Consider the following 259,048-nt stretch of genomic DNA (forward strand, 5'->3'; position numbering starts at 1 on the left):
TCAATATAGTTTCACAAAGAGGCTCTCGTTCTACATCTTGGAATTAATGCTGCTTGAGCTGAACATGCACACCGGTAGGTGTCCTGAGAGCATAGCCGAGCCCAGGGCTGACGAGGCTGTTGGACGCCTGTGTCCAAGCCCTGGAAGCAGCCCCCCTCATCCGGGCCTCCCAGAGGGCATCCTGTGGGTGACTTGGAGCACATCCCAGCAGGATGCAGGCCCCAATGCCTGGGGAATACCTGAGGAGTGGTTCCCTACTTCTGTGCGTTCTTACACACTCTGTTTGCCTATACAAAATATCAGATGCCGTCTGCGTGCCCCATCAGCACTACAGAAGATAACACCCCACAGCCTGAAATGTCTCTGAGCCGCTCCCCCATATAATTACAATAATAGATATTGTCACATGTGCAATTATTTTCCAGAAAACAGCTGACGTGCACCACTATGCTTGGCACAAATCCTGGCTGATTTCGTAAGAATGTTTATTCCAGACTGAGATCATCTTTTAAAAAAAGAAAAGAAAAAAGAGAGAGACAGATGGGGTATGCAGGGGCGAGGGGAAGGGTGGAAGGAGGACGGGAGAATGGGTGGGGAGAGGAAAAAGCCAATTTATTTTTCCCCAGTTTTATTGAGAAATAACTCGCTTAGATCATGGTGTGAGGTTAAGGCATACAGCACAGTGTGGCTTATTTACATGTATTGTGAAATGATCACCACAGTAGGTTCAGCTATGCCCCACCCTCCCATGTAGATACAGTGAAAAGAAAATAAAAAAGAAACAAGGAAGACACTTTTCTCCTTGTGATGAGAACTGGGGGTTTGGTCTCCAGGAGCTTCCCTAGCGCCCAGCAGTGTTACCTGCCTGGTGCTCCTTCACCTGTAGCTGCATGACTGCATATTTTGACCATCTGTGGGAAGATTTCTTAACAAATCGAGGGGATTTTAGATTTCAAAATTGCCTTTCCCTATTCTCACCAGAACCTAACCCTATAATAAAATATTATAGAAAGGATATTTTAGTACAAGTAAACTTTTTAAAATTAAAAAAAGTAGTTCAAAGAATTAGCAATTTATTTTATTTATTTATTTTTAAAGATTTTATTTATACACAGAAGAACTGGGATATAGGTCAGGGGTGTGAGGAGGGGCAGGGGAGAGTATACACCAGAGACAGAGTGGGGAGCCGAATAGGCAGATCTACTGAAATGCACTGCTGAAGGGAGCAGTGGGGAGACAGGAGAGGTCTGCTGTGCCCTGTGGGTCAGCTCCTGAGACTTAATCCCTAGGCCAATGGGGAGGCCTCAGCAATTTATTTTAAAGTCAAAAGATGTTTTGTGGGGCCTCCCTGGTGGCGCAAGGGGTTAAGACACAGCACCATGAAGCTCTCTGCAGCCACTGCAGCAAGAGTTTGATCCCTGGCCAAGGAGGTGACCCACATGGCGCAGCAGACCTCCTGTTTCCTGGCTGCTCCCCTCAGCAGTGTATTTCAGTCAATCCACCTGTTCTGCTCCCCACTCTGTCTCTGGTGAATCCTCTCAACCCCCCCACCTCTGGCCTGCACCCCAGTTCTTGTATGCATAAGTAAATAAATCTTTTTAAAAAAAAAAAAAGACATTTTGCTATTTATATTTAAACAAATTTTAAAGCTGTAACAATTTCAAAAAAATAACGTGACATCCCTGGTGCCACAGGGGTTAAAGTCTCAACACTATCAAGCTATCACCAGCCACTGCACCCTAAAAGAGAATCTACAATTCATTACTTATTAAAACCTTTAAAAACGAACTCATGTACTCATTCCAGTTCCTCTAGGTATTGCTATTCACATTCGAGCTGACCATCTAAAACACTTCCTTTTTACTGAACTCTAAAATCATAAATTCTTTAAGCTTCCATGTTATCTTGGGAATTTTTTGAAAAGCTGGTTTTGTATTTTCTAACTGTTACCAGGCAATTCCATTCCTGTTTTGTCTTCCAAACAGCAAGCTCCCATGTGCTAATGTGCAATCCCTTTCCCAGGTAATTCTTGGGCTTCCCCAGCAGCTCTACCATTTTTCCATAAGATGTTGTTGACTAAAGCCTCAAAGAATGTCATGTGGTTGTACCTGGAAGAGCTTTGTTGAGGTGCAGGGGAGCCTTGTTTTGTTTTGTTTTAATTAATTAATTAATTGATTTTTTTAATAGAGGCATGTTTTTATTTGTTTGTTTGTTTGTTTGTTTATACAAGCACTGGGTACAGTCAGAAGCGCGGGAGGGTGAGCGAATTCACCAGAGCCAGAGCGGGGAGCAGAGCAGGCAGAGGGACCGAAGGACACTGCTGAGGGGAGCAGCGGGCGGCAGGAGAGGTCTGCGCGTCATGTGGGACCCTCCTCTGGTGGCCGGGGAGCAGCCGGGGATCGAACCGGCGCCGCAGAGGCCGCGGGCAGCTTCACAACCCAACACTCAACCGCTGCGCCACCGGGGAGGCCCTGTTTTGTTTTCTTGATCCCTCTGCTGATTGACTGTCTGGACCTTCTTGGCAGTGGAGACACATTTTGACTCTTCTTGGAAATCTGTCTCCAGGATAATCATGAAAGGTCTAGAACTGAGGCATAGCAGAAAGAAAACTAGGTTGCAGTGGGCCACTCAAACCCAAGTCCTATCTACTTAAAAAAATCTTTTTGTTGCGCTAATACTGGTTTGCAACACTGTATGATTTAGAGGTATGGTTCCCAGATGTGTGGTACCACACCACCCCCACAACCAAAGGCACCCATCACTTTCCACCGTAGTTCTCTGGTTCCTTTGTCTCTTTTGCGCCTGACCCTCACCTTCTGGTGGCCTCAGCGCCGCAGTCATATTTTGAGGGTTGTTTTGGTCTGGTCTCTTCCTTTGTTTTGTTTCTTTATAGTCGACGTATGAGTGAATCATGCAGTGTTTAGCATGTTTAGCATAGTCTCCTCCAGTGCTATCCATGTTGTCACAAATAGCAAAATGTGGTCTTTTTATGGCTGAGTAGTATTCCATTGTGCAGATTTACCACATGCTCTTTAGTCACGTTTAGGTTGTTTCCAGAACTTGGATGTTGAAAATACTGCTGCTGTGAACACAGGAGTGCAGATATGTTTTCTTAATTAATATTTTGGGGTAGATACCTATGAGTGGAATTGCTGGCTCATACGCCTAATTTATTTTTCATGTTTTGAGACTGTTATAATGTTTTGAGAAACCTCCATTCTGTTTTCCACAGTGTCCATTCCCACTGCTGTGTGAGAGGGTCCTTTTTCTCTACATCCTCACCAAAACTTGTTTCTGCTGTATTTGATGTGGACTGTTCTCCACCTGTGAAGTGGTATCTCATTTCAGTTTGGATTTCTGTTTCCCAGTAATAAGAGATGAACGATAAACATTTTTTAATGTACCTCTTGGCTGTCTATATATCTTCACTGGGAAAGTGTTTGTTTAGCTCTTCTACCCATTCTTGGAGTGGGTTGTTTGTCATTGTTGAGTTGCAGGAGTCCTTTAAAGATCCTGGATGTTGGTTCCTTGTCAGATGCATGGTTTGCAAATACTTCCTGCTCTATGGTAGGCTGTCTCTTTGTTGTTGTGGTAACTTGGAAGGTTTTTAGTTTGATGTCGTCCATGTGTTTATTTTCACTTTGTTTCCCTGCTGTTGGAGTTGTTGAGTCCCCAAGTACCTCTCTGAGGGTGATGTCCCTTAGTGTGTCACATTCTATGTGTTATGTGGTTTCAGGTCTCACATTTGAATTTTTAATCCCTGAAGAAATTTTTATTTACATTTTGAGATAATTCTTTTGCATGTGGCTATCCAGTTTTCCCAATACCAAATGTCTCTTTTTGAAGAGACATTTCTATCTTCATCCTGTGCCCTTGAGTCCTTTGCTGAAGCTGGCAATGAGTGTGGGTTAATTTCTGGGCTCACATCCCATTCCATTCCTTTGCAGTTTACGGAACTGTAATTATAGGGAAATATTTACATATCAACTTTGTCACTCAAACGTAGGAATATTGAGCAATTTTATAATGGTGGTTAAGACCAGCCAATATTGGAACCAACTACCTTTATCAAGATTTTATTCTCCCTCAGTGTTACATGGAAGCTTATTTCACCTTCTGTGCTCGAGTTTCCAGTTCTTTAAGTACTAATGGACTAGTAGTGCATTTAAGCATTAAGTGGTTATACTAAATTTGAGATGAGTTATTCAAGTGAAAGCATGAGCGCATACAAAGTATTTCAACATGATAGCCTTCACCATTAGATCACAATGGGGGTGTGAGATTTAAGTCAGAAAAATAACTGGGCCATGGGCGCTGCCTGTAGATGGTCACAGTCACTGAGCACGTGACACACACGTTGCACACGCCCGGCCACACTGGGCAGCAAGTTAACCAGCCCCTGCTCCCATGAATCTCATTAGCATGAGAAAAAGGAACAACAAACCAGTGAGTAAATGCACACGGGAAAGAGGGCATTTAATGGGTACCTGCAACCCTCTCATGGGTCTGCCGCCTCCGAGGAGCTCTCAGTCCTACAGTGCAGAGCCGTCTCTTCCCGTTTACCTGCAGCTCCGATCCACTCTTAGCTAAAATTTGTGTGGTGTCACTTTCTAGGAGACCCACATACCACCACCCGTGGGGCTGTAGACACCCAGAGCACCTCTGACTCATCACAGAACCTGCAGCCTTCCAATAACCAGATCATTTCTATGAAGAGAAAGCCCTGGGGTGAGGCTGCACCTGTGTTTGCAGTTTGCTCACTATGTCTTCTTCCCCTGGATCCCAGATTACACAGGGGCCTCTCCCAGGCCGAAGATGCCAGCTCCAGGCACAGTCGCAGCTGGTGGAGCATGGGCTGCTTCAAATGCCCAAGAGACTTGAGCAGTCTGTGCCACACTTAGGTAAGCACCCCTTAAATGGAAGGTAAAATAGTTAACAACTTCTTTAAGTATTTTCTGTGCTGATAATCTGGGTAACTTTCAGCAAATTACAGCCAAAGTTGTCTTTTTTTTTTTTTTTAAGATTTATTTATTTATTTATACAAGCACTGGGTACAGTCAGAAGCGCGGGAGGGTGAGAGAATCCACCAGAGCCAGAGTGGAGAACACAGCAGCCAGACTGACGAAATGCACTGCTGAGGGAGCAGCGGGCACGGCAGGAGAGGTCTGTCGCGCCATGTGGGACCCTCGCCGGCAGCTGGGGATCGAACTGGCACTACAGAGTCTGTGGGCAGTAGCCCAGTGCTCAGCCGCTGCACCACCAGGGGAGGCCCCAAAGTTGTCTTTCTAATAAAAAGTAAGTTATCGTATTAAGGTGAAAGCTAGTGACAATTCAATTAACCAGTGATTCCACTACCCCACCCCCATAAATTTACACACAGGCAATCTCAGAACAACAAACCAAGGCCGAGGGGCCATGTGACAACTCTCTTGCAGGGTGTCACACCTGGTGGGAGGAAGTCTTCCCTAAGTACAGTGTCCAGTCCAGCAGACAAAGACTGTACAGCGCAGGTCTGAAGGGCAGCCCCGGCTTCACCAGCCACCCTCTCAACCAGCCAGCCAGGAGGGAGTTTCCCTTACAGAAAGTCCCCTGACTCCGGCCCAGGGTAGGAATTCAGCCTCTTAGTGTGAGCAACCTGTAGAAAGAAGAGGGAAACCAAGAAGTGAAGACTGACTTTGCATAGACTGGGTCAGGCAATCATAGGACGTTCTCTTCAGGGGCAGGAGCGCCAAGGAGGGCGGCCCCACCACTCTGCGGGAACAACAGTGCCGGCCGGGAAGCTCCGAGTCCGCTTCCCTGGCTTCCCATGCACCTGGGCTGCCTGGGGATCTTACTGAAGTACAGGTTCTGGCCCGGAGGGCTGGTGGAGACCGAAGTCAGCAGTGCTGATGCCCTTCAGACCGGCACTTGTGGGGCCAACCCGTCATGATGGCGTATATACTGTCGGCCTTAAAGGCGACCGTAGATGACTCTGAAGAATTCAGGCATCTCGACCAATAGGAGGGCCAGGAATTCCTCAGTCAGTCAGCATTAACCGAGCCCCCATATGCGAGGCGGTGGTGTGGGTTCTGGCCACATGACAGGGCCAGGAGAAGCCTTTGATACAACTGCTTCTGACTGTGCACCATAGAGCAGAGACACACACGAGAGCTAGAAGACTTTTCATCACAAATAAATGAATGATCTTTCATAATTCAGAAATAACCATTTTCCTTGTGGTAACTTTTTTCTGACATATTATTTCAGAAATTCTGCCCCTGCAGTTGTTTACAATTGGCAGTTTGATCCCACGAACTAGCATTGCTCTGTCTTGTATGAACTAGTAAGATGACATAAAGGCTTTCATGTGTGTGGCGTGGTTCAGCTACCACGTGATGGCAAGTGTTTGTAGAGCGTGGCTGTGAGAATTAAGGCAAATATGTAAGGAAATGTGCCTTAAGGATTTCCACTAATGATGGCTCACTGTAGCCGTGTGCTCCAGATGAAGGCACGGCTTCTGCCTCCAAGTCCACGTATGGTGGAATGAGAGGCCTTGGGCCCCTCTCCGTCTTGCCTATCAGTTAAGTCCCTATTGCCTAGTAAATGGCAAAACAGGTCCACCAACTAGGTTTTTAGATTTTGTCAGGTTGGCACAGCAGGAGGGCAGATCCCCTACCCAAGCTGTTTTGGTTCCCTCTTGAGCAGCCCAGACTGGGTGACCCTAAGGAAGAGGAACGAGCACGTTGTAGGGTGTGTCTGAGGAGATGAGCAGAACCCGCCTGGACCAAGTGCAGGGCTCACTCTGGGTGTCACCTCCTCACAGCGCCAGCAGGGGGCAGCACGGGCGCCTCGTGTGGACTGGGGTGGGAAGAGCAGCCTGGGTGTGCAGACAGCCAGGAAGGAACATGGGGGGCACTGGAGATGAGGACAGGGTGGTGGCAGCCTGTTTAGATGGCAAAGGCATGGGAACAATATTACAACATTATTGTGTGTGATCTCATGGGAAGTGAATCTCATGGGAAGTGATCTCATGACACTAACCTGATATTGTGGGATGTTCCTTTAGCGCAAATCTTAGTGACAAGGAGTAACGGAAGGTACCACAGTTTTCAGACGACCGGCAGAGGGACACAAGGGGTACACAGATTACAGTTGAGAGACTTGTAACTCAGGTGTTCCTCGGGAGTCCCTGCACTAACAATTTGCCTCACACCTGTTTAGGGAGGGTTTGGCAAGCCCAGATGCCAACCACAGAGTGAGGAAACAGATTTTTCATTTCTGTTCCCTACTCCATTTGCAGTGCCCTGCTCACTGTCACTGCATCACCCCCAGGAAGTCTGCCTTTGTTCCCTGTACGTTTCCCATAAGGAAATCCTGAAGACTGCTGTCGCCATTGGGTATGTGCAAACCGTGCAGACACACCTGGCAGAGTGGTCATCGGATGAAGGTTTCTTCCTGAGCAAGGTTTCAGAATGACAGTAAGTCTACAGGAAGACCAGTAGAAATGTGACTGTTCTGGTGCCCCATCCCAGGATCAATTTCTATTTTAAGGTCCCCTTCTTAACATTAACTGTTCTCTCTGTGCTTTTATACAGAAAGATCCGTATCCTCTCTGTCATTGTTTATCATTATGAATAGAGTGACTTAGAAGAAACAAATTCTTTCCTGACTTAAAAGTGTCATGTCTTTATCCTGCACAGCTGTTCTCTTAGGACTTGAGACTATGTGATTGAAGCCTTGTTCTTCTTTCCCTACAGAAATCCACTTCATTGTCAGTGTGTAATATTTTATTATTAGAAACACTGGCATCAAAACTTCAGAGACTGAAATTTACTCTGAGGCAGCATCACCCCTTTTTTGCATCTCAAGCGAACTAAAAATGGACAGTGAATCATGTGTGGTTTGGAAAGACTCAAATTTCTAAAGAATAGATGCGTTAATTGTTACCTATTATTTCCCAGGGAAAAAAGGCGCAAGTTTCTGACCCAAACTCTTTTTAAAAATCTGTAAATTTCCACTTGTTATAAGATTTCAAAGGGGAAGTTTAAAGCCAGAAGAGGTAATTTTTACATGAGAGGTGAAAAATTTTAAAGAATTTAATCAAAACTTTTTACTTTTAGAATTTTAAGAATGTTATTTGGAAATGTCCATTGCTATACCCCAGTATGTGGTTCCTATGTATATTATGTACATTTTATTTTCCTATCTTCCTCATTTTAGGGAAAAGTCTGGTTTGCTAGTGGCGTGACCTATAAAATGCACACGTCCACAGGCCTCACCACTTAAAGCGGCTATTCCCTGGGGTGCTGTGAGGGTCAGCCTGGCATACACTCACCCAGAGCAAGCCGAAAAAGAAGGGGTGCTCTGTCCACACTGTCCAACGCTAGTCAGTCATGACGAGAGCAAAATGCAGCCATAACAGCAACATGGCAGGAACGCAAAGGAATCACATCTCACAAAGCAGGTCAGAATGACCGACAGATGTTATGCATTCTTTTTTTTTTTTATAATAAATTTTATTGTTATATTCCCCATACAATTGCAGCCCCCCCATTCTGACCCCAATCCCTCCCCTCCCGCCCCCGCCCCCCTAAAAGTGTCTCTGGTTCATAGTTTTTTGTTGATTTTGATTTTCACTTTCTTATAGTTATTCATTTTCCTGGTCCCTTATTTAAGTTTTCTAGATTCCTGCTATGAGTGAGACCATCCGGTATTTTTCTTTTTCTTTTTGGCTTATTTCGCTGAGCATGATCCCTTCCAGCGCCATCCATGTTGCTGCAAATTGCATGTGTTTATCTTTTTTGAATGCTGAGTAATATTCCATGGTGTATATGTACCACATCTTCTTGATCCAGTCATCTATTTTTGGGCATTTGGGTTGTTTCCAAAGCTTAGCTATTGTAAACAGTGCTGCTATAAACATAGGGGTGCAGGTGTTCTTTGGAATGGATGTTTCTGTGTCCTTTGGGTAAATACCTAGGAGTGGAATTGCTGGATCATATGGAAGCTCTATGTTTAGTAGGTCCAGAAATCTCCACACAGCTTTCCACAGTGGTTGGACCAGTTTGCACTCCCACCAACAGTGCAGAAGAGTTCCTTTTTCTCCACACCCTCGCCAGCATTTGTTGTTGCTAGTTTTTTTAATATGTGCCATTCTCACTGGTGTAAGATGGTATCTCATGGTAGTTTTGATTTGCATTTCCCTGATGGCAAGTGATGTTGAACATTTTTTCATATGCCTGTTGGCCATTTGCATTTCCTCTTCAGAGAAGTTTCTTTTTAGCTCTTCTGCCCATTTTTTGACTGGATTCTTTTCTTTGTTGTTGTTGAGTCTCATCAGCTCTTTGCAGATTTTTGTGATCAGTCCTTTATCATTAGTGTTGGGTGCAAAAATGTTCTCCCAGTTGGTGGGGTTTCTCTTTGTTTTTGTTATTGTCTCTTTTGCTGTGCAGAAGCTCTTTAATTTGATGTAGTCCCAGCTGTTTATCTTTGCCTTCACTATCACTGCTTTGGGTGATGTGTCTGTAAAGATGTCTTTGATGTGCAAATCACGTAGTGTTTCGCCTATATTTCCTTCTATATGTTTTATGGTTTCAGGTCTTATGTCTAGTTCTTTAATCCATTTTGAGTTGATTTTTGTGTATGGTGTGAGGTAGTGGTCAAGCTTCATTCTTTTGCATGTAGCGACCCAGTTTTCCCAGCACCATTTATTGAACAAACTTTCTTTGCTCCAATGCATAGTCTTTGCTCCTTTGTCAAAGATTAGTTGACCATAAATCTGTGGGTTTATTTCTGGATTTTCTATTCGATTCCATTGGTCTGTATGTCTGTTCTTGTTCCAATACCATGCAGTTTTGATGATTATGGCTTTGTAGTATAGTTTGAAGTCTGGGAGTGTAATGCCTCCATTCCCTTCTTTTTTTTTCAGGAGAGCTTTGGCTATTCGGGGTTTTTTTGTGATTCCATATGAATTTCATCAATAATTGTTCTATTTCTTTGAAGAATGACATTGAAATTTTGATTGGAATAGCATTGAATCTGTATATTGCTTTTGGAAGGATGGCCATTTTAATAATGTTTATTCTTCCAATCCACGAGCAGGGGATGTCTCTCCATTTCTTTGTGTCTTCTTCTATTTCTTTTAACAGTGTTTTATAGTTTTCTTTGTATAGGTCCTTTACCTCTTTTGTTAGATTTATTCCCAAATATTTGATTTTTTTTTTCAATAACAAAAGGGATGGTTTTTTTGATTTCTTCTTCTTCAGATTTATTGTTTGTGTATAGGAAGGCTACTGACTTTTGCGTGTTGATTTTGTATCCTGCCACTTTACTGAACTGATTGATGAGTTGAATTAGCTTTTCTGTGGAGTTTTTGGGGTTCTCTATGTATAATATCATATCGTCTGCAAATAGTGATAGTTTGACTTCTTCTTTTCCTATTTGGATTCCTTGGATGTCTTTCTCTTGTCTTATTGCCCTGGCTAGGACTTCCAGTATTATATTGAAAAGCAGTGGTGAGAGTGGACATCCTTGTCTTGTTCCAGATCTTAATGGAATTGCTTTCAGCTTTTCACCATTGAGAATGATACTGGCTGTTGGCTTGTCATAGTTGGCCTTTATGATGTTGAGGTATGTTCCTTGTATCCCAAGAATTTCAAGGGCTTTTATCATGAATGGGTGTTGCACTTTGTTGAAAGCTTTCTCAGCATCTATTGATATTATCATATGGTTTTTATATTTCTTTTTGTTGATGTGTTGGATAACATTGATTGATTTTCGGATGTTAAACCATCCTTGTGCCCCTGGAATGAATCCTACTTGGTCGTGGTGAATTATCTTATGGATACATTGTTGGATTCTGATGGCTAAAATTTTATTGAGGATTTTTGCATCAGTGTTCATTAGGGAGATTGGCCTGTAGTTTTCCTTTTTTGTGTTGTCCTTGTTCGGTTTTGGTATTAGTGTAATGTTGGCTTCATAGAACGTGTTTGGTATTGTCCCTTCCTTCTCAATTTTTTGGAAGAGTTTGTGAAGGATAGGCACTAATTCGTCTCTGAATGTTTGGTAGAATTCATTTATAAATCCATCAGGTCCTGGGCTTTTGTTTTTGGGGAGGTTTTTTATTACCATTTCAATTTCGCTAATTGTAATTGGTCTGTTTAGGTGTTCTATTTCTTCTTTATCTAGCTTTGGGTGATTGTAGAGTTGTAGGAATTTGTCCATCTCCTCTAGATTGTTAAACTTGTTTCCATATAACTGTTCATAGTAGTTACTGATTATTCTTTTGATTTCTGCTGTGTCCGTTGTGATTTCTCCTCTTTCATTGATGATCCTGTTTATTTGTGCTTTCTCCCTTTTTTCCTTTGTGAGCCTGGCTAGGGGTTTGTCTATTTTATTGATTTTTTCAAAGAACCAGCTCTTGGTTTCATTGATCTTTTGGATTGTTTTTTTAGTTTCAATTTCATTTATTTCTGCTTTGGTTTTTATTATTTCTTTTCTTCTACTGGTTTTGGGGTTTTTTTGTTGTTCTTTTTCGGATGTTAAACCATCCTTGTGTCTCCTCGCCGCCATGTTGCTCCGCCCCCTCGTTATGCATTCTTAATACAAACTAGTGAACATTAATGAGCAAAGTGAGGTTTCTGAGGTCGAGGCTGGAGGAGGGAGGGAAGGGAGTTGGAGGGCAAAAGAGTAAGGCCGACGCTGGTGTGCCTGGAAGCCTGGAAGGCGGGCAGCAGTTAGATTGGGCACATTCGGACAAGCGGGAGGAAGAGCGGTGGGCGTGGATTCACATGGCCTGTGCCTTCGTGGAGTTTAAGCACAGCCCCCGCTGCTGCTGATGCGAAGCCAGAGCTCGAAGTGTTTAGTGGGTAACCAGCGGAAAGCCAGGGGCCTTTCAGGACTTGACAGGGTCAGTTGGCTTCTTCCCAACCTCCCGTTCACACATCACAAATATGGGTGATGTGATATTTTTAAGCTGAGAATAGTTGTGGAAACTCAAAAGACCTTATGCCAAATTTGGTGTGAGATTTTCACTAAAGATGTTATCAAGGGACATGGGTATGCCAGGTCGCACCTTCTTCCACCCTCTGAGCCAGAGCCTCTCTGAAGGAGACGGGGAATCTCCCCACCAGGTCTGCCTGTAAGTGAGGGCGTGGCCCTAAGGGTGGGCATGAAAACACACACTTGTCCTTTCCAGGGTGTAGTTTCTGTGAAAGGGCTATTAGCATTTTCAAATATCCATGTGCTTTTTTTTTTCTCTGTTAAGACAGGTTTTCAGTTTTTTCCTTCCCTAAATTGTTTCTTCGAGTTATAAAGGAAATGCAAAAAGAAAGATGGGCTATCATTATGAGTAGTTTCATCCAAACATAGGATTTGTAGCAAAAGAATAAATATAAGTGAGTCTAGATCATAAATTTTATTAATTGAATGTGAAAGCCAAAAAAAAAAAAACACCTTGAAATTGGTATATCTCTAAAAAATAAAAAGTAAACACAAATTTAGAGCTGGGGGTTGGGGCTGAGGAGGTGAAGTTCCGCTTTCCCGAGCACCGCGGACCACATCCCACAAGTGCTGATAGGAAGTGCAGTGAGTATAAATTTTAGTCACAAACTCAAATGCAACAGAGATGCAACCTTGTTTATTTTGCTACCGTTTTGCTAAACATCTATTTCAAGTCCCATTCCCCCAGAAGCCGGCCAATCTGCGCTCCTCCCTGCACCTGCCGCTGTCACAGAGCTCACGGTGGGAGGCAGGGTCTGCTCTCTGGGCCAGGCCACCCCGGGACCCCAGCGGAGACCCCACTGGATGACCCTGCACACAGCCTGAGGTGCTTCTGGGCCCCTGTGGGGCAGGACTCATCAGCATGGCTCAGCAATCACCTCTCCCCTGGCAGAGGCGAGTCCAGCTGGGGTGAGAGCAGAGGGCTGCACAAGCTGCTCTTGTCCCCACACTCCTCCAACCTGAGAAGCACCCCCTCCCCCGCCACTCTCCTTGTGGAGTCTGAGGAAATGTCTCACCTGTGCTCAGACAACGCTATACCTCAGTGTTTCCCTAAACACACTAAGTGTTGCAAAGACAAATTACATAACCACAAAAGCTAAATTGTCGCTTCCTTCTGCCCTGCCACACCCCTTCCCCAAATCACTGAGCGCAGATTGGGCAGATGGGTGAATGTGGAAACAGTGAAGAGGGAGGAAACATGGGTCAGAGGGAGGAAGGCCTTCAAGCAGACAGCCCCATTTTTTGTTAGCTTGGATTCCCTTTTTTACCCAATTGTTATTGCTGAAAGATTTTTTAATTTCCAGACGGGTCTTATGTATTTCTTTCAGCTTTTGAAACCAGTTTCCAGGATGGTTACATATTAGAGAATGTTCTTTTTTTAAAAAATATATATATTTATTTTTTTATTTATACAAGCACTGGGTACAGTCAGAAGCACAGGAGGGTGAGAGAATTCTCCAGAGCCAGAGCGAAGAACAGAACAGGCAGACTGACGAAGTACACTGCTGAGGGTAGCAGCGGGTGGCAGGAGAGGTCTGTGCGCCATGTGGGACCCTCTCCAGTGGCGGGATCGATCAGGCACTACAGAAGCTGCAGGCAGCTTCACAGCCCAGCGCTCAACCGCTGCGCCACCAGGGGAGGCCCTAGAGAATGTTCTTTAAAAATCATGTTTTGAGGGGTAAAGTGAGATAGTTTCTGCAGCCAGTGTATTGCCTGTTTTAAATGCAGGACAATGCACCTGCTTTCCAAAGATAAGCCCAGTTAATGCATCATCCACTGGTTACTCAAGTTCACTGAAACTTCGATAGGTCTTTTCTTGCTAGAAACACTGTTTTTTTTTTTAAAAAGATTTATTTTTATTTATTTATTTATTTATACAAGCACTGGGTACAGTCAGAAGCGCGGGAGGGTAAGAGAATTCACCAGAGCCAGAGCAGGGAACAGAGCAGGCAGAAGGACCGAAGTACACTGCTGAGGGGAGCAGCAGGCGGCAGGAGAGGTCTGTGTGCCATGTGGGATCCTCCCCCGGTGGCCAGGAGCAGCCGGGGATCGAACTGGCGCTGCAGAGGCTGCAGGCAGCTTCACAACCCGGCGCTCAACCGCTGCGCCACCGGGGAGGCCCAGAAACACTATGTTGTGAGGAGTCTACATTGCATATAACATAACCCCAAGTCAAACCAGCATATGTCCTTAATGAACTCGTGAGCTAATGTAGCTGGGATTTCCCAAACGTCAGCTACTTCTGCAGAGGAGGGACTTGGTCTTCCTTCATGTCTTTGCTTTGCTCATATGTCTTCATGTCTCTGGCAGGCAACAGGTTAGCTGCTGGGAATGCAGGCTTATGTGGTCCTGGCTTGCTGTAATCATAGGAACAGAGAGGCGTCCCGAGGCCAGGGGACGAGCCGGTGCGCCCAGCTCAGGTAAGCTGCCCGCCTCGGGTTAATCCTCCAGTCAGGGAGGTAAGCCACTCCAACCGGCCAGCTTGGGTCATGCGCCATCTCAGGCCAGGGTTCCCAGGCTCAGATCTCGAGTCAGGAATTAAGTGGAGAGTGGTTTCTCCAAGACAGATCCCCTGGCAGTCCTGGGAGTAGGTAAGACCATCTGAGGAGAAGGAGGAGCCTTCTTGGGAGTACTGATGCATTGCCACTCCCCCAAGTCTGTCTTCTAGCCCAGAAACCAGATGTATGTAGACTGAGGGGCTGCTGTCAGCCCTTCCACCATCCACGTGGCCAGGCAGATCCAGAGCCCAAGGGCCGGCCTCAAACGACCCAGGTGCGGTGCGAAGCACAGTAGCTCGGCCCACAGAAGCTGGGGGTGTGTTCACACAGCTGGGAAAAGGGGCCTGGGGAATGAGGGGGCACCAGACCTCTGCCTCACCCTCCAGCCCTGTGGTCCAGCACTGCTAGACCTTCTGACCTGCGGGGAGGACGGGGTGGCCCTCAAGGAAAGGATGTCAGGAAAAATGACCTCTCTGGTGTTTTCCTCCATATTTCTCTTCTTCTTCTTGTGACGTTTTATGGTTGTGCTAATGTTGTCTTAGTGCCCAAGCACATGGCTGCTGAGACTTGATAGTGCCATGTGCGCTGTGTGATGGCATGGCCTGCTTCCACCTTTGCACACTTAGACCCATGCCATCTGCCTTGTCTGAGACCCTTCATTCCATCTCTTCTATTTTAATTGTTCTTATAAATCTTTGTCCATCCTCTTATATTTGAAATTTGCATTCTGTGTTACAAATACCCTGCAAGAGCAGCATTACAATGATGTTTTCTAACCACCTTATTCGGCAAAACTTGTTTTAATGGAGAAGTATAACCCATTTAAATGTGTTATCAGAAATAGCAGGTTCATCTTATTTTACTATCTTGGGTTATGCTTTTTGTTTCTTTAAAGGTTTTTATTCCACTTCCTTTGTTTTCTGTCATTTGCTGTTTGAGTTGATTTTATCTTCTGCAGATTTGGAAGATCTCAATCCTATTGTAAGTTCTACTGATACTCACTGTTTAAAAATTTCTCTTTTCCATTCTTTACTAACTTCCACATATGTTTAAGAAAATAGCTGTCATTTTACCTTCTGCCAGTTGATAATTTTCTTCACACTGGTTCACAGCCTTTATTCCTATCATCTGACATTTAAACCATATTATTATGATTTAGTTTTATATACACTTTGTACACTACTCTCTGCGCAAGTTTCTGACATTCACATTCATTTTTTCTTTTTAAAGATTTATTTATTTATACAAGAACCGGGGTACAGGGTCTCCCCTGGTGGTGCAGGTGGTTGAGCACTGCCCTGTGAAGCTGTCCGCAGCCTCTGCAGCACCGGTTCTATCCCGGCGGGCCGTCGAGGGTCCCACATGGTGCAGCAGACCTCTCCTGTTGTGCCCGCTGCTCCCCTCAGCAGTATATTTCGTCAGTCTTTCTGTTCTGTTCCCCTGTTCTGTCTGTGGTGAATCCTTTCTCTCACCCTCCCGCGCATCTGGTCTGTACCCCGGTTCTTGTATAAAATAAATAAATAAATCTTTAAAAAAAAAAAGAACCGGGGTACAGGCCAGATGCATAGGAGGGTGAGAGGATTCACCAGAGATAGAGCGGGGAACAGAACAGGCAGACTGACGAAATACACTGCTGAGGGGAGCAGCGGGTGAGACAGGAGAGTCTGCTCGCCATGAGGGTTGCTCCAAGGTTATTAGGGATCAAACCCGTGCTGCAGAGAGCTTCACAGTGCCATGCTCAACCGCCTGTGCCACCACAGAGGCCCCACATTTGTTTTTTCATAACCAAACAAACGATTGTTTAAATCAAGTGAGATGGTTAATTTTTTGTATCAACTTGGTTGGCTCACAGGGTGGCCATATGTTTGGTTGAATGGCATCCTGGGTGTGTCACTGAGGGTATATCTGGATGAGAAGAACTTTTGAGTCTGTGGACTGAGGAAGAAGATGGTTGTCCCAGTGTGGTGGTCTCGCCCAGTGCCCCAAGGGCCAACATGGCACAAGGTGGCTGAGGAAGGGAGAGTTCGCTCTCTTTGCCCATCTTCAAGTCTCCTCCTGCCTCAGGACTTGGCCAGGACCATACCACCTGCTCTCCTGGACCCAGCTTGCTTGTCACAGATCTGGGGTTTGTCAGTCTCCATAATTGCATAGTCTTACATTTGAATTATTTCAGTGCACACTCTAAGTCCATCACTTCTGCGTTTTAAATTTTTATTAACTTTACAGTCATCTGAAATATGTCTTTGAGTATATTTTTTAACAAAAGATATATAGGTGGCATGTTTTCAGAGGAATTGTCTGTTGTTAATCTTCTTGTTGCCTTTGCAGATAGACAAAAACTTGAGTGAGTATAGAATTCTCAGATTCTATATGAAAGGTTCCATTATAAACATCTATTTACAACTATGCAAGAAAATCCTCAAATCTGTCAACTTTTGTTCCAAAGGTAACATGTTTTATTTCAAGACAGTTATTTGAAAATTGTTTTAATAATTTTTCTTTATCCTTAAGACTGAATTTTTTGCCAAAATAGTCTTCTCCCACCAATTTTCTTTAAAGCAGGGCAAGTCTTTTATTTATTTATTTTTTAAATAGAGGCATGTTTTATTTATTTATTTGTTTGTTTTTGTTTATACATGCACTGGGTACAGTCAGAAGCGCGGGAGGGTGAGAGAATTCACCAGAGCCAGAGTGGGGAGCAGAGCAGGCAGAAGGACCGAAGTACACCGCTGAGGGGAGCAGCGGGCGGCAGGAGAGGTCTGCGCGCCATGTGGGACCCTCCTCCGGTGGCCGGGGAGCAGCCGGGGATCGAACCGGCGCCTCCGAGGCCGCGGGCAGCTTCGCAACCCAGCGCTCAACCGCTGCGCCACCGGGGAGGCCCAAGTCTTTTAAATCAACATAGTGTCAGGGTTTGGTTTATTTTTTCTCTCAGAAAAATCATTATTTCATTGTTCATTGATTGGTTAATTCTTTTTTATTTTTTTAAGATTTGTTCATTTATTTGCACAAGCACTGGGTACAGTCAGAAGCTCAGGAGGGCGAGAGAACCCACCAGAGCCAGAGCGGGGAACAGAACAAGCAGACAGATGAAACACACTGCTGAGGGGAGCAGCGGGCACGGCAGGAGAGGTCTGCCACGCCACGCGGGACCCTTGGAGGCGGCCGGGGATCAAACCGGCGCTGCAGAGGCCACGGGCAGCCCCGCAGCCCAGCGCTCAACCGCTGCGCCACCAGGGGAGGCCCTGATTGGTTAATTCTTTCCAATTTTAACCTTTGGTTTTTGCTTCCAGTTTCCCACTCTGAAAACGTGCACTTTTCACCGTGGATCATTGTTTTCGCACCTTCACACCGACTAACTTCTCCATATCTTCTGTTCTGCCCTCACATTCTGGAAAAAACATTCTCAAGTACTTAGGCCACATCACTGGTTTTTCGTTAAGTCAAGCCTGCCTTTACTGCTGTATTGCTGATGTTGGTTGTTTGGTGGTTCATTTTCTTGACAGTTTTGTCGTCTCCTGCAGATGTCCACACGACATGCGCACGGCTGCTCTTGAAGCAACTTTATATTCTCTTCTTCACTTTCATGTCACAGTTTCATGAAGACTGTCTTTCTTGGCATTTTAATGATTCTACCTAAAATCTCCTCACAGTTCTAGCAGTAAATCATTTTCAAAATATGTAATGCCCCCAGATCTTATGGAAAAAATACCCAGTTTTCTTTTGCCTTTCTAAAAGGAGGGTTTCCCCCCGGTCCTTTGACACACCTCTTGTCCAGGGTCCTACTTCGGTCTTTTCTTTGGATTAATAGATTTTCCTGCTTGTGCTGTTTCTGGGAGGCCATTAGACATGTCGATGTCCTGCTTTAATCTTCTTATCTGAAAGGTTTGAGTCAGGGGTCTCTCAGACACAGACTGCCAGTGTCTTTGACCCTGTCACCCCACAGAATACACAAAACCCGCACCCGAAGCGCCCTGTGTCCAGCCTGGCTGCATACCCTTTCTGTGACCCTCTTCTCTGTATGCAGTGAGAGGCCAGCATCCTCACTGCTGTCACAGATCTCCAGCTTGTTTCCAAGTGGGGTGCCCAGGCTGAGCTTTAATGCATGTGTGAAGACAGGCACCAGGGATCAGTGAGAGGCTGAGATCAGGGAACAGTTCTCTGGACACCTCAGAAGTAGCCCTGGGTTGTAGAGCTCCATCCTCCCACCCCATATCCCATCTTTTGCTATAGAATCTAATTTTTTTTCTGAAGGGAGCAGATAGTAGGTTTCTCCCTCTACTTTCAAGGTAGTAGATTTATTCTATTTCAAAAGAAAAAAGAATTAAAAACATAGCAAAACTATCCAATTGGCCATGAATATGAATATGACTAAGTCATGATTATTCTTTGAGTAACTTTTTTTTTTAAAGATTTATTTATTTATACAAGCACTGGGTACAGTCAGAAGCGCGGGAGGGTGAGAGAATTCACCAGAGCCAGAGCGGGGAACAGAACAGGCAGACTGACGAAATACACTGCTGAGGGGAGCAGCAGGTGGCAGGAGAGGTCTGTCGCACCATGTGGGACCCTCACCGGTGGCCAGGGATCGAACTGGCGCTGCAGAGGCTGCGGGAAGCTTCACAGCCCAGCGCTCAACCGCTGCGCCACCAGGGGAAGCCCTATTTGAGTAACTTTTAAAAAATTGTCTTGTTTTTGAATAATCTAAAAAAAAAGACTTACTCTTCTTTGTTAGTTTTTTGGTTTTGTTAGTAATGATCATCCTTTTCTGTGTCTCATAAATGTTTTTGTGAGGATTGGAGTTACGAAATGGTACCTGCAAACCAGATACAAATTTAAAAGTCCAGTTCAGTGTTTAAAGTAATTCTGGAAACTTAATTATTTTCTCTCCTTTTTTCCATCATCTTGCTCTTGCGGAGCAGAACTAAAGGCTGTGCTTGTTGACCATTTGTCACCAGACAGAACTTTCCATGGACTTTTCCTGATTCTCCAGACACTACCAGATCATCGTGTAAGATCTGAGATCTCACTGTTCATAGCAAAGTCAGAGTTCAGTGAGTTGAAGTGACTTGTCCAAGTCATGCTGCTAGTCAGCTGCGGGCAAAGAGCCATGCTGGGGCTTGTGGGCCTCACTCCTGCTCCCCACGATGTGATGATGCCTGAGGACTGGCACAGCTTCGCAGAGGACGCCCTGCTGCTGTGGACAGCACCGTCATCACCACAGTGGAAGTATGTGGGCTTCCAGGTGGCCAGCACCAGTTACCCACAGATATCCCCAACAACACAAACGGGAGGGAACGAGGACACAGATTGGACAACCAGCTCGGGTAAGTGACCACACAGCCTTCTGTCCACACTGGTGGCTGCATAGACCTGTGTCTGCTCTGAGGCTCTGGTGCTGATGGTAGAGATAGTATTTTTCAGTATATCACGTCGTTGCATGAGTTATTTCCTGTAGTCAACTTCCTTCCTTCAGCGGGATTTAAGTTTGTTGATAAAGAACGCGAGCAGTTGAGGGAGTATAGTTTCCAACTGTGGCCTTTCAGTTAGAGCCCAGATTTAGGGTTACTGTGAGTGGATTGAGTCATCCCTACACAACTACATAAGGTAGGAAATTCAGTAAAATATGCCTCAATTTCAAGATGTTCTGTACTTAAAGTTAGTCAAGATTGTGAGTTACTACTGTGGTGCCAGTACCTGATGGGGGTGTCCAAATACTACCTCAAATGAAATTTTTTTAAAAAGCATGTGAGTTATTGGCAATGGGCTAGACACAGACCTAAGCTCACAGGAGTAGGCCGGCAGGATTCTTGCCAAGGTGGACAGGCAACTCACTAGAGAAAGATGGTCTTTCCAGTAAATGGTCCTGGGACCATTTAGACGTCCATGGGCAAGCAAAGCAAATAGTGCCCTAAATTAAAAATTAACTCAAAGTGGATTATGGATTTAATCATAAAATGTAAAGTATGAAACTTATTTTTTAAATCATGGAAAAAATCTTTAAGATCTAGAACTAGACAAAGAATTCTCAGGTGTCTCTTGGCACCTAAAGCATGATCCATGGAAGGAAAAAAAAATGGTGCATGGAACAACATCAAAATGAAAAAGGTTTGCCCTGCAGAAGACTCAGTGAAGGAAATTAAGCATCAAGCTACTGACTACAAGGACATATTTGCAAAGCACACAAGAGGCCAGTAACTAGACTATGTGAAGGATTCTGAAAACTGAGAGTAAAGGAATAAACAATCCTTTATTACAAAAGACAGGAACAGAAACGTCACTCAAGAGAATAAGCAGACAAGCAAGCTTGTGAAAATTTGCTAATCCTTAAGAATGTGCAAACCAAGACCACAGTCAACTCTCACCGCACCTATGGGAATGGCTCCAAATACGTACAGTGGCGACCCCAAGTGCTGCTGAGACCCTGAGGACCAGGTCCCCCGTCATCACTGGCTGGGCTGTGAAATGGGGCCACCACCCTAGAAACCACTTAGTAGTTTCTTTTAAAAATTAAATGTAACATCCATATGACATAAGTGTTACATTCCTAGGCATTTATCCCAGGGAAATGAACACTTGTGTGCACAAAATACCCATACAAGCATGTTTTATAGACACTTTATTTGCACTCAGACACGTAAGGAGTGAAATTTTGAGAGCTGAAGGCATCTAGATGCCTCTCCAGGCAACTATACTGAGTGAAAAAAAAAATCCAAAAGTTTACGTAGAGTGTGATCCCACTGACGTGACTCCTTGAGAATTGGTTGTAGTTGCCAGGGGCTAGGACAGCGTGGAGGAGGGAGAGGACGGCGTGGTCAGCGCAGGGCCCTTCATGGTGGGAATGCTCTGTACCTCAGCTGGCTGAGATCCTGCAGCATCTCCCTCTGGGAGAAGCTGGGTAGAAAGGGGCGCAGAGTCTCTGTGTGTTCTTTGTCACAAGTGCATGTGGAGCAATAGCTCATAATGAAGCATAATTTTCAAATGGAATAGGATCCTATTCACCTATAAAAATAAATGAACTCTTGATACAAAGCAGCTTAAGTGAATCTCAAGGTAATTGTGCTCAATGAAAGGAGTCAGATAAAAGAGTACACACTGGATGATTCTAGAGAATGCAAACTCATGTGTCATGACAGAAAGCAGAGGTACTTGTTTGGGGTCAGGGGAGGAGTGGGGGTGAGGGACATCAGAGGTCTTGAAGGGACTTTGGGGTGATGTATATGGTCACTATCTTGGTGGTGGTGATGATTTCACAGGGTATACATGTCAGAATTTATCAAATTGTACACTTTAATTTTTTATTTTTTTTTAAGATTTATTCATGCATACAAGAACCGGGGTACAGGCCAGATGTGCAGGAAGGGGAGAGGATTCACCAGAGACAGAGTGGGGAACAGAACAGGCAGACTGACGAAATACACTGCCGAGGGGAGCAGCGGGCGAGACAGGAGAGGTCTGCCATGCCGTGTGGGACCCTCGCCCGCCGGCTGGGATTGAACCTGCACTGCAGAGGCTGGGGACAGCTTCACAGTGCGGCGCTCAACTGCCTGTGCCACCAGGGGAGTCCTAAATTGTACACTTTAGATATGTGTGACTCGTTCCATATCAGTTATAATTATCCCAGCCCATGAGAGCGAAAAGGTTGCTGGAGGTTTCTGTGAGAAGCTGTTTGATCTTAAAACAGTCACAAGAAGACCTTTCTCCCTCTCCTTCTTTCAGTATCTCAATGTGGAAGAGCAGGTCTGTTCCTGTGGAATGGTGGGAAGGATATATGCTGTGTCTTTTAACCAAGAGGAAAACATCCATGAGGACACAGCTTACACAAGAAAAGCAGAAGTACATGCCCCTGAGACCAGCAGAACCGAGGTCCTGATGGCAGTGAGTGTCAAATCTTCTTTAGCTAAGGGTTTTCATCCACACCGCCTAGTAATATTCCTTAATGCGTAATCATTGAATCGGGATTCTATCCTTTGTAGTGAAAACATCAGGTAAGCATACTGTTATCGAGAGCCATGTTAACAGCTCAGAGCTCGCAGTCAGGGTAGCGCTGTGCTCCTGGTAGCTAGCTAAGCCACAGGGGAGGAGGGTAAGGCCGCTGTCTGCGTGTTGGCAGCATGTAAGCTTGCGGTGCTGCGCTGTATGGTGCGTCAGCCCTCATCCCTCCCACCATCCCTGCTTCTTCCTTTTGGTAACAGGCCCCCGTGTTCTCTGTGAAAGCTTCCCCAGCACGCCAGCTCTGTCTTCAGGTGAGAGGGCCCGTCCTGGTCAGAAGGTCACTGAGAGTGGACGTATAAGTCAGGACACCATGAGCAGATGAGCCCCCGAGCTGAGCTCCCCTCTCCCCTTCTACTGCTTATCCAAGCCACAGCAGAGCGAAGCAGGCATGTGATCAAGGTTGCCCATGCAACAGGTCCAGGGGCTGGGAAAGAGACACACTCTCACTCGCCTTTGTTTTGTGGGAATCTCAGGGCAAAGGTCTGAATTTTTTAGTTCCTAGTGAAAACCTGTCTTGGGAGATCTCACATCCCTTTAGGAAAGAACCACACATGTGGGCTGCTTTGTTTTTGTGAGGGTTGGCCCCATCCAGCTGGTGGCAGGTCAGGAGGAGGCTGGCTCCTGGCCCCTTCAGGAAGGCCTGGGAGGTGGGGCTCTGCGGGAGGGCCGGTGGGCGTGTGCACCTGGAGGGTGGCAAGGGACGCCCACAGAGCAGCTTCACCTCTGCAGAAAAGACCCTCCCTGCTTGACCTGCAACTACCGGTCAGCGAACTGCGAACTTGAGGTCTGAGCAGGAAGTGGAAAATAACAGCCAGCAAGCCGTAGAGAACACCGAGAGAACACTTCAAAGCAGGTATTTCACTGAAGGAGAGCTGTTGGACGCATCAGATGGAAACTTCTTTAGAAACTAATAAAATCACTCAAGAGATATAATTAAAGGTGAAGAGAGTAACAGTAAAATACATGACAGGTGCTATGACTACAAAAGAATCATTTAGAAACACGTGCTAGCTCTGGGGTTTCTCAGTGTGCACTTCCTGGCTGAGATAAGTAAAATGAAATAGCTGAAGGGCCTCCGTGGTGGCGCAGGTGGTTGAGTGCAGTGCTGTGAAGCTGTCCGCAGACTCTGCAGTGCCGGTTCGATCCCTGCCAGCACGGAGCAACCCACATGGCGCGGCAGACCTCTCCTGTCTCGTCTGCTGCTCCCCTCAGCAGTGTATTTCAGTCAGTCTGCCTGTTCTGTTCCCTGCTCTGTCTCTGGTGAATCCTCTCACCCTCCTGCAATCTGGCCTGTACCCGGGTTCTTATATAAATAAATAAATCTTTAAAAAAAAAAAAAAAAAGAAATACCTGATGGAAACCAGTGATTGAAATGCTGTATAACATCCAAAAAATTAATGCATTGCTGAACTTTAATGAAAGTTAGGGTGTACATCAATTTCCCAAACTGAGCACAGGAGGGAACAGCTGAGAACAGAGCTTGTCACTGTGTAAAAACAACAAATTCTCCACTGAGAATTCATAATCACTCACATTGCACATGGCTCCAGTATGGAATTCCATTTGGAGTTCCTAAGTAAATGCACCCAGAGTTCAGGCAAAAAGAAACACAATCAGTCTTTGGAATACTTAGTTTCAAGAAATGCAATCAATTTCTTATTTAAAATTCAGTTGATATATTAAGCAGCATATGTGATGTAGTTGAAGAGAGATTTAGAAGAGCATAGGACAAATCTGAAAAGAAAATTAATGAACTGGAAAATATTCCAAAGAAACTTTCCAAAATCCAGTCTAAAGAGAGAACATGATTCTAAGAGACATAGAAGTTAAAGTTTTAAGACCTAACACAAGTCTAATTAAAATTCCAGAAGAGTCTAGAAGAAATGGAGGAGGGGAAATATGGGAGAAGGTAATGGAGTAGGAATTTTCCAGAATTGTTGAAGGCTCTTGAGTTCTGAGATTCAGGAAGCACTATAAAGTCCAAATCATGCAAATAGAAATAGACCGAGCCACATCCATCACAGGGAAAGTGGGAAATTAAAAAGCAATAATTAAGCTGATCCAGGCTGACTTCTTAAAAGTCACAGTAAAGGGCCTCCCTGGTGGTGCAAGGGGTTAAGCACCGCACTTTGGGGCAATCCACAGCCTCTGCAGCATGAGTTCGATCCCTGGCCGGCCAGAGAGAGACCACATGGTGAAGCAGACCTCTCCTGTCTCCCCACTGCTCCCCTCAGCAATGTATTTCAGTCAGTCTGCCTGTTCTGTTCCCCGCTCTGTCTCTGGTGGATCCTCTCACCACCACCCCCTTTGCATCTCTGGCCTGTGCCCCAGCTCTTGTGTGCATGGATAAATAAATACTTAAAAAAAAAAAAAAAGCGACAGTAAAAATTAGAGTAGAATGAAATCTCCAATATGAAGAGAAAGTAACTCCTGATCTAGAATTACACATGTAGGGGAATGATTTCTGAGAACAATGATGAAATCAGATACTTAGAACCAAATGACACGAAAGGAAATTCTAAAGTATAAGATTTGCTACTTGATTAACTAGATTGCACTATTAAAAAATGACTCACCTTGGGAGTGTTATTAGCTTAGTGTGGTAGTTCTGTGCCAGAGGGTGGAGAGCTGGTGTCGCTGTGTTGCCAGGCGACATTTGGGTGGGATGAAGGAAGTGAGGGCGGCCCAGGTGGATGCAGGCAAGGGCGTCTGGGTGAGAGCGCCAGGGGAGGAGTTCAGGGAGCACCAGGAAGCCTATTCTGTAACAGGGAGATGCAGGCAGGGAGCAAAGGAGAAAGCTGCTTTTAGATCTGTGAGGACTTTAGGATCTGGGCGAGATCGAGGATGCCTCAGAGGATCTTGAACTGAGAAGTGACTTGGGCTGTCCGAGAGGGTGAAATGGTTTAGAAATAGTTTAGGTTCAAATTGCTCAAGTAATCCCCGTGGAGCGATGCCACCTGGTCCCGAGGAGCTCTCTGCCTGTCCATTCTCTTGTAAGGACAGAGAAGCAGAGGGTGGCAGAGCCCGCAAGCCCTTCATCTCGCAGGCGTTTGAGGAGCTGGAAGGCTGAGCATTTGGGGTGACCCTTGTGGAAGGACCTCCTGTGTTCGCGCTGCACTGCCCCCATGAGGTTATTTTCAGGGCCTGTCCCTCTCCCCCAGCCTCTGCTCCTCCCTCAGGATGAATTAGCTGCAAGATGAGGCACTGTCACTGGAGTTCCCCACCCCCCACCTGTGCTGCTTTGTGCCTTTTGGCTTCATGGCAAACCGTGGCTGGGAATGGGGGATAGTGAGGGGTGCATCAGCCCCCTCCCTCCTTGGGGACGGTCACTGGCTGTGTCTCTGCAGAAGCTCCCGGCTCTCTTTGGAGTCTCCTTTCTACCCCACAAGCTCCTCCTTGGGTCCAGGCACCTTCCCCGCTGCCTGCCCACGAGGTAAGCGTTCCTCATCCCACCTCTCCTAGGACGCGCCCTTCCCGCTGCTTTCCCACTCCGTCCTGCCCCAGGAAGTGGTTCCTCACCCACGTCTTGGGAGTGTCTGTTGAGGGGGCAGCTATTCTATCCACACTCACGTAGATACCGCAGGGAGCCCTACCAGTCCTTGCCAGCTCTGCTTTGCTTTTCATGTGCTTCTACTGTTGCATCTATTGATGACCTAATATTTGGAAATTTTCACATTTTTTTTTATTTTCAAACTTAAACAGACTGACTCAGCAGTTGAAGGATTCAATGGGATGAGCTAAGAGCGGTGATCCAGGAATTGCTAAGGAGGAGGAGCTGAGACAGCTCTGGGCTGAAAAAGCCTCCAAGCTGGACAGGTGAGAGCGGAGCTGACCCCTAGCCGGTGGGGAGCACTGGGCCACCTCACTACCAAGGCAGCCCCTTTCTGGGGTCCCACGAAGGTTGCTGTCTGTCTGTGTGTGCCATGGGCTCTCCTAGGGTTAGGGTTAGGGTTTAGGAGGCAGAAGCCACCCCCACCCCGCCACCCCCACTCCTACCTCACTTCAGACAAGTAGTCAGCAGCTTTTGTAATGAGGCCGTCTGATTTTGCTCAGGACAAAAATTTGGTCAGCTTCATACAGCAAACCCCAGAGCCTGGCTCACTGGGGACTGAGGGTTCCCTGGACAGAGGTCTTTCTGGGACAAGGGCAGGATGATCCTAGGTAAACCAGGTGAGTGGGCATCTGAGTCAGCAGAGGACGTGTCTGTTTGGGCTGAATTTCATCCCCCAGATTCCTGTGTGGAATTGCTAACCCCGGTAGCTCAGAATGTGACTGTGTTTGGAGATGGTCTAGGGAGCCAGTTACGTTCAAATGAGGTCATTAGGGTGGCTTTAGTCCCTCCTAACTGGCATCCCTATACAGACAGAGGGAGTCAGGACATGAGCACCCACGGGGACTTATACAGCCAGAGAGCGGGGCCCTGGAAGGGCCCATGAGGCTCACACCTTGTCCTCAGCTGTGCAGCCTCCAGAATTGCGAGAACAATTAACTTCAACCTGCAGCCCTTTGTCAGGCAGCCGGACAGGGCGGCCCATGCTCTCAAGCTTTGCCCGGTTCTGCCTGATGGCTGAGCCTCTTCTCTCTACTCTCCCCCACTTCTCCCTCAGGACGGTTCCCAGGCCTGCACCCCTGCTTACGCCCCCATGCCCACACTAAGGCCCGCACATTGCTCATCCATTCTCTGATTAACGCTGCCACTCTTTAACTCGTCACCCTCACAGGCATCCTTTAAGCTTGGCCCTCCATAAGCGCTAGCCAAATAAATAATTCACCAGCCCCTCTCTGCTCTCTCACCCCCATCTCTGAGATGCTTTTGCAAATTCTGCCTTCCCTTCTCCACCTCCACTCATCAGCCGCCTGGAATCTTGCTGTGACTCTTCAGGCCGAAAGGCCTCTAAAAAGTGACCTAATTAAACGAGTATGTCATCTGCTGGGGACACCTCAAACTGAAATAAAGCTGCTGAGGGCCACCGCCCCATGCTCAGTGCTTCTTGGAGAACTAACGGATTCCCCTTTGCTCCAAACAGGGAGCAGAGTGCAGCGGGCTGTGGGCTAAATTCAGCCCAAACAGAGATGTCCTCTGCTGACTCAGATGCCCACTCACCCGGTTTGCCTAGGATCATCTTGGCCTTGTCCCAGAAAGGCCTCTGTCCAGGGAACCCTCGGTCCCCAGTGAGCCAGGCTCTGGGGTTTGCTGCGTGAAGCAGACCACGGCAGTGTCTCCCAGTGGTAGGGCCTCCTTCAGGAACCGTCCGCTGTGACCGGAGTGCTCTGACCTGTGACACCAACTCTCGTGAGCTTTCCAGTCAAGTGCCCCCTTGGCCCTCCAAACACCCATCAATCTCCTGAATTTAAGCTCTCATCTAATTTCTGCCCTCGGTCCCAAAGGTTTCAGAAGCACTCTTGCCACATCTTAGCTGCTGTTTTCCCACTTAGACCCAAGCCCTCGTCATTCTGAGCATCAGGCTTGCGTTTCCAGCTGGGTGTCAGGCACTTGCATGGCCATTGAGAGTTCTCTGAGTGATGCGTGGAGCAGGTATGGACTGCACGCTGGCCCAGCTATGTGTGCTCCCTGTCACCCGCCCGACGCCCTCCCGAGCCCCCACACCAGGCGCATGGGTGCAGCACAGAGGTCCCCTCCAGCCAAAGGCAGTTAAAAAGACACGCGTTTTCCGTGTCCTCTTTCTCTTTCTGAGGCAACATTGCAATGGGGGAGTGTGGGGAGATGATTCTGGACGCCCCCGGGACTCCTGGAGCATGGCTGCCTGCGGGAGACCCCTGCCCAGGGCTAGTACAGTTTGTGTCAGGGTGCTCTGAGGCAAGAGATTGTGTCACCCCTGAGCTGCTGGTGCCAGACACCTGGGGCGTCGCGTTACTGCCTGTGGAGGCGGCTCACAGGGCCCGACAGAACAGGGCGGGCTCTCCCCTCGTCCCTCCACCCACCTGGCTAGGGGACCATGGCCGTGTGTCCTTTCTCACCCTGGGGGCTCATCTGTGGAGGAGATGCTCGGCTTTACTTTGTGTTTCCCATTTACACTGGGAGGTGAACTCCAGGGTGATGACTATTTTGAGACAGCAGATGCGCCATTCCCTCTTTCCCTTTCAAAGGAAAGGGTTAGGGATGCTAGCATGTCACACCTTCCCCGCCTGGCTCCTGCGCCCGGCTCGGCTGCTGGGGCTGCCTCCGGGGTACTCCAGCCCAGGCTCTCCCGCGGCTTCCCCTTCCTGCCGCTCTCCAGGTGTGGGATGTGACTTGGTGCCGAGTCCTTGGTGAAACAATGGATGCTTCCCAGTTCCCAGCAGGCCCTAGTTTATGTTTTAAAGAAAAGAGTAATTAGTCTCTTCGACCATTTCTTTATTCTGTAAGGAAACATATTGGCAGTGCTGTGGACGTGCTTTGGAGAGGTGAGTAGACACAAGTTGGCTCGTGAGTGTCTGGGAGCAAATCTAAGTTGCTTTCATTACAACACACAATTACAACATACATCTCACAGCCTATGTCTTTCGGTTTCAAACTATGTTTGAACCCAGCCCTCAAGCCTGTACAGCTCACTCCCCATCCATTCTTTCCCCTAATTTCACCATCGTGTCTCACGTCCAATCTGACACACCACCGGCAATGCTGCACAGTGACCCACACAGGTGAGTGTGTCCCACGTGTGGCTCCTGAGCTGGTGCTCCCATCTGCTTCTCACAATAGCACCCCTGGGGGCGGGGGTGCCAGCTACCTTGCATCAGAGATGAGACCGATGAGGCCTTGGAGCAGGGACACTAGGAAGGAATTACTTCTGGTGACAGTAACAAATCGGGTGCTGGCTTCAGGTCCAAGGGTGGCACCTGGTTCCGTAGCCCGGGACCTAGCTACCAGGCAACAACACAAACACCACACCCCTTCCCCGCCAGGCCTCAGCACCTGGCACCTGCACATGCTTTGAGGCTGGCATCCACCCTCTGTGCTTTGTGAACTCTTAGAGGTAGTCATGGCTGGGCCTGGACACTCACGTGAGCTGACAGAAAGGATGTTGGTAGCTGTAAGGCCAGCACCTTCTCCCCTCATGTTTGCTGCTGTCTGCGTCAGTGCGTCTTCCTTGCCCAAGGTGTATTCTGGATTCTCTGTATAATCTCAAGAGGACATGGCTTCTTTTCCCTCCCTGTTTTTCCCCCTTCGTGCTGGAATCCACAGCACACATCACTTCTGCCCTGCCTGCTACGGCAGCCATGCTTCTCAGCTTTTCCTTAGGCGTAGAGATTGTATCTTCTTTTTCTTTATTGTATCTTTTTCTTTTTCTTTAGTAATCACTTAAGTAGGTAAGTGAACACTTAAACGCCTAACCTTGTGAGTACAGGACAGAATATGGTGAGCACAGCGGAGCGCTGCAAACCCTCTGTGGGGCCAGGGGGAGGGCCTCCAGTCATGGAAGGCAGGTGTGTCTCTGACGCAGTGGTGAAGGCTCAGGTCCGTCTCATAGACTGGCTTTTACACCCGCTCCGGCCCGTTGCTCCAGAGCTGCATGCGTGCGGCAGGTCCGCTGCTGCATGATGTGTGGTGTGTGCGTGAAAGTGTCCGCCCTGTCACGCGTGTGGACATGCCTTCACCTGCTAACTTGGGCTGCTGTCACAACACACCACAGATGGGGACTCACTGGTGACAGGTGTGGAGGCTGGAAGTCTGATGTGAGGGAGCCTGCGTGTTGGGGGGCCCTTTCCATGTCACACTTGGTGCTGCCTCTGTCAGGAAGAGAGAGGTGCTTGGTCTCTGGGTCCTCTGATGGGGGCATTAACCAGATGGTGGGGGCTCTGCCTTCAGGCCCTATCCTCTTCTCTAAGACCCCCCCACCCCTCCCATATCATCATCTCGGAGGCTAGGATTCAACATAGGAGTTGTGGGGTGAGAGGAAATAAAGACATCCTCCGCCATCGGGTCCCCTCCAGACAACCTGATTCCCACGTCCTTGGGAACTGTGAGAATAAATTCCTGTTGTTTTATGCCTCCCGGGTTGTGTGAATTTGTTGGCAATCCATAAACTGAGCGAACCACTTGCTTAATTCCACCCTCACTTTTAAATTCATTCTGTAGCATAATACTGAATTCTAAATGCAGCCCTTTTCACTGATTCTATAATTTTTGTCCCCTGAAGGCGTCTTGCCGGTCACTCTTCATCCTGTCCACCTGCTCTGGAGCAGCCCCTGGGGCGTGAGGGCGCTGCGGCCACAGACTGGTCCAGGGAAACGTCCCCGCCCCTCGGCGCTGGCTGCTGTCATGGCAGGGGCAGCTTCCTACTCCCGCATCGAAAGCCCTTCCATGTGCACTGTCAGGCGTCCGCAGCATCCTAGCGCGCAGTTTCTAATAGCTCGTAAGTAACAGCTTCTCAAGTCGTGTCCTCGTCTTTGTAAATCAGCCCAATCCCAGCTCTTCAGACAGCCCCGGGGCTGCATGTTGGTGGTCCCCAGGGCCCCCAGACCGCAGACCAGCCGAAGGGCCTGCTCCTCCTCGGCCGCGCTCCCGCGGGGAGGCGGCGCGCCGCAGCTGGCGGCCGGGGCGCCCCGCGCTGGAGCCGAGCGGACAGCTGTCGCGGCGCCGGCGGGAGGCGCCGAGGCGGACACGACTATTCGGCGGCAGGTTTCTCGTGCGGGGCAGCCGGCCCCGCCGTGCCGGCCCCGAGAGGCGGCCGCGGGCCAGGAGGGTCCCGGCGGAGGCGGCCCTGCCCCAAGCGCCGGCCGCCGCCCGCACCGACCCCCCTGCCCGGCCGCGAGGCCTGGGTGCCGCGGCCCGAGACGCGCCCGGCCCGGCGCCCGGGAGGCCGAGCCCGCCCCGGCCCGGGGTCGGTCCCGGCCGAAACCCGGTCCCCCGCCGGGAGGTGAGCCGCGGCCGGCGGCCATCGAGTGGCGCTCCAGACGCGGTCGCCCCCCTGCCCGGGCCCGCCCCCGGCGGCCGGCGCCCCGGATGCTCGGGCCGGGGAGGGCGCGGGGCGGCGGGCGCGCCGGCGGGCGGGGGCGCGGGCCCGGGGCGGGCCCCGGAGGGCGTGGGCCGGGCGGGGGGCGGCGCCCCCTCGCGGGCTTCCCCCGCCCCCGGCGCCCCCCCCGCCCCCGCCCCGCGGCGCGTGCCTGCCCCTGTCTCGCCTCCCGACGTCAGTGGGAATTTCCAGCCAGGAAGTGCGAGCGCGAGCGCGAGGGGAGCCGCCGCCGCGCAGGAAGAGGAGGTTCGCCCGCCGGCCGCGCTGACACTTCCCCTGCGCCCGCCGTCGGCCGCCCGGCCCGCGCCCGGCCCGCCATGGCGCGCCGCTGACCGCTCGGCGAGAGCGCGCCCGCCGCCGCCCGCCGCCCGCGCAGGCCCGCCGGACACAGCCGCGCGCCCAGGCCGCGCCCAGGTAAGCCCGCCGGGCCGCCCGCCGCCCCGGCGCGCCCGGCCCCGTCCCGGCCTCGTCCCGGCCCCGCGGGCGGGCGGGCGGGCGGTGACAGGCCCGCGGGGCCGGGGCGGGGGGCCGGGGCCGCGCTGCCCGCCGGCCGGCCGGCCGGGGTCCGTCCCGGGCGGAGGCTGCCCAGAGTGGCGCCGCCAACTTTCGTCCCCACCCCCACCCGCGGGCCGCCGGGGCCAGGGGCGCGAAGCAGGCTGGCGGCGGGCGCAGTGTGGAGCCAGATTTCAGACCCGGGCGTTCTGCGAAGAGAAAGCAGAAGTGCGCGGCAGCCCTCGGGCTGGGAAAGACCTCCCCAGCCCCCCAGCCCGAGCGGGACAGCCCCCTTCCCGGGCTCCCTCTAGGGAGGACCCGCCGCGCGCCCCCGCCCCCGCGCGCACCCCCGAGCGGAACGCACCTGGACGGGACCTGTGCGGAAAGTAGGGGGCCCGGTGCTCACCCGGAGGCCTGGCGCCGCAGAGAAGCAGCTACCGTTTTAGAGCACATTTTAGTGACTTGATTATGCAAGACACTTGCACAGGGGCGCCGGGCGGAGCTGACCTCTAGAAGAAAACTAGTCCTAGAGACGAGCCCGGCCGCGGTGCAAGCGCTAGAATAGATGCTAACGGGACGGTGGCCCTGGTTCGTCATCCGTCCCCACGGCCCGGGCGGCTCCGTGGCGCTAGGGTTTCACTATGGAGGTTTGAGATGTTTTCAAGACTTTGTTAGGCGGGGTCTTCGGCACTGCAGCTTGTTAAATCACCGTATTTAACGGGAGGATTTTCCAAAGTTCAAAAACTGAGCAGCTGGCTGGCATTATTAACACCCTTGATAACGCTGGTGTGCCGTTGTCCGACAAAGTGGCGAGCTTTGGTGAACACCAAAGCTGGCGACCAACTGTTGTTCAGGCGCATTTTCCTGTTGCATACCTCAGTTGACTATTGAATGACTTGCTTTGTCAATTGTTCAAACTTTAAAAGGGGATCTTGATGAAAACAAAGCCTCTTACTGAAGTATATTGTTTTCCTGATATTAATACTGTGCTTTCTAGAGATGAGTCCTTTTTCCTGTTTGATGCACTAAAGAAGTTATGTAAATAATTTAGTGAAGTATCTTTTTAACCGTATGAACTTGGGAAGACAAGCGAGAAAAAGACTGCTTGCCTGTAGTATTTTACGGTTATCATGTAGCTGAGAGGCTGTCTTGATTGTGTGCTTGGCCAGGGGAAAACACCCCACCCAGCGCACCTGCCGCTGCGGGGCTCTCAGGAGCGAGGGCAGGCCACACCAGACTGGACAGCGGGAGAGCAGGGAGGCACTGGCTGGCTGTGGCCTCAGTGCTGGCCCTGACGCCCTGCCTGCTGTGGGTCGGCGGTGAGCCACTTCTAGTCTGTCTGAAAGGCTTGTGAAAGAAAATGCTGTCATCCAGTTACCGGTTTGCGTGGAAGTGAAAATCTGTTATCTGAGCTTTGAAGTTTCCATTTGTCTTGTGTTCTGCCGTTCTCATTCACATGTGCCTAATTAACGCCCCTGTTTCTCAAACCTATACTGGAGTATGGGTACAAAAATAGTTGTTCCCCTTCGTAAGCAGGCTTTGATCTCTGCACTTCCTTCTGACTCGACCTCTTCAACACGGCGGCCTGCGGTGCCTGAGCTGTACTTGGTGACAGCTCAGCGAGTCTGAAATAGCAGAGTTTTAGATTTAGTGGTCTCTCCTCATCTCCCTTTCCCCACGTCCCTTCCAAGCAAATGAAGCTGGTTTGAGAAACTGGAGTTTACCGGGGGTGGTTTTCTTAGCTGCCGCCTGACTTCCAGAGAAGGATGAAGTAAGCCGCCAGCTCAACTCAGGGCTTACTCCCGCGGTGAGGAGGAGGGCTAGATAAGGGATTGGCAGAGGGGGAGCTGGGACTGTTGTTCAATCAGCAGCACCTTTTCTCCTACCCAGTGTGTGAGAGGCATCCCCTGGCCAGAAGAGGTGAAAGTGCTGGCTTCTGGGGGGAAGTGGTTACTTTGTAACCTTCAATGAGCTTGAACTTGGGAAAAGCACAGAACTGACATTTTTAAATGGTGAGTTAAAATAGGACATCTGGGTTTCTGTATGGATCTGTGCTAAGGTAGTCACGATAGACACAGGCACTAGTGGTGGACGTGCTGTCCTGAGGAGAGGTGACAGCGGGAGGAAACAGAGCGGGTTGATGGCGTGGATGTTCTGATGGTGCCCGGCGGGCCACCCAGAGGCCTGGGTCCCACCAGCCTGATTGGAGGTATGGGCATCGGGGCTACACGGCTTCTCATGAATTTGTCTCACTTTACTTTTAGGGAGATTGTTGTCTCTGGTTGACGGGCTTTCTGTTTGTGATGTGAAGCATCCAAGATACTGTGATTGCTTCATGTTAAAAGAAGGAAGAAAATAGAACTTTGGTGCTGCAGGACTGACGTGTCTCTAGGGTGCCTGCTTCTGCATCCATGTGATGCCCCAGCAGAGTTACCTGCCTGCTGCTGCCCAGTGGCCTGTGTACCACACTGAAGCAGCTTCCCTGTCTTCTGGGGACTAGTTCTCATTTGCATTCTTGCATCTCCGCAAGTCCTTCCCTCACCTCTGGTGTTCTTAGCATAGAACATCTTCAGAAGCAGTTGGACCCCGCCTCTCCTTTGGAGGCCTGGAGGCTTGCGAGGTCTAGGGCCTCATCCTTAGGGAGAACGTGTGCTGTGGCTTGGTCCTGCAAGTCATTTCGTGTGGTGGTGCTTTTTTCCCCTAATCAGGAAAGATTAATATTTGAAACCAGATAATTTGATGGCGCTGATAGTTAGGGTAGCATGAACAAAGCACTTAGCTCATAACATTTCATTAATGAGTATCCAGTGCCTACTGTTCAGTGCGAAAGTGGTGCCTTCTTTCCATGACAAAGCACTTCATCTCTGGCCCTGCTGTGCCCTCGCTGTGCCCCCCCCCCATCCCTGTGCCACGTTGATGTGCTGGCTTTTAGCTTCTCAGGAGAGGTGCAGACTTCCCCTTGAGGACCAGCCCATGGTTTAGGGAAGATGTTGTGAAATAAATCTGTTGTTCCACTACAAATAATTTATAGTCTTAACAGTTTTACAGAAAACTGTATGAATTGTTAGACCTCCAAGTATATATATATAGATTATGATTTGATTTAATTTGTTAAAATCTCCAAGTATATATAGATTATGGAAGGAAATGGTTGTTTAATTTAGATTATCAGTGTAAAACTGTCATTGTTTCAGATTTTCTGTAGCAACTAACACATTTAATGACCAGTGTGTCAAGTTTCATCTATTTGTTGAAAAGAAAGGGTTAATTCCTTGTAACAATTGTTTTATTATGTTTACTGTTCACCATCAGGCCAAAAATGTTATAATCAGCTTTTATTCTGACCCACACTTTCAAAAGATATTAATGCATTAAAATTATTTATAGAGTTGATCAAACTGTGAGGAAATGCTTGATGGAGCTTTAGAGAAGAGTATAAAGATTTTATAAGACTTATCCTTTAATAGCTTAAATCATTAAAAAGATAAAATAAAAAGAAAGGAAAAGAACTATTGAAAGAACCAAAAATCCTATCGCTTCAGCTCAAAATAAAGCATTGCTATTCCCTACTGACAAAGAAATACTTAACACTTAACCTAGCGCTAGCTGGTACACGGTAAGCGAGCCATAGTTATTTGTCGAATGAAGGAATGACGTTTTGGTTTGTTTCATTTGATTTTAAAAAGCAGCTTTTTTTTTTTTTTTTTTTTTTAGCAAGGAACAATATCACCTTATTATTGCCTTCCCAGAAGAAGCCAAATCATAGTTGCTGCTTCCTAAATATTATATTAACTAAAAAAGCACTTGAAATTTACTAGAATAAGTAATTAAAAAGTACCCAGTGCCTTCCAAAAGGGAAATGCTTCATTCTCATAGAGGAATTTATGAACTAGGGGAAAAAAAATGTTTTTTAGTTTCAAAGTTTTAGAGGCACTTACCAACCAAGATAATAAAGTAATTGACTAATGAAAGGTGTTTGTACAAGTCAACACTGTGACTTTGTGGCTAAACTAGAATTTCTCTGAGTTTCATTGAAACTATAATTTCAATACTAGTGTCTCCAAACAAGGAACCTGTTAGAAACCTTACCCTGTAATCCAAAGATTGTTAAAGCCTATCTAAAAGAATCAGCTAAAGTAACAATAAGATGTTTTAGGACAATCAAAATTAAATACTCGTCACCTGTAAAAATGGGGGCGGGTGATTAACTGTAAACCTCAAGTACAAGCCAGCAGGCAGCAAGGTTTACTGTATTTTCCTCAGATATTAGTGATTTTGCAACATTATAAAACCTGGCATCTCCTCCTGGCAGAGTTTGATTATTTCTCAGTTGCAGGATTTTCAGGAAATTGTCCTTGAAATTCAGAATCTAACCATTAATTCTTTGGGATATAATCTGTGAAACGAAATACACCTTCCAGACTAGAAAGAAGCTTGGAGTCAGAACCATTTCACTGCACAACACCCTCTTCCATCCACTCTGCTTTGCTACCTGCTCAATTCTGTCTCTGATCTGATTTCTTTCCACATCACTCACAAATACACCTTGGAGTTTGAAAAGTTAATTTAAAAAAATTGTTTACAAATACAAGTATGTGTAATCATGTTGGTTTTTGCCAGTACCTTGAGGAAGAAACAAAAGTGTTTACTCACATAGCTGGGACACTACCAGTTGTCCAGCTGAAAAGTGCAGTGAAAGTGAATAGCGTCAGTGTTCGATAGTGGAATGATGCAAGAGCCCCAGCACTGCAAACAGGAGCGCTCCGCAGGCGGCTTCCCCAGGACGAGGCGCCACGGCTCCTGCGCCATGGCTTCTGGCCCATGACTTCTGCCCCACGTTCAGTCAGCCTGCAACTCCTAGCAGGAAGGGGCATATCCAGCACAGACCTATAGCCCTGTCGGTCTGCCGTACTTGTCAGATATGCATGGATGATTCAAGCCATTGGATTTTTCGTAGACCTGAGCCTTTTTGATAGATGAGGCTCATGAGCCTCCATAGGAGACATTTACTTCCTGTTGGCTTGAACCAAAAAAAGGCCAAACACCTGCATCAACTCAAGCACACCTCTATAGAAAGAGCGTAATCAGTGTTTAAATATGATTTGATTGCAATAATCATTATTTGTCAAAATAGCATTTATTGTTTTTATACATCACAATTATTTATGTGATTTGGACTAGACTTATTGTACTATTTTTCAATGTCAGGGCATACTGATTTCCTCAATATTATGTCCAGAAATCAATTCTAACATGTATCAGGCATAAGAGAAGAACAGATGAAGTTGATGACAGAGTCTCTAATCAACTTACTTATTGATTCTGTGCTCAAGACTGCAATTCATTTAAATAGCGAAAATAAATTACTTAATTTTCTTAGAAAATATGCCTTCCAAAACAAGAATTTTGGAAATGGAGAGAGTAACTGTTTAATGCTTTAACATGAATTCCTGACTCATGCTTTATGGCTATTTGAAGAATTCCCTTGCTTACCAGTTCTTACTTTAGGCATAGGCTTATTTTCTTCACTATTGATGTTTGATCATTAAGACTTGACTTATAAACTTCAGTGTCTTTTTCTTTTACATAGAGTCTAGGTATAGTGGTGGGGTCAAAGAAGAAAGGCCCTTACAATTCACAACATGTAGGGTAATACTTTTTGTAAAACATAGGCACCTTTATGACGTACAGAATTAACGTAAAGATGACACGGAGCTATTGAATGAGTGTGAATGATTGTTCATACAGAGGAAATGCAAAATAGGAAGAAATACAAAGGCAGTGAGGAATTAAAAATAAAATTAAACTTGACCTTCTTTAGTTCTGTTGGATTGTTGGGAACATACTTAGGGGAATATACAAACCTATTAATTTATATAAAATTAAAGCTAAATGTAAGGTATAGAAAGTATATTTTACAATGCATTTATACTGCTTTGTTTAAGCCAACTACGAAGTCTAGGAAAATACTTTTTGGAAGAGACAGATTAAAATGAATTCAAAATACAACCAGTCTTATACCATATTCATTTAATATATTTATTCATTGTGCTGCAATACATTGTAAGATGTATAAATTAAATAGTATGTCTGTGTGCTTTAAACCTAAGAGACTAGGAGCATTTGGTCAAAACAAAAGGACGATAAAAAAACATAATTAAAGGTTTAAGGGGAAAGTCCACTATAAAATTAGATCTTGACTTTTATTCTAGACTTGAATATGAAAAAGAAAAATATTTCAGAAAGTAGCCTGAGTGGCCAAGAGGAGGATAAGTGTAATATCGTGGCTGAAGAGGGAGCGCCTCAGTGAGAGGCCTGAGAGACAGAGCCCTTGTCCACTGCTTGCAGGCCTTCCTGTGGGTTCATCTTAGCTTTGAGTGATTGAAAGCCACGGTCACTGGCCTTACTTTCTGGAAATGCTCTGGAAGTCAGCTGAGAGGAAGCTGACGTCCACACACCTGGGAACTTAACAGAAGGCCTAGGTCTGGCCCGGTGCAGGGCAGCTCCTGCCTGACGTGGCGGGTCCCTGCGCTCACAGTGGGCATCCTTACCTCTTCCCACCGTGCCTTTACCCAGTCCCCGTAGGACGTTTCCCGAAACTGAATGAGCAGGACACGACAGCAGGTCCTGGCTACTTGAAAGCATCACCCTCCACCCGTATACCCTTTAGCCATTGCAGGCAGGGCGCGTGCTGTTTCTCTTGGAGAGTCTGTTAGTCCTAGGTAGTCCAAGCTGTTTGGAAAGGTATCGAATCCTGTGCTGAAATAGATGGATGGTTCGGCAGGTAATCGTGCTGAATTTGCCAGGTATCTATTGGTCTACTGGGGGAGTCCGCTTGTTCCAAGCCACAGGAAACAGTAAGCGTCTGCCCATAGATTCCCCCCTTCCCCCAGAACATCCCGTTCACCATCCTGCCTAGTGTGCATGGGGTCCAGGAGTGGGCTCCCCGCACAGCACAGCGCGCTGGGGCCCGTCTTCACACACTGAGTCCTTTCTCCTCATCAGCACGGGTTCCTCCTGTGTCCAGGGCCCGCTAGAGCTCAGCGCGCCCCTAGTTTTCATCTTGGCTGTTTCCTGATGCCTGTCCCTGCTTCTGCTCCATCCCTTCAGCAGCCTGAAGGCCAGCTCTTTGCGGGCAAGTCTGGTCACGTCATAGTCTTCATGTTCTGTGGTAGATCCGCATGCTGAGTCCTGCCTACGTCACCTCCCACCCTGCTCCCCACCCAGCCTGATTTCTCAGATCATACCCATCGACTTTCAGTTCCTTCTCCAGCCTGTCTCACTTTGGGTCCTCTACGTGTGTGTCTGCGTGAGGAGGGCGCTGGCCTGGCGCTACCTGCTCAGCCCCCAGGCAGGAGGGCCATCGCTGTCTCTGCCCCTCCATTCTGTCCCCACCCGTCTCCCCGTGAAGAATGTGTGCCCGCCCCATCCATGTGCTCTGTCTTCTTATGCTTTCTAGACCGAAACTATAAGATTTCACCGTACTCACTTTCTGTCCGCACCGCATCTGGTAAGTTTGCTGGATGAATGAGCGGACAGACAGAAAGGCAGGAGCATGTGGCTCCGGGCACACGGGCTTCTCTGCATTTCATTTCCTCTTTGTAAAAAAAACAAGAGGATTAGACGACAGGAGCATGTACCTTCAGAGTTAGTTTCTTTGCTATGATACATTCCTTAGAAGACTGCAGATTCCCCTGTCGCATTGAGCTGGGTCACCTAGGGGTGTGCCCATGGCGGGGTCAGCTCTTTTTTTTTTTTTTTTAATTTGTTTCTTTCTTTATTTGTTTGTTTGTTTTGTTTATACAAGCACTGGGTACAGTCAGAAGCGCGGGAGGGTGAGAGAATTCACCAGAGCCAGAGCGGGGAGCAGAGCAGGCAGAAGGACCGAAGGACACTGCTGAGGGGAGCAGCGGGCGGCAGGAGAGGTCTGCGCGCCATGTGGGACCCTCCTCCGGTGGCCGGGGAGCAGCGGGGATCGAACCGGGGCCACAGAGGCTGCGGGCAGCTTCGCAACCCAGCGCTCAACCGCTGCGCCACCGGGGAGGCCCGGGGTCAGCTCTTGATGGTCAGTGTGCATGGGAGGAAGTGCCTTCAGGGGCCCTGAGCTGCTTTTCCTGCCAGCCTGCTGTGTGAGGGGCTGCATCTTTGTCATTAGTCTCTCCTGTTCACTTACATTCAGGTTTCTCCAAAGAAATTGAAGGTAAACTTGATGCAGAAATGACTATTCTTATTTGAATTCCAAATTGCCTCAAGATCTTACCGATGATAAACTTGGAGGAGGACAAGGGGAAGTGACCGTGGTGAGAGTTGAATCTCATCCGCCATAGCAAGAACACAATGTCTAAAGTTGATTTTCAGGGTGATGTAAGTATAGCCTTGGAGATATGAAAAGAACCCCCAGGAAAACAAGAGAAAGTTAGGAGTGCCCTGAAGGTGAGCTGAGAGGCCAGCGAGTGGGGTAGGTCTGTGCCTTTTCACATAAGACATTCTTCTCTGCGTGGTGGCATTTCTCTCATAACCATTCATGCATTTGAATGTGGGGTGTGAGCTTTCTCTGTGTACTGGGAATTCAGTGCCGGACAAGACAGAAATCTCTTATTTCATGAAGCTTAGATCAGTAAAGTTTCCTGGTTTGTTTGTTTTTTTAAAATAAATATTTCTTTTTTTGGTTTTTTAAGATTTATTTATTTATTTATACAAGCACTGGGTACAGTCAGAAGCTCAGGAGGGTGAGAGAATTCACCAGAGCCAGAGCTGGGAACAGAATAGGCAGACTGACGAAATACACTGCTGAGGGGAGCAGCGGGCGGCAGGAGGGGTCTGCTGCGCCATGTGGGACCCTCACCGGCGGCTGGGGATCCAACCAGCACTGCAGAGGCTGCGGGCAGCTTCGCAGCCCAACGCTCAACCGCTGCGCCACCAGGGGCGGCCCATGTTTCCCTTTTTAAAAGCTTTCTTTATACATTAGCCTCTTTCAACCTGAAGAAATGCACAGGTTGTGAGAGTGCAGCTCGAATGGTTTCTGGCAGTGGTCCCTTGCCCTGGGTGCTGTTGTGGCAGGAGAACCCTCACAGAGCTGAAAGCCCTTCTTAGGCAGGCCCCAACCCCAACCAGCACTCACTGCGGCGTCTGGATTGCGCGTGTGCCGACCCCATGACCCCGGTTCTTCACGCCCCATCCAGCGTTGCCAGAATGCGCCACCACTCCAGGCTGCTGCCAGCGGGCTTTGCAGGGACCGGAGCTATGGTGTGCACCTAAAAGGTCAGTTCACTGTGGATTTTCTAATTACACAAAAGATGACGGTGAGACTAGAACAAGCTGCCTTTTCACATTCACTTGTTATTTATCAGTTTAAATAATGTATTTTATTTACTGCCAGAGAGTCAAGGTCACTGCCAGATTGGTGGGAGAAAGAGGCGTTTGAACCAGGCTCTCAGGCACGAGGGCAGGTCTCCTTGCTGCCGGCGCACAGAGCCTTCCGGGGTAGGACTGGGTCGGTGTGCATGGGGGTGGAAATGCTGGCTTTTTTTTTTGTTTTTTCATATAAATGGATGATGATAGCATTCCCAGACCCAAACCTCAACCACCAAATGGAATCACTCTTCTTTTGGCTAGCGGGGCTGGCCTGTTCGGCAGAGTTCTGTTCCCTGCTGCTCGCCTCACCCACTGAGAGCTGCCCCTGCTGGAGCTCCTGTGGCTGTGCGTGTTCCATGTGGAGAGACCTTCTTAGATAGATTTAAGGCGTGAAAGGTGCCTTGTGCGGGCCTGATTTCAGTGCTTGCAAGTAACTGTGTGTGTCTATGACCGGGGGCGGGGGGGGGGGTGATGCGCTGTGGTCATTTTTCAGAGGAACACTCCTCTCTCCAGCTGCTGCTCATCTGTCCAGTCAGCCAGATACTGCTGGTTCCCATGGTGAACCCTTTTCTTTTGCTCTGGATATTGAGGGCTAGTGAAAGTTAAAATCCAAACTAAAGTTGTCATATTTACAGGTAAAAGAATTTGATCAGTTTTAAAAAGAGAAAATTAATCTTTAATTCATAACCTTAATACTCCAAAATAATACTCGACGCAAAGGCTAGACATGAATTTAAAATTCTGTCAGAAGTTTTTGTAAAGACTTTATTATTATTTTTTTAAAAGATTTATCCACTCATTTATACAAGCACTGGGTACAGTCAAAAGTGCAGGAGGGTGAGAGAATTCACCAGAGCCAGAGCAGGGAGCAGAACAGGCAGACTGACAAAACACACGGCTGAGGGGAGCAGCGGGTGGCAGGAGAGGTCTGCGCACCATGTGGGACCCCCACTGGGGGCCGGGGATTGAACCCACGCTGCAGAGGCTGTGGGCAGCTTTGCAGCCCAGCACTCAACCACTGCGTCACCAGGGGAGGCCCAAGACTTTATTTTTTTAGAGCAGTTTAAGCCTGGTGAGATTGAGGAGGTGGAACGATTTCACACCCCCTCACCCCACCTGTGCACCCCGCGCTCCCCCCATCATCAGCACCCCCAGATGGCATGCTTATAAATGAATGATGATAGCATTACCACTATGGGCCAGCATTGGCCCAGAGTCCACAGCTGACACCGGGGCTCGCTCCTGTGCTGTGTGTTCTGTGGGTGTTCATCACGGCGGCTCCTAAGAGTCCTTTCTCTGCCCTGAAGTCTCTGTGCTCCATCTGTTCGTCCCTCCTCTCATCCCTCCCACACTCTGTTTTTAGGGAAGAAGAAATCTGTAGAACTAGAGTTGTGGAAGCAGACAGTTCAGAAGAAAGCCCAGTAAGTCCAGTCCCTCTCTCATGCTCCCTGAGGACAGCCCTTGACTCAGCGGGGTGCTGAGTTGGTCTGCGTGGAAGCGGAAGGCAGCCACATCCCAGGCCTCCCGCATCACTGTCATCTTCAGAGTGTTGCTCTGACTCCATAAACAGGGTCACTGGACTCATCCTACTGTAGTGTTAACAGAAGGAAATTTTAGAGTGGAATTTGCCGTTCAAGTGCATGACAATTATAATATGATTAGAAAATATCCAAAACATCTTTTTGATCCCATAAATTTCAGTCACCTATAATTAAGAAAACAACCACAGGCAAAGATCTGTTTCTCTGTGAGAACATTGGAATGCACCCAAGTCACTTGTCTGCGAAGCCCCTGTCCCCCACGGTTATAAGCGACTTGATACAGCAGGAATGCATGCTTCCTTACAGCAGAGGGGTCACGTTCACGGTGTGATTGGTTCTAAGAGGCACTACCCCCGCCATAACATCTTGGCTTAATGATGTACATTTTATAGCTTTCTATAAAATCCTCTGTCACTGCCTTCCCTCTTTTTAGGGTGTTTAGGTCCATACTCTGTGCTTTCACTTCTTTGAGATTTATTGAGCTTTGTTTGGGTTGCAACATAGTCTGTCTTGGTGAGTGGTTTGCGTTCACGTGCAGAGAGCATGTGTCTGTGGTCTCCGGGGGTGCGTTCTGCACCACGCTGGGGTCCTTGGTTGATGGTGTCTCCCGAAGTTTTCAGGTGCTCTTACACACACAGAGCACACCTATGTCTAGGTGAGACCACTTAATTTTTAGACGTTCCTAAGTTTTTAAAGTTTCTTCCTTACTGCTGTTCTTTTGATTTGCCTTTATCAGTTACTGACAGAGGGGTGTTACAAACATTAACTGTAATTGTGGACTTCTCTGTTCTTCTAGTTCTGCTATTTTTTTGCTTCATGTGTTCTGAACGCTTAATACATATATACACATTAAAATCGTGATTTCTCTGCAATGATCTGATGCATTTATTCTTATGAAATGTTTCTCTTTATTGCTGGTGATTTTCCTCCTCCTGGAATTCATTCTATCAGATATTTTGAGATAGCCTATTTTTTCATATTGGGTATTTCCATGGTATCAACTGGCTTACTTTCCATCCTTTTAGTTTTAAACTGAGTCTTTTAATTTTAAAGTGTAACTGTTAAGGAAAGCGTATACTTGGGTCTTGGTTTTTGTCCATTCTGACCCATTTCCACTTTCAGAGCTGGTCAGTTTATAAAGTGACGAGTCAGTACATTTCCGTGTGATGTGTTTGGCGATCGCTTGCATTGAATCTACCCTCAGGGTCGGCCTATCTATCTTTATCTTCTTCTCCTCTCTATCATCTTTCAGCCATTCAGGTTTCTTTCTTTAAATCCAGTTCATCTCCTTCATTGGCTGGTTTTACAAGTGGTTTCTCTGAGGGTTACGATACATGTCCTTCAGCCTACCGTGAAGTTTATCGATCTTTTTTTCTACAATGTTCAGTATGCTGATAAGTCCACATAGGAAAATTTTATTTGAATCTAGACTTTCCAATGGCTATTCTCTTTTTTAATAGTTTAGATTTCTCTGCTGAGATTCCCTTTCTGTTCACTAATTATGTCCATCTTTTCTTTTACATTTTTGAGCATGTTGCTCTTAGTGGTTTTATAGCTATTTGTTGCTAATTCCATCATTCCTATCATTTTTTTCTTCTGTATCACATTTTCCTACTTCTTTGCATGTTTCATCATTTTTTGTTGTATGTTGTTGATATTATATTGTAGAGAGTTTGGATTTTTGTCTTCCTGTGCAGAGCATTGAACTTTGTCATCACAGACAATGAATATATTGGTAGCTCACCTGACTTGGTTAAGATGGTTGCTAGTCGTCCTTATTCCAGGCTGTGTCCCTTTACTCCTCTTGCAGGGTCTGCTAGGGTCACCGCTCACTGGTCGGATTGTTCAGGGAGGTCTTCCCTTGGACGATTGGGCCCTGATGATGGCTGGGGCCTCCTGTGGCTGTTTCCTGGCAGACCTTCTGGTGCTCGGGCGGTGGCCAGAGGTGACCCCATGCAGGTTCCCGAGTCTCGCCAGCGAGGTCGCTGCTCTCTGTTTGGGTTTGCTTCCTTGTGCGTCGTGGTTTGGAAGATGAGGGTGGGCAAGAGCTGACCTTAGTGTCCACCCTCCTGTGGTGGACAACCCTATGCTGTGTTATCCAGCGTCTTAAATTACTGCTTCAAGTATTTTGTGTATAATTCTACAGTTGAGTGGGGGACGGGGCCATACTCTGGCATGACTGAAACCAGAGTCCACATTTGGACAGATCTGAAATTGCAAAGCTATTTTTCATCAATGTAATAATAACAAAAAGCACTTAGCGTCCACTAATTTGGTGATGCAGAGAAGGTTGTACACTTCAGTATATTTTAGACACTTATAGCCACTTCAGTTGGCAAATACAGAGGGTGTCTTGGCAGGGGTCAGGTCTGAGAAGAGCTTGAGGAGAGGGGGTGTATGTGTTGGAAGGTCAGCCTTTTAGGATGTGTGCAGTGAACATGTGCACAGGGACAGGAGCAGGCGTTGTGAATCATGGGCTGTGGGGGGCCTGGGCAGGACCTAGCGGTGCACGGGGGTGTCCATGTGATGTGCTGAGTGGCTGAGGTCTTGGCACTTTTCAGTAATGTGGCAATGGAGTGCCCAGTGCTGAGGAGGATGAAGCAGGAGTGAGAGAGCGCACCAGGTAGGCGCTGTCTCTCAGAGGGACATGAGGGCCTAACCAGGCTATGGCAGTGGCATGGAGAACAGAGGTAGATACGAGAAACAGTGCGAAGACAAGCCCAGCGGGAATGGGTCATTGACTGGACGTGTGAGAATAAGGATGGGGCAAGGAGGAAAAGGTGAGCGGGCATCTGAGCTATGTGCTTGGGCGGACGATACTGGCAGCAGCTGGGAGGCCAGGCGTGGCCCACACATGGGACGGGGACTGGGCTCGGAACAGTAGCGAGGTGGCGGGGTGACAGCAAGGCTGGCTGATCACAGTGGCCCTAGTGCTCAAAGCCAGGGCGGCGGCGTGGTCCCTCCTTGAGAGTGGTAGCAGTGCGGGTTGCACTTCTGTCTGCACACAGGGCTGCTGGCTGACGTGCTTGTTCCCTGTGTTCCCTTGGGCACTAAGTATCCTGGAGAGTAAAAATGAGTAGAAAAGGGGTCCGGTGGGACCCTAACACTGTGTAATTTCTGTACCAAGATGCCTGCCCTGGCAGCAGGCTTCCCCTCCTGACACGGATTGTCTACTTTGGCCTAGTTGTCCTTCCACTCCCTGATGCTGCATTTAGCTTTCTGCCGGATGAACCGGTCACCACATCTGGCTAGCACACAGCGGGTGTCCTTTCTCCCACTCGGGTGGGCTTGCACAGCTGGGCTGGCTGGGCCTGCTGCCGCTGAGCTGGTGATGGGGTCTGGAGCGGCGGGCCCACCTCTGTCCTCGGGCTCCCAGCCTGCAGGGCCAGCCCCAGCGTACTCTGGACAGCCATGCTCCTGGGGAGCAGGCAGCGGTGGCATGTCTTCCAGCAGTGCACGGCTGAAGCGCACACTCTGTCCCATGATCTTGGTCACGGCCGCCAAGGCTAGCGGGTGGGGATAGAGTGAGCCTTGCTGGGTGCAGCTGCAAAGAATTTCGGCCATTGTTTTCGTTCCACCAACCAAGCCCTGAGCACATGGACCTGGTTCCGGTGAGGGTTGGGTCTTTGGGAGCTGCCACAGTAGCTGCAGCTTTTAATGAATGAATTGATGGAAGAAGGAGAGTGTCGAGGAGCTCAGTGTACCTGAGCTTATGTGCGCGCATGCTTTGGTCATACCACCAGTGAGCTCTGCCATGCTGCCTGTGCCTGCTCTCAGAGAACTCTCCTCATTTCTCTTCCAGCCTTTGAAATTTACCAAAGGAGATATTTCAAAAAAAAAAAAATGCTCTGTGCTGTTGGGTTAGTGGTGGTGTTTCCGCTCCACATTTGCTTGTGCGAGAAGTCCCTGGACTTCGTGAGACTGCTCTTGGCTCAGGCTCTGCTCCACCAGGAGCCAAGGGCTGAGACAGGTGCATGCCTTGCTGGTCCAGGAGAAGCTCTGCTTGGCTGGGCTATGCTCGCCGGAGCAGTGAGCTGCACACTCACCCCTCAGTCCTCTCTGGGACTGGCTCCTCAGGGCCGCTCAGGTTAACGGAATTCTGTGCCACACAAGCAGTAGCCTGCCTCGGGAGGCTTCAGGGAAAGCACATCTTTCTCCCCGTGGGCCAAAATGGAGCCTTGGTGTGACAGTGTTAGCCGTGGTGTGACAGCGGGGGCCCTGGGCCTTGTTGGCATCTGGGTCCTCCCTGATGGGGGTGTGCTGGCCTGTGCATCGTGGATGAGATGGCTGGCAGCATCTCTAACCTACGCTGAGAACCCAGTCGTGACAACAGGCAATGTCTGCAGACATTACCGGGTGCCCCCAGAAGCAGAAGACTAACATCCCCAGGAGGTGAAGGTAGGGAGTGGAGGAGCGTGTGCCTGCAGAGGCAGGTTGGGGAAGAAAGAAAAGGATTTGGTATTCTCAGAATGCCTAACATGGTGTCCTTCCACGGCTCATCCCAGCCTGCTGCTTGGGCCGCCACGGGCCGTACTGGGCAGCGTCCTGGGCTGTCACTGAGCACGTATCTGCAGGCCTGGCAGGCTGGCCTGCGCTCTGAGCTGGGACTAGGCGCTCACGAGGAAGCCGCGCCTGCTCCCTGGGCATGCTGCAGATGGCACAGCGGGCACGCACGTGGGTGGGTGGGGTGGGTTACACAGGACCAGTGGGGCAGAGCGAACACTGCTCCTTTAAAAGTACTTGAAAGCCAGCTGCTCTGAGAAAAGCCACGAAGTCCACCCCCATCAATCTCTCTTCATCACCCAGCCGATAAATCATCAGCGAGATGTAAATTTTTTCTATCATCTTTATTCTGAGGATTCCAGCAGTGCTCAGAAAGTTTTGACTCATTGGTGCTTCCTGTCTTGCTCACCATGTGTCATTAATTGTTCAAGTTGTCCCAGTTAAACTTTAAATTCAGGATGGGGCTTTCTCTTCTTCCTATTAAAATGTTTATTTCCAGCGACATACTCATGTTATACGATTAAAGCATTAAAAATGTACAGTGTAGGGAGCAAAAGTTTCCATGTTACTGTGTACACATCCCAAACAATTATTTCTAGGCCCCGTGAGTGTGGCCGTGAATGTGGCACAATCACAGGTAAACGCCCCCGGCGGAGGGCAGCTGGGTGGGCTGTGTGAGTGTCCCGTGCCTGTTTCCTGTACCCCGGCCTGCACCGCTCCCCAGTGTAGATTTGTGGACGTGAAACTGCAGAGGAAAGACGCTCGCATTGTCCATGGCCCACGTGCCTGCCCCTCACCCCACCCCAACTCCACCAGGGGAAGAAGCTCTGGGGCTACTCTCCATGGGGCTGTCCCCTGAGCAGTGCTGATGAGGCGTTGTCTCGGCCCCTCCTCCTCATCACCGCCTGCCTGCGCTGAGCGTTGAACCACCCCTCAGTGGGGGCTGTTGGGCTGAACACAGCTTTGACAATAGAGACACTTTATCTCTGATTCCACACTGCACCTCTGGGCACCTCCAAAAATTCTGTTTCTCCTTTTGCACCTTGTGACCCTCTTACAGGTCATGAAATCATTTCACTGGATTTGAAATGCCCAGTCCCGATGGTTACTCTGTGGGGTGGGCTCTGGGATCCAAGAGGGCTGGTCCGGGCGTGTGGGGCAGAACCATCAGGCCTCTCGTGTGGATCATCACACGCCCAGAGCCCAGCCGCCACCCCGAGGCGCCTCGGATGACAGATGCGACTGCCGCAGGAAGACAGGCCGGCTGCGCTTTCTGCTTGTCCTTCCACGGCGAGGCGTGGACGGCCAGAGCAGGGAGGAGGCAGAGATGGGGCAGCTTGCAGTCAGGTCAGGTTTCCCTTTCCTTCTCGGGGTCCTTCCTCAAAAGCACAGAGCAGTTGGAAGGGAAAGTGGGGGAGGGCCAAGGCCAGGGGGCCAGACGGGGATTTCCCTGGCCCTCCTGGTCCTTCAGTTCCAGAGGCTTCTCTGATCTTTCAAAATCATGAACTAAAACCTGCATTGACAATTAATGCAAATGTCACTGGACTCAGTGATTCATCCTTTCCAACTAATTTTTGGTTTCTTTTGACATTTTAGTCCTACATTATGAATTGACGTTGACATCACCCGGGCACCGGAGCTCATGGTGAACTTAGCAGTCTCGCAAAGGCTGCAAGGCTCAGATGCTGCCTGTCACCCGCATGCCTGTGGCAGGATGTCGGGCGCAGTTAATGGGGAGGCCTGTCCAGTGCTGACGATTTAGTGACTCCCTCAGGATTTTCGTTACTATAGTGATGGTGATGATAGCCCTGCTCAGTTCTGATGAATTACTTGTTTTAAAATTAGGGTTAGGGCGACTTTGTGTTCAGTCCATACTTTCAAAGGTCAGGAAACCATGCGCAGGTCAGGAAAAGGTCAGGAAAACAGCAGCTGAGAGGTGCGGGCCGCCCCTTTTTCACTCTGAGGGCTGTGGGCGAGCATGCCAGGAAAGACGCGGGGTCGCGCAGATGAATGGGAAGCCTGAAGGAAAAGGTTGACACTGATACTTTCTTGGAAGTTTGGTTTCCTGTGTGGTTCTAAGAACAAGGTTTTTTCACGTAAGGTGTACTAGCACTGTATTCATTATGACACTATTTTACCAGGTTTGTACAGACAACTGAAAATCACACTAGTGATTCTTTAACATAGATATATGCCTGTGCGCAGACAGAAACCCAGGTTGTAGAAAACCCCGTCAGGACTGGAGTGTTCCAGAGGGGAGGCCTGTTAGCCAGCTAGTGCTCTTAGCGCAGCGAGTCTCTGTTGTCGGGTGCCACCCATCCAAGCCTCCCATTTTGCAGCCGGCGAGACAGGCCACGGTGAGCTCAGTGGGGAGCCCATGGTCACATGCCCAGCGTGAAAGGCTTGGACTTCAAGCGACTCGGTTCCCCGTACTGTGCCAGGTCAGCCTTCCCTTTCTTTGCTGTTGGTCCTGATTGGCCACGCGGCTGGCTGGGCTGCAGCCTGCTGATTCTTAAGTCAGACAGAGCACTCCTTGCAGATCTGCATGTACCCCTGTCTCGGGCGTTTCCAAGCTGCCCTTTGCCCTTGGGTGGACTTTGGCTGTGAGTCTGCACCCCACTGGGATCCCCACTCACTTCCCCCTGCACCCGTCCCACTAGGGCTAGGTGGGAGAGAGTCCTCTTGGGGGCCGCTGTGCCTCTCCAGGCCGGGCCCCAACTGCCAAGAAAAGGCCAACTTTGCCTCGAAGTCATACGGGGCCCCGGTTCCCTAGTGCCCAGAGGACTGTGTACGCCCTGCCCTGCGCCTGCTAAGGTGCAGCTGTGTTCACCACGTGCACAGCTGTGTTCAGTGCGACCAGAGCTGTGACGGGGGCACACACGCTGCTGGAGAAAGACCACGAAGGGGGAACCAGGGGAGCCGGTGGCCACAACCAGCGTGTCACCTTGAAGAGCAGCGCGGTGACAGTGGCCCCAAGGTGCGCCCAGTCTGTTGAAAAGGCGCCCGTGGGCTCTTCCCAGCCGCCAGAAGAGCCCCAGCACTGTGTACTAGCTCACTGGGGCAAAGGAAAGAGAGGGGTGGCTCAGGAGTTAATGTTCACTGTCAGCCTTGTTCTTTTTTCCAGTCTTCTAGTTTTTAATGTGCTGTATCTACCGTTTAAGTAAATTTAAATAAAATTAACCCTTATTTAAAAGAGTAAGGATGTTTCTCAAGGAAATCCAAAATGATCTGTGACTTAGATACTGTTTTTATCTGGCCTGTGGGGCTTGGCTCTCCCGGGCCCCTGGAAGGCGGCGCGCTAGCCGCAGGCCTTGCTCTGACTGGGGCTGATTAAATCTGATGCCGCAGCCTGATAGCGCGAGCTCCCACTATGGAGACGCTGCAGTGTTTCTGCGCCACTCTGACCCTGGAGAAATGGCCAGAGGTGCCGGAGGGCAGAGCGCGTTAGCGTTCTCCCCAGTCGTGCGGAGGGGGCCGGCCCTTCCCGCCAGAATGGCCCCCTTGGCCGCTCAGCTGGAGTCACCAGTGGAGAGCCCGGAAGCAGCTCCAGGTGGGCCCAGACAGGCCGGGCGGCGCTGCCCGCGAGAAGCTGAGGGTCTTAACCCTGGACGTCCAGAGGTGATGGAAGGAAGCCTCGGCGATCCGGATGTATGTGGCTTTGTCCAGAAAATGGTCCGTTGTCCTGAGCTCTGGGACTCAGGCGCTTGCGAGAAATGTGATTCCGTGATCATGTGATCTTCCTGCCGTTGGGTGTAGATTCTAGAGGAGTAACACCCTGACTGACCCCTTCGTCTCTGACGCGGGGTCATGTTCACCCCAGGGAGTATCCCCGTGTACCCTGCATTACGGCGTTTTTAAGCTTCATGCCAGTCTTAACAGTTTTGCTTTGTTTTGTTTTGATGTGCAGCTCCAGAATGGCAGAAGACGACCCGTATCTGGGGGGCCACGAGCAAGTAAGTGTTACGATCCCATTTGCCAGTTTATGTCATTGTGGTCACACTTCAAAATACACAGGCAATAAGAGTGATTATCGGGAAAACTCTAAAATTGGGGCAGGGAGAATATCTTTTAAAATGTTTGTCATTTCCCCGCCCCTCTGTACAGGGTGGGGGGACACGGCAGCCAAACGGGTGACTTAAAAGCTCTTCTCACACCTACCATTCCGTGAGGGTCTCCTGTGCCCACAGCCCCGTGCCGGCTTCCTGGGGCTGGCTGTTTCTCACAGTTCTGGAGGCTGGAGGTCCAAGGTCAAGATGAGGACAGGGCAGGCACGTTCTCCTGTGGATGTTCTGAAGGAGCTTGTGCTGCTGTCCAGTCACGGCCAGTCCCTGGCCCGCGGCCTCAGCACCCGCAGGCCCCCGGCCTCTCCCTTGCGTGTCAGCTGTGCTCCTGCATCTCCCCTGTTCTCCCAGTCATTGCACTTAGGGTCCAGCTTCAGTGTGGCCTCGTCCTGACCCCTCTGCACAGACCCTTTTTCTAAGGTCATGTTCACAGCCACTAGCAGCTGGGACTTGAACATTTTGGGGGAGAGGAAGGAACATAAAATAACACCTAAAGTTTATTGAATCAGGAGGTGGGTTGGTGTCGTGAAAAGACCTTTGGGCTCAGAAGTTGAAGATCTTTCTGTAAGTGCCACCTGTCACTGAGGGGCTCTGGCAGGGAGGGATTGCTCACCCCACCCCAAGGCTTTTCTCATTTGCAACGGGGAATGCTGCCCCACCCCCACCCTCACGGGGGTGGTGAAGGGACTTCCTGGGCAGTGAATGTGCTTTTAGACCATAAACCTGTTCTTTATAAATATGGTGATGGTATTGAGGGGATGCCTGTGCCTTGCCTCGCTTGCACTTTGAAAACTTTCAAGTCTGTGGAAATGTTGACTAGTCCAACAATGCCTTGGTGGTGAGTAACATTTTGCGTCTCTTTCTGCATAGATACACGTGTATGCCTAATACTTATATTATACAGAGTAAATGACCAATGGCAATAAATGGCAATGAAATGACTCTTAGGAAATATTTAAAACACAGAGATTTTGTCACTGACCACTACTGCTAGGCCTGGCTACGTAGCCGAACACTGGCTGTGTTAGAGGTGAAACAGTGGGTGGTGCAGGGACCCTCATTTCAGGAACTGCTGTTCTCCTGGCAGGACAGAGCCCTGAGCAGCCTGTGTGGCCTCGGGGAGAGCTGGGGCAGGCACCCCCGTGCTGCCTGGGGAGAGCAGAGTCAGAGAGGACTTTCCACAGGAAGGCTGTGGATGCCAACACTTGGCAGGTCCCTGTACTGGGCTAGAAGGGTGGGGAAGGGGGACACCCAGGACAGCTGTGCAAGATTCATAATCATGTCACAATCAGAGCTTCAGCCAACCCCCTTCACCATGGATTTCCCAGATTTGTGCATGCAAATATCAGCCCGAAAGAGAAAAACAAAAGTGAAATACTTCTACAGGGTCCAACATGGCTTCTCTCAGTAGAGGAGCTGTGGGTGCTTTGCGCTGGTGCAGCTCTGAGAACTTAGGAAGTGACCTCGCCCTGCTTTCCTCCTTCAGGTGTTCCTTCTGAAGTTCATGGTAAAAATGTTGGGAGAGGCGGAGTCTAGGGACATTTTCTTTGATTACTGCAGGAAAGGCATTTGGCTGCTCGTATTATCAAAGCCCGTGTCTTACCTTTCGCTTTTAATGTGCTGTCCCTGGTGGTGAAGGCACAGGCGTGGCACTGGGGTGTCGCCTGGGCTGAGACCATGCTTTCCTGTCTGTGCACAGGAAGCCTTATCAGCCTGCGATGGTCCCGGTGCCCGGAGAGAGTCAGCCTGCTGAAAACACTCGTCTCGAAAGTGTGTCTCATGTGGGCATTTGTGAGCGTCAGCGGCTTGTTCTGATAGTTACCTTTTGAGGGGCGAGGTCCTTGAAGTTTGGGCTTCCTTCTCGTCTCAAGCTGGTAGCCTTTGTGTCCCGACACCTGCTTGTGCCTCAAGACCCCGTGTGTCTGCGTGCCCTGGGCTCCTCGCCCCTGACCTGTGCACGCAGGCTGTCCTGTGGGGAGGGTCTGCCCTGAGAATGTTCTCTGGAAGCAGGGGGGATGTTCTCACATTCATCCATTTTCATCCCTGTTTCCTTTTCAGCAAACAGCAAGCACTGTAGATGAACTTTACCCTTCAGCAGGGAGCGGGCGCTTTTATTGCCCCTCACTTGAGAATCTACACACCCAACTAGATGGAAGCTACAGTGCGATCCTGTGCTGCTTACTCCTGATCTGAGTGCACCGGGGCCTTGGGTATCCAGGAACCCCCTTACATGCCAATAAAGAAAAAGTGTGCGCTATAATACTGTGGCTTTTTTAACACAGCCTTGGCACGCTTGTAACTAGCTAGTGTGTCGTGTGAAGAGAAAGATGGATGTTGTGCTGCCCACGGGTATCTCATACAGTTGATCTACGCAGGTGGAAACAAATACCAAACTCACACAGAGGGATCCAGAATCCCGAGTGAACCAAGTGGAGAGAAACATTTTCTCTTGGGATAATTAATCATCAGTACCTCACAGGCCAGGATCGCATTCCTTCGGGTGTAGTAGTGCCCACGCGTTAGTCTTCCATCTCTGCCCTGGTAGGTCACCACGACACATGCTTATCTCCGTGCAATCTGAAGGTCAGGAGTCAAAAGTCAAGGTGTTGGCAGGACTGCTTTCCTTGTAGAAGCTTCCGTTTCCTTGCCTTCCTGACCTGTTAGGCTGCCCACATTCCTTGGCACCCATCACTCAGCTCTTCACGGTCACATCTCCTGCTGCTCAGAATCCTGAGCCCTCTTTCCAGGGCAGCCTCCCCACCTGTATCTTCCCCTGAAGAACACCTGCAGAACCGCTCCCTGCTCGTCACTGGGGTCAGGACGGGGGGTGACCTGAGCGAGCCTGCGAGCCCACTAATTCCAGATGCTTTGCATCGCGCCAGGCAAATAAAGGCGAGAAGGGAAGAGCACAGCGCTCTGGGGCCGTGCGTCATGTCTTCAGTTTTCCTGTAGATTATTCTGGAGCTGCTGTCCAGTTCTTTCTGCTGAGAACTTTTAAGTTCTTTTGCCACCATAGAAGAAATACTGATTTCTCGGATTGTTTCTTATGCATGTATTTCTAAGAGTACACGCTTCAAATCATTCATTCAGCAAATACTGATTCCATCTCCCCCATGTGATAAGCATCCCCTTGGCCATGAGGAGACAGGCAAGCTGGCTCAGCTGGTCCTGAAGGCCTTTATAACTGGGTTGTCGTCCTCACACGCCAGCCCAGTCCTGCTGTACACACAGGAGAACGTGGCTCACTATCACAAAGGGGGTTTAAAATCCTGAGTTGAAATATTTTCAGATTCTAGGTGTTGACTTTAGCATTTGTTCCTGTAGTTGTGTTGAAAGTGTTCCAATGTCAAATTTTTAATACAACCTTGGAAAAATAGTGATGGAAATCTTTCAATTTTCTTTTTCTTTTTTTTTTTTTTTGCAGTTGTTTCATTTGGAATCATTGAATCATACAATGTTTAACCCAGAATTATTTCAGCCAGAGATGGCTTTGCCGACAGGTAAGGAAATGTCTCACCCCGCTGCCCTGCTGTTTTGCTTTCACTTTTTAAAATTCAGGATTTGCTAATAGTCCCTTCTGGAGAGTCAGAGATTGACCTGGAAAGGAAAGGTTATTTATGTGTTAAAAACCAATCTCTCAACACACTTGCTGCAGCTGTGCTTGTGCAAGAATATTGTGCCCCCAGCATGCATGGCTTGTCCAGCTACTGGCGTCTGAGTCTCGTTCTCTCTCCTTTCTACCTCTGCTCTGCTTTGTCCCAGATACACGCGACGCAGTCTCCACACCTTCACTTGAGCACCTACTGTGTGCGAGCCAGTGTATCAGGCAGCGGGAAAACAAGTACACAAAATCCACAGAACTCACCCCACTAGAAAAACCTTCAAAAAACGCTCAGTGCTCAGCTGGGCAGCCCGCATGCTAACTAGGAGCGAAACACAGAAGATGAGCTTGGACTCTGCATAGGCAGGCACGCGGAACTGGGGCGCATGTGTTTTTTAAAGTGTGATTAAGACAATGATGCAATAGGCAGAGATGTGTGGATGTGAAAAAGAAGTTAAATATTTTTAGCTTTGCATTCTGACCACTTGGGTAAAAGTCATAATAAACCTTCTTTTATGGTGACTGTATTGATTACCCCCTTCCATAAATGGTTTAATCTCATATGAGTGATGTAAAAAATCATTCACGTAGTGTCTTTGGCACCTGTGGGTGTGTGAGCCTGGGGGTGGGGTGGCTCTTCGATGTGCCCCTTACGTCACCATGGGTATCAGGGACGCTCAGAGGCAGCGTATGCATTTGTCTTCACGTGGGAGACTTTAGCCACTCGTGCCATATTTTAATTTAAATTGGTTATTGTAAGTTTAGTATTTACAATTTTTTTTTTTTTTTAGATCAGGATGTTTTTCTGCATTTTTCTATTTCTGGTTGTCTGTGGAGGGAAAACGTAACCCCCCACGCCACCCCTAGCCTCACGAGACGGGTTGTGTTGCCACAGCACCTTCTCCATGGCCTGCAGGCGTGTTTGTAGGCCACCGTATCTGACATCTCTCGAAGGGTCGTCCGATTTGCGCTCTCAGTCGGTTTCCTGTCATCAAGGGCATATCTTTGTAGCCTCTGTGTTTCCTGTGAACTTTTTTATTCTGGGGTTCAAAGTATTTTTCTTAGTATTAATGCTTTATTGGTTCTGTCCTCAGAATATCCATACTTTTCCATTTAATGTATCATTACTGCCAAACTGCAAAGTGTCTGAGGCAGACACTGTTCTTCACGTTTTTATTTCATCCAGTTTGTGGAACTAGAAATAAGGCTGTCAGGAGGACATATCAGCAAACAGTCTGTGGTCAGGACTTCATGTAGAAATTATTTTGCCACATTAGAAAAACCTTAAAAATCATGCCTCAAAAATGTATCTTCCAGTTGGTATTATCTCATTGTCTTTATCAATAAGAGTCGTCACTCTGGCATGGTCTGGCTTTAATAATCTGAGAGCCCTGAACTTTCTGTTCACAGTTCACAGGGTAGAGAGGTTCCCATATTAACTAGTGACTTTCACCTGCATTTCTTGAAGCCTAAAGCCACTAGCAGTGCTGCCATTGAAAGCAGTGTGGTAAATGGCATAGCCGTTAGGTGTAGGGTAACATTACCCACGAGTTTAAATGCTTCTGTATAGCAGGAGAGAAACAGTCACCAAAAGAAAATTGGCTTTCAAACAAACACCTACATCTCAAATCTTTCTAGTTGATAGAACTTTTGTGTGTGCCTCGTAAAAGAGACAAATGGCCCCATTCCACTAAAAAAATTCCCAAACCTTAGTTTCTCACACATTCAAAGGAAATTAAATCATGCAGCAAAAATAGCAAAACTTAAAGCATTTCTAGAAGAGCTGTAAGGAAACAAGGACCTTGAAATTTAACGTAAATGTGTTGCCAGCATTTTCCTTGCTACATGAACATGCCTGTCAGATGTTGTTCTTCTTCATGAGCTCTTAGCATGTCAGGTGGAATGTTTTATTCCCATGTTCGTTACATTGCCATATAGACTATGTGTGGTGTGAAAAAATTGTGTGTCTGCTTAGTTTTTTTTTTTTTTACCAAACATTAAGTTCTTGCCCTTTGTGGGAGAGGGGTTAAGTTACAATTTTCTTTCTTAAAAAGTTTAAAATATCCAGGAATGAATTTTCCACAGACAAAGAGGATATACTTTAACTGAATTATATTCTTTTGGCTAATTTCTGCTTGTTTTTTCTTTCTTGTACATTTTTCACTTGAAATTCAGTCATTTTTTCATCCTTATAAAGTCCTTGAGTTATAAACAGAATTTACTATATTATTGTGCACTCTAGCCTTATCCTTATTCATCATAGTATGGAAAAGATTAAAAATAAGTATGGCCTAGGGCCTCTCTGGTGGCGCAAGGTGTTCGGACGCAACCGATGAAGCTGTCCACAGTCTCTGTAGCACGAGTTCGATCCCCAGCCAGCGAGCTACCCACATGGCACATCAGACCTCTCCTGACTCGCCTGCTGCTCCCCTCAGCAGTGTACTCGGTCAATCTGCCTGTTCTGTTCCCCACTCTGTCTCTGATGAATCCTCTCACCCCCTGCATCTCTGGCCTGTACCCGAGCTCTTGTATGCATAAAAAAATCTTTAAAAAAAAATAAAGTACAGCCTTAAGTACAACCTTAAGTTATAGTACATTTTTAATTTCAACCTGAAGATTAAGCTCTTTTTCACAAATGTATTCATCCAAGGGAATAGGTCTAGAATTTCTGGCTGGAGAAAGTAAAGACAGAAGATGCTCTTAGAATCTCTTTTTTTGTATCCAACATGAGAAACACCATATGCCTTTATTTGTCACAGAGCTCAGGGTTGTGACGCTGTTGACATACATACCAGCTGGGGAGCTTGGGGACTTTTTCATACTAAACAAATTTGTATTTATACTGTTACAGGTTCTGATTTTCCTTTGCAGTTCCAAAGTCAGATATAGTTGTGGTATGGAATAAGCTTCCAGTTTTCTTTATGCATTTATAATAGTTTGATTGACATATAATTCAATTAAATTATTTTCAGGATTTTATACAATGCTTGTGTTACTTTTGAACAGTTTATGTGAGCATGGTGTTCAAAAATTATATACCAACATCAAGTGCTATGGATTAATTAAAATGAAGGCTATGTGTCTGCTAGTACAATCACCTTTGGGAACAGAGGAACTAGCTGTTGGGAATGTAGGCGGTCCGTGCGGGCCCAAGTGAGGAAAGGCACCCGCACTGGGCTCCAGGACAGCCCCAGAAGTGCCTGCAGCACTGCCCAGTCTCTCACACTGCCACACTAGGTGCCTCCTTTTGATATGGAAGTCAGTGTCTATTGAAGGCCAAAGAACAAGTCACTGTGCCCAGGAAGTGGGTGCTGCCTTAAAGCTACGGTTGTGTTTTTAAGACGCTTTGTTTGCAGACATGGCCGTGCAGGCCGGTGCCTTCTGAACCCTGCCCCACAGTGGCCCTCTGCAGGAGGCCTGGCATGCCCACCCCCACCCCCACACTGATGCCTTGTGTTGTCTGAAGGTGTGAAACCACGGCTCAAGTAAGGAGACAATTCATGTTCAAGCGAGGAAGATAAACTACACTTTGTGGAATATTAGCTAAAACGTAAATTTGAAATCTCTATTTGAAAACTGAATTTCATATTTCTTTTTACTTGCTTTATATCTGATACCAAATTTGAGAAGCCTCACAGGTTTTTTTTGGTTTTTGTTTGTTGTTTTTAGCAGATGGCCCATACCTTCAAATATTAGAGCAACCTAAACAGGTAAGAAGGTTCAAGGGGTGGGATTTGCTTGTTAAATGTTAGATCCATCTGTCACACAGTAATATCTCAAGTACCACAGAAAATGATGAATAGGAAGTAGCTTATCTAGAACGTTGACAACCTGCCAAATTATGTAACAACTTTATTTGCCCACCTGACATTTCTGTTTGTCATTCAACAAACTCCCTTGAGCCACAGAAATGGTTGTGGAGAACTTCAGTTAGTTATAGATGCTTAGTATCCTGCGGTGTCAGCAGCAAGCTTCTCTGATTCCCCCAGGAAGGGCGGGGGTTTGCCCTGCCCACTTTGATGTATAAGCCAGCAGCGACACGGGGTCCACCCATAGATGTGTCTGCCCACTCACAGGGTACACAGCCCATCTCCTTCCCTGGGGGCACCAGCCTTCTGTGCCCCGACTTTACACCTGTAACCTGAGATTCTAGAAGTGCTGGTGGGAATAAAAGAAGCTAAGGGACTCTGGAGTTCTCTTCCCTCTGGTGTTAACTTGAGAGCCGGCCTTGCTGAAGCCAGGAGGGAAGCTGGCCCTGGCTCAGGCTCGGCCCCACACCACAGGATGCTCTTGCAGTGCCTGGACTTGCAGCGGCCCCCCTCCTGCCCCAGCTCTGTGGAGGGAGATGATTGAAAATCAGATGGGATGGTGTCCAAAAGAGGGGAACAAGAGTGTGAATCATTTGCCCGTAGGGGACTCCGTCATCAGGAGTGGAGGTTGTGGTGTAGTCCTCCGCTGAATGAGGACAATGTCCGCACAGTTCCGACTGGCGTGCTGACCATGTTTGCATGATGAGGAGGGAGCTGGTTTGCTTCTTGCAGTCACAGTACCTGGTACCTTTGCTGAATGTGCTTCTTAGTGGCTGTCTGAGGGAGCGTGACACTGACACTGTGACACTTAACAAATGCAACTGTGTCTAGAACTATGTCAAGACACCACTGTGGGCACTATAGCCAAGGCGTTATGTACATGTTGGGTTTGGCCGGCATCTGAAGGCTGTAGATGACACAGCTATGACCAAACAAACTACCCTTATGAGTCTGAAATAAGATAACAGTTTTTGATGGGGGAACAGAAGTGCCCCGTGAGCCTTGAGGGGATTGTTCTGGTGACTCACGAGTGGCTCACAGCACAGCCCCGGGTGACCTCCCAGAGGCAGAGCCTTCCTGGGCCGTCACTTCTCCCCAGGCCCTCCCGGCGGAGGGACACCCCTAGACGTCCACACAGCTGCCTGGCGTCGTGGGTGCTTTTCTAGTGTGTAACGTGAGAAATGTTACATTTTAGCTGAGAAATCAGCTAAAATCTGCATCCTGGACACAACATGCATCTTAACACCCAGCGTCAAGGCCATGCTGCAGTCACAGCTGCTCAGTGCGTGTCTCCTGCACGGTCCAGGTGCCACAAGGCCACCTGTGAGTTACCCGAGGGCTGCATAGCATCAATTCAGATTTAGGTCACTACAAGTGGAGGTCTTGAAAACTCACCTGATAGAAAGTGTATTTGTCTGCCACCTGATGTTACTTTGGTGTGCAACTTGAGTGAAAGTAAGAGGGTTGTGTGTAAGTCAGACTTTCTGACCCATGCCTTAGCCTTTGAGGTTGATGACTCATTTTAAGCAGATGGAGTTACTGAGATGAGTATCTGAGGACTGGCAAACCTTTCATCTCAAAAATTCAGAACAAAAACCCATCCAAACTATGCACTTGAAAACATCCTACCTTCCTAAAATAATAATAAATTTCCATTCTCCGGGTAAAAATTCCTTTGCATTGAACTTTAGAAACTCTCACAGAACCTTGACCAATAAACTCAAAGCAAGCTTTTAGACACATCTCTTCACTGTGTTCTCCTGGACACCATTCCCAGTGAGATGGGGAAGTCTGCATGGATATATTTTGTCAACTGTCGAAAAGGAATTTTTTGATTAGAGATAAAGGTTTGCTTCACTAATTTTTCAGAAATGACAACTAGAAAACATTCTTTTTTCTTCAGGGTCTCCTGGCCACGGTGCTCCCCAGCTGTGTGGGGATGAGTCACAGCTGGTTTAGTAATCTTTAGAGTATCCAGTTCTGTTTATTCTTATTCCGTGTTCACCATGTAGCGCTAGTGAAGCGCTGACTTTGTGCTTGACTTGAAAGCCATTAAGTCAGCCTCTGCCTTTCTGGTTAGCCACTGCTGGGCTCCTCGCTGCTCGCACTGTTAGAAATTTCACGTAATTATTGAAAATAAGCAAATAACCTTTGTCTACAAAAGGTAGGGGGCTGAATTTGTGACGTAATTTGTATTTTGAATTTTGTGAGGAGGAGAATAGAGAATTGCCCTACATGACCCCTGACTCCCCTCAGGCGCTCCTGGATCTGGTTCTGAACCCTGGGCTTGTGTGCAGCGTGTTTCAGGCCCCACTTCGGTGATGGGCCACATGCTGCAGGCCCCGCACACCCCGTGGGCACCTGCTGACTTCAGGCTGTGCTCAACCCACAAAACCTGCCCTGGAGCTGACCCTTTTGGAAATCAGAGAGTTCTTGGAACTGTGGGGACAGTTCCAGGTGCTTGGGGGGACATGTGACCCAAGGCCACTGAGACCCTGTGAGACGCGGGAAAGGGAGCACAGGCAGGGTGGGCCCAGGAGCCTGGTCATCCTGCTCCGCAGCTGTGAGCATGGGGTCCCACAGTTACAAGTAAAAGAGGAGGGCACGTTCCCTGCGGCACCTCGCCCATTCTTTTCACCAGAGGGTGAGTTAGAGACATGAAAAAAGTGCCTGGTTAGGTGACCTGTGTGATTATACTCAGGCTCCACAGCTGGCTGACACTGTCAGGAGGTCCACCTACGGCCCCTTGTGATGGGGTGATGAGGCCCTTCCTCACAGCTGTCCTTGTTTTATATGTCCACTTGTAATTGTTAACTTTGTCCATCATGAAAAGCCAGGACTAGCGTAGACTGTAAAGAGAGTCCAGTCAGCTGCGGTCATGTGTGTGCTTACGGACATGGCATTTAGGTGTTTATCAGCCCACAGCCGCTCTCAAGAGACCTCCAGCTAAGTCCTCTTTGACTTAGTGCATCTGCAGGGTTCTTGAGAAACAATATTTAAAGGGGCCATCTGGTGTGGTGCTCATTCAGTTAATATCGCCAGCCGAGCTTGGCAATATCACTAGTCATATAATCAAAGATCTTATCTTCTGAACTGTGGAGAGCAGCCAGCCATATGTGGGTTCCAGCATAGCTGCATCTTGAAATGCTGATGGTTCCATATTCCCTTCTGTACCCACTGGTGAGAGCAGATGAAATTCCTTTAAGTGAGAGCCAAAGAAGCATGACGCTGAGTATCATGGTCAAGTTCAGAGCGTTGTAGCAGGAATTTGAGACAAGAAGCTGAGTCTCTGCTCGCTAGAGCACGTCTGGTCCACCACCTGAGCCCCAGCCCCACTCACAGGTGATGCGGCTGAGGTCGCGCAGGGCCGAAAGCTGCACCTCCCTGCACGGCGTCAGCTGGCATAATGCTAAGACAAGGGGGACTGAGGGAAAGTGTCCTCACTTGGGGCCTCAGTGACTGTGAGCTGTTCCTCCCACCCAGCACACATGAGCGTTTCCAGGGTGTGTGTAACTATGTCCGTGCAGGTTTTAGTGTTTCTCAGACATGCTGGTCCTCTGTTCCCCTTTGCAGAGAGGATTCCGTTTCCGTTATGTGTGTGAAGGCCCATCGCACGGCGGACTCCCCGGCGCCTCCAGTGAAAAGAACAAGAAGTCCTACCCTCAAGTCAAAGTAGGTTCCTGGCGTGCCCACGTGTTAGCTTGAGAGCGGAGGAGCAAGGGGCAGCTTCAAAGCAATTTCGTTTGCCGTTACCCCAGAGCTGAAGCTTTCACGTGGTGTTTATAATGTTTAAATAGAAATAAGAAGGCACGGATTTGAAAACCTAGTATCTCCATTTAGTAGAAATTATTTCAACATTAGCCAACTGTACTGCCTTGGTCATCTTAAAGATGTTTTTTTTCTTAATTGTTTCCTTCCTGAATGTTTAAGACTTTGAAACAAGTGTGTGATCTCAGCTCCAGAGGCTTAGGACACAGGAGCCAGAGCTCTGAGTGTGGGGCCTCTGAGGGGTGGCTTCAGACCCAGACTCCTCGATGGGGCATCCCGCGCCTCAGGACCCTGACATGTGAAAGGCAGGGTCTCCGGGGACTCAGGGCATTGTGTGTTTGGCCCCCTGCCGGGGGGCATCTGGGGCCTCTGAGCCCTGCGTCTGGTCCAGCCTTTTCCACATTTCAGGCCCTTTTCTGTTTGCTGCTTGAGAATGAGTTTCTTTATGTTAACTTGCGTTCTTCATTTTTGTAGTACATGGTCTCATCTTCTAGGCTGATTGATTGTGTAATACACAAAACAGTTGGCAGTGTGTTTAGTCCTTTGTAAAAATTGGTTTCAGCCTAGTAGTTCAAGGCTTTGGCAATGGAGCATCAGCTCAGCTCCCAGCAGGGTGTGGGGCCCTCAGGGCAGGCGCCTCAGGCCCCGCCTCTGTTTCTGTCAATGGTGTGGGCAGCAGGTGGCCAAGGATTCCTCCAGGACAGGTGTCCTGTCTCTTCTCGCTGCTCAGCTCCTCTGGGCCCAGGCCTTTCTAATTCTTCCCCCTGTTCCAAACCAGACTCTGTGCTGTGATGTGCTCCTTAGCTCTGGGGTGAGATGTCCCCACAGTAGCAGGGTGCAGGGTGTGGAGCGACTCCTGTATCCCAGGTGGGGCCCCCTGTAAGGGCTGCAGCACCCATGGCTCGAGCCCCAGGGTCTGGACAAGGAGAGAGCTCAGTGAAGAAGTGGGTGAGCATCTGTTAAGCTCCAGAGACTTGTCAAGTGCCCCCGGCGTCTCCCCTGAGCCTCCTCCCACAATAAAGCCTGTGAGGACCCCAGGCTCAGCCCCACATATAGAATGTGGGGTCCTTAACCTATGTCCACTGCTGCCCGGTGAGCCGCAACGTGGCTCCTGTCCACCTGGGGTGCTGGGGCAGGCACAGGGGAGGACTGCGGTGAGCAGGCAGAGAGTCACACGTCCAGTATGCTTGGGGAGCAGGCAGCGCCCACCCGGCTTCAGGGCGTCACGTCCATGATCCTTGACCTCCTTCTGGGTGTCCTCTGCGTGAGTGTGTGTGTGTTACCAGCCTCACGCCAGTGACAGGGACTGCAGGATTCACATTAAGGGGGAAACTGGGAGGATTTTTTTGGGACTGGCTAAATATGAGAAACAAATTTTGGTATTTTCATGAAATGTTTCCTTCTATCGCTCTGACTTTTGGGGCTAAGTGAAAATTCCTGATAGCAACACATGGCTTTAACTCTGTTGTGAATTTACTGCCTAATAAAAAATTTAATATATCCCTTTACACTCAGTCTTCACACACCTCCTTGGAGGAACGACTCCCTTGTGTGTGCAGAAGAGTTGAGAAATGAAACAGCCTAAGAGACATTAGACGTCCCTCTCAAGTCCTAGTTTCTGTATCAAGGAGTTTAATCCTAAGCGGGACGTGCAGACTTACAAACAACGAACGGGCGTGAGGTCTGCAAGCAAGTGTGTGCAATGGGTCACTGTGACGGCCTGGCCTTGGCTCTGTCACCGCCCCGGTGCCTGTGACGCCTTCGTTGCTGAGTGCTCCCAGCCCGCCTTCCGCTGTCCCAGCCGCTGTAAGAGGCCTGTTCACAGAGGGTAGTTGAGGGCAAGTTTGTCAGCTTCCAAAGTTTTTCCATCCCTTTTTTTCTGTAAAATTTGGATAGAAAAAGGTCTCGCTCTCCCTGTGTCCCTAACAAGAGCATGTTCCCGACTGTGCATCTGGTCTGGGATAGCAGCTCCCTGCCAGGGAGACCCTCAAACCTGCACCAAGGAGACCTGGGCCCAGAAAACCTTTCCAGCATGTCATAGTTCTTTGGGGATTCCCTGGTCCCTACCCAGTAGAGGTCAACCCCACAACTGTGACAGCCAGAATGTCCCTACACATGGCCACATGCCCCCAGCTGCAAATCACCTGCTTGAAAATTTCTGGCCTCCAGGCAGTGTCCAGGACACCTAACCTTCTCCTCTGTGCACTCTTCTCTAAAAAGCTGAGGCACCAGACTGTGGAATCGCCAAGTATAGTATTTTGCAAACATAGGTACCTTTTCGTGATTATTGATGGTTACTTCTTATTTTCAAGATCGTCACAATGTCTTCCAGAACCCGTGAGCCGGTGTGCCTGGGCAGTGAGGGGAAAGCGAGGGAGGAGCAGGGAAACCCTGGACTACACAGTCCACGATAGCTGAGAGGACAGGTTCTGCTGCCTCTGGCTGTGAGCTGTGGCAGAAGAGAAAGTGAAAGTGGAGATGTGTCTTCCTGGCTGGGAAGCTGCAGACCCCCTGTGACCCCTCACCCTCTCCTGGGGGCAGGCTGGCTGGAGAGCACCCCCATTCACCCCAGAATCCTTCAGGAGCTCTAGCGGGAGACTTTGACATTTGGTGGAAAGCAGTAGTGTTCGTGAGACTCGAGTGCATTTGTTGAGGCGAACAGGAAGATGTTAGGGGCCCTGCCTTGTCCTCCCCACAGCCTCTTCCTCTTCTCCTTCCTCCCTCCCCAGCCGTGGTGGGGGAGGGGCCCAAGCTGTCTCAGCGGCAGGGTCACCCTGAGAGCCACGGGGACTGGCTGTGCTGGGGTGCTGCAGACCCAAGACCCCAGACTGCTCTGTGGAGCTAGTGAACACGTACCCCTCCTGGGTTGCCCTGTTGCCCAACATGCTCCTCTGAGTCACATCACCGAATGCGGGCAGGCTCCCCAGAGCCCCCATTCTCTCCTGGGATTTTGTCTCGTGCTGAAACCCTCTCTTGGATAGGCTGCGCAGACCAGGCCTCTCCCACCTTGTCGAGATTATTTCTAGCACCTGGGCTGCGGGGCACCTGGTGCCCCATGTGCTCCACATGACCAGGGAGAAAGAACCCCATTTCGTTTTTCAGTCTTATATCTGGTGAGTCTTCACATTCCTGCTAAAGAGTTGGTTTACTTATATAAAATATTTCAAGGTGTAGGGAACGTTGAAATTGGATACAGCAGCCACCGACGTGTTACTAGAGGGTCACATTCTAGCGCAGGTGCTCCCGGCCTCGCTCTCTGCCCCCTACCCCGTCCCGACGCAACATGTGGGCTCACTGCAGCGCAGGCAGCCATGGGCAGGGCCACGGTGCACTCGGCAGACGGGAAGGGGAGCCCGGAGCCCTCTGTGGGTTTTGCTGGCACTTAATGTTCTCTTGGGGAGCCAGGCACACAGGCGCACCGGGCAGAGAGGCTGGCGTGCTAGGCCGGCCGAGGCTCCTAGCCTCCATGCATGTCCGCGCTCTTCTCCCTCTCTCCGGCATCATCGTCGTGGGCGCCCCCAGAATGGGCCTCCCTGTGCCCCCACTGCTGCCTTTATCCCTCCCTTCTAGGCACAGGCATCCACAATGACAGGTGTGCACCCCGCCCCTTGGCCCATCATCCATGCAGCCCCGGAGGCTGTGAGACCACAGGTGGCATGTCGAGGCCATGGCAGGAGGGGGAGAAAAGCCCGCAGCTCATTCACCGCCACCCGCTCAACCCCCACCGCTGTCCTTGCTCCGCCCTGGGTCAGCTGCTACTCTGAGCTCGCCTTCATTTTATCTGAGAAGTTTCGATCGTTTCTACTAGGTCACTAGGTATCAAAAATACTGGCATTTGCAAGAAAAGTAATGCTCGTTTCAACTCTAATTTTCTTTCCCCGTGAGGTCCCCTTTCCAGGGCACAGAAGAGAGGAACTGGGCTCTGTGAGGAGTGGATGGTGCCCCTTCTATCCTACTGAGGCCTCTGAAGGCCTCATCTAGATAAAATTCATTTATTCACAGCAAGAAAATGAAATTCACAGACAAATCTGGGCAAAGTAGGGATGAAGACGATCTCTTGGGTCTCCTTAAAGACGCTTTCCCCTTGTTAAATATTTAGTGGTTTCTCCATTGCCCTATGAAGTGTCCAATTCAGGTTTCCCCATTCTCATTTTATCCTGGGCTCCTCATGGGAGTGGCTGGCAGGAAAACCCAGGCACCCCCAGGCTGAGCTTGTCCCTGCCTGTCTATGACTCAGCAGGGGTGCCAGGGGGGCTCATTTCCCTCTTTTCCAGAAAGTTGTGCCTGAGACTTTTTGTAAACCTAAACTGCCTTCCTCTCCACAGAGGTGGAAGGGGACAAGAGGAGCCGCCTCCTGGAAAGCGCTCTCTGATTGTCCTCCAGCGGGCAGGAAGCCACCAGCCAGTGTGACCCCCACCCTGTCCCCCAGCCCCTTCTGTGCCAGGCAGAACCCCACAGCAACAACCTGTGTCCTGAGATAGAAGCGCCTCCTGGGCAGGCGCCTGTGGTCTTTAGCTGGACCCCGAGTGCTGCGGGTGGCAGTGGCCATGTGGGACGCCACCGCTGCTGCTCACCCCTTTCCTGAAACTGCTTCTCACATGTGTTCTCTTTCCTGGCATTTGATGTAGAACAGCAGGAGTGTGTAGAAAGGTTGGGTCAGCAACCACCCCCGCCCCCGCCGTTGAGTTTTTTTTTTCTTAGTCACCACTCAGGTGCCTGTCACTTAAAATCCTAAATGTTAGATTTCTGTTAAGGCCCAGTAAAGCAGGCTGATGGGCGGCGTTTGCGAACAGGAGGATTTGCATAATCTCCCCTTCCTGCACCGGCTTGTTTAACTATTCCGGCAGTTTGCCTTTGTAAGGCTCTGGTTGGAATACTTACTTTCAGTCTTTCCTCTGACTCAGTTACTCAGAAGAGCAGGGCAGGCATGCCCCGTAATCAATGAGGCAGCACCAGGAAGTGATGCGAGCTCTCCCCCAATGCTCCGTTCAGCCCTGCACCCCTGGCCGCCCCCTCCTGCTTGTGCCCTGTGCCCTGCCAGAGGGCCTCGCCCCTGCCCTGCAGGCAACCCTTTTGCCGGTTCCCGGCGTCGCATGTGGAAGTTGGTGTGTGGGGGCACGTTTTTTCTGGGGAGACGAGTGTAACTTTCTACCACATTTTCAAACCTCATTAAGAACTAATGCTGTACAGTACGTGTCACCTTAGCTTTTGACAGCAGCTAGTTAAAAAGCATTTTTTTGTTTTTAAATTTGCACATTTTATACTTTTAAAATATTGTATTTGCTTTTTGCATCACTTTTAAGTGAGTTCAGACACTGCATTTTGTCCAACACACAGTCCAGGAAAGCCCCTTCACCTTGGGGGCAGGTAGGTGGGAAGAGGGGAGAATCCCACAAACAGTGCAGGTGCCCCCCCCTTTTTTCTCATGCTCTGCACAAGAGACGCTGGTGGAGGGGAAGGGTAGCCATTTGTGGGTCAGGTCACAAACACCCACCGACCACTGCATCAGGCCCGCTCCAGGCACTGCCCGCCCCCACTTCCCCGAGTGACCACAGCGTCCTGTCCTAGGTCATTTTTCCTTCCCCTGGCTCAGAAGACTTGCATTTCGCCTCCAGAACCAAATTCTGCCTTTTAGACTTTTCCAAATGGCCTCTACATTCCCTGAATGTGTTCAGAGTCTCTATTGTGAACTAAAAAAGCCATTCCTTAGAGGCAGCCTGTGCGCAGGTCACAGCTGAGAGACTGAATCCCCTTAGAAGCAACGAGGAGAAGCTGCCTCTTGAATGGGCAGAGTTTGGCGTTTTGTTCCTGGCAGTCCTGGCCTGCTCACTCTGGGGCTGCTTCTCTCCTCAGTGCGCCTGCCCTGGGGCTCCACTCCCTCTAGGAATTCAGGCCTGGAGGGGGCCTCTCAACTACCCTGGCCTTGTTCTCCCTTCCCCACCCTCCGGGGGTACCAGGTCAGAATTCCCTTCTCTGGATTTGCCCCCCTGAGGGATAACGGGTCTCACAGGAGACATGTGCAGAGTTTCAGACATGCCCCTTGACTTCTGGCTCCGTCCCCCGAGGAAGGGTTATGGGAAATGCCGCTGTGCTGCCCGTCATGGTCTCTCCCTCACAGCCACTGTGGGGTCCCGGGATCCTCACCGATGAGAGAGGAGATGGGCCTCAGGGAAGTGAGGAAGCAGAATGCAGCCTGAGGTTTCCGTCTGGCCTGTTATTTCAGCTCCCGGCCATCATGGGAACCATTACATTTAATACTCAGGGCCTGTCCACTCACAGAGCCCAGAATCTGTGGCTCTCAACCCTGGTGAGCTCAGAATTGGCCAGCAGCGTCTCACCCAAAGGCTGACCCTGAGTCATCACACGGTGTCTCACAGCCAGTGTGGGGTCCCACCCCGATGCTATGACTTCCGGAGACTCGTGTCTTACGGTGACAACCAGAGCCACAGCCACATAGGGGCACTGTGTGTAACCTTGGAGTGGACTGCGATTCCACCGTGAAACCACACCTGTAAAGACTGTGCCACGTGGCAAACTGATTGTGACCGAATGTTTGGGAAAAGATGGGATTCCAAGTTAAAAACATAATCACTGAAATGAGTTGATCAAAGAATGAGTTAACAGCAAGATTGGAGATGGTGGAGGTAAGAATGATCAATGGAAAACTAGATCTGAAACAACTTCCTGAAATACAGCCCAGGCAGAGGGAAAACTGGACAGCGGGACGAGCCCGGGGCCTCCTGATCCTGGAAGGGCCTGCGCTGTGGGCCTCAGGGCCTCGCCTCAGCTTCCAGGTGGGGTCCGGGGACCCATGGGCACACTTAGTTCACAGCATGGCAATCATCAGGACGGGTGTGACGTCCCCCCAGCTGTGCCACTCGGCACAGGGGAGCCTCAGTGCCGTCATCTGTAACGGGTAAGTTGTGTCTGCCTCACGGGACAGGAGCACACGGAGTGCTTGCATGTGTGGCACATATGAGGGTTGCTTCTGCTTTAGGCATACTAGGTGAACCCCGATATGCTGATCTGCGTGTGGGGGACAGCTTTGCTGACGGCTGTGGAGTCATGGAGCCACACAGGCCTCCCCAGCCACAGATCCAGCCCAGTGTGGCCTCGCTGGCTGTTAGCACTGTCAGCACAGCTCCCAATGAGCAGTTCTAGCATCTCCATGAAACCTGGCCACTGCATTCTCAGCCCAGCGTGAACACCACTGATGTTCTCAGCACGTCCTTGTTGGCGTTGTTTCCGCCCCGTTGGCGTGTGTCCTTCTGGTGGGTCAGTAGCTGCTTGCTTGCTTTTAGATGTCGCCCGTGATCTCTTATCGAGACCTGACAGGTAGCAGGAGGCCAGAGAGGATTTGGCTGTCCTTCTGTGCCCCCAGGCTGGGCACACGCTGGTCGGCATGGCCCCTGCATTGGTTTCCTAGAGCTGCCAGAGGCGGTCACCACACACTGGGGTGGACAGCAGCAGAGATGTGTTCTTTAGAAGCCCTGAGCTGGAAGTCCACGGTCAGAGTGTTGGAGGACCACGCGTCCTTGGAGGGCTCTGGGGAGGCAGACTTCTTGCCCCTTCCAGCCGCTGGTGCTGCCACAAGCCTTGCCCTCCATGGCCTTCCTGCCTCTGCTCCATGGGCCGTGTCCCTTAGCTGTCCTGTCTGACTGCCCTGCTGCTTTGTTTCTGAATATAGAGCCCAGTGTAATCCATGAAGACCTCATCTTATTGCATCTGCAACCATCACAACATCATGTTGAAATAGGGACACATTCTGAGGTTCTAGGAACCCAAGTTTTGAGGAGCACTATTCAACACATTTTAAGGGGTCAAGGCATGACGTTTATGCAAGTGTGGGGTGATGGCCACATTGGACCCTTAATGTGCTTGGAGAGACATCGTCGCATCTCCTGGTGGTGGTTCCTGATGTATCTAGGGAGTAGGAGAAGATCTTGAAGCTGTAGAGTCGTGCCAGTGTTCTGAATCATGTTCGGGAAAGTGATTCTGTGATACCTGAGTGGTATTGGACTTTAAATACAGTGCTGTATTAATAAAGGTTTAACAGACTCTCCAGGAAAAAAGCAAAACTAAATGCCGATTTACAGCATTTTGCAATTTCCTTGATGCAGCTCTCTCCCTCCACACCCATGTTCACCTTTGAAGCCATCAGGGTGGCATTAACTGGCCTGCTGGGTTTCTGAAAATGTAAACGTTGCCATGGGAGCTGGCCAGGCCACGCCAGGACACGTGTGCAGGGCTCCCTGATGGAAAAGGTCTGGGGTCTCGTCCCAGACACCAACCCAGTGAGCAGAGGTCTGATGAAGAGAAGGAACAGATTGCTTTGTGTGAGGCTTTTCCCTGGGTCACATCAGAGACTCACCAGCCACCCGGGGGAGCCTGCAGGAGCTGAGTGGGGCTCCAGGTCACAGCAGAAGCCCCTCCCCTCCAGGGGAGGCTGCTCACACAGGCACCAGCGCCCCACACCGTGGCTTCCTCACTGAGGAGATGGAACTGGCACACCTGCTGGAGGGTGCAGGCTCAGGACTGGGGCAGTGGACACTCAGGGCCCTGTCCAGGCAGGGGGCAGCCCCCAGAGCTTTCCCAGCATGCCCCTGCTTAGCCCACAGCCACTGTCCATTGATAGGGCCCTTCGCAGGGGCTTGTATTCTGCTGCGCCCACTGCTCTGCGTCCAGCACCTGCAGTGATGCCTGCGTGGAATAAGGCAGACACAACGCGTAGCGGGGATTGTCTTCCTGGAAGCAGCCCTTGCACTACGCTGATGCAGCTGGAGCAGAAACAGAACACGCTGGGACAGTAGTGGCCTGTCAAGAAGCGCGGCCCCTGCCCCCCACCCACTGATACGTGGGTCCCGGCCCCAGGCTGCCATCCCTGCCCTCGCTCCTGTGCCTGTGCCCTGTCTCCACTGAGACCCTCGAGCTAGATGGCAGGCCCGTCACCCGACTTCCCTGGGGTGAAGGGAGTTTTCTGTTTCTCTGTCCACTGGAATTCTTCTAATGGCAAGTAAGAAAAATATCAACTATAATAAAACTAAGAAAAAATGGAAATTTATTGGGTTAAAAGGCAGAAAATTCCAAAGGAAGAAGTAGCCATCTCGGGCCAGTGCCGGGCTCACCGCGTAGGGCTCCAAGCTGGGGCTGGGGGCTGCATCAGATGCCAGGGGGGCTTGGTTGGTGCCTCCGGCCCTGCCGGGTCACCCCCAGCGGTGGCGCTGGCCGGGAGTATGGGTGGTGGGATCAGTGACCGTCCTCGGCTCCACCTGGAGCACGTGCAGCCGTGGGAGGGGGTCTGCTGCGCCACCGGGTGTGGACCACAGAGGGTGGACATTGCCAGTCAGGGAGGAAGCAGAGACAGCAGTGAGTTTCCCTCCCGGGGTAGAGGCTTTTGGAGACACCAGAAATTGTGTGGTCCTGTTTGCCCTCTGTGGAGAACTTTCAGGGTTTTTTTTGTTGTTGTTGTTTGTTTGTTTTTAAGGCAAGAACTAGTTTGTTGTTGGTTTTCAAATTATCACCTGCGTTTAATAAAAAGTTGAAATAATGCAGAGAAGGCCTGTGTGTTTCCCAGAGAGAAGCACGTGAGTTTCTTGAGTCAGCTTCCAGAACATTCCAGGTGTGTGAATATGTGTGCACGTATGTGTGTGTGCATCTAGACACACCTACTGCATACACTGTAAACTGCATGTGGTCACATGTGCACTAGTCCCTGCCAGGTGCTCTGCCCCTGGCTTTTCCAAGGAATGAATTTGTGGGGTCTTCCTGAGCAGCTTCAGTGACCTCTGGGGACACAACCTCGCAGGGAGATTGGCCGCCTCGAGTGCTGCCTTCCAGCCCTGTTAGCCGTGGTCCCCTCAGGCAGGCCGGTCGCCCCGACGAGCCGTGTGCTCGTGCGTCATGTGGTGCTGGTCACGTGTTACCTTAACACAAACATAGCAGTAACTGGATGATGCCGGTCAGGAAGGCTAGCCTGCTGGTTAGGGAAGGTGCCTTAGAGTCTGTAAATTCCTTTCCATAATTCTTTTTAAAAGGGTTTTTTTTCTTAATGAATCATAACATCATAACCAGAAAAATCAATATTTGGTCATAGGGAAGTCACAGTTTTCTGACAAATGTCCAACAGTAATGTGAATGAACGGCTTCCAGGGCTGGCATGGGGGTGTAGATGGTGCAGCGTGCTGGTTAACCTCAGTCTGACACTTCGAGTGCGTGATTCTGACTTTCCTCCTCTCTGTGTCTGGGATGTAAATTAACCAACAAAGTGGCAGTGAGAAATCAGACAAAGAAAATTTCCCAGTTCTACTCACTTGTAATTCTCCTAATTTACTAGGGGTTTTCCACAGGAAATCACAGAAGAATAGTTGAAAAGCTTTATCTTATGTACTTTCCTTCTGAAGAAAGGAGCAGTTAATTGTCTTTCTCCCGAGCGCCTAGCTTCACGCACAGGCAGCTGTATTTACTGTGGGAGAAGGTAAATTCTACATAAAATGAGGCCCCTCAGTACTTTCACCCACTAACAGCCAAATTGTCTAATTACTTCTCTAGCCAGTGGGTTTCAGGGAGGTGATAGGTTTTCTCAACAACAACAAAAAAATATGAGGATAATTGTATACCTTTGAAGAAAGCAAGCAGTGGTATTTAATCCCAAGTAAATTCGAGTATCACAGAGTCAGATTATATCTTAATTATCTCATAGTTTGTTGCTGCTAACAAAAATAAATCTTAGACTGTGAAAAAGATGGTGGTTGGTGCAAGGGAAGGGGGTGGTGTAGGGGTGCATCTGGTGGAGAGGCCACCAGAACTCAGGTGGGGTGACGTGACAAGGCTCTCCAAGTGACACTGTGCCCTGAATACTATGGAGTGGGGGTAAATCAGTAAAATTTTATAAAAGTAAAACATGTTGAGAGACCTTAGAACTCTTTTAATACAATGTTCCAAACAGTATTTCCATTTTCAAAGAAAACAGTTTGAACATACTTTACTCAAACCTTCCATGTGGCCTCATCCTTCTAGTTATTTTTATGCATTTTGTAAAGAGCTTATAAAACCTCGCAGATTAAATTCCTGCTGATGTCCTTTGAGTCGTGTCCCCCACCCCCGCCCCGCAGTGGGAGAAGCATCCCTCCCCGCTGCCCCCGGGAAAGGCACTTGTCTTAGTGGCTGGTCTCCCGGCCCACCACGCCCTGCTCAGACTGACTGAAAATAAACGCCGTGATAGCTCGATGAGGTTTTAATGACCAAAGTTGAAATCTCTGCCTAACATAAAGGTTTTTCTTGTCTCTGAACTTTGATTTCCATGCTGTCAGAGGCCCTGTTGCAACAGGTAACTTGAATGTTGATTGTGTGTTTTCTCAGTTTGTAATTGTGGTGAAGTGTATTTACAATGTTGACGATCTTAAAATTGAGTGTGCCTGTTAGATACCTTCCAACTCAGAAAATCTGTCGATTTTAAACTTTGTTGTTGTTGTTTTTTTTTCTTTTTTCAGTTTAAAAGTATGATCTTTGCCTGTTGTCTGTGTGTCCTACACATTTGAGCAGGGATCTGAGAGTTTTGGAGCTAGAAGACTCTAGACAGTAGACAGTGATTCTACCAAGGATGGACTTAGAGGCCCAGGGGCAAGTGACCCAGGGTCACAGCAGGCTGTGGGGGGGCATGGGGGGGGGGTTGAGAGCTGCAGGGGGCTGAGAGTGGCTGGCAGTGCCACCAGGAGCCAGCCGTTCCTCCAGGCAGTTCCCCAGTGAGGAGACCTGCTGCCCGGGCCAAGGGCTGTGAGCCGTTGATGAGCATGGCTTGCTCTAGCTCGGGAGCCGCTGTCCTCCCTCCTGGCTGCTCCCAGCCTGGGGCCGCACTTGTATATGCATGACAGCTCAGGGTCAGCTCAAGTGTCCCCTCCCACATGCTCTGTGCATGGAAGCGTGGTGACGCCGCCGTGAGGTTGGAGGCCCACGGGTGGCGAGGTGCATCTGGGTCGCAGTCGCCAGGCCTGTGCCGGCTCCCTGGCCGCCCGCTGCGTGTCTCCTCCGCTTCCAGTTCACAGGAGCCACCCCGCCACCCCCACGCAGTCGGGAAATTGTGTTCCGGCTTCAGTTCCACCCAAGCACAGAAAGTTAAAGCTGCTTCAGCATCTCTGCAACCTGTCTGTGACCGAGTTCTTGTTCTCAGGGAAAAGGGATGGTAAGTGCTCGGATCAAGGAGTGTGGCGTGTGTTACCTGGCTGTGCCTCTGCTGGGACGTTTCATATTTCCCTCAGGTGACCCCCCAAGGCGTGTCCTGTCCCAGACAGGGGCCTGATGGGCCCGCCCGAGTCTTTTCCCTTCCTCTGGCCAGCGCTGTGGTTACTTTGAACAAATGCAGACTTGGGAGGTACTGGGCCTGCGCCGAGGCCGGGGAGATACCCGAGTTAGAAAGCGCCATTGTCCTCCAGGGTCCGTCTTGTCAGTGTTATAAAAGAATTAAGCCACGTCCTTCGCCATCTGAACTCGGGTCACATTTTACGCTGGGCCCTTGTTTTACATGCAGCCGTGTAACAGCCCGCAGCCGCCGGCCAGGACTGCAGAGTATGTCCCTGTGAAAGAGCGAAGGACCTGCCAGCTGTCGGGCGGAGATACAAGAACAGGAATTAGCTAGCCTGGTGCTCAGAGAGCGCCCAGGGAGATTGGAAACTCAGGGCTGGTAGAGAAAACAGCCCCAGCGGAGAGTCAGCGGGAGGGCTCCGAGCCACACAGGGGCCATGAGGCTGAGTGGGGGACGGCGATGCCCCTGGAATGAAGCGCGTGGGGAAGGGGAGGCGAGAACGGGCGGCCTGGGAGGGTGGGAGGGCACCCGCTGCTGTCCTGTCCTGAGCCCGGGCGGGGCGGCAGTGCTTCAGGAGCACGTGCGTGCGTGGGAAGGGCCCCGGGGCGCGCGGCAGAGCCCTTCTGGAGCTGGGTTTGTCTGAAGGCCTGAAAGTGGAACTAGCAGCTGCCTAACCTGAGGCCGTAAATCAAGCCACGCCAAAGGCTCCGTGTTCTGTAACATGGACCGCAGCGGTATTTGCCGTCGCTGGGGTGTGCAGCAGCCTCGGTCCCCAGCCGATGCCTCTGGGGCGAGGCTGCGTGCAGCAGCGTGGGCTCCAGGGCACGGCGCGCTCACGCAGGCAGGCGCCCAGCGCCCCTCTTGGCATGGCAAGCGCAGGACAAAGTGAAACAGAAAACTAGCGGCCTGGGTATGCCAGGAGGCCTGGGGTGGGAGGATGGCACAGGGTGGAGGGGTTGCAGAAGGTGAGACCCCGGAGGGCAGAGCCGGTGGCTCCTGGGGGTGAGCGCAGGCAGCGCTGAGACGATGAGAAGGGGCAAGGTCTCGTGCCCGAGGTCCGGGGGCCACTCGGCCAAATCAAAGTAGAAAACAGAAGGCAGAGTCCAGGGTGACAGGAGGAAAGGGGGGGGAGCTCAGAGGGGTCCGGCCCTTCAGGTGGCCGGGAGGTATCAGAAGGGGGGCGCCCGCAGGTGGCTGGGCTGCCCCCTTGCCAGGAGGAGGTGCACCCACCAGCTGACTTGGGTCGCGTGGGGGAGCAGGGGTCTCCATTCCAGGACTGCAGGGAGCGGCTCTGGGGACGGGTGGAGATGGACCCAGGGATGCGTGTCTGGGCCAGGAGAACAGTCTTAGCACGCTGGGCATGTGGGCACCGACACAGGGACGGACAGGAGCAGGGGACGGCGAAAGGGGACCTGGGAAACCTCCCTGAGGGAGGGCTTGTCTGTGCGACTCAGGGACGCGCAAGCAGGCCGAAACCTGGGGCACACAGCTGAGCCCCCGGACTGCAGGTCCAGAGCGGTGGGCAGCTGCTGGCAGCACCGGGGGGTGGGGGCGTGAGAGACACAGAGGGAGCTAGACAACCTCCCCAGGCCAGGCCGCTGTTGCACAGACTTGGCCTTTAGGTGACAGGTCTGGAGGCTTTCCCCGTTGTCGTGGGAAACTTGAATCATTTAAACACTCAATAACCGAACCAGTCGCCTTGTATTAACCGCTCAGCCTTGCAGCTTCGCTCTGGAGCACCTGAGCAGGAGGCACAAGACCCAGCCTGCCCTGACTGGGCTGGGCCAGCAGAACAAGCCGGGCCGCTGGGCGGGGCAGGCCCCGGGACGCCGGAAGTGGTCAGTGCCGGGTCTCCCTGGAGCAGACGTTGTATACTTTCTGCTTGGTTGGAAAAGGAACGTTGAGCGTCCGTCAAGCAGAGAGGGGGGAAGAGCCGGAGAGGGGAGGGCTGCCTGGACACTACGAGGCTAGATTTTCCATTTAGGAAGAAAGCAAGGCCCAAGCTGGCTGACAAGCGTCTGTCGCAGGGTCCTCCTGTAAGCCAGGATCGCCGCTCCGCGCCCTCTCCCGTGCAGCCTGGAGGGGCAGGCCTCAGCGGTGGCAGGTCGTGCAGACACGCAGCTGCCACGGGCCCAGGGGTTGCCGCGGCGCGCGCCGGGTTGTCTGAAAGAAACAAAAGATTTTAAGCAGCTGTGTGTGATGTAATGGAAGGGAAGCTTAAGACAAAGTGGAGAAGGAGCCCCGAGGTCGTAGGAAGACAGCAGCACCCCGACGACGCGAGCAGGGCTGGGTACGGATGGGCAGCCGCGTTGTGCTGCAGGCGGGGAGTGGAGCGGTGCTGGGAGAGCAGCAGCTGGGAGAGACCTGCCTGCCCCCCTTTCCCCGGAGAGCCCACGCTGACCCTGGCACCTGGCTCAGCCGGAGGCCCTCTGCGCCTTGGCTCTTGCCACTGATAACCTGTGTGAACTTCTCTTTCCTTATCTGCAAAATAGGGATGGTAATGCCAACCCCCGACTGCTCGGGGTGGGTGTGGGGCCCGGGCTGGGCGTGGAGGGGGCTTTATCAATAAGAAGAGACTGTGCCGGGAGCATGTACCCATGTGCCAGGCACTGCCTCGTGCCTACAGCGGGCTCTGAGCTCACACCATTGCCCCTTGGCAGGAGTGGAGGCTCAGGCAGTGGCCTAACTGTAAGGCTTCTCCATCCTCCCTGCCCTTCTCTGCTCCCTTCTGCTCCCCCCCCACCTTCCTCGCCCCTTTTCTTCCCCTCTTCTCCCCTCCCTCCCCTTCCCTTCCCTTCCCCCACCTTTCTCTCCCTCCTCCCCCTTGCCGCGCCCTCCTCCTTCCCTCCCCCTCCTCCCCTGTGTTATAACAGACGCGCAGCCCAGCAGAGCGTAAGTACCTGGTTAAGCAATGTCTGTGGCCTGGTTATTTTTTTAAGGAAACTTGCAAGGGAACAAGCGCTCCTCTGCCACCTGACAGCTCACCACACACCGACAATACCAGACAGGCTTTCCAGGACTACACCAGGCAAAGGCGTACCTCCTACCCCAGGCAGAGTGACCAGCAGAGTGTGGCTAGTGCAGTGGGCAAGGTCAGCGGCTTGGGGAGGACAGAGCCGGGTGCAGAGGCTTCCAGGGTCTCCAGCCGTGGGAGGAGGTGGTGGCTTCCTCGTCAGGGACTCAGCTCCCGTAGGGTGCGGGTGCAGTGAGCCCACAGGGTAGTCACGGGTACTGCTGATGTAGCGCGCCCCTCCCTGTGTCAGCACCACCGGCTAGCACTGTGGGGTCCGTACCCCAGAGTTCGGTAAGACAGTCACCCCTCAGCCGTCACGTCTACTGCTGCAGTGAGCTGCCCGCCTCCAGTCATGTCCACAAAAGAGGTGGAGGTCTGTGGGCTGAAGTGGTGAGGGGCATGTAATGAAAGAGGTGGGCCTCGGGTCTGGACAGGGTAAAAGAGGAAGCACCCGCCCCAGGTGGTAGGGAGACAGGCCCCTGAGGCTGTCTGACTCCCACGGGGCCTTTGCACATGCTGTTCTTGGCCGGTTGTCTCTTCCCCAGCAGCCCTGCCCTCCCTCGGTACCCCCTCGCCTCAGAGCCCAGCCCCAGGGCTCCTCAGCTGGCGCCCGCACAGGGCAGGTCGCTGTGTGAACTGAAGGTATAGCCTCGGCGGACGTGAGAGAATCTCACTGAGGAGCCCTGGGAGCCAGCTGGCAGGTTCGACTCTGGTAGCTGTTATGGGAACCCATGTCTGGAGTTACTTGCACAGTGGGACTTTGTTACTTTGTACAGGAAGTGTGACTCTTCCTGGAAGGAGAGGCTTCTGGCTCTGCATGGGCCTGACCAAGATGAGCTGCAGAACGTCTTTTTCCTCCTTGGAGAAGGGGGCAGAGCAGCAGAGGCCGGTGCCTGTTGCTGAATCTTCTTACCTGGCTCCTTGGTCATGAGGGGCTGCAAAGACTGGCTGCTTCTCCCCGCCCACGTCTGCCCCGGGAAGGCCTGTGAGGACTCTGTGCACTCCTGCCTGTCTGCCGGGAGAGGGGCCTCGAGGTCACAGCCCAGCAGCGCCTGGTGGGCGGGCCACGGTTAGCGTCTCACAGCGGGCTTCTGCCTGCATCTGTGGGCTGCACAGGCGTGATGGGCGTGTCTGGCGTGCGCTCGTGGACTTTCTCCCACCTTGCCCGCAGAGCCTCGAGGAGCCAGCTGCATGCTCACAGTGTGACCAGTCCACTGCGGTGACCAGTGAGCTGACCACCGGGTGGGAGGGAGGGCTTTCCTCTGCACTGCCAACCCCGTGCAGTGTCGGGTGCTGTGTTAACTCCCCTCTCCCTCAAAGTCCAGCCTGTAGAGGCAAATGTGTCGCTGCTGGGAATGTAAACATGGACATGAGGATGTCCAGAGAGGTCAGCCGTGCTTGCCTGGGGGCGGCAGAGAAGGCGGCCTGGAGCCCAGAGAGCCTGGAGCTCCCTGTGGACACTGCGCACTTTCCCTCCCCCTCCTCACTGCCGTCGCCCCATGGAAGACCCAGCAGACAGGAGCTGCCTGTCCCGTCTGCACACTTGTGCTGCTCTGCCACCTCAGGCTACTGTTTACTCAGCGGCGACTGCACACCTCTGAGTCTGAGTCTCAGGAAATCCTAGACTGCTTCTCTTGATCGCCGTGGAAGGCCCCGTACACTCTTGGCCAGAGCATGGCTGAGTTGTTTCAAATAAAAGGAGGCCTCTGACTAAGTTCAGCACCAACCCGAGACCCTGGGCTTCTGTTTCTTGCTCAAAAAGAGGATCTAGTGCATGGTAGGTAGTCAGTGGGTTGTAAAGCCCCGGAAGGAAGGCTCTCCCTGCGCCCTCCCATTCCCCCTCCCCCAGGTCCAGGCCCTGACCCTGCTCCACACACAGCTGTTCCTGGAGCATCACCAGGCCTGGGGGAGCAGGGATGCTGGAGACGGCTTCCCCTAGGGGGAGGGGTGGTCTGAAGTGGCCACTGATTCCACAGCTGCCTGTCCACCCTCTTCACAGACGCATCCAGGTGGTTGTGTCCCCTCTCAAGGTGGGAGAGAGCACTTGAGGGCCACGCTGTCCCCTGGCCTCGGTCTGAAGATGCCACACACACGTGTGTTCACCTCACAGTGGACCTGAGGCCCTGGCGCTGCTTGTGGCCACACAGCTGGTGACCTCTCCAGCTGGTGACCTCCCGCAGGCCCACACACGTGTGCTCAGGCTGCCCTTTGGGGGCTGGCTTTCAGGGTTTGCCCCTTTTTCACACTTGCTTTCTATAAACTTACTTTTCAAGGAAACTGCTATTCAGGGAGGCTGCGAAAAAGTCACCAGAATTCTCCACAGAATCAGTGATTTACAAGTCCAGTGCAGCCCGTTCTCTATCGCCCTGGAGCTGTGCCGAGTATGCTGGTGTCCTTTCAGGAAACCCCATTATCTTCATGTCCCAGCAACCTGAGAATAGAGTCCTTGCTTTTCTGGCCCCCACTTCAGCTTTCTTCTTTCAGTCTGTGTTTTGGAAAGTCCACAAAACCCAGGGGCCTCCCTGTCGTTGCCCTGTGGTCTCTGTGCCCCCAGGCGGTGCCAGGCCACTGGATTGGCGGGATGTTAGTCACCGGCAGACTTTCCATGCCCTTCACCTCAGAGACTCCCGGTTCCTCATTCTGCCCCCTTAGGCCCTGGGGTCACCGGGGAGACGATCAGAGGGCTTTTTGAGGACCCTCCCTGTCCCAGAGAGGCTGAGTGCACGGATCCGGGCTGGTGTCTGGTCACCCCTGGGCCAGGTCTCCAAAGGGACTGGGCTCTCGCCACAGTCCCCTGGGTCCCACCAGGCGGAACGCCTCTGACTTTACCGGTGCGCCTCACTCGGCTGCTTTCCTGGGCGCAGTGCAGTAGAAGTGACTGGCATGGCCGTGCGGCCCTCTGCTCCTGTGAGGAAGTCCCCGGAGCGTGACATCACTGTCCTCTCCCGTGAAGTCCCCGGAGCATGCCTTCGTAGCGAGCACTGACCTCAGGCGCTGACCCTGTTGACTGGAAATGAAGCCTCAGCGCCAGAGTCCGAGCTGGGCTTGAATCCTCACTGTTCCAGGAACAAGCGTGAACCGCGGCTAGGTCGGAGTAACGCGTCGCCAACGCGGACCATGTAATTACGCCGGGCGGGGCTTGCAGTCCTGGCGCTGCGGGCCGAGGTGCTCCGAAGGAGAGGACGGCCCGTGGGGTTGGCTTTCTTCCTCTCCAAAGACTGCCCCGCGGGCGCCACGACCGGGCCCTTCCCGTGCCTTCATCCGGCTCGCTGGCCGACCCCGGGTGAAAAGACGGCCTTCGCCCCCCGCAGCAGCCTCTGCCCGCCGTGTCAGCCGTCAGCCCCGTGCCGTGCCCGTGCCCCGTGCCCCGACTGCAGAGCAGGGCGGCCAGCCCGCCGGGACGTTGCGCGGGCGTTCGCCACAGCGCAGCAGGGCCTGGCCCCGGCAGCCCAGAGGGCCCGCGGGGAGGGGGTCCACAGACCTCCCGCCCCGGACCTGCATTCCAGGCCGCGTGCTGCCTGTTGGAAGAGGGACAGACGGCGTGAAGTGCTCGGTCACCCCAAACCCAGAGGGTCCTGTCTGTTCCGTGCTCTGCCTGCTCGCTGGAGGTGGCCAGACTCCGCAGAGCCGGGGCGCCCTGCGAGCGCGCTCCTCTGGCACGAGCAGCCTCGGGGCCGGCCTGCTGCTTGTTCCGGGCGGGACATCACTCCCAGGCCCTTCTCTGTCACCTTCTCAACTCTGGAAATAAGAGATTGGACTGGGGGAAACTGAGGACACACTAATAAACGCTGCCTCAGTGGGACGTGACCCCCTGCAGCTCTGTGGGAGGGACTGGTGGGAAGGGGCTCTGTCTGCTCCCCAGAGTTTGGCAGGCGCAGCTTCTCTGGCCCCGTGTCCGCAGGAAACTCCGCAGTCCCGGTCGGCGGCTCCGAGGAGAGGGTGCCTGTCCATGGTTTGGCCGGGTTCGCGGCAGGATCCTGCCTCGTAGATTTCAGGAGAGTGAAAGTGGAGCGTCTGGTCTCTTCGCTGGTCTGGCTTTGGGGTGTAAAGGCAGGAAGGGACAGGGCAGGTTCTCTGTGACCCGAGCACAGGGGGTAAAGGAGGAGTCCCGGAGCCCTCAGGCTTTTCGGTCTTTTATTTGGATTTATCTATTTGGCAGGCAGGGGTGCTGGGGGGCCAGGAGGCCGGCGGGCCTCCCGGCCCCCAGCAAGTCTTCACTCTGCCTGGGCTCTCCGGCCATCTCTGGTGTCTCTGCTGCCCTTTCGCTCTCGTTCTCTCTGCTCGTCTGCTCTTCGGGCGTCCTTGTGCGGCCCAGTCTCAGCCCAGGTGACTCCCATCTGCGCATGCCCACACCCGCTCCAGGTGCCGCCGTCCAGCCTGCATTCGGGACCGCCGGCCTCCGTCATCACTCCTATTAGCCGGAGGGCAGAGAAGCCTGATGCTTTTTTACCTTACCCTACAAGGGGCTTAGGGGTCTTTCCTGGTGGGGGGAGCCAGCTTGAGAAGGGGTGCACAGGCTGTGCCGTGTTTGCCGTGGTGTTCTCCTGGTATTGCTGTTGTCATCAAGGGACAGCAGCGACAGGGACTTCCTGCCACACCGTGGTTGTGGGACACGCATGCTGTGGCCACTCGGATGAGCGAAGTCCACAGTTCCTGTATGTCGAGGTCTTCAGCCCCTGGAATGTTCCTGAGGGTTGGGAGTGCTCTGATTAACCTTGGGAAACACCTGTGGCGGGGTGGGGGCTGGTTGCCAGGGAAACCAAGGACCGGCCCACTCGGCCCACTCCGTATTTACTGGGAGGAGAGAGGGGCGAGAGGATGGAGCTCAGTGGCCCGGGGCTCGTTTGGTCAGCCTGCAGGACCAGGCCTCCGTGATGCTCCAGAGACGGGCTGGCGATTTGTGAACGGTGCCCCCAGAGAGGGCACACCTCACCCGTCACCTCTGCATCTGGCTGTTCTGAGTGCCATCCTTTTAACTAGTAAGTAGCTGGGGTTCATGTTGGGAGTCGCTCAGCAAATTGAATGAAGACACCTGCAGCGGGCGCCTGGCCCAGGACGTCTCCAGGACGCTGGTGGCCCCTCCGCCCCCGGAGGACGGTGTCAGGACTGAGTGAACATCCGCAGCCTGCAGCGTCCCCACCGTTGAGAGCGGAGGGCCTCGTGTCGCGTCGGAGGCTGAGCGCAGGTGGCCTGCTCGGCTCCACGGGGGGAGCCTGGCCTGGGAGCCGAGTGCGTACGGGTGGTGGCACTGAGGCCACGTTAGGAGCGGCGCTCATCGTCAGCTGAGTCCGCTTTTCTCCTAAGCACCCCTTCTAAAATGGGCGCAGCTCTTCAAGTGAGGAGACGACTTTGTCCCGGGAGTCGGGGACTTGGGTTTGGGGCCAGTCAGTGGGCTGCCGGAGTCGGGTCCAGCGTCAGGAGCCAAGTGGGGTGTGTCCTCGGGGCTGTGCTGGCCGGTACGGCCTCTGCTCGCTGCTCTCCTGCCCCTCGTCCATTGGCCCCCGTGCCACCCACCCACCTCTGACCCGGTTTTTAAGCCTGGACATAGTGGTGCGGTGCAGGTGAGATTGCTGCGCCACACTGTTGTAGAGCAACCCCGATACAAAACGGGGTGCCTGACTGTGGGTCCTCACCCGCGCGCTTAAAAGGACTTATCCATGCTCTACTGCAGGCGCACGCGAAAGGTCCATAAAAGGTTTATTGACAAGGGAAGGGGAAAGGAGGACATGTACAGCTCTGGGAGACAAAGTTTTAAATGAGTCCTTCCCAATCCGCCGATCGGGAATCCCAAAAGGGCGCTCTCAGAGTTGGCCGCCAGCCAGGAGCCGTGAAGCCGGGAGGCGAGCGATCGCGAGCCAGAGAGAGCCCCAGGCCCACGTGTTTGGTTTTTTATAGCCAACCTGGCTGCCCAACTCCACCCTCAGGTCCCAGCCACCCTCCCTTGCTGGTGACGGGATTTGTCTTTCCCGTGTCTTGATGGCTTTAGCCTGGCGTGGGGTGGGGTCCGCAAAGCCTGTATGGGATGAGCTCGGGACATCACTTCCCCCTAACAAGATGTGTTCTTGGACGAAGCGTGGCTTCGCGGTGTCCTCGGCAGGGACCGCCCGCCTAGCTCTCCTCAACGCTGCATTGGGCGTGTCCCCACAGAAGCCGCCATTAGCCCGCACACCTCACCCACCTGCGTGCCTCGCGTTCTGGCCGCTGTGGTGTGTGCGCAGCTGTGTCGCCTCGGTAGCGTGCTGCCATTGCTCATCTGTGAGCTGCGTGACCACTGTCTGACCTGTGCCGTGTGCTCTGTACAGATCTGCAACTACGTGGGGGCCGCGAAGGTCATCGTCCAGCTGGTCACCAACGGCAAGAGCACCCACCTGCACGCACACAGCCTGGTGGGCAAGCACTGCGAGGACGGCATCTGCACCGTCACGGCCGGGCCCAAGGACATGGTGGTCGGGTAAGTGCGGGCCAGGCCTCCCGGCCTGGGGCCTTGGCGGGGGCGCTGGCGGGACTCCGTGGCGGGCCGAGCCCTGCTGCCTCCGTAGCCGCCCCTCGCGCGCCAGCGCGGTCGCCGAGGGTGGCAAGTTGTGGTCTCCTGACTCTTGGGCACTTGTGGGCTTCCAGCAGTATTTGCTCCTGGGAGTACGTAAGGACCAGGGGGGACCCCAGGGCTGCGGAAATCAGCGCTGCTCCTTGGGGAGCGTGGTTGGCTGTGAGTGGCCGCTGGGGGTGAGGTGGATACTCCTGTGCTTCTGTGCTGCTTGGGTCAAGGCACCAAGGAGCACAAGCGCGTTTGGGCTTGGATGCATCTTGACCTGAAAGTGTAAGGTGACAGGTTGACTAAGAGGTGGTACAGACAGGGAGGACCGCCACGTGGAATGGGTGAGGTGTCGCGGAAATAAAGTCGATCTGCGAGAAGTAAGACCCTTGTAATTAATTTTATTTCCAAGATTACTAGAATATTCTAATGCAGGTCACTGCATGCTGAGACCGCAGTCCACCTGCGCTGTTGCTCAGAAGGGAGGGCTTGTTTACGTCAGCTCTTAGCTGACGGCGGCGTTTCCGGCTTGGGGTTCTGGGAAAGATCCAAGTTCCTGGTGAACGTTCGTGCTCCTTGGAGTTTCTCTGTTTTTTGTGAAGACATTCAAGTGTGGAAAACCTAGAGTGAGCTTCCAGGCCACTGAAACCTGATCCTTCTGATGACAGAACAAAGGCTAGAAGGAGGGAGGCACCGGGTGACGAGGGGGGCTCGGAGGAGCTTTCTCTGGGTGGGGCGCCCTCAGAGAGGCTGGGGGTGACAGCGCCCGGCCCCCCTTGAGGCCGGAGCACAGGGGTGCGGCAGGGGTATGGGCGCCCCCGCCCCCTGCTGTCAGTTGGAAGCATTTCTGCCTGTGGCCCTGCTTTACCTGCGGGATAATCCCTTCCTTCAGAGCTGCTACTGTCTGCTGCTATGGAACTTGCCAGTGTACTGTCTCCTGTGGCGCCCCTGTGGTTGGCTGAGCAATCTGTCGGGATTTTAGAGGGAATTAATGGGTGATTACTTTGGGGCCCGCTGCGGGGTGTAGTCCACTCCATGTCTGGCAGGACGTTGGATTGCAGGGTTCGGTGCCCAGAGAGCACGCTCCTCCCTCACTCCACAAGGGCTGTACATCTGGGCGGACAGGCTGGGGCTCTGGGTGGTGGCAGCGGGGCTGTCTACACTGTCTGCTGCCGCTGAGGATTGCGTCAGGGAGTACTCCTGAGCCTCGTAAAAGCCATGAGGTGTGCCTGCTGGGTGTCAGGTCTGGATGAAGTGAGCCCTGAATGGTCGTCGTGACCCCCGCTGCTGCCTGGGTGGGCGGTCCAGGTCCTCGGGGATGAGCGTGTCCCTCTCTCGGGGCACTGCGTGTGGGGCTGTCCCGGCATTGACGCCCTGGCCTGTGCTGCTCTCGGGAGCTCGGGCGGGCCTCACACAGCAGGAGTCTGGGCTTGCCTCCTGGCCCATGGGCCCCACTGCCTTCGCACGGGCACCCCAGCCTCTCAGCGTTGGGAGACTGTGGGCGCAGAAACCATTGGGCTTTGTTTCCTGGGTGCTTTGCAGTGTGTCTCTGTTCTTATGTCCTGGTCTCCTCCCTCTGGCCCCAGGACCACACTAGCTGGACCCGTGGGCTCCTGGCCCTGAGTGCTCTGTGATGCATCTTGATCTGCTGTCGCTTGATTTTTAACTGAGAAACCTTTACTTAAACTGTTTTCCAAAAGACCGTATTCTCGCGTGATTCATTTGACCTTTTTTTTTTTTTTTTTTTTAGTTTTTTAATGTCAGAACATGTTGGTTTTCAGTAGGTAGAATATTCTGGCAGCCTTGAAAGCAGAATTCTGTTTCCTGCTCTTCTGCTGTCAACAGTGGGGCTGCCCAGGCGACTGCTGGGACTGCTTTGGGCTTTAATTTCCTCCCTTATAGTCTGAGGTTTGAGCCACAGAATCTGTCTCCAGGCCCCTTGGATCTCCACTATTTCAGCCTGAACTAGCATCCAGCCTGACAACAGAGCCAGTATGGCAGAGTCACGTGGGCAGGCCTGCCCCGCGTGGATTTCCTGGGCGGTGCTGCGTCCCCTTGGCTTGAGGGCGAGCACAGCTCTAGGGAGTTTCAGGAGGACTGAGTCTCTCCTCGGGCTTGAAACGGAGGGAGCAGGGAGCCGGACAGCCTGCCCTCCGCCTCAGCTCGGCCGCTCCACCCCTTAGCAGGCCCCGGGAAGGCACTGAGAGAACAAGTAACGCTGACCTCCCAGGGCGGCAGCCCCCTCCCTTGCTCTGCTCCCTACTTTGCTCTTAGCCTGCCCCCACATTTCCCTGCTGTTTTCAGGGTACGACATCTGTATTAAGTTAGAGCTTCAGGCAACTGGGTCACCATGATGGGGCTTATGGCTTTAACTTGGGAGGTTTGTCTTTTCAATTTTCTTTAGTTACTTTTTGGCCATTTCTGATTTTCTATTTTCTTAGCCCTCAATGCCTGCCCTCTTAAAAGTGTCTCAGTTTAGTGTTGCAGTTTTGACCTGAAATATCAGAACATTCTACTTCTTTAAAACTTTCGTTCAGTGGAAACAGTATCACCTGACTCTACCTTGCACCCCCTCCTAAATGGTCGTCACACCCCCAGCACGTCCTGCACCCCAAGTTATCGAGATGTGAGTGCTAGGACCCCCTCGGGGCAGGCCGCTGTGAGCACGTGCGACCCCACCTGGCTGCTGCTGGGGCCCACACGCGCGCGGCCCAGCCTCCACATGTGGAGAAGCTGCAGTTTTGAGAAAATTGGACAAAGCACGGACTGAGATTGGAAATCTGCAGCCTCCACATAAGGTGTGTCTTGTGATCCAGGGCTGGCTTTAAGCCCCGCAAAAGTCAATGTTTGCATCTGAGAGGATGATAGGCCAGTGGGGATGCTTTGTGGACCCCCCAGTGCTGCAGGCTCCTGTCCTGCTTTGGAACCCCTCGTGTCCCAGGCTCCTATCCTGCTGTGCCTCCCAGTGCCCTAGGCTTCTGTATGCTGTGCCCCCCAGTGCCCCAGGCTTCTGTCCTGCTGTACTCCCCAGTACACAGCTCCTGTCCTGCTGTGCCCCAGGCTTCTATCCTGCTGTATCCCCCAGTACACATTCTCTTGTCCTGCTGTGCCCCCACCTGTCCTGCTGTGCCCCCCAGTACCTCTGGCTCCTGTCCTGCTGTGCTTCCCAGTACACAGGCTTTGGTCCTGTTGTGTCCCCCAGTGCCCTGGGACCCCAGCTCTGCTGGAGCACACAGAAGCCTCGGGCAAAGCAGCCTGGCATGCAAAGCAGTCTGGCCTGGGAACCAGCCCTCCAGACCTCGGCACTTAGGGTTATGGTGGGTCTGTTCAGTCCTCGCCACAAGCCTCACCCCAAGGTTCTGGGTCTGGGGGTTCCTGGCAGGTCCAGCAGCTACATTGTTGTAGGTGCTCAGTACAGGCATGTGCTCAGGTGAATGTGGCGTCTGGTCAGCAGCAGGATACAGCCCCGGCCCCATGAGTAGCCGTGCTAGCCTTCAATTTTCAGACTTGGTCTGGTTTGAAGTATGGTTTAAATATTGTGATATTCACTTTTATTTTTCCCGTTTGTTCTTAATTATTTATATGTATTTTACATTATTGTTCATTTTTGTAGGATATTTGCTTTCTGCTCTCAGGTACCATCCCTGTAAAATTCCCACCACCCATTCACCATCACCATAGTCCCTTCTGCTCCCCCTACCACCGCCCCTGCAGTGTCTCTGATTTATAGTTGCCTGTTAATTTTGGTGTTTATTTATTATTGTTTTTTCCTGATCCTTTATTTGGTTCCCCTACATTCCTCCTAGATAAGTTAAACCATCAATATTTTTCTTTTCCCTTCTGACTTACTTCACCAAGCATAAACCGTTCTAGCTCCATCCATGTTGCTGCGAATGACGTGAGTTTATCGTTTTTGATAGCTGAGTAGTATACTGTCCATTGCATACATAGACCACATCTTCTTGATCCAATCATCTATTTTTGGGCATTTGTGTTGTTTCCAAATCTTACCTGTTATAAATGGTGCTGCAGTAAACATAGGTGTGCGGGTGTCCTTTTAAATCAATGTTTGTGTCCTTTGGGTAGATCCCTAGGAGTGGGATTGCTCGGTCATATGGACGCTCCATTTTTAGTAGTTTGGGAAACCTCCAGACAGCTTTTCATAGTCGCTGAACCAGTTTGCACTCCCACCAGCAGTGCAGGAGAGTTCCTTTTTCTCCACATCCTCGCCAACATTTGCTGTTGCTACTTTTTTAAATATGTGCCATTCTCACTGGTGTAAGGTGGTATCTCATTGTGGGTTTGATTTTCATTTTCCTGATTATAAGTGATATTGAACCTGTTTTTTGTATACCTATTGACTATTTGCATTTCCTCTTTGGAGAAGTGTCTTTTTAGCTCTTCTGCCCATTTTTTTGACTGGATTATATTGTTTTTGTTGATTCATATGAGCTCTTTGTAGATCTTCATGATCAGTCCCTTATCAGTTGTATGAGCACAAACATTTTTTCCCAATCAGTGGGGTGTCTCTGTTTTGGTTAATGTCTCTTTTGCTGTGCAGAAGCTTTTCAGTTTGAAGTAATCCCTGGTGTGTATCTTTTCCTTGGCTTTCTTTGCTGTGGGTGATGAGTCTTTAAATATGTTTTTCAGATGTATGTCTTGGAGTGTTTTACCTATATTTTCTTCTATATATTTTATGGTTTCAGGTCTTATGTCCAGTTCTTTTATCCATTTTGAGTTGATTTTTGTACATGGTGAGAGGTAGTGATCTATTTTCATTTTTTTTGCATGTGGTGGTCCAGTTTTCCCAGCACCATTTATTGAACAAACTATCCTTGTTCCCTTGAATATTCTTTGCTCCTTTGTCAAAGATTAGTTGTCCATAGATGTGTGGCTTTATTTCTGTGTTTTCTATTCGATTCCATTGGTCTCTGTGTCTACTTTTGTTCTAGTACCATACTATTTTAATTATTGTGGCTGTGTAGTAGAGTTTGAAGTCTGGGAGTGTGATACTTCCAGTCTCCTCCTTTTCAGTCAGGAGAGCTTTAGCTTTTTGAGTTTTTTTTTTTTTTTGTAGTTCCATATGAATTCCATCAGTATTTGTTCTATTTCTTTGAAGAAAGTCATTGAAGTTTTTATTGGGATTGCATTGAATCTGTAAATTGCTTTTGGTAGGATGGCAATGTTAATAATGTCAGTTCTTCCAATCCATGAGCAAGGAATGTCTTTCCATTTCTTTCTGTCTTGTTTCTTTTAACAGTGTTTTATAATTTTATTTATATAGGTTACTCACCTCCTTTCTTAGGTTTTTTCCCAAGTATTTTTTTTTATTTCAATTGTAAATTGGATGGTATTCTTAATTTCTTCTTCAGATTGATTGTTTGCATATAGGAAATCTACTGATTTTTTTTGTGTTGATTTTGTATCCTGCTAAGCTGGTTTATTATTACTAAACTGGTTTATTATTTTAATTAGTTTTTCTGTGGAGTTTTTAGGGTTCTCTATGTATATTATCCTACTTCCACAAATAGTGATGCTTCTTTTCCTATTTGAATTCCTTACTGCTCTGGCTAGGACTTCCAATATTATACTGAAAAGCATTAGTGAGAGGGGACAGCCTTGTCTTGTTCCAGATCTTAAAGGAAAAGCTTTCAGTTTTCCACCATCGAGAATGATACTGGTTGAGGGTTGTCATATGTGGCTTTTATTATGTTAAAGTATGTTCCTTCTATCCCAAGAATTTCAAGGGCCTTCATCGTAAACAGATTTTTAAATTTGTCAAATGCTTTCTTGGCACCTATTGATAGGATCTTATATCATATTTTAATTTTTCTTGTTGTTGATGTGTTGGATTACGTTAATTGATTTTTGGATGTTGGACCATCCTTGTGACCCTGGAATAAATCCCACTTGGTTGTGGTGAATTATCCTTTTGAGGCATTGTTTGATTCTGTTGGCTAGGATTTTATTGAGTATTTTTGCATCTGTTTTCATTAGGGAGATTGGCCTGTAGTTTTCTTTTTGTGTGTTTGGTTTTGGTATTAGTGAAATGTTGGCTTCATAGAGTGTAGTTGGTAGTATTCCCTCTTTCTCAATTTTTTGAAAGAGTTTGTGTAGGATAGGCACTAGGTCATTTCTGGGCGTTTGGTGGAATTCATTTGTGAAGCCGTGGGCTTTTGTTTTTGGGGAGTGCTTTGATTACTGTTTCAATTTCACTGCTTGTAATTGATCTGTTTAGGTGTTCTATTTCCTCTTTATGTAGCTTTGGATGATTATATAGTTCTAGGAATATGTCCATCTCCTCTAGATTATTGACCTTGTTTGCATATATATGTTCATAGTAGTCTCTGATTATTATTTTGATTTCTGCAAAGTCTGTTGTAATTTTTCCTCTCTTGTTTATGATCCTATTTGTGTTTTCTCCCATTTTTTCCTTTGTGAGCCTCACTAGAGGCCTATTTTATTTTTCAGAAAAACCAACTTTTGGTTTCATTGATCTTTTGATTGTTTTTTAATTTCTATTTCATTTATTTCTGTTTTGATTTTTATTTTTCCTTATTTCTTTGGGTTTTTTGTGGGGTTTTTTTGTTGTTGTTCTTTGAGGTATGAGATTAGGTAATTTCTTTGATTTCTTTCTTCTTTCTTGAAGTGAGCCTGTATTGTTAAATACTTTCCTCTTATTCCTACTTTTGCTGTGTCCCATACATTCTGGAAAGTTATGTCCTCATTGTCATTTGTCTCAAAGTATTCTTCTTTGATCTCCTCATTTATCCAGTAGCCTTCCAGTAGTGCGGGTTTCAATCTCCGTGAAGTGGGAGAGTTCCTCGCCCTCTTTTCGAGGTTTACTTCTAGTTTGATGCCTTCATGGTCAGAGAAGATAGTTGGAATGATTTGGATCTTAATGTATCTGTTGATGTTTGCCTTGTGGCCCAATACGTGATTAATCCTGGAGAATGATCCATGTGCTCCTTGAGAGAAATGTGTACTCAGATTTTTTTGGGATGCAGTGCCCTATAGCTCTCTGCTAAGCCCATGAGGTCTATCTAGGTCCTTATTTAGGGCTCTAGTGTCCTTGTTTATTTTTTATCTCATTGATCTATCCATTGGTGAGAGTGGGTATTGAAGTCTCCTATTACATCTGTGTTTTCTCTGATGTCTGTTTTCAGAGATGATAATAATTGTCTGATATATTTTGATGCTCCTTCATTTGGTGACTGCATGTTATAGTTTCCTCATGTATTGTACCCTCAATCATGAAGTAGTGACCATCTGTGTCTCTTTTTACCTTTTTTAGTTTGAAGACTGTTTTACCTGATATATAAATATAGCTGTTCCTACCGTCTTTTTTGGTCCATTTGCTTGTAGGATTGATAGGCACTCTCTCAAGTGTAAAGTTGTATGCATTTTGAGAAATACTCATCACCATGCTCACTGTGGGCTCCCCCAGCCCCCATGAGCCCTCCGGGGTCAAGTCCTTCTCCGTGACCGGCTCTGCTGCTTCTCCGTTGGTTTTGCCTTTTCCAGAATCACACCGTTTGGTCAATGCAAATGGTGTCAGCCGGTGTGGCTTCTGCGTGGCCCCCTGCGTACAGCTTGTGTGCTTGCGTGCTTGCGTGCGTGTCGGCCACTCATCCCCGGTAAGGGCTGCGGGTGCCCAGCCACCCTGAAGGACATCTGGTTTGATTGAAGTTTTCGCTGATTTCGCTATTGTGATTCATGGCAATTACGGGTTTGGTCATGATATGATCGCGTTTCTCACGCATACCTGGTCTTCACCCACAGCCACTGGCTCAGCAGCCCTGGGGATTTCTCAAGCATCGAGAGGGTTAAGGGTGTTTCGTTTTAGATCAGTAAGGTGACTGGGGAGACATCTAAGCAGGGGATCATTTCCAGGGACGTGACAGCAGGAATGAGATGACCCCAGACCCCAGTGGAGGGGGGGTGGTGGAGATTCGGGCCAGTGCCAGTGATTGGGTCAGCTCTGCCTGCGGAAGGAGGCCTCCTTGAGAGCTGGGTTCAGGGCTGGGCAAGCTCCTGGCTGGTGGGTGTTGGAGCTTGGGAGCATGGTGCCCAGAGACGCATAGACGTGTCCCTGCTCTGCCCTGGGCGTCTCCTCCACCTGCCCGCATGGAGCCACCTTCTTGTGATGCATCAGTGACCAGTGAGTGAGCAGGGTCCCGAGTTCTGTGAGCCGGCCCAGCAAACCCAGAGGCCTGAGGAGGTGTCCTGGGGACCCGGCGCCCCTGGAGTAGAAGGTGGTGTTGGCACTGACATCAGCTGTAGACCCCGCTACTGGGTCCTGGCAGAACGGGGTGGACTGGCTGGCACCTGAGCTGGTGTGTTGGGAGGAGGTCCCCTCCCGTCCACACTGCACTTGAAGGCAGAACCGTCAGCAGGGCTAGGGTCGCTTTGTGCGTGCTCGGAAGCGTCCCCCTCTCAGGCGCGGGCGCACCGCAGGGCTGCAGTGAGGCTGCGTGCCCAGGGGACGACCGTCTGGGACAGGGGCCGCCGCGTGTTTCCCAAGTGGGGGTTCGAGTTGGCGCTCTGTCATGGTAACGCTTATGAACATTTTTTTCCTGTGGCATGTGCTAATAATAACGTTCTACTTTTGACATTGTATTATAGATGTCTTCAAATGTACACAAAAAATAGAACCATGTGATGAGCTCGCCCTGTGAGCCTCGCCCCGCAGCCATCGCTGCGGGACCCACCTGGCAGTCACGGATGTCCCATGTAGTTCTGGTGTCGTGAGAGCGCGGTGTGGTTGGACTCCTTTAAGATCGAGTGAGATGGTTTTATAATTCACGTTTATGTGGTAAATAGTCCATGTGCATGCTAAGAAAAAGAAATGCTGACCGCGGTCCAGCTGAATGGGGCTCTGTGATTGCTGGTGGCGTCGGGCTTAGACGCTGGGTCAGTCGTGCTTCCGTCCTGAGTGTCTGCACATGCGCTGTCGGGCATGAGAGAGGGGTGTCGAGGCCTCCCTCTCTCCTCATGCTAAGAGATTTTGCTTCTTACATCGTGAAGTTCTTTTACTAGGTGCTTTCATTAAGTTCTTTAATTATGAACATTTGGGATTCGTGTGTCCTCATCGTGAAATGTTCCTCCATCTCTGGTGATATTCTCCGCTCCAGTCTGCCTCAGCCGAGCTCATACAGCTGCTTCCGTTCCTTTTGACTGCTGCTCGCTGGAGCTCGTTTCCAGCTCACCTCTCCCCTCTGTGTCCTCCTATTCAAAGACTGCCCACAGCACGTTCAGTCTGGCACCGCCTCTTACTCGGGGTGTGGAGACCATTTATTTTTCCAGTGATGACCGATGTGGCTGTGGCCGGGGTCAGTGGCATGGCGAAGGGTGGAGCTACGGTGATCTGAACACGGGACTTACAGAGGCTGGCTTTGCCGGGTGCGCACATCACCCGCCGTCCTGCGCTTTGTTTTCTGCTCGCCCGCCTCTTCCTCGCCCCCCCCTTCTCCTCCTCTTCTGCCTCTGGATGGAGGGTTTGTGTACGTAGCTTTCTTGCTCCTTTTCAGTTTGTACATCTTTGCCTTTTTAGCTGTTGTTTCAGAGTTTATCCCACGATACATGTTTTCTTGTTGCTTTAAATACTCGATTACCTTTTAAAGACACCTGTAAACAAGGAAAGCAGCCTTTCATGTGTGCAGTGCTGCTTGGTTCTTCTCCCGGGTCAAGAGTCCTGTCTGTTGTCTTTGTCTTCTGCCTAAATCCTCCCTCTTGCATCACCGCCCCGCTGCTGGTCCACTCCAGCTGTTGCGTGTCTTGAAACTCTGCTTTTGACAGCGCGGCATTGTGTGGGGTAACAGTGTTCTCGGGTGTGTTCTCTCACAACGCTGGCCCTGGGCCCGCAGGCCGCCTCCTTCCACCCAGAGCCGCCTGTTGCCTTTGGCTTTGCTCCTCTGCACACAGTGGGTAGGTTTTTCTTGGTCTGCTTTTCAGCAGTCTTCAGCAGTTTGACTTTGGTGAGCCTTAGTGCGACTTTCTATGTAGCTCTTGTGCTTTGGGGCTCGCTGCGAGCTTGGCTCTCTGGGTTTGTAGGTATCATCAACTTTGTAACTTTTCATCCCTTATTTTATGCTTTATGGAAACTGAGGCACACAGTGCTGGGCAGATGCCTGTCATGGTCTCTGCCAAGGAGGTGGCTGGTGCACGCTGAGTCCTGCTGTGCTGCAGGGGAGCGAGGCCTGTAGGTCCCGCAGGTGGAGGCATTGTTTCTCCTGTGCCGCCCAGACGCTTATCAGGACCCCTGTGTCAACCTCCATTCTGCATCCTCCAGAAGCTTCTGCTCTCTGAGTGTATTTCCTTCTCTGTCTGTTCGCATCTCTTTTTTCCGTCACTGTGCGGATAACAGTAAAGTCCTCCAGACGCGCCGCCTTTAACAGATCCGCACCCCCCCCCCCCCCCCCCGCTGTGGCCAGGCCGTGCCCCCTACTCCATCCGCCGGTGCCGTCTCTAGGAAACGTCCGGCCTGGGCCTACCTTGGGGTCCTGCACCTGTTTCTTCTGCCTCAGAGGTGGCTCCCCCACATCTTCCCTCCTCCCTTCCAGCTGCTCGGGTCGCATCCGCTAGTGAGGGCCATCTCGCCTTCTCCCGGTTTTAAATGTCAGGCCTCCCTAGTGCTGTTCCTACTCTATTTTTTGGCTAACACTTTGTAAACTACACTGTGAAATTTGCTTCTGTCTTTGTTTCTTCCCTCTCGTTGCGCCAGCACACGGCTCCGAGAAGGTAGCGGTGCCGTCACTGCTAGCGCAGGCTCCAAGCATGCCCCGGGACCAGCCAGGACCCGGCTGAGCGCTTGGGGTAGGCGTGCCTCGGTGCGGTGCTTTCCTTTGCTTTCCGGTGCTGAGGACATTTCTTTGTTTCATGCTCCAGTATTTATATTTGTATCCCCGAAAACCCGTCCAGTTGCTGTAGTTAGCTTCTTCTGTTGTACTCTATGTACATATAATCTTCGTGAGAGAAGAGCTCCTCCAGCCTTCACTCCAGCTATCCTTCAGGTCTGAGCACAGGTAAACTAGATGGCATTCCTCTGATAATAATTCCAAACTTCTAGCGAACCCAGCGGAGGTGGGATGATTCCAGGCAGACTTTAAATTCTATCTGGAAACCCAAGGATGCGCTAAAAGAAAAAAATATTTTCCAAATTTAGTGGATCCTCTTATTCGTTAAAAGAATCAGTCGTATATTTGCAGTAAAAATGATTATGCCGCTGACACAGAAAGCCGCTCACCCAGCCTCTGCGTCCTCTCCATTCCCTGCGCCTGCCGTGCCCGCCCGGCCCGCGCCCTCTGAGCAGTCTGCGCGGGCGGCACCGCCCGGGGTGTTACTCCGCCCGGCGAACGTTCCTTGCTCTCTCCGACTCTTGTCGTTTTTCCGCTGTTGGTGTCGTTCCTGTCGGTTCCGACATACCTGCCATTTGGTGACCTCTGCGGTGGTGTGTTTAGACGCTCTCCCGCCCTCTGGGGCAGCTGCAGAGGGTTTTGCTCTGTGGACCCGGGGTCCACCCATGTAGGCCGCAGTCTCGTTGACAGCATGAGTTTGAATGCAAAATGTACCTCTTTGCCCCTTTTATATTTTGATGTCCCGTTTTTCATTTTTGTTCTGTGTATCCTTTGACTAATTATTGTAATACTTGATTTTACTGTTTTTGTCATTTATTTTGCATCCTAGCTTTGTAAGAATTAATCCTATGTCTAGTCACTATATTTGCCCTCACCAGTGAGATTTCTTCTTTCACACGTTTTCTCTGCTACTCACTGGTGTTTTTCCTTTTCAGTCTAAGCCCTGTTAGCATCCTTCTAAGGTTGGTGTAGCGGTGATGAAGTCGGTCCTTGACTTCTGCTTGTCTAGACGCTGTTTCTCTGCGGTTCTGAGTGGCGCCTGAGGGTCTCAGAGTATTCTTGGTTGGAAGTTTGTTCCTTCCAGCATTTTCAGTACATTGTGCCACTCCCTTCTGGCCTGCACAGCGTCTGCTGAAATACCTGCTCGTAGTCTTGGGGGACACGGAAAGTTCTACTGTACATAACAAGTGTCTTTCTCTCACTGCCTTTAAGAATCTTCATCTGTAACTTTCCTTTACCATCGCAATTACAAGTCTGTGTCGTCTCTTCAGGCTTCTCTCGTTTGGATTCCTCTGCTTCCTGGATGTTTTGTTTCCTGCCTCAGATGAGGGAAGTTTTTAACTATTGTTTCTTCAAATAGGTTTTCTCCCCTTTATCTCGCTGTCATTCTGGAACCTCTGTAGGATGGCGTTCATTCCACTTGATGTGTTGCAGAGCGCCCTGAGGCGTCCCATGAGGCTGCTGTTTGTATGAGGCCGCTGCTGTGTCCTCTGGCCTGCTGATCGGAGCTCTGCTCCATCTCGTCTGCTGCTGACTCCTTCTGGCGGTTGGTTTCTGTCTTAGCTCATCTTCTGCTCTGTGGCTTCCATGTGGTGTTTTCTGTCTTTGTGAAATTCTCGCTTTGTGCGCCCGCCCTCCTCCCAGTTGGTGAAGTGTCTTTATGACCGCTGCTTTGAGCACTGTCAGCAGATTACTTATCTCTGTTTCATTAAAGTGCTTTTCTGTGGTCTTATCTTGTTCTTGTTTGGAACATATTCCTGCCTTCTCATTTTGCTTGACTCTGTTGTTTTTATATGTTAGTTAAAACAGCTGCCTCCCTCTCGAAGGACTGGCCCGTGTGGGAGATGAACCTCATCTTTCAGCCTTGCTCTTGGTTGCCTCCAGAACCTTGGTGACTGTCTGAAGAGGCTGACTTACTGTCAACAGCCGCCCGTGGTTGAGCGTGTGCCAGTAGTGGTCAGTGACCCAAAGGGATGGATCTCTTCAACACCTGCTTTCAATCTGTTTGAAAGCCTGACCCTAAACTGTGCTGCTAGACACAGCCCATGGGGCTACATTCACAGGCCCTGCGGGCCTCCAACCAAGAGCCCTGGAAGTGTCCTCTTGCGGAAGTCGGGGCTCCGATGGTGTGTGCTCTCCTGTCTGGGGGGGCGGGGCCTGTGACTGTGGCAGGCCCAGTGGGGAGGGGCACAAGATGGCGTTTCCCCATCTGCCTTCTTGCAGAGTCCTCTGTAAACTCCAGTTTCGTGGCACACTGGAAGCTCTCAGATAAGCAAATGGCTTTCCTCACAGAGAAGCTGGGGAGAGGGAGTGCCTCTGGCCGTGCAGTGCCCTGGGAGGTGGGCTGGCATCACAGTCCAGGGTTCCCTAGAGCAAGGGCCAGGAGATCCCGGGGCCTCCCTGGTGCGGCCTGCCTGGGGAGGCTTTAGCTTCAGCAGTCAGTGCCCAGCTCGGCACCTGCCCACGCTTGCCTGTCCACGTCAGCAGGGACCCCACTTCTGCACCTGTACCTTCACTGGAGGGCCGGTGTCGCTCCACAGCCACCGGGACGAGCCGGCAGGTCTCCTGACACGCAGCCCCTGCTTTCGAGCCGCCCCCACGCGGCCCAGGGCGAGCCTCATGCCGCCGGTGCAGCACATCTCTTCGTCCCGCTCAGCCCCTGGTTGCTCTGCACGTAAACCGCATCGTTTCGGGCCCCTCCCAGTTGCGGGTCACTGAGGGGTTCTCAGGAGAACGCATCCCCTCCTCCCTTATGTGCCTCGATGTGCCCCTTTGCCCTGTGCAGGCGGTTCGCGCAGCCGATGGTCCGTCCCGTCTGAGGGGGCCCTCCGCGTAGCTTCGTGTCTCGGAGTGTCCTGGGAGAGAGGCATCCGGTCCCACCCCTGCCGCCCCTCTCCTGCCCATTCCGGCCACCCTTCAGACGCGTCCAGTGGCGCTGCTTGCTGAGGGGCGTGCGCCCCCTGCTCCGTCCCCGGTTCAGCGCAGGCTCCTTGGGCACAGCCCAGCCTTGCCCGTGTGTTGCTATTTAGTCTTTATTACTCCATGTGCCGCGCCCACTTCGCGCCCTGCGGAGATGTCAGCGATGGCCAGCGCAGCTGAGGGCCTGTGCTGCTTCCAGCCCCCTCCCTCGGGTGAGCAGCCCCGGGGGTCCGGCAGGCGTTGCCTGACTTGCGGGTGGATGCCGTTCTTCTCCAGCTTTGCCAACCTGGGCATCCTGCATGTGACAAAGAAGAAGGTCTTTGAGACCCTGGAAGCCCGGATGACAGACGCGTGTGTGAGAGGCTACAACGCTGGGGTTCTGGTGCACCCTGACCTGGCCTACCTGCAAGCTGAAGGCGGAGGTGACCGGCAGCTCACGGGTCAGTGCTCCTCCTGGAGCTCAGCTTCCATTTCCTCGTGCCCCAGCCCCGCCCCAACCCTGCTGCACCCCTGTGTGCGTCATCCTGCCCCCACCCGCCCTGTCCCCTCTGGAGTGGCTTCTGCTCCTCCGAGGCCTGGCACGCAAAGCCTCCGTCTAGTCCGTCCCAGCCCACCCTAAGCCCCTTGTCCATCACTGCGGGGACACAGGGTGGCGTCCTCACCAACCCCACAACCCCCACCGTGCCCGTCCTGCAGTGCTGCCCCTTTCCCTGCCGACTCCAGTCAGAGGACACTATCCGTGAGCCCCGCAGGGGCTCTGCCAGGGCTCTCTGGGTGCCTCGGGCGCTGTGTGAATGACTCTCCCATGAAAACACCTTCCGGTTCTCACTGTGCCTCATACTTCTTTTCTTCCAGTCCCAATCCTTGTCCCATTACACGTGCCGGTTCTGCTTGTTACTTTGTCCTTTAGTGTGACCCCCTCAGCGCCTCATACCCGGGTACCCCAGAACCAGCCGTCACCTCGCAGTAGCGCACCCCCTCTGCCATGGGGGCTCAGGCTCCAGTCCTGCTCTCAGGCACCCTCCTTGCCCCACCTGTGGCGCTGCCTCTGCCCCTCTCCACGTCCGGCCCACAGCCACCCTGTGTCCAGGTGGATCTCCCCGAGCCTGACCCCGCCACTGTTGGAGTCTCCCCGCCGCCCTCCATAGCTAGACCCCCCACACCGCTGCCCCATCACGTCTTCACCGTGTCTCCTTCTTGCTCACCCTGGGAAGCCCTAACTTGCTCTCTTCAAGTTCACGTGCTCCCAGTCCCTCTGGTTCAGATCAGAGGTCCCTTCTGCTCCAAGGCCTTGGGATTCTCCCTTCTGAAATGACACCGCTTCACCCAGTAGCTCCTCTGTGGGAAACGTGCCCATCGGCATGAAAGCTCCTCTAGGGGAAGGAGCCAAATGCTCGGTGCCCAGGAGTGGTCCTGAGGGCGGCCCTGGCCTGCTGGGGGGGCAGTGGGGTGGGGGGCGTGGCGTGTGCTCAGGGAGCTGCTGGAGTCCCGACCGCTCACGCCTGGTTGGCTGCGCATCCCCCCGCCCCCTCCTCTGTGCCCTCCTCTTCCTGCAGAGAGGTGGGGCAGATAGACACGTGGGGGAGGGCTGTTCCGACATGCAGAGATGAGGAAAACCTGCTGCAGTGTCAGGAGTCCTTGTTCCTCCCGGGGGCTCCCACGGAAATGCCCGCACCTGCCCCAGCCCCCGGCCTGAAGGGCTGTGCTGTGTCCTAGATCGGGAGAAGGAGACCATCCGCCAGGCGGCCCTGCAGCAGACCAAGGAGATGGACCTGAGCGTGGTGCGGCTCATGTTCACGGCCTTCCTCCCCGACAGCACGGGCAGCTTCACGCGGCGCCTGGAGCCGGTGGTGTCCGACCCCATCTACGACAGCAGTGAGTGTCCGCCGGCCTGTGTGGACGGCCCAGCCGCCGGGCCCCGACGTACACCTAGCTGCCCGCTCTCACCTCCAGAAGGGGGGCTCAGGTCCAGCCGAAAAGCTGGTGTCTGGGCACAAAGTGGAACTTGCCGAGGGGCTCAATTATGCTGCCGTGTCCTCCACTGGGCGTTGCAGCCCTGGACGGGCGACGGGAACCCATTATTACTCGTGGTTCCTTGCCGTGAGGGTGTTTTGCTGCCCTGGGTCTGAGGCCGCATCCAGGAAGCATGGCTGCTGTTCTCAGCCACTCGCCCGGTGCTGATCTGGGGAGATAGGTGCCCCGAACGGAGGAGCAGCAGAGCCGGTATGCGGCCCCCGAATTCGGTTTGTCGATAGTTCCTGGGAACGTTTTTCTTTAGTTCTAGCCAACTCCAGCATCCACCCCGCACGCTGCTCGTGGGCGTGTGTGCAAGAGCTTGTCCCCCAGGCCAGCTTACTCAGGGCCCTGGCTGGAAAGGCTATAGAATTTGGCATAGACAGAAACCTCCCTGCTCAAGACAACAACTGGCTGATTTCTCTAAAGGGAAGTGGAAAACGTATCAAACGATAGACAGCGGCTCCACACAGCATGTAGAGATGCAGCTGCTGGAGGAAACAGACGGAAGCTGCATGCTCTTGCCACGCTAAACTTTTTGCCCCCTAACCACATAGAAGCCTAATTTAGTTTGCGGAAAGGAAATGCATCAGCTCCTTTCTTTTCTTTTCTGTAGAATAAAAATTAACAGTTTAAGAAAATTGTGGATTTTTCTAAAGTGTCTAGGGCTCTTGTGGAGGCAGCAATGTCATGGTAATGAGTTTGAGGTGAGAGTCCTAACCTGGCTGGATTCCACAAATCCACCAGCGTTGGTGCTTCCTGTACAGCAGGCCCACTTTGGTTTCTGGGGTCACCCACTGAGTGTAAGAGGGAGAAGCAATCACTGCCCTTCCCACCCTCCTGTTGTGGGTGGGATGTGGCCTGGCCAGGGAGCGCTCTGAGGATGTGCCGCCTGTGCTTGGCTTGGCCCTCGTGAGCGCCGTGGGCAGGGCGGATCGCTGTGGCTATAGGTGGGGGTGCTGAGGGCAGGGCCCTGCTCCAGGGCCTGGGGTGCTGAGGACAAACCGTGACGTCTGTTCTTCTCCTGTGGACAGAAGCCCCCAACGCGTCCAACTTGAAAATCGTAAGGATGGACAGGACAGCGGGCTGCGTCACTGGAGGGGAGGAGATTTACCTCCTCTGCGACAAGGTTCAGAAAGGTAACCTGCGCTCGCTCTCAAGACAGGCCCACACGGTGTCTGTGATCTCTCAAGGCTGTGGGCCCAGTCACGTCCCCATTCCACCATAAAAACCCAAAAAATTTGCACATCTCGCCTCTTCTAGATTATCTGTTACTTTTTTAAACTCTTTTCTTTTTTTTTTGAAACTTCAACAGACGTGAAGAGGTGATCACTTACATCAGTCACATTTCAGTGTATTTTATACTTTAAACTTTGGTGTCTGGATTCAGTTACATACAGTGTAAGAGCCACCAATTAGCAAAAAGTAAGATTATTATTTTCTGAAACTGCACTCATTTTAAAAATACGATACAATGTGTAGATAATGAATATTATCACTACTAACAATGAGCATTTCAAAGTCAGCAGATACCTGACTCAATGCAGCCCCTCCATGCAAAAACTAGAGTTTAAAAACAGGAACATTCTTAACTTAGGCTAAGTGCTCTGAGTTAAGTCAGAAAAAATGAGATAAGATTTTAAGGTAGAGGTGTATCTCTTTATCCACAAAGAGTTTAGGCCTTCTCTGCATGTCTTTATATCAGCCCCCTCCAGAACCTGACTCCTAGGTGCATCCTTTGAGTAAACGCAGTTTGAGTATTTGTCAGTGTGGGTCTGAATGGCTTTCATGCCATAGGGATGGCTCAGTAAGAGAAGTCTGTCCCTGGCTCGGAGAATGTGAGTAATAAGATCAGCTCAGTATTCAGTCTTATCTGAAGACAAGGGAGTGAACCAGGACATGCTCTTTTATCAGGTCCCAGTATTCCATAGATCTCATTTGAACAGAAATGCAAACTTCATCTTTGGAAGACCCTAGTGCGGTCCTTCCTATGAGACTGAAGTGAGCCCAAGGGGATGCCAGCCTCAGTTACATCGCCCCTCCCCTGCGGAAAGGGGACGCCATGGCCAAAGTAGTGCAGTACATGTAGTACAAAGACTTGATCTTCACCGTGTCTCCAGCAGCGTCTCAAGATGGGTTAGGAAAGCAGCACAGCTGAGAGTGTAAGAGCCTGAGGGTAAAACACCACACCACGAAGCTGTACTGTGTTCAAATCCTTGCTTTTCTATTAGCTGTTCAACCTTGGATAAGCTCCCTGGCCTCTCTGGATTCAGTTTCTTTTCTGTAAAATGAGGCTCTCAGTAGACACCATCTCAGAGTTGTTGTGAGGATGAAAGAGTATGTATGTAGAGAGCGCGAGAGAGAGACAGACAGACAGACACAGCTGCAGAGCACTCAGAACAGTGTCTGCCTGTGGAGTAAAGTATTATGATGCAGATCTAACTGGTGAAGCCACCAACGTTGGGGATTCTACTAGTACTCACTGTCCATGTTTTTCAGGAGTGCTTTGGCTCAGAAATGGGGACACGCGAGGGTCAAACATTCATTAAAAGAAAATTCAAGTAAATCTAGTCTCTTGTCATTGAAAGTGAAACTTGGGGTTCATTTTTGTGACTAATAAAAACCAATGACTTGTGAGAGTTTTAAGTGATTCACAAGTCATTTTCCTATTACATTCTCAGCGGCATAGTAGGTAGGTAGTAGACGGGATCTTGAGCCAGTTTTACTTTCAGTGTGTTCCTTAATAATTGCCCCACATGGAAGGCCTGGCCTGACTGTGACCATTTACAGATGACATCCAGATTCGATTTTATGAAGAGGAGGAAAATGGCGGAGTCTGGGAAGGATTTGGAGATTTCTCCCCGACTGATGTTCACAGGCAGGTAAGTGGGTGGTGACGTGGCGTGTCCTGCTGGCTGAAGCTGAAGTTTTAGTTTCCATATTTGGAAAAGGAGACTCTGTAAATATTTAACTCGCCTAACTATTTTTTAAGACTCTCACAGGCCTTCCAGAAAAGTTCCCTACTAATGGATCCACTCGAGCAGAAATTGCCTGTGAGACCTGTCATTGGGGTTCTGATTACCTGGCCCATAACGTGGTGGCCCCTAGATCCTTTAGTGGAAATGCTTCAAGTGTTTGTCCTGGCATGTGTGGGCTACCATATCATAACCACACAGACTAGGTAGATTAAAAGGCAGGAATGTGAATTAAATAGCAGGCGTGTCTTCTCACAGTTGTGGAGGCTCGAAGTCCAGTCAAAGTCCAAGGACCGATCTTCTGACCAGAGCAACAGCCCTGGCCTGTTATGCCTCACCCTCGTGAGCTCCTTACACTTGATTTCTGTAAAGATCTCGCCTCCAAATACACTCACATGGGGGTAGGGCTTCAATACAGGGATCGGGGCACACAGCTGGGCCAAGCAGTGTTCTGCTAGGTCAGCTATGGTGAGAACTGTTAAGAAGTGATGACAATGAAAAGTGGAGGAAGCAGGAGTCTCCTCCTGGAGGCTGGTGTCTGCATGGCTAGGGGATGAAAATGCTGGACTCCAGGCCTACTCTAAGGGAGGACTAATATTTTTGGGGGGAAAAAAAAAAGGAAATGATCTAATTATCCATCAGTTATTGGGCATGAATCAGCGGGTTTCTTAGTTCTGGAACCTCACGCGGTCACCATGCAGAAAGAGCGGTCAGTGAGCAGCCACAGAAAGGTCGTGCAGACACATTAGTCTTTAAAAATGCAGATATACAACTGTGTTCTGTGTTCATGTCTGCATACAAAGAAACGCTACAAGCATGCATAAGAAACTAATGATTCTCTGGCTGATCTCTGGGGACCCGCTCATAGTAGGGATTTCGTGAACCGGGGGTGGAGAGAGGCAGTGGAATGTTCCCTTTATGCCACAGTATGCCTTTCTGTGCTTTGTAGTCTTAATCCCAGTGAACAGATCACATAGCCAAAGAATAAAGCTGAAAAGGGAAGTCATCCATAGTTCTAGCACCCCGGAAATTAACAAGGGAGCCGCCTTAGGGGTCTGCTGCCTCGTGGGCCCTCCTCACCCCGCAGTGCAGGCAGCTGCCCTGCTTTGGTGCCTCTTGGGGCATAATGTGCCCCCCAGTGGGCTGAGGGAGCCCCACGATCCTCACCTCTCCACAACCGGGTTTTCTGACACCCTCTAAGTGACCTTGGAAACTTTTGAGGCTGACTTGGAAGGATGGAGGTGTGTGTGCATTGCGTTTCATTCATGTAAGTTTGTAATATTTTGAAGTATTAGACAAGTGAAATCATCCTTGCAGTCCACTGGCTTGGGCTCGCGCTGTGACGTCACGAAGGCAGCTGAGCACAAGTCCACAGCTCCGAGGCCCCGTGCAGTGCGCTGTGCCCAACCCGGGTGCGGCCGCCGAGGGGCAGCTCACTGGGGCGATGGCCGTCCTGCCCCACTCCTGGGTCTTTGTGTTCGCAGTTCGCCATTGTCTTCAAGACTCCAAAGTACAAGGACATCAACATCACCAAGCCGGCCTCCGTGTTCGTCCAGCTGCGGAGAAAATCTGACCTGGAAACCAGCGAGCCGAAGCCTTTTCTCTACTACCCGGAAATCAAAGGTGACACGGCTTAGCCCGGGAGCTGGTCCCAGTAACCCGCCCCACAGCAGCTCCCAGAACCCGGCCCCGGGGCCCTTGCTTCCTGTTTTTAGAGAAGAAACAAGTGATGTCCTACTTAGGGCCATGGGATTAAGTCTGATCTTTTAAAGTAACGTTACTTCCTGCAAGCTGGTGGGAGATGGAGACACTCGAGAATTGCTCTGTGATGTGAGCATCCTTGTTACTGACTGGGGCCCAGGCGCTGAGGTCAGCGGGGAGTCGGCCGGGCTGTGGAAACGACAGGGCGCTTCTTCCCCACGAGGCGCACCTGCAGGGGTCATGGATGCCTCCTCCGGGTAGTTAGAGTGAGAAGGCTGGCCTGACAAGTTCCAGCAGCTCTCAGCGGAGAGCCTGGTCATGGCCACGGCCACGCGCCTTGGGCTACAGGCTTCGAGGTGGGCTGCTGGAGCCCCGCAAGGGAGGCGCGTGTCTCCACCCGGGGGTGGCGGGCAGGGAGCTCGTGGGGTGCGTGGGAAGGAGCGGCTAGGCCTGTGTCATAGGGTGACGCCGTGGGTGGCTCGTGCAGACACTGGGAGGCATCTGGCTGCAGTGAGTCAGAAAAGCAGTGAGAGCCCAGGTGAGACATGGTGAGGGTAGCAGAGGACTCGGGGCCAGAAGCGGAGAAGGTGGGTTCAGACACGGGGCTGTTGGGGTGGAGACGTATTCGGGGTCGGAGAGGGGCTAGGCAGCCCCGCCGGGAGGGTTGGGATGTGACTGAGTGACGCAGGGACCAAGACTGCATTTCCTTGCTGAAGCACGTCGGCGGCAGCCTCTGTCTTCGTTTCTCCTCTTCCTGAAGTCCTCCTGGCATGGGATAGTTAGTATTTGTAAGTGGACTTTTAAAAATTCAGTTTCACAGCGAACTTCAGCCAGTGAACACCACTGCTGTGTACGTCAGAAGGGGTGTCCAGCAGGCCCCGCAGCCTCCCTGCGCAGGGAGAGTGGCAGGCGGACCCGACTCCGGAGATGTGGCAGCCGCCCGCGCCCCCTGTGCGCTGCGTGGCAGGTTTCCGCAAGACCTGTTGTCTAGTCACTTTCCCGGGGGCAGTGGGGGCTAGTTAGGGGGCCCTGCGTGCAGAAGTGTCATCAGCGCTCCAAGACCTCCGCGAGAGGAAGTGGTCGGAGCTTCTGCGCCCAAGACCTGCCCTGGGGACGCGGGCTCCGGTCAGCGCTGACCCGGGCCGGCCGGCCTCTTTCCGGCACGCCCGGGCGGTCCTGTCAACGCTGCATTAAGCGCCCTCGCGCCCCGCTTTCCCCGCTTCACCTTTCAATGGCAGCTGGATGGCCTTGAGGTCATCGGGCACGCGGCCTTGCCTGCAGCCCTGAGGGACAGGAGCTCCGAGAGCTGGAAGCAGGTGCAGACCTTCCTGTGCGCGAACACTGGCCTGACTGGCGCTGGCCGGTCAGGACTAGGGCGCGTGAGGATGGCGCTGGTGGGGAGAGCACGGCAGCTGTCTAGACACTCGAGACTCCTCCAGCCCAGAGGGGAGGAGGAGATCAGAGCAAGAGCCACAGAAAGAGGAAACAAGATGGCAGCCGCAGGCCCAGGGAGCGGATGACCTGGGTCCCCTCCAGGCTGTGCCCGGGGTGCTTCCCGGGCTGGCGTCCCTTCCTCCCTGCCGTCCGCTCTGCGTTTCCCTAAGTGTGTCAGGAACGGCGTCGGGCGCGGGCCTGCCTGGAGCGGGGGCGCCACCGACGCTCGCCTGTCTCTCCACAGACAAGGAGGAGGTGCAGCGCAAGCGGCAGAAGCTCATGCCCAACTTCTCCGACAGCTTCGGTGGTGGCGCGGGCCCCGGCCCCGGGGGTGGGGGCATGTTCGGCAGCAGCAGCAGCAGCGGGGCCGGGGGCACGGGCCCAGGTAGGCTCTCGGGGCGTCCAGACCTTTTCGTCACAGGGTGGTTCTCTCCTGAGGTTGCGGGGCGTCTCGTGGAGGGCTGGGACAATTCTCGGGGTGAAATGTTGAGTCAGTGGTCTCCAGTGTCACCTCTGCAAAGAGGTGCAGGTTCCATCCACACCACCCTCGTCGCAGCGGGTGGGGGCTCCGAGCCCCGCCCTCAGAGAGACCCCTTGCTCCTGCCTCCGCGCATGGCACTGGGGTCAGCTGCCGTCTCCCCTTGGCCCGCCCAGGGCCCTCTGGGTGGCTTCCCGTCCACCTGCTTGGATTGGGTGCTTGTCACCACGTCATGGTGACGTGCAGGCCGTGGTGCAGCTTCTGCCTCACAGGAACAGCGTCGCTTCAGTGTGACAGACTTCGCGCGCCGTGGTTCCTAAATGCCAGCTTAACCCCTTACTTCCTTGGGTGCCTCCCCCCGTGACACAGACGACGTGTGGACGTGGTTTCCTGTAGTCTATATAAAGCGCCACCTGAGCCCGCCAGCCCGTGGCGTTGTCGTAACTCGGACTCCTCACAGACAGACCACGGTGTAGGGAACGTGCCGTCTGCCCGGCTGCTCCCGCGTCCCCACACTCAGTCGGAGACCCCAGCGCGGTGCTGAGCTCCCCCAGCCGTCGGGGCGTCCGGGCGTCCTGGGCTCTGTCCCCTCCTCAGCATTGTCACCCGCTTGCCCTGCATTTCAGGGTACGGCTTCCCGCACTACGGCTTTCCCACGTACGGCGGAATCTCCTTCCACCCTGGAGCCACGAAATCGAATGCTGGCATGAAGCACGGTAAGGAAAGCTTTTTTTCTAGTACTGGAGGAAGAACAAGATAATCCCAAAATCATGATTTCGTAAATCATGATTACAAGAAAAAAGATAAATGCAAATAAAGCGCAGAAGTCCCTTGCCCCAGAAAGTGGCGGAGCGCCCTCCCGGCACTTGCTGGTGTCTATGTAGCTGCTTTGTGAGGGGCGCAAGCGGGGGAGGGAAGAACCCGAACAAGGAATGGCCCTCTTGCTCACACGCCCCAGCAGCAGGCTCACCGCAGCCCCCTGCGCAGTCCCAGCCGTGTCCGGACACGCAGCGCCTCGTGCTGACGCGCTCCCGCCGTGGGGGTCGCCGGGCCTGGGTGCCCGCGGCCGAGCAACGCCTGGGCGTCCGGCGCCTGTTCCGGGCAGGCCTGCGGGCCGCTTGAAGTGCGTGGGGGCTGTGCGAGGGAGGGCTGCGTCTCCTCCCTGCGTAGCGCACAGGTGCCCTTTGCTCGCGGAAGGCGCCTCCTGTCGGTGACCTGGAGGGGAACGGGCCCCCTCGCCCTTCAGGGCCGCCCCACGCCCGTGGCTTTGGGGCGCTGGCCCGCTGTGGTTGGGGGAAGAACGATGCCCTGCCCTGGGGGGAGGGGATGGCGCCCCCCCTGCCCTGCAGCTCACAGAGACTTTTAGACCCGTCTCCCCTGCACTAGCCCAAGACGATGTAAGTTTTCAGAAGCGTTAGAAACAAAGGTGTCTTAGGAGCAAGGCTTTAAGATGGCTCCGCCAGGCGCGGCCCGGTGACTGGGCTGTCCTCTCCCCTGGCAGCCACCGGTGCCACCTGGGCTCACTGGCATGGGGTCCTGGGGAAGCTCATGCTCTTGCTTTCCTCTTAGGGTCCTCAGACCCCCCGTCTAAAAGTGACCCTGCAGACTGTGACAGGACGTGCGACCGGGAGGCGGTCACTCTCCCTGGGAAGGTCCCTGGAGCCGCAGAGGAGCGGGCGTCGGCCTGCGGGGGTCTCGGGGGCGCTGTGCCCGGCCCAGTGGGCATGCAGGAGGGCAGCACTGGGTTCTCAGGTATGTGATATGTGGGGGGCAGGGCGACGCCAGCTGAGGTGGGAGACGCTCAGACAAAGGTGCTAAGCATGTTAGCTCCTCCGTTCGCTGCTGTGCCCGGGTCACCTGAGTACAGTGCTCAGTGCTGTGGCGAGCGAGACTCGACTTTGCCATTGACCCTCCACACAGGGGTCTGGTGGCCCCTGGGGTTCTTGGGCTGCCCCGTGGGGGTGGGCAGTGGGCGATGCGGGGGTGGGGGCGACCCTCCCGCGAGCACTGCACCTCAGCACGTGCAGGACCCGCTGCCCTGCCTGGTGCAGACCCTTTTGCTCTAGGACAGTACATAGCCAGGCGGGTGGGCACGCGCCGTCTCTGCTCACCAGACCCTTTATTTTTCACACCCCGTTAAGAACAGGCAAGTCACACTTAGCTAAAGGGCTGCAGGAAAGCCACAGGTTGGGCCTGCAAGCTGTTCTCAGAGCGCCCTTGCCGCCCCGCCCTCGGAAGCAAACCTCACAGCCCAGTGTTGGCTCCTGGCTGAATTTTGTCCCAGCGCCTGACGGGAGTTGTTCCCAACTCCGGAAAGCATTATTTCACAAGACAGTTAATCCCGTCACTGCTGCTTGGAGCTGGTTCTTCCATTGAGGCCTCAAGCTGCTTCCTGGCAGACATGGGCCCAGGTCCACAGCAGCACCCCGCCCCCCACCACCCCCATCGCTTAGGGTCCGGGCCTGGAAGGTGGCGGGGGCGGGTCTTGCAGTGGCGGGGGGCCGCCGCGACTGTGGCCGCTGCCTTGCAGATCACCTCTTCCTGGAGAAGGCCATGCAGCTGGCCAAGAGGCACGCCAACGCCCTCTTCGACTACGCGGTGACCGGGGATGTGAAGATGCTGCTGGCGGTCCAGCGCCACCTCGCCGCTGTGCAGGACGAGAACGGGGACAGGTAAGAACGGCTTGGCTCAGGGGAGACCCGGCAGGCGTGCTGGCCGGAGGGGGCGTGCAGCTGCCGGTGCTGGCCGGAAGCACCTCTGCAGGAGAGCAGCGCTCTGGGCGCGTGTCTGCTGGCTTCCTGCAGCGCTCACCTGGGTTGCGTGTGCGGGACGGGCTTTCTTGTGCCAGCGTGCCACCGACCCCGTCACTACCAGACCAGGGTGTGTTTACAGGAATGACATTTGCTTTGTGAGTGATAACAGTGAAGCTTGGGCCCCCGAGCCTGCCCTCCAGGTAGCGACACCCCCTCCCCAGTCACTGGGATCCCCCTCCGTCTTAACATGACCCCTGAGCAGGCAGGGTGGGCAGCAGCCGTGCCCTGACCGCGTCCGCACCGGGACCCTTCTCTGGGGACAAGTCCCGAGGGCTCGGGTTCCGGCCTCTGTGTACAGACAGCAGCACATGCTATGAGCCCCGAGGCCGGCATGTTCCTAAACAGCCCGTCTGCCTCCCGCCGAGTGACGAGGATGGGGTGCCACCGCGCCCCCACCCGGGGAGAGGAGCCAGGCAGCCTGCTGGTAAAATCAGGGCCGGCACCACGTGTCTCACAGGCTCAACCATCCCCCAGGTTCAGCACCCCGGCCGTGGCGGGAGTTTCTGGGGAGCTGACTCATGCGGGCCTCGGTGAGGGAGCTGCCGCCCCGTGTGTCTCTGCGCCGTCTGACAGTGTTTTCCGGAGATCAGACGGTTGTAACATCGTCAGTTGAGTTCGAGGCCCCTGTGCCACCTTCACCCCAAGTGAGCCCTACGTGGCTGAGCGCAGGGGCGCTGGTGCCCTAGAGGACGGCCCTCCTAGGAGGCTGCACGTCCACTGCGCACACACTGCGGGCAGGAGGCCCGAGGGGCGAGAGCAGCCCTGGGCTCGGCACCGTGGCAGCAGCTGGTGGGGCGGCCGTGCTGCGTCAGACCCGTGTCTCCGCCTCGTGTCTGAAGAGGGAGGCCACCCTGGTGCTGGACACAGTGCAGGCCTCAGGAGGGGGATGGCCGGGGCCGGGGCCGCGGTGCAGGGTCCCAGAAGTGCTCCAGGGGTCCTAGGGCGGGGGCACCACAGGCATCTGCCCCCTGGTGCGTCCCCAGGTAAGTCCCTCCTCCTCTTGGTGTCTGAGTTCTGTTGGCTGAGGCCGGAGCACCATCGTGAGGACGGCGCGGGGCGGCCCGGACGAGGCACGTAGATGCAGCGACTTGGGGGGTGATTTGCATGACGTAGAAGTGGGGGATGACTGAGCGCAGGAGCTGGGAGAAGGGCAGTACAGGCGTTGTCCAGGCAGAGGGGACACGTGGAAGTCAGGAGTTTGCCTCCGGAATGTCCCGCTGCAGTTGAGAGCCTGGCTGCATCTTCCCGGGGTCCCAGAAGGTGCCAGAAACCCTCCCCTCTGCACTCCAGAGGGGCAGCTGCTAGCTGCAGCTTTCTAAACAGCCCTTGGGGTCTCTGCCCCGAGCCCCATCCAAGGCTCACACCTCCGTGGCCCCCAGGTGCTCAGCTCAGAGCCTGGGGAGCGAGCAGCAGGACCCCCTCAGACTCGACATTTTGTGAGTCCGGAACATTTGGGGTGCAGACAAAACAAGGTCTGAGGGCCAGATTCAGTCTGCAGCCTCCTGGGGTGTGGGGTGGGCTTGGCCACCCTCTGCCTGAGCGCGGCTGCTGTGTCCCCTGCAGCGTCTTACACCTGGCCATCATCCACCTGCACGCGCAGCTCGTGAGGGACCTGTTGGAGGTCACGTGCGGCCTGGTGGCTGATGACATCATCAACATGAGAAATGACCTGTACCAGGTAAGTGGGGGCGTGGGGGGGGCAAAAGATGATCTGCTGTGACAGCAGCAGCACCAGAGTCACAGGGCTCTTTGTGGGAGGCTGCTCCCTTCCTGCCTGCGCGGCGAGGCAGAGCTGACGCCTGGCGCGAGCTGCAGCGTTGGCCGTGTGGCACAAGTAGATACTGGTGCGCACCTTGAGGTGGGCGTCGCAGTCAGTCACCTCACATCCTCCTCACGGCCGCCGCAGGTTGCCCTCGGGTGTGTGGAGTCCACCACCGGGCCCCTCCCCCGCGGCGTGCACACCCCCACCTGAGGCACTCCGGGACATCCCAGAGTAAATCTGTTACGTCTCAGGACAACGAAAATCGAAACTGAAAAAATTTGACATTGAAAAGCTACCGTGGACGAGCGCGTTGCAGCTGCCCACGCGCGTTCCAAGAACGCGCAAATTACGGTGGGTGGAGGGGCCGAGAAAGGGGAGCGGCGCTCGGCGTGCACGCAGCAGGCCGCGAGGAGCCGGGCCCAGCTCAGGGCCGACTGCGGAGCAGCTCTGAGCAGGGCTCTCCCCGGGACCCACAGACAGCAGGGGTGGGGCTCCCCGGGGGCGGCTCCCTCGTCCCCCGGCCACCAGGCCCCCGTCTCTGCTCTCTGTGTTCTCATTTTCTCCTTCCCTCCCACCCACGGTGACTCCCCGACCTTCCGGGCTGGATGCCGCCCTTGGCATGTGCCCACGCCCCTCCGCACCCCTGCGCATACAGGACAGGTGTCTCCCGTTGAGGGCAGAGGTGGGGGGGTCCTCCTCACCTCACGGCAGATGCGCCGCGGCTGTCCCTGGAGTGGGCTCCTGGCCAGGGGGTGGCGCAGACCAGTGCACGCGCTACTTGGGGTTGTCTGTCTGTAAAGAGGTCTTTATTTAGGCAGGTAAGAAGCGGGTGCAGGCCAGAGGTGGGCGGGGAGGACCCACCGGAGACAGTGGGGGGGCGGAGCAGGCGGACGGACTGAGAGCCGCTGCTTCGGGGGGGGGGGGCAGTGCTGTCTTCTTCCTTCCCGCGACTTCTTTTCCTCCCTCCCTCCCTTCCCCTGTCCTCCCCACTGATCAGGACGTCTGGCCTCTCTCCTCAGACGCCCTTGCACTTGGCCGTGGTGACGCAGCAGGAGGCTGTGGTGCAGGACCTGCTGTGGGCGGGGGCTGACCTGAGCCTGCTGGACCGCGGGGGCAACTCTGTGCTGCACCTGGCCGCCGCGGGGGGCCACGACAAAGTCCTGAGCGTCCTCCTCAAGCACCAGCAGGCGGCCCTGCTGCTAGACCACCCCAACGGGGAAGGTGAGGCCCACCCCTCGGTGCCTGAGCCTCTTGGAGGCGACTGGAAGTCAGGGCGAGCCGAGCAAAGGGCGCAGAGGGCTTGTGCGTTGGGGGTGTGGGCTTGCAGCACCTTGCCCGACACCCGGGCCGGGTCACCCCGCTCCGTGTGACCCTCCGGTGCCCGCCCGGCCGCAGGTCTGAACGCCATCCACGCGGCCGTGATGAGCAGCAGCCTGTCCTGCCTGCTGCTGCTGTTGGCCGCGGGCGCCGACGTCAACGCCCAGGAGCGGAAGTCGGGGCGCACGGCGTTGCACCTGGCCGCGGAGCGCGATGACATCTCCTTGGCGGGCTGCCTGCTCCTGGAGGTGAGGGCGGGGGCTCCGCTCCACACCAGACCTTTGTGGAGACCGGGGCCCCTGGCGAGAGCCAGCCTTAGGGGGCCCCTGCCTGGGGCGGCTTGCGGGTGCTCCGCTGCAGGCCAGCCCCTCCCTGCGGACTCTCCACGGCCAGGACCCCAGGGCCCACGCGGGCGGGGCGGGGCAGGAGGGCGCCAGCCTCCCCTGACCCTGCTTGGGGGCCGTTTCCAGGGAGAGGCCAACGTGGACAGCACCACCTATGACGGCACCACCCCTCTGCACATAGCAGCCGGAAGAGGGTCCACACGGCTGGCGGCTCTGCTCAAAGCAGCAGGTGAGGCCCAGGAGGGGCAGGCACCCCAGGGGGTGCTGTGGCGTCTTGTTGCCAGGCCCACGTCTATGACAGTTCCTGAGAGCTGCACGTCCTTCCCTGTGGAACGCCAGCGAACAGGCTCATGGGGCGGAGTCAGAACTTGCGCCTGCAAGCAGGTCCCTCAGGAGCTGAAGTGCAGGAAGCAGCCGCCAGGCCCTGCACTGAAAAGTCCTAGGGAGGCGCGGAGCCCGCTGGTGGGTGTGGGCCTACGACGCGCCAGGCACTGCCAGTCCTCACACAGGCCCTCGCACCGCCAACCCCTCCCCAGGCCCCTGGGGCTGTACTCAGGGTCTCCTTGCCCCTCCCCCACTTGCCCAAAAAGGGTCTTACTGGTAGCTGTAGTTTAAGGCAGCGGTAAGCCTGAGCGAGTTGTCGTGGGGCATCCAGCACCTGAGGGTGCCCTGTCCCTGTCCACCTCAGGCTCCCTGACACCCACCCTGCCATCTGAGAGAGCCGGAGTCATCCTAGCGTTTCTGGAGACGTCCTTGGCAACACGGGCTGGAATGAGACACACCAGTTAGGGTAGCCCAGGAGAGGTGTCTCTGCGTGTGGGAGCCGACCCCGCGCGGGCAGCGGGCAGTGGGTCGGGCTCACCGCTGCCTGGGCCTCGCTTTGCAGGGGCAGACCCCCTCGTGGAGAACTTCGAGCCCCTGTACGACCCGGACGGCTCCTGGGAAGCGGATGGGGAGGACGAAGGCGTGGTGCCCGGAACCACACCACTGGACATGGCCGCCAGCTCGCAGGTGGGTGGGCCTGGCCGTGGGCTTCCCCAGGGGCGCCGGGATGCCGGGGCTCCCGGGTCTGCCTCTCCCTGTGTGAAGAGCGCGTTTTCCTCGAGAGCTTCTCCCGAGAAACCTGTCCACGAAAGCTCTAGGTCAGCAGAGGTCTGGGAGCGGAAGCGCTGGCCTCCTCACATGGGGGGCCGTGGGAAGGGAGAGGACCGCCACGCCCCGGAAGCGCCTCCCGTTCTGAATTCACGCCAGCCCTCCCCCGAGGACCGCGGGAAGCTGGGAGGAGTCAGGGTTTGCGGAGAACTTCGGGAATGATTTCTGCACCTAAAAAAACCAAACCCCAGGGGTTCAGGACTTCCCAAAAAGAACAGCATCCCCGCTCCCTGCAGCCCGGCGCTCTGGGTCTGCACAGCCCGACCACCCGCGGCCACACACTTCCCTTGCCTGTGCGGCCGGCTGCCCCGCCCTCGGCGCACGGGCCGTCCACGGCAGCGGCCGCTGCCTCCTGCGGTCTGACTCGGCTGCGGCCCTCGCGGAGAGCGCCGCCGGGCCTTGACAACCCGCGCACCGCGGGGGCCGGTCTGGGCATCCATCCTCACAGGCCTGCGCTGGGGAGGCTGGCACGCCAGCCCTCCGGGCTCAGCCCGCTCGCTGGGCCGTGCTGGACGGCCTCTGTGCCTCAGAAGGGCGCCAGCTGGCCCCGGCAGGCCGCGTTCCGGGCCCTGCGCTCTTGGGCCTGGCGCCTTCACCGCGAGCGCTCCTGCTCGTCCTCCTGCAGGTGTGGGACATACTGAACGGGAAGCCCTACCAGCAGGACTCCTCGCCCGACGACCTGCTGGCCCAGGGTGAGTCGCGGGGAGCCAACTCCCCACTGCCCGCGTGGGGGCCGGGCCGGGCAGGGCAGAGGGTCCACACGCTGGGTCCCGTCCCCGCAGGCGATGTGAAGCAGCTGACCGAAGAGGCCAAGCTGCAGCTCTACAGGCTCTTGGAAACCCCCGACCCAGACAAAAACTGGGCCGCTCTGGCCCAGAAACTGGGTCTGGGGGTCCTGAACAACGCCTTCCGGCTGAGCCCCGCCCCCTCCAAGACGCTCATGGACAACTACGAGGTGAGGCTGCCCTCCCGGCAGGGGCGGGCGACACCTCGTCCCGGGAGGGAGGGGCCGTCTCCATGGACAGAGCCTCTGCTCTGGGGTTCCAGCCTGGAGTTGGCACAGGAGCCCCCGTCCAGCTGTTGCGCTCCACCTGGGCTCCCCCTGAGCACAGTCTCTCCCTGCAGGTCTCTGGGGGGACGATCAAAGAGCTGCTGGAGGCCCTGACACAGATGGGCTACACGGAGGCCATCGACGTCATCCAGGCGGCCTTCTGCCCTGCCGCCCCCGACCCCCAGAAGACCCCCTCGCAGGCCCACGCCCCGCCACTGTCGCCCTCCTGCACCAGCCCACAGATAGGTAAGGCAGGCATGGGACGGGGTGTCTGCCCTGTGGGCGTCACCCTGCGTCTCCCCGCCACCTCCCCCCCCCATGCAGGGCGTCTCCGGGACCCCCTCCCGTGTGGTTCAGGACACACGCCGAAGGCCAGAGTCTGGGCGCTCGTCACAGACTGCTGTGTCCCTGCAGGCCAGGCGCTCAGCGCAGGGGCTGTGCCCTCCCCGGGCTGCACCCCCTCACCCCAGACACCACAGGGCCCCCCGGCACAGTGCTGCTTACCTCTGAGCCCCTGCCCACAATACCTGGGCCTCCAGCCCCTCAGCCTCCTCTGCCCCATCCCACCGTCCTGCTTGGGCTTTGTTTCGGGGTTCCCCCTCGTACCCCAGACAGCCCCGTGCACTTGGCCCCCCGCTGGTCACCGGGCTCTCCACACCCCACGTAGCGGGCACAGGTCTGGCCCACCACACAATCAGGGTGAGGGCGTCTGGGTGCAGCCTGGTCCCCGCTCTCCCCACGTCTGGCCTTCTCTCTGGAAGGCACCCCGCCTCACACGCGGGGCTCACGGGCCTGGCGGAGGGGGGTTGGTGTCACCTGCATCCTCAGCGCCCGATGCGGCGCTGTCTCCTCCCTCTCGCGGCCGCCCCCGGGGCTCCCCCGCTCCCCAGCCTGAGCGTCCATGGGGCCTCGGCGAGCCCGCAGGCCACCCCGTGGCCACTTGTCGGGGCGGGCACTCCACGGGGAGGGAACAGCACCCGTCACGGCCCACGCGCCTCGCAAGAGCAGAAGCCCGTGTCTGAGAAAGCAGCACGCCCGCGACGCGGGCCCAGGCTGAAGCGCCTCTCCCTGCGAGGCCCGTCCTCAGAGCCCAGGGCAGGCGGGCGGTTGAGCCAGTCCCTAACGCGCCAGCCGTGCACTGGCCTCGGGCTCCCCCTCCCTCGGGTGGGGTGACCCGGGGTGAGACCACCACCTGGGCGCGGCGAGCTGGCCTGCCGCGGCCCCGCCCCGCTCACCCGGGTCCCCCCCCCCAGGCGAGCGGGAGGACAGCATCTGTGACAGCGGCGTGGAGACCTCCTTCCGCAGGCTCAGCTTCACCGAGGCCCTGACCAGCGGGGGCGCCCTGCTGGGGCTCGGCAAGGCGCCCCACGGCTACGTGCAGGAAGCGCCCATCGAGGGCAAGATTTAGCTGCCGGCCGCCCCAGCACCACCCACCGCTAGCTCTGGCGCCTGAGGGTCGGCGGGGAGACCGGACAGAGCCTCCGAGGTGCGCGACCAGCCAGCACCCCCTTGTCCAGCTCCCGGAGACGGGGCTGCTGCCCTGCATTCTCACGAGACCTTTGGGGCTCACTTACCCACAGTCCCAGCAGGCGTGGCCGCGCCGCTGCTGGGGGCGCCCTTGCTTCCCCGTCTGCTTCCTGCAGGCCCTCCAGCGCCGTCCGGCACCCACGCTCGGCCCTGTGTCCCCGGGGACGGGGACGGCGGTGCCCGAGCAGGGTCACTGTGTACAATAAAGCAGCTCACCGCGCTCCTCCTGTGCTCATCTCTTGATTGGAGCGAGACCTGCACGTCCGTATTTAAACCCACTCTCAATCAGTGCTCCAGATGGTCCCGTCCCCCTTTCCTGCATTTTGCTATTGTAAATATGTTTTTAGATCAAATTCTTTAAAGGACGAAATGTTGAATTTACAAATGCTATTTTTTATTTTACTTTTATAATAAAAGAAAAAGCAATGACGAGCTCCTCTTGTCTGATGGCGGCAGACCCTCCGGGCGGAGGCCTCCTGTCAGGATCAGCTTCCCGTGGAGAGGCAAATCTTTGATCCAGACATGAACCAGAGAGTTATCCAGGGGAAGGAGTTTTAAGCGAAGGTGAAAGCGTTGGTTTGCGACGTCCTTGCCTGGCTCGCCTCCGCGGGGCTGCCCGGCTCCATGCAGCTCCACGCACCCCGAGTCCTCGGCTCCTCCCGGAGGCACCAAGTAGCGACTGTCGGCCTTTCCAGGGTCTCCGGCGGGAGCCTGGCAGGAGCCAAGTTTGCTGAACTGCTGTTCCTCTGACAAACGAGGAGGGGAAAAATTCTTTTCATAAGACAAGCCACCTCTGTCCTCCTCCGCTGCCACTTCACCCCAATCCATTCTAGTTCACGCTGGTTGTATTTTTAACGTAAAACAGCAGCTCTGACTTTCGGGGATTCCCGCCCCCGCCAGGGCCTCCCAGTGACAGGGCCAGTGGCGCCAGGGAGCCCCTCCGTGCCTTCCAGGGTCAGGCCAGAACAGGAGGGACTGTGCCCAGCGCCCTGGGGCTCCTTCTGCACCACAGACCTGTGCTGGGCCACCCTGCGGTGAGGTGACAGCCAGGGCCAGCAGGGGGCGGCAGAGCTGGGCACGCTGGCCATTGGGTCCCCCCTGCTGGCTGCTGGGCAGGTACCCGAGTAGGTGAGACTCCGGCTGACGTTTTGGCCAAGGTATGGGGTGGGGTGACCATCCCCACAGGAAGCTACAAAGAACCGCCCCCCCCCCCCCCCCCCGCCTTCACAAGGAGCGTGTTTGTTCTGTTCCAGAACCTTCCTGCTCCCCGCAGGTGTCAGCGCTGCTCCAGAGGCACGCCCCGCCCACGCCATCAGAGGTGCCTCTCCCGTCCACCAGCAGGTGGGGGTAGAGGGCAGCAGGTGCCAGAAGCGCGGGCCCAGAAGCTCCCCTTTGCAGGAAGCCATTAAAAATAGCTTCCTCAGAACCGGCCTGTCTTTGAGCCTCCTGTCCTCTGCAGGCCTAGTCAGTGGCCCTTGGGGCCAGCGGTCTTTCTTTTCCAGCAGAGGGGAGCCCTGCCACTGTCCCCACCCGACACCCGCAGCCATGGCCTGTGGCACCGCCGTGCCCCTCACCACCCAAGCCTGCAACCCCCACCCACCCCCTCATCTCACAGGAGAAAGACAGGGAGCCTGGCCGGCGGGCCTCACGACCCCACGCCTGCACAGGGGACTTCTGACGCCGTTCTCAGGCGCCCAAAGCAGCTGCCGCTGAGCCCCGTCTTCCCACGAGGAAGACTGGGGAGCCCATCCCAGGATGGGGGAGTCGCCCATCTAAGAGAGTAAAGGGGAAGGGAACAGTCACGCTGGCCTGAGGCTTGCACACTGCACTTTGCCCCAATGCTCAGACGCAGGTGACTCACGCGCAGAGGACATGGCTTGCCTCTCAGAGTTTTCATTTTCAGAGGAGCCGATGAAGTGGCTTCCTAGGCTTGGGGGGGCGCGGGTGTAGAGGGACGCTGAAAGCACTGCTGCTGCTGTTCTCCGCGGCTCGGCACCTGGGACACCGTGCAGACGGTCACCCACGCCTACGCCGGCGCCGCTCCCTGCTTGTAGGGTCGCTGCCGCCTTTGGGGAGGCTGCAACGAAGGGCATGTCAGTCCAGCCGACGGCCACTCCCCACAGTCAGGGCCCCCACGGGGCGACGAGCCATCAGCTGCAGGGACCAGGCTGCACTGAAGGAGACCGGCCCGGGGGCCGCACCAGCACCAGGTGGAGGGTCCGGCGTCGGAGCCACAGCATCAGCTGAGGCGCTGCCCAGCTGGGGACAACCACCCCAAAGGCCGAGCCCGGCCTGGTAAGCTGGAGCAGGCGATGGGAGGACACGGTAAAGGCTGCCCCAAGGAGCCCCAGGACAGACCAGAGGGGCGGGCGACGCTTACAGATGGGGTGAGGAGGGCTGGGGCAAAACCCCAACCCACCCCCCCAGGACGTCGCCCCAGAGAGGGGAGCGGAGCCGCAGCCCGGGAGTCGGCTCAGGACAGGGAGGCTGGGCTGCCAGCCGGCGTGCTCTGTCCTCCGGCAGAGACTTCTTCATGTCAGAACTGTTAGGCAGGTCCTTCCCCTTCCTGAGGCACACCTTGAGCTATTTTTGCTTCAAAAATTTAAGTGAGAAACTTCAGGCCATGGGTATTTTCCTTCCTTTGAAGGGGCAGCAGGCCAGGAGTGGGGCCAGGGCCGGCAGTGCAGAGGGCCGCCCCCCGAGGCTCCAGCCTCCCGCCCCGGGCCCCTGCAGCCTGGCTGCTGCCCTGGGCCCCCTGCTCCACCCCACCCCTCCTCCACCCCGGCCCAGAAGCCTTCCCTTCACCCCCAGCCCTGCCCTCTCTGCCCACAGCCAGGGCAGGGCCAGGATCTCCCACCTCGCAGCCGCAGCTCTGCCTGGCCTGGCGGTGAAGACACGGGGCTCGGCCCCACAGCCCGGCCTCGGGACCCAGTGCCGCCACCCCGCGCGCCCCGCGCAGTACGGTACCTGCCTCTGCCCTCGGGGCCAGCGCCACGCCCCTGCCCCTGTCCCTGGGGCCCCAGGTGCAGAGGGAGTTGACACACTCAGGGGTCCGGGCACATGGCCTGGGCCTCTGCTGTCTCCCAGAGGGCGCTCAGGGCACCGCATGGCCCAGCCCCAGCCAGCAGGGCCTGTGGGACGTGACCGGCTCGTGCGCAGCATCCCCCAGGAGTCCCGGTCCCAAGGCCCAGGGTGCCCACCTGCCCCTCTGCCACCGCGGGGTGTGCCCCTCCCAGCCCAGGGCGGCCTCCCGCTTCCGTTCACGCCACCTGACTTCTCCGTCCTCCCTCTCCCGGCTGCTGGGCCAAATCCTCACGGAGCCCGGAGGGGAGTCGGGACAGCACATCCCGCCACGGCAGCAAGGACAGGCGCAAACAAGGAGAGCTGAAAGGGAGGGGCCGCGCGGGGAGCTCTGGGTGCTGGACCCCTGTCCGCGCCCGTGGGGTCCTGCTGCCCCCCCTCTCCCTCCCCCGCCCTTCGCCCTCTGCCTTCCTCTCTAGCGGGCCCAGGCGGGGGCCCGCGCTCTGAAGCACCTCTGCCTCGGGGTACAGGCAATGAAACAGACTTTCCTTTGCTACCCCTGACGCGAGCAGCTCGAGAAGCACCGGGGGGAGGGGGCTGTCCACTGTGCCTCAACCTCAGCGAAGTTCAACTTTCTTAGGACACTGTTTGGGGCAACAAGGTCACGGGCTGGCCGCAGAGGAGGGCGCGACCCCGCAGGCCCTGGGAAGGAGCCGAGGGCCACCCCTCACTCCCGCCGTCCCCCGCCACCCACCCAGGCCCCAGCTCCGCCTGCCCACCAGGCTTTCCCTCACAGAGGCGGTGGTCACCGCGGTCACGGTGACAGCCGACGCCCACCGACTGGCCTCCGTGCCGCCAGCGGCAGCCGCGTCTCGTCCAGGCCTCACTGCCCAGGAGACGGCTGCTGTGCTGAGCATCACCCCACGCTGCAGGGTGGTGCTCCAGAGGCTCAGCAGGCCGCTCGGGGGCAGTGGGTCTGGAGCCCGCAGGACCAGTCTCAAAGTCCATGCGTGCATGCAGGACGCTCGGACAACCCGAGCACGAGGACCGAGCACCCCAACACCAGAGCTGGGGACCCGCAGGGTGAGGTCGGCAGCTCACAGCTCACACCCCGTGTCGGCTGCGATTCTCCGTGGTCACGAAAGGCCACAGGGGGCCCGGGTACCCAGTCCTCAGAGCTCCCCCTGCGGGGCTCTGTCTCACCTGGCGATACAGCCCCCCCAAAGCCCACATCAAGCTGGACCTGATGTTCCCGGCGCCAGAATCAGCACCAGGCTGCACCCAGCCCAGCGCAGGCAGGAGACACGGGCCAGCACGGGCCACGCCCCACGCACGGACTCTCCTGCCAGATGACGGGGATATGGCTGGGGTGGGGCCAGCCGGACGGTCACGGACGACCAAGCAGACAGCACTGCGGTGACTGCACTTTATAAAACCTGTAAACCTGGACCCCATTTCACACGTACTCAAGAGCCCCAAAAGCAACACAAGCAACGCCCCGCCCTGGCCACCTACACCCCAACATCCTGACCCACCTGCCCTGTGATCAAAATCATCCTGAAAGTTTGATCATGCGTAAGACAAGGTCGTACAGCAGTTCACGGTTCATCAACCAATACCACGACTGAAGCCCCAGCCAGAGAGAGGCGCTCCTCCCCGCCTGCCCAGAGTCTAAACCACGCCCAGCCTTTGAGCTGCTGAGTCCCGGGGTTTAGAGCGGAGATCCACACCCCAACACTTCCCAGGCCACACGGTGATGTCTGTTCGGCGGAAGCTTATTTTCCAAAGGGTCAGGCTACTGGCCTCTGGCGCAGCAAGCTGCTCAGTCACATTTCCTAAAGCCACGCACGAAAACAGACTCCGAACCGCAGCTTCAACCACACACGCTCTGGCAAGCGGCAGGGGGCGCCACCGGCGGCCCCTCCCCCGAGCCGGGCGCGGAGTCACCGACCCCCAGTTTCGCCAGGAGGCGGCGCCCTCCATCCTGCCCGCCCAGGGCCCCTCCGCAGCAGGCGCCACGGGCCCTCAGGCGAGGTCAGCCAGGGAAGTGACACGCAGCGCCTGCTCCAGGGCACGCTTGCTGGTGGGCCCCCACGGGTGGAAGAGCACCCGCCGCGTCTTCTGGGTCATGAGGAAGCCGTTGTCGCTGAAGCGGCCGGGGATGCGCCCCACGTCCAGCCAGACAAAGGGCGCCACGGCCGAGGTCTCCAGGTCGAAGACAAAGGCGTCACCTTGCTGAGAGATGGCGGCCTGGAGGGAGACAAACGCCTTGAGGGCTGCGGGCATTTGGATGCCCACACAGGAGCCTGGGGAAGGCTGCAGAGATGCCCAGCTATGACCTCAAAGCCAGCAAAGGTGGCAGGTCCATGAGGAGGGGCCTGAGGAGGGCACCAAGCCCCTCCTCTAGTCTCCTCCGTCTCTCCAAGCCATGTGGCCCGGGGGTGGAGGGCGGCTGGAGGCGCTGGGGTGAGAGGGGCTCTCCCACCCTGTGACAGTGTGCCCTTTGCACCGTCAGCACGTGCAGCTAACACGGAGGCAGGCCCAGGGTCAGCGGCCCGCATACACCGGGCCTGGCTAGCAGCCCAGGTGCCTGCTGCCAGGAGCCCACATACTTCCACGCCGGACGCTGGTTGTGGCCCGCAGGCCAGTGGGCAGGGCAGGTCTGCCGGCAGGAAACCTGGCCTGGTGGCGTGTCAGGCAGCGCTCAGAAGCTCAGAGGCCAGAATGGAAGGCGGACACCAAGCCCCCACGGCTGGGACACCCAGCTGTCCGCACACACCCTGGAGCTGCCCCTGGCCCAGACCAGAAGGCGCTGGCCTCCCACATGCAGTGTCCAGGCTCATGCCTGCACCCGGGGGCTCCAGAGAGGCCGAGAAACCCTCCCGCACACAGGGGGACACGCACCCACACGCCTAAAAGTGCCTGCAGTAAGTGCTGACCTGCACTGTCCTCTGGGGAGGCCAAGGCCCACTCAGGACCAGCGCGAGGGACAGAGCAGCCCTGCATTCTCCTGCCCGACTCGTCCCCGGTGAGCACGGCCCAGGCCAGGAGAGAGGAAAAGGCACGTGCGCGGTCCCCAGTCTGGAGCCTGCCCTGGCCAGCTTGCTCTGCCCTCCTTGCGAGGCAGCCGGGCAAGCAGACGTCACTTCCTCCCATCTCTCCGTCAGCTGCCACAGGTGACTCAGACGTCACCGTGACCGTTTCCTCCATAACCGTGAAGGAAAACACGTCTTCAATTCAAGGACGGCATTTTTCTATGATTCCTTCTAAAGTAAGGGGGAAATCCCTTTCAAGCCTCGTCAAAGCAGCAGAAGAGAAACATTTAGAATTCACTGGAAACACAGGGCGCTCATGGAAGGGCTCCCCCAACTCGGTGTGCAGGGGCCAGGGGAGTCTGTGACTGCCAGAGACACCCCAGAATCCGCAGCTCTCTGTCACCACACACCCTGATCAGCCCCTCTCTTTCCTGGCAATTCTGAAGGCATCTGGACACTGTGCTATTGGGAGCCAGACGTCAGAGTGCAGCTGAATACTGAACTACTGATGAGCCACGTAAGTGCTCACAATCAAGTGCTTCCGCTGGGCCCTGGTCTTGGTGGCCCTGGAGCTACGGCGCCTGCAGCTACTCAGCCCCTCTACCTGGCTCTCACCTGCCCGTGTAGGTGCCCAGGCTTCAGGCTGGTGCCACAAAGCCCCCAAGGAAGTGCGGTGGGGGGAAGGACCCCCACTTCGGAGGGATGGCAGGAAGGGAAAACCAGCAAGTGCCAAGGTCGCAACGGAAACTGTCTGGCCTCCGAGTCCAGGGAAGGGGCTGGTCCCCCAGGCCTGGGAAACCAGTCCCTGCGTAAAGAGGGGTGGGATGTGAGAGACACTCACCGTGATGTTCGCCCGGTGGAGCCCCACGGCCTCCTTGGGGGAAGACAGGAAGTGGTAGTTGGTCGGGCTCAGGACTCTGCTGTCGGTTGAAAGGTCGAAGGAAACCACACAAGCCTGCCGGGTGCAATTCTGGCAGCGCCTCAGCAGCTGGGGCACCTGCTCCTGGAAGAGCAGCCGGGCCTCGCCGGCTCTCAGCGCCAGGTACCTGCTCTGCAGCGAGCACAGGGGCACCAGCGAGCGCCACGCGTGGACCCGCACCTGCAGGAGACAGCACCAGGCGGCCGTGAGTGCCTTGCGCAGAGCAGCCGGATGAGCAGGACTGGCCCCAGCACCTGGTCGGGCCGCCTGCGCCCTCCCCGAAACTGCACCCCTGCTCATGCCCGGAGCCACAGTCACAGGCTGGGAGCTCCCTGGCTCTGGCGGCCGACGCATACACTGGCAGCACCGTCAGGAGACCGCAAGGGCACCCCTGGGGAGGGCACCCACAGACGTCCTGGGGACGAGGTCTCAAGCCGCAAGAAAGGGTGCTTGGGGAAGCCTCCCTCCTCAGGGGAAGCCGCGCCTAGCAGGCGGCCCCTCTGTGCTGGCCGGGACACCCCAGCTCTGCTGGGGTAGGGTCACCCTTAGGGGGTGGCTGAAACCACACTGGCAATCTGGGAGAGCCTCAGCACGAACACTCCGTGTCAGGGGCTGCTTTTTCTACTTTTCACACATAAACAAGCCAGCAGGTGTGCGCCGAGCCGCAGCTGCCCAGGACTCCCTGCAACTTGGCCCATCTGACTGGCCAGGCGTATGTATTGCCCCACACGCCCTTCCTAGGGGCCTCACGGCTGTTTTGGGGCATTTGTCCTTATCAAATGTGGGGTGTTTCAGCCTGTCTAAAGTAGCCAAACACGTAAGTGGTCCTTTGCAGTTGTAACTTGCTGTTGTCCAGATATTTTATTCACCGGCCACAGGCACTCCTAGGAATGGGATTTCTCATAGAAACTGCATCACCGGGACATTCAGGCTGAAGTCATGGCATAAATGGGAGCGTTTCACCCCAAAGAGAGGGGTTCTGACCCCAAGGGCAGCCCCTTCTGATGCAGGCACCAGACATTTCGATACAAATTAACTTCCCTTTGTTCCCCCAAATGACTTACCAAGTAACGACAGAAACTCCCTGAAACCTCTACGGAAGGGGGCGAACTCCGAGGACTCACCGTGAGCTTCACGCTGCAGTCGGCGGGGAGGTCGGACACGCCGTAGATGAGCAGCACATCCTCTCTCTCGAAGCCCACGGGCAGCAGCGGGGCAAAGAAGCGCTGGGCGAAGTGGTGCAGCATCTTCCACTTTCCCCCGTACTCTGGAGACAGCTGGGGTTAGCAGCTGCCAGGCCCGTGGGCTCCTCCCCGGCAGCAGGCGCTGCCACCACAGAAAAGAGGGCCAGGGCGGCACAGGGCTGACGGCTGCCCCAAGCAGTCCTCTGTCCCTGCATGGAGCACTCTGCCTCCTTTCCGGTCACCGCCCGGGGACACCCGGGGACGGAACCCGGGGGGCCGCACGGGGGACATCCCGGCCGGCCAGCGAGGCGCTCAGGCACAGGCCCAGACCAGCGGGTTTCTGTGCCCAGTGGGCAGAGCAAGTATGCAAACGCACGGAGAAAAGGCCAGCATCCCTCAACTCCAGAAGGAAACCTGTGTCACCTGACACTCAGGGAGGAGGGAGCAGCATGGGGGAGGCAGGGAGTTGGATTTCACTGTGCCAGCTGTGGACTGTGGTTTGGATGTGCAGATACACCACCGATGTCTTTACATTTGCCAAAATGCTGATGCTCACACTTCAAGCCCAGCTGTTTGCACCACCCCTTACCAGCAGCAGTGAGGGGGGGAGGGGGGTTCCTCCTGTTGGATCTGCAGAGTGAACTGAGTTCACACGGGGGAAGTATCAGGTGAGGGACTCACCTGCCGGTGGCCTGCGGTGAAGTGACTCACTGCGGTGGGGGGGGGGGGGGGAATAGGAACTGTGGCTTCGAGGTCAAGGCCAGGCACCAGGCCAGGGACTGACACACCCTCTGCTGACGCTGACCGAGTCTGAACACAGAAGAGCCCTGTGAGGCAGCTGACGGTGCTCTGTCACCGTCTAGGTTCATGAGCCAAGCAAAAGCCCGGGGCGGGGGTTTTAGTTGCACAATTTTAACTATAAATGAAACCAATCTAAAAAAAAAATATATGAAAAAATCTCTAGATGCCAAATGGCTCCACACCCCTCAAGGTATCACCACTTCAGATTGGGGGACACACCTCCCCACCCACACCCACTAGGCAGCCAAGTATACAGTCACCCAGAGGCCTGGAGGCTGCTCTGGAGCGGCAGGTGACACTGCGGAAAGCAGGAGTTCCCAGGAACCTTCCAGAAGCCAACCTGACCTAGGTGAACCAGCTGTGGCCACGCATTCACCTAGAGATGTGTTGGGGCCCCTGGGCCCCACAACATCAACCAGAACCCCGTAGCGCGTGACCCCCTCCCCTTGGATGGGGAGCAGATGGGGTCCATGGAGAATGGTCCCCAGAGGAACCTGGGGAGCTGCTGTCGGGGAGCCGCTGCTTCTGGAACAGCTTCAACACAACACTGCTTTCCCTTCTCAGTTTTTGTCCTAGAAGCAAAACCCCTTTTGGTTTCTTTCCTGGTGAAAGCCATGGCCACACGCGAGGTGAAAGTGAAGAGGCCGACGTGAACTCGTGAACTCTGGAGGGAGGGTCCCCAGCCCCCACCCCCTACCGTGAGGCACAGTCCTGCCAGAGCTCGGGAGTAGCCCGGGCTGCTCTGCCACTGCCCTCTTGGACGCCGATTTCCCCACCTGTCCAGGCTCACAGCAGTGACCACTCAGTGGGTTACAGGGCCTCTGCCCGCATGCCCACAGCCCTGTCCACAGAGTGGGGTCAGGGCCCAGGCTCAGAATAATCTCCATCCAGTTTTAAGCGTCCCAGTGGGCTGCTTCCTGACAGTCTCCCCAATCTCATTCAACCCCCTTTTATCTGCTCGGTGCGAGTAAGGGGTTTGGTCAGAGAGACCTGGCGGGAAGGTCAGTCCCGTGAGGGTGCTGGGCCCCGTCTCAGCTGGGAAGTGCTGCCCACTCGGCATCCACAGCCAGGGAAGAGGCTTGGTGGCCTGGCCTCATTTTTGTTTCAAAATTTTTTGTGTTCGCCAAACTGCAGGCCAAAAACTTATCATTACTCAGTAATTTTTACAATGATGTTCAAGGGGATGGTTCAGATGGCAGGTCAGAGGCCAGCTGCAAGCCCCCCACTGCCACTTCTGACCTGGCTTTCTCCTGACCGACAAACAGGAGAGCTAGAGAGGGCCTCGGGCGGCGGGGCACCCTGACCCAAGCTGAGCCAGCCTCGTGGTCGACCGAGGCCTCCTGAGAGAAGAGGACTGTCTAGCGCCTGCAGCGCAGCAACAACCTAGACTTTCAGGTCGCATCACTGCACGCCTGGCTGGCACCTCCATGTGACGTCTGTCCCCATGTCAGCCAGCTCTGGTGCCTGCAGATAGACGTCATGAGGCCGCCAGGATGCTTCTGTGAGGCCAGGTGGGTGTGTGGGGCTGATCCCTGCCCACCTCCACCAGCCCTGCACCTGGCTCTCGCTCCCACTGATGCCCTGGGACACCCACCGAGAGAGGCCCAGGAGGGCGCTGGCCAGATGTCATTCAGCTGCCAGTACAGGGCCCCCATGGTGTGCCCCTCCCCGCGCACGACCTCGCTGCGGCTGCGGCGGTAGAACTCAGTCTCCGTCTTCACGCACTGGGCTTGCATCACCTGGGGGAAGACATGGGGGTCATCACTTGAGGCAGGGCTCAATTTGAGAAGAGCAAAGGGTTGGGGATTCCCTTCAAAGCCACCCAGGGAGCTGGGTGAGCCTTCCCCACCTCATCACACGGGCCTGTGCCCAGCCCCCTGCCGGAGGGCAGCCATCTGTGCTGGAGGCCCACCCTGTTCCCTAGCAAAAGGCTCTGTGTAGCTAAGTCCCACATTTCTGCAGGGATGGATTTCCTGACACATTCATAGTTATTTGAAAATAATTTTTCATTAGAAAGAATGCTATGGGAAAAAGAACTTCCTTCTGAGTCTGCTGTGGCCCCTCTCTTGCCCCCCGTGCTTATGCCGTGATGCTTGACGGTGTACGGCGTCCGAGGAACACAGCTCCTGTGACAGCTGCGGCCGTGAGCTGCTGCGGGGAGACTGGCCCTTGTCCTTGTTTCAAGGGCACCCAGAGCTTCAGGCGGGAAAATCAGTGCCTCGCAGCTGCTGTCACGGCTGGCAGTGCCCAGTCCTCCGGGGGGCTCTGAGGGGCCACAGGAGAACCAAGACGGGGCCAAAGTGGAGAGGCCTCTCCCCGAAAACTCAAGCTACTCTTCAGGGGGAACAATGCGATGAGCATTGTTTTGCGATTCTGTCCGGCTGCCCACCTGTGCCACCAGCCCCCGACGCCACTGCAGGCCTCGGCTCTCGGCGCTTCGACCCTGGTGCCTGAGTGGGCCCCTCTGTGGTTGGTCCAGGGATGGCTGCCAGGGTCTGTCTTTACATGAAAGCTCTAAGGCAGTTTATGTCCAAGCTGATTTCTTCTCCTCTTGGGTTGTCCGTCTCTTTTGGTGAACATAAGTGACAAATTCAGTCCTTGAGGGACGATATCCCTGTCGGGGCCGCAGAGGTGATCTCCACGCTGACTCGGCCCCACAGGGCTTTGCTGGGGCGGGGGGGGAGCCTCTGTTTCTAGTGTTGCTTTGTTTAAAATCTCAGGCGAGGGCCTCCACACCACAATCATACTTTCCAGGTATTTGTGTGACCTGCTGCTCCTACAAATACTTGTGTTTTCAGCCCCTAAATGATTCAAATTTCCAAACCACCTGCAAAATAGAGTATTCCCTCTGCATCTCCTAACAATTTCCTCCCTATAATTCATCTTTTCTCATCACAGAGGTAAATAACAACCCATCTCAATGGGCTAACCCAGCAATGAGAGGCGCAGTACCCCAAGACATCTCGCTCCAGCAGACTTGCCAGTAGGGGATGTGAGCACACTGGGGCGGGGCTCACCCAGACCGTGGGTGCCCTCCGGCCAACAAGCAGCCCTTTATTCACAGCAGCTCAGAGGTCACTGCCCACGGAAGAAATGTCCCTCTTGAAGCAATATCACAACCCTCCTTCCCTGTCAAAGTGGCACCCGCATTGGCGCATGCGCACAGCCTCCCTAAGCGGCAACTTCATGTGTGGGAAAATAAATGCTCAGTCATTGCCGAGGTTGCTCAGTCCCACTGTTAGCAGACAAATCTTATTTTGGTTTCAGAAATGTGCCTATTTTCAGCAGCTTGCTTGATTACACTTACGAAATCAGTCTCCTGAGAGAAACACATGGTCTGGGGAAAAGAAATTGGCCCAGGACACCCAGCCCCAGGTACCAGGGGCAGCTTTGCTGTGATGGGAGCTGCTACTTGGCTACCAGGCCCGCCCCCCCCTCCAGAGGGGCAGCGAGGAACAGGGCCACCCCCTCCACAGCCATCAGAACCCGGAGCCGCCATGCCACTCAGTCCTGACGCGTGGCTCAGATACTGTGCTTACTTAAACCAACCTGGCACGCGGCGCTCCCAGGATGCTACTCTGCAGGCTGACATACTCGCACCACACCCCGCCCCCATGTGCTCCTAGGGCGACTCTCACTGCCAGCTGCTCCAGCGCTTCAGCCCCGCCTCCCCTGCTCTGGGAACCACTAACCTACTTTCCATCTTTGTGATTTGCCTGTATTGGACGAAATATCTACGTGGAAAGACATGATGCCTGCCTTTGGGTGTCAGCGGGGGTGAAGTGAAGGGACCCCCTCCCTCAGCTTCACAGCTTCAGGGTCTGTGTGCGGCTTCCTCATCCTGATGAAGACACACATGGTATGGACACGCCATGTTTCGCTCATCTCATCATTGGGTGATTAACATTTCACCTGTTTTTGTTTTTGGTCAGCACAGGGCATTGAACTGATGAGACAGAAGATGAAGGCTAGTGCTTTGCCAGCAAAAGGGAACCTGAGGGCTTGGAGGAGGGGAGAGGTGGTGTACCCCCACTCTGTGACCTGCTCACCACAGCCCACCATGGGCCCCGAGATCCCACCTGCCAGGAGCAGTGATTCCAGGGAACCTTCTACGATTGGTCAGGGGGACGCAAACCCCATGGAGAGGTCCCCCTAGGCTGGGAGGGGTGTTGCTACTTTGCATTGTCCTTAAAACTGAACCCAGGCCCCTTAACACTGTTCTGCTTTCTTCCTGCTCTTCTACTCCTTTGGGGAGGCCCTGGGGGGGGGGTCTCGTTGGATTCCTGCACACTGTGGGGGTCCTGGCCCCCACCAATTCGTGATTCTCCTCTCAGGCCCTCCTATGCCAAGCAGCACTTGGTAAACTCCATACACTCAGCTGGCCTCTCCCCTGTGCAACTCCAGCAGGTTCCAACACCAAGACGGCGCGAGGAGACGAAGCCCTTGGTCTCCATCTGGCCTCCAATGGCCTTGACTCTGACAAAGAGAGTGGACGGGGCTGGTGACCTGTTAGAGGCCTTCCATGGAGCCCGTTCTCCACGCAATCAGCTGCCCCCACGCTGCTCATTCAAAACATGCGGGGAGGGTCTCCCGGGTGGCACAGCGGTTGGGCGCTGGGTTGCGAGGCTGCCCGCGGCCTCTGCGTCGGTTCGATCCCCGGCTGCTCCCCGGCCACCGGCGGAGGGTCCCACATGGCGCGCAGACCTCTCCTGCCGCCCGCTGTTCCCCTCAGCAGTGTGCTTCGGTCCTTCTGCCTGCTCTGCTCCCCGCTCTGGCTCTGGTGAATTCTCTCACCCTCCCGCGCTTCTGACTGTGCCCAGTGTATGTATAAACAAAACAAACAAATAAAAAAAAAAATGCCTCTATAAAAAAAAAAAAAAAACATGCGGGGACCAGGGCTTTCCAGCGCAGGGCAGGGCAGAACCAGCACCCCTACTTCCTACTGCCACGCACATCTGCCTTCAAGTTTTCACTTCTGCTGGATTATACCCAAGAGCAGAACCGCTGGGTCCAATATTAAATCCAAGTTTAGTTTAACTTTTTGAAGAGCCGACAATTTGCCCTGGCAGCCGCCCTACTGGACACTCACACCCACAGCACATGCGGCCTCCTCCGTCCCCACATCCTCTCTGCGATGGCTCATTTTACGTATCACCTTGACTGGGTAAGCGATGCCCAGACATCTGGTAAAATGTCACTTCTGGGTGCATACGTCAGTGTTTTCCTGAGGGTGGAGACTGAGTAAAAAGACCCATCCTCACCCGCGTAGGTGGCAGCGTCCAATCTGTTGAGGGCTGAGCAGAACAAAGGGCCGAGGAAGGCCGGTCCACCCTCTTCCTGAGCTGAGGGCCCGTCGTCCCTGTCTTGGGAAACCGGAGCTCCCGGTTCTCTGGCTTTCGGCCTCCGAAACATCCAGAGAGACTGCAAACAAGGCCTCACCGTCCACCCTGCTCCTACATGCCTACACGTTCATCAGTGACATTTCTGAGAGCTCTAGACCATGGCTTTGCAGAACTAGAACAGAGTAAGAGTAATAAAGAGAACAGCTGGGAAGAGGTCAGAGAGCAGGAGGAACAACAGCTGCAAGGTGCACACACTCACACACTCAGATACACACAGACCCCACACACACCACCTAACTGACCCACATATGCCTATGTAAGTACCACACACTCACCCACATGCACGCACACACACACATACACACACCACACGGGCACACGTGCACACGCACACATATAAATACATAAACACACAAATCAGGGTGTCCCGTATCAAACATACTCTATTAGATTCTTGGCTATGGAAAACTTACAACTGCAACAATCTCAAAAGTAGAGAGGGCAACGTTATCTTAAAACCTGTGTCTGTGAGGTGAGTTCATAAATTCCACACCTCACTGAGAAGCTCCCTCTACGGTTATGGCTGAAACATTCAAGTTGCATAAATTGGTGTAGCAGCTTCTGATAACCTTTGGCTTACAGTTTACTTTTTCATCTTCCATCCAGCTCTTTGTGTTTTCATACACAACTAGAGGGAGTGAGCATGAGCTTTCCGAATAAAGCTGCTTCAATGAACATTATTCTCGGTGTCTGCTGGCAGACACAAATGCTCATTTTTCTTGGGTACTCAGCTAGGAGCAGACATGCTGACTCAAAGAGGAAGCACATGCTTAACTTGGTAGAAACTGCTTAATTTCTTTTTACAATTTTGCAAAATGGTCAAACAAATTCCCTTCCTACTAACAATGTCTCAAAGTCCAGCTGTCCCACATCCCCAACTGTGGACGCTGCCAATCATTTTAACATGGGCCCCTGCACTGGAATTTCACCATGCACATGTGTGAAGGAGTGATCAGGTGTGGCTTCCACTTGCATTTCCTCGAAGAAGAAAGAAACTGAGCACATTTTTCTAGATACTGACCATGTGGGTATCTTCTTTGCTGAAGCACCTGTTCAAGGTTTTTGTCCATCTTTAAATAGGCTATCTGTCTTTTTCTCATTGCTGTACAGAGTTCTTTATTCCGGATACAAGTCTTGTATCACATGCATACATTACAAATACTGTTCCCCAGTCCGGGGCTTCCCTTTTCTCTCTCTTAATGGTGCCTTTGATCAATTAAAATCCACAATTTTTTTTTTAATTTAAATAATAAATTTTATTTTTATATTCCCCCATACAATTGCAAACGCCCCATTCTGACCCCAATCCCTCCCCAAAATCCACAATTTTAATGAATTCCAATTCACCCTTATTTCCCTTTAGTCAGTGTTTCTCCGTCCTACTAAAGAGTGCTGCCTGGCATGAAGCCATGAAGATGTCCTCCTGTTTTCTCCTAGAATCTGCACTGCCCTTGCCTTTCCCAACTGAGCCTTTGCTGTCTGATCAAACTCACTTTTGTGTCTGGAGTTACGATTCATTTCCTTTTCTATAAAGGACCCCCCTGCTAGAGGGGGCTTATGATAAGAATGTCCTCCCAGAGGACTCAGTGGGGGTGCATCAGTCCTGAGTCTGCCTGGGGCTCCCTCGTGTCCATCACTAGTAACTGTGTCCATCACTAGTAACCAAGGAACATTTGATTGCATACTTTGTTGTGCAACTTTGTGAGCTGTTCACGTGGGAGAGACAAATGCCAAAGTGAATTATTTCATGTCCTACATGACCTGTTGTTTTCAAGAAAGCAAATGCCTTCAACAGTGAAATGAAGATGTGAACAGTTTTCACAAGTGGCCTACAAAGCCCACACGCGCTTCCATGTCAGCCCCAGGAGTGCACGGGCCCCGGGAGGGGAGAGCTTTACCTGCGTGAGGTAGATAGTGTCTTTGAGCCTGCGCACGGGGTCCGTGCTCTGGGGCAGCTTGAAATGAAGTGCAGCCTGAAGCAGCATCTCAGAGTTACCATCAGAGTGATGCTGTCGGTGAGTGGAAAAATCGCTTTCGTAAAACCAGTCCTCCGAGGATGAAACCTTTTGAGTAAAGAACGAGAGATACAAATTGTGAGACAGCTTTTCAGCACAGCTCTGCCAGACTTGGAAAGGACAGGTCACATGGAAAAAGGCCCAGAGTTTGTTCTGCAACTCAGATGGCAGCGGTGCTTATGCAGCCTCACTGGTGTCCGGGAAGGAGAGCCCGGGGAATGGAGTCAAGGGGCCTGCCAACAGGCAACCCACATGCTCCTCACATAGCCTGGGGAGTTTCGGTTGGGGTTTCCCCCAAAAGTCTTATCAAAACACATTCCTGTTTTTGAAACATCTGTTATGTACAATTTAGAATGTCACTCTATCTATCTAAGTAAACAGACTGTCAAAACTGAAGAATGGATGAAAGCAATGGGGTGCTACGCTGTCAATCCTTCAACAGGAAGAAGACAGCTCTCCTTGCTCACGTGTCCCTGGGTGATCACTCAGCACACCTGACATGCACATGTCATGTTTTCATGTCACTTCACACACAAGCCAGACAACAGTATTCCCTTCCCTTAAGAATCCATCTTAGAGTCGGGCACAATTCACAGGAGCTTTTGTCGAACAGTTATCAGGTCAAAGTAAAAAACAAAAACAAACACCACACACAGTAGTGTGCCTTTTACAGAAAAAAACTACAACATTTCTGGCTTCTAAGCCTGTGATTTAATGCACAATTAGCATTTCAGAGAGGTTAACTACTGGTTATATCTGAAAATATCAGAGTTTTAATTCAAGCCACACAGAAACTTTCAAAAATATATTCCACCCACCCTCAAAAAAACTTGAAAATTAAAAAACTTGATCCCTGTTCATAAAATTTGACTTAAAATTCCTAGTTATGCGATGCACAGGATGATCGCCTAAAAATGAAAAAAAAAATTCTTTACGAATTTTTTTCATCCCAAACATAAGGAAAGTAAATTAGTCATATTCAATGTGGAAGTTTTTCCATATCTTTCCTGGCCTCCCCTAGTGACTCAGCAGTTGAGCGCTGGGCTGCGAAGCTGCCCGCAGCCTCTGCAGCGACAGTTTGATCCCTGGCCACCGGTGAGGGTCCCACATGGCGCGCAGACCTCTCCTGCCGCACCCGCTGCTCCCCTCAGCAGTGTACTTCGTCAGTCTGCCTGTTCTGTTCCCAGCTCTGGCTCTGGGGAATTCTCTCACTCTCCCGCGCTTCTGACTGTCCCCAGTGCTTGTATAAATAAATAAATAGATCTTTTTAAATAAATAAATAAATATATCTTTCCAACCTATGACTGTCAATAGTTCGGAGAACACAAGTCACCACTTTGACCTCTAGGAAACAGGTTTTTGCACCTCCACTCACCTTGCACACACCTCAGGGCGGCTACCTTCCCTAGACTCTTCCCTCCTTCCTGCCTGACAATGTCTGACTCGCGCCCAACCTCCCCACCCTCCACTGACTTGAAGGGTGACTTGAACATAATCCGATAAACGGCAGGCTCTCCACCTTCCCACCACTAGGCCCAGATCTCACCAGACTCAGTGGTAACCTTGTCACCAGAAAGGATTAGAGTATCAGGTAGGGTTCTGATTCCTTTAAGTAATAATCAAAATCAACAAGCAACTATGAACCAGAGACATACTACGGGGGGGTGGGGTTGGTGGGGAGAAGAAGGATTAGGGTCAAAATAAAGGGGGGTGCAATTGTATGGGGAATATAACCAAAATGAAAATGCATACATTGTGCAAAAATAAAAAATGATGTAAGAATTATATAAAATAAAATATTAAAAATAAATAAAATCCAGAATATAAAAAAATTAAATTAAAAAAAGAAGAATGTCAGCTCCTTTAATCCTCTCAGGGCTCAAAGAGTGGCTACTCCTCCCCTTCCCCAGATGAGAAAACCAGGCAGAGAAAGGTCACGGAACAAGTCAGTGCTGTCCAGAGCCAGCTCTTGGGGCTCAGACCTAGACAAAGCTGGAGAAATACGACTGTTGTACAAGCCCCGGGGCTGGAACAGACGATGTTAACAGTGGTAACAGCCACATTTAACTGTTAATGTAATGCTCCAACGTACTAACTGATCCTTTACACATCATCACTGGCACAGAAGCCTACTGTACGTACACACGTGTATGCACACACTGTAAAATGTAGTTACTACTATTAACCCAATTTAGAGGAGGACGCAGAAATTCAAGAAGACTAATTTGCCAAGACAATCCAGCTCGTCAGTCTGCAGTCCCATCATCAAATCTAGATCTTTTGTTCAAAAGCCCAGGCCTTTCATCTTGTGCACATATTGATAATCACCTCTTTAAAAGATTACTTTATGGGGGGGCCTGTGGCGGGGCCCGGGGCTGTCCGGTCCAGCCCGCGCCCCGCGGAGGCCCCGCCTGCCGACCACGCGAGGCCGCCGGGGCGGGCGCCAGACCAAACCAACCAAAAAGTGTTTTTGGGGAAAAAGAGAACCATCACATTCTATCTTTAAATCTATGTCCCAACAACAGTGAGGTGCGGACCCAGGAACCACAGGTCAGGTGTGAACTCTCAGAAGGAGGTGATCAGCAAAGTTCACCGTCTCCACAGCCTAGAGGTCAAGCCTGAGGCAGCTATGCCCCAGACGGACTACGCCGGAGCGGGCATCCATGCTCGTCTCCGGGCCCTGCCACGGAAGGAAGACTTCCTGGCCGTTCCTGGCTACGCACACGAGTCGGCACCCCCAGGCGGGAGCCACAGTGCACGTTAGCACCTGCTGGCCAGCGCTTAGCGGGCCATGCCGACTGTAAACTTGAGGCCCACTTGAGTGCAGGCTCCCAATGAGCAGATGCCAGACCGCGTGGTTAACCCCTGACTGCCCTCTCAGGACATGGGCTACACCTGCAGACGCCGAGTTTCTGCGCTTACATCAGCGCAACATTGCCAAAGCAGATGCTCCCTCCGGAGAAGTACTAGTAGCCTTAAAGCCAGGGAGTGAGAAGAGCCTACCCTGTTGCCCTAGCGGGTTAAGGCTCAGTGCTGCGATGCTACTGCTGCTACGGCCTGAGTTCGATACCCGGCCCGGGGAGCCAACCCACATAAGGTGCAGGGGGCCTCACCTCTTGCCCACTGCTCCCGAGTGGTGTAATTCAGTCATGTTCGCTCTCCCTGTGTGTTGCCCCGCCCATGTCTGTCCACTCCCTCGTCTGTCTAATTATCCCCTCCCCTTCCCCACTTGTCCACCCCCTCCCCACCCCCAACAAGAAACCAGGTCTAATGAAACGTGTTGCAAACATCCGTTGAAAAGAACAGAAAACAAGGGGAGCCCATCAATGTGGAAGCAAGAACTCACACCTAAGGTGGAGGCGGAGCAGTGTTTAACATTAAATGTTTTCAGCTGATTAAAAATACACACAAACCTATGCTTATAAGGCAGAAAAAAAAAGTTACTTTTTGTTAAGTACATGGACTAAAGGTCTTACAGAGGAGCCCAAGTGAATCTTGGGGCTTCTCTTACTTCCCCAGTGACTCCGGTCCTCGACGCAGCACTCAGGGCATCTATCCATACACCCCCCCCCCCACTTGGTATGTTAAAGCATCACCCAGGGGTTCACAAGCATGGCAATGCCTCATTCCCGGGATGAGACCTACGAACGGGTTTAAGGAAGGGTATTGCGCTGCCGAGCCCTGTCCCATCTGAAATACAGAGCAGAGGATGTGGGCCTTGTGGAGGTGGGGCCAGGCCTGTTGCGGCTCCCTGGGCACGAGGCTGCTCCCTGGAGGGCAAAGTCCTCCCTCAGTGCCTGCCCAGTTTGCCCCGGGGCTCCAGGTGGGGCGAGGGTCCCCGGACAGACCGTCCGCCCTAGATGTGTGTGCATCTCTCCTTTCTGCCTTTGTCACTCGCAGCAACGACTCTGCTGCGATTGGACACCGAGCCCCACAGTGTTGCATGGAACCCCAAGGAGAAGCCCCACCATTAATAATAAAAACAAGGGGTAGGGCATGGTTAGTGACAGGCTTAGTCCAGCTGAAAGTACCACACAATGTCAATTCCACCATTAGAGGGAACTATGTTTGCCTGGAATCGAGGACAACTTTGAAAGTGTCTTCAAAGCTTTTCTGTGGTCACATTGCACCAACAAAGGGAAGGCGGATAAAAATCTCTGAAGGGTCAGAGATGAAGAAAAAGCATTTGATCCTGGGGGGATAAAGAGGAAGGGGAGGAGGACGGTTATTTGACAAAACCTCAAGCCCAGCATCCTTTCGTGATACAAGTTCTCAACAAGCTAGGCATGAAATGCAACCTCCTCGGCTGACCAAGGGCACCTATGAGAAACCCACAGCTAACAGCATTGCCACAGCCACGGCTGATCTTCTGGGAAGGAATGAGACAAGGGTGACTATTCTTACAGCCTTGCATCTACACTGTACTAGAGACTCTACCCAGGACAGTCAGGCAAGAAAATGAAACAAAACATCCCAGTTGTAAAGGAACAAATTAAACTACCCGATCTGCAGATGACATGTTTTATAGAGAAAACCCTCAAAAATACACTCCTGCAAACTATCAGGGCTAAAAATTTGTTCTCCGAAGTCACAGGACACAAACTCAATATATAAAAACCAATCATATCATTATATACAAAGAGTAGATTATCTAAAGTTAAATTAAGAAACAGCACCAAAAAGAACAAAGTACTTAGGAATAAATTTAATCCCCCCAAAAAGGGTAAGACTTGAATGCTAGAAATCATAAAATAGTGCAGACAGAAATGAAAGAGGCATCACACAGACTTTTCAATGATAAAATAAATCAGCCCTGGGGTATAATGCACAGCGTGGTGACTGCAGTTAACTGTACTCAGCTATATGCTTGAAAGTAAATCTTAAAAGTTCTCATCACAAGAAAAAGAAGTCGCAGTTATGTGTGGTGACAAGTGTTAATGAGTCTGACCTGTGACCACGTCACAGCAGGTAAGACACCAACCACATTGCACACCTGACACTAGCATCTCTGTGTCAATTACATCTCAATTTAACATTTTAAAAAGGTGACAGCATGTATTCATGAATCAGAAGGTCTGAGGGCGTTAAGACGGCAAGACTTCACCAGCTCATCTACAGATTCAACGCCATCCTGGGCACCAGGGACGGTGCCAGCACTGAAGGTTACCATAAAAAGTAACAAAGGCTCCTGAAGGAACATAATGAAAAGCAATATAGAAAAGACTGCCCTCCCCCCCTCAGGATGACTGCCAGAGTGCAGCTCCCCACAGGGTGAAGCAGGGACGATCTCCTCCACACTTGCTCCTGAACTTTGCTTTAACTGAGAGGCCCGTGTCTTGGGCCTGTGGCCTGAGAGGGAAGATAGGTCTGCTCAAGCCCAGCCGAGAGACCATGTACCCGCCTCCCACACCAGCCCACGTGCCTGCCCCAATACCTCCTCCTGCCCCAGCCCGCGTACCTGCTCCAGCGTGCTGAAGGAAGGCCAGGATTGGTACCCGTACTCAGACACGAAGCGCGCCTTGGGGAACACACGCCAGTCCCAGCAGTCGCTGGTGTAGTTGTAGAAATGGGTGTCACCAAAGTGGGTGTCGTAGGGGTAGGTGGAGAGCCAGCCCTCGGCGACCGACTTGGCCCCATTCGTGGGGCTGGAGGTGACAAAAGGACGGGTCTTGTCTCCCTAAGATCAGAAGTGACACGGCTGAAAGGACACGTTCACCCAAGCGGGTTCATAGTCCTCATTCCTTAACAGAAATGCCAAGTTGACCCCTGTACTCCCAGCACCCTTCTCTCCCGGCACTCCGAGACAGCCAGAGCCCCCACACCCCACGCTGCTCCTCCTCCGGGCAGACCCCCCAGCCAGGCAGGAGGGCTTCCAAGCCTGCTCAGTGCACGCCACTGACCAGGCTCTGCGTGTGCTGAAGGGGTCCACGCCACTGCAGGGAGAGCAGCAGCACCCCGGCCTCTGCCCCAGGTGCCAAGGGCCCGCGCCCCCACCATCTCACACTGTTTTGGGCCTCCACCTGAGAACCACAGGCCTTGCAGGTAAGAACAGAGATGCCTGTGCACGGACCCCAAATTCCAAGCCAGCACTGCTGTTCTGGGACAGGCCTAGGCTTCAGTTTCATCTGTAAGATGGGGACAACTGCAAGCCTCCTCTAGAGGAGACTGTAAACAGGAAGTAAGTCGTGTGTAAACATCCCCCAACCTCACCAGCTCTGTTTCCATTAACATAAGCCGGAAAGGGGGGGGGGGAGTGGGAGCTGGCACTGAGGCGGCTGGTCTCCCAGGAGCAGCCCTTGCGCAGAGTTGGAAAGGAAGGGGGGAAGCTGGGCAAGGCCGAGGGGCCACTGAGGACAGGAGCAGTTACAGACATTCTCTGTGTCCATCACTGTAATGAGGAATGTTCCCACTTGTGGGATTTCCCACCCGTGTGATTCCGTGTGAGAGTCTCCACGCCCATGGCCTGTGTGAGGGCAGCTGGCCGCAAGCAGCCTCTACGGAGCCCAGCACACAGGTGAGTTACAGCATCTCTGCATCCAACTCGCTTCCTGTCTCACTGAGAAGAGCCATCGGTGGCGCAAGGGTTGGGGGGAGTTTGCTGCAGGGCAAGCATCCCTCAGCAAGGAGAGACCCTTGGGTGTGGTCAAGCATGAATAGACAGAGGACCTTGAACAACTGGTCTTTCTACCTTTCCAAAGTCTCCATCTCCAAAACTAAGGTCATAATCCAGGGTAGCTTTAAAAATTAAATGGACAAATTCTATAAAAAGCAGCTATAGCATCAGTATGCTAATGTGTATAACGTACATCATAATTATAATACTCAATTAACATAATAATCGTCAGTAATAGATCACTGCCTGGCATAAAATAGCATCTCAATACCTTTGAGGTCTTGGTTGTTTAAACTGGTTTCCTTGCCTAGACTCTCTTACTTCTCCAAGTCTTCGCTACTAAAGGCACTGTGCAGAACATGGACCAGATCAAGTTCCTCCTTCTCCCCAAATCCGTAGCAGCTTCCCACCGTCTGCTCAATGGAGCCCAAGACTGTGACACAATTCTAAGTCCTTTTAAGACCGGTCTCCAAACCGCCCTCTTCCCCCTCTGGCTCTCTGCTTCCGGGCTGGACTGCACACTCATCCTTCCATGCCCATTCACTCTGACTTTACGCTATTTTCACGGTGTAAAATATGGAAGAAGCACGCTTGGTGTCAGATTCTACCCGTCCTCTAAGGCTTGCTGTGGACATCAGCTTTTACATAAAAGCCTTCCAAGGCCCTTCCAGTAAAAAGGCAAGGCTCTTCCACTGAGTGAGGACTGGGCGCCTCAATCCTGCCCCCAGCACCGAGGCCCTGCCTCCCTCAACAGTGGACAGCCAGCTCTGAGGGGGGCTTTGCCTAGCAACGGGAACATGCTCTGCCTGGCAACAGGACCCCAGCAGGTGCTGGTGGAGTTTCAAAGTATTAAAAAGGATAATAGGAATGTGGGTAGTCTTAAATTTGAAAATATTTTGTCATCACAGCTTTGAAGTAAAATTGGAGAAGACTGATAAATTGGCCTTGTTCATCAAGTTTGACTGATTTCTCTGCCTTCCTCCAAATTCGGAGCAGCCATCAGTCGGCACAATTACCGAGTCTGCCTAAAAATGCCCACCCCAGGATGCTCTGTAATTGCCTTCCAAGGGTGTGATTTTTCTTGTGAGGCCTGATTTTTAGTCACAAAGCTTACAGGTGATGTCTTTCTGGATCATGACTTTAAATGCTTATTGGGTCCAAGATACAGCATAAGATGAGCCAAGAAGTGACCATTTCTTGAAAAGTGGACATGCGAAAGGAAACTAGTTATTACCAACTGTGTGTGGGCAGCTCAATCTAGGGCGCTCTTGCTTACACAACCAATGCTCTGATTCCTATAGAGCTATCAGTCAGATGCTCTGACCACCACAGAGCAGTAACTCTGACTACTACCTATCCGTCAGATGCTCTGACTGCTACAATGGCTAAGGGCACTTAATCCTGTTCCTCTTCAAAGAAACTGGCAAGCCTCCACTTACGTAACATAGATCCCCGTGTGAGAAAAGCATGTTTCCATGTCAAAGACGGAGAAGCAGTGGCAGCAGAAGCTCTTCTTTTTTAAGTTTAGAAATGTAGTGCCATGGGGCCTCCCCGGTGGTGCAGAGGTTGAACGCTGGGTTGCGAAGCTGCCCGCGGCCTCTGCAGCGCCGGTTCGATCCCCAGCTGCTCCCCGGCCACCGGAGGAGGGTCCCACATGGCGCGCAGACCTCTCCTGCCGCCCGCTGCTCCCCTCAGCAGTGTGCTTCGGTCCTTCTGCCTGCTCTGCTCCCCGCTCTGGCTCTGGTGGATTCTCTCACCCTCCCGCGCTTCTGACTGTACCCAGTGCTTGTATAAATAAATAAATAAATAAATCTTTAAATAAAAAAAAAAAAAGAAATGTAGTGCCAAGAACCCCATAAAGAAGACACCCTGGTAGAGCAGGTACCAGGCTGTCACGCCCGTCGCCCCTTAAATCGAATACCAGCATACTCATGGGTGACACGAACCAGTTCAGCCTTAGCATTTACCACTGTGGCATCTTAGCAGTGATGTATCAATACCCCAGCCAAGGTAGAGTTTCAACCCTGGAGACACTCTGGTGGGGTGGGGGTGGGGGGGTTCAGAGAGTTGGTGACGATGACAGCCTGTGATGGTGACACACTCTAGTGTGAGGTGAGCTCACAGACGAGTTCATGCTCAAGGCAGTCCCCCATAGCCGCAGCACCACAGCAGACTACTCTGCGTGAAAGTGAGCTTGAACGGTGCCCTAAAACAGGAACACAAAGACCCCCAGCACCACTTTCAGAGCAAGCTCCTGGACTTGCTGAGTCACCAGCCCCAACTCACTGACAGGATGACCTCGCGGATGGTCTTCACGTACAGGGTCACGTAGTCCCTGACATAGGTGTGCATGTCGACCACGTTAAACCAGTTCATCTTCAGGGCTGCTTCGTTTTCATTATTGCCACTCCAGATGATGATGGAGGGGTGAGACTTCAGTCTCCTGACCTAACATTGACGAAAACATAGAAAAATTTTCAAACACTCGGCATGAAAAAAAAAAAAGTGTGTTGTGATGATTCATCAGTTACAGCCAATGCTTTTCTGCCGGAGCCAGAGAGCTCATCAGAAAGCGGCTGGGAATGTTATCTGGGGAATATCTGGATTTTACAGACACCAATGAGACCGGCTTCCTCTTCTCCACTAAACAAAAACTGAAGAAAAACCCTTTTACTAAAAAAGAAAACTAGTCTCATCATCACCTGAGTCCCACGACAGGTGGGACGCGCTCCCAGGAGGGTTCAGTCCTGCAGAGCACAGGAACCAGCCCTGCTGGGAGGGCCCCAGGGCCCACGTCTCCACCAGGCCAGAGGACCATGAGGCCAGGGAGAAGTTCTCACGAAGTGGCAAGCATAAGAGAAACTGCCAAGAGAGTGACAGATGCATGGAATATCCCAAAGGGGACAAGCTCAGGGTGCCAAGGGCATCCCCGAGTAGCTGCCAGCGTCGAGTGAGTCGCTGAGGGACTGTCTACCAGCCCGAGTCAGGCATGCTGGGACTGGGTGCCCCCAGCAGCGAGTGCTCGTGTACTGAGAAAGACCATGTCCGCGCAGGGATGCCTGATACCCACAGGCAGTCCTTGCTTCCAGCCGTGTCAGTCATGGAGCTGGGAGACGAGGGCCCCTCAGCTCACAGGTCCATGAAGACACATGTACTTCGCAGATGTGGATGCGAAAGACGTCAAGGAGCCAGGAGTCATGTGAAATTCTGATCTGAGAAATTCAAAGGGCGGCACTGCCGGCTTCAGAGGTGGGGACCACCCGGGGAGAAGCAAAGCTGGGCAGGGCCAGCTAAGGGGCCCAAGTGGACAGCTGGCTGGAGGGGCCATGGAGCTGGGTACATCGGGGTTGTCAGCACACAGAGTGACAAGCCACGGGGCAGGGGGTTTGCTAGGGAGCCCATGACTCACTGTCAATTTCATGGGATTCAGGAAAGAGGATGAGAAACAGGAGAGGCCTAATAAAATGGAGAACCGAGACAAGCTCTTGCAGGCTGCAGCGTACCTGGTGGGCCACTTCCCGTCGCACCGACTCCAGGAAGCCATGGTCTGTGGGGTACAGGGCGCAGGCAAACATCATGTCCTGCCACACCTGCAAACCAGACCACAGGCATGAGCACAACCAGGCCCGACGGCAGTAGAGGCTCCACCTGAACCCTGGGGATCATGACTCAGGCACACGTGGTGAGGCCTAGGGCTGTGAAGTAGAGAAGGGCATTCAGGCAGGAAAGGGGTCCACGTGTAGAGGGACGTGCAGAGTCAGGAAGACCAACCTCCGCACCCCTCCTCGCCCCTAGTTCACTCTAACTTTCACCAGGAATTTGGGATTTCTGAGATGGGTAAGACTGTCAAAAACCACACATTGTTCATAAAGGAACGAAGCGTGAAGCCAAGAGCATGACCATGTGGGCAGGCCCTTGGGGGCTGGGAGACAGCTCCCCCATCCCCACCCCGGGGCAGCTTCCTTGTCCATGAAACGCACATAGAATCCCCTTCTCGGGGTGAGTGCGGAGACAGGAGCAAATCTTGGACAGAGGCTGGCTGGCACTAAAAAAAACTCTAGGCTCTGCGCATCACTGAGACCACTCTCAGGAGTGTCTCGATAGTCACCGCTCTCCCTGGAGCCCGCCCCTGAGCGCTGGGACACCAGGACCTAGAGAGAGAGCATGTCGGCTTTGCCTCCAGCACAAAGCAGGTTCAGCGAACTGGACAGCCGTATTCACTGCACCTTCCCTCAAGGTCTTGTTGGAGCTCCTTCAAGCTGAAATCTTTATTTCATTGTCTCCTCGAGCACACCTCCACGCCACAGCGAGAACACGGAGAGGCCTGCCTGATCTAACAGATGCACAGGTCTGCTGCGCCCGCAGGCCTGGGTGCAGGGTGTGGTTCACTCCCTTGCAAAAAGCCAAGCATCTTTCCTGACTCTGAGCAAAGCAGGATGAGCAGCCGCCCTTGGCCCCTCAGAACAGGGCCGGCAGCAAGGAGACAACACGTGAACAAGTGAAACATTCCCTGCAACTCACCATGACCCCCAGCTCATCGCAGAGCTCGTAGAAGGCGTCCTGCTCGTAGACCCCGCCCCCCCACACGCGGAGGGCGTTCATGTTGGCGTCCACCACCGACTGCAGGAGGCGCTGCAGCCTGCAGGAGACGGCAACACAGACAATGTGAATGGGGTGATAATTTTTAGAAAGATATGAGACACTTTGTTGCTGATAACCATTCCAAATCTGTTAGAGAAACACTTTAAAATTACAACAGTTTGGATCTAACCCTAAGTGAAAAAAGTGAGATGACCTTACAAACGCAGAAGCAAACCTAGAAAACGGTGGGTGACAGCTTTGCCCTGCCTCCGAAATTTTCAGTAACATTACGACGTTATTTTGAAAATGACATTTTTGAGTTAACATTATTCCTGTAAAAAACACAATGGTGAGCCTTGGAGAGCACGTGTTAATTTTACAGAACCATTTCAAACTACAGCATGAAAATCAAAGCTGCAACAACAGTGCCTGGCTCACTCATCTCCTTCTTTCTTACAGGCCAGTTCTTTTTCTAGAAAACTTTCCTTCTACTTTGTCCAGCTTCTGTTACCCTGAGGGTAATGTAGTTTGACCACTTGGCGGGCAGGTGTCCTCCATGTGCACACCAGGGGCTGAGGAAGGAGAGAGGCTCCACAACAGCCTGGTGGAGGGGAAGGGTGTTGCAGGGGACCGTGCTCTCAGCAAAGGCACCGGAGGGGTTCACCCTGGGCAGCCAGGAGAGGGCAGGGGCACTTGAAAAAGCAAAGGGAGAGCAAATCATCCAAGTCTGTGTCAGGAGAATAATTTCGTTTTCATATGAAACTGAAAACAACATACGTACTTTGGAGTGAAAGGGAAGAACTGTAACTCCTGGTGAAACTAGGGCCCCAGCCCCAGCCACATTCCAAACCCAAGTGGTGGCTCCCATGCCCACCTGCACATGTGCAAATGAGTGCGATGTCTTCGCAGTTTATCTTCGAGCTCACAAAAAACAGTAGTTGATAAACCGACCCTAAAGTTATCAATACTTCAGAAAAATGCTGTAAGTTTTCTCTAGATCTAGGATTTTATTTTTTTAAAGATTTTATTTAGACAAGAACCGGGTCACAGACCAGATGTGCGGGAGGGTGAGAGGATTCACCAGAGACAGAGTGGGGAACAGAACAGACAAACTGACTGAAATACACCGCTGAGGGGAGCAGCAGGCGAGACAGGAGAGGTCTGCTGCGCCATGTGGATTGCTCCCTGGCCGGCCGGGGATCAAACTCGTGCTGCAGAGGCCGTGGACAGCTTCATAGCGCCATGCTCAACCGCCTGTGCCACCAGGGAGGCCCTAGATCTAGGATTTTAAAGTTTTTTTTTTTTTTTTTAGTTCCTCTTTAAAAGTGGAATAGTACACAAACATCTTTACATGATGAGGTTAATACGAGTTCCCATTTTTTTTAAAAAGAAAAATATTTCAGGTATTCTTGAAAAAACAAAAAAAAAAAGCCAAACTTATCAGGAACTAACTATCCAAAATTGGCTTTAGTAGTTTTCTTGTTTCTGCAGGGGAAAGACATGAAAGTATTGTGGAAAAGGGGCTGGTTCAGCAGTCTCCAAGGGTTTAACTATGAGACTGGAGCTCATGAGGAAACAACAGCAAAGTAGAGCCCTTCCCACCCTCCTGGAACTCCGCGTCACCTCTCCGCTCCTGCCACTGGAACATAAGAGGTACAAATGAGTGATTCTCGGCTGTGCGGACTGGTCAGAGAACAGGGAGCAGGAAAGAAAGATGAAAACTTACAAGTCCGAGCTCACTCGGTCCTGGAACGAGTCAGCTGGGATCCAGTTTGAGCCTTTCAGAAATATGGGCCTCCCGTTGATTTTGAAGTAGAAACTCAGACCTGGAGATCCTTTTATGGGCTCTTCTACAAGTTCCACTGTCCTAAAGTAAACCTGTCATGAACAGAATTATATAGCAAATAGCCAATTAAAAGCATAAGCAAAAGAGATCATTAAGAAAGGAAAGCAAACTCAATTTACATGAGTGTAATTTAATGTTAATTCTCCTTTTTGCTATGAAACAGTTAAAAGAAAAATGCACATTTCAGAAAATACACATTTATGAATTATTGTCAGACACTATTATTCCTTTGTGATAATAAAAATATAGAAAGCATTCAAAAATGAAATTTATTACAGCTTTTCTCAGGAAATGGGCACTTGTAATTCCATCAAAAGAAATCTACTTCAAGAGAATCTTTCAAAATTAAAATAAAAGCATACTATTTTACAAAAATAGAAAAATAAATCCCACCAGTTAAACTGATCTCTAAAAAGCAGATTCTCATTTTAGTGTTGTTAAAATGTGTCAAACGTGCATCTGGGAATCACAAAAACAGCCCAAGGTATTTCACAACTTTACCACCTTCAGTGCAAAGATCGGAAAACCGCTTGTTCAATGGGCACTTAACCCATTGAATGATCACGCTGCCGTGACTGGCAGGTGAGATGCAGCAACGCCCGCAGCTGTCACTGCTCCCCGAGAGGAACCAGACCCTCATCCCTGTGCCAGTGCAGCCAGGTGTGAGCCCAGGTGAGCACCAGCATCCAGCCCCGGGCAGAGACAATGTGCCTGTCACCTGCCTGTCACCTCTACATCCTTTCAAGCCATATAGCAGAACAAGGGACACTCTTTCACACCAATCAAGTCAGACCTTGAACCAAAGTTATGCATTTTGGGGAGGGCAAGGAAAAAAAGATTATGCATTTCTTCTCTAATTAAAAAAACAATAATGAAAAAATCAAGTTATTTAGTGTGACAGACGTGCACCTTCCCCCCACTATGAAAAAGTATCAGTTAACCTTAAGATAACACAGAGTAAGTCTAAGCCAGGGGGAGCTTGAAGGATTTTGGGGTTCCACTTCTTTGGGGTTGCAACCTGCAAAGAACGCGGAGATTTTTCAGGAGCCTTGTAAAACACCTTGATGGGGATTCAAGCATCTAGAACAGTCGGGCTGGGAACCTTCACGGGTCCTTGAGTTCAAAACTATGTTCATAGTGAAAGTATGATTTTTCTTTTTCATGCTCCCTCTCTTGAATGCACAGTGGAATTTTCCAGAAGCTAACTGATGTGCTTTGACGCCAGCGCTTTGAGGGCTAACAGAATGTGTGCTGGTGCAGCTGCAGGCATGGGGTGGGGGTGGGAAGAGTCTGTGCTCCGCCCACTTCTGCACCCTTATGGGGGTCTTCACACCCTCCTTTCACAACCTCTGTAACTCCAGTATTGTCCTATGAACTGTGATTTTCAATCCCAAATTCATCTTACAAAGAAACAAAAATGACCAGGTACCTTTTGTCCACTTGTTTTTAAGCTTCCAAATTTTCATGGAAACTCATTTTAGAGTTTAATATTTTATCTGGGCCTCCCCGGTGGCGCAGCGGTTGAGCGCTGGGTTGCGAAGCTGCCGGCGACCTCTGCGGCGCCGGTTCGATCCCCGGCTGCTCCCCAGCCACCAGAGGAGGGTCCCACATGGCGCGCAGACCTCTCCTGCCGCCCGCTGCTCCCCTCAGCAGTGTCCTTCTGTCCTTCTGCCTGCTCTGCTCCCTGCTCTGGCTCTGGTGAATTCTCTCACCCTCCCGCGCTTCTGACTGTACCCAGTGCATGTATAAACAAAACAAACAAACAAATAAATAAATAAAACATGCCTCTAAAAAAAAATAATAATATTTTATCTGACTCTGAAAGAAATATCATTTATAATGCACTTTTTCCTAATTTAAGGGTCAAGTTTTATCTTAAAATGGGATTAGAAGACTAACATTCTTAACTGACAAATATACTGGCTACATCTAAAAATATGGGGAAGAAATGAAATGGACGCAGCAGCCTGCTGGCCCCGAAGGGCAAACAGCTCCCACGAAGAAACTGGGTGAAATGATAAAGAAATGAAGTATGATGAAAGGCACCCTTTCCTCAACTTCAAAAAAGTTAATACCTCTTCGTGTCTAACATAACAGAATATTTTTTTTAATTTATTGATTTATTTATACAAGCACTGGGTACAGTCAGAAGCGCGGGAGGGTGAGAGAATTCACCAGAGCCGGAGCGGGGAGCAGAGCAGGCAGAAGGACCGAAAGACACTGCTGAGGGGAGCAGCGGGCATGGCAGGAGAGGTCTGTTGCGCCATGTGGGACCCTCGCCTGTGGCCAGGGATCGAACCAGTGCTACGGAGGCTGCGGGCAGCTTCACAGCCCAGCGCTCAACCACTGCACCACCAGGGGAGGCCCCCATAACAGAATAGTTTTTAAATAATATTTCTAGTGGCTGTTAAGCTGCTATGTCATTTTGAGGTCCATCAGGCCAAGAGTAAAGAAAAAGAAGTTGAATTTTTAAACTTGGGTGTGATAAGCTTTTCCAAGCACTAGCTTAGGCTGCAATGTGCTGTTGCATACTGAATCACATTCCTTTCCAAACGACACATGTAAAGGCCCCTTGCAGACTACAAGGGCTCAGCATCCCCACGGGCCCAAGACGCACTCCCATCAACCTGAGCTTCACGCTGGGGTGCTGACCACCCACTGGAGGGAAAGTCAGAAGAATGAAGCACAACGCGGCATTTGTCAAAGACACATCCCTCATGCAACTGAAGGCTAAGTCACAACACCGGACAGAGCTGAGAACTCACTTGAACACACACCAGTGGGTAGACATCCAGAGTGATGGACCTGCTTTTGCCTGTTAATCAGCACAAAGAACCATCAAAGAAGCTCTTCTTCATGTGAATTTTAGCAACAAAATGCAGGAGGTGATGCAAGTGGAAGGACTGAATAAGTATCTTGCATCTCAAGACTCTCCCACTCCATCAGCACTGCCCAATGTCGCAAAGCCATGCTGAGTGGGGCAGAGGCTCCCTAGCACAGACAAGGCAGGAGCTGCATCCTTCACCTCCCCACCCTAGTGGGCAGAGGTCAGCTTCACTCGAGAATGTCCCTGATAATCTACCTTATGACACAGCAATTCTACTCCTAGGAATCCGCCCAAAGGACACAAAAACATTAACTCAGAAGGAAACCTGCACCTCTGTTCACTGCAGCACTATTTACAGTAGCTAAGATATGGAAAGAACCTAAATGCCCCAAAACAGATGAGTGGATGGAGAAAATGTGGTCTACACACACAATGGAATACTATAAAGCCATCAAAAAGATAAACTCATGCCACTCACAGTAACATGAGTGGAGCTGAAAAGGATGTTCAGTGAAATAAGTCAGAGGAAAAAGAAAAATATCAGATCATATCACTTATAGGAGGAATATAGGGTAACAGAACAAAGGGTTAAACAAAAAAAGGACAAAACTTGTAGGAACTATCTATGTGAGGCCTAAAGGAGAAGAGAGGGGGGAGAAAAGGGATCAAAACTGGTGTGGGACCAGCACAAGGGGCCATGGTGATGGCTGATAGGTGATGTGGTGGTGGGAGATCTACAGGGACTACACCTGAGGGGAGAATTCAAGTACTGTAAACACATGAAGTGTAAAAAAAATGTTTTTAATTAAAATGTCCCTGATAAAGGAGTAAGAACTAGGAATTCATTCAACCCTAGCCGTGGGGCACAGTGGGGAGGGCCGAGTGAGCAAATGTTGACCACGAAACAGGAACATGCTCTGTGAGGTGGGGGGAGCCCTCACTGGCTCAGGGCCTGGACCCACAGCTCCTCCAGGCCTCGCTGGTCGCCCAGGTATGCTACCTGACAGATATTTTCTTGAAGATGATCAGGTAAGCCTGGTCACTTGAAGGAAAACAGTAACAGTTTTGCTCTGAAGCAACATCAAGGTGCTACCGTAGAAGGTGCTACCGTTTTGGCATTGGGAAGATCTGGAAGTCTCAGGACACCAGCATTTTTCCAATAACCAACACACATTACAAAGTCATGCCTGGCGAGGAATCCTTGAAGAGCAGAGCACGAGTGGAGGGTGTCAGTGTGAGCAGGGAGCAGAGCTGCTGGTGCGCTCCACAGACCCGACCACAAGCTCTAAGAAGCCAATTTGGAAAGTTCCAGTGTAGGAACGGAGCACACACATGATTGCCCGCAAGAGCTACTCAAGTTCTCTCCTTCCCAGCCACTTACCTGAGTGTGCACTCAGATGTCTTCCCGTTTCATTAAACAGCAAACTGCAGATGACTGAGTGCAGGAGCAGGTGAGAATTCAGTGAGCTTCTATTTTGGATGGTATCTGCTCTCTCCCCTCAGGTGTCATCCCCGTGGTTCTCCCCCCACCATCCCTTGCTCTCTCCCCTCCCCTGTTCTGATACCCTCTCTCGCCCCCTCCCCCGCTGTAGGCCTCTGGTCTATGGTCTACCTGCCAGTTTCTTCTTCCCCAACCTTTGTTCCCTTTCTCTACATTCCACCTCTAAGTGAAACCATCCCAGGTCTATCTTTTTCCTCCTGGCTTATTTCGCTTAGCATCATCCCTTCCAGCTCCATCCATGTTGCCACAATGGCATGAGTTTATCTTTTTTGGTCTTCTCTTAAGCAAGATGTTAAAATGACTTGCAGTGCCTAAAACACCACCATTCCCACCAAATGTTTTATTTTGTAAATATATTTTTCATAGTCTACATTAACATGTCTTCAATGTATTGTTATGATTTGAAATATGTCATCCTCCTTCAGTTTTAATATTTACCCACACAAACAAAAGCTCTTTGGGGTTCTCAGTAACTATTACAAAACGCAAAGCAGTTCTGAATCTAAAAACTTTTCCACACTAATCTAGAAAATTGATCTTATTTATGTCTTTATACCTATTAATGTTACAAGCAGTATTGACTATATACAACATCTACTAATAGGTTTTTTCTTTCCTGTGCAAACTTCCTGGGAAAAGACAGCTCTCCTGGCCCCCAGTCATGCAGCAACAATTGATGGCCCATCCCCAGTGACCCCTAAATAGCCCACAGAGTCAGAGGTGGAGTGCCTAGCCTCAGCCCTAGCCCTGACCCCTGTCAGACAATGTCCTCCAGAATTGTGGGCAGTCCTGGTGGTGTCATTATAGCCTTCCACTAAGATGCATCACTTCAGAGAGAAAACACTGTGGTATTAGTACAAAGCTGAGCTCTGGGAGCAACCGCGTGCCAGTGGTAGAAAGCAGGTGAAGCCACATCAGGGAACATGTTCAGCAGTAAGGGGAGATGAAACGCTATCATCTGCAGCAAAATGGAAGGACCTTGGGGCAAGAAGCTGGCCAGAGAGATAAAGGCAAACAGCGGACACTTCCCATATTGCGGGGGGGGGGGGGGGGGGGAGGCTATTAAGACAAAGCATTAAAACTGACAACGCAAAATGAAAATAAACTAGTGGACACAGACAGCCTAACAGGGGTAACCACAGGAGAGGCTGCTTAAACCAGCATTCTTCTTCCAAGACGGATTCTCTGTGAGGTCCATTTCCTTGTAGTTGTTGTTACACAGGACAGAGCCTTCACCGAAAGTTCTGTGCCATTACGTTCAAAGAAGAGCGTAAAACCTGGTGTTTTATTGCACATGGTTTAAGGCAGATTCCAGCTTTTGCTGGTATGTTTGTATCTGCTTTAACTTCATCTAAAATTCTACACTAGGGGAAAACAGTTCGCGAGAGAAATGCTGCAGTGATTACAGGCAAAATGTGAGCCAGCTCGCAGGCCCAGCCTTTGGATGGCCCAGTCCTTCAGCATCAGGACTGACTTTCCCAGATGTGTCTTCACTGGGTCCCGCTTCACAGTGACCCTTCCATCCTGTCTAGAAAATGCTTTCTGCAGGTTTCTCCACCCATGAGGTGAGATGAAAGAATGAATAAAACATTCCCAAAACTCCCAAAAGCATCACTTTAAATCTTTTAAAAAAAAGAGGGCCTCCCGGGTGGCGCAGAGGTTGAGCGCTGCGTTGCGAAGCTGCCCGCAGACTCTGCAGCGCAGGTTCGGTCCCCAGCTGCTCCCCAGCCACCGGAGGAGGGTCCCACATGGTGCGCAGACCTCTCCTGCTGCCCGCTGCTCCCCTCAGCAGTGTACTTCATCAGTCTGCCTGCTCTGCTCCCCGCTCTGGCTCTAGTGAATTCTCTCACCCTCCCGCGCTTCTGAATGTACCCCGGTTCTTGTATAAATAAAAAATAAATAAATAAATCTTTTAAAAAAAAAAAAAAAAAAAAAAGAATCCCAGGTATTGGTTCTCACTATCTGTCACTTCTAAAGCAAGCCGCAGATGCAGAGCTTCACTTTCTTTCTATAGCTTTTAAAGAATTAACAATTTAATTTCTAAAGTTACTAAAAAAAATGAGTAAAATATTCCATATGGGCTCACCAAGCAATATATATAACACAAATGTGTGTATAAATATGATTATAAATACACATATTTCACACTTTGTTTTAAATTTCTTCAAGACTTAGGCTATTTTTGAAGAACAGTGTAAGGGTCACAGCTAAATTAAGGGACAGGCACAGAGGCTGTCCCCACCTGGCCGACTGTCATTATCAACATCCGCCACCAAAGTGAGACACATGTCATGTCCGGGTCACGCGTATACTAACGTGTCATAGTCACGGAAATCCAAAGTTTATGCTACAGTTCACTCCCGGTGCTAGACATTCCATGGTTTTGGACACAGGTAATGACACACACCCACCACCGCAGTCGTGTATAGAGTATTTTCAACTACTGTAAATATCTTCCGTGCTCCACCTACTCATCCACCCTCCTCCCCATCCCGGCAGCCACTGCTCTTTTGACAGCCTCTGTGGTTTTGCCTTTTCCAGAATGTCACACAGTTGGAACCGTACTTTATGTGATCTTTTCAGACTGGCTTCTCTCACTTAGTCATATGCATTTAAGGTTCCTGTGTCTTCTCATGGCTTGGTAGCTCATTTCATTTTAGCGCTGAATAACATTCCACCATCCGGAGGTACCACACTCTACCCACGCACCTGCTCAAGGCCATTGTGCTGCTTCAAGTCCCGGCAATGATGAATAAAGCTGCTGCTGTAAACATCTCTTCCAGGTTTTTACATGGACAAGTTTTCAGTCCTTTGGGGAAATACCAAGCAGTGTGACTGCTGGGTCCCATGACGAGGGTATGTTTCGTTTTGGAAAGAACCACCAGACGGTCTTCCAAAGTGGCTGCGCCATTTTGCACCCCCACCAGCAGTGAGTGAGGACTCCCGCCCCTGCAGGAGTCAGGTAGGGGATCCCGGCTGTTCAGACAGGGGTCTGGCGCAGCAGTGGTGTCGGCAGCCACTTTCGCTGGCAGGTCCCTGTGACCTGTGCCAATGCGAGCCCTTCCATGGGATTCCCTGTCGTGTCCTTAGTGACAGGTCGTGTCAGCCTCTGGCCCATGTTTCAATTGGGCTGTTTTCTTATTGTTAAGAGACCTTTGTAGATTTGGGTAATAGTCCATCAGACGTGTCTTTTATAATATTTTCTCCCGCTCTGTGTGTGGCTTTTCTTCTCCTTCTCTTGATATTATATTTCACGGAGAAGTTTTTAATTTTAATGAAGACTGGCTTACCAATTATTACTCTCTATTTTAAATTTTAAACATAAAAACGAAACTCCAAGACATTGAGATTGAGCAGCTCGTGTGGAGTTTCTCCTTTTTTATAATCGCCGTGCTATCTTGTTGCTAGTCTACTTTTAAGTGCAAGAATATGTAGTAAGATGAGGACTGCAGACCCACTGTGTCCAAAGAAACCTCCAACCTTTCCAAACTGTTAGGAACTTATTTTCTAAATGATAGTAGGAAGCCGAGTCCCCATGAGCCCGGGAACGACTATTAACTAACGGCTCTCGGAACTAACTTCCAGGTAGCAAATAGCATTTACTAAAGAGTTAATGATAAAAATGTACTACAATGAAGCCTACATATATGTTAGTAAAATTCTAGAATAACTGTACCTTTAAACAAACAAAAACTTTCAAGGGAGACGATATCTCAACTGGGTTGCAGTGAACTGCCAGCACACACTACTCGAGACCAGCTGCCGGCAGCACACAGCAGGGCACAAACTGGCACAGCCCACACCCAGGGTGCCTGCCCCATGGCCCCTGGGGAGCACTTATGTGGGCTGTTTGGAAACATTTCACTAGACTTTGACAGGGAGAAAGACAAAAGGAAGGTGTGCTGGGATAGATCGATCCCCTCAAAATTCTCATCCGTGGAAAGTCAGAATGTGACCTTACTTGGACACAAGGTCCTGGCAGGTGTCATCCGTGAAGTTAAAATGAAATCACGCTGGATTGGGCTGAGGCGTGATCTAGCGGCGAGGGGCTCATCAGAGAAGCAGACACACAAAGGGAGCAGGCCATCTGCTGAGAGACATAGCCCCAGTCAAGGAATAGCAAGAACTGCCAGGGTCCAAGTGAGTGCCCAGGAGTAGGTGGGGGCAGGGAGACACTTCCCTGCCAAGTCCAGGGGGAGCCAGGCCCTGCCAGCCCCTTAATTTTGGAGTCTGGCCTCCAAAACAGTGAGAAAGCAAATTGTTTCAAGCTACCATCATTTTCGTCACTGTTACAGCTGCCTGGAAACCCACACGGGAGGCGAGTGCTACACAACCCCAGGGAACTCTCAGCACTGATGGGAAGTACAGAAGTGTCAGAAAGACGCCTGGCTTCTCCGAATTTCCTATTTTTTGCAATGTACTTGAGGTTAGCATTTTTAGAAAGTCAAGAGTAGGACTTGGAAAGACTAGGAAAAAATTCCACTGGCACTATGCTCTCTTCTGCCTTGTTAGTACTGAAAAAGAGGAATTTACAACACAAAGAAAAAGAGAAAATAAAAAGCAGAAAAGGAAGAAATCTGCATGGCTTCTCCAACACTGGGCCATCTTGCCTCTCCCGGCTGGGCCATGCAAGTCCTCACTGTGGACTGCGAGTCACTGCACTGTCTGTTTCTCTAAGTCACCTAATTGCAGGACCCTGACGTCAGACCAAGCTGAAACAGCAGCTACTCATAGTGAGGCGCTGACCTCAGGACAGAGGTGCACCTAGGAGTCTCACAAAAGAGATGATGCCAAAGAGGAAAATCAACTAATTGACTTTCTATTTTTCCAGAAAGGTGAACCATAGGTCATTCGAAAATATTATGCCTGTAAATTAATTTTAAAAATTACCTAGGGCCTCCCTGGTGGCACAGCGGTTTGAGCACCACCCTGTGAAGCTGTCCGCAGCCTCTGCAGTGTGGGTTTGATACCCGGCCGGCCAGGGAGATTGCCACATGACATGGCAGACCTCTCCTGTCTTGCCCGCTGCTCCCCTCAGCAGTGCCTTCAGTCTATCTGCTTGTTCTGCTCTCCACTCTGTCTCTGGTGAATCCTCTCACCCTCCGCAGCTCTTGCCTATACCCCAAAGTGGGGTACAGAACAGGCAGACAGACTGAAACACACTGCTGAGGGGAGCAGCAGGTGAGACAGGAGAGGTCTGCCATGCCATGTGGGAATCTCCCTGGCGGGCCGGGAATCAAACCTGCAGAGGTTGCGGACAGCTTCACAGCACTATGCTCAACCTGTTGCGCCACCAGGGAGGCCCAATAAATAAATCTTTTAAAAAAATAAATAAATAAAAAGAAAAAAGAAAAAATTACCTAGAGATTCAATGCAATCAATTAGTAGGACGAAAAAAAAATATTCAATTAACCAGGGCAGGAAATGGCAAAACCAGTGGAGATTTATTTTCTTCCATTTCCCCAGGCCTGTCTCTCTTGCTACACTCAAAACTTACTGTTTTGTTGAAAAATTAAGTTGATTTCCCAAACCAATCAAGCTGTGTCTCCCAGACTTCACATTCTAAGTTCCCTCTGAAGTGACTGTCTTGACAATTTACAACATCTCAATGCTTACCTTTGAGGTTTTTTAAAGTGCCCGTTAACTTTCGTCACATCATCTCCCTTCACACTATGTGCTACAGATGGAGTCCTGCAGCCACCCTGGCCTCCCTGTGAAACAAAGCCCTCCATGCAGACTGCACTCCTGTCCCGCCACCCCCAGGCCTGGGCTGCGTCCAGATGGAATTAAATGTGCCGGGTCTTGTGACGGACTCAGAGACTAAAACAAAAATGCGAGCGCCGCTCTCCATGGAAGAGGAGGGATGGAGGATGGGAAGCCAAAGCTAAGACGATTTCAAGGAGCTGCTTTGAAAATAAGACCATGCTGCAGAAAGCAAGCACAGGTAACAGCTAAACCATCAGCTACGAGAGCAACAGAAGTGAGATGAGGAGGGGGCCAGAGGCAAAAAAACAGCGCGCAAGGCCCCACCAGCCCCGCTCCCCAATGTTGTGCGCATGTGGGTTCAGGTGAATTTAAGCAAGGGCCTCTCACTCCGTAAAAGCGGAGCGCTGGCTGGGCACTGCTGCAGGAACATGGCCCCAGAGGCTGGGCCAGTGTTCCCAGAGCACCACGCAGAATAGCTCGACTGGAAAGTCCCCACATTTCAACAGCAGAACCTGAGCCACCTGAAATAGTATAGCGGTGTCAGCCCACAGAGCCCTCAGCTCACAGCAAACCCCAACGTCACCAACAACAGGTGGGGCGACGCCAGACCAACACGGGAGAAGAGCGGCTGTGTGGCTCCAGGAGACACAGCCTACAGCCAGCAGAGACGCAAACCTCGCAGTGTTCACAAGCAAACCTCACAAGGCCACATGTGAAGGGCGCTCACAACAATCCAGAAAGCTCTAGAATTTATGTGAAAGAGCAGAAGCCTTTGCAGTTAAATCCCTAACCCACCTGAGTAAATCAACCTGCTTCCACACGTAATAATCTTCATAGCTAATGTGATTGTGTTTATTTTAAAAACCCCTGGTCTATGAATTTAGACGCACTGATAGTATCCTGAATTAATGCAAAATCTAAGGTATTTTTCAGAAATGCTTCTGTGTTTCTTTAGAGGCAACAGCATGGTCTACGTTGTCATGAGCAGCAATGAGCTGGTGTCAGGACACTGCGGAGGGCACTGTGTCCCTCCCCAGCACACCCTGCAGGGTGCCTCCTCAGGCGGGCCTTGTGTAAGCACCTAATGCTCAACAAAGTAAACTTATGGCCAGAAAAATAAACCCCAGTGTAGGAGTCAGGAGAGCAGAGCTTCAGGAGGGAGGAAGGATAATGATGGGGTGGGGGTGGGGGGCCCCAAAGGGGAGCAGTGTCTTTCAAGGCGCTGGAATCTCTTGTTTCTTCTCAATCTGATAGTTCACTGAGAATTTCCCTTAGGTTTGGTATGGGTTTGTTTTTTTGTTTTGTTTTGGGTTTTTTTTTTTTTTTTTTTTTTTTTGTCTACGTGTTATACTTCACAAGAAATGACAAATATAAAGGAATCCTGGGCTCTCACACACTCCTGCCCAGGAAAGGCTGGGAAGGAGTAAGAGACTCCTACCGGGACACAGGCTGGGGCCTCGAGGAGCAGTCAAATGTCTGCTTGCGGAAACAGTGGCAAGTCTAGAATCATCTGAAGGCATGTAACATTGGCAAGAAACTGAATCTGCTCTTGGAAACAAACATGAACTGGGTACCATTTCTCTCTTACCAAAGACAGTACTAATCTGCATTTTTTAATCTCTATTTCAAAAGCAAACACTGAGAGCTGAGAAGTGCAAAGAGCGCAGATGTTTACATCACCCTGGCTTCCCCCTTGCAGCAGTCACAGGACTGACAAGGGATGTGTGGCCGCCAAATGGACACGAGGGCCGCGTGAGCCACTTCAGAGCTCCCCCAGGGAACCACGCTGCAGCATTCCTCGGTCTCCATGGCAAAGGGCTCCACCTGGACCACAGCCACCGCTGCCCTAAGTGCACGTCCTTGCCCTCCTCCCACCCCACCACAGACGGGTGGGAAAATACCCTAAGCAACTAGTTAGAGAATCAGCAGATGTTTCCTCAGCTCCTTCAAGCTCAGTTATTTTGTTCCTTTACCCATTCTACCTCTGAACATGGTCATGTTTTCTTCATCACCTTCTAGCGAGCAAAACGCAAAACTTAAAATGTTTCGATAAGATTGTAGCAGGTTAAATAAAATAGTACCTTAGGAGTCCCATGTGAAGTGCAGTCTTTAAAAACACAAAAACTTTTACATGATGCAGAATTATTCGTATTAATTTTAAAAATAAGAAGGCAATTTCTAAAACCACAGAGAGAAAGATACCTAGTCTCAGAGACAAGTGTCTCCAATGTTAAAGTATTACTCCAATATGAAGCTATTTAGCTGATGGATGGGCAGGGTAAGCAAAAGGCCCAGAAAGTCATTTCAAACAATCCAGGGGCTCTAACAACTTGCAAACACCCCCAAACCCGCCTCACGTGTCAGCTCAACACAGTAGCTGATTCGAAGCAACGGTGCCAGGCTCTCAGATTGCCACAGATTTCAACCTCAAAGGCTCACCCTGCCGCCTTAGGTTGCATACCCCAGATGTCACGCCGCCTTTCCCCTCGAGCCTCGGCACTGGCCCTATTCCTTGCCTGAGCTACCCGTAACTGTGAGAGTTGCTGAATGATTTGTCTTGTTCTCTTACCCTCTACACATATCAGCTGGCCATCCACCCACGTCCTCCCAACAACCGCCCAGTCATTTGTCCGGGTCTGTGCTCCAGACTGTCTGGGACATTCAGTGGGTCGCCACGTCCCGCCACCTCTCTATTTAGCACTCACATTCTCCCAGATTGGGCCTGTGGGAGCAAATACACTGTGTCCCGCTAACTGGCCCATCTCTCTTGCCTACCTCCTGGCGTCCCGATGCAGGAGATCTTCTAGGCTCCAGCTCCAGAATCCCTTGAGTCTCCCCTATGGGCTCCGATTTCTTTACTAGAATGTTACTACAAAACCAGCATTGGACACCAGCTGCTCATCGTCTCTCCAGGGTGACTTCGAGAGTGTGTGTTTACACACATGGACACCCACCTTCTTTTCTGTGTCTATCTACATATACTGAAAATCGTGAGTTCACAGTACCAGCACCAATCCCAGCTGACTCCAAATGCTAGAGGGAGTTGTATATATTATATAGATGTTATATAGATGTTATATATACCCTAGAATACATGTGTGGTATATATTGTGTATTAAAAATGCATGTTATATAAATGTAGATTGTGTATATATTATATAGATTGTGTATTATATATATAACACATGTATTACATATAAATAAAACACACATCTGACTAGTGTGAAAAAGTGACCTTGCTTGAGTCACTTTAAATGGAGCTAGAGCAGCCGTTTCTCTCCAAGAAGCCAGCAAGAATGGGAATATCCTGGGCCTCCCCTGGTGGCGCAGCAATTGAGCACTGGGTTGCGAGGCTGCCCGCAGCCTCTGCAGCGCCAGTTTGATCCCCGGCCACCGGCGAGGGTCCCACAAAAAAACAAAAAAAAAAGAATGGGAATACCCTGTCTGAATGGAGTGGATCTGCGCCTACTTTCACCTCTGACCCCACCACCCCATGATCACTTCGCCCATGACCTTATCCTCCTCCTTCCCTCTATAAAATGCTCCTGATGCTGGCCACTCCTCAGGACAGGTTTTCTTTCTCTACTTCAGCCTGGGGACTTCTAACTGGGTTTTTTGACCCCTGGTACGCTGGGCCTATTTAATGGCATCCTGAGTGTTAGGCGACACTAGCATATGTGACTGACCTATTTCCACACGTGAAAACTGGCTGCCATCATACGATACGTTCGCCTACTTTCACAGCACTCTGTACGTCCCGTGCTCCCGTGCCAACCGTGCTGCTACCTGGCCTGGGTGAGGTGCCTATTGGCACTGACAGAGCAGTCTCTACTCATGGTTCCACTTTCCCACCCCCACCGTCCTCCACCCTGTCAGCCTGACTCCTGTCACTTTTCTCTCCCTTTCTGACCTGAACTCCCGGGGCCCAGGAGGGGGTTATCAGCGAGACTCAAGGTAGAACCTTTTACAAATATTTGAGTTTTAAAATTACACACACATACTATTTTGATACAAAGTACAATTAAAAACAGAGTTGCAATTGAAATATGTACAGCCACTGTGACGGTGACGGCGATCCTCGCTGAGGAGAAGCTGCGGGAGCCCCGCTGGCTGCTTCTCCTGTAAAGCCCGACGCTGCTCTTTCAACAAGGCTCACTTTTCCCCACAAACCGTTTAGAAGTATTTGCTTACCTTAGCTGATTTTTGAATAACTAAACCTCCATCCAGCTCGAAAAGAACCAGCATGTTGTACCCAGTCTGCGGTCCATGTCCACGAGGCCACCAGGTTTCTACATTAATATTCTATTAAGAAAGAAGAGAATAACCAATGATTCAGATGACTATGTTAACCTCCAATAGAGTCAAGTACAGAAATTCTAGGTACTGAAGCAATATAAACCTCCCTCCCTGACTCATGCCAAGTCACACTAACCCATAGCTGGTTCTTGAAAATCAAGATACTAGGACATTAGTACGATTAATACACCAACAGGGAAGGGAAAGAGCAGGATAACGTGTGTTTTCAGAAACACAGCTCTTCCCATTCCTGACACTCAGTGTTCTACATTCTTAACAATTCAGCTCAGGTGCTGAGGCTGACTCTTCTTTCCAGCCCAGAAGTAGAAACCGCTTTGAGTTTTTACTTTATCTAAACAATTACTGAGAACTGACTTGCTCCAACCTTATCAGCTCACAATTATCAATTAGAGGAGTGTAAAAAGGGGGAAAAAAGATAAAACCCAGCCCACATTACCCATGAAAGATCATGAGTTTAGAATTAAGAATTCTGTGTTTAGAATAAGCACCAGTATTCAAAATAACTTACAAGTACCAAAAATTATCACTACAACCTAAATACAATTCTCAGTATGGATTGGGATAGTGCATATACTGCAAAAACATTTATGTGTGTGCATATACACACATATACATACATACACACACATATATGTGGTATATATACACAATGGAATACTACTCAGCTACTAAAAAGGTGGATTCTTTCCATATGTACATATATGTGTGGTGTACTATATATGGGCATTGTATGTATTCTATACATTATACATATATACATAATATATACATATATACACAATATATACATATGTAAAATATATAACATCTATATGTGTTACATATATTTTATATATATATATATATATATATATATATATATATATATATATATATATATAAAAAACCACACCTGACTTCTTGAGAGGAAAGGATTCCAAATTGATCACATATTCTCCATCTTCTTAATTCTGACGTTGGGAAATCATTCCTTTGTGCGCACACACAAACATAAATAAAAATGGGGGAGAGGTGGAAAATGTGCATTTTTCTTTCATACCTGGCCTCTTAGTTCACCAAGCTTTTCAAGTGCTACTCAGGATGTCCCATCACTCACCTTGTCAATTTTCACCAGTAATTGCAACGTTCTTTCCCCAGGCTGAAGCTCAATGGTGTGTCTCTGCTGTGTTTGCAGTTTGGGGAGGGATATGGTCACTTGGCCACCGACTGGCTTGGGGCCAACAACATCAAAAGAAGACTCTATCTCAAGATTCCACTCCTGGGCATAGTCGTCTGAGGCACAGAGAGAAGAAACTGTGTTATCTCCCTATATAATATGCTGAGCATTGAGGCTGAACTTTCGGGGGTTCTTTCAAGACCAAGCTGAATGACAGGATGCCCACCCCCACCTGGTGTCCTTCATCTTCCTTGCACCTCACAGAGGGGTGCCCTGTGAGAACCACACTGCAGCCACCCTGGACTGAAATTTGTAAATGAGAGAAAGAAAAACCAAAAGAAAAGGTACCTCTGGCCTTTCAGAATCCCAAGTCCAATACAAACACAATGTGAAACAGAGTGGGGTTGTGGGGGGGGGTGGTGGTGGTGGTGGTGGTGGTAGTGGTGGTGGTGGTGGTGGTGGTGTGTGTGTGTGTGCGCGCGCGGCGCGCACAGAACTGTAATGATAAAACGGTGCTCTCTTCACAAGAGGGGCTCCCCAGTGGCGCAGCGGTTGAGCGCTGGGTTGCGGAGCTGCCCGCAGCCTCTGCGGCGCCGGTTCGATCCCCGGCTGCTCCCCGGCCACCGGAGGAGGGTCCCACATGGCGCGCAGACCTCTCCTGCCGCCCGCTGCTCCCCTCAGCAGTGTGCTTTGGTCCTTCTGCCTGCTCTGCTCCCCGCTCTGGCTCTGGTGAATTCTCTCACCCTCCCGCGCTTCTGACTGTACCCAGTGCTTGTATAGATAAATAAATCCTTAAAAAAGAAAACAGACCCTGAAACCTGAAAAGAGGGGGACAGCCTGAGCCCCGCTAAGTGTCCAGGGCTGCGGTCCTATTCCCCCATGTGCTGACACCATGGTTGTGGCTGGGCTGCCTGGGGAGGGCCAGCTGTGTGGCATGTCTGTGAACCTGCTGGAACACACCTTGTTTGTGAATATTAACGGGCACTGTTAAAAATGAAAATCTGCTCAAAACAAAAAATAAACCCAAGGTCACAGCTAAGAACTCGGGCGTCTGAATTCTGGCATCTGGGCTGATGAGACCCAGTGGGAAATTGAGAGCCATGCTGGTAGCATGGGGCGGGGGGTTGCTTCTGAAAGATGAAAAAGATGATTCACCTCATCAGGGAAAAGCTATTCAAAGGCTGGGCTTGATGAGCTCCCCTGAGGAGCAATCCCGGCTCTTCCGGCATCTGCACGTGCTGCCAAGCGTGGCCCTGGGAGGGCGCCGGCACCGGGCACCAGTGACAACACCAGCGGCAATGACCGCCGCCCAGGAGGGAGCCGTCCTGCCTCCCACCAAAGAACAGGACCCATCCAGCAGCTGCCTTCCCAGTAGCTAACAGCTTGCAGGAGCCAGAGAAGAGGGCAGACGGTTGGCTACAACAGCTCTCCCTTTCCTGAGCCACAATATCTCCTCGCCTGCTCAGGAGGACAAAATTCTCAAAGATGATGTCCAGGCAGAGCAGAAAAACAGCAGAATCCCATCCCCCAAACAAGGACAAATTAGCAAATTTCAGAGGAAAAAAAAATCTATTTCGGCGGGCCTCCTTGGTGGCGCAGCGGGGTTGAGCAAAGTGCTGTGAGGCTGTCCGCAGCCTCTGCAGCACTGGTTCGATTCCTGGACAGCCAGGAAGATACCCACATGGCACGGCAGACCTCTCCTGCCTTGCCCGCTGCTTCCCTCAGCAGTGTACTTCGGCCCATCTGCCTGTTCTGCTCCCTGCTCTGTCTCTGGTGAATTCTCTCGCCCTCCCACATCTCTGGCCTGTACCCCAATGCTTTTATAAATAAATAAATCTTAAAAAAAAAAAAAAAAACCCTACTTAGACAACATGGCCGCTCATGGGGCAGCGATTACTCACACAAATGACTTGTGCAGCCAGAGGATTTTTAAGGGTTGAATACTGTTATTTTATGAAATTGGCTGCAGAGGCACACAAGGGGAAATGGAGTCCTGCTTGCATTCAGACACGGAGGCAGGAAACGCATCACGAAGCGAAGCTGACAAACCCTTGCTGATCTCTCCTGTTCCATTCTCACATTACATGCCAAGCCAAGGGCAGCAGTGACCTTCGACACAGCCTCTGCCGGGCAGGTAGGAAGGGTAGCTGCGAGCTAGATCCACTCCCCCAACTCAAAGGCCAAGCCATGGACACATCCTTAGGGAGGCAGCAGCAAATGTGGGTGGGTGGGGGCTGATCTCTGAGAGCACAGGATCCCAGGCACAGGACAAAGGTCCCTGGTGACTGCAGATCAAGACTCACCTAGCATCCACATGCTGAACAATCTCTCTCCACTGTTTTATTCTGTGACAGCAAAAAACTGAACAATGATGTGTTTCATCAGAACACATTTATTTTGTAAGTAACATTATGAAAACTTGTAAACTATGGAGAGAAAAGAACCTACTACACTGTGGGTGGGAATGTAGACTGGTCCAGCCCCCGTGGAAGTTGAGTATGGAGGGTTCTCAAAATATTCAAAATGGGTCTACCACATGAGTGGAATGAGCCATGGCACTCCCAGGTATCTACCTGGGAATGCAAAGATACTAATTTGAAGTGCACGCCTATGGCCTATGTGCACGCCTATGTGCACGCCTGTGGCCACTGCAGCACCATCTGCAATAGCCAGGTTATGGAACCAGCCAAGTGCCCAAAGAGAAATGAGTGGCTCAGGAAGATGTGGTCTATATACACGGTGGAATACTACTCAGCAGTAAAGAAGGTGAACTCTTGCAACAGTCTAGAGGGAACTGGAGGGGATTATGCTAAGCAAAATGAGTCAGAGGAAGAAAGGCAACTACCAGATGGTGTCACTTCTATGTGGAATACAGAAAGATGAAACAAAGGGTGAGATAAAACCCAACCAATAACAAGTCCTATTATCTGACCACGGAATTAAAACTACCAGAGGGGGAGTAGAAGGGGGAGTACAGTGGGGAGGGGACCCAATGGACTGTGGTAGAAGACTGTGGGTGTCTGATGGTGGAGAAGGGGGTGAATTCTAATGACTCATTCAGGAAGAAATACTTACCTCCTTATTCAAAATTTTAAATTAAACTAGAGCAGCTGTTCAAATATTCTTCGGTATCTAGGTGCATGGAATGCATAGCACTTTTTGTAAACTATCTAAAACACTAATCAAGCTTCAAAACTACTAAATAAATCATTTCTGCAAAATCAGACCCCTTTCTTACACTAGATTTTAATATAAAAGTGATACCTCAGAAAATTCCTTGGTGGGGCTGAGGGAATGACCCACTGGTGTTAGCAGCAAATCTGAGTTCAGGGCCTCCCTGGTGGCATGAGGGGTTAAGACGCAACCAATGAAGTTTTCCACAGCCACTGAAGCACAAGTTCAATCCCCGGCCAGGGAGCTACCCATATGGGACAGCAGACCTCTCCTGACTCACCTGCTGTTCCCCTCAGCAGTGTACTTCAGTAGATCTGCCTGGTCTATTCCCCACTCTGTGTCTGGTGAATCCTCTCACCCCCCTCCACCACACCTCTGGCCTGTACCCCAGTTCTTATATGTATAAATAAATATTTTTTTAAAAAACAGAGTTCAGAATCCAGCTCTGAAGCACACTTGAAGGAGCACTAAACCAGTGAGCTACAAGTCACCCACATGTGTATGTGCAATCTAAATGAATTCAGCACCAAAAAAAAAAAAAAAAAAAAAAAAAAAAAAAAGTCTCCTCTCCAACCTGTTTGCCATCTGCCTTTAGAAAATACAGATTTGGCTAAGCTGGGCATCCAGGGGGCAGGTGGGCCCTGAAGGTAACAGGACCCTTGTCCTGATCCCGTTCTTACCCATTCCAAGGCTCATCATCTTTTTGGGTCCCACCTGGCTCCCCTCCTGACTTTTCCAGCTCTCAGATACCCTCTGATGTGGGGTTCTCTGAAGCACCGGGACTCCCGTGCTGGCAGGTGATGGCTCAGTTCTCTGCCCACAAGCAGAGTGCTTGCCACGCTGGCCCTGTGAACCTTTTGGGGTCCAGCAGCATTCCTGTCCTGTGACCAGTTTCTGAAAAAGCAACAGCTTTACCTCAAGAACTTTCTTTGTGTCTGTGGCCTTGCAGTATACGGGTGACTCTTAACAAGACTGGGGCTCCCGCGCTCAGAAGAAAGAGGGTGTGGGAGAACTTAGCCCAGGGGTCCGGAGAGTGACCAGGGGCATCCAGGGAGACGGGCAGCAGGCCCAGCTAAGTCAAGAAAGAACACTGACTTGTGAACACTGGGAACTGGTCCCTCCCTCCTTTCCCTCCAGCTCCCTTTCCTTCATTTTTCCCCCCAAATATACTAGAAGGTATTTCGGCATATATCTACCAGCACACATGCTTTGTCACATCGCTTTTCATGATAATCTCACTTTGTATACATTTTCCACCCTTATAAATGTAAAGTGGCACAAAATTTTAAAAAGAAGCCTCTGAAAAGTATACTGTCATATTCAAATTATAACCCTAATTCTTACAAGGGGGAAGCTCAAAGGAGAAAGGCAAGAAAGCACGTCTTACCATAGAGAGGAGCAAAGGTGAGGTAGTTCAGGTGGCAAATGTTATAGGCTTCAATGCTGACGTCTTTCCAGATGCCTTGGGTAGGGAAGGAAGGGCCCCAGTCCCAGCTGAAGGAACACTGCTCCTGCAGTTGAGGGGCAAGTAGATTCTGGTTACCATAAAACTTAAAACACTACGAAAAGCCTTTAAAATGGGAAGGCTGTCCTGCGCATGTGCGAGGGCTGCCTTCGCACAGCCTCAGAGTCGGCAGCGCCTTACCCCTCCGCCCAGAGGAGGGGCGGCAGGAGTGGCTGCTTCTGAAGCCTCCTCCTCCCTGGGGCCCGGCATCCTGCAGCCTGGGATGTCCAGATGTCATTCTCAGAAGGACGCTGTCACATCGTATCAGCTCACACCCAAATTAAGTCTCATTTTAACTCAACTGCCCACTTGAAAGCCCTTACCTACAAGCAGGGTTACATTCTGAGGGCTTCAACATACAGATGGGGAGGGGGGAGGGTTTTTATACAGTTCAACCCGAGTGTGTGTGTGTGTGTGTGTGTGTGTGTGCCTCCACGCCCTGCGGCCCCCTCCCCTTTAGGGTGGCTGGGCCAGGTGGGTCGCTTCCAAACAACAACAGCATAGGAGCTAGCACTTCCAGAACCAGGTGAGAAAACACACCACCTTCTCAGCTGCCAACCGGCAGGGGCAAGCCTGAATAGGCCCTGCAGGTGCGTCCACCCAGATGAGGCGCAGTGCCCAGCCTGGCTACCAGCACAGGGACGGCTTCCTGAGCAGGACATAGCCAAGCCATGCCTGGATTCACGACTGCAGAAAGTAGTGACAAATGTGGTTTTAAGCAGAAAATGTGACGACGTGTATCAAAGCCAAAGATAACTAATATCGAAACTAGCATCTGAACCTGTGTGACAAGGGTGAATTTGGCAGAAATGTTCTACGAACACAAAATCTAACTGTGGACATTTACTTTTCAAAATACAAAATGACAATGAGCAACATGGCAGTTACCCTCCACATTTCTCCAGCACATCTCTAGGCCTGGGTGGCATGGGCAGCGATAGCTACACACACCCATGTTCTACTAAGAATATTCTACGCAAATGCAATAACCTAAAGAACGAGGAGATGTTTGTGAACAGGTTTAAGCCAACTGCCAGCTCACTTCTTCCAGCAATGACTCGGAAGTCCTTGCTTCTGAACCAAGAGCCCCAAACAAGAGTTCAAGATGATGCAGACCCCAGGATGGGCGCCACGCCAGACACTCTGCCGCCTGCCTCCCGACTGTTCCGCAGCCGCTCCATGTCCATATCACTTACAAAGGTTCCAGTCCCAAGCAGGTGATGAGTCCCTTAAAATAAACGTCTTACAGCATAACTTTTCTAAGTTCGACTGCAGAGAAAAATTATTATCAAAATCCGCTTAATTAAGTTGTAGGAGGAGGCAAGCTCACTGGGTGCGGCCAAAGCCCAGCCCACACACTGAAGTCCTCACCCAGAGACATGGGTAGAGCAGGCCTGAGTCCGGCCAAGCCTTCTGCCAGGCTCTGACTTATCAAAGACAGAGATAAATGGACAGAAACCAAGAGCTACACCCATTCCACTGAAATCGCCAGGGACCATCTGGGTCTCCCGTCAGAACCCAAACCCTCGGGGGCAGTTTGTACAGAGCGTGCGGAAGTACAGAGGCGCGGTTCCACCGGGAAGCGGGAGACACACATTCAGCATGTTACATGGCCAATGACCTTCCCTGTCAAGGGCCACAGGTCTCTCCTGTTGACACAACTCTGCAGATAAAGGTTTTCACTTGCTCAGAGAATTCCTGCACTATGCTCTCTGCTCCACAGTGGGGGACCTCCCACCAGGGCACCACACACCTGGTCCTCTCTGCCCACAGGCCCCGGGAAAGCCAGAGAGTGAGGTGTCAATGAAATAGTGACAATCACGAAGAGTTTCAGAGGGAATGGGGAACACAGAGTGGGAGGATGGGCGGGGGTGTCGAGACAAGGTTTCCTGAAAAACAGTGCCTTTTACACGGAGAGATGGGATGAGACTGCCTGCCCAGCGTCTGGGGGAGAGAGTGAAGCACCCTTTTCAGAAGGAACAACTTGCACAGAGCTCCAGGTGCAGGGAGCTGAGGGAGAACGAGGGCAGAGGGGCAGGAGGCCGTAGGCAAGGGCAGGGCCAGGACCCTGCACTGCAGTCTGAAGGCAGCGAGAAAGGGAACAGCTCTGGATGCTCCCTGTCTGAAAAGAACTTTCTGGGAAAATGAGTAGAAGAGGCAAAGGAGGTTGGAGGGCTGCCACCTAGGCGGCAAGGCATTATTCCATGCAAGAGACGCTGGCAGGCCGAACTCCAGGCAGGCAGCAGAAACAGAGTGGGAGACGCAAGAACTGGGAAGGGGCAACATCCACCTCATCTAAAGGAGCTGGTGACGGAGGGAGGAAAGAGGGGGGTCCAGAGTGACTCGCGTTTCTGCAGGAGCCACTGCTGTAGGTACCCCCATCAGCAGGATGGGGAGCCCTGGGGGAAGGGACAGACTGACCTTTGGGGCCTGGGAACAGACAGGACAGACGCCAAATGGGCAATCAAGAGAAAGGCTGGCACCCTGAAGCCGTGTGAAGTGAAGACAACATGCCGGAGGGACGGGCAACTCCATGGGTTACTGAAGGCCGGCAGGACAGATGAGAGAGGGAGGAGGGCGTGCGAGGACAGAGGGGCCTGAGCACCAGGACTCTGCAGAGCAGCGCGGCCAGGATGGTGGTGGCAAACGGGAGACGGTGCAGACTTACAAAGAGCTGGACAGGGTCCGCCATGAAAGATGGACAGAGGAGGCAGAGGCCAGAGGGGGCTCATGTTGGATGAGGAGCTGGAGGGGGCTGAGACTAGGGAGAGCGACATCCTGCCTTATGGCCTCCCTTCTCCACCCACTGACGTCAGAGAAGCCACACATGGGTGTCTGCCCTTCGCCCACTTCAAGCCTATGTGGCACAGCAACAGACCCCCCTCCACCTCCACGTTCTGGATGGCTGTGGGGCACCTTGGGATGCAAAAAGCTCCAACCCTGTCTTTCCAATGGCTCCTCCTACCAACACCAGCAAGAAGGAGGGGGAGGGATTAGCTAAATACAAATGATGAGGAGGCCCAAGAGCACAGATTTCAGAGCCAAGATCCCTGCTGTGGGATGTCAACATAGCCATGTCAACACAGCCAGTAACACCACACACAGCTCACTGTGCCAGCTGCTCTGCACCCGAGCTGGTGCTCTACCACAGCTGGCTGCTGCAACCTGGGTCCGACTCCAGATTTCAGCGACAAAGGACTTGTTTCTACCTGGATAACCTGGAAATGTGCTCTAAATGTTGCCAACTGAATGAGGGTGGGGAGGGGGATATACTACATGGATGTATGTGTAACACATTTTTTTTTTTTAAGATTTATTTATTCATGCATACAAGAACCGGGACAAGGGCCAGATGCACAGGAGGGTGAGTGGATTCACCAGAGACAGAGCGGGGAACAGAACAGGCAGACTCAGTGAAACACACTGCTGAGGGGCGCAGCAGGCGAGACAGGCGAGGTCTGCCGTGCCCTGGGGGATTCTCGCCGGCCGGGATCAAACCCGTACTGCAGAGGCTGCGGACAGCTTCACAGCGCTGTGCTCAGCCGTTTGAGCCACCAGGGGAGGCCCCGACACATATACTTTTACTGACGACCTGAAAAGTCAACTTTTCACGTTAGGATCCAGAAAGTCCTGCTTTTGACAGAAGCTCAACTATGGAAAAGGAGAGGGAGAAAGCGCAACCTCTAGTACCCACACCAGCACACATGTGAGGCTGAGGCAGGAGCACAGGGACTCTTCACACAGCAGAGTGAGCACGAAACCCTCAGTGGAGGCTCTCCTGCCCCCAAAGCAACACCCCAACACTACCCAGTTACCGTAGACCAAGCTAACTGCCGCTAAGGCGCTGGCACAGATTCAGCGAGGGTAGAGGTAAACACAAAGGAGCAGGTGTCCAAGTTCTTACATAAGCCTTAAGATAACCACCTAAACCATCAGAGCGAGTGAGATGAGGGTGCAGCTAAAGGGTGCTGAGAAAATACCCTTCTCTTCACAGTGTAACAAATAATTACTTTGTTGTTTCAAGTAATTGCCACATCCTCCAAAAATGGAAAGTGGAATTACCAGGTTATCTAGTAATCCCACTTCTAGGTACACATCCAAAGGAACTGAAAGTGGGGTCTCAGAGATATCTGTACTAAGCAACATCACTCACCACAGCCACCAAGTGCAAACACCCCCGGAGCCCACTGTCAGACAAAGGGCAGCAGACAAAATGTGGCATGCGTAGACAGTGGAATATTAGTCACTATTAAAAAAGGGAGTCCTGTCGTGTGCTATAGAATGGATGGACCTTCAGGGCCTCATGCTAAATGAAGCAAGCCAGACACAGTAAGACAATACCCAGTGACCCACTTACAAGTGGTGTTGGGAGGGCGTACTCATAGAAACAGCAAGAATGGTGGTTGCAGGGAGCGGGGAAGGGGAGTGAGGAGTTGCCATTGAACAGGAATAGGGTTTCAGTTTTAAAGAAACCTGTTTCACAATAACAGGCCTGCACTTAATAACCTCAGTTAAAAGAGCTTATGAGGGTAAATTTTGTGTTACCTGCATTTTACCACAATTAACTTTTTAATATCAAAAAATAGAAAAATAAATGCCTCATAGGATATTTTTGTAACCATGGATTGGAATAATCCCAAGTCATGCAGATGGAACCAAAGAAAAACCATGTTCTTTGTGGGCTTTGTTATCTTTTTGTTTGATCTTTATGAGACCCTAGCAGTAAAACCTAAGAACAGGACAGGAAATACATTAATATTTGCAGGAGGCTTCCTAGCAACAAGCGAACCTTACAGTTTGGTGAAAAGAAGGGGAAGAGGAACATTACATGACAAGTCACTGACATCTTTTTCTATTACCTAAGTTCAGCAGTGTGCTTCAGGGAGGAAACCCAGAAAGACAAGGTTCTCCAGAAAAAGTTCACAGAATATTTTGGCTGTTACCCCAGTGTTCACATCCCTCGAAGGGTATGGGACAGAGACGCCCTCCGTTCGGGGCTCGCCCATCCTCAGGCTAATGCCCCGTGTGGGGAGACCCTTACCTTGCGCACAAAGTTGACGTGGCACTCGCCCTTCTGCACAGTCGGGGGACAGGCGGGGGGCACCTGGTAGCTGGTGTGGGCCGCGCTTCGCTGGGCCGCGTACAGCACAGGGGACTGGAACTGCAGCTCCACCCGGTTCTCAGCCCGGAGCAGCCTGGTGATGTCGAAGCTCTGGGGGAGAGGAGGACAGGTGTGGGAGATGTCCGCACCTTGATGTCGGCAAGGGTGGCAAAGGCACCCCCAGTCGCCAACATCTTCAGCAGGCAAAGCTCTGCTCAGAAACAGAACAAAGTCATCCTTCTCTTACAGCCAAGCCTGTTCTCTGGCCCAGGCCTTCGTTTCTGGGTTTCTCCTATTTTTACTGACAAATGACAGGCCCAGGCAAACAGAGCTGGTGGGACATGTCTTTGGCCCTGGAGTGTCTGCTCTGCCTATTCACACATGGCCTTGGCCTGCCTGCGGTCTGCACAACATTCCAGGTCAACCTGACCCTCCTGAGTGGAGGGCATTTCTACAAGTCACAAGCTACTTTTGTTCTGAAAAGTCTACCCTTTAAAAGAAGGGATGGAGACATCTTAGGTGATTATTCCAGAAAAAAAGGAACATTTTCTCTTGTTTTTACTTTTTTTGTTCTTTTTTTTTTAAAAAAAATTGTATTATTCCCTATTGAGGTAACACTGGTCTGCAACACTGTGTAATTTAGGGGCACAGGCTCACTCCCCTCACTCCCCTTCAGATGGATGTTTCAACACCACATCCACCCACAATGCACCCACAGTCCTCGACCATAGCCCATTCAGCCCCTCTCCACCTTGTTCGCTCCCTCTATGGCAGCCTCAGTTCTGCAGTCAGATTTCTAGCCTGTGCTTCAGTTTAGTTTTGTCTGGAATGTTCTAAAACTGCTGATCAGTTGTTGATTCCTATGAAACCTGGACTGAACAGACGGGATAGGGATTAAGGGAGTGCTGGGTGTGCTGGGAGCTGGGCCCACACCTTAACACCAGCCTAGGGAACCCCTCAGGAACTCCGTGGGGCTCCCAGTGTTCTCAACATCCTACAGATGTGGCCACCAAGAAGCCAAGAATCTAATCAGAGCTTCAAAGAGCTTGTGGTGCCTGCATCGTAAGGGTGCCCCGGACACACACGCGCCTGAGGGGCTCCATACTTACGTATCTATCAAACATGTTGTCTGTTTTCCCGATGGTAATGTTATTCAGCAGGATTTGGGAAACTGTGTCAACTCCCTCGAAAATCATAATCACTTTTTGCCATTCACTAAAAAAATAAAAAATAAAAAAAATAAAAACCAAAGATTTTTAAAAGATGTATGAAACATGAGGTTAGATAACTTATCTTTAGTAAGAACGGAAGGAATATACATTTCACAAAGAAAAAAACGTTTTGTGTATGTAGTTCACAGGACAGCTTAAAGGCCAATGAAATTTTCCTACGTATTGCTTAATACATTTCTATGCTGAATAATCCAACCTATCTTTCGTCATAACAAACACCACAAAAATCATGAGCCCAACATATAATTTCTGACTGCATCTACATATTTTCTAGAACTTCACAAAGTTCCTATAAGGACCAAGTCAAAGAACAGACACCCGAAGCTCTCACCAGTGCTTACCCTTGGCGACACTATGGAAGAGAAGGCATTAGCCCCTACCACGGGCCCTGTGCTCCAGTAAGCCCTGCAGGGAGCTCAGCAGTCTCTGCGTGGTGTTCAAACCCAAACACACAAAGAGAAAACTCTGAATGCCTGACTGTGCAGTACGGTCTTGGTGGACTCCCTACAAGAGTTCTGGCCTTTGTCACAAGGGAAGACTCAAGGAGGAAACAGCAACTTACAGAAGAATATGAATGAAATAGAGCACGTAAGATACGCTGCATGGGTATAGCCACAGGGTAAGATGTCATTCAACAAGATCAAGAACCAGGTTGCTAAGTGGCGACACAAATGAGCTTTGAGTAGAAGCCGGTGGCAAGGGACCAAGCACTGCGAGGCCCATGCATATGAGATTTGCAGAAGAAACAAATACAGAGAAGAGGCGTGAGTCGAGAGAAATGTTAGGCAAAAATTAACCAAACTCGGAGAGAACGAACACAGGAGGATGAGCTGAGGAGATGGAAATGGCGCTCCACTGGAAAAACACAAGGAGTCAGAACATAAAGGAAACTTTCAGTGGGATTTGCTGAGTACAAGGTGACACAGGGCTGCCAGTGGCGGTTTTAGGTCTTATCTGGAAACAGCAGCTTGGAGCACATAACTGCATGATGTTCAGCCAGTCTTTTGGCTTCTTTCTCTGAACAGTCTAGGAAATAATCACCAAAAAAATCATACAAAAGGGAACAGGAAGTTTTTTTGTGCTTAGCAATAATGGTGGGCGATATGACTGGGAACGTTCTGCCTTGTGTGGAAACAGCTGCGGAGAATGACACACACATTCCTGAAAACTGTGCCTGGGGTTTTTCTCCCGGCCGCTCACCAGGACATCAGGCCAGGCCATCACCTCGACGGCTGGCTACCACCACAGATGACCTACGTCTGTTCCCACTTGACAATACTGTAAATGCACATCCACTACTGAGCCTGGGGGTGGCCCGGAGGAAATGGAGATGAGAAAGCTAACTTGCTTTAGGGGACTATTAACCAGAAAAACGAAGCAAGGAGACAAGTGTGTGAAATGAAGTGGCCTCCCCAAGGACAGTTCAGGACACAAGCCCACATTCACTTCCCAGCACGAGGCTGCAATCTGCTTGTCTCTGATGTGCAACTTAAACAAATAAAAAAGTATTGCTTAGAAAAAGGAGATTGGGGCCTCCCTGGTGGCGCAGCGGTTGAGTGCTGGGTTGCGAAGCTGCCCGCGGCCTCGGCAGCGCCGGTTCGATCCCCGGCTGCTCCCCGGCCACTGAAGGAGGGTCCCACATGGCGCGCAGACCTCTCCTGCCGCCCGCTGCTCCCCTCAGCAGTGTACTTCGGTCCTTCTGCCTGCTCTGCTCCCCGCTCTGGCTCTGGTGAATTCTCTCACCCTCCTGCGCTTCTGACTGTGCCCAGTGCTTGTATAAATAAATAAATAATAAATAAATTAAAAAAAAAAAAAAAAAAGGAGATTGGCTGGAATACATACCTAAGGTTAAAGGGGATTTTAAACTCCTTGCTATAGGTCCAGTTATCCCAGGAGATCCATCTGTACTTGAGGTCATTGAATCTATAATAAGGATCCTGTTGGTAAAAAAAATTAGGGCAGATGCTTAAATGCACAAAAATAAAAGAACTTAATTAATGATAAACACCTAAATTTAGCGAACTCCTGGCCTGAAAGTATCATCACTGCCTCCGCCAGCACAGCTTGCCCTAAAGGCTAATAGCCCATCTACTCACAGACTGTCACCTGAACAGAGTCGACGTGGTTTTCACAAGCTCAAAAATACTAAAAAAAAGGTTTATTTTAAAAAATCCAAATATCAGAAATAAAGATACTCTAGGATGTAAATAATATAACGCCATTATCAGTGAACACGTGTGGAAATTAAGGCGGTCGTCCTTTGGTGCACCCGATGAGGGATTTCCGAGGGATCAGCAGGGTGTGACACTGGGTACCCCTGAGCTCCTCACGGAGCAGCAAACACCACTCCTCGGGGCGTGTAGAATTTCCAAAGTTTCTCTCCACTCAGGTTTACTACGTGGGCAAAAAGGAACTCCAGAGAGAACACACAGGCAGCCCAGGCACCGTCAGACACACAAACCAAAGGCTTCCTCCATCATCCTAGATGCACTCAAGCGCCGAACGTGCTCTCGGCTGCCTCCGCGTGAGCCGAGAACAGAGGTGTCCATAAAGGCAGGTTCCAGGCTACTGAGGGAGAAGCAAGTCAAAACCACAGGAAGACATCACCTCACAGCTACGAGAAGTCCGTTAAAAAGACCGACAAGTGCTGGGAGGAGGTGGAGAAAGAGGAGCTTGGCACGCTGTTGGTGTGAACGTGCAGTGGAGCAGCCAGAGGAAGAGGGATATGGGTTCACCTCCAAGAACTAAAATGGGAGCACAATATGGCCCAGACCCCCACTGCTGGCCCTTCATCAGGAGACCACGAACCAGTGACTCAAAACCAGCAGTTCTACAGTGTTTACTGCAGCCTTCCTGCAACGGCCAGGGCCCGGAAGCAGTCTCAGGATACTGGACAGGACACCACAAGAAGGGTCTGTCCACACAGTGGAACACCAGCCGGTCGGGAGGAGAAAGGAAATGCTGCCACTTACAGCCTAGTGGAGGGGTGCCCGAGGCAAGGTGAAGTGAAGCAAGTCACACTCACAAAGACAAGTGCGGGGCGATTCACACACACGAGGAAAGGAAGGAATGGAAGCAGGTGAACTGACAAAGCGAAACGACTGTCGCCTGGCAGGCTCCAACGCAGCGAGGCTTCCGAGGATGGGGTGGACTAGGCCCCAAGGGGTAGGGATGGCAGAAGAGACAGCCTGGCCAAGGCGCAGTGGACACGGGTGCAGCGGCAGACACAGGAGAGACCACCGGCCCAGAAGGCCATGGACGGTCCCCCCAGCCCCTTGCTGCAGAGCCTCCAACCTCTGTGACCTCTGCCGACTCTGCCCCGGGGTTCCCAGGTGCTGCTCAGTGTCCGTGTCCTCCTTTTCACGGTGCTTAGGTCCTTCTTTCCCACCCGCGGTCCACCGTCCACCTCCCCGATGAGGGCCCCCAGACAGAACAGAAAGTCCTGGTCACGACTGTGGCCAAGACCAGCTTGGGGAGGGAGCACCGCCAAACATGTCCCCAGCTGGGACAGACAGCCGGGCTCCCCAGGGCCCCCACTCACATGGGGAACGGAGGTAACCCTGCGCATCCACGGAGCAGGGCTGGAGGGCCGGCTGGATGGCATATGTCCTCTACCCGGCACCAGCCAGCACACAGGAGTGTCACTGCAACAAGAAAGACAGCTCAGGAAGGTTCGACTGGAAGAAATCTGTGACTAGCTACGAGGGGCAGGGTGGCTGACAGCAGACAGACACCAAACTGACCCTGCTAAGAGTGAGGTTCTGCTCTGCTAAACAGGGTGTGCCCGGCTGGGCAACTTGCTTCCTTCTCTGTTTTTCACACATGCACAGAGGCACAAAGACTCACCCCAGCCCTAGGAGCAGTGACTGTCACTGGCGACAGCTCGTTGCGTAGGGCCTGGGGCTCTCACGCGCCCCTGTGCCTGACAAGCCCACGCAGAAGAGATGAAAGCTCTGAAGATGAAGGTCCCAGAAGGAAGAGGAAGCACAGCCAGGAGTGAACCGACTCAGCCCAAGGCCAGGCTGAGGCCGCTCACACACACAGGCTCCGTCCTGTGTCCCGGCCACCGCTGTGTCCAGGTGTGGGGCCACCGGCCTCCCACTCACCGGCCAACATGCCCAGGCACGAAGCCACGCAGCTCATCCACTCCCCACCGGCACCTCCAGCAGAGCCGTGGCCACCCGCAGACACCACCCCAGAGGCAGAGCCCGGCCACCATGTATGCAGTGCCTGAGCCAGGCACCAACAAGTGACCCTCACGCTCACTCACTGTCCCCGACACACCACAAGGCCGCAGCGCACGTCACTGACTGGGACCTCTCGCTGAGAACAGATGAGTAGCCAGGTCCAGCCCACCCAGTCCCCAGTGCAGTTCAGAGCAGTGCCTGGCCCCACCCCAGAGGGAAGGACTCAGGGGGAGCTCAACGAGGAAAAGAAAGTCCTTCCAGCTATTGCATTTAAAGGCCTGGTTTTCTTGGACACTTAGGGGGGGAAAGCTTAACATTTACTCTAAAACAAGCAAAACTGAACAATGTTTAGATAAGGATCTGGAGATGTTTGGTAGAAAGCAGGACTGTTCAGGACGGGGTTCCCTTTGGAGGCAGCCAGTGAAGGTACCAGAATGTGCAGCCTCACAAATTGGATGGGGATGGGGTTCTTTTAATAATTAAGATTGCAAAATTCAAAAACATGTGTGCCTAGAACCTTCCATTTATCAAGGACTATATAATAAAAAGGGAGGAAAAGGGCATGGGAGCTAAGGCCCCCTAAATCACAGGGGCTTATGGCTTGCAGCCTGGAGACTTGTCTCTCCACCCTCCAGCATCCCCCAACTTCACCGCCCTCCTTCCCCCAGAGGGGCTGCCGCAGGGAGCACCCACGCCATGAGTCAGTCGGACACCGTGGCAACCTGATCATCTCCTCCCAAAATCCTTAAGTCAGTAACCCTGCTTCCCAGATACAGGGGAGGAACACTTAAATGTTAAGCTTTTCCAGTTTTAGAAGACTTCTTTTTAACTGACCACAAAGGATTCAAAAAGAGAATCATAAGACCACACAGACCATTTTCTCAGGCACTGCTAAGTGCCAGGCTACATCTCTGAAAGATGGGGCTGCGTGCCAGGAGCGAGTCTCCCAGCGAGCTGAAGGGTGGGTGAGACCACAGCTGGCAGGCAGTGGGTGGGCGGGTGCATGGTCCATGGAAGGAGGCCACCCTGGAAACAGGGCAGGGCTGGGGGGTGCTGGCAGGTAGAGCCAGGTAGGGATAATCTGTTTGTTGTGGGTTCAAGTCCCAGTTCAGTCCTAAAACCTGTGATGCTCTAATAACATCTAATACTGTTTGCTCAGTTCTAGAATGGGGGTAATGACAGAGTCTCCAGGATCAGCCTGAAATTTGCAAGAGAGCCCAGAATGCTTCAGGTCATGTGGCGAGCACTCAATTAGTAAGAGCTTCTGCTACCATTGTACGTACAGAACACATCAAAAACATTTATGGGAGGGCCTCCCTGGTGGCACAGGCGGTTGAGTGCAGCACTATGACGATGTCCGCAGCCTCTGCAGCGCGGGTTCGATTCCCGGCTGGCCAGGGAGATTCCTCTCCTGTCTCCCTGCTACTCCACTCAGCAGTGCTTTTGCTCCATCTGCCTGTTCAGTTCCCTGCTCTGTCTCTGGTGAATCCTCTCACCCTGTACCCCTGGCCTGTACCCCAGCTCTTGTATAAGTAAATAAATCTTTAAAAAAAAAAAAATCTATGGGAGAAAACTTTGGTTAACAGTGACTGATTCTGTGCCAGGAACTGGCAAACCAGGAGACAGGACAGGAAGGAGACTCCTCATTCATTATACATCCTTAAATGTTCCTATTATTATATCCTTTACCTGTTCCTAAAAGTCATTAAAATTAACTGACTTCTGGGCCTCCGCTGGTGGCGCAGCGGTTGAGCGCTGGGCTGCGAAGCTATCTGCAGCCTCTGCAGTGCTGGTTCGATCCCCGGCTGCCGGTGAGGTTCCCACATGGCGTGACAGACCTCTCCTGTCGTGCCCGCTGCTCCCCTCAGCAGTGTATTTCATCACTCTGCCTGTTCTGCTCCCCACTCTGGCCCTGGTGAATTCTCTCACCGTCCTGCACTTCTGACTGTACCCAGTGCTTTGCTTGTATAAATAAATAAATAAATAAATAAATAAATAAATAAATAAAATCTTTAAAAAAAAAATTAACTGACTTCTTTTTACAAAAAAGAAACACCATGTCTAACAGGAGAGATGAGGAGGCAGGGTGGTTATAAGACTGAACTACAAGACTCAACAACCAACAATAAAAGAGAGAAGGAAAAAACAAAATGGCACTGAACTCCCAGGCCTGGTGACTAAGGAAGTACTGCAGTTTTTATTAAAAACAGGAAAAAATGAGAGACACTGGGGGCTGGAGAAGGGGACAATGGACACCTGGGTATCGCATGCCACGCAGACATTGGTGAGGGTCAGAGGCATGAGCAGGCCCGTCCCCGGCACATGTCAGGAGGGGACGCAACACAGAGCACTCCAGGCAGTTGAGCAGAGACACTGGCCACAACTGAGGGGCCCAAAGAAAGAAACTGGCAGGGTCTTGTGGAGAGGGGCCTCTGGGAGGGCTGCACTGGGTGGGTGTCCTGGCAGCGACACCCCACGCTCTTGTCAACTCTCACTAACGTGTTTACCTGAAAACATGGCTTCTTCCCTCTCTGACTCTATCCTCCTGGCCCACAGGCAGCGTGGGATGATGAACACTGGCCCGTCCTGGCCCCACGGTTCAGTGCACACCAGGCCTGCGGCCCTACCTGCTATGAGCTACAGCTGTACAATCCCTTCCGCCACCGGGAGGCCTGGGGTTACACCAATAGAGCACCTGGGAGGGCCTGGGGCTAGATTGCACCCAGAGGAGGGCTAAGAGGTACAAGCCCTTGAGTACCTACCCAAGGAGGAAGCACAGGTCCACACGTGAGGATCAGGGTGTTGTTTTAAAGAACACGGGCTCAGAAATCTCGAGGTTCTCTTTTCCCAAAACCTGAGGACACTAGGGGCCTCCCTGGTGGCACAAGGGGTTAAGATGCAACCTATGAAGTTGTCCGCAGCCACTGCAGCACGAGTTCAATCCCCCGGCGGCCAGGGAGCAACCCACATGGCGCAGCAGACCTCTCCTGCCTCGCCCGCTGCTCCCCTCAGCAGTGTATTTCAGTGGATCCGCCTGTTCTGTTCTCCACTCTGTCTCTGGTGAATCCTCTCACCCCCAGCATCTCTGGCCTATACCCCAGCTCTGATATGCATAAAAATAAATAAATCTTTAAAAAAAAAACTTGAGGACACTAGCGAGTGAGGACCCTCATGGCGCAGATTTAAGCTTCACATGCGAAGCCACTGGCCATCTCCGTCCTGAGCACCCTGGTGCTGAGCAGCCAGACCATGGAGACATCTGACCTTTCAGCGAGTCTTTTCCTGAAAGTGTGGGAGATGCATCATAAACAGATCCAACGTTCCCGCCTAAGTCCTCTGTGAAAGGTCACATAAAGCCAGATTGAGATAGTCCACCCTTAGGATAAATGTCTAGTCATCTTGGATCCGAGCCACGGGACTGCCGAGAATGCAGGGAGCCACGAAGCATTGGCTTGGGGATGTGTTTACTGCTAGTAAAATGGTCCCAAAATACTTGGGCTAAAATTGCGGCCAGGGCCTCCCCTGGTGGCGCAGCAGTTGAGCGCTGGGCTGCGAGGCTGCCTGCAGCCTCTGCAGCGCCAGTTCATTCTCCGGCCGCCGGCGAGGGTCCCACAAAAAAAAAAAAAAAAAAAAAAAAAAAAATTGAGGCCAAATTGTATGTTTACATGCTTGCTATAAATGCCTCTACATAGAAAAATTCTGAATGGATAAAGCACATTTCAAAGTTTTAACAGCAGCTCTGGAAGTCAGGTCTCTAACTTTTCTTCTTCTTACTCAGGTATATATAAAAGAGGAAAAAAAGGAAGCTTTTCAAAACTCACACTGGTGAATAATTGTGCCTGAAGCTCAGAACATTTCTAACCAGAGTGACCTTATCTGGGCATGGGTCATATCATATGGTAATGAATACATCGTTTTGCCTCCCTCGAATGTAACCTCCCACAAAATAGATAGCGCATATGTCTCTCAGGCCTAGTGCACTGTGTAGGTGACAGGAGGCTGAGTCAGTAAACGACACCTTTAACAGAAAGGCTCTCCAAGTCACCTAAGGGTTAGATTTGGGTGTGTGCCAGGACACAACCAAGGCACCACAGAGACGCTCAGGAAGTCAGAATTCCATCTCGCCGGAACCCCGACATTCTCCTTGACAGCTGTCTCTGACACCTCACCAACAAAGCTGTTGGGTCTAGTTTAAAATGTGTCTTCAGCAAAAGCAGTACTAAGAAGGGAAGCAGGGGCCTCCCTGGTGGCACAAGGGGTTAAGATGCAACCTATGAAGCTGTCCACAGCCACTGCGGCACGAGTTTGATTCTCAGCCAGCCAGGGAGCTACCCACATGGCGCAGCAGACCTCTCCTGCCTCGCCCGGTGCTCCCCTCAGCAGTCTATTTCAGTCAGTCTGCCTGTTCTGTTCTCCACTCTGTCTCTGGTGAATCCTCTCACCCCCCACACCTCTGACCTGTACCCCAGCTCTTGTATGCATAAATATTTGGGGGGGAAAAAAAGAAGCATATAGCAATACAGGCCCATATTTAAAAACAAGAAATATCCCAGAGAAACCACCTAATCTCTCATCTTAAGGAACTAGAAAAAGAGCCAAATAAACCCCAAAAGCCAGTAGGAGAAAACAATAAAAATTTGAGCAGAAATGAATGAAACAGATATCAAAAAGACCATCTGTAGGGTAAAGAAAATGTCAGGCTTTTCTGCCCTCCCACCATCAGGATAGATGATGGATCCTTGAGGTCCTGAATGCATGCCTGATGGCGGCACCTGGAATAGGATGTGGGCATAGGTAGATGGGATTCACCTGGGCTAAGACTGGGCTTTTAAGGGCGGCGTCATGGGAACATCAGCAGAAGCTGAGCAGCAGCAGAAGCCGAAGAGAAGCCGAGAGAGAAGCAAAGAAGGAGAAGCAGAGAACGCCAGAGAGAGGGTGGATTTGCTGGGGGCTGGAAGGCCTGCCGGCCTCCTGGACCCCAGTACTCCTGCCTGCCATATGCCTGGTAAACCCCAATAAAAGACCCACAAAAACCCACTGAGGACTCTGACTCCTCCTTTACCCGGTCTGCATGGAATCAGAAAACCTGCACTATATCCGCTCCTGACCTTACACCATCCAAAAAAAAAAAAAAAAACAATGAAACCAAAAGCTGATTTTAAAAAAATAAACAATAGACAAACCTCTAGCTAGACAGAAATCCAGAGGATAAAAAATTACTATGAACATTTCTATGCAAACAAGTTCAACAATCTAGATGAAATGGGAAGATTCTTAGAAGTATACAATCATCCAAGACTGAGTAGGGAAAAAATAGAAAACCTGAATAAGCCAAAGGAAATTGAAACAGCAATCAAAAGTCTTCCAAAAAGCAAAACTCCGAGGCCAGCTGTTTTCACAAGCAAGGTCTACCAAACTTCAAATGTGAACTGATGCCTATTATGCTCAAACTCAAAAAATTGAAGAGGAATACTTCCAACTACATTTTAAAACCTCAATAAAATCTTAACAAGTTCAGGCCTTCCTGGTGGGATAAATGCAACGTATCTTAACAGAGTAAACGCCATGTAAGGCAAACCTACATCATTCTCAATGGTGAAAACCTGGAAGTCTTTCCACTCAGATCTGGTACAAGATAAGACTGCCCGGTCTCACCACTGGTCGACACAGTACTGGCACAGCTAGAGCAAGTAGGCGCAACAGAGAGCAGTAAGAGGAATTCAAATCGGGAAAGAGATGAAGCCATCTGTAGGGTAAGGTAAAAGGTATCAGGCTTTTCTGCCCTCCCGCCATCAGGATGGATGACGGACCCCTGCGGTCCTGAGTGCATGCCTGATGGCGGCCCCTGGAGTAGGGTGTGGGCATGCGTAAGTGTGGCCACCTGAGCTAAGAGACTGGTTTATAAGGGTGGCGCAGCAGAGCGCGGTGTTGAGGGTGGAGCAGTGGAGTGTCCGGAGGAGTACAGCGACTATAAACGACGGCGAAGAGCATGCGGCTGCTAGAACCGTTCATAAACCTGCCCGGAATGGGTTGGTTGCCTTACACCATCATTACTTGCAGATGACATGATAATATACATAAGAAGCCCAAGAAATCCGCAGGAAAACTGAAACAGTAAAGCAGTTCAGTAAACTGGCAGGTTCAACAACCAAGCACAAAAATCAGTTGCCTCTCTATACGCAAACAATGAACTAGAAGAAATTAAGAAAATCAGCCCATTTAAAAGCACACATACCAAGAAAAAAAAAAAAAAGACACCTAGGAGTAAATGTGAGCACAGCGAAGGGCCTGTATAGGGACACCGAGAGACACCGTTAAAGGCAACAAGAACACATGCTAAGGAGTGGAACCCCACCACTAGCACCCATCACACACAAAACCAGCCAGCCCCAAACGGGCCAAAGATGTGGGCGTGAGACCTGAAACCATAAAACACATGGACGAGAACAGGGGCAAAACACTCCAAGACATAAACCTCAGAGACTTCTGGACAAATTTCTTCCCGGCAGCAAAGAAGACAAAAGAATACAAACACCTGGGACAACATCAAACTAAAAAGCTCTTGCACAGTGAGAAAGAGACTGTAACTAAAATGGACACTCTACTGAGTGGGAGAAAATACTTGGACACCATACTTCTGACAAGGGGCTGCTATCAAAGATCTATAAAGAACTCATACAACCCAATAAACAAAAGGGCAGGAGAGCTAAATAAGCACTTCTCCAAGGAGAACACACCGATGGCCACAGGCACAGGAAAGAAGGTTTCTCACTCACTGTCAGGGAAACACAAATCAAAACCACAATGAGCTATCACCTTGCACCTGTGGGGATGGCCCACATCAGAAAGCCCAGAAACAAGTGTTGGTGAAAGTGTGGAGAAAAAGGAGCCCCCCTACACTGTGGGTAGGAAAGTAAACTGTCCAGTCCCTATGGAAAATAATATAGAGGTCTCTCAAAAGACTAAAAATGAATCTATCATATGACCCAGCGACTCCACTCCTAGGTAACTACCCCAAAACAGGAGCCTCCCTGGTGGCATAGGGGATATGTCTCAACACTGTCACCTCTCTGGCCTGAGTGTGATCCCCGGCCAGAGAGCTGACCCACAGGGTGCAGTAGACTTCTCCTGTCTTGCCCTGTGCTCCCCTCAGCAGTAGATTTTAGTAGATCTGCCTATTCTGCTCCCCACTCTGTCTCTGATGAATCCTCTCACCCCGCATCCTTCTGGCCTACACCCCAGCTCTTGTATGCACAAATAAATCTTCTTAAACCCCCCGCCAAAAATCTAAAAGGAAACCTGCTAGATGTTTATAGCAGCACTATTTGCAATACCAAAGATATGGAAACAACCTAAATACCCCCAAAAGATGACTGACTCAAGAAGACATGCTCCATATACACAATGGAATAGTACTCAATGACCAAAAAAGACAAACTCATGCCATGTGCAGCAATCTGGATGGAACTGGAAGGGATACTAACTGAAATAAGCAAAAAGGAAAAAGATAAACAGTCAACGGTGTCACTTACATGTGGAATATAGAGAAACCAAAGGGTGAGACAAAAAAACTTTAAAAGCAACCCTTGAAAACTGGTCATAGAACTGGGGCTTTCAGAGTGGGAGGGAATGGTGGGGCGTGGAGAGAAGAGAACACAGTGGACTGTCACCTCCAAAAGTACAGGACTCTGGGTGCTGCAGTGACTGTGGGGAGGGGAGGCAGAATCTTATATAGTCAAAACACTAGCAAGGGGCCTCCCCGGTGGCGCAGTGGGTTGAGTGCAGCGCTGTGAGGCTGTCCGCAGCCTCTGCAGCGCAGGTTCAACTCCCAGCTGGCCAGGGAGCAACCCACATGGCGAGCAGACCTCTCCTGTCACGCCCACTGCTCCCCTCAGCAGGGTATTTCGGTCCGTCTGCCAGTTCTGCTCCCCGCTCTCTCTGGTGAATCTTCTCACCCTCCCACGCCTCTGGCCTGTACCCCGGTTCTTGTATGCATAAAATCCTTTAAAAAAAAAAATTAACAAGGATGTAAAATAATGCTACTTCAGCAAGTTCCCAAAGAAAAACGTGATGGATGCAGGATGCAAATCCAAACGTAAAGTAAAATGTGTCCTCATAGCATTTTCAGCATTTCCCTGCTAGAGGTCTGCCCCCCCCCCTCACCAACACACCTGCACTCACCCAGCCTCGTATCCAGCACAGCCCGCACACGAGAGCCAGAAGGACCTCTCTCTTTTTTCTTTTTTTTTGAAAGAAAGATTTTTTTTTTGGTGGTAACACAAGTCACCGACACCACAGAAGCATCACAACCACATTTCTCATCATGCCCACCACTGATTGTTCCACCACCATCTACCACCAACCAGCCTCCCCTCTCGCCATTCCCTCTCCCCCCTCCATCCCCTACCACCACTCGGTTGCGAAACAAAACTTCTGAAAGACAAGTGGAATCAAGCAAGTCCAAGCTCAACGGCCCCCAGAACTTCTTGTCCTATGTAAAGGAAAATCCCAACCCTTCCAAGTCCTGCAGAGGCCACCCACCCACCCGGCTCACTCCTGCTCTGGAGCTGTTCTGGAACAGAACGAGGGAACTTGTCAAGCTCGAGGGAACTTGTCAAGCTCGTTCCCACCCCAGCCTCCTGGAGCCTCCCCACTCTGGTCTGGTTTTCCTCTCTGCTGAGAATATACTTGCTCCTTGAAAGTGACCTGATCAAGAAGATCTCCGCTTAAAAGGCACGTTATCAAAATGGCTCTTTCGCCATGTAAAATACAGCAATGCTTCCCAACCGCCCCTCCCTTGCCGTAGCCTGCTGTCTTTCCCACGTTAATCACAGCATGAGCCTCGCCTCTCTGGCCTGCCTCCAGCACCAGGTCCACGGGACAGGGCTGGGCTCTGTGCTCCTGGACTCCAAGCCCCGACTCCCTGCCCAGCACAACTCCCTGCCCAGCACGGGCCCTACAGACAGGTGAGAACACTAATTAGGCGAAGGAATAAACTATGAGTGACTCTGGCAAGCCACGAACTGAATTTGGGCCAGTGCCTACAGGCCCTCATGCCCTGAGGTCACCTCCAAAAGTTGTAACAGAACGATGGGACAACACCTGGCCACTCAACTGGGGTGCTGATGACTGGTGTCGACAGACCCGGAGTCTGTCAGGCTCCCTGTCCCCCCACCTCAAGGACCCCCACTACCATTCAGGACAAAGTTGTCCCAAGTGGGGCATTTAACAGTCACTGCAACTCCTCACACGAGGAAGTGATTTCATCCCAGGAGCAAGCTGGCCCCACACAAAGCCGTTTCTTCACACACGCCCTGCAAGGCCGCCTGACCATGGCTGCTGATGCTCTCCACTGCCCAGGGCTGAACATCAGAGGCAGCAAGGACAGGCCCACAGCGCAGGTACCGCTGTGTCCAGGCCGAGCGTAAGTGACTGTAGGGTAAGTAAATGATATCAGGCTTTTCTGCCCTCCCGCTATTAGGATGGATGATGGATCCCTGCAGTCCGAATGCAGGCCTGATGGCGGCCCCTGGAGTAGGGTGTGGGCCTAGGTAGATGGGATTCACCTGGGCTGAGACTGGGCTTTGAAGGACGGCGTCACGGGGACGCCAGCAGAAACCAATAAGCCGAGAACGAACAGAAGCCGAGAGAGAAGCAGAGAAGGCCGGAGAGCCCAGATAGAGTGAAGACTTGCTGGGGGCTGGCAGCATTTCCACCCCCCCCCCGCCCCCCCGCCCCCTCCCCCCCCCCCAGCCGTGTGCCTGGTAAACCCCAATAAAAGCCTGAGAAGCCACCGAGGGCTCCAGGACTCCTCCTTCACCCGTCTGCTCGGGTCACAGAGACCCTGCTGTCCTTCCTGCCACCACAGAGCCCAACTGTAAGCAGGGGACAGCAGTGCCAGGTCAGCCGTGAGGTCACCAAGTGGTGTGCTAATTCAACACAAAGTGCTTGCGGAAGAGAATGATTTACTCAAAAACAAAACACCTACACAGCGGCCAGGGGCACGTGCCCACGGCCTTCACTTTCTTTTTGACAGTCTCGAAAAGAACCGAGCGCCAGGGCCTGTGGAAATCTGCATCATGCAACCTTTCGGTTACGGACGCGAACCGGAGACCCAAGGTTTCTGCCCACGCCAGGGTGAAGGCGAGCCGGAGCCCCTGCGACGCCGACGCCGGCAGTCAGAACCCCCTTGGCGTCGCTCGGCTGCTGTGCGGCCCGGCCGTGGGCAGCCGACTTCTCGAACTTCTCCAGAGCACCGCACCCTCCCTGCGACGCGGGGGCGACGCCCTGCCCGGGGTCCCGAGGAGGGGGAGCCCGCGGCCCTGGGTGGCCAGCGCGCGCCGAGAGGCCGCCGCGCCTTCCCTTCCCCGCCCGCGGCAGGCCCCGGCGCCGCCGGCCCCGCCCTCGCCGGCCCGGGGCGCGCTCCCGTCCCGGAGCCCGCGCCTCGGGCCCCGCCGCCGAAAACCAGAGCCGAGACTCGGGCGAGGCGGCTACCGCGGCCGCAGCGCGGAAGCAGAGCCCACCCCCTCGGCCCCGGGCCGGCCCGGGGTCACACGCCCCGCGGGGAGTCGGGCCTCTGTCGCCGAGACGCCCGGGCGCACCCACGGCGGACGCGCCACTCCCCCACGGCCGCAGGGGCGAAGGGCAGGCCGACGCCCAAACAGCCCGCCGGGCGCGGGGGCGCACGCGAGAGCGCGGCGGCGGGCCGGCGCCCGTACCTGGATGAGGCCCCGCCGGAGCAGGGCGGTGTGCACGCAGCCGGGGACCTCCCCGGGCAGCTCCAGCGAGCCGTTCCCGCCGCGGACCGTCCAGCTTCCCCGCAGGCTGCAGCTGCGCGCCGCGGCCGCGGGGCGCGCCCCGCACAGCGCGAGCAGCAGGAGCAGGCGGAGGCCCATGCCGGCCGCCCCGCCCCGCGCCGCCGACCCCGCAGCCCCGGCGCGGGCCGACCCGCGCGCACTGAGGCAGCCGCGCCCGGGCCCCCGGGCCCGCCCCCGCGCCCGCCCCCGGGTCAGCTGAGCGCGCGCCGCGGCTCCCGGCCGGGGCGGGGCGGGGCGGGGCGGGGCGGGGCTCGCCGAGCGCCCGGGAGAGGCCGGGGCCGCCGCGTCCAGGCGGTCAGCGCCCCCGTCCGCGCGGGGCGAGGTCCGCTCTCTGCGCGCCGCGGGGACCCGCGCGCCGTCGCCTGGACGCAGGTCCGCGGCGCAAAGCCCGGAGGGGCCGCGGGCGGAAGGTTGTCCGGGGACGCCTCGACCACAGAGGCTCCGGTTTCCGGGAACCGAAACGCCACGACACGCCGTCGCCGTTCCTCGGTCTGCAGCCCCTCGTCCGCGCGGCGGGGGTCGGCCCGCGGGTGGGCCTCGGCGGAAACAAGCCCCAGGCCCCGCCGCCGCGGCGCGGCTCGGGCGGGCAGGTTCCCACGCGCGTGCGGCCCAGGCCCGGGCGGAGAAGGAAGCCGCGCGCGGGCTGCGCTTGGGGGCCCAGGACCTCGGGCTTGGCGGCGCGCCGCAGAGGAGGGCGCTGGGGATGCGGGAAGCTGCGCCAGGAGGCAGGTGTATCACAAGCCCTAGAATAAGTAGAGTCGCGCCCGTCTCAGGCTGTGAGAAGCATAAATTGGGGAATCTGGTTTCCTCCCTCGCAATGGCGGGCACTCCGCAACACCTCCCGTTGGGCCCCGCGCTGTCCACGTGGGAGTGCCCCCGGGAGCCGCAAGGGAATTTCACGCGTCGTCAGACACACCAGCCTGTTCCCGTGTGGGCGTGATTATCTGCCTCGCTTCCCCATTCAAGAGGAAGTCTGAAGAAAAGTGAGTCCCAGCTTTCTGCCTTGCCGCCTCTGGACCCTACAATGGCCTGAATCTGTGGATACTGGACAAGTTTACTTTTTCAGAGTCAGTATTTTTCATAAGGCTAGCATTTGGGGGGCATTGTGGATTATCCACTCCAAGCCTCAGGCATTACAGCCCAGGGAACAGGGTCCCAAGAGGTCGAGTGACTTGCCTGGCCCACAGTGGCAGACAGGGCCGACACTCTCCTCCCCTCCAGCAGAGCCCGCTGATATGCCAGGGGAGGCTCCAGCTGCTTCAAAACCTTCCTCACTCCGAAAGCATTTTTAGCTTTAATAAAAACAAAGCTTCAAATAACACATCATAACCTTGGAGCTAAGCAGCCAGCCCTGGTCCTCTGAACGCTGGGCACAAGACTCACCCGCACCTGGAGTCACAAAGGAATACAATATATCCCACCCAATGTCTGGGCATATTCTGTTGTCCTGTTAAGGAATACATTTTTTGTTTAAAAAAAAAATTTAACAAGAATAGAGACATAATGCTTCTTTCATTCCAAGACACACACAAGGACACTGTCTAGACTACTTCATTTTGAGAACAGAGAGTTCCAAGAAAACATGAAGCCCTAATGTTCTGCCTCAAATTGATATTGGCACAGGACATTACAAGGTTTTCATTTTGTTATAATCTTTTGTCCATAACTTCCTGCAGAATAAGTCTTATATTCAGATAGTAAAAACAAAAAAGCTCCATTTATGTAATTTAAGGAAACAATATCAAATCCAAGTTTAAAAAATAGTTACATGTATCTGTATGAACACATTCCATTTTCTTGTTTTTTTTTTAAAGATTTATTTATGCATACAAGAGCTGGGGTACAGGCCAGAGGTGTGGGAGGGTGAGAGGACTCACCAGAGACAGAGTGGAGAGCAGAACAGGCAGATTGAGTGAAATACACTGCTGAGGGGAGCAGTGGGTGAGTGAGGAGAGATCTGCTAAACCACATGGGTTGCTCCCTAGCTGGCCAGGAATCGAACTCATGCTGCAGTGGCTGCGGATAGCTTCCTAGGTTGCCCCTTGTGGGGAGGCACCACATTCTATTTTGATCATCTCATTTGATGCTTCCCAAAATTTGATTTACATCAAGTGAAAGAAACAAAGTGTTTGAAGAGACAAAGTGACAGGCTAGGGAAAGAGAGAAGATTGGGTAAGACACTAGGCATGGTATAGAAGGAAATGTGGAGATTCTGTTTATGGCCTGTCTGCTCTGAGTGAATTTTCCAGCCCCAGGACACGACCGGAGGAGTGTGGGGAGCACTGCTGTATGAAGCCCAGCCTCAGCACAGTGGGAAAGCGAGAGGCCAGGGGTCCAGGATGGGGATAGGGTCTCCAGGGCTGGACATCACCAGCTCCTGACAGCAGGGAGGGCCTGCTTACTGCTGAACTGTCTTTGTGCAAATCACTATAAAAGGCCAGCTGGAAATAAAACGGGAAGGCATTTCTTTAGGTTATTAACCCCCATCTTGCAGATTGCTGTCTGTCTGATTAAAGCCCACCTTAAAGATTCAAATCCTGGGCCTCCCCGGTGGCACAGCGGTTGAGCCCTGGGTGGCGAAGCTGTCCGCAGCCTTTGCAGTGCCGGTTCAATCCCCGGCTGCTCCCCGGCCATCGGAGGAGGGTCCCGCATGGCGCGCAGACCTCTCCTGCCGCCCGCTGCTCCCCTCAGCAGTGTCCTTCGGTCCTTCTGCCTGCTCTGCTCCCCGCTCTGGCTCTGGTGAATTGTCTCACCCTCCCGCGCTTCTGACTGTACCCAGTACTTGTATAAATAAATAAAAATAAATCTTAAAAAAAAAAAAACTTCTATTTAAAAAAATAAAAATTCAATTCCTGTCTGTACTTTACTAGCATTCGGTGGAGACAAGTAGCCCGGGTTCTGGACTTTGGGTTACAAAAGCTTCTAGATGTTAAAAGACAGGCAGGTCGGAATCCCACTGCAACAGGAGGAGGAGGGCATCTAGCCTGAGTGACAGTGCTTCCCTCACCTCTCAACACTGGAAGATGCTAAGCTCATTAGAATGCTATAGTACACCAAGGCCAATGGGTGTTCCCCAAACAGGGCATTCCAATCCCGTGAGATGATTACTTAAATTATTTTATAAAGAAGGGGAAAAAATTCCTCAGCATCTCTGTTCAATCACCAAAACTATCACTATCCTCCTCAAATATCACACAACTCTTAAAATTCAACAATATGGAAACCAACAACCCAACTAAAAAATGGCATAAAGACTTCAGCTGACAGCTTACCAAAGAAGACACACAGATGAAAGATAATCTTCTAAAGAGATGTGCCTCATCCTGAGCCATCAAGGAGTTGCAGACTGAAACAGCAGTGAGACATCACGCACTTGTGAGAATGGCCACAACCAGAACAGCCACAACAACAAATGCCGGCGAGGATGCAAACATCACGCTCTGCTGCTACCGGAAACACAACATGGCAAACCACTTTGAAAGACATGCGGTTCGTTACACACTCTTACCATGTAATCCAAGGATCCCACTGCTTGGTATTTACCCAGAAGAGATGAAAAGTTATGTTGCATACAAACGACCCACAGGCACATGAAAAAGGGCTCATCACTCACCAGGGAAATGCAAATCAAAAACTACAATGAAGTATCACCTCACACCTCTGAAAATGACCCACATGAAAATAAGTGCTGGGGCCTCCCTGTGGCACAAGGGATTAAGACACGAGGACCGTTTCCGAGGCTCCATAACACGCCGTCCGCTCCAGCTTGAGGAGACGCCGCTCTGCTTCTGCAACTGGAAGGGAGGGGAGAGACTAGAGAAAATGGAACAGAAAATCCAAGGCCGGGGGCTACAAAAGCGGGGCCCGAGGGTGCTGAGGGGGAGGAGAGGAGCTCCCTGTGACCACACGGGCCCCAGGCCGCAGCGGCAGGTCGGCGCAGACCCCCGGGAGCGGCCAAGCCGAGCGCGCGGACTCCGGCCGCGAGGACGGGGCGCCCCTCGCCACCGCGAAGAGCGGCCCCGGGGCGCCCTGGCGAGGCGCGGGGCGGCGCAGGCGAGAAGCTCGCGGCGGCGTCGCAGACCCGACCCCACCCCCTGGGCCGTCCCGTGAGCCCCGCGGCCCGAGGCCTCGTCCCTCCCCGCGGGGTCCCGCTCAGCCCCCCGCACTGCGGGGCGAGGGGCCCCTGGCGTCCGGGCCGGCCCGCGGGCCGCTCCCCCAGGAGCGCCGGGCGCCCGAGGAGGCCCCGTGAGGGCGGCCGGGGGCGCGGCGACGCCACGACCCAGCCCGCGGGTCGGACCGGACGGGGCGCCCTCGAGCCTCACCGCTCTGTGAGGGCCGTCGCGAGCAAGGCCACGTCTGGCTGGCGCGGTCCAGGCGCTGCGCGGGGACCCCGGCCTGGGGCACCCCGTTCCTCACAGCGGGCGCCGGGCGAGGCCCTCAGCCGCGGGCCCTTCTGCGCATGCCCGGCCGCCGCGCCGCGGCCCCTCCCCCCGCGCCTCGTGCGCGGCGCGACGCCGGCGGCCCGGCCTTCCCGCCGCCCGGCGCCTGCCCCGCGCGGAGCCCGCCGCGCCCCCGGCCCGCGAGGCGGCGCCTGAGCGCGAGGGACGAGGCCCGGGCCGACCGCGCGGGCCTCCGCGCCCCGGGAACGCCCCCGCGACGACGGCGCCAGCCCCGGGGACCGGCCGCGGCCCAGGTGAGGCGCCCCCCCCCCCCCCCCGCCAGCAGCCGGCCGGGCTGCCCCGCCGGCCCCCCTGCCCCGGCTCCCTGCCCGCCCGCCGCTCTGGAGACGGCGCCCCCAAACACGGGCGCTGGAGCCTTGCTCAGCCTGTTTGGTAGGCGTGCAGGCAAAGGCACCCCCCTTCTGTCACTAGCTTTCTAGATCTTTCCGGGGCGGTGAAAATCAGACGGCCAGAGCAGCTCGCTGGAAATGCAAAGTAAGACTCACGTGGAATTTGGAAAGAGCTGGCAGTGCATTTTTTGAAAAAGTAAACAAACTGGTGACATTAATTTCTATAATACACTGTGTTTAAACCAATGTTTTCAAATTATTTCAACGGGTATTCATTTGTGCAAATGTTTGTCTCACTCAGTAGGTTATTTCACCTTGATAATGTTCTTTGACACACAGAAGTTTGTGATTTTGATGACGTCTCATTTACCTTTTTTGCTTTCGTTGCTTGTGCTTTGACATCACATCTAAGAATTTACTGGGAAATCTGAAGTTACGAAAAATTTACTCCTGTTTTCTTCTAAGGGTTTTATTATTTTAGAGCTCACATTTAGGACTTTGGTCCATTTGAGTTAATTTTTGTATGTGATATGAAGAGCCCAAATTCATTCTTTTGCATGTGAATGAATATACCAATTGTTTCTGCTCAATTTCTTGAAGAGACTAGCCTTTTCCCATAAATCGAATGGTCTTAGCATCCTTGTTGAAAATCCATTGATCTCAGGGGCCTCCCTGGTAGCGCAAGGGGTTAAGATGCAACCACTACAGCACAGGTTCGATCCCCAGCCAGGGAGGTGACCCACATGGCGCAGCAGACCTCTCCTGACTCGCCGGCTGCTCCCCTCAGCAGTGTATTTCAGTCGATATGCCTGTTCTATTCCCCACTCTGTCTCTGGTGAATCTTCTCACTCCCCCCAAAAAACTGGCCTGTACCCCAGTTCTTGTATGTATAAAAAAATCTTTAAAAAAAAAAAAAAAAGAATCCATTGATCTCAGATGTATATTGGTGTGTTTCCGGACCATCAATTCTATCCCATTGGTCTGCAACATAACTCTGTTATTACTACACTGTTTTCATTACTGTAGCTTTGTAGTAAATCTTGGTATCAGGAAGTGTGAGTCCTCAACTTCTTTTTCAAGATTAACTTTTTGCACACCTTTGCCAGTCTATGTGAAATTTAGGTCCTGCATTTTTCCAAAAGCAGTCAATGAGACTTTGACTGGGACTCCATAAAATCTGTACAAATCCATAAAATTCCATAAAATCTCTAAATCCTTGCCATCTTAAATCTTCTGACCCATGAGCAAAGGGTGTCTTTGCTGTTACTTATGACAGCTTTAATTTCAGAAATATTTTGTAGTGTTAAGTGTGCAACTTTTGTATTTCCTTATATAATTTCTTCCTAAGCATTTTAATGCAATTGTAAATGGCATTTTTTTTTTCAGATTACTCATTGCTAGCTATAGATTTTTTGTGATTTTGTATTCTGAGATTTTGCTGAATTCCATTATTAGCTCTTATACTTTTTTGATTATTCCCTAGGATTTTCCATATCCCGCCATCTGTGAATATAGTTCTTCCTCCCCAATTTGAATGACCTGTTACTTTTTTATGTATGAATCGTTTGCTAGTCTGCTGGTTCCCACTCAAGGTGCTGTGTTCCTTTAACCTTTTTTCCTTCTGATTTTTAACTGTGAGCTCTTATAAGAGTTCCTGCTGAATTTTGCTTCTTCTAGTACCTGTTTGGGTTTCTTGGTACTATCTATGTAACATGCTTTTGGGCTGGAAATCTTTACAAAGGGCAAACGAATATGACAAGTTCTGAGAGAATATTCTCCAGCCACAGAGCACTGGAACTCCATCACACAGGCTCCCCATTGCAACAGTCCGGCTGGGTTTCACCTGACATCACTCTGTGTGCATGCTGGGCATGGTCAGGGTCATGAAAATGACTTCATTAGGTCAAGTATTTTCAAGAAAGTTTGACTTTGACTATATCCTTTGTGGAATTCTAGTTTCAATTTGTTCTTGTTTTGAGAGTATGCCTTTTTCTGGGCACATTTAAAAAAAAAAATTGTTTCACCCAGGCATGTTTAGCTGTTTTTCCACAAGGAATTGGTCGGGGTAATTATCCGCACTGAGAAAAACTGAAATTATCCTCATTGTGGTGCTGTTTTACCTATGGTGGTCAGAGAATAAATTTCTGTTTATATATAGTATATTGCACTAGCTTTTGTTGTTGACTTTTTTTTTTTTTTGAGTTAAAAATAACACAAGGATTATTTTAGCATGGCCATCTATGAAGTACTATGAAATATCCCTAACAATGTGCCAGGCCGTGTGGTCAGTGAGTATAGCAGAACAAAGCAGACAAGACCCCAGTTTTCAACTCGTTGAAGACAGGATTTCATTAGAAACATGGGTCCTCCAGAAGCCAGTGGCTGGAATGAGGCCCTTCTTCCATGGAACTATGTTACTCTGACTGAGAAAGCCTGCTAAGCTGCTGAAAAGAACCTCCAAAGCATGAAGGGCCTACCCTCCGGGGTGGGCTGAGGAGGGAGCATGTAATGTAGATGCTACTGGACTGCCACAGTGCACTTGGCAGTGGCAGTGCTGTTGGTAGTTTATATTGAATAGTTGAGAAAACCCCTATTGTAAGTTGGCATTTGGAGAGGCCTAACAATTAGGGGGAAGGGAGTCACATTGCATCCAGGTTAAGACTATTTTAGTCAAAGGGAAGAACAAGGGCAACCTCCTAATGTGAAAGCACACTGTGTGCATCACAGTGGAGGCCTGAGGGCCCGACCTGAAAGACTGGGGAGGTGGTAGGGCAAACAAGAGTGCTTAGCGCTGAAGCAGAGGCAGTGGGTGTGCTCTGCTTCCAGTATTTTGGCTGCTACTCTGAACAAGGTGGGAAACCTGTATGTTTGCTGCCAAGTGAACAGCAGGGACACCACTCTGGAGACTGCTAGTCATCCTGGGAAGAGATGAAGCAGTTAGACCCTGGTGGTAGCGGTAGGAGTAGATAGATGCTGAATAAAACTTCAGAGGACCAATAGTCACTGCTTAATATTAAGTGAACCGTGAGAATGCAAGGCTGATGTCTGGATTTGAGCTAGTGCAACTGAAAGTTTGCTTTTACTGAAGCGGGGTGTCGTGTGGGCCTGTGAGCCTGTGTGGCCATCATCTGTTTTACATCTTTAAAGATATCCTGTAGGTATCAGGTGCATAATAAATAGGTAACCATATGGATCAGGAGATGGGGCTGGGAGGTTAGCAAGTGATAAAGACTAGCTGTGTTCTTAGGCAGCAAGGGCTTGGGAAGCATCCCACTGTTTGGCCCAACACTTCAAGACCTGCTATGGTTAAGAATGGAGGTTATGTAGAAATTCAGACAATAGTATGTAAAAATGATAGTTACTTCATAAAAACAAAATTTTCTACAAGAAAAATTAAGTGGGCTCTTAAAAAAAAGTCATCCAGAAAGACAACTTGGAGAGAGAGAATTGGTAAGAGGCTCTAAAACAAGATTGGTAAAAGCAATGACCAGAAACACCGTTTATCAGAGCTAATCATAAACACTTCAAGAGCAGTGAGCAGCCACAGGACAGCAGGGAATGCAGTCACGGGAACTATGGGTGACTCAATAGAAGCGTTCTGCTACCTCCAGGCCTAGCCTTTCTAGGCTATAGAGTCATCTTTTAACATAGCTGCTCTGTAACACTCTAGGGAGGAGCCTGAGGGAAGAGTTGTGTTTTTAAGCAGTTTACAAATACCTTTAAAACCACTTATCTTTAAAAATGTTTGAGTAACTATTGTAGTGACTGTCATCCGCCTGTTTCAATGAATAGCGCTAATCTGACATGTTCTCTCTTTACCCTTTCACTCAAAAGTTAGTGTAAGACCACTGAACAAGACAAGGTTCAAATTCTTGCTCAGTTTTGTACCTGGCTACTGCCTGAATTACTGGCCTTGGCTGAATTACATACGCCCACATGGAGGTCGATCTTAGTTACGTTTACCACTAGATTAGGCCTACTCAAATTGTAGATTGTTAAGGCATCTTAAGTAAATGTGTACATCGACTTACTGTTTAATTCAAGCCACTACAAACATGTCAGATACTAGAAATGCTAATGCTTGAGCGTACGTGATTTATGGAGACATCAAATTTGAGTACAGAGAGGACAATATGGATTATTGCTGTAGTTTGTTACCAGAGCTTAAGTTCCCTGGAATCGCCTGCCTGGCCTTGTGCAAACAGGTCACGGGGCACCTGAATCAGTAGGCCTGATGTGGGGTCTATTTTTCATATTACAGAATTTTCCAAATGATAGAGATATTGGTCTCAGGACCACACTTTTGAGCCCATCACCCTGAGTTCTTTCTTATAGACCATAGTTTGCTCTAAGACATTGAACTTACACAGAATTAGGTTAAAGTGTGGACTTCATGTTGGCTGAATTACCGAGAAGACCGAAGCGTCTTTGAACACAGACTTTAATGGTAACAATTCCTTTAACTCGATGAACCTTAGCTATTACAAGTCTTTATGCACATGTCACTATTAGACAATATTGAGTGACTTGCACTGGGTTCCTCATAGAATGACAATTCACTTAAGTGTCAACAATCATTTAACAGTTATGCCAACACAAAACACAGCTAATTTGACTTGATCCCAAATCACTAACACAGCATGGTATCTGAAGCATATTTCAACTAAGTCATTAAAATAAAAAGTGAGTGTTTCACTACCCCTGAGACCACTAGTTAACAGTGGTTCATACTTTAAAAAATTGTGAGTACACCCACTTAAGAAAACAAATACTTTAAAAAAAATGAAGTCTGATTATCACATTGCAAACTTGCCCAGGAACAAAATTCACTTGAAATATTTAGTATTGATTTACCATTAACAGGTCAACTGGACTATAATTCTCATAGGTTAAGCGAAACTAAGAACTTAAAATTTGAGCGTATGCATTTAAGGACATAGGAAATATATAGAAGAGCCAAATTTTAACCTGTGAATACATCAGTCCTACACATGGCACTAGTAATGACAAATGGGGGAAAAGGGAAAATTCTTGGGTTCCTTTGACCGTTTTATTGGAGACTATCTTAAAGTCTAGTGTCCACACATTCAAAAATGTTGGTTTTCCAGGTACTTTACTGTTCTCTTAAACCTGGAGAAGCCTTTATGGCTTGATCCCTTTGAAGTGACATAGAAATGTAGAAAGCATCAAGTCAAAGATACACAATTGGACACTCTTATGACCAGCAGTGTTTCTTTAAGGAAGTCATCTCAATAAATACGTAAAGGTTGTCTATGGCTAAAAAGGTCCTTTTGAAAGCCAATGTAGGAATCCAGAAGCCCTGGCATTTTATTGTTGGCTTTCAAGAAAATGATGTACCCACTAAAGCTGTTATTTTGAGATCATACTGTACAGGAGTATCAAGTAATTATTTTGAAAACAGGCAAAAATTATTTCTTACCTTGTGAAGAAGTTACTAATCTCTTTTGTAATGAGTCCAAAATAGTATTAACAGTAACAGTACATTTACCTTGGAGTCATTTAAAGCAAAAGTGGACTCACTGGAAAACTGTATAACTGGGCTGGTACTTCTCAATGAAATGCTTGTTACAGAATTAAAGTCAGAACATCTTCGGAAGGCATGCATCTCACTTCCAGTTTAAAGAACCTTAAGTCAATAAATCATGTCCAAACTACATATTAAAACGTTTATAAAAAAATCAAGCTTTAACATTTATTTTATATCTAGCTTTCCACATCTGTGTGCAGACACGGAATAGATTGCACGTTAAGTGTAAGCAGTGCAAAAATGTGGAAGTGGTGAAGAGTCACAGATGTACCAGAAATGGAGAATACAGGATTGTAAGAAAGCAATGGACAAACCAAAATAACCAGGAAAAAATTAAAACTAGGATCAGAATTAGGGAAGGGTGAAGAATGATAATGCCCTTGTTACTACAGAAGTTAAAATAGTGGCACAGATAGCACTTGTCAAACAAAAATAATCCAATAGCATTGACTTTTATTCATTCATGTTAAGTCCCCTGAAATGGCATCTGTTGCATTTAAATGCTCATTAATGAAGATGGCTGAACAAATCCCTCTCAGTGGACACTCAGTACCCCACACAGTCATTTCAACACAGCCCCTTGATAGCTCCCACACCAAACAGGACTTTATTTTGTAAAATTTGACCCATTATTACTCCCACTTTGTTTTTTTCAGCTGTTGAGTGTACAAGGTGAAGAAAAAGTTTAGTTAGATGGGGTTGTACCTGGAAAACAAGTTTCTTAAATTCTATACACACGTTTCAAAGCTGCTGGGTCCCAAGTCCATCTACGAACTCCAGGGCTGCCAGTATTGCGTGCAGCACACTAAAGCTACACTCTCCCAATAGCTTTTTATTTTCGCATAATCAGGTCAATCAATGTGTCAACCTGTTACAGACTGCACTTTTAACTGAACATGGCAAAATATTCACTCTTTTGAACTTTACATCATCATTTGATGTCAAACAATGAAGCAAATCCCAACAGTATATACAAAAAACAGCTTTGCATTTACAAAAGATTGTTTCCCATACTGATTAATCCAGGCAGCTAACTCATTGGTTTATGCAACTTTATTGAAGAAAAATAAATCAATTACTAGCAGAGCTATTAGTTGATCACTCATCCATTAACAACTTGCATCATTTATTCAGTGCTATATTAAACAGTGTATTGGAAGATAGATTAACTAATAGCTCCAAGCCTCCTAACAATTTAAATGAAAATTACAAAATGTTTTGAGACCCTATTTTGGAATACAAAGGGTGTTTGACTTCCAATTTCCATTCTCTGTAGAACAAGAACAGGTCATTCCTTTATTGACATGCATAAAATACATCACATTTTCTGTTCTGCTGATGCTATAAATTCAATACCAATTCTCCAGCCACATCAGTTATGAGCAGAAAGTATATCATGTAACCTCAAATCTCTAACAGTGGAAGGTTTAAACAAGAATGGATGCTGCTAGAACAATGCTCTTCCTCTGATGTGACCACTGAGCATCCACCATCTCCCCCCCTCAGATGGCTTCTTCAGCATGTTAGAGCAGTGAGGAATGGTTTAGTCTCATAACCAAGTTAGAGTGAAGACATTGGCCACATAATACACATGCTCCATTTTAAAAAAATTCTGAATCTTGGGCAACTGTTCTCTTGTAACTACTTTACAGTTTCTAAAAGCAGTTATTGTCCAAAGCTGGAAGAACTTAAGTCTTCTCAGATGAGCATGTGAATGAATGGAGGGAGGTAAACAAAAAATAAAATTAAAAAAGATGAGGTCTGACAGGGGAGCAGCCGGATAAGAAAATCAAAAAAAGGAACAGTAATTTAAAGTTTATTCCAGCTCTAATGCAGGTTATTCTGACTGTAAGGTAGCATCACATGGCATACTTCTGAGTCCATTCTCGAGATATTCTGTTGTACCTGTAAATAAAGAAGATGATATTTAACAAGTTAAAAGGAAGGAGGAAGAATTTCTATTTTACCTCCTGCTCATCATGGAGCCACCTCTAATGGCTATGATTAGAACAAAGTTAACAAGGGAGAAACAACATTGTTAACTCAAAGCATGATGGGAAATGAGGACCCTAGGCTTCCAATACACTTTAAAGTAGTATTTTAATAAAGCAGCACAGAGCTTGCAGAAGCTAACAAAAATCAGACCGTTTCACTCTCCTCTACCAGACATATTTTACTAAAAAACCTCCCATTAGTATCCATTGTGACAAACTATTTAAAAAGCTTTTACAATTCATCATGGACTTTTGTCAGAATAGACATACATTCTGTACTTCTATAGACATTTCTATAATTAGTAACTTTTTCAGAATCTTAGAAATTACTTGACCCTGGGTATTATCAGAACAGGAAATGCCTTTGGGGCCAAAAAAGAAAAATAAAACAAAGCCTTTGAAATTTTGGAACAGAGAATGGGTAAGTGTGACAAGAAGAAAGCAGTTTCCAAGAGGAGGGGAGATGGTCCCGAGTGGTGGGTGTCATTCAAAATCACGTGTTACTTTTAAAAAACGTTGACTGGAGGGAAGCTCCACTTGGGACCTGATGGATGGAATCTCTAGTACAACTGGTGACATCTTTTTTTCAAAAAGATCAACAGGTAATTCACACACAAGCTATGCTATTTATTGCTGAAGATCACTGATATTGATGTTAACTTTCTTCCTGTAGCAGTCATGCTGTAGGATACTTATTCCAACAAAAACTAAGAAAGGGCACAAACAACAAAGGGCAGTTTATAAAACTGCCTTTTAAAAAATATCAACTAGCTTCATTTCAAACAGGGTTCAACTACTTTTTCTAACATGTAAGTTCTTTCTACCAATTCATGGTTACCTCATTAAAGCATATGCTCTCAAAAAGCCAGCATTTTAAACAAAGGGTTCATTTAGCATTCAGGGAGCCAAAGAGTATAGCTGACACTGAAATCATGCTTGTCAGTAATGAATGTTTAGTGTAGATGCTGTGGCTTCGCTGAAAATGTTTTCCCCTTACATTTTCATCTCTTGGCAAAATTTAAATCACTACATTCCATTAAAATATTGCTAAAATTAAAAAATACCAATTTTAAAATTTAAGCATCATATAGCTTGAAAAGATTAATTTCCATTTCTTACTAACACTTTACAGGCTGCTTTGTCATGCAAAAATACTCTCAAGCACTAACAACTACGAGGTATACTTTCACACTAAACAGAGATCAAGCAGTTAAATGTACAGTTTTCAAAAAACTGCCACACCTGTGATCTTGTGTTAGTGAAGACAGTGCCTTTAAGCATGCAGCACTCAGTGCTGGCAGTACCATGAGTAAGCGCACCAGAGTGCAGATCCTCTTACCCTACAACATAGCGTATTTCTCTGTCCACTCTCTCGCTAACCTATTGTACCTAATTGGACAAGTACACTCAGCATTAATTATAACAAACCAAAGTTATAATGGTGAAGTTGTACATAAAAATTGTATTTGAGAAATTGTATCAAATTTTACAGCAGTACCAGCATTTTTTCCAAAAACATAACTGAGGCTAAGTTTGCTTTCTTACCCAAAGCTTAATTATTAAAATGACAAAATAATGAGCATGTAAGAAAAATAAAAACGCTGTAGAGGGGCTATTCACAGTCACATAAACTAAAACCTAGTAACTTGAAAAACTACATTTCAAGATCTAGATTTCTACACATCTTAACTATCATCTTACCAGAAATAAGATGTAAGTCAAGTCTTCTTGGCATTGTCACAACTTACAGAAGACTAACCATTAAGAAAACCACCTTTTATAGAATTTCCTTCAATAACTACATACTTACTTATCTCTGTCTGTCTTATAGATCCGTGCAATCTCTGGCACTAGGGGGTCATCTGGGTTTGGATCACATAGCAGTGAACAAATGGATAAAAGAACTGCAAGAAAACAAATTAGATTGTTAGCCAGAATCAGAAATCTGAAAATACAGAAGAGCACGTAAAAGCAGGTATCATAAACCACAATCCTCAAAGGATTTTTATTAATGTTTTAATGACTCAGAGACAAAGACTCATGAACAAGCTCCTGACAAGGGAAGCTAAAAATGGGCCCAAGTTTAGTACTGACTACCTAATAAAAATGCTGCCACCCTTAGGAGTTACAAAATAGTCAAATGTTGCCATACTAGTTTATTACTTTTTTCATTAGCTAAGTGGCATAATTTAAGCAACTAGAGTTTCTTGGGGGTGGGGGTGAGGGTGGTAGAACAATGACGCGGGACAACAGCTTTATTAAGAATACGTGGGAAGTTGTGCAGTTATTATTCCTAGGTGTTGGAATAAAAAAAAAATACCCATTTTCTGCCGTGTCCTGGGGGGATGGGGTATCCTCACAAAAATTCCCAAATGTTGATACCAAGCACTGGAGCATGTTTTCAGATTAATTTTGAATGCCTGTTAACCACCAGACTAACAGTAGTGCAAGGTACTACAAAGCTCTAAGATATAAAAGTTTGGAGTCCTGTTACTTGTGGATGAAGATAAAGACCAATATCATAAAAAAAAAAATTGTAATAGCTTTTAAACCCAAGAGTGTATGGAGCATATATAAAACTAAACAAATTTACAGAAAACATAGTTTTTTGGTATAATACTTCATTCCTACCCAACAGTAAAAAATAAAAATGTAGAACCTAGTATTTAGGAATATTAAAACCTCGAATTGACTTGAAAAGAAACTGGAATGTAGCCAAGAGGGTAAATAATATAGAGCTAAAGTTATGTCACAATTGCGAGACAATTATAATAGCACCCACAAAATTATTATTTTTTTCCCTTACACCCAGATATGATTCTAGTCAAAGCAAAGTCTGGGAGACACTACACTGACCCCCCCCTTTAGGAGATTTAAACACACTGCACAAGCTTATGAAAAGTTTTATGATAGCCTGTCTTTATTATTTTTTTTTAAGATTTACTTTTTATTTATACAATAGCTTGGGAATAGGCCAGAGGCACCGGAGGGAGAGAGGATTCACCAGAGACAGAGCGGGGAACAGAACGGGCAGACGGATCGAAAGCACTGCTGAGGGGAGCAGCGGGCACGATGGGAAGTCTGCCACGCCATGTGGGAATCTCCCTGGCTGGCCAGGAATCGAACCCCCGGCTGCAGAGGCTGTAGATAGCTTCACAGCACTGCACTCAACCCGCTGCACCACAGGGGAGGCTCCGATAGCCTGTCTTTAAAGGGACTGTTTTCCTTTGCACGGACCATGCTCATTAAAGCATAGAACACTTTTTGGTAAAATATTCTAATTCCAAGAAACAATTTGCGGAATGCTGCACGAAGTATTCAGGCAGAAAAAGAGAGTGCTCAGAGCTAGCTATTTTTAAACTATTGAACCATGAGAAAGTGATGTAGACACACTTCATCACCATCCAAGACAGTCATTTTGGGGGTGGACAACCAACTACAGATGTTATACAAGGCTCCACAGTAAAAGTACAAGAGCAGAACTTATCTAGAGACCTTTCTGAAACTCCCTTAGACAGTATTTCGGTAGAAATCCCACCATGATCACACAGCTAACTAAGGTTTTTAAAACAGGCTTTTCATTAAAAACAAAAGAAAAAAGAAACCAGAATTTTCCTATAATGGAAACCCCGAGATTTAAAAGCTCTATTAACTTTAGGCATACCGTTTTTGTTAAAAGACATCAAGGAAGATAGCGAGATGCACAAGTGGCTTGGGGGTACAAATACCAAGATCTATTAAAACAAAATTTGCTATTATTTACAAATAATCTCCCCTCCCTAATCTGAATTTTAACTTCCCACAAATGTTTTCTTAAATTTTAAAAATTTTTACCCCACAAAATCTTTCAAAACTGCCAAAAAGAGCAAAAAGGGCACTGTGTCTATTCCTTGCCCACCTCTCACCAAAAAGTTGATAGAAAAATCCAGATGTCAGCCCAGCTCAAGTTTCTTATTTCTCTACACATATTTTTACCTTTAGAAATAGTTAAAGCAGGAGACCACTGTGATCTTAGAATATCGAGACAAATGCTGCCATTACTGTTAATATTTGGATGATAAATTCTTGTTGTAAATGCAACCTAAAATAGATAACAAACTTTTAGGTATTTTCCTGAAATAAAAACAAACATCCTTAACTTAAACAGGAGACTTTTAGGAAAGCTTACTATTGTCATAATTTAAAAAAATTAAGCTAAACCCTAATTTATGTACATAAAAGATGAAAGTTACAGAAACAGGTTTTTATATTCCAAGATACCTTAAGGGACTCCCTTTGTAATTAAAATGACCAGACGACTGTGGAGCAAAAATTTTATTCAACATGGCAGGATGTTCTGAACTTTGGTCCTACCTTGTTGTCAGGAGTGTCAAACAGTAATATGAAGGGTATTTAATATTCATTAAAAAAGACTGGAACTTGTGAATGTAACTACAAAGTACAGAACAGCTCTATTTCAGTTACCAGATTACAAAGGTATCTGAGCCCACATTTCTACTGTATGTAAAATATGAATGAGTATCCCAGACATATTATCTTGAACAGTTACTCATACTGGTTGAATTCATGCTAATGGTGCTAAAGTCAAGGAATATATGCTTTCAATACCTATAAAAAGCCACCTCAGTATATCAGACAACTCTGTTTTGAGACTTAATCAATTACACAAGGAAACTCAAACCTCAATATCACAAATACAGTATGACACTAAAAAAAAAAAAAAAAATCATCTGTATAGTGTATTTGAGACTTGCAACATTGATAAGGCAATTCTTATCTCCACGTTCAAAGTTCAGATTCAGGTCTAGCTGTAATGAAAGGTTAGGAGTCAACATTTTCTATTAGTGACTCACTTCTACACACACACACAGACACACAACAACAACACACAACATAGAGTTATTCTCACTCACTATATATACACACCCATTTAGTCTTAATTATCCAGAACCTTAATTTCTAAGAATGCTCTATTTCTTCTCTGAAATAAAATATAAATTTATACTAACCGATCTTGGGGGTAAAATACTTGCCTTAGGTGGCTTGAAGGGGTAATCTGTAGGAAAATGAATTGTCAAAAAGAATACACCGCCTTGATATGGGCTGTCATTCTGTGAACAGAAAAATATGCTTAACTCTTGATATTTAAGAAATTATTGCTAAGTAATCCATAACATCTCTATATTCTAAGCATTTCTCTAATATGAACCAAAATTACCTCTGATGGCATGCTAAGAGTCTAAATTATCCCACTTATTCAGTTAGTATTACTGGAAAAACTATCAAACTTTACAACAAACCAATCTAATTCACTTAGATCCCATTCTGCCTAAGAAATTTTAGGAAAAATTATCCAGAAACACAAATATTCTAGATCCTGATTGTCACAGAAGTATACTTAACTGTAAATCTATACAAACTACTATGTATCAAACTGAAAATATAATCTGAAAATAAATGCTACATTTGTAGAATTTCTTTTAATGATAACCATGTAAGTGTACATTGCCACTCTGGCAAACAAAAATGTCAGCTATTATAGGTGACATGGAACTACCTTCAATAGGAGCAAAAGAACACAAAGTAGTAGTTTTAAGCAAAGTTGAATTCCAACTGGCTCCTCAAAATTCCCACTTTAGAAACATGAAAGTTTTTTCTTTCGAAAGTATACCAAACTCTCCACAGCAAATCAACAGACAGGAGTACAAGAATTGGAAAACATGGCATGTATGCTTTTCTACTTCAATAGAAAATAAAAGTTTTCAAGCTACAGCATTAAACTTTCTCCTTTGCTGTTCTGCTCATTATACTAAAGAAATCTTTAGTAAATACATACTATACAGTAAAGAAATCTTTAGTAAATACATACTATACAGTGCCTGTAAAGAAACGACTAGCTAGATGTCACATTTAACTAATTCCAGGAAAGTTTTATAACATAGGCTAATACTAAAGACTTAAGTTTCTACTGTGTACTAACTGCAATTTAAGGGTAAGCCTATATATGAAAGTTTCTATTAAGACACAATTCTAAAAGTTCTGTTTAAGCTTTCACGCTCATCAAATAATACACCTGCTTCTTAATAAAGGCAGTCTATGATGAAATTTAGGCAAAAATCCAATTTCATTTCACTTGTTCAAAAAGAGAATTTATGGAAAGTATTTCAATGTTACAATTCAACACCAAAATTCCACCAAGTCAGAAAGAACAGGTTAAAACAATGGATCAGGAGGCAATCAAAATATGCTACCCCCAAAACTGACACTGTTCTGAATTCTCATCTCCTCAAAGTCAAGAGTAGTTTTAAGAAATTTAAAGATCTTTACAATCTCTTCTGAAACGACAACATGCTATCTTCTCCTTCAAGCCCACTGCCACTACTAACTACAAACCTTTCGTGTCTTTTGCTCACACTATGGCAATAGATTACTATGGGTATTCTTGCTTTTACTCTGACCTGTACCTCCAATTTATCCCTCTAACCCTCATGCTGAAGTAGTTTTGAAAGGGTAAGTTACCTCCCCTGCTTGAAATCTAGCACAACTTTAAAGATAAACCCCTACACAAACAGGTAATCCAGTATCAATCTGGTTCCTACCAACCCAGTTAGTCTCATTTTCCACCCTTTTTCCAGAACACACTCTTTACTACACAAAAATAAGTGTTTCCCACATTCCCTTTCTTCTGTCTCTTTCCCCTACTTGGTAATTTCTTGCACTCCCCCTATTTGGAATTTCATTAAAAAGTTTTCCTGTATCCAAAAAAAAAAAAAAAAAAAAAAAGCTAATACATTTAACATTAAGTTGAAAAGATAGCTTCGACCAATAAAATCAAGGCCTATGGACAAACTATTTTGGCGCAAATGGTGTTTGTAGCTTATTTCTTTAAGTTGCCTAAAGGTCATATTTACAGATAAAGTATCTATAGCTAAATTACAAATTAGTGGTAGTTAGTTTAAATAGTTCTCCAAGTAATTCCAAAATCCGTATTATCTCTATTAAAAAACAAAACAAAACCCAACATAGTAAGTCACAGGGATGTTATGCTCTAGAACACACAAACTATAGGTGATGCATGACTTAACTCATTGTTTCTTTAAAAGTACAACTATAGCATATCCAAAACAGAATCACCATGTAACAAAAGAGAACAAGCAAAAAATTACAACTGTATCAGTCCTGGATTTTCAATGAAAACCAAAAATTAAAACAATTTAATACTTACAGGTCCCATAATTGTGGCTTGCCAATGAAACACTAGAGGGGGAGGGGGGAAAGGAGAATTGTTATTACCTAAAAATGTACAAGCTTTTTGGAATTACCATAAAAATCAACTTGGAAGTTACTTACTATCATCCCCCACTGGACCTGCAGAACATTGTGCTGGAGGATCACGGGCCAAATCACTAAGTTCCTACACCAAGACAAAAAATGATGGGTCATGTCACCTTAACAGAAAACACAAGCAAGCGAAGAGAGTCAACTGCTTCCGGTTATTTTCACCCCTTTAAGGAACATATAACAACTCACATAACAATATATTCCATTATGAGATGAAAAATATAAGCAGCCCCAGTCCATTTCTGGGACATGGCAGGAACAATTGTTCTATAGGCACACACTGAGACAATGACCTTGGCTTGGATACATGAACGTATATATGCACTGTGCCATGAAACTTGATTAGAAAGGAGAAAACTGTTCTGCTATAAACTGAAGGAGCTTATAGCTAAGAATTCAAATAAAGTAGTCCCCAAACATGTATATTATTGGTGACCTTTCACACCATCTCAGAGGCTCTTGTTTCCGCTATCTTTTAAACTCTGCTCTTTCTGCACCACGCGTTTTTTTCTGCTTGAAAAATCTCATGGAGCTGGATTCCTTTTTTGGCTTGGTCTCCTTATTCCCTCAACTCAACCTAGTCTTTATTCAATGTTGAACAAAATGACAACTCTGTTAGAACCTACCTTTTTAGGTAGCCAAGTTTGCCCTTAGCAAAACATGCAGCTTCTCCAATTATATCTGACCTTCTATTTCCATCAAGTATGTACTGAGCCTTTCTATGATTGGACCTAAGAAGTACCTGCACACTGAGAAAACAGTTACAAAAAGCTTATGATATAGTTATAGCTATATATGCCAACATATACAAATCCCTAGACTAGAAATTTACAGAACCATGAGATAATAACGGGTCCCTAAGAAAAGGGGAATATACAAGACGTAGGGAGCTAACTAGAATATTTGCCTCTACTGTATGTTCAAAATACACTTCAAAAAATGGCCAAAGGAACAATAGTTAGCCTAGATTCACTACATTAAAAAAGTCTATGCAGTATAATTGCCCTTGTAATAATTTCACAATGCACACACATATATATCAAAACCATGTTCTACATCTAACACTAATACAGGTCAGTATGTCATAAAATTGGGGGAGAATTCCACTGATACATTCTGCCAATTTACTTCTGAAAAATCATACCACAATTCCTTATAAGGTTATCCAACACCAGAGATGTCAGGATTCACAATCTTAAGATGAAAGATCAGCTCAGACTTTTCAGTGACCTATGTAAATATACTTGCATGGCTCAACACATTTAAGAGAAAACTCACTGTAAATACTTGCTTTTCATCAGTAAAAATTATAGCAAATTTTTATTTCAACTAATTAAAAACTATATGGTTTCAGCTTCAAAAATTCTTGCAAACAATTTAGAGGCAATTATTTAAAAACTATCATGAGGGCCTCCCCTGGTGGCGCAGCGGTTGAGAGCTGGGCTGCGAAGCTGCCCGCAGCCTCTGCAGCGCAGGTTTGATCCCTGGCTGCAGGCGAGGGTCCCACATGGGGCGCAGACCTCTCCTGCAGCGCCTGCAGCATCCCTCAGCAGTGTATTTCGTCAGTCTGCCTGTTCTGTTCCCGGCTCTGGTGAATTCTCTCACCCTCCCGTGCTTCCGACTGTACCCAGTGCTTGTATAAATAAATAAATCTTTAAAAAATAAAAAAAAACTATCATGAGGGAAAAAATATTATGGCAAGTTGAATTAACCAACTACTCATTAGTGAGCAAATGACTTCTCATGGACCATACATCAAGTCTCATACAGCAATTATCTGCATCCCATGACAGACCCAACTTTTATTTATTGTAATGGCAATCTGCTTTAATATCCACTTCATCTCAAGAATCAAGGGCAATCTAAATGATATAAACAGAAAACATCCCCATGTTCTAAAGCTTATATAATAAGTTCTATTTAACACCCTCCACTCCTGCAAAAGACAAGCTAGTAGCTACTTTATGTACTCTTAAGTCCCTCATTCATAAGGGGTAGAAATCCAAATAATTCACGTTAAGGATTAAAAACTAGAACCCTTTCCCCACAAAACAAAGGATCATGGTCTGACTTTTCAAAAGTGCTATTAAAACCCAAATGCAGGGGCCTCCCTGGTAGCGCAGGCGGTTGAGCACAGCACTGTGAAGCTATCAGCAGCCTCTGCACTGCAGGTTAGATCCCCACCAGCCTTGGAGCAACCCACGTGGCGCAGCAGACCGCGCCAGTCTAGCCCGCTGCTCCCCTAGGCAGTATATTTTAGTCCATCTGCCTGTTCTGTTCCTTGCTCTGTCTCTGGTGAATCCTCTCACTCTCCCGCACATCTGGCCTGTACCCCAGCTCTTGTATATTAAAAAACAACAACAACAAAAAAACCCCAAATACAAATTTATGCATGCAATTCAAAAGCCAAAATATGTCATAAGTACAGATAGATACGCACCTCAGCCAAAATTGTAGGAGTTTGTAGTCTCATTTTTAATTTAGACACTATTTCGAGACGTATTTCCTCACCTCTAAAACAACTGTGTCATGAACAGGCTACATGCCATTAACCTTAGCTCACTTACATTTCCAGCCCATATGATAAACCCATAGGCATCTGTCTGTAACACAGCTGCCTAGCAATTTAAATCATGCTATTAACAATACATTAGTAACACAAGGTCAGCAAATTTGAGGAGCATTTATTTGTGAATAGGATTTTAAAGAAAACACGCCATTAGGTTGGCACATGAAATTACTCTTATTTCACCATTTTTTAATTACAGAAATTACAATTTCAGGTGATTCTCTAGAAAAAGTCTCTAAGGACTTGAATTCAAATATTCCCAAAATATTTTCTTATGTCCAAGCTTCTTACATTGACCTACCCACCACATATTACCTACTTAATAAACAAATTTGAATGTAATAGATTAAACTAAAATCCTTGAAGAAAAATATCTCATGGTTGTTTTTATTAAATAAAAACGAATATAATGATGGCAGGTCTTAAAAAATGCCCAACAATATTGAAACGATTTCATTATTAATAGTTTAGGAACTGGTAAAGCTGACCTAGAATATATCAACACCTCACTCAAAACTTACGTATTTTGAGCCTCCCCGGTGGCACAGCGGTTGAGCGCTGGGTTGCGAAGCTGCCCGCAGCCTCTGAAGCGCCGGTTCGATCCCCGGCCACCGGGCCAGGGTCCCACATGGCGCGCAGACCTCTCCTGCCCTGCCTGCTGCTCCCCTCAGCAGTGTACTTCAGTCCTTCTGCCTGCTCTGCTCCCCGCTCTGGTGAATTCTCTCACCCTCCCGAGCTTCTGACTGTACCCAGTGCTTGTATAAATAAATAAAAATAAATCTTAAAAAGTCTTAAAAAAACTTACATATTTTCATTAGGAACAATGTAATATTTCTTAGAGAAGAAATGAGTATTTGTGCACAATGACTTATGAATCACCACGCCTTTATATAAGCTTGCATTACCAATCCTTTGGAGTGAACATATGATCTTCACCTAGTTAGCAATGAATTTCAGGGTCTTACTACTTTCAGTTAATTTCTAAATGCCTCATTTTCCATGACCAACGCATCTTCTAAGTAATAATCAACACCTGAAATTTGTCCAATTATATGAACATATACTTTAAATTCAACACTGAAGAAAGACTTAAGCTAAAGGATTAAAACAGATGTTTTAAATCACATACTAGTATTTACCTCCTAAGATACTAAATAATTCTGATTTCATTATACTCATCCATAAGCAAACAAAATACAATATCTTAGCAAAGTGAAAAAAATGGGGTCAGTTCTCCATATAACCTCAATGTAACACATTTTTGCCTACCACAAAAACACCTTATCCCACCTTTCATGTGAATGTTTTTCTCTCATTCCAAATATGGCTATAGTGCTGGGTAATTTTCAAACTACCATTAACCAATTACTCAGATAATGTTCATCATAGAATTTTGTTCCTTCAGCCTCAGTGATTAACTTAGGTCAGAAAATAGCCTTGACCATTTCAGTCTGTGTTCATTCTTGCCCAAGATTTTTCCAACTTCTCTAATGAGCTTTAAGGATATGACCCAGAGCTTTTGGCATGTGCCCTGAAACTACATGGTGAATCCAAAGGAGACAAAGTTGGGTGGCACAGATAACTCAGAGCTGACTTTGCAATACGAATGCGCTATTCAGTTTCTAGCTGGCTCCACACCCTTGCTACAGCTATTCTTTTGATTGTAAGACCCCATTTTCCTTCCAATAAATCCAAGAGGGACAAAACCAAAAAAATAAACAGTTAAGGAGAGACCCATCCTGAGGAGAGTGCTACTGGGTGGGGGCACATTACCAATTATACAAATTTTACTGCACCTAAAAAGAAAAAAAAAAGCCAGGCTTGAGGTCTTGCTGACAAAGACAATTCAACATAACAAAGCTTAATGAAGCAAAAGTCTCAGAATTAAACCAGAGCAAGAAGTCATATATCCTAACTAAGGAAATGTCTGACTTACAATCTAATTACAGAAATGAGAGATTAATTTACATTCATTTCTCAAAGTTTCATCACCAAAACATCCATTTATTCATATGGAGACTACCCTTTTGGCATGAAGCATGGTAGGTGTGAAAATACCAAGATAATACGTGAATGCTTCTTCCAAAAGATTGACCAAATAAAAGTAGGCACACTACATAAACAAAAAAAATCACATTACAGCCACGTTAAGTGGTTAAAATGAAAACATTCGAAAAGTTTGTGAACCCTGAAAAGGTAAACACTGGCCTTGCTTGGGTTTAAAATAGTGACATTTGAGCTGTATTGTGATGAAGAAATAAATAAGCACCCTAAGAAACTCACAGGGGTGTGAAGGCTCACAGGCTGTATACATCTGCTTATGGGTTGGTATAAGAAACACAACTTGGCATAGGTAAGTGAGCAGATGTGCTAGAAAAGGTTAATCAGGGCTGGTTATTTTAAGAATCTGTAATTTTGGCAAAGTCTACTGCAAAGGTTATGTTTTTTTTTTTTTTTAAAATTAAGTCATATCCTAAAAACACCCATGTGTCTGTATACCCACTTGGTAGTTAACATCTACTATAAAGGACAGACTAGCAGGGGAGTACGCGAGTTGCCTGTGACAGTCATTCAGAAAAGAAAAGCATATGAACTAAGTTACGGGGATGAAGAAAGACGTGCAACATGGAGCAGCTCACCCTTTCTGTTCCCGCATGGGAACCCCCGGATCTCCCTTTTACTAGGAGAAAGGTAAGACGAGTTTGCGGGTAGGACACACGGAGCTTCAGGATGCGTAGGCTACCAAAGGAGGCCATCTACCAGACAACTTGAGAAGTCAGTCTAAGATACAGAAAACTGATGCTTTCTTAGGATCAGTTCCTCCAGTCATAATCCACTGTTAATCTGCATATGACCACCTCCATTTCAGGTTACATAGCCAATAAATGAAAGTCAATGGAGAATACAATCATCTCTCCCACAGTAAAAGGAACCAGGACTGGAGATCAATTTCCATTGAATCACCTACTTAAACAATTTCCCAAAATAATTTTGCCCTTTGTTTTCACCTTATGAAATGACATTAAAGTCCAAAAATTTCGCAGGTTTTAGGGACAGAATTAAAGCCAATCAACAGGTACAAACTGTGTTCTCATTTGGAGGCATGTGACTGAAGAATAAGCGGTTTGACTATTCCTTTCTGGGGACTCATAAGACTATTAGATAGTTCAAGGAAGATCTTCTCTTTGATCTTCAGTGGACACAGGATCTCCTGAACAGTTTAGCTGTAAGCAAAAACACACAAAAAAAGCCTAGAGACCCTGTTCGAAAAGCTTTTATGTGCAATTATTTGTATTTTTGCTGCTCTGTTCCTTACAAAACTTGTACTTGAGTTGAAGATTTGTATGATGATCTTAATTAGCTCCGTAATGACAGCCCTTGCCTCTGAAACCTAAACTGACCAATATGAAATACTACCTTGGGGGGCTGTATGAACAAGGGCATGGAGAATGAAACCCTTCTAAGAAAATTTGAGGTAGGAACCAGGCTCAAGAAGCCTTCGTAAAATATAAAGGTAGGTGTGTACTCAGAACACCATAGAACTTAAAACGCAGTATTGCTAATTGTACAATCTAGGCAGACAACAGTGCTAGTTATTATAAATATCAAGGTTTATGATGAAGCAAACAAAATTTTTACTGCCCTTATGTGAAATTTCTATATGCCTTATGTAGACACAAATGGCAAGGAAAACAAAATATCTCAGAAATTTGTTTACCAAAAGTTATTTCAAAAGAAAGTTTGGCAAAAAGATTTTGAAATCTGAAAATTTTCATACAACAGTAGATACAGAATTTAAGAACACTAAAAAATGTAAGAATAGTAAGTATGAGATTTGAGAGTAACCCAATGTTTCTTTTACCTTAAAGATTAAGAGGTTAAGTGCTACACAACACATGTCATTACATCATCGACAAGATATTTACTTCCTGTTTAGCTGTAATTATAGGCAAGACAAGTATGCTTGTTCATTAGACAGGTACAACAAATAGCTTGAATGAGTAACACTACAATTTTCTTTCTTTGGACCACCATTAGACAAATAATTTAAGATTATTCAAAAACACAAACATTGTCTAAATTGGTAAAGACAGAAAGCCAAAATGAGATTAAATCTTGATCGTGAAAGCAAACATTTTAGATATTAAAAACAAAAATCTACTGAATCCAGTGGCTGAAATCACAAGAACGCTTGAATATTAATAAGCAAAACAGAAGTCAAATCTTAACTGAAACCTAAGGATTAAATATGACAAATTCAGTTATTAACTGCAAGAAGTTAGCTGAGGGCCTCCCTGGTGGCACAGCGGTTGAGCGCTGGGCTGTGAAGCTGCCCAGGGCCTCTGCAGCGCTGGTTCGATTCCCCGCTGCTCCCCAGCCACCGGAGGAGGGTCCCACATGGCGCGCAGACCTCTCCTGCCGCCCGCTGCTCCCCTCAGCAGTGTCCTTCGGTCCTTCTGCCTGCTCTGCTCCCCACTCTGGCTCTGGTGAATTCTCTCACCCTCCCGCTTCTGACTGTACCCAGTGCTTGTATAAATAAATATTAAAAAAACAAAAAACAAAAAAAACAACAAAAAACCCCACAAAAATGCTTAAAAAAAAAAAAAGTTAGCTGAAAGCTTCTCAATGATACAAGGTTATGTTCAAAGTGTTGGTTGGAGCTAAAAATCAGATGTCAAAAAAAAAAATTCCAGTGTTTAGGTAAAGCACAAAATATTTTACTGGCGCGCCACCCCCCACCCCATAACGGGGAGTGTATTTTTAAGAATAAATCTTATCTAGCAAATTGGCTATTAGGATACACAGCAAACACACCCAATTCTTAATACTACTTAATTTTGAACCAAGATCTCTACTATGTTAGTGAAACCTGATCAAGAATTCAAAATACTCAGTGAAAGAATGATAATCATTTCATTTTAGTCACTCCAAAATACTGGCTTGTAATGGATAAAGGCAATTGAATATAGTTATTTGAATAGTTTCTCCTTAATTTCTTTTAAAAAAGTGCTTCCCCTGATTTATAGTATTGAGTTGCACGAGGTGACACACCCATTCATGTGTTCATATGCAAGTCTCCTCTACTCAAATCAGAAATTCTTTTGGGTAACGACAGGCCTCCTTCCTTACTTTTCATCCCTCGGGACTAGACTACTGTGCTATACAGAGTAAGGCCTAATAAATGACTATCTCCTATGTCTGTGGCTCTTAACCAGGGAGAGACTTCGGAATCACCTAGGGGATACTGCAAAATTATGCCTGTTCCCAGAGAAAATTACTCAAGTTTAATAAGACCCCCTGTACCCATATTCTTTAAAAACCCTGCTAAACACTAGGCTGTACAAATGCAATGCCTGTCAAACCCCTCATTCACAATAACATAATCTAACTGAATGCTAAAGTCAGCCTAGGATTTCATAAAGTAATCTGAAACATTTTAAGCTCAGGATAAGGAACCTAGTGTCTTTTCTTTAATAGCAAGGGATCTTTACCGCTAAAAGCTTGCGGAAAATTCTCAGGAATTGACTGTATCTTGGAGCTAATGTATAATCTAGCGACAGGTAGCTACTGATATTATTTTCCCCCACTGCTAGCAATAGTACTCAACTTTGTATTTGCAGAAATAAAAAAAGAGAATTAACACTGCAGGTAAGCATAATGAAGCAAAATGTAAAATATATCAAAGCTAGTCAGTCACCCTTATTCAAATACTGAGGTCATTATATGATCACATCCCTCAGTCACACAAATGTCCCACAAAGTATATTAGCTATATAGACAAAACAATGAAAATCTTAAAAACACACAAACACAAGATACAGTATGTACGTCTAGCCTATAGACTGATCTGGGTCCTTGTCTACTTTAAGACATCCCTAATTAATTGGCATGGAAACATCTCTACTTAGTTTTCCTGAAAAGATGAAGGAAAAAAAATTCACCCTTATCTTTGAAATGTTTGTTAGCTTATTTCAGCTATAACCTAAGAAGTAGAGTTAAAACCCAATCACTTAAATGGGAGAAGAGAGAAGCCGATTCAGGCACAAATCTAATCACTCACCAAGCTACAAGTGGAACTGAAATGGTTCAAAAGAGCAGTAGAGTTTAGGAGTGTAAGAACTCACGCTCGTGAGGAAGACTCCGAGTGTCAGTCTTCTACTGCTATGTGACTACAGGCGATGCATTTAATCTCTCTGTGCCTCTTTCCTCATGTTTAAAGTGGAAAAATAAGAGCATCATTGTGTACGGGTGGCGACGATTCAAAGTGCTTAAAAACAGTATTTGGTACTTAGATGCCAAATCAGAGCTATTATTAGGCACAGAATGTTATGCGCAAAAAACCTTTTGAATACCAAAAACTAAAGAGGTTGACCAACAGCATAGTGATTAAGAGCACATGCTGCGGAGCCCAACTTCCTAGGTTCCACTCCCAGCCCCAGGCTAGCACGACCCTAGTGGCTTCTGAAACCTTTGTGGCTCAGTTTTATCATCTCAAAATGGGGAAAGCTGTACCCACTTCTTCAGGTAGTTGAAAGGTTAAATGTATTTATCAGTACTTCAAACAGTACTGACACAATGCAAACACAAAGCAGAGAGCTATTCTTTCAGGCTTGGTTCACACTGTATTTTATGCATTGTAAAGTTTCCCAAAATACATGCATTGCAGTCATTTTGCTTAATGTGGAGAGTAAAATTGCCTAAAGCCCCCAACCACTGCCGATCAACTTAGGAATTCCTGGTTTTTAAAAAATTCTTCTTAACAAATGGCCCTACAGCACCATCCGCCACCTAAAAGGTACCCAAAAAACCCAAGTAAGACTGATAAAGCTACTAGGTGTAGGAAATATTTTAGGAAAAAAAAAAATTCAAGGCTTCACCAAAACACATTAATGGTTAAGAATATTCCAACAATAAGCACATTTCAATAAAATACCAGTGAGGAATACAGATACATCTTAGTATTTGGAATTTGGGGGCTTCAGACAATAATTTCAAAGTAAATACATATATGATGTAAGAAATACCACACTAACATCAATGCCTACTTGACCCTGTATTTCTAGAACTGCTGCCTAAAAGTAAATTACCTATCCTGGTTGTCCACTTAATGAAATGATTTAGAACTTTTTTTTTTTTTTAAACTCTCATTCCATGATTCTGACAGCAATAGCTATAAAACAAACTACACGTAGGTAAAAATTTTTCTATATGTTGCTTCAACAATGTCCTACACAAACAGTGCTTTTTCCAGTTTGGAAAGTGTTATGTCATTTTTTATATTATACAAATCTTAGTATTTACGACAAGAGACAGTCTGGTATGAAAAAGTACTAGACTAAAAGCCAAAGTTCCTTAACATTTTGAAGTGAAAACAGGGACATTAACATATAGGTAGTAATAGTGAGTGCCATGTGCCAAGGATCTGTTCAAAGCCACAAATTTACCAATCTAATCCTTTAAAAAACAATCTAGGAATCTGAAATTTGTTCACTGTTGCATCCCTAGTGTCTATAATAGTGCCTGGCACATATTAAGCACCCAACCATTTATTGCTCGTATGTAACAACTACTCATTTTATAAGTAAGGGAACACAGATACTTGCCCAATTCTATAATTCTATCTGGAGCATTTATGCGCCAAACTTCACACTTTTAACCATTATATTGCCTCTACAACTTTGAAATCGTTTAAGTGGTGTTACAACAGCTGGGTAGTCCCTGCAAAAGGGGAAAAAAACAAAAAACAAAACCCCAAAACAGTGACACCTTCCTTTAAAGTGTGCTGTTTCACAGACACAAAAAGCTACGGATCAGAAATTACTCCACATCTTAGTTGGCTAAATTAATTCCCACAGTGTAAAGTTTTGATTGTGCCAAACGTTATGGTCTCCTTATTAAGCAGACTGGAAAACGTAACTGCTTCTCTAATGTGTTGCCAGCCTTCCAAGTGTTTACATAATCCTTTTTGCTTCAAGCAATCCTTGGTCTCAAAAACACAAAGATTTAAGTTTGTATTTCACATAAACTGGCAATGACAACGCAATGGCCTAAAACAAGATTTAAGATTTTCAGCAGCAATACACTGAATAAAAATCTAAACCATCACCTGTCATAAAATGTCAATTTTGCCAAATAAACTTCAAAGTCACACATTAAATATAAAATTAAGCAGTATCAAGTCCACTTTAAGAAAAGCAAGCGCTTGTTATTCCTTCAAGTTAAAAGAAAACAAACAAAAACCCCAAACTATCAAACCCAAGTTTCTAACCCAGAAACTCCTGTCGCCTAGTTTTAGTAAGGCCTACTTTTTATTCCACGACATTTTTGTTCAAGTTAGCTGTAAATACTCCACCCTCCTCCGATTGTGCAAGAACCAAACACCCCACACATACACAAGTTACAAAAACGGGAAATACAGTCAGAGCTTGAATACAGGTCTTAGTTAGAGCAGGAGGTCTGAGAGCAGCTACAACCCGATGTGAAAGTTAACATTTAACAAAGAATATTGTTTCATCTTGTTACGAAAGGAGATGCCGGAAAGAGCCTGAACCAGTTAAAGCAGCCGCCATCTTAAAATGCAGGGTAGAAGTTGGAGCAAGAAAATGAGACGAAACCACCGGAGGTGGAGGTTCCGCTCACCCAAGCCCCGAAAAATCCTACCTTCTTTCAATTTAGATCGATAACTTAGTACCAAACCACGTCTGAAGTGGCGAAACCCTCTTCCCGGAAGGTTGTTGTCAAGTGGGCTCGGGCACGAACAGGTAGCCCCAGCCCCCTCCCTGCCCCCGCACCTTCCCGCGGGCCGGGAAGAGGGCGCTTCCGGGCTTCCCGGCGGCTCCCGGCCGGCCTCTAACAGCCGGGGGACCCGCCCGCCCCAACACGCCCGCGGCGCCGGCGCCTCTCCCGACCCCGGTCCGCCTCTGCCCATTCACACGGCCGCCCGGACACTGCGCCCGGCCCCGAAAAAAGTTGGAGCCCCGCCGGGGCTCGAGTTCCTCGCCCCTCTCGCGGCTCCTTCCTTCTAGCCCCTGCAAGGCCGGGACCCCGGGCCTCACGACTAAGTAAGCTTTCGGGCCCCAAGACCCGGCCCGGACACCCGCGGGCCCGGCCACCCCGCGAGCGCCCGGCCGCCCCCGGAGAGGCGACGCGCCCGCCCCGGCCCCGCCCGGCGGGCACCTTATTAATCCGTTTCAGCGCCATGGTCTGTGCTGCTCGTCCGGCTCCTCACTCGCGGCTGCTCCCGAAGGTCCGGCCCGCTCTGGATTCTCCGGGCTCGGGCAGGGTCGTCTCTCCGTCTCGCACCGGCTCCGCCAGACACAGGCGCCTGGTGCAGAAACGGGGCAGGTCAGCGCTCGCCGGGCCCCGGGCCCGCGGACTCGGCGGCGGCGGCCGGGCCCCCGAGGGCGGCGGGCGCTCGGCCGGCGGGGAGCTCGAGCGCCGGCCGCGCAGCGGGCGAGTGGGTGCGGGGCCGCGGAGGAGGAGCCGGGCCTAGCCGGCGCGGCGCCCGCGTCACCGGGAAGAAAGGCGGGGGGAGGGGAGGCCGGCGGCCGGCCGGGCCAGCCACCGCGCGGCGGGCCCGCGGCCGGAGCTCCGGGGCCGGCCGCCACCGTCCGCGCCGCTGCCGGCGCCCACCCGCCCGCGCGCCCGGCCCGCGCGGACGCGCCCCTCCCGGGCGGGAGCCGCCGGCCCGGCTCCCCTCCCCACCCTCCGCCGCCCGCCGGGCGTCCGCGCCGCGGGCCGGCCGGCCGCCCCCCGCCCGCCCGCCGACCCCACCCACGCGTACAGCGGGCCGGGGCCTCCCCACGCTGCGGCCTCGGCCTCCTCCCGCGCGGCTCTGGTGCCTCCCCGGCCCGACGGGGCTCACGCGCACGACACCGCCACAAGATGTCCGCTGACGGAACTACTGCCAGCGCGCGGCCCCTCCCCCCGCCGCCTCACCGCCGCGGATCCGTCCGCCAACGCCGCCGGCGCGAGGCGGCCCGGCCGGCGTCAGGGCGGCTCGGTCCCGCGTCGGCCGCCGCCGCGCCACCCCTCCGGCCGCGCGGAACAGCACCTTCTCGCTACACCGACGGGAGGCTGGACCGGGAGGGCGGGGGCCGGAGGCGGGTCATGGGCTGGGGGAAGGGTAGGCGAGCGGCGGAAACCCCGGGCCTCAGAGAAGCATCGAGAACCGGAAGGAGACCACGGCAGGAAGGTAATGGAAGCGGCAGCTGCGCGCCCGAGCCCACGCCCCTCCCAGCGGCGTCCCCCGTTTCCTCACTTGGGCTTGAGGAGGCGGATCTCGCGAGAACCTCGTGCTGGCTCACAGGCGCTGTGGCTCTGCAATGACTTAAGGGCAGTTTTGTGCGCTCTTCCTGATAGGGGCCCGCCCCCAGCCCGCAGGTTCTCGCGAGAGGCCGCGGGGCCCGGCGGAGCGCCGCCCCGAGGGCTGGGGCGGGCGGGGCAGAGGAAGTGCAGTTCCGGGGTGGGGGGCGCGCGCCCAATCGAGACGCGCGGGGGCGGGGCCGCGCCTGACGCGCCGCCTCCGCCAGGTCGCGGCCGCGGCTTCCGGTAGAGCAGGTGAACGGCCTCTGCGCGCCCGCACGCCCGGCGGGTGCGGCGGGGGAGGAGCGCCCCCCCCCCCGAGGCGCCTGCGGGCCCGTCGCTAGGGCCGGAGGCCCGGCTGCCGGGGCGAGCGCGACCCGGGCCTCCGACGGCTGCCCCAGGGCTGGGGCCGACGAGGCGGGCCGCGGGCGCGCAGGGCGGTGTCCCGGCCCGTGCCGGGAGGAGCGGAGGACGGGGCCGGCCGGCTCGCGCGCTGGCCTGCCCCGGGCCCCGGGCCGCGGGTTTTTAGCGGGACTGGAAGGGGGCGCCGGCCTGCTGGTCCCCGCGGACCCCGCTTCGCGAGGCGGAGAGCTGGAGGGAAGCGCCTGCAGCGTCTCCCCTGGGAAGAGGCGAGTGGCGAGGGGCTTCTGCCCAGGAAGGCCGTCCCTGGTCACGCAGCAGCTCTGTGACAAGTGGACTCAAACGGCCGTAAGAATGTCACGAGCATTTACTGAAGCAGTATTCCTTAAACTAGTATATGAATCACGGCATTTTGTTCAAATTGCGATTTCTGACTTGTTAGCCGGGTGGAGCCTGAGTGTGACAGCCTAGAAGGCTCCCAGGTGACGTGGCGGATCACTGAAGCGCCCCACCCGTGCGCTCCTGGACACCGGGCTACCCCCTCCCTAAGAAATCTTTCCTGCGCCTCTTTACCCACTTCGGTAGAAGCACCACTAGCATTGGGCAGCTGGGGCGGAGGAAGGGTCCAGGAAGTGTCCTTGCTCTCCCGCCTCCCGTTTGTGTTGTCCTGCTGTGATTTCTTATCATAGTTCTTCAACATTGTTAAACTGGGCATAATAATGGCTGTCCTTTTTCACAGGGTTATTGTGTGATTTAAATGTCATAGCGTATGTGAAAGAGCCCAGTAGACCACAGTGCTGCATAAAAAGGAGTTGGCAATAGTGTGAAGCAAAGGTGTAGGAATAATAAGTATTGTAATACTGATATTTACAGAACACTTAGTGTGTACCAGGTACTGCGGGTATAACCCCATCTTATGGATATACAGGGACATTAGAAGGTCACACAGCTCATAAATGACAGAAGTAGACTTTGAACCCATGCACTTAACTTCAGGGCAATTACTGAATGAAGTTTTATATTGTCTCCATTTGAAAGTAGCACTGTAGGATGTTGTATATTTCTACTTTCAATGTCATGTGCATCTAATTGTCATTTTACTTATTTCTCCCTCTCTTTGTTTTGTTCCTATAGAAACCAAGGTACAGGGTAGTAGGAGACACTCCTACCACAGGAAAACACAACAGCCAGGAGGTCTATGAAGAAAAGTCCCAGCAAAGCCAATTTGTATTACCCTAATCTACACAAGCTTCGGTATGAAAGTATAGTGGGTCATGTTAATGTTCTGAATTAAGAGAGCATAACACGCTAGGAAAAGCTTCAGGTTAGAGTTCTTCTTTTGTGCTTCAAACCACTTTGGCAGAATGCAGAAGCCATGGATGCTTCTCAAATGTTATTAAATATATAAACACGGTACATATTAAATATATAAAATAAAATTCATATCATTATAAAAGGTAACAATTTAAGATCTCAAAATACATAATTAAAAATTTAATAGGAATATATGTGCCTTTATTAATGTGGTAAGCTCTAGTGGTGAGTCTAAAAATAACCAAGTAGGGCCTCCCTGGTGGTGCAGTCCGTTGAGAGCCGCATTATGAAGCTGTCCACAGCCTCTGCGGCATAGGTTCGATTCCTGGCCGGCCAGGGAGATTCCCACGGCGTGGCAGACCTCCTGTCTTGCCTGCTGCTCCCCTCAGCAGTGTATTTCAGTCAGTCTGCCTGTTCTACTCCCTGCTCTGTCTCTGGTGGATCCACTCACCCTCCCACACGTCTGGCCTGTACCCCGGTTCTATAAATAAATAAATCCTTAAAAAAAATTTTTAAAAATCGACCAAGTATTTGAAGTAATAATAAATGATAATCCAGAGTTTGCAACAGTTCTAATGTGATATGAAGTATCTGGGTTCCTATTGCTGATAGAGTAGGTTCACCTGTTTGTTGCTTACATTCATAATTGAAGGAAATGCTGATTTCCAGTTAGTAAAATAAGGATGTTAATTTTTTTTACCATTCAAGTTCACACCCCCGACCAACTCTATAGGGACTGCATGTAAGAGATTCATAGGTAGAGTCAAGTAGGGTTATTCCTATTAGTAAGCCTTGAGGGATTGCAAAACTTTAATAATTGATATTCACAATAATGGGTGATTCATGAAGAAAAGTTTAATTACCACCAGTATACTCTTGTTAAGAGAGCAGGGAAATGTGTAAGTTTCAGAAACAGTTATTTCCCAATAGTTGATAATGTTTGGATGCCTATAAAAGGAGCTGATATGAACTTACCCCTCCAGAATGAGTGCTTTCCCAAACATTTTGGATAAATCTGGTTTCAGTATACACTACATGGCTTTGCAGATAAGCTGTGTGGAAGAACTGCAACATGAAAATAATAACCAAAGATAAAATAAAACATTGGATGTTTAAAATTCTTAATTTAAGAGTTAATAATTATTATTTGAACTATAGTGTGCCCAGCCCTTCAATTCATTACCTTCTCACCTCTATCTTACACATTTGAACAATCAACATCACACAATAAGTAGCAGAACCAGGGTTTAAACCATGGCAGTCAATTTGACCTTGAAGCTCATACCCTTCACCACTAAGTGATTTATTTTCTAACCCGCTGACTTAATTTTCTACTTCAAAATATATACATATTCCTTAATAGTCCAAGTAAAATTCCACCCAGTCACTAAAAGGATTTTCTAAATCATTCCTTTGCAGTGTCATTGCCTATATCCAACATCACCTTTAAATATGCAGGCTAGGGCCTCCCCTGGTGGCACAGGAGGTTGAGCGCCGTGCTGTGAAGCTGTCCACAGCCTCTGCAGCGCTGGTTTGATTCCGGCCACCCAGCCGGCGAGGGTCCCACATGGCATGGCAGACTCACCTCTCCTGTCTCACCCACTGCTCCCCTCAGCAGTGTATTTCGTCAATCTGCCTGTTCTGTTCCCCACTCTGTCTCTGGTGAATCCTCTCACCCTCCTGCGCATCTGGCCTGTACCCTAGTTCTTATATAAATAAATAAATCTTTAAAAAAATATATGCAGGCTACCATTTGGGGCTAGAAAAGAATTTCACAGAAATTCTGTTGTAGAGTTTTGCTTAGAAGATGGAGAAATCCACTTACACTTTCCGTGCCCTACAAACATACTTTCACATCTGGAAACAACCCATATATCCCTCACCTGATGGACAGGTACATAAAATGTGGTACAGGGATATGATGGGATGGTAAAAGAAAGAACCAAGTACTAATTCATGCTACACATGCATCTTGAAGCTTGAAAATATTCTACTGAAAAAGACACAAAGGCCACATATTGAATGATTCCATTTATCTGAAACCACTGGAAGGGGCAGAGCCATAGAGAAGGAAAGTAGATTACTGGTTTCTAGAGACTAAGAGCAAGGGAAACAAGAGTGACTACTTAAGAGATAGGGGGTATTTTGGGAGGGGTATGTGCAGCGAAAAGTTCTAAAATTACATACTGGTGATGGGCATACAACTCAGAATATACAAAAACCCACTCAATTGTATAAGAGTGAATTTTTTTTTAAAGATTTATTTATTTATTTATACAAGCACTGGGTACAGTCAGAAGCGCGGGAGGGTGAGAGAATTCACCAGAGGCAGAGCGGGGAGCAAAGCAGGCAGAAGGAACAAAGCACACTGCTGAGGGGAGCAGCGGGCAGCAGGAGAGGTCTGCGCGCCCTGTGGGACCCTCCTCCAGTGGCCGGGGAGCAGCTGGGGATCGAACCGGCGCCACAGAAAATGCGGGCAGCTTCGCAACCCAGCGCTCAACCGCTGCGCCACCAGGGAGGCCCCAAGAGTGAATTTTTAATTAAAGATTTATTTATGCATACAAGAACGGGGGTATAGGACAGAGGTATGGGGGGTGAGAGGACTCACCAGAGACAGGGAAAACAACAGGCAGATCTATTGAAATACACTGCTGAGGGGAGCAGCAGGCAAGTCAGAAGAGGTCTACTGCGCCATGTGGGTCACCTCCCTGGCCAGGGATTGAACTTGTGCTGCAGTGGCTGCGGTTAGCTTCCTAGGTTGCATCCTAACCCCTTGTGCCACCAGTGAGGCCCTAAGAGTGAATTTTGGGGCCTCCCTGGTGGTGCAGAGGGTTGAGTCTCAGCACTACGAAGCTGTCAGCAGCTACTGCAGCACATTCGATCAGACCTAGGGAGCTGACCCACATGGCGCAGCAAACCTCTCCTGTCTCACCTGCTGCTCCCCTCAGTAGTAAATTTCAGTAGATCCGCCTGTTCTGCTCCTCATTCTATCTCTGGTGAATCCTCTCACCTTCCCCACCTCTGACCTACACCCAGCTATTGTATGCATAAAAAATAAATAAATCTTTAAAAAAGTGCATTTTATGGTATGTGAATTAGCTCAGCTTTAAAAAAAAATGAGAACCAAAATGTAAAATAAATTTGGAGACTTATTACTAAATATTTTCACTGTCATAATACTTTGCATGTTACTGATGATAAATGAGATACAGCATCCTGATAAAATGTGAAAAATTTATAGCCACTAAATAGTTGTTTTTTTTTTCTTCAGTACAAATAAAATGTAGTTTAGGTTTGGTTTTAGTAAAAGTCTTAAGTCTGTAGGTATTTTCATTATATTATTTGCTTAATAAAATTACAAATTCACAGTTAACATTTAAATAACATAGCATTTCACTGGAAATAAAATGTAATTAAGACCAGGAGAATGTATTTGGGTATACTCTCAATGTAGAAAAATGTCTTTAAGATTTCAAATGAAATTAAGTAGGTTGAAAGCTGGGAGTCAATCCTCTGGATAAGGATTTTGAGGATTACATGTTTAACTAAAAATGAGGACTTCAGATTAAAAATTCTTCCCAACAATAATTATAATACTTTTTCTTTCAATAACAACATAAATTTAAAGAAGATGGAGATGTGGAATGATATAGGCCAGGAATGATCATTGTTTTACCAGGACTGCATTTAATAATTTTTTTAAAGATTTATTTATTTATGCATACAAGAGCTGGGGTGTAGGCCAGAGGCACAGGGGTAGGATGGGCTGGGATTCACCAGAGACAGAGTGGGGAGCAGAACAGGCGAAGTGACTGAAGTACACTGCTGAGGGGTTAAGACTAGACATTTACAAATTTGTGTGAATTTAGCTTTACCTTCTATTCTGCACTAATGGGGAGAAGGTGAAGATTCCTCTGCCGCATTTTAGGGCTAGGGCTAAATGCAGCGGGCGAGACAGGAGAAGTCTGCTGCGCCATGTGGGTCAGTCCCTGGCTGGGATGGAATTCATGCCGCAGTGGCATGCCTTAGCCTCATAGTGCTGAGACTTAACCCCTTGTGCCATCAGGGAGGCCCTGCATTTGATAATTTAAATACATCTATATGACAATTCCTCAGGAAAACAGTAATGATAAATTATTCTATTACAGAATTTTAAGTTTGAGGTGATGAGATAGGAGTTCTAAAGGCCCAGATTGCCACAGTATCTATGTTACAGGGAAACCATTCACAAGAGGCTTTGCTTTGTTTTTCAGTACATACATACTCTCTAACACTGGGTGATTTTTTTCCCCCTTTTTCACTGCACAGAAGCAGTACTTCATCACATGGAGAAAGAATGAAATTTAAAAAAAATACTTAAAAAAAAATGAAACTTAGGGCCTCCCCTGGTGGCGCAGCGGTTGAGGGCTGGGTTGTGAGGCTGTTCGCCAGTTCGATCCCCGGCAGCCGGCGAGGGTCCCACAAAAAAAAGAAAGAAAGAAACTTACTAAGAAACATTCCATTACATCTAAAAGAAGATATATTCCAAGATTTTGGCTCACTGGTATTGAAGACATGTGATGCTTTAAGAGAAACCCCATCATTGAAGTACAATAAATCTCAAAGGAAATAAGTAGTAAGATGGGGTGTTATCATAGGTACCTATTAAGAGAACAGCATGGTGAGATTTTCCATTTTACAAAGACCTATTAAAAAAAGAGCCCTCGGTGCTACAATGTTTAATACTCAAATCTCCAAGAGTCATGTAAACAAAACCCCTGAAAGTTAAGATTGGACGTTCACAGATTAGTGTCAATTAAGCTTTTCCTCTATTCCACACTAATGGAGAGAAGGTGACGATTCCTCTGCCGCTTTTTAGGGCTAGGGCTCAATGCCTGCCACTGGCTTGGCTGGGTAGAGCTATAACTAGGGACAAAGGTGAGAAGGACACTGGAGAGATGCACAAAAAGTGGGAAGAAATGGTCAGAAAAAACTTTTCTTCTTGCTCTTTGCTCCAGCACTGCAAGGACCCCTGTGCAGTGCTCAGAACTCACTAGCACATCATGGTGGCTGATTTACATAACTGATCTTGCACATACAGCTTATGTTCATATGTAACAGTGCATTCTGGCTTCCAAACCTTATTTACAAGCACAGCATCTTCCTAAGTGTTCATTTATTTAAAAAAAAAAGTGGGGGGCCTCCCTGGTGGTGCAAGGGGTTAAGCACCTCACTATGAAGCAATAGTGCAGCCTCTGCAGCATGAGTTTGATCCCCGGCCGGCCAGGGGGAATCCCACATGGTAAGGCAGACCTCTCCTGTCTTGCCCACTGCTCCCCTCAGCGGTGTATTTCAGGCATTCTGCCTGTTCTGTTCCCCACTCTGTCTCTGGTGGATCCTCTCACCAGCCCCCCCCAACCCCAGCTCTTGTATGCATAATTAAATAAATCTTTAAATAATAATAATAAACAGGACATAAAGCCTGTAACGTCCTGGAAGGCTGACAATATATAGGTGGAAGGCCTAGATGTCACATTTAAGAAAGCCTTATAATTGGGAAGACAAGGATCAGTCATGACGGTGTCACTGACATGAGCACATGCAAAGTGTAATAACATACCCAGCTCAGCTGGGTGGTCAGGGCCAGAGTCTCTGCCAAGGAGTTGTTTCTGAAGAAAGGGAACATGGTGCAAAGTCTCAGCTTGATCTGGTGATAACTGGAAACTACAAGTACTGTAGCTGCAGGTGTGTGAGAGAAAGAGGGAGGGGGTGAGGGTAGGAGGTGTTCATGGGAGGAAATGAATAAGAGATGAGGAAAAAGAATTGAGTCAAGGCTGCATATCTTGTGTCATGTTAATTCAGATTTGATTCTGAAGGGTATGGGAAAGGGGAGGGGGAATTGAAATTTTAGCACCTAAGTCCTGATAAGCTTCTAATCATAAAAAAATTAAGTGTTAACAATGTGGAGGACGTAAGCAAAGTATGTGCTGGGGTGCAAATTAGAGGCAAAGTCACCACTGAGATGCTGCCAGAAGAACCTTGATGAGATGTCGCTGTAAAAGCTGCCCCAGCTGCAGTGCCTGCAGTAGGCACCACAGCACAGGTGAGCTTGCTGCCTCACTGAGCAGGGCTTCCCTGAAGGGAAAAAATTTTGAGGCTCCCCCTTCACTTTTATTAGAATGAAGATCAAACTTACAATTAACTATAATAACATTGTAATAAAAATAATAGGACATAATCCTTGGTATGAACTTCTTATGCTCTTAACTATGAAACTAAATTTGTATGTTAAGTGTGGGAAAATGTAAACTAATAAAATTATTATCTATTATGTTACTTGATTTTTATGCAAATCAAATGGGTCTCCTGAAACAAATGTAGAGCTGACCGCCAGTGTAGGTTAAGTTCTCTTAGACTTGGCACGTCTATCCTGACTGGGAATCAGGTGATCTGAACTATGTGTGTTGTTACAGACTAGTGAAATCACAAAATGGAGAAAATCTTGTTGAGCTTTCAGATTCTAGCTTGACAAACACTGACGTAGAGGTTGTTACAATCCTTTCGTCACATAGCTGAAGTTGAATTTGTCAAGTCTGCCCCTGAGTAGTTAAGTCTCTCGAGTAGTCAAGAAATGGTAGGCAGGAAACCACGGACACCCTCTTGCTGACTTTGATAGTGTCGGCTTCTTGCTTATAGTCATACATAAATACAACATCCTGATACCAAAAAGTAAAAACTATTACAGAGAGTTAACAGGAGTACCATGTTCTTGGAAATTTATCCAGTAACCTACAAATAAAATGCAGCAATTTCTCTTTGGTGTCTATGATTTCTTTGCCTTTTTCTTGCTTAAGGTTTATAGTGCTTTTTGAATCTGACGCAGGATGCCATCTATTTTAGATATCACGTTTCTCCTCAAATCCTAATTACACCTATATTAGACTGTTATATTTATTTATAAAATATATTTTTTACCCTCAGCTATACATCTCTCCCACTTTTTCCATTTTTTCACTGTTTTCATCCTTTTGTATCTCTCTAAATCTGCCTGTTTTCTTCAGCACCTTCTTCCAATTTCCACATTTTATCTTCAGCGTTGGGCAATTGGCTAATATATCCATTGACTCAGTTTTTAATTTGTTACATCTTTCAGCACTAGAATTTCCACTTGGTTCTTTGTATTTCCATTGTCCACAAATGTCATCTTAAATTCCTGAACATACTAATCAGTATCTTTGTGTCTCTGTCTCATGATCCCTGTAGGTTCTGTATCTGTTGTAGAGGTATCTAGAAGCTCTGATGAGCATTATTTTCCTCTGGAGAGAATTTATTTTGCTTCTGCTAGGCAGCTCAGCTGGGGAACCAGGGCCATCAGCAGACTGAGCTCACTTAAGCCCAGTCCCTAGCAGTTCTGCTGTATTCTCAGTTCCTCTGGCTCCTGGACACAGCCCTTCAGGATCTCGGCTGAAAGACCCGAAGTGGAGCTCTTCCACGGTGAGCCCCAAATTTCAGGTTTTCTCCCTCCCTCCTGCCACCTTGACCTGTGAGCTTGCAGAAAGCTCTGTTTAGCTTCTCAGTTGCTTTTGAAACGTACAGCTGTTTCCGGTAGAAAGTACCCCAAATGCTATAAGCATCTGTCCAGTCTGTGTCCTCTCCAATACCTTGGCTCTGTATGCCTCACCTTGGTGGTGACTTCCCAGTGCATCTAAGCAGATAGGGTTTTTTGCCCAACTTTTCTAATTGTTCTCAGCAGAAGCATGATCAAAACTGCCTAGTTTGTCATAACTAGAGAAGAACAGGACTTATTTAATGTCAAAAATGTTACTAGACACTCCGGTACCACTCTCCATGAAAACACACAGGTAGTAGTTCTACATATGCTCAGTCTATACAAACTATAAGCGTATATATAATCTGTAATAAATGTCCAGTTCCCCTAAAATAATTGTTACTCAGGGATTTGTAATTCAAAGAAAGGAAACACTGCTGTAAGCTAAGGCATGGTTTCAGGAAAGTTGAAAGTATATTTGCAGGAACAAGAGGAGCCAAGTTTGATTAAAAAGTCCATGTATAAAGCAGAGACAAATTCTGCTTTTTATTCTCTACACAACAAAAAACCATTGAAAACTTACTGTGGTACCTGTTAATAAAAGCTGTTTCATCTGAGTGTGATGTGCAAGAGAGATGAGCAGAGGCAGAGAAACCCACCAGGGATCTACAGTAATGGGCCACATATGACTTCATGAGAGATGCCGCCGTGTAATGAAAAGAACGTTGACGTTAGAGTCACACGACTCATAATTACTGGTCCTGTCAACTTGGGCAAGTCATTTACCCATTTATTCTGCTTCCTATTTATGCACCTGTCACCCTGTAGGACTTCAATAGAATGATGAAATTCTAATAGTGTGTGCTGAACTCATGGAGTGGTTATCTAATGTAATGACAATCTTTTTAAATGTATATTATAAAACTGAGGATGCGATATGCATTTGAAGGTGCAAAGAGTAAAATTGGTGACTGATAAGGATAGCAAAGGGTGAATACCAAAGTTAGGGCAATTTTAAGCATCTAGAGGAAAAAGACAAAGTACTTTTTGAATGAATGACAAGAGGACAAGGCAGCTGCTTTGCAACTAAAATGATGCTATCTTCAGAGTACTAAAGAAAATATTTCCAACTTAGAATTCATCTTCAGAAAATACAACTTTCGAAAATTAAGGCAAAATAAATAATTCAAAACAGTAATTTGTCACCAGCATTTCTGCCCTGGAGAGTGACCTCTGGGCAGAGCCTTCAGGCTCTGGAAGAATGAGGAGTAAGGGAAAAGAGAAGTATGTGGGTAAATCTCAGTGAACAGGAATGTCACAGAACAATGCCAGTATGCTGTGGTGGTGTTTAAAAATACAGATCTGAAACAGCAGTAACGAATCAATTGAGGGGAGATGCCAAATTTCAGTGGTTTCTGGTGTTTGCGCACATAGTCAGGAAGCAGGTAAAGTCTAGATATCAAAGACGTACATCTGATTTCTAGAGTAAGTAATAAAAGAACACATAACTAAAAACCTAATCCAGACAAAAAGACGGAATAATGGTAACAAAGTTTACCAATCCCAAAGACAGTGGAAAGGACAGAATGAGAAGTAGTGGGGAGTAGGGTCTACCCTGCATTGCTGGTGTGCCTACGTCTTACCAAAGCATTTGGAGTGCCTACTACTACCTGGGCTCTGGGCTCTTTTACCTTAACGTCATCACTGTGACAGACCAGAGTGTCTTATGACAAAGATGATCAAGGTTCCTTACCATCAGAGAGAGCACAGGACAGCTGACACAAACCTGACACTATCATCTTTTCCATTTAAATACAGTCTCCTCCTGAATGGTGATGGGCGGAGCATTTCCAGAGTGATGTCTTATGCGGGTCTCTGTTAATTTCTTTCAATGAAGATGCCACACCTAGAACAGCAACTGCAATGGGCAGCCCCACCTGATGAAGCTTTGTAACAATCCACTGTCATCCTTCACTACCTAGCTGGTTTGTCATCCTCTATCATCCACCAGGTGACCACACTGGGAATTTACATGGGAATGTGGTATGACTCACCATGCCAGCAATTCCTGCAGTTACCCCAAGGATGTGGCACTGCTTCTAGCTGGGAAGGGAGAGCAGAGAGTTTTCAACTTCTATGTAGCTCTTCCTACTGTAACAGCGGTCACTCTGTTGGTCAGGAAACCAAATGAAGATTGCTTCAGTAACCTAAGCATGTCTTTCTTACTATAGTGTGAAAGAATAATATAGTGCTGAATATATATTGTATTCCAAATATAGCTATGCCACTCGGGTTCAGTGACTTGAACAAGCACTTCAAAAGAGGATCTCCACATGGCAAATGACATAAAATGGCCCTCACCCTCAGGAGTCACCAGGAAACCACAAATTAATGCTCAAATGAAACACTACACAGTCATCAGAATGGCTAAAGTTAAAAAGCTGACAATACCAAGTGTTGCCCAGGGTATACAAAATACAAAATTCTCGTGTGTTGCAGTAGAGATATAGTTAACATAAATGCTGGAAAACCATCATTCATTACAAAATTTGAACATACCCCAATGAGCAAGAAACTTAAACCCTAAGTATTTTCAATAGCAATGTCTTTACATGCACACACAGAAAGACATAAAAGTATGTTCATGGCACTGTTACTGGCTAATAGCCCCAAGGATGAAACAAGTTAAAAATCAACAATAGAGGGCCTCCCTGGTGGCGTAGCGTGTTGAGTGCAGTGCTGTGAAGCTGTCTCGATTCCTGGTCGCCCAAGGAGATTCCCACATGGCGTGGCAGACCTCTCCTGTCTTGCCCGCTGTTCCCCTCAGCAGTGTATTTCGGTCCTTCTGCCCCTTCTGCTCCCTGTTCCATCTCTGATGAATTCTCTCACCCTCCCACACCTCTGGCCTGTACCCTAGCGCTTGTATAAATAAATAAATCTTAAAAAAAGAAAAAATCAACAATAGAATGGATAAATATACTTGCTTACCACAGTGGAATATAAAAAGTAGGAACAGTGGACAAACCACTTGTACACACACAGATGAATCTCATAAACACAATGGTGAAATACATATTAGTGTTATTTACATACCAGGCAAAACTGATCTCTAGCTAGAAGTTACAAGAGGGGTTCCATTTGGGGAGGAGGGTCAGGATAGCTATTGGGAGATTATGTAAGAGGTCTTCTAGGTAACTGGTAATAATTCTATTTCCAGGGTGGTTGATAAAGGGGTATTTTTACATTATAGTACATCATTTATTTCTGCATTTATTCCATATTTAAATTTCCTAAAAGGGTGATCCTATTGGTTTATGCCTCCCTGCCCTTCTCTCCAATCAAATTGTTCTTCCTTGAGAGTCCATACCTTCCATGAAGCCCAACCACTTCACTAGAGGCAATTACTCTTTCTTGCTGGTGTTAATCGCCTCTCCTGGGAGGTAGTACACTACAGTGTGAGCTAAGACATATGGCTTTATTTTGTAAGGCAAAATAGAGCAGGAGAGTACCATGGTCACATTCATACCTACCTGCCATGAACTTGTTGAATCAATTTTACATATTTGTATTTCTCTGATAATGTGGACATTTGTAAAAATTCACATACACGTTAGTGTAAACATGTTAGACCTTAAAATATTTCCTCCCAATGAATCATGCCTGTTTATAGTGTGCCTTTGTCACTTGCACTGTCAAAGAGTTATCTTATTCCCCTTCCTCTTGATGGTAGGCTAGCCTTACGCTTTGCTTTGACTATAGGATGCAGCTATACTTTGTATGACGTCCTAGACGAGGTCTGGTGAGGCTCAGCAGCTTTGCTATTCCACCTTTAGGACACTATGCTATGACTAAGTCTGGGACGAAACTGTGTGAAGGGAGTCATATGGACAAGCCCTAGGGAAAACACAGCAAAGCTTTCCAGCTACATCGCAGCGTGGTGAAAAATACATTTTAAGCCACTACATTTTGGTTTGGGTTTGTAATGCAGGAATAGATTAACTTTTGGGGGAGGGGGTGTCCCTTTTCCTTTGTTACCTAGCTCGCCTATTAGTCTCTTCTGTCGTGGCTGAGACCATATTGTCAATGTCCTTTCTTCTCTTCTTCCTTCGGTATTAGCTTGGTACATTGCCGCCCAGCTAAGGGCTGTCTTTTATCACACTTTGAAGGTGTGGCCACATGACTACATTTTGATCCATGGGGTCTATGTGGAAATGATGGCCACAACTTTGATGACATGCCCTTGAAGAGTTTTTTCATTCCCCATTCCCAGATAATTCATGGTAAGAGCTGGAATCAAATGATCTATAAACTATTATCATTATGGAGCTACATTAGCCTGTAAGATATTAACCAAGAAAGTGAGTTGTGGAACATAGAACATATTATAATTTTTGCTTTGTGAAAAAGGGAGAATATAAACTTGTATTAAAAACCTCTGGGAAGATACAGGGGAAACTAATTGGCATTGGCATGGGAAATGGGTACATGGGAGGTATGTGGGGAAACTTCAAAAGATAAATCTTTCTCTAGAAATTTAAGATAATTATCTGCTCAAAAAGAAAAGTAGTTTCCACAGTGAATGCCCAGTCTCCTTTATATGATTTTTGTCATAGTTTACTTATCTGGTCGTTTCCTCAACTGTGAAACAGGGTAAGATACACTGGATGGCACTTTGTAAGCACTAAATTAGACGTTTGCTTACTTCAGTGCCTATCACACAATAGGCACTTAAAAAGCAGCAGTTGGATAGAAAAATATGGTCTATTAATCTGTTAGACCTAATTGACCACTCATTTACTTTGCATTTTCCTGATTTCTCTGATTCTGAGCATCTTTTCTGAATTTCTATTCTCTGTCCAACTGTTTTTCAGTTATATTGCTTATTCCCCTACGTTAATTTGTACACTGTAGCTGTCAAAACTTGTATTCTTCTAAATGCACTGTTTATCTATTATCTTTTTATATACAAGTTGTCTTATAGTGACTAATGTCTCTTTTTTGAGAATGTATTTGCTGTTGTTGGGTGAAGTACTGACATTCTATAGTATCAGTCAGGTCTACCTCATTGATGTAAATGCTGTTGTAGTGCATCCACACTGATTTTCTGCCTGCTAGAACTGTGGATTACTGAAAGAGAGGTAAAAACTCCAACTATAAATGTGGATATTCCCCAGGTTTTTCCCTCTTCATCCAAAAATTTTTAAGGCTTATAATTAAAATCTTCTAAATTATATAAAATACTTGTGTATGGTCAGAAATTGAAGAAAAAAAAACATAGAAAGTAAGAAACTTCATCAATTCTCTCTCTTCCACAGAAGTAATGATTTTTCTATGTATTGTTCCATAAATTTTCTACATATAATCAGATATGTGTATGTATAGTTTTAAAAATTTATAAACAGGATACTTGACATATTTTTTTGTAATCTGCTCCACCCCCCCACAATAGATCTACTTCAGAGACTGAGGTTTTAAATGACGGTAAAAATTTAACCTAGAGGGCAAACTATAGAGATAATGAAGAGATGGGTTATTTTTAGGTCAAACTGTTCTATAGAATAAGGTAATGGTGGATACATGACATTATGCTTTTGTTAAACCCTACAGAACTGTACAACACAAAGAGTGAAACTTAATGCAAACTAGACATTAGTAAAATAATATCAATATTGGTTCATCAACTCTAACAAATGTATCACAGTAATTCAAGATCTTACTAGGGGAAACTGTGTATGTATGTATTGGATGTGAAATGGAAACTACTTTCTGCCCAATTTTCCTGCAGAACTAGAGCTGCTCTAAAATACAAACTATATCAGAAAACCTAATTTAGAAAAACTATTTTTAAAGCCCTGTATAGAATATTTCTGATTTAAAGAAGCAATCTGTAAAGATACTATGTTAATCAGGAGTTGCAAAAATCAGTGCATTTTGGAAATATAACAAAGGGGAAATGCAGCTGAAAAGATGTGAATATCAAATTGACATGCTAAATATTCTAAGTTGATATGAATGAGGAAACAGGAAATTATCCACTTATACATGGCCATGCTTATGTTCTTCAGTTGTTAGTTTCCAGATTTGTATAACCTATAGATTATCTTAACAAATCAGCCATATTACTGAGGTATTACTGGATGTCTTTAATTTGAATAGTATATCCCATAAAATGCAGCTCTGAGTTTATAAGATCAAAGGCAAAACACAAACAAAAAAGTTGGGTAATATAAAGCAACATATTATTATTCCTATTAGTCACATTCCTGTTTTCATTAATGCCTAGATCATCACACTTGAAGTAGAAGAGTTCCATAAATTTCTGACGTAAATGAGAAAGCCCTATTATTTTAAAGTGCATGTGAAGGTAATAAGCATGGAATTTTTAAGGCAAAAAGGTGACTTCCAAAAGAGAAAAAGAAACTTCAAAGATCTGTTAAGCCTTTAACTGTATGTGTATGCATCTCTCTTTATACTCTGTATTTCTAGTCAATAACTGCAAAAGCAGGACCTCCCTGGTGGCGCAAGAGGTTAAGTCTCGACAATATGAAGCTATCAGCAGCCACTGCAGCATGAGCTCAATCCCCAGCCAGGGAGCTACCCACATGGCGCAGCAGACCTCCCCTGTCTCCCCACTGCTCCCCACAGCAGTGGATTTCAGTAGATTCACCTATTCTGCTCCCCACTCTGTCTCTGGTGAATCCTCTCACTCCCCGGCTCCCCAGCTCTGTATGCATAAATAAATCTTAAAAAAAAAAAAAAAAAAAAAAACTGCAAAAGCAGCATCTCAATCTAGCCATGGGATTATAGGACCGAAGGTTTCCCAATGTTCCCTCTATGCTGTTGCTTCTCTAGAACCCTGTACCAGGCAATTCTATACCCTGCTTGTTTGTAGCACCACAAAGTACATGGAAGAAGATTTTTAAAGTTTTACCATGTTAATTTATTTTTGTTTTGTTTCTAATTGTGCTTTTAAGTTCACTGCATTTTCTCTAAAAACTGCAGGTGCAGCAAATGAGCTATAAAATGTGGATCCTCACCAAGGGGAAGTGTATAAGAATGCCAAACACCAAAATCAAAATACTCTTTTTATTAAGTTGTGTATCTCCTAAAAATTTAGTTTCTCATGCAATAATCATTCATTTAACCCCAAAGTATAGCCCAAGAAAATAAGTTTCTCTCAGTTTGTTCAAACATGAGGTGTTCCAAGAATTTCACCCAACTTGCAATCCAGCAGTTTACAGTTCCTTCCACTGCTCCTGTTTTGGGTTTCGTATTCTCTTTTTTTTTTTTAGAGATTTATTTATTTATTTGTTTGTTTGTTTACACAAGCACTGGGTACAGTCAGAAGCGTGGAAGGGTGAGAGAATTCACCACAGCCAGAACGGGGAGCAGAGCAGGCAGAAGGACTGAAGTACACTGCTGAGGGGAGCAGCGGGCGGCAGGAGAGGTCTGCGCACCATGTGGGACCCTCCTCCGGTGGCTGGGGAGCAGCTGGGGATCGAACCAGCGCTGCAAGGGCTGCGGGCAGCTTTGCAACCCAGCGCTCAACCGCTGTGCCACCGGGGAGGCCTGGATTTCGTATTCTCTTGATCTCATGTCCCACTTTTGCTCTGTTTGTCATTTAGGACATATACATCTTGCATTAGCTTTCTGAGGAAGGATGCATGGAATGTATATTTTTGAGACTTTTAGGCTTGAAAATAACTATTTTACCTTCACGATTTCTAGCTTGGCTTACTAAAGAATTTTAAATTAGAAGTAATTCTTGTAGAACTCTGAAGCACTGCTCCTTATCCTTGAGTTTTCAGAGCTGCTACGGAGAAGTCTAACATATTCATCTCTGTGTGCATCAGGTGAAACTTTTTTTCTCTCAATATTACCTTGGACTATCTACTTTTTTGTCTATCTTCTTAGAGTAAAGGGAGACAGGAGATTCTCCAGAAATCTGCAAGGGGTCCCTCAGGCATTCTGTACTTACAGCAATCTTAGGTAGGCCACATGGATGAGCACTGACACCGTGTGCTATCAGAGCCACCACACAGTGCTAGAGCAACCCTGCAGAAAGCAAAGCAAGGTGCAGCTGTAACATAGACATGTTGATAGTGGTTGAGCGCTGGGTTGAGCGCTGGGTTGCGAAGCTTCGATCCCCGGCTGCTCCCCGGCCACCGGAGGAGGGTCCCACATGGCGCGCAGACCTCTCCTGCCGCCCGCTGCTCCCCTCAGCAGTGTACTTCGGTCCTTCTGCCTGCTCTGCTCCCCGCTCTGGCGAATTCTCTTACCCTCCCGCGCTTCTGACTGTACCCCGTGCTTGTATAAATAAATAAATCTTAAAAAAAAAAAAACAAAACACTACCTGTCCAAACTTCATGTACCAGCTACTCTTACAATTGCTTCATATGTATTAACTCACTGAATTAGTATATGCAACATTAAGAGGTAGGAATTATTTACATTTTGATAGGTTATATAATTTACCCTGGCAGAGCCAGAATTCCAGTCTAACCAGTCCAGCTCCAGATTCTGTGGTCTCAGCTACTATGCTGTAACTTCCAGTAGTAAATGATAGTAGTTTTTGTTTGTTTTATTATATAAATTTTAAATACTTTTACAAAATAAAAAGTTGGCAAACCTATGTGAATCTCTCAATTAAAAATTTATTGGTGACATCTAAAACCCTGGAAATCACCAGTTTATAGGGGTCATATGGAAGTAAATCAAAATTTGAGAGATTATTGAGGATGGGAGAGGACTTGGAAGATGAGCTCTAGACCACAGCGATAAGCGAGACTTGAAGAACAGGGAAGATGCTCAGTACAAGAGGAATTACAGCCAAGCTTAGTTAAGGAATGAGGGTGAAAGTTTCTCTGGTAAGTAAAAATCAAGGTCATCAGAGTTCAAAATAAACTTAGAGGTACCAGAAAACTTAAAGAGTGTATAACAGTGAAGATTTGGAGCCACTTTTGTGAAGAGTGGGAAATAAAAGTAAATCCAGGAATGGACTGATGGACAGGGCTTCTGTATTTAAGATCTTAAAGTCAGGGTACAGGTTCATTCATTGAGAGATTGATAAAGATGGTAATAATCGTTCATTAAGCACACTAAAAAATCAATTAAAAAATTTATTATTTGGTGACATCTACAACCCTGGAAATCATAATCAGCCAGTGCAGAGCAGAGGAGAAACTGAGGAGCAGAGAATAAACAGGTGAAAACCGAGATTTTTCAATAAATATCTTCTGTTTTTTCACAGAACCTGGCAAGAGGGCTCTGCAATTAATATATAGTAAAGCAACTGACATTCCAAAGATAATGCTGAAGAAAAAAGATGGCTATTAACTGCTATTAATATTCTGCTGGCTATTAATACTCCTTATAAAGTAGAATCAATTATGACAATGTGGTATTGTCATGGAGAACATACAGTGACCAGCGGAAAGGAATAAACAATCCATGAATGTGCAGAAGCCAGATATGACACCAGTGACATCAGCAACCAAAAAAGTTAAACTATACAATAAAGAATTCTAGGAAAATTAGTTGCTTATATATAAAAAATTATATCTAGCTCATGCACAAAAAATGGTAGGTTACTGAAAAATCTAAAGAATAAAGGTTTAAAACTGTTAGGAAAAGATAGATGAATATCGTTATATTTTTGAGGCAGTAAAGGATTTCTTAAACAAGTCACTAAAAACCACAAAACATAAAGGAAGAAAGTGAATCTGAAATTCAAATGAAATTTCAATATAAGAAAAGATTAACAATCATCCAAGAAAAGGCACAGAGTGGGAGAAGAGAGGCAACCAATATAATCAACAAGATATCATCCAGAAAAATGAATCAATGGGAAAGAGAAACACAGCAACAGTAGAATGGACAGAGATGCCCAAAAGTGTCCAGGAGGCATTTGGGATTAGAAACACTCAAGAAAACTGGCCTGGACATAAAGAACTTTGAGCTACAGGGACTTAGTAATCAAATTTGAATTCATAAAACTAGACAGGGTATAGAAGGAAAGCATGTAATACATGGGAGACTTGGGCCTGCCGAGGACATGAAGCAGGCAGGGGATTACTGATACTCAAGTAAGTTCTGAACATTAAACCATGACTCCTTTACTACATTCAAATATTATTTTACCTGTTCTATTCTGGTCATAAAGGTTCCTTATGACATCTAAGTATAACAAACAAAGGCTAATAAAACCAAAATTTTGTTGGCCACTATTTCAGCAAATGGCCAGAGAACGTGACCCTCAGTTCCTCTGCTTCATGTGCTGTCCAGGAGGCAGGATGTAGAAATGCAGTGCAAATTTAAAAATATTTATGAAAATAGGATTTATATTTGAAAGTGAGGAGAAATCTAAGAAATTATTCCCTATAATGCACAGTAGTATTTTTTTTTTGGTGGGGTTTGGAACGATCTCTGTTTACACACTGACATACTTCTTATAATAAACACAAATAGCTAATGTATGCATCCACCACTCTGCTCTAAATTTTAAGAACAAAAGAAAAAAACCATCTATATAGATTCCCACATACTACATTTCCTTTACTTGGAAGCAGCCATCTATCTAACCACATTTACTACTCAGATAATTCAGGCACAAAAATAAGAACCCCCTTTCCACAAAGCTCTAGAAATGTAGCACTGGTGATAGGGGGCGTGGTCAGAGGGCACAGAGCAGAGACAGCCCATGTACATCCATCTGGGCGGTGGCAGCATCAAACTGTACATTTGACACTTAAGCCTTTTACTATGTTATACCTCTTAAAGAATATTTTTATTTAATTTCTATTTAATTCCTTAAAGGAAACTACTTAGAGGCTTTCAGAATCTCAAGAATCTTTCATCTCCCCTCTTAACCTTTTTTTACATACTGCAGGTCCATCATTAGTTTCTTCTTTATTTTATTTTTTTTAAAAGATTTCTTTATTTATGCATACAAGAACCAGGGTACAGGCCAGATGCGCGGAGGGTGAGAGGATTCACCAGAGACAGAGCGGGAACAGAACAGGCAGACTGACTGAAATACACTGCTGAGGGGAGCAGTGAGCGAGATAGGAGAGGTCTGCCACGCCATGTGGGTTGCTCCGCGGCCAGCAGGGATCAAACGCGCGCTGCAGAGGCTGTGGACAACTTAACAGTACTGAGCTCAATCACCTGCGCCACCAGGGGAGGCCCATTGGTTTCTGCTTTAACGCTTCAATTTCAATCTCTGGTCGCTGGTTTTATTTCTCAGGACATTTGTTGTTTTTCTGATTTTTTTCCTTCTGTTTTTTTGAATTTCTTTCTGAGAGCAATTTTGAATTCTTTATTTGATAGGAAGAATGATTTTCCAACTCTCTGTGATTAGGTTCTGGATATCTGTTATCTTCCTGCTAGTGCCGCCCGGTCTCTGCTGCTGCTGGCTCTAGTATGCATCTACCACTAGTCTTGGGGCCTTACCAGAGGGCTGCATGTTGCTGCTGGTGCTGCCTGGGCATCAGACGAACATTGGACGTCTCTGAAGAAATCCTACACAAAAGCAGAGAATGGAATGATAGGATCAAAATAATTAAGATAGAAACTGCCAGCCAAGAATACTCTATCCTACAAAGCTTTCCTTCATATAAGAGGGGAAAATAAAGGCCTTCTCAGACAAACAAACTGAAGGAATTTGCAAACACTTGACCCCCTCCAGAAGTACTGAAAAGAGCTCTCAATGTAAACTAAAAAGAGAAGCATACAAAAAGAACTGAACACAAACACAGAACCACAAAATTAAGGACCAATGGCAATGACAGTCTTTCATATATCTGCAACCACTCTAAATTTAAATGAACTAACCACACCACAAAAAGGCAGAGAGTATCTAACTGGATTAGGGAACAGAATGCAATATTTTTGCTGTCTCCAGGAAATGCAACCGAGCTCCAAAGATGAACAGATTCTGAGTAAAGGGTAGGGAAGCAATCCTACAAGCAAAAGGTATGCAAAGGAAGGCAGGAACAGCCATTTTTAGAGCTGATGAAATAGATTTCTAGCTAAAAAAAGGTAATAAGAAACAGGGATAGACCATATATAATGCTTAAGGGAATACACCAGGACTACATAACACTCATCAATGGATATTCACCAAAAGGAAGCAGCACCAAAACATAGTAGGCAATTATTATCCAATCTGAAAACAGACATTGAAAAACACATTTGTGGCTGGATACCCAACTCTTACCAATAGACACATTAACCAGAAAGAAAATAAATAGGGTCATAATAACCTTAAAAAATTAGACCACATGGGCCTAACAGACATTTTTGGGCACTGCATCATTTTATGATGAAACTCTTCAAAAAAAAAAAAAAAAAAGGGGGCCTCCCCGGTGGTGCAGCGGTTGAGCGCTGGGTTGCGAAGCTGCCCGCAGCCTCTGCAGCGCCGGTTCAATCCCCGGCTGCTCCCCGGCCACCGGAGGAGGGTCCCACATGGCGCACAGACCTCTCCTGCCGCCCGCTGCTCCCCTCAGCAGTGTACTTCGGTCCTTCTGCCTGCTCTGCTCCCTGCTCTGGCTCTGGTGAATTCTCTCACCCTCCCGCACTTCTGACTGTACCCAGTGCTTGTATAAATAAATAAATAAATCTTTAAAAAAAAAAAAAAAAAAAAGGATGCATCATAAAAGCCACAGCTAGCATCATTCTTGATTGTGAAAAACTGAAAACATATCCACTAAGCTCTCATACAAGACAAGGTTACCCATTCTCACTACTACTATTCACCACAGTCCTAGCCAGAACAATTAGACAAGAGAAGGGTATCAAAGGAATCCAAACCAAAAAACACATAGAAAACATAAGCAAAACACTTTACAACATAAGCTTCAGTGATATCTTTGTGGATTCATCACCAATAGCAACAAAAAAAGATTATAAACAATTGAGACAATATTAAACTAAAAACCTTCTGCACAGTGAAAGAAACCATCACTAAAAGAGAAAGACACCCGCATGAATTGGAGAAAATATTTGCACACCATACATCTAACAAGGGGCTGGTAGCAAAGATCTACAAAGAACTCGTACAACTCAACAAAAAGAAAACAATACAATCAAAAAATGGGCACAAGAACTAAACAGGCTGTTCGTCAAGAAGTCATAAAGATGACCAACAAGCACATGAAAAAAATGCTCATCATCACTTATCTTCAGGGAAATGCAAATCAAAATCACAATGAGGTGTCACCTCACACCTTTGAGAATTGTCCATATCAAAGAGACCAGAAACAACAAGTGGACTATGGGGATGGACTGTGGGTGCTCTGGTGGTGGGTGTGGTGAACTAACAATACCTGAAGGGGGAGATCCTACAGCTCTAAAACACAAACAACATGTAAACCAGTATTACCTCAGTTTTTTTTTTTTTTAAACTGACATAATTGCAATATGCCAAAAAAGAAAGTAGAAGATTGTATTTCAAAAGGTCTAGGGTGGGGCCTAGGATTCTGAATTTCCAGCAAGCTTTTAGGCGATACTAATGTTGCTGACCGAGGAATATCTTTTGTGTAGAAAAATTTAGGAAAAGAAGTTTCCAAAGAGGGAAAGATTCGATTCGATTCGATTACCTTATAAAGGAATTGAAACTAGTCTGATAGGACAGGAGCAAAATCATGCAGAGCAGTAACAGTGATATCATGAAATTATTGAGGAACAAGTAAATGTGAACCTAAAATTCAATAATGAACCACACAGAAGTCATCTTCAGACGTTCCAGGGTAGTTTATCATCCACTGATCAGTTTTCAAAGAATCAGAAATGAATTCATGAGGAAGAAAATCTAGTACACCAGCGAGGGGATCTGTAAGAAAAGGGTGGCAGCACAGCGCAGGCATTAAGAGTGAAGATCTTGGGCCTTCCTGGTGGTACAAGGGGTTAAGCACCGCACTATGAAGCAATCCGCAGCCTCTTCAGCACGAGTTGGATCCCTAGCCCGCAGGGAGCAACCACATGGTGAGGCAGACCTCTCCTGTCTCGCCCACTGCTCCTCTCAGTGTATTTCAGTCAGTCTGTCTGTCTGTTCCCCGCTCTGTCTCTGGTGAACCTCTCACTGCCCCCCACGCCCCGCATATCAGGCGTGTACCCCGGTTCTTGTATGCATAAATAAATCTTAAAAAAAAAAAAAAAAGAGTGAAGATCCTCAGGGGGGAAACTAGTATTGTAACTGGCTGTTACATTTAGCCACACAAAATGAAATACTGGAGAATGCGTGGTGAAGTAAATTCACAACCATGGAGGCAGTGTTCTGACTTCACGCCCCCCCCCACCCCACCAGACAAAAGACGCAGCCAGCAAGTGCACGCTCACGATATTACACGGGTGTTCAAGGGACCGAGGCTTCCACTGTTTTCGACGCTTACGAAAACAAGTAAAATGTACAGCTCGTCACGGGCACTGGAGACCGTTACAGAAGCACTGCAACAGGGAGGAAACCCACGGCGTTCTATTCCATCACAGCTTCCTCAGCTCTAGTTCACCGTGAAACGCGGTCTGCAGAGGAACCGGAGTATCCAAGCAGAGACCGTCGGGGGTCTCGCCTGAGGTGCAAACGTGCGGGCTGCGGGGCACCGCGGGACGCGAGCAGGGCAGGGCTGCCGCAGGCCCTAGTTGCTTTTAAACCGGGCTGGAGGGAGGGGAGGAGTCAGGCCCCGCCGAGGACGCGGGGCGCTCGGGGAAAGGAGTCCCCGCACCCCGTCGGCCCCAGAAGAAGCCGACGCGAGCGCGGACGTGGACGCCCCGGGGAAACTCACTTCCTGTCACCAAGCGCCCTCGGCATTTTAGCTTTCCCGACGGTGCTCGCGCCAGTTCTCGGCGTCCACGCACGGAAAAGGCCCAACGCAGACGCCTCTGGGAACCCAGATTCCAAAGCGGCGCGCCCTTGACGCGCACGCTCGTACGTCACCCGCACGCGCCTTTTTGGCGTGGGTCGAGTTCGTCATCCGCACGCGCCCCGCACGCAGCCAACCGGCGCCCGGCAGGTCACCTTTGCTCCGCGCCGCCGCCCCGCCCGCACCCACGCCCGCAGGCCCCGCCCCGGCGGGCGCAGGGACAGGGGCGGGCGCGGGCGCAGGCGCGGGGGCGGCGCTGGCGCGGGAGCTGCGGGCGGGCGAGGACGCCGCCGCCGGGATGGTGCTGGAGAGCGTGGCGCGCATCGTGAAGGTGCAGCTCCCCGCCTATCTTAAGCGGCTCCCAGTGCCCGAGAGCATTACCGGGTTCGCCCGGCTCACAGGTAGTCCTGGCCGTCGCCCCGGGGCGCCCGGCAGCCTCCCCGGCCGGGTGGGGGTGGGCGCGCCGGGTCCCGGGGCTCGCCTGCGCCCGGCCCGCGGGCCCTCGCCGGGGGGTGCGCCTCGCCCTGCGCCGGGAGGCCCCGGACACGCGCGCCCGCGCCAGGCCCACTCGGCCCCGCTGTGGCGGGAGCGGGAGGGAAGCGCTAAGCTGCAGGTAAAGGCGGAGGCGGCTTCGTGAAGCGACAGCGGCCGCATTCCGGCGGGGAGCGCGGGGCCGGCGGGTCACCTCCTGGCCACGGCCTGCCGGCGGTCCAGGGAAGGACGCAGTAGCCGGCGGCGTCAGACGCCGGTGTGAGGGCCCAGATCTGTAAGGTGAGAGGTGCCGCAGGTGGGACTTTCTGCGCGCGCGTCGCTGCTTCACGGAAAGGCCGCCCCTCGGGAGTTGGCGTCGGGATGACACCCGGGTCAGCACTTGCGAGAGTCCGTTGGGCTCGGAGCCGTACAGTGTGAGGGGGACATTTGCACATCAGATACATTAGAATGGTGAGGGAAGTGCACGTAAAGCAAATACTGAATGCGTGTGTTCTGTGTATCGGGGTGGGAACACGAATTAAGATGGTTTTGAGGTAAATGGGGCTGCTTAGCCAGGAGTTCTGTGGTTGCTGGCTTAACACACCATTTGGATGGCTGACTGGTGAAAGAAAGGTGAGATTTATTCCGTGTAAACCAAAAAATGGACTCGAACCAAATTAGTGAAGGTTATTAGAATTGACTTTAAGCAAGGTGGTTTTGTTGTTTTTTTAATTGGAGAATATTTTCCCGAAATAAATAGGGTGCCCTTGGAGACAGTCCCTCTCAGACATTAAGCAAAAAGGCATCCTGTGGTGGTGAATAGAAGTAGATGCATAAACTATGTAGATGCGTAAATTTCTGAGTCACGAGTCCTTGGATTATGGTCAAGAGAGGATTGCTCTTTCGCTGGGATTGTGAGCTTTTGTCATTTTCAGATATTACCAGGTTTGGTAGAGAGCATGTAATTGAATAGAAAGCACAGTAACCGAATAAATTTAGAAAAGAAACATGTAAACATCAGAAGCCACGTAAAAATCGCTAAAGGAAAACACTTTCAAATCAAGTGTAAGCATCAGTCTTCTTTTGATGTTTATTAATTGTTAGAATTGTAGCACTTAGGTAAAATTATTACTTTTTTTCCCCCTTGATCATTTCTTTTACTTAAGTACTTTCCGTATTTTAATGCAGCCTTCATTGTTTTCAAGCTGTGTTTTATATTAACCTCATGGTGGGCCTAAGCATTTCCCTGCAGCTGAAAGTTTGGTGTGTGTCATAGGCTTTTTTTTTTTTTTTTTTTTTTAAGATTTATTTATACAAGCACCGGGTACAGTCAGAAGCGCTGGAGGGCGAGAGAATTCACCAGAGCCAGAGCTGGGAGCAGAGCAGGCAGAAGGATCGAAGTACACTGCTGAGGGGAGCAGCGGGCGGCAGTAGAGGTCTGCGCGCCATGCGGGACCCTGGCCCAGGGATCGAACCTGCGCTGCAGAGGCTGCGGGCAGCCCAGCTCTCGACCTCTGCGCCACCAGGGGAGGCCCTCATAGGCATTTTTTATTCATGTTGTTCATCAGTAATTAGCTTCGTGCCAGTTGTCTTAGTTTTCTGTTTTGATTTAGACCCTTGAGTGTACTCACTAAAGTAGTGGTACAGGTGAGAGGATATGATCATTTGTGGCATTCGCTTTCTGTTGCCATGGTACCCCTGTTCCTTTCTATACATTAACTGCTGAATTGTTTCAATGACAAGAAAGAAAAAAGTCTATTTCCACACCAGTCTAGCATAATCCGAAGTAAGTGTAGATTCTGGTGGTGGCTGGATTTATATTAGTTTCAATTTTCTGTAAATAGAGTGTGGTGGGAGCAGATCAGAAAGCATGATATTTGATTGAGTGACTAGAAGATTGTAGAGGCATGTTTGTTCTTGTTTTTCAAGTCCCCACTGTCGACAAATACTTCATTCCCATGAAAGGCATCAAGAAAGCTCAAACCTTGATGCCTTCCTTAAATCAACGACATACAGTAACTTCCTCTTTAAAGTTGTTCACTATTTAATGCGAGGACCCATGCTCAGAAATACTGATGTGTTAGAGCACATATTAGCTTAAGTCCATTGCAGCACGCCTGCAATTTAGTTCTCCTTGCTTGTTTGTTCAGGAAACATTTATGTGCAGTAATACTTCCTATGAAGTATTGTACTGGGCATGGACAGTAACCTTGCAGAATCTGTTTTGGAGCACTGTGGAAGGTAAACTCCCGGGGGCCATTTTCTGTTCTGAGCCTCCCTTCAGAATAGATTGTGGTAGCCAACAAGACATTTGACCCTTGAAGGAGCAACTTTTGGAAGCCATACTTTGGCTTCTGTTGAAATAAAAACCTGGAAGCTAACTTTTTAGCCATTGTTTAAAATGTCCAGTAGACCAAAAACTATTTTCATTTTCTGTCTGAAAACTGGAGCAAAAAAAGTTACAGTTCACATTGTTGTTGCCTGTTTTTCCTTCCCTATTCAGGGCTGGTGGTTCTTTAAAGCAGTTGCCTCTCAACGATGACTCTGCATTCTTGGTAAACACGTTACCATGGTCTTTGATACAGACAGTCCTTGCTACTTAGAATCAACTTACCCCATTTGTGTAGGTGACATATTTCAGAGTGAGGCTTTTAAGATAGTGTGATTCTGCCCTTTGAGCTATATTGTATTCTAATACTTGGACCTTTACAAAAGCTTTCCCCTGGCTTGTGAATATGTAAAAGAGAACTAATAATCTTCCCATTCGGAAGTTAAGAAACAGTTTACTGCTAGATCTAATGCTAGCTGTAAAACATTGAATATTGCGGTTCTTCCCCACTTAAAGTGGTTTCTTTTTGTGAAACAACAGTTTAATTCTTAAAACAGGGAATCCCAGCACTAAATAATAGTTCTCCCAGGGAGCACAAAAGTATCGCAGCAGAGCTTGCAGGGTGTTAGCTCTATTTATGCAGGTACAGCATTTGGAATGCCGAGGGCATTGTTGATCACGTGGGGAATTGCTGTTATTCCTGTTGTGGCTTTATAAAACAGATATACTGTGAGTTGGTTATTTATTGAGACCCTGCTCGATGCCAGGTGCTATACTGGCATCGGGTACTATTGACAAATAAGGTGGCATTTACCAAAGCATTGCCACAGGAAGGCATTTAATGATTAGTAAAATGATGGTAAACAGATTGTTTAAGAATTGCACATTGGGGGCCTCCCCTGGTGGCCCAGGCAGTTGAGCACTGTGCTGTGAAGCTGTTGGCAGTCTCTGCAGCACCAGTTCGATCCCGGCCGTCCGGTGAGGGTCCCACAGGGCGCTGCAGACCTCTCCTGTTGTGCCCGCTGCTCCCCTCAGCAGTGTATTTCATCAGTCTGCCTGTTCTGTTCCCTGCTCTGTCTCTGGTGAATCCTCTCACCCTCCCACGCCTCTGGCCTGTGCCCCGGTTCTTGTATAAATAAAATCTTTAAAAAAAAAAAAAAAGAATTGCACATTGCTAAGACTTCCTTATTCAGAAATATTTAAGGGGACTGTACAAAGTTGTATAAAAAGCTAACTTTCTAGAGTGATAGTAAACCCTGTATTTTGGTTTAGGTGATGTTTATAGGTTTAAATAGTCTCCAGACTCATCAAATTAAATACTTTGTGGAAGCTGGACAGACTATGCTGTAAATTGTGCTTCAAAATAAAGGAAGTGGAGGCAGGCATTAGTTAGGCACCCGGGATATAGTGGTGACCCAGGCAAGTAGGACCCTGCGCTTGGAGACCTTACACTGTGCTTGGGAGACAGGACCTGGGGTTGCAGCCATTACTGTTCATGTTTCCAAAGGCTGTTAAGGAATTGGAACAGGTTTCTGATAAAATATTAAGTGAAATAGTAGGATACAGATTGAATATGCAACATGGCCTCAATTTTGTTTTTCATTTCTTGTGTTTAAAGCTATCTAACACTACCCCTGTCCCCCCCCCCCCCAAAGGAAGACAGAGATATACCAAATGTTACCAACTCTTGGCTGGTGGGATTAAAATTTATATAATTTTCTAGACTTTTATATATTTTGTAAAATGTCATTTTTAATAACCCTAAAACAATGAAAAGTCAAAATTATTCATTGTCCCTAACAATTAGTGGTAACAGCTGTCTGTGGTAGCTCAACCTGTGTCAAACAGGTTCATGGGAAATGGCATTTTTTCCAAAGCTTTTTATTTATTTATTTATTTTTATTTTTTTTGTAGAGGCATGCTTTATTTATTTGTTTGCTGGTTTGTTTGTTTGTTTTGTTTATACATGCACTGGGTACAGTCAGAAGCGGGGGGGGGGGGGGGGGGGGGGGGGGGTGTGAGAGAATTCGCCAGAGCCAGAGCAGGGAGCAGAGCAGGCAGAAGGACCGAAGTACACTGCTGAGGGGAGCAGCGGGCGGCAGGAGAGGTCTGCGCGCCATGTGGGACCCTCCTCCGGTGGCTGGGGAGCAGCCGGGGATCGAACCGGCGCCGCAGAGGCCGCGGGCAGCTTCGCAACCCAGCGCTCAACCGCTGCGCCACCAGGGAGGCCCTCCAAAGCTTTTTAAAATTTTCATTTTCCTGTGTTTCATATTTCTCTCTTTACTAAAAATCAGCTTTGAAAAATACATGTAAGAGTGATTTCATTGAACTTTATAGGCTGTATTATTTTCTGCAGTTAAACTCAATCCTTAAAAACTAGGTTGTCCAAAGACTGTTGGGTTAGTCTTGCCTTTTTTGTCGGCCAGAACAGTGCCTTTCATTACTGTGGGATTACACATCAGGGCTAACCAAGGAAGGAGTGTCGGAGGAGCACTTTCTAAAGTAGATTCTGAAACAGTACTATCACCACTGACTTCCTGAGGTTTGTGAGTTGTTAGGAAATGTTAAACTTACAGATCTAAGTTAATTTCATCTGCACAATCCTGTCTGTTGACTTTTTGAAAGAGTTGTTTAACCTCTATGACTTTTTAATTTTGTGATATACAGAACAATAATGTTATTCTACATCCAGCAAACATTTGTTGAATAATTTGTGTCTCAATACTGTACTGGACGTTGGTTGGGACAAGTCACAGTCTCGGACATTGACGGCCGGCTCTAGAAGATAAGTGTAAATAATCAGCTCCTGACTGACGTTTGTGCTCCTCATTCACTCATCTAGCAGGCCTAGCAGCCAACATCTTTGAGGTGTTCACTTCACATGCATCTGCCAGGGTGAGGGGGACTCAGCGCCTCCTCCTGCAGGCTTATGGAAGAGTCACTTTTTACAGTAGTGTAGTAGCATAAACGTGAGAAAAGGCGGGGCGGGGGGGTTAAATTCTGGTTTGTGAAATAAAGAAAGACCCTGGAGCAGGCAAAGGTCTCAGAGCCCTGCACAAACAGGCAGCTGACCAGAGCAGAAAGTGCCGTGGGGCTGCTGCCAGGTCAGGCCTGGGCTGGGTCCAGTCCAGGGTGGGGTGTCAGGGAGCACAGCTGTCAGGCTGGTCCTCTGCAGGAGCAGGGGTCCACAGCAGTGCCACCCAGAAGCTCTCGGTGACAATGGAGCTGCTCCCTGCACTGTGGGCTTCGGGGACCACTGCCACTCGTAGCCGATGAGCTACTGAAGTGTGACAAGTGTGTCTTAGAAACAATTTTAAGTTCTAGTTAATTTCTATTCATTTGTAGAGGCTATGGGAGGTCTCCACTTTGGTCATGTGACTGGAGCAGCCGCCCTGTCAGGCAAATCCTGGCAGTGTGGCGTCTGCTGCGGAGAGTGCTGTCAGGCTGAGCAGGCCAGGTGTTTCTGCTAGTTGCTACCAATCCCTATGATCTCAATAAAAGTTGCCATTTGCTGATTGTTGTCTCTTTGCCAGGTACTCTTGTGTAATATATACATTGGTGATTTCATTTAGAACTATAAAATAGTGTTATATTAAAAATAGTTTCACTTGGGGCTAGTTGGCATTAAGCCAGTCTTTCACTGGTAAAATAGTAACACGTAGCTCTAGAGAGGGGCTAGCTTTATGAAGAGAAGCGACAGAGCTTTAGATCTGCTGGATTTGATTCAAGGTAGAGAACAGGTTTTGGACTTTCTGGCCTAGACAGCCTGTCTCCACGGAACAAGGTGAGGAAGTGGCACCTGCCCAGTGCAGTTGTTTCTGCTGACCCGGTGCAGAGAGAGCACACTGGCATCAGCACAGTCTGCCCGTTAGCTAATTACCATTACCTAATGCTAACAGGTGATCTTCAGTTTTTCTCGTTTTCCTGACCAGGCTATTTTCTCTGTAGTGCTTAGCAAGGTATCAGACAGGCACCCAAAGAAGGAGATCAGACATCAAGCCAGGGACAGAAAGGATTCCCTACGAGCCCAGCCAGAGGCCGGGCACCAGCCAGCCTGTCTATCCTAGTTTATGGTGTATCATCTCCACATGAGAAGCCAACATTTCATTTCTGTTCCGCTCCCTTCCCCTGGAGACAACGCTGAGTACTCCAGTTCCCATTTCATGAGCACTGTGGAAACTGGACCTAACAATGAGAAAGTTCAGTGTGTGAAAATTTCCATTAATTGTTTAGCAGTTTTTGCAGAACAGGTTTCTTTAGGGATCATCATGTGATAAAGATGCAAGTTAAAACATTGATAACATTGCTTGTGAACTCACAAATCAGTGGTAAAATATTTACAGATGTTCGGTTATAACTTTAGACACAGTGAAATATGAATTTATAAAACAGATCACACAGTGAATTTTGTTAATAATTACGGTGATCTTGATTACTGAAATAAAAACATAAACGTTCTTAAGATAATGGGAAAGATATTTGAAAGGACCTGTGTCTGCAGTTTTTGTTTTCCAGCTTCACAAGTCCCCTTGTTCCAAAAATAAAATAAGGCGGTCTAGGTGTAGGCGGCTTGACTGTCCAGAGTTTGACAGCAAGTTAAGCTGCCGACAGGCAGGGCGCGCGCAGACTCACACTGTGTTCAGTTTCAGAATGGCTCCGGCTGCTGCCTTTCCTCGGGGTGCTCGCGCTGCTGGGCTACCTTGCGGTCCGTCCGTTCCTCCCGAAGAAGAAACAGCAGAAGGATAGCTTGATCAACATTAAAATACAGAAGGAAAACCCCAAAGTTGTGAATGAAATAAATATCGAAGACTTGTGTCTGACCAAAGCGGCGTACTGCAGGTGCTGGCGCTCCAAGACGGTAAGAGGCCGCCGCGCGCTCTCAGACTGTGCATTTACGCTCTTTTGCATCTTAAATCCCAGTCCTGGTGCTCTGTGAGATGAGAGGTTTTATCTGCATCGCTCAGCCAAGCTTGCATATTATGATCAATATTACCGATGCTAGAAAGGGAGAGAAGCGCGGAGGGCGGTGCTTTTCACCGCTCGGGTAGCTGGCCGCAGGAGCACTTCCACGTGCGCTGCGCTGGAGAGGAGTGGAGTCAGGATGTGCCGATCTGATGTCAGCCTCTCACAGCTTGACTTTGGGTAAAATTACTTAAATCTTTACTCTCTCGTCTTCAGGGTCATTTTTATTTTCTGGTCATCTATCCTTGTCACGGGCATTTTTGAGGATTGAGTTGAGTGAAATGAGGGCCTCTGATACAGTATGAGCTGGCAGCTGTAATTATGATTTTTTTTAAGGTATATTTGTTTATTTATACAAGCACTGGGTACAGTCAGAAGTGCGTGAGGGTGAGAGAATTCACCAGAGCCAGAGCAGGGAGCAGAAGAGGCAGACTGATGAAGTACACTGCTGAGGGGAGCAGCGGGCCGGGCAGGAAAGGTCTGTTGCGCCATGTGGGACCCCGCTGGGGGCCGGGGATCGAACCGGCACTGCAGAGGCTGCAGGCAGCTTCTCAGCCCAGTGCTCAACTGCAGCGCCACCAGGGGAGGCCTTGTAATTATGATTCTTAATGTGGAAATTAACAAGGACTTTGGGGTGATGAGTATTGATCATTGATGAAATGTCTGCTATTATAGAGGTCATTTGAGGTTTTAAATACAATAATGTTCATCACAGCATCCTCTGTTACAGCACATCTTTAGACTGACAGTACGGGACAGATTAACTTATGGTGTAAGACAAATGGGGTATTAAGAAGTGCTTAGATATCACATTTTTAATATTAAAAAAATTTTTTAAAATATTTAAGAGAATAATAACATGATGATGTAACATAAAAAGTGTATAATAGTATAACACCACTTTTTAAAATTCTTTAAATTTTATACATTTTTTACATCATTTTTCATTTTTGGACAATGTATGCATTTTCATCTTGGTTATAGTCCCCATACAATTCCCACCACCCTTATTTTGACCCTAACACACACACCCGCCCCCACCCTGTGTCTGGTTTATAGTTGCTTGTTGATTTTGATTTTTACTTTATTATAATTAGGTTTTTTCCTGGTGCCTTATTTAGATTTTCTAAATTCCTGCTATGAGTGAGACCATCCGGTATTCTTCTTTTTCTTTCTGGCTTATTTCAGTGAGCATGATCCCTTCCAGCTCCATCCATGTTGTTGCAAATTGCATGAGTATAACACCATTTTTGTACAGAAAAAAAAGTAGATCAAATTGTTACCTGAGTGAATTCTTTAAAATGTATTTTTAAGCTTTTTCAAAAATGTTAACAGTATGACTTTTATAGAAACACTTAAGAAAATATCATTTTGAATTCTAACTTTTTTGATGAGTCAAAATTTAGAGCTCCAGAGAGTTAAGAGCTTATTTTCTTCTGTTAAATCTGTTTTATTGACTCGTATGCTATACCAAATAAGAATTAACTATTTAAAATTGTTAGATTTTGACTGTAGATTTGAGACTGCCAGAAAGGAAGGGTAGGGCAGAGGGGCCCAGTGCACTCTGGGCCACTCTGGGGACTGTGGAGGTGGGTGTACTTTGGGGACATACAGGAGTGACCGTGTACTCTTCAGTCATACAGTGTTGTAAACCCATGTTACCTCAATAAAGATACAATTGAAAAAATACAGTAAAGTCGTTAGATTTGTTGTGGTATATCTATAATGCGGTATCATTGGAATGAGTTTAATTAAATGAGTTGTAGACTATGTATCTATTAATCAGGAAAGCACTCTTGTGGTTGTTTATTGTTTTTTTCCCCCCGAAGTAATAGGCTTTATAAGAGCATTTCACAAATACTTCAGCTTATTGAATCATTTAAAAATAACGCATGCAACTCTTTTTCCTTTGTAGTTTCCTGCCTGTGATGGGTCACATAACAAACACAATGAATTGACAGGAGATAATGTGGGTCCACTAATATTGAAGAAGAAAGAAGTATAACAGTGATGAGTTAGGATTGAATTCAATTGTGCGCCGTAAACTCCTACAATATTTTTTCATTTTTTGTGTATTGAAGATCTTTAATGTGGTAGTTTTAATTATTGCTACTGGTTGATAATTATTTCTGCCAATTAATTTTTGTGCTATAGTATGGTTTATATTTGCTACTTTGTATATTGTCATTTATATAGAAATTAAATCATGCAGCCCTTGTATTCTGACTTGAAAGAATTCATGTATATCTTCCTATAATAAAACCAATACTTGTAATTTTAATTGAGAAAAACCTAAGTTTTTGACAATGGATCTACGGCTATTCCTTTGAATATCAGTATTTTCAACAGAATCTATACTTTAGAATGTTCTCCCTTTGCTATTGAATAAATTATTTTTCAGATTTCTTCTGTTTCAATCACTTGAAGTGTTTTTTTCCCCCTTTCTGGCCTCCCACACTCCACTCTTTTTGGATGAGTAAGAAAAACATTGCTCTCAAGAATGACTTGAGTCTTTAAAGATGAACTTTATGCTTTGTGTAGATTGATATCTAATGTGAATTTCTCAATTTCAGACAAGATGTGAACTGGATATAAAAGTTCCAGTAAGAAACCGTTATTTATATTAGAAAAGACTTGTTTTCTTCCTATGAGACTTGTTTGTGTCTGTGCGGTGTGTACATTCATCTGTCTGACTCATAACAGCTGGAGGGGCGGCAAGAGCATGCCCACTTCAACTCCTGAAGGTCAACCAGAATAAAGCATATCTAAATTCGTGTTAAAACAGTGAGCTCAGCGTTCAAAACTGTGTTTTATGAACGTTGTTATCTTTATGGCAGTAAACCAATGAAGCCTAAAATACCTTTGCAAAATAGATTTTTTGAAGAGTCTTCAAAACCTTTGTATAATTTTTGGCCTGACAGCCTGTCCGTCTCATATGAACAGCTGTCCTCTCTCCTGTCCAGAGGCACTTCCTCTGCCGCCTGGCCTGGAGGACACAGCAGACAGATGCTTCCCCCCAGAAGCCCTCAGCGCCTCAGCTACATGCCCCAGCTCTGCCCTGAGCACGGTGCCTGCGAGTCTGACTGTTACATGTGATGTCAAGAACTGCTGTTGTGTGAACCTGACTTTCTTGTGATGAACAGCAGGAATTTTAAAGTTAGAATTTGAAACATACTTGTGGTTTCTTTGAGAAGTTTTACATGGTTCACATCCAAAACTGTTGCCTCTTCTCGTCCATGAGTAGGGAGATTGGTGTGTGTTGCTCTGGCTTTGCTTCTGGGTGTTTTTTCCTAAGACCTTTTCGATACCCTTAAAGGACTTCACTGTCAGGAATAACAACTTCTTTTTCCATGGCTGATCTCAAGACTTTGGGAAAAATCCTCCTTACCAAAAGTGGATATCCTGTCCTGTACCAGGAAATACTTTTCTTTTAAAATCATTCACTACAGCTCACAACATGTTTTTAATCATATGCTGGTGCTTCCCATTCTTAAGTTACACAAGAGAAAGTAAAATTTCTCCTTCAAGCGAAAACAAAATTATCAACTTTAAATTTTGCCAAGTGAGAATATTGTAAAAACTGAAAACTTTATCAAAGATTATAAATACCCCAAAAGTAAGGATTATACATTCAGAATAGTTTTTCCACCCTGCATTTTCAATTGTTAAAATATGTTGAACAGCTGTGCACAGTATTTTTCCACCTGTGCAAATTTTTCACAAGGGGTAGTAGCAGTTGCTGTCATTTCTCTGTAAATTCAGAATTTACATGTCTGCCTTAAATAACTGCATCTGTATTGATATAAGATACGTTAGTTCTTTAAATACATATTTGGGGTTTCTAGAAGCTTCTGGAAATAGCCCTCGTGTTTCCATGACCTGTTGTGAAGAATTGGTTCCCCTTTCCCAGGAAACTAGTCACTGCCTCAGCAAGTGAGCTTTATGAAAAAAGAGGCATCCAAACTGTTGCGCAAGCTTGAGGTATTAATGATTCATTCATGTGGGTAGTTACACAATTTGTACTGTAAAAAAAGCGCATTACAATTAAGTCTCATCTGAAGATTCATTAAAACTACTCTTGTGTTGGGCCTCCCCGGTGGCGCAGCGGTTGAGCGCTGGGTTGCGAAGCTGCCCGCGGCCTCTGCGGCGCCGGTTCGATCCCCTGCTGCTCCCCGGCCACCGGAGGAGGGTCCCACATGGCACGCAGACCTCTCCTGCCGCCCGCTGCTCCCCTCAGCAGTGTCCTTCGGTCCTTCTGCCTGCTCTGCTCCCTGCCCTGGCTCTGGTGAATTCTCTCACCCTCCCGCGCTTCTGACTGTACCCAGTGCATGTATAAACAAAACAAACAAACAAATAAATAAATAAAACATGCCTCTATTAAAAAAAAAAAATACTTAAAAAAAAAAAAACTACTCTTGTGTTTTGTAACCTAATCTCTTAATGTTTATAGGAAGCTAATTATACCCACTGCTTATCTCTATGTTCAACTTTGCTGCAATCCCAGTCTCTTCTCCCCAAAGACAGGGTCTTTTCTCCAGTTTAACAAGGTTCTTAAATCATGGGGGGTATTTTATTTACTACTTACCAGACATCTCACTCACTGAACTGCACCCTCTCGGATCCAGATGTAGACCATCAGGTAAGTCACCAATGCTCACCGGCCTGACAGAGGAGCTGTACGTGGTATCCCTCTGTGGGGCTAAGCGTTCTCATGTCGCACCTGATTCTAACCAGGTAGGCCATCTGATTTCTGCTTCTGAACAAGGTGCAAGAATTGAAAGGGTCCTGCAGAGGCAGGTAAACAATAAAGTCTGACAGCTGACAGCAGGAGAGGGAACCAAAAACTAAACTGAATGTGTTACAAGCAGAGCCCCCAAAATCCTACCCACCACTGTGGACGAAATCATACTGGGGTGGTTTAGTTTAAATCAAGGTAAGATATACAGGACATTTAAGAAGGCCAGATAGCTGTTGCATTTGGGGACACCAATTTCCACTTCAAGTAGTTAAAAGCTTGGTACTTAAAATGGGTTATCCAGGTGTAAAATTTGTACAGAAAATACCCTGACACATTCCTTGATATTTGGAGGCTTTTCCATTAATAGAAAATTTTCCATTAATGAAAGCATTTTTCATGTTTAATGACTACAACTCACTATACAAATTGCTAAAGCAGGAGCAAAGCTAGATAAAGGAGCAGTGATTTAGATCACACAAGTCACACAGGAGACCTCCACTCCCCGCAGCAGCTGGCAGGGTCCGGCCCGTGACCCCCGGTAGCTGCTCCTTTCGTCTTTGGCCTGAGGTTGCGCTTTAGTTTGTGAAGACAGACTATCAGCCACAACGTTAACAGTTTCCTAGTCTCTATTATAAGGCTGTACTTTTACAAAATAATACGGAAAAGGGAAAAGGTAATAAAACACCTAGTTACGGAGCTGATTACACAACTGTGAGGAAATAAAGACGTCCATGACTGTTCACTGAAGTCTTAACTGCCCATGGTTCTCCAGTGGTGTCCACCATGCACTGCTTTGCATGCCACATTGAAGACAGGGCCACAACATCTACTCTACAAATGTACGGAGCTTGAGACTTACAAGCAGTGTCTTCAGTTATGTTGAAGCTCCAAGAGGTGAAATAAGATCAAGACAGGAGGTGTTGGCCTTACTATAGCTGTGCAGCTACAGAGTAAATAAACACTGGAAGAAATGTAGGGCATGACTTCTTGGAAAAACTAATGACTGAATTTGACCCAAGATGAAATTCAAAATGTTAAGAGACCAATTATCAAATAATTTGAAATGTACTAAGGAGGCAAGAAAGGTAATTCAAATGTTATTTAAATTTTCCATATTTTTTTCAAAAGATTTATTTTATTTATTTATTTATTTATTTTATTTATTTATACATAGAAGCACTGGGTACAGTCAGAAGCGCGGGAGGGTGAGAGAATTCACCAGAGCCAGAGCGGGGAGCAGAGCAGGCAGAAGGACCGAAGGACACTGCTGAGGGGAGCAGCGGGCGGCAGGAGAGGTCTGCGCGCCATGTGGGACCCTCCTCCGGTGGCCGGGGAGCAGCCGGGGATCGAACCGGCACTGCAGAGGCTGCGGGCAGCTTCGCAACCCAGCGCTCAACCGCTGCACCACCGGGGAGGCCCAAAATTTTCCATATTTTTAAAAAAGGAACTCCCTGATTCATTTCATAAAGCTAGGACTAACATTAAGACCCTAATAATGAAATAAGACCCCCCCCAAAAAAACAGGCTTACTTCATATATTAGGATGAAAATGCTAAATAAAAATACAGCACTGTTTAAAAAGAAAGAGTAGTACACTATGTGAAAGAATTATATTTTAGGAATTCAAGAGTTTTGATTTCACTAACTTCGTTATATAACTGAGTCAAAAAAGAAAAAGAAACATGATGATATCAAGAGATAGTGAAGAGGCTAGTGCTAAGATTCAAGAGCCATTCCTGGGGAAACAGAAATGAAACTTATTTATACACAATTACGATTTATGAAAAGGCTACGTATAAAGTGATAACACTACTACTGTTAGGGGGTAGTAGGGAATAAGGGAGGGAGTTAGGGAGGATCCAGTAAAATGGATAAGATTAAAAACTGAAATAATCATTGCAAACACAGGAAAACTGTTTATATGATCACATCCCTAGGAAATCTTAGAGATTAGTGAAAAAAAGTTGGATATTAGGTATTTTGAAACAAGGTGAATAAATAAAATATAATTTAAAACATCTTGAAATGCTAATGGGGAAAAAGATCATTCACAATAGCAAAAGAGAAAAAAAGAAAAATATATTTACCAAGAAAGGTACAAAACTAATACCAAAACTACAAAAATGTTACTGAAAGTAATTGAACAAGATTTTAACACATGAAAAAAATCACCATGGTAAAAATGTAAATCTCAAAATTAATATACAAGTTCAATAAAATTCACATTAGAAGCATAAGAGCATTTAAAAGTTGAATTTAAATTATT

The 259,048-nt window shown here is 49.5% G+C and overlaps 4 protein-coding genes across 5 annotated transcripts; 2 read left to right on the plus strand and 2 right to left on the minus strand.

The window, feature by feature from the left end:
* Positions 1–51,227: 51,227 nt before the first annotated feature.
* On the plus strand, positions 51,228–116,618 carry NFKB1 (nuclear factor kappa B subunit 1; the record flags this gene model as incomplete). The annotated part of the gene is made up of 24 exons (XM_084251980.1): positions 51,228–51,266; positions 54,799–54,874; positions 58,645–58,685; positions 62,358–62,456; positions 84,166–84,314; positions 98,447–98,610; positions 99,887–100,045; positions 101,218–101,322; positions 102,974–103,065; positions 104,643–104,781; positions 106,538–106,678; positions 107,398–107,487; positions 107,730–107,876; positions 108,341–108,523; positions 109,149–109,443; positions 111,148–111,262; positions 112,366–112,567; positions 112,742–112,911; positions 113,134–113,236; positions 113,894–114,018; positions 114,785–114,851; positions 114,942–115,114; positions 115,285–115,456; positions 116,464–116,618. 24 exons carry the CDS (start codon positions 51,228–51,230, stop codon positions 116,616–116,618), a joined length of 3,201 nt encoding a protein of 1,066 aa, XP_084108106.1.
* A 5,165-nt stretch (positions 116,619–121,783) lies between these two features.
* MANBA (mannosidase beta) lies at positions 121,784–187,754 on the minus strand (the record flags this gene model as incomplete). The annotated part of the gene is made up of 17 exons (XM_084251981.1): positions 121,784–122,008; positions 123,635–123,892; positions 124,837–124,979; positions 127,292–127,436; positions 132,998–133,162; positions 138,573–138,791; positions 142,014–142,175; positions 143,231–143,317; positions 144,249–144,366; positions 146,035–146,186; positions 160,380–160,490; positions 161,602–161,777; positions 166,223–166,346; positions 171,381–171,551; positions 172,550–172,655; positions 174,515–174,609; positions 187,578–187,754. The coding sequence occupies 17 exons, from the start codon at positions 187,752–187,754 to the stop codon at positions 121,784–121,786; spliced, it is 2,634 nt and encodes an 877-aa protein (XP_084108107.1).
* Positions 187,755–199,872: 12,118 nt separating this feature from the next.
* On the minus strand, positions 199,873–219,118 carry UBE2D3 (ubiquitin conjugating enzyme E2 D3; the record flags this gene model as incomplete). Of its 2 annotated transcripts, none has more annotated exons than XM_084252453.1 (7): positions 199,873–199,918; positions 201,818–201,911; positions 203,983–204,088; positions 205,041–205,118; positions 207,233–207,264; positions 207,358–207,421; positions 219,095–219,118. In XM_084252453.1, the coding sequence occupies 7 exons, from the start codon at positions 219,116–219,118 to the stop codon at positions 199,873–199,875; spliced, it is 444 nt and encodes a 147-aa protein (XP_084108579.1). The 2 variants fall into 2 exon arrangements, with proteins under 2 accessions (XP_084108579.1, XP_084108578.1); XM_084252452.1 differs by lacking the exon at positions 199,873–199,918 and adding an exon at positions 201,348–201,396.
* Positions 219,119–244,580: 25,462 nt separating this feature from the next.
* On the plus strand, positions 244,581–254,127 carry CISD2 (CDGSH iron sulfur domain 2; the record flags this gene model as incomplete). The annotated part of the gene is made up of 3 exons (XM_084252579.1): positions 244,581–244,683; positions 251,726–251,940; positions 253,960–254,127. 3 exons carry the CDS (start codon positions 244,581–244,583, stop codon positions 254,047–254,049), a joined length of 408 nt encoding a protein of 135 aa, XP_084108705.1. The 3' UTR covers positions 254,050–254,127.
* Between the last annotated feature and the right edge of the window lie 4,921 nt (positions 254,128–259,048).

Source organism: Talpa europaea (genome assembly GCF_964194135.1).
Source record: "Talpa europaea genome assembly, chromosome: 13".
In the NCBI taxonomy this organism is placed as follows: Eukaryota; Metazoa; Chordata; class Mammalia; order Eulipotyphla; family Talpidae; genus Talpa; species Talpa europaea.